Genomic DNA, 281,331 nt, shown 5'->3' with positions numbered 1-281,331 from the left:
GGTATTTCTTCTCTTTCCTCAAAATCCTGAGTCCTTGAACACAATTCTAGAGTATTTACAAAACAGAGTCTAGGGATTCAGTTTCTTTGCCTCCTCCTGGGAAAATGCCTTTATTAAGCTTTCCTCTCCAGCAGTAGAGTCTGTGTTTCTTTACCCTTTCACTCGTGCAGTGATTATTTATTAAACACCCACTCTGTGTTAACGTTGGCCTCGTATACCCCCAAACATGCAGAAACAAAGACGTTTCAGTCATTATCAGAATCTTTTCATCTTTTCAATGGATTCACCAAGATTCAGCCTTCTCCAAGGATACAGTTACAAATGAAGACCAAGCAACAGAGCTGTACTGTATGTTCAAGGTTGCATGTAATTATTGTTTCTCCTTAAGCTAGGCGTGGGCCATCCTTGTATCGGAAACAGGTTTCAGGCACAATAAATAATGTGCCCTATCTCAGACGTACTCAGGCAGTTCAGCAAGTTGTTTACCACATAGGCATTGCTTATTCAGCAGTTTTCACACAATAATGATACCTTTAAATTCCCCGATGCTCTAACCTCCTAAAATGTAAATAAGAAATCGAAACTGTGTGCTGCTTAAATGAATTCATTTGTGTGGAGAACAAAGCCATTTTTATATACTCCTGCAGTGTCCATTTGACTAGAAGCCAGAACATTTTACACAAGCAGCAAAATCCATCTCCTGGAATTGATTCAGGTTTTGTCCGATGGGGAGGTGGGGTTAAAGAAAAAAGAAAAGCACATGCTTATTTATAATTGCAGTTGGTAGCAGTTCCAATTACCAGAGCACTTTTTTTAAGCTGCTCTTTTGGTTTCACCTTAAACTGTCTTAACGGAGCAATAAAGTTTAGTAGGAACAAAGAAAAGCAGGGAAAGGAAACCTGGTTTTTATTTATTCATTTAACAAATATTGAGCACCCACCGCATTAGAAACTGTGGAAACATAAAAATTAGTCACACAAGAGTTCGCCCTTCAAGAGAGTACAATACAGCAGGCAAGTTAACAGGCATGTACACACACACGCATACAATACACTTATACACACACTCACACACGCATGCACACAACTGTACTATCCCCACTATTCAAACTCTTTATCGAAACTTTTGTTAACCAAACTCAGGAACTGAATAGATTCATATACATTTTTAAGTAAATTCATCTCTATCCAAACTTTTACTACTCACTTTCCAAAAGTCAAGAACCTCAGGTAATCAGTATTTGAACTCACTATCCAAACAGTCGGTCTTTAAATTCAGGAAACAGATCAATGTGGCTAGCAGAACACTCAGTACTGTGTAAACATGATAAGGGCTATAAGAGTGTTCCCCAAGTGGCATGAAGCTCGGAGGAGTGTGAGATACCTTCCAATGGGGGTACAATTTCATGGAGAACATATTTTAACTGAGCCTTGAGGTATGGGTAGAACTTTTTATCTCCCAACTCAGTGCCATTGGGCAATCCTTTTATTTGTTCCTATATATCCCCTCCCAAATCTCCCTGGAAGTTCTTCTAAACCTTTCGCCACTCATCAAGTTTCTACCTCTATTCCACATATTCATTCACTCTCAGTAAATGACCTTACTTCTTACTTCATAGAGAAAAGAGGGACTGGCAACTGTGAATGACTTTATTTTCCTGACCACATTCCCCTCTCCCTAATATAAAATCAGCCCCCTTTCTACATTTCATCCATCCTTACTTCATTCCCATCTATGTCAAGTGAAGGAATCCCCTTTTGAAAACCAGAGTGACTTTTCATTTGTCGTTTGAATTCTATCCCTTCCCAAGTCTGTGAGTCTGTGATAAGCATCAACGATGGTTTTTTGTCTTTTCTTTCTGCCCTGCATTCCTCCCTTTCTAACTCCCCCTACCCCTTTCTACATGCTCTGGGCTGTCAATAATGTGATTCTGCTTTCCCTACATGAGAGGGGGCATCACGCAAATAAGAACAGTTAAAATCTGTTTCAAGAATGGATAGGGGAGTGGGAAGACAATTGGTTGAATTCTTTTCTCTGGTGTTGCCAGCTATAAGACCGGTGTGAGCCTGGCCATCTTATATGGAGGGAGCCTGCCTAAGGACACGGCTGAGGAGAGGCAAAAGATGCCAGGAAATACAAAGGTAGAGTACTGCTATGGATGAATATTTGTGTCTCCCCCAAAATTCATACGGTGAAGCCCTAACCCTCAATATGATGCTATTTGGAAGTGGGGCCTTTGGGAGTTGGTTAAGTTTAGGTGAGGTAATAAGGGTAGGTTCTCCGTGATGGGATTAGTGCCCTTATAAGAAGAGGAAGAGACCAGAGCACCCCCCAACCCCCCATGTGAGGATGTAGTAAGAAGGTGCAAGCCAGGAAGAGGGCTCTTAGCAGAACCTGACCCTGCTGGCACCTGATCTCAGACTTCTCGGGCTCCAAAACAGTGAGAAATAAATGTCTGTTGTTTAACCCACCCAGAATATGGTATTTTGTTATAGCAGCCTGAGCTGAGACAAGTACTGACAACACTGTTTTTAAATTTTTGGATTTTGCAGTTATGTGAGCCAAAAACTTTCCTTTTTGTTTAAGGTTGTTTGAATTGGGTTTCCGTTGTTTACCATCAAGAATTCTGATTAACGTGGTTTTCTTACTCCATCAATCATTCAGCTCCTCTTCTCTCCAGTAACTTTGCTCTCTCCTGTGAAAACTTTCCTCAGCTATACACACGCTCCAGACTCCACCTGTCTAGAAACACTCTCTTTTGATATAACTACTGCCTGCTCTCCCTGCTTTCCTTCATACCCACGGGCCAAGGTTGGTAGGTGACAAAGTTTTCACTAGTCTGTGGCAAAACAAAAAAATAAGAATAATGCAGAGAATTTGTTTTAAGTTAGGTATACTGAGGTACAATTTAATACAATAAAATCCACTCTTTTTACAAATATAGATCTATGAGCATTATGAAATGTAAACAGCTGAATAAATACCATCATTATTAAAATAAAGTATATTTTCATCACTTCCCCCCCAAAATTCCCTCTTGCCCCTTTGAAGTAAACCTCTCCTTCAGGCCCTGGCAAACACTGATTTCACTTCTGTCCCTATAGTTTTTTTTTTCTAAAATGTCATATAAATGCAATCATACAGTAGGTAGCCTTTTGTGTCTGGTTTCTTTTCATTAGAGTAATTATTTTGAGATTCATTCATGTTATTGTTGTTTCATTTTTTAATTGCTGAGTAATATTCCATTGTATGGTGATACCATAATTTGTTTATCCATTCATCAGTGATGGACATTTAGATCGTTTTCTGTTTTTGGCAATTGTGAATAAGCTCCTATAAACATTTGCATACAGGTCTCTGTATGAATGTACATTTTCACTTCTCTTGGGTAACTACCTAGGAGTAGGATTGCTGGGTTATTTGGTAAATGTATGCTTAATTTTAGAAAAAAACTGCCAAAGTGTTTTCCAAAATGGCTGCACCATTTTGCCTTCCTACTTGTATGTATGATAGTTCAAGTTACTCTACATTCTTTTTTTTTTTTTTTTAAAGATTTTTATTGGGGAAGGGGAACAGAACTTTATTGGGGAACAGTGTGTACTTCTAGGCCTTTTTTCCAAGTCAAGTTGTTGTCCTTTCAATCTTAGTTGTGGAGGGTGCCGTTCAGCTACAAGTTATTGTCCTTTCAGTCTTAGTTGTGGAGGGCGCAGCTCAGCTCCAGGTCCAGTTGCCCTTGCTAGTTGCAGGGGGCAGAGCCCACCATCCCTTGCAGGACTCAAGGAGTTGAACCGGTAACCTTATGGTTGAGAGCCCACTGGCCCATGTGGGAATCGAACAGGCAGCCTTCAGAGTTAGGAGCACGGAGCTCCAACATCCTGAGCCACCAGGCCGGCCCCCTCTACATTCTTGTTAGCACTTGGTATCACTAGGGTTTGGTTTTTGGTTGATTGGTTAGTTGGTAGGTTTTTGCCATTCTAATGGGTGTGTAGTGACATTTCATTGTGGTTTTAATTTGCATTTCCCTAGTAACAAATGATGTTGAGCATCTTTTCATGGGCTTATTTGCCATCTGTGTCCCTTTTTTTTTGATTAAGAGATCTTTGCCCATTTCAAAAAATTGAGTTGTTTGCATTCTTATTGCTTTGTGGTAGTACTTTATATATTCTGGAAACAAGTCCTTTATCAAATATTTTCTCCTAATCGATACCTGTCTTTTAGTGACCATCAAAGAGCAGAGTTTTAAATTTTGATTAAGTCTAACCTACCAAATTTTTCTTTTATGGTTTATGCTTTTGGTGTCCTTCCTAAGAAATCTTTGTCTAACCAGTGGTTTTGTTTTTTTATTGAAACTAAACTTATTTAATTCAAATCATTTTAAATGTATTCTGAGATTGTGCTCCTTTGTTGGAATTAAAGTATCTTTTTAAAAATAATAAAATGATGACAGTAAGAATAGGTGTGTGTGTGTGTGTGTGTGTGTGTGTGTGTGTGTGTGTAGAAAAAATAGAGTTGATTGATCATTCTCTGTTAGTGTTACAGGTTAGGTTCTCCAGGAAACAGACAGAAATTTGCATGTGACAAAGATTCTCTCCCTGACCGAATCCTATTCAATCTCCTTGAAGGCCCCTTCTCAACTAAGTGTTGACCTTGGGCTTCAGCATCTGTCCTTGTCAGCCTGGCATCCCTCAGTTTTAGCAAAAGTCCTATTCAGTCAGTTTACAGAGAATTCCCCCACCCTTGATACCTGATAATCCTTGCTATCTGATCAAATTCTTCACCCCTGGTATCCCCCATATGATGTGTGACCACCCTGGCCTGCCTTCAGCAAGAATCTATTAGGTTGGTTTAGTCAGAATCCCTCACCCCATTACTCCTGATATTGCCTCTTAGTAATTTTCCACCTACCTCCCCCAACCCTATAAATGCCCTCTAGTCTATATTGTATTTGAAGTTGAGGCCAGTTCTACACTGAGATCTCTTTTCTCCTATTGCAATAGTCCTAAATAAAATGTTTTTACCGCTTTTCCTACGGTCCAGTGCTGGGTTTTCTTTGACACATGCAGTAATTTTATTGGGGAGTGCTACCAGGAGCAACACCTCCAAGAGTGGGAGTGAAAACAGGATTGGCAGAGGGAGATGTAGAATTATGACGCAATTGCCACAGAGGCCTCAGCTTATCCCATGGGGAGCTCTGGGGCGGGATGGTCCTTCAGAATTGCTTCGAATAGAGGGAAGGGCCTGGACCCTGGTGTTCCTCAACCCCTTCCCCATCAAATGAGATAATGTGTGAAACATAAAATGTGATATAGGAGTGAGAGAGATCAAATATTTAAACTGTAATAAGTCTTGGTGAGCCTGGGGCAATCCTTCTATAAGGACAAATAAAACAAAACTAATTAGTCATTTGTGAAATCCCTGTCACGGTTCTGTGACCTCTGCCACCCAGCAGCCATGTACCCTGGCAACAGTCTCCGGGCTTTATGCCTGGTTGGCATCATTCCCCATTGGGGTAAAGGCACCACTTTTACCTGTGCTATTGTTTTGTCTAAAGCAAAGGGCTGCCCTTTATAGCTGGCAAGTCTGGATTGTAAAGACACTGCAGAGGGGGAAGACTTCATGCCCAGTAATGAATCGTAGGGGATATGAACAAGACTTTTTATGAGCAGTGTAATAAAGGACCCATCTTGAGGGTGCGTGGGAAATGATGTTTTGCTGATTTTAATTTACCATACATCACCAAGCCCTCAGTCCCACTTCTCGCATTGTTGTCAGTTTAAACCGAAAAGGCAGACAAAAGTTCAAAGTTGCCCATCACCCAGCGCTGCACAAATAAATTTGAGGGTCCACTAGAGGAAGAGAGGTCACTAAGTTACATTATTTTGACTTAAAAATAGTTCAGTGCTGTCTCTTCATCCCAAATGATCATTGTTGTTTCTTTTGCTTAGGTTCTCCCTTATCTCTTGGGCAATGGCAGTTGCTTCATAACTGGTCTCTCAGCCTGGTTTCTCCCGTTGCAGCCCATTCCACACACAGCAGCCAGAGTCACAGTTTACAAGCACAGATCTGACATCTCATTCCCTTTTCCTAATTTTTCTGTAGCTCCCATTTCTCTTCATGACAAGGTCCAAATTCCTTAGCCATGCCTATAAATGTCATCCTTAGCATGACGGGGGTGGTGGCAAATTTGACTGCTAGCACACTATAATAGTGGCTTTAACCACAGGGTATTTGTTGTTTCCTTAGCTAAAAGTCTTACAATTGGTTTGGTGACTCCGATTGTCTCATTATCCTCATTATCGAAGACCCTGCCACTTTCAATGCTATCTCTTCCACCATTGGTGCGTGGTATTCGCCTTCAGGCTTCTCACGAAGGTCACAAGATGGCAACTCTAGATATCACATATTCTTAGGACCACATCCAAATCACAAGGCAGGGGAAGGAGGGAAAAGGAAACTCTTCCAGGTACAGAATTCTTTTTCTTTCTTGTTAAAAATCAGAGATAAAACTCTCCTCAATGTCTTTCCCCAGACTTCTTCTGTTTTGCTGGTCAGAAGTGAGTGCGCCATACGCAGTCCTAGACCAAGCATTATCACGAGAGGCAACGCGGAATTGCTATGATTGGCATAGGCCAATTGTGATTTATGTTCTGGCCCTGGGCACTTTACCCCTGGAATTAAATCAAAATTCTGTTAGCAGGAAGAGGAATGGCTAGAAGGATGGGAACTTACAGTGTGCACCCCAACTCGTAAGGCCCTGTGAACTAGCCTCCATCAACCCTGTTCGCTTCATCTCCTTTCAATCTAGCCTATGGAACCACTCTCACTTCCCACAACAGTCCTCCATGACTTTGCTGTTCCCCTGCCTGGAATACCCTGCTCCCCTTGATAATCTTATGCATTCTCATTCTTCTCAGAAAACTCAACTGAAATGTTGCCAGCTTTGTGAAACCTTCCCTGATCCTCTAAAGCAGGAAGAAAAGAAGGGCTCTTAGTTAAAGAATAAAAGAATAAAAAGGAAAGATGGAATGATGGAAGGAGGGAAAAAAGAAATGGAAGGCTTGAGAGTTAAATAGAACGTCTGAAGTTGTTTAGACAGTTGCTTCCAGGAATCTCTGCCTAATTTCTTAGAAATGTGACTCAGGTCCTTCCCTCGGGGGATGTCTGTCCTTGTTCTGGCAGAACTTTAAATTGTTTACTCCAGGCTCAGTGCAGGCGGCCTCTCTATTCTTCAAGTCCAGCCATTTCCCTTGCAGACAACAATCACAGATGACCAAGAAACTGCCTCAGGCACACCTGGCAGGAGCAACGTTTTGCTTCTCTCGTTTCGCTTCTCTCTCGTTCTGCAGCCAGACTTTCCTTGGCTGCACCACCTTGGGCTGCTTCCACTGTCTTTTGGCTGCCGCATGCTCTGTAGTCCTTCGTTCCCTTGGGACATCTGCAGCTGAGGGCTAGGATCTGGGGGCTATGTGGACAGAAGCGGAGGACTGGGGGACAGGCCGTGCTTTCTGTTTAACAAACGTTTGGCCATTTCAGCCAAATGTCCTTCTTTACTTTCATAAAAAAAAAAAAAAAATGTGCTATCTAAAAATCTCAGCTGGGCGCTTACTGAGGGTGCCCAGCAAGGACAGCCAGAGCAGAAATGCACAGGACACTAGTTGGACTTTTAGCCCTGCAGTCTTTTTCGGGTGTGGCCATGTCCCTCTTGCTCTCTCAGGGCACCCAGTGGCCTCCGTTATCTCTATAGGCCACTATGAAAACCTGCCCTCTGAAATGGAGCTAAGGAACTCATTCACGCAGCTGCTGGCTAAATAAGAAACTTCTCTGGAAAGGTCTTAAAACAAAGGGATTAATGACTATTTTTGACATCTAGGGCACTCAATATTAAGGAAAGAGGTGTTTTAGAGGACCGGAAATGCTTCTTGGTATCTGTGATATCATACCTCATGGGATTCAGCCTCTCCTGGCAAAAGTTGCTCAGTATTCAAAATAGGTACAAAGTTTCCTTTTTATCTGAACTGAACCCCATAAGAAGTACAATCAAGCTAACTTTTATTGAGCACTTACTATGTACCAGGTATTTTGCTAAATACTTTACAATACATTATGCTCTTCTCAAATTTAGGTAGAATATCATTTAGGATTCTCTTGATTTCTCTGAACCAAACAGGTATAAATGCAAAGGTTTTTTATGGGCTCACCAGACTGTGAAATCCAGGTACAGGGCTGGCTTCATTCGGATATGACTGGATTCACATTCGCTATCAGGACCTGTCTCTCGCCATCTCCTGGAATTGCTCCATCTTCCTTTGTGTGTTGGCTTTGTTCTCAGGTTCCATGCGGGTGCAGGTGGCTGGAGCTTCTCCAGCCAGACAGTCTTCCTGTATCTCTATTCTCAGCAGGAAATAGAAAGCTCCCTCCTGAATGCTCAGATGCACTCTAATTAGATAGGGTCACATACTCATCCGTGAACTGGTCGCATGGCCCGGACCTCAAAGACTCTCTCCTGAGTCATGTTCTGCTCTGCTGGTGTGAGGTGGTAGTACCCTTAAACCAGATCAGAGGGATAAAGAGTAGGGGAGGAGTATTCCTCAGATGAAAACTGAGGGAAATTAGGTAGGCACCAAGAAATTTCCAAAACCCCTGTGACTGTCAGTGTTCCAGTTTAATAGATGAGGAAATTAAGACTCAAAGGGTTTTAATAACTTGCCCAAGGTCACTGCTAGTAATTGGCAGCACAGAGACTTGAATCTTGTCTGTTATATTTAATAAGCCATATTTGTTGTCCCATTTATTCAGAGCCCAACGTGTTTGCTCTTTAAATAAATGAAAGCAAGAATGCATAATGTAAATAAATTAATGTCAAATTTTCCGTAATGAAAACCATCCCTAACTTGTCCCGCAAATTTATCCCAGGGGACAGGCTAGAAGTTCTCTTTCCAATATGCCATTGGCCAAGGGGAAGGAAGCGAGTGTGGCCATTTATTAAAAATACAGGAGATGTATCTTTACTTCTTTATCAAAATGATGTGAACCAAAAACTCTGCTGGCTCCAAGAAAATCAACATGTTAAGTGAATTCTTGATATGATTTTTACTTTCTTAGACACTTCAGATGGGCCTAGGTGCCTCCTGGCAAGATTTTGAAACAGTCCTCCAGGAGGTATGGTCATTGTTGATTTTGTTCTGAACTCTCGGCCACAGGTAGCTATACAGTCTGTTATTAATGGCCTTATCATATTGACACAGGGCCATGTACTAACCAAGATAGAGAAAGCCATGGTGTACACTGCCGGACGGAACACTCAATTGAGAGTTATGAGCAGAGTCCTGGATCTGGCGCGAATTAAGTCTGTAACCTCAGACAAATCACTTGACCTTGCTGGTTCTCACTATATTCACCTATGAAATCTTTAAAATGGTAACACTTCTTTTATAGGATTTTGTGAAGATAATCTGTTTTAAAATTCCAGAATATCTGCAAACCTTTAAAACACTCATAAATATGAAGTACTATCATCCTTCTGATCTAAGAATCTGAGAACTCCATGGTTACCTATTCATATTAACAATGGAGAGTACCAAGAGACAGGCGAGTCTAAATTAAGTTACAAATATGGTTTGCAACTTCAGAGGCTGATTCTAGACTAGGGAACAACCACTCATTTAATAGGGAAATGATGGCTTGCTGCAAAACAAAAGAAAGCAAAACAAAAAACACGAATGTGTTCTATTAGATGGAAATGCAAAAAGAATGATGGAAATGTGGCATCAAGTTCTCAAGCAAAATTAGCAATTACCCAAACTCTGCATGATGTCTAGATTTTTTCCTCTCATCCAAGAGGTGTCATGGGAGCCTCAGCACCCCAACTCTGTCACCTCAAAAATGATCAAATCTTTTTAGCAGGGAACAGGATTCAGGAGAAAGCCCCACAAGTCAGAAACCTGAAGAGTAGTTTTATCAAGACCAAATTAGAACAGAGCAACATTCTGCATCACAGGCAGAGTCTTTCAGATTTCAAGATCTAGCAAATAAAAGTGGTCACTCTTTGGGCAGGTCAGTGGCCAGACCTGCAATTAGGCAGAGGATGAACTTAATCAACATGGGGAGCCATCTTTTTTCCAAAGCCCTACCTGGTATTCCCTGCTTCACTTCAGCAAGACACAAAGGACTTAACTTTTTTCATAATCTTCAGAAAAATGACCAAATCCTATGCTTTTAGGCCTTTCCTGACTTCCTTCACTGACGAAACATTGGACTGAGCACCAACCATCATTTATTTATAGGATTGGAAAGCAAGTATCTACTGTGTTATCTGGTCACAGGCACTAGAGATACCAACTGGAAAGCCCGGTCTCTGACCTAAAGGAACTCCCCAATTGAAATTTGGGGAGGGTTGTAGAGCTGGAGGGTAGATTGGAGCCAGCCTTTCAGACAAGGGGTTGAGAGTGAGGGATATTCTGGGCCAAAAGAACAACATGAGCTAAGGAGAGACACAGGAAACTACGATGCATTTGGAAACTTTATGTCCATGTGGGTGGACTGCAGGATGTGTATAGCTGACAGGAGTCTGGGAGAGGAGGCGGAGAGGTAGGCAAGGGCCTACATCATGAAAAGCCTTGGAAGCCAAGTTTTAAAATTAACCTTTATCATGAGGGCAATGCAAAGACATTGAATGGTTTTAAGCACAGAAGTGACATGATTCCATGTGCATTTAAATAATAGCAAGCAATATATATTCCAAATAAAATTTGGAAAATCAAAAAAGCACAAAAAATATATAATAGATTTATTGAATGTACTGGACACACTATAGCTCTAACAAGAAGTAACTTTTTACTCTTTCTCCTGATTTAGAACACCCATTTAGAATGAAATCCATGGTTTTTCTGATCCTATTCAGTCACAAGAATACTCTCATTTGAGTACTGTAAAAATTCTGTCAAGTCTAAGTATTACAACTTCAATCTTATATTCATTTTAAAACATCTCTTGGAGATCCAAGATAGCAGAACAGATAAACACTGTGCCTTCTTCCTTTCATGAACACTTTAAAATCACAGCTAAATTACAGAACAATCAACCTAGAGAACCATCTAAAGTCTAGTTGAACAGAAGCTTTATAACTAAGGATATACAGAGGAAGGCACATCGAGACTGGTAGGAGGGGTGGAGATGCGAAATAGGTGACCCCAAACCTCTGTGTGGCGGTTGAAAATCAGGAGGGATATCTTGGCCATAGAGGTTCCCCCCAGAAGAATGAGGGACCCCAACTCTACACCAGAGTACTGGTGGTGGGAAGAGGAGTCCCTACAACATCTGACTGAAAAACAGTGGGGATTCTGTCCATCCAGGTGGGATGGAAGGCTTTGGAAAACCCAGACACCCTCTTAAACAGCCCGCTCACCTACTCTCTCACTCGGAGGCACTCTGGGCTCCTGTAGAAGGACAGTGACTCCAGGGGCGTCAGAGGCATACGAGGACCAGACTGCAATGTGCAGCTTTGAGGCAAAGGGTGGAGGATAGTCGCCATTTTCCCTGTATGGCGTCATTCTCCCATGCAGCCGGCAGGTGGGCGCCATCTTTCCTGTGTTAAGCCTGCCCCACAGGCCAAATCTGAATCTGATTGGCCTGCTCCGCCCTACTCCCCCAACGCCAGAGGCGCTTTCTCCTGAGCAGCCAGCCCAGCTCACATTGGAAAACTATCGGAGTCCAGGGGACCCAGGTGGACAGCGACTGGCCTCTGTGTGCTCTGAGATTTTTGCCGAGTAGCTCCAGGCTCAGCACTGGAACCAAACCAGAGTCTACATTTACCTGGTGTCCACAGCTCTTCTAACTCTAGTGATTCTCTGAGAGTCTGCCTCACCTAACTCACATGCTGTGTGGGGGTTTATCATTGACTGAACCTTAAGGGAACTGGCAGGTGTACTGGCTTTTTGTGGAGCTACCCCAGCCCGGTGCTGTGGCTGCCATCCTGGTTCATAACATGGCCTCTCCCACATATCTCCAGGTTTAGCAAAAAATTGTGGATAGCTTTGTAGCTCCTACCAGGTGGTACCCAGCCAGTCACAGGCAGTGGGTGACCTGGGCTTGCATCGGAGCCCCTCCCAAGAGGCCCTAGAAGTAATATCCTTGAACGATGGCTCCAGACCACAGCAGAGTGCTGCCCAATTAACCCCACAAGTGGCACATACGAGAAGTGGTCTCAACAGGCACCAGAGTCCAGTGGGACAAGCCTCCCACACAACAGCCTGTAAACTGTGGACATGGCCAATCCCCACAGCCAATCTGCCTGAGAGCCAATGCCACCCACTCGTGCCAATAGCAATCAAGACTCAACTATAGCAGGTGGCACATAAAAGGGATATTACTGGAGCACCCAAAGCAGATGTCCAGGAAGATTGTGCTAGGGTTCCACAGGGCACCCACTATACAATGTCTCATGGCCAAGACTGGGAGACATAGAAGATCTACCTAATATATAGAAACAAACACAGAGAGGCAGCCAAAAATAAGGAAACAAAGAAATAAATCCCAAATGAAAGAACAGGAGAAAACTTCAGAAAGAGATCTAAATAAAATGGAGGCAAGCGACTCTACCAGAGACAGAGTTCAAAACAGTGGTTATAAGAATGCTCAAGAAACTTAGTAAGAACTTCAACAGAGAGATAGCAAGCATAAAAAAGGACATAGAAATCATAAAAAAGAACCAGTCAGAAGTGAAGACTACAATACCTGAAATGAAGAATGCACTAGAAGTAATCACCAGCGGACTAGATAAAGTAGAGGACTGAATCAGCAATTTGGAAGACAAAGTAGCAGAAAACATCCAATCAGAACAGCAAAAAGAAAAAAGAATCCAAAAGCATGAGGATAGTTTAAGAGACCTCTGGGACAACATCAAGCATAACAACATTCACATCATAGACATACCCGAAAGAGAAGAGAGAAAGAAAGGGATTGAGAATATATTTGAAGAAATAATGACTGAAAACTTTCCTAACCTGGAGAAGGAAATAGGCATACAAGTTCAGGAAGTGTACAGAATCCCAAACAAGATGAACCCAAATAGGACCACACCAAGACACATTATAATTAAAATGGCAAAGGTTAAAGGCAAAGAGAGACTCTTAAAAGCTTTAAGAGAAAGGCAGGAAATAACTTATAAGGGAACCCCCATAAGATTGTCAGCTGATTTCTCAACAGAAACTCTGCAGGCCAGAGGGATTGGCACAAAATATTCAATGCAATGAAAAACAAGGGTACTTTACCCAGCAAAGCTATCATTTAAAATCGGACAGATAAAAAGTTTCCCAGACAAGAAAAAAACTAAAGGAGTTGTCACCACCAAACCAGTATTACAAGGAATCTTAGAAAAACTTTAAGATGGAAAAAAAAGAGATCAAATTTATGAATAATAAAATGGAAATAGCTACATATCTATCAACAATTACTTTAAATGTAAATGGATTAAATGTACCAATCAAAAGAAATAGGAGGGCTGAATGGATAAGAAAACAAAACCCTTACATATGCTGCCTGCAAGAGACTCACTTCAGATTGAAAGACATACACAGGCGGAAAGTAAAGGGGTGGAAAAACTTATTTCATGAAAATGGAAATAAATAAAAATATCCGGGGTAGCAATATTTATATCAGACTAAGTAGGCTTTAAAACAAAAGCTATAATAAGGACAAAAAAGGACCCAGTAATCGCACTTCTGGGTATTTATCTGAAGAAACCCAAAATGCTGCTTCGAGGGGATGTGTGCACCCATATGTTCATTGCAGCATTATTGACAATGGCCAAGATGTGGAGGCAGCCTGGGTGTTCATCAATGGATGAACAGATAAAGAGGAGATGGTACATATATACAATGGATTATTGCTTGGCCAGGGAAAGGAATGAGTCCTTGCCATCTGTGGCAGCATGGATGGACCTGGAAGTTACTGTGCTGAGTGGAGTATCAGACAGAGAAAGACAGATGCAATGTGATTTCACTTACATATGGAATCTGAACAACAAAATAAACAACAACAATAACAACAAAAACCAGACACAAACTCAGAGATACAGAGAACATTTTGATGGTTGCTCGATGGGAGGTGGTGTGGGTGAAAAAGGGGGAAGGGATTAAGAAGTACAAATTGGTTGTTAAAAAGTAGTTATGGGGATGTAGGGTATAGCATAAGGAATATAGTGAATAATATTGTAATGATTATGTATGGAGTCAGATGGGGACTAGATTTGGTGAGGTAAAGGGGGTTGGGGGACAGGGTGAAAAAGATAAAGGGATTAAGAAATACAGATTGGTAGTTACAAAATAGTTACGGGGATGTAGCATAGGGAATATGGGCAATGACAGGGTAATAACTATGTAGTCGGGGGGATCACTTCTTAAATTATGTGATGTCTAACCACGGTGCTATACACCTGAAGGTAAAAATTTCCACTATAATTGAAAAATTTTTAAAGGGGGGAGAAGGTGAAGGGGAATAAGAGGTCCAAATTTCCAAGTATAAAACAAATAAGTCATGGGAATGTAATATACCGCATAGGTGATATAATCAAGAATACTGTGACAGCGTGGTACGGTATTAGATGGTTGCGGGACTTGTCATGGTGACAGCAATCACTTCTTTAGGTATGTAAATGTTAACTAATTATGGTGTACCCCTGAAACTAATATAATATTGCATGTTAGCTATATTTTGAATAGAAATTTTAAAAAGAATCCCTCGTCCCTCCTGCTAGGCTCACGTCGGTCCTAGAAGCTTGAAATGGAGGAGGAGTACAGGGTCAGCTTTTTCCTTTCCTTTTCTACCCACTAGCTGCTCTTTCCTTAGGCCCTTGAGGAAGGATTAGGGGTAAATGGCCCAGACTTGTGTGACTGATATAGTCGTCATCTGGTGTAGTTTTTGCACCTTGGCAATCAATTCTACTAGGGACTCCTGGCTGTAGTGCCCTTCTGCCAGGTCTCGGGTAGCATTCCTCATGCCATTCACAGGTGGTCCATGAAAGGGTCCCCTCCATTCCATGACCCACTCATCAGTGAAAGTGCAACTTCCTGCCAATGAGCCCTCTCTCTTCATTCTACTGCAAGACAGGCCTCTCCAGCCAGCCTTTCACCTTTGGGCTTCTTCTGGTGAAAGTCCGTCTCCAATCTCTGTGTCCCATAAAATCCAGGAGCCATAGGTCAAGGTCAAGATCTCCAAATGGTTCTTGTGAAACCCCCTTACTTGGGTTAAGGTGAGGGGGTATTTTTGATGGCAGAGTGGGGGTGGGGTGGCTTGTGGAACACAATACCAGGACCATTCTTTGTAGAGCCTTTCTCTGGCCTCTAAAACCTCCCAAAGAATGTTTCTAGCTTCTCTTTCATAGCATGAAGGTGGGGAATAGGCGGGTATTGGCAGAGCTATTTCACCATGTCTTTGCATGCCCTGCATAGCTAGGTGATCTGGCATTTACTTTTATAATGTACTTATTCTTAGGTTTTTCAGGCTTGAGATAATAGGGGAAGCAATTTTCTGCATAGAATAAAAATCACCTGTAATCTCATTCATTCGTCTCCCCACTCCCCTTCCCCCCACCCCCCGCCCCGCCATCCACCTTTGGAAGTGTAGAGAAAGACTAAACCTCTCCTTTCTTCCCCTAATCTTTAATAGTTTGATGTGTACTTATAAGATTTCTTTTATGCTTATACAAGTCTAGAAAATAGATGCTAGATATACAGAGGGTACCAAAACAATGTGTACACATTTTAAGAAAAGAAAAAAACTGTATTAATTGTAATACTCAACATATACTGATAACAAAAGATGAATACAAGTCATGTGTGACTTCTGCAATTACAAGAGGTGCTCAAAGTGGTTACCATCAGTATCCAGACACTTCTGATTATGCCAAACTATTGCTTGAGCATAGATAATATCTTTTTTTATTGGGGGAAGGGAACAAGACTTTATTGGGGAACAGTGTGTACTTCCAGGCCTTTTGTCCAAGTCAAGTTGTTGTCCTTTCAGTCTTAGTTGTGGAGGGCGCCATTCAGCTTCAAGTTGTTGTCCTTTCAATCTTAGTTGTGGAGGGCGCAGCTCAGCTCCTGGTCCAGTTGCCGTTGCTAGTTGCAGGGGGAGCAGCCCACCATCTCTCGCGGGAGTTGAACCAGCAACCTTGTGGTTGAGAGGACGCGCTCCAACCAACTGAGCCATCCAGGAGCTCAGCGGCAGCTCAGCTCAAGGTGCCGTGTTCACCATCCCTTGCAGGACTCGAGGAATTGAACTGGTGTGGGAATCAAACCGGCAGCCTTCGGAGTTAGGAGCATGGAGCTCCAACTGCCTGAGCCACCGGGCCGGCCCAGATAACGTCTCTTAAAATGTGTATACTTTTCTTTGGCACCCCCAGTATAGGTAGGTAGGTAGATAGATAGATAGATAGGTAGATAGATAGATAGATAGATAGATAGATAGATAGATAGATGATTTAAAACATAGCTACAAAATTGTTGACACTGTTCCTATCTAGAGGTAGAATTTATGTTCCCTTTCCTTGAATGGAGGCAGGCTTGTGACTGTTTTGACCAATGGAATACAGGGGAAATTAAGCTTTGTGACTTCCAAGGCTTGAACACAAAGGGCTGTGAAGCTTCCACCTTGCTCCCTGGAGACACCAGCAGTAGAAGCACTGAGCCTTCGTGGCAGATGTCTGACTACCCTGAGGCCATGTTGCTGAGGAGGCCACACATAGGTAGGTCCTCTGGTCAATAGTCCCACCTGTCCTTCAGCATTGCAGCCCAGACACCAGACATGCAAGTAAAGAAGCATCTTAGGAGTCCATCTTCCAACTCCAGGTGTTCCCGTCCCCGCCACTCATGTCATCCCAGCTCTAGATATCACAGGGCAGAGAAAACCCAACACTGCTATGCTCTGTCTAAATTCCTGACCCACAGAATCTGTGAGCATAAGAAAACGGTGATTGTCTTAAGCCACTAAGATTTGTGATGCCTGGTCACATAGTGATAGATAACAGGAACAGACAGGTGTTCATGTTAGAAAGTTCATTTAACTGCAAATGGTAAGGATTGAGCAGCAGGGGGCAAGATTAGGGGCAGGAAGACAAAGTCTAAGGTTTATGCAGTAATCCACATGAGGGATAAAGGCTGAATGAAGGCAGTGGTAGTAGGAAGGAGAGGCAGGGCCCAACTGAGAAATACTCAGGCCTCACACTTCTGCTCCACTCGCCAGCATCAACAGTATGAAGCCTGAGACTGAGAAGAAGGCGTAGGGCAGACACCCCGGTGGGTACTGTGAATGGACGTCTCCTTTCGTATATCTCAGCTTTTTTCTCTGTGTGCAGGATTGGCTTTCTTATCCCAGGCTGTGATAACGTGGTTTAGTTCCACAAACCAGAAGACCTGAATGTTAGGCTATAGATTACATTAATCTATCTATTTTGTTTTATCTTGCATGCTTGCTTAAAAGCTTCTTATACGTAGAAGGAAAATATATGCAAAGTAACGTATGAATTAGCACGGCCTTGTCATCATTTTAAGATGAGCCCTTGTCCCCTGTCAGTGAACAAAGAGATCCCTGGGTATGCAGGGTCAGTCTACAGAAATGAAGCTCTCCGTAGCAGGGCAGCGAGGTGGGGTCGGGGAGGACAGAATGTACAGAGCAACAGGAAGATAGAGAAAAATTGCTCATGGTCTCCTCAGACTGTAGAACAGTGTGTGCAGTAAGATACAGTTCACATTCCAGAAAAGATGTGCACGCGAGTGAATATGTGAATAGAGAAGAGTTCAAAAGCATACGTATCGAAAATGGTAAGGTTAGTATCTCCGAGGGGTGGAATTACTTCTGTTTTTGTTTGGTTGTTTGTTGGGTCCTTTGTGCTTTTTTTATGTTTTCCAAGTTTCCTGCATATATATTATTTCTGAAAATTGAAAACAAAACAGCTGTTGTATTAAAAATCATTAGGCTCTCACAATTTCATCCTTCGTCTCCATCCTTATCAGTGTTAGTATTTTCTTCAGGTTCCACCTTAAATCAACCCTCCTATTCTTCATCTTATTACTGTGTTTCCTCGAAAATAAGACCGGGTCTTATATTAAGGTTTGCTCCAAAAGACGCATTGGGCTTATGTTCAGGGGATGTCCTCCTGAAAAATCATGCCACCTTATTTTCCGGTTAGGGCTTATTTCCAGGGAAACACGATGGATTAGAAGATCGCAAGCACCACAGTTTTTCTTTTACACACACTGTTTAGGAGCCTTCCTATTCTCCCTTTCAGAATTCTTTTCTAAACCCTTCTCTGACACTCACCCCATTCTCGGAGTGCTCAGGACAGCCTGTGGGTACCCCCTAATCTCTCTACAGTACCAGGTCTTCAGTAACCAATGTTTGTGCTCCCAAATCACTTCTCCGTCTGGCATCTCCTGTATTTTCCCATATCCCACCTCCATCCAAGTGCCTGCTTCCCAGATAGATCTCAGTTAGATGTTAGAAACAGTCAATAAATGTTAAACTAACCCACTACATTTGAATAGCTAATTAAGCTTCACACTCGCTGGGTTTCAAAAGAGGTTGCCCAGTTAATGTTCCTGGGTCTCTAATTGTCTGTAATTGTCTCTAATCTAAAGCTTTAGTCAAATGCAGATTTTCACGCTCCCATTAAATCTCCGTGCAAGCAGGTCACAACCTCTTTCAGCCAAGCAGGGAAGATTTCCTGCAGCCAGGCGCCATCGCCATTGCTACCAGAAGGAACAACAACTAATTCAGTCCTGTTGATGGATGCCGAGATGGTACATCCGAGATGGAGAGTCATCTACAGCCAGATAGAGCTGGAGTGAGAGAAACTAATTTCTTCCTGCCCTAAAGTGCTTCTGGTCACCCCTGGTTACAGGGAAAATGACATGAGCCACTGTGTCCCCTGAGCCACCTCATCCAGAGTGCTGTGCACAGCTAAGCCAACCAATAACAATACGTGTATGTAGAATATGTGTTGTCTCACCCGTCACTTCCAAGGATCTAACTACGATTTCCCAGGAAAAAGGCAAGGGCAACTGCAAAATGTGGTAGTTAGAAAAAGCACTTCAAACCAATATCCCCGAGGGGAAGAAATGCAGACAAGCTTTTCTTGTGCCAGCTGAAAACAAGGCTCTATCTGCCCAAGAGAATCCCTTCCTGAGGGGACCTTGAAATGGTTTGGAGGGTTTTCTGTGGCTTCTTTTTGTAGAGATGGGGATTTTTTTTTTTGTATTTATGTCAAGGTTTCATTTATTAAACAAACATTTTTAAGTACATACTATGCCAACAAGTATTGTGCCAGGCATTGATGCTTCATATATGAATACTGATCAGTCCCTGCTCTGAAGGAAGCTACAACTTAGTTGGGGAGGGGGTTGGTAGAGGGGATTGGAGCAAATGATGAAACAAACAGAAATAAATTAGGCCCTATAAGAAAGTGCAGGAGAACAGAGAGGAGTAAGGGCATAAGTCCTCACGCCAGGAAGGAGGCAGGGGTGGGAATGAGGGTCAGTGGGTGGGAGGGGAGCTGAGATGCAGGAGACCCTGGAGTGAAATCTTCATCCCGAGGATAATTGTTAACCAAGTGGATATAAGTAACGTACAAGTGAGGAGGAACACATGAAAATTAGAGCATGTTTATCTACAAAAGATAGTTCCAACCCTTGCTTTTCATATCAGCTTATTTTTCTTTTGTTTCTTGTTTTACTTTAAAATTAAAACTAAATGGGAACATTTTGTGACCCTTGAAACTTGAAATGGTACAATCTGACCTGTTGCTTTCACAGTTAAGCTTCTACAAATCTTCATTCCTTTTCTGTGAGCCTTTGGAGTCACACTTGCCCTAGAAGGTAGAGCAGAGAAATGAAAGGGGGAAAAATAAAGTGGAAGTCTATCCTTTTTGCAATAGTTTGTTTATGTTTTATAATCTATTTGCAAAGAGATTCAGAGGAAGCAGTTAATGTATTTGTTTAACTGATCCAGTTAAAATGATTGTGATAAAGTTGGAACAAAAAGCTGCATTTCAACTTTATTTCCTCAATTACCCTGGTAATTGGGAGATAACCATAGAATAGGCCATATCCACTCCAAATTATATTTACAGGAAAAATGCCAGCAATCTGTCTCTCCATTCTTTCACTGTAAATAAAGGGTTCCCAGATGCTCTAGATACACTTAAAATATATGCCCTTACATGGCAAACTGACTCGACATGTATTTCTTTTAAGCTAACTTTTTAAATTATAAGCAATATATGCTTATGGGTTAAAATAAAAATATAGAAGGCAATAACAGTCACTCCCCAGAAGTAATCAGTCAACAACATTGAGAAGCTTCTTCCAATATACATATTACAACAGTAATATGTATATTACAACAGTAATATGTATATTACAACAGAATTATATGGCATATCCACAATTTCTATATTAAAGAGCCTGGAGGGGGGAATCTGGTTAGATGGGAAGCTGAATTTCCATAGTAAACAGGTAGTGTTCAGGTTGATGTTCATTTGTTGTGGTTTGTGGGGGTGGGAGCTGGAGGAGATCATGGGAGAACCTAAAGGCTTCTCAGATCCAGCCATAGCAAGCACTACCATTTATATTTCCACAACTTGCTTTTTTAATTTAAAAATATGTCTTGAACATTTCACTGTATCATCAACATATAGAGACCTACTCCCTTTTTAGTTACGTAGGATTCCACTGTATATAACTCAATTATTGATAAACATTGAGATTTGTTCCAGGTTTCACTAAGTATTCTTGTGCGTGGATGTGTGTGCGTATGTATAATCTTCTGCTCATAACATGAGAATTTCTATGATACAGATTTACAGAAGGACAATTTCTAGGATGAAGGATGTGTGTATTTAAAATTTTTGACAGAAAACTGTCATTGTTTAATATACAGTTCAATGTACGGTTGTAAGTGACCTTACTTCCGTTGGGATGGCAGAATACTGTCTCATATAATTAATAGAGTGACCATATAATTTAGGGCCCAAACCAGAACACTTTTGAAAGAGGAAATGGATGCTATTAATTATTATACTGGGACCACAGGCACAAACTAGTACTATCTTGAGCAAACTGGGACATTTTGTGCCCTTAATAATTATTAACATAAACATTATTAATGAGAGTAATATTGCTAAAAATCTACGACAGCTCTGCAAATAGCTTAAGAAGTTTCAATTATCCTCCTTTTATCCTTCCCAAACCTACTTTCTTACACCCACAGCATTACACTGAGAAGAGTATACGAATTTTCCAGCAACCTACTTGTTGGATCTTGTCTTAATGACAGCAAACCAAAGGTTTAGGGGAAAGGAGGAAGGATTAGCTTCTAAATATTTAACACTATTAAACTTTTCATTTGAAATAAAACCACACAAACAGATTCCCAAACTGTGTATCATACTTGGATATCAAGCATCTCATAGAATAAAGAAATAATATGGAGAGAAGTGTTTTGAAAAAGATCAGTATCAGTACAACATTATCATAGAACATTTGCTTCCTATAAATCCAGCCTCAGCATTCCCTGATAAGCCCAAAAGCCATGTAAAAAACGTGAAAAAGAACATTAACATATTCGGTTTTCTGAGGACAATGTCTTGGGTTCCAGATGGCCAAATTTCAGACAATCCCCAGTCTAATGTTGACCCGTGTGGCTCAACCTGAGAACATAGACTCTCTTTGGTGTCCTGTACAATGCTGGCAGAGTTCTGCCTACTCTTTGGTTCTTTTTGGACAGCCCAAGACCTGGGATACTAGACATATGGCCTGCAGTGAATGTGGTCTATCGCATGTGTCACTTCCCATTTCTAAGACAGCTGGGGAAAAAAAACACTTATCTTGCTCCCAGGCAGGATCAATCTATGGTGAAAATCTGTGTAAGTTCAGCAGAAAACTGGTTGTTCCAGATGAGAAAGGAGGGCTCATCACATGCTTTGTATGTGTGTGTTCCCATCCCTCCAGCAGCGCCCTTTGTTATTCATTAAGGATTAATTTCTTTTTCTGCTTGTTATCCTAGGCTCAGGAAGAAAGCCCTTGACGGGTTAATGAATTGCCCAGAACACTGAATCATCTGTCTTGTGTTTCTCCCTAAATGAGAGGCATTAACAGATCAGTGCTGAGGTGTAGGGAAGCGTGTTTCTAGCTAATGGCAAGTTGTTGAAAATGCCTCAGAGCCTTACAATCCACTACCTGAAGGCGACTCCATGAGAGTATTTTCCAAAACATTCCCATTTCACCTCTTGTCCATTGACTGCTAATTCAAAAAGTGGAAGCAATGACCTGATTTTTCTTTAAAGGCTGAGTTAGTTACAACATACTGTGTTAGTAGGAGCAACTGTTAACATACTTTGATTTCCTCCCCCAATATATAGCACTATCCCCACTCTCTCACCTAGACTTTGTTCTGATTAAGGCATGCATTAGCAAAACATTTGAAATTCATTCTATTTCTATGAAGCGGATGTTTTCCTTTGTTAAAAGGTATCGGAAAGCTGAGATCAAGCTAAAGATACTGACAAAGAAAGAGAGCTAAGATGTTTATTTGTCAAAAACAAACAAAAATTGCCAAACGGTATGGATGGCAGATCCCATTTATGTAAAAATATGTATAAATATAATGTGTTGGTACGTAGATGAATAGAGGGAATTTAAAAGACTATGTTTCACATTATTAATAGCTGTTACATCTGGGGGTTGAATTGCCAGGGCTTTTTACTTCCTAAGACATCTGTATTATTTGTCTTTTATACAGTAAGCATGTTACCGTTCCAATCCTAAAGAGAAGAGGGATGCAAAAATAAAATTACTTAGAAGACCTGAACTGATTTCTTAGTCCTCTGATCAAACGGACTGAGCTCACCAAAAGCAAACATAAGGAGCTTAACACTGAGGAATGAACACTTTAGAATATAGAGAGCAACATTATTATAAATAGATAAATATTATATTATGTATGCTTCTCAAGGTGGAGGAAAAGGACAAGTGCCAGAGAGACAGAATTTTCTACAGGTTTTATGCATTAAAAATAAATTTGTTTTAAAAATAAACTTAAAAAAAATCTGCTTAGAGAACTTTTTCAAACTCACAGAATTATTTTAGACAAGTACTCATTTGGGGCACATAATCTGAACTCTCCAGTTTAGAAAGATGTTCAGCTAGAATTATGTCAGATGTTAGTTGGTAGTGCCTGATGGCAAATTAATGACCCATAATTCAATTGTATCAGATTAACATACTGTTTTGTGAGTCACCCAGTGTGCAGTGGAAAGTACACAGGTTTTGGAGATTCAACCTGGATTCAAGACTCCCCCTGCTCTACTTGCGATTTGACCTTGAATGAGTTACTTAACCTTGTGGGTCCTCGGTTTTTTCAATTAAGTGTAACTTTCTAACAATAACTACTGCATAGGGTGGTTATAAGACTTAAACAAAATAATCTGTAAAATGCATTTTATAACCTGTAAAATACTGTCTTGACAGACTGAATGAATGAGAAAATATTATTCTCGACTTTCTTACGTGTCCATACCAAAAGCAGAGAGAGAGACAGAGAAAGAGACAGAGACTTAAAAAGAGACAGAGACTCATTCTAGTTCCTTCAGGTGTGGAGTGTCTCAAAAATGAAAGTGACTCATATGATTTAGAAAAGGAAAAGGGTAAACAATACTTGCATGAAGGCTTTAGATTTAGAAAAATGCTGCAAAATTCTGAAACTGCCACACACACAAATTATACACGGCACCTATCAGCCTCTAAGGTTATCTCAAATGTCACAGACTTTGTGAAGCCTTTCCTGATTTCCCAGGCAAAGGTAGGAACTCCCTCCCAATAAGGGCCTGGCATGAAAAGATTAGCTAGGCCAAGGAGATTCTCTTTGAGAGGAAGTAAAACTAATAGAAACAAAAGAATCTGCCAGTTGGAGAGAGGAACCTACTTACCACAGTGTGAGTCCCCTTAATGAGAGTGCCCAAAGTGACAGTGCTATGACCAAAATCTACTGCTGGTCCCACAGTTAGGAAAGAAGTCAGGCATATATAGACTCAAGGATATTTTAACTCTGTATTCTACATAGGTAGTTTGAGAGAGTGTAAACATCTCAGAGAGAACTTTAAAATCCCTATTCTTTTAGAAATAACTTGATTTCACAGCTTGTTTGTAGCAAGCCAATCATTACTTTTTTTCCCCTTTTCTTGCAGCCCTTTCCACTCTTCCATTTGTCACACGACACGTCTAAGCAGCCATGTAGATATAGGTAACATTTGAGGGACCCCAGAGCCAAACAGTTCAGATATGAGTCTGATGGCCAGGAGAGAGATAGGGACCAGAGTTCTAGGTTTGGAAGTTAACAGCAAAACTGTTGATTTAAAATCCACACGAATGGATTTAGAGTGGGCTGTACCCTTGCTCTCAGAAACAAATCCTATTGAAGCAGGCTCCAGGCCTACCTTGGGCAAAACTCAAGGCCTGTGTCCTTTAGGAATTAAGAGCTGACACACAATTATTTTTCATGAATTGCCTACTGTGTGCCAGGCACCATGGTAGTTGTTTAACATGTTATCTTGTTTGATCTTCACGACAATCCTGTAGTTGCCCAAGAGAAGGTCAGTGGCAGAGACAGGATGTGGGTACAGGTTTCACAGGCTCCAAAGTCTGGGCTCTTTCTTCTGTTCTTCAGTGTCTCCCATGGAGGATGGGGAAGGATAGAATGCTGGTACTGTGGGGGCATCTACTGTGCCTGCACTGTGTTTGATGGGGTTGGTCCAGTTCTTTGAAGATGAGTCTCTGCTTCTGGAGGACCCTCTTCCAGGTCCTTCACATATGCACATAATCTCCAAGGTTCACTGCAGTGGTCTGACCACCAGACAGAGGAGCTGGAATGCTGGTGGAGAAGGGAACAGAAAAGTCTTTCATTCTCTCATGCATTCGTTTGTTCATTCATGTACAGTATTTAATTGAGCCCTCCTCCTTTGTACCCCTGAGTCCCCAAGAAAACTGTGACTCTCTCTTTCTCTTAACCGCCTCTTTGTCCAGATCCAGTAAAATTTCATGAAAAGACAACTGGGTGGTTATGTACATGATGAAAGGAAAATAAATGATTTCAGAGTAGCATGCTTTCCGAAATGAGATTTCAATGTATTAAACAAAAAATGACCTGTCACAATTATCTTGTTTGCCCAAGAATTATTTCATTACTTGATTCAGCCATAGGTCTGTGTAACTAACTGCAATCAGATAAAACAAAAAGGGTCATAATTAAGCAGAAGCTGGGCAATGAGGTTGATGATCCTTTTCCCGTAAGGTTATGATCTTGGAATATGTGTAAATTCATGACTGTGTTTGATGCTTTGTCTAAAACATGGTCTGAAAGGCTGGAGCCGAAAGTAACCTTGACAACAAAGCAAGAAGGGAGAGTGGCCTGTTGTGAAATCCAAAAATTCTAGAGCTGAAAGTTTCATGGGGATCAGCTAGTCCAGTCGCCTTGTTTGATAAATGAGGAAACTGAAGCTCAGAGATGCTAGATGAATGTTCTAAAGACACCCAAGTCATTAAGGCAGAGTTGAGCCAGGAACCCAGGTCTCCTGGCTTGTAACAAGTCCAGGGCTTTCCAATTATATCCTATTATTTTGCCTATTAATATTGCCTATAAAAGTTATTTCTTTTACTTGCTGAATTACATTTGGACTAATATGTATTCTTGATTTTTTTCTATGCATTTACAAACAATATACTATTTCCTTTTTATAAATGGAAACATACTATTCATACTGTTTTGAGGTTTACTTTTTTCATTTAATATTTTTCTGTTATTACAAAGATACCTACCTCATTCTTTTAATAAACCAAGATAAAATTCATATAACATAAAATTCCATCATTTTAAAGTATGTAATTCAATGATTTGTAGTATATTAACTATGTTCTACAACTATCACCATTATCTAATTCCAGAACATTCCCATCACCCAAAAAGAAGCCCTGCACCTATTGGCAATTAGTCCCAATTCCCCTGTCTCTTCAATCCCCTGGGCAACCATTAAGCTATTTTCTGTCTCTCTAGATTTGCTTATTCTGAACATTTTGTGTAAATGGAATCCTATAGTATGTGGCCTTTTGTGTCTGACTTTTTTTACTTAGCATAATGTTTTCACGGTTCATCCGTGCTGCAGCAGGTATCAGTACTTCATTCCTTTTTATGGCTGTAGAATAATTCATTGCATGAATATACCATATTTTGTTTATCCATTCATCAGTTGATGGCCATTTGGGTAGTTTCCATTTTTTGGCTATCATGTAATACTACTATGAACATTCTTCATATTTTTGTGTGACTGTATGTTTTCAATTCTTTTGGGTTCATTCTTTTGAATATCTACATAATATTCTACGGTTTGAACTTACCACATAACCATTTCTCCTGTTAATGAAAATTTAGGTCTTATTCATCTTTTTTTATTACAAACAATGGTTCAATAAATATCCCCATGCATATTTCTTCGACAGAGACAGTATAGTATCTGCTGTCACACAGAAGAGAGCACTCTGTGTCTGAATTCCTGAAATTAATAGTTGTGTTAACTTAAGCAAGTTGCTTAGTCTCTCTGCCTTTGTTTCCTCATTTGTAAAATGGGATAAGAATAGAACTTAACTCACAGGATAAATGATTACTATTAAAAAAGCAGTTAGGACTTGATACATGAATGTTAATAATATATGCAAATTCTTCTACAGGTTAGGTTCTTAGAAATAAAATTTTGGGGTCAAAATATTCATTTATATAATTTTGAAAGATGTTGCTAATTGCCCTCCACTAAGGTTATACCAGAAGGAATGAGAATGCCTATTTCCCCCACACTCTTGCCAATTCTGGACCTTATTAAGCTTTTTGAGTTTTTAATTTTAATTGTGTCTGTCTCATAGATAAGAATGGCACATTGTTGCTATAATTTGCATGTCCCTAATTACAAGTGAGATTAAACATATGCTAATATGTTTATTGGCTACTCATATTTCTCCTGCTGTGAAATACCTGTTTATACCTGCAGCATAATCTTCTATTGAGTTGTAGACTCTCTTTATATATGGTTACTATCTTTTGTTATACATTTTGAAAATATTTTCTCTCAATTTTTTTTTTGCCCTTTAATATCATTAATGATGTTTTTTTAAATCATATTAAAGTCCTTAGTTTTTATGAGGTCCAATATATCAATATTTTCCTCTGGACGCTGTCCCGTAGACAGTTAAAAGGTCAACCTGGGAACGACACAGGTTTGCTTTTCCTCATAACTTATTGGTCAGAACTTGTCACACAGCCCCACCTAACAGAGGGACCAGGAAGTATAATCCTAGCCCAATCCCAGAAGGTGAAGAACTGGAAATATTCAGTGAGCAGCTTGAATAACTGCCACAGAGGTCTAAGTCAGAAAGAGACCAACAGAAACAAGGGGCAAATGATAGCGTGATAAAGAAGTGTTAATGTGCCTCCAGGTATTGGGTGAGAAGACTGAAATCAAGTAACACAGAATTCATTCCAGTTGAGTTAGGAAGAAGTGGCTTCAGAAAGCCGTTTCCTAAGGAGCAAGCCGAGAAGAAGATTCCAAGAAGGCCACGTTTGCTGAAGAAGCTGATAGAATTCTTTGCATTCAAAGAGTAAGCACAGAAAAACATCAGCCATTGATTTAATCCTGTTGTGAGGAGTTTGTATAGATCCTCCAAATATTAAGTCACCAAGCCAGAGGGTCTTTTGAATGCATTGGGAATGGCAGAGCTGTCTGTTCTTGAATAAATGCCTGTTGCCCAACCCCCATCCTTTGCAAGCGCTCTTAGTATGTGTGTGTGCACTTCCGTGAGAGGAAAATCAATATCTTCTTGGATAGATGGAAATTGAGCTATGTCAAGGCATACATGCATTGTCCGATAGCATCTTTCTGCCAGGAATCTAATATATTGATCAAATTTCCCTAGCAGAGCATTCAGGCAATATACAATAGAAAGACAGGCTGATGGTAGGAACATTGGCTATACATTTTTTTTTTTTTGAAATGTCTCCTTTAATCAAAAAAAAAAAAAAAAAATCAAAGCTTGAGATCACCATGCAGGGCACTGTCTCTCTTGATGAGTGTCTTAATCTCCCTGCAATTTCTGGCAGGGGTCACCACAACACGCTCTCCTGTTTCTGTGCTTTACCTGCTCCTTACTGAGGGTGAGAAATGGTTTTCTCAGCAGGAACACGCCTGTCAAAGACAGAGCGCCTCCTGCACTCCTTTGACTCTACCTCTTCCTCCCCTTTTGAGCCAAAGCCACATTCCCTTCCCCTCCCTCCCCCACACCCAAAAGCAGCAAATGTGAGGGTGTTGATTTGGCTGTAGCTCTATGTTACGACAGATGTCCTACCTTTGCATTGTGCACATGCTATTTTGTTTGTTGTTAATCACTTTTGTTGTTGCTGTTGTTGTTAAAAGGTCAAGGTGACATGGCAAGGAGGAGGAAGGGCTCTCTGCCCGGCTCTTTTCAGGCACGCTCATTCCCAGCTCAGGATGATGACACACAAGCACAAGGGGTACTGGCTGACACTGTTCATCGTTGATGAGCCTGCCTTCAGCTGCTCAAGAGGAAGGACATACCAAAGCAGAGAGGAGGATGTGCCTGTATTTTAAAATAAACTGCCTTGTGATGCAGAAGGCCTATGAAACATTTCAGATATTGAACCCTAGGTACATGGAAAATTACTCACATGGCTTTATATTTTTTCCCCTTTAATGACTCTAGTGATCCAAAGGGAAATTATTCCAGTTAAATGACTCATCTAAAACACATTTTTCGACTGCATCTTGGGCAAGGAAAAATCTATTCAGAGGTAACAATTTATTATTTAACATTTTGACAGGTCCACAGAAGTACGAGTCAATTGAATCCAAATAAAGAAATGTGCTATTTTAAACAATTTTTAGGTATTCTTGGCAGAACCTAGGCTAGACTTTTGTGAGAGGAAAGAACAGGTTTATGATCTTTTTTTCTTTAGGTTTCTAATTAAGATTTGATAATCACAATAATATTTTAAAAGAAAAGCCAAGAAATAGCCTTAGAAAATTTTATAAAAATATGATGAAAGAGTTAACAAGGGAGGAAGAAAGAAAAAAAGAAAGAAAGAAAGAAAGAAAGAAAGAAAGAAAGAAAGAAAGAAAGAAAGAAAGAAAGAAAAAGAGGGGGGAGGGGAAGGAGGGAGGGAGGGGAAGGGAAGGAGGGTAAAGGAATGGAAGGGAAAGGAAGAAAGGAAATAAAATGTGCCCTGGAATTAGAGTTAGATGCATCTGAAATAGAGAAATTGTAATATTTCTATTACTTTATTCTTATTATTGCATAGATTGTTAGAGGATATTTCATACATTGTAATATGCTTTTATTTCCCTATAATAAAGGTATTTCATCCTTTATAGATGAAAATATCATCCTATTAGAACACTATCATTTAAATGTACAACAATTCTAACAAGGGCTTTTTATATTTTCACAATGTTTTCAAAGATTTTACACGTTATTTAAGAAGCTTGTATTCTCATCTGACAGGTAAAGCATGCATTATTATCCCTATTTTACTGATGAGGCAATGACGACCAAGGTCATATAGCAAAATAATAAAGTTGGAATGTACTTCCTGAACATCAAATCTGTTATAGCATACTGCCTCTTTAGACCAAAACCTCACTGTATTTTTGGACATATACTTACCTTTATTTTCTTTCTTTTTCCTGGCACTGAGTTTGAGCCTACAGAAGTCCTTGAAAAGTTTTATTTGATGTATAAAATTTTCATTTTTTTTTCTGAAGGAGTGACAAATGAGGGTTCCCTTGGTAGTGCAAATGGATATTATGTTGCACTTTGAAGGTCCAAAGGGGAAGAATGGCTCAATTTTATCTTATACCCCTTTCTAGTACCTTCTACTTAGAATGACTTATACTGTGGTTCATTGCAGTAACAATGGAGAAATTAAAATAGGTATGACATGATCATTGGACATAGACATTCATAAATCCAAAATCACAGTTTAAATAATAGTACTATTATATAACAATCTGATTCCTGGCTCTCTTACTTTTCCTATATTATGCAGTTTAGTTCTTCACTAGCATATGTGTTTCGTGTTTAAGTTTGGTTTTACCAACACATTGTATGTAAATTGAATGTAAGACTTCTCATTTCTCTTATAATCCTATAACTAAAATTGTTAATCTTCAGAGTCCTTTTGAAACTTTCTTCACTTAAAAACATTCCACGCTCCATTTTTGTTAAATACTCTATTGCCTGCCTTCCATGCAGAATTTATTATGCTCTGTAAATATCCATGCTAATTCATGCCTTCATTTATACGTCTATACATCTAGTGCAACAAACATGTATTGTACTCCCATAAAATTTGCATCATTGTATTGGAATTATCTGTTCCTCTTCCTAGAATTGAACTGTCTGAGGGTAAAGACTGTGTGTTTGTAATCTTTTCATTTTAGAAAGTATCTGGTAGACAATAGGTGTACAATGAATGTATTTCAATGAATGACATCTAGTAAAATGCCACATACCTGGCTATCTCCTGGTGAAGACAGGTTTCTTTCACTTTCTGTTTTAATCGTTTTTCTTATAAATGAAAGGTTGAATTATTTGAAAGAATAAGACTCTGCTTTTTGAATGGAGTTTCAAATTGCATTACAATGCAAGATCCTATGTAGATAAAACAAAAAAACAAAAAACCTATTTTTGTGGTGGCTGGTTATTGAATGCCCCTGAAGCTATTAAATATTGTATCAAAATGCATATTTTTTTCAGAAGGCTGATATATGCATGCTATAATGGTAAGAAACCTTAGGTGGGGATCAATAGATACTATATTTTAAACCTGGTAGAATAAACAGAAAATAATGAAAAATAAGCAATGGGTATTTATGTCTATGTTCATTTGAATTTCTGCCTCTGGTTAAACCAAGCAGCATTTTAAAAATCATTGGAACTGTAATAACATGCCACTAAACACTTTTGCTTGCTCAATTTTTCATTTGCAAAGGTAATCCATGCTTTAAAACCTGGAAACCGTTGAAATATGCATCAGGCAGGAGGTTGGTGTGGAGATTGCCTTGAGGTCAGGGCTTTCAGTTCTTTGGTTGCTGAGTCTGAGGTTTCTGCCAAAGGCCACGAAATATCCCCTCATTAACTGGTTCTTGGCGGCAAATATAATTAAGAGCTAGCCATAGACCAGAATGTTGTAAAAGGATAGGTGTCTCCTGTGGTGTGAAAATAGGGCCAAAGATGCTGATCCTGTGACAAGAGTCCTGTGCAATCACTACCCTGCAGTTGGTGGGGATTTGATTTAACAAAATGGTTTGGAATAAAGCAGCTTGGTGATGCTGCTTGTTTCTGACAGATAGTGCGATCTTTTGTGGGGCTGGCATGTGCAGCGCACGGTGGCTCCACTCCACATGTTGGCAATTCCTCTGGTTGCCAACAGCCATTCCCCAAGGACGCTCATGTCAGGCCAGTTAGGTGCATGTTTGTACAGGTGGTGAATCAGCTGTTCTCCCTGGAAGTCATCCCCTTCTCTTTCTAGCTTTCCCATTGAGGGTCACTCAAAGGTGACAAGAAGTGTACTGCTCCTTGAAGGCTGAGCCTGCCGTTGCTTTGGCTGCCAACACACAGCCTCAAAGAGAAAATGATTTGAACCTGGCTTGCTGACTTCTGTCTCTAGACTCTCCGGCACCACTCAGTTTAAGGAAGAAAAAAAATATACCTGGTAGCATTCAAGTCTAGAAATTGTCATGAAGGGAAGGTGTCCAGAGGTATGCTTTTAAAGGGATGAACCCAGGGTTCCAGGAAGCCTTTGGAGGGTAATACATTATTTACTTTTTCCAAAGGAGATAGAAATAGGAAATCTTCAACCGTGCTCAGAGAGATGAGAATTTTAGATAGACCTTTTGCAAGTAGGGAGGAGGTAGCTGTTTGTGTTACACAGAACACACCCAGGGTAGATCTTTGTTTTCACCTTGGTCATTAGTGCATGCTTCTGATCACGCCAAGGTCCCTGGGCACACCAATTACACTTTGCTGAAGTCTGCTTTAAGAAAATTGGATGATGGTTCAAAGAAAAACCCCAAACCATCTCGGGCTGGGTAGGAGGGATTTGAAATGCTAATATTTGCCTTTGCAAGATTATATACTGCTGATAACCCCTTCCATCATGCAAGTCTCTCCTCCTTTGGCTCACCAAACATACTTGAAGCATTTGCCAAAATCTCTCTTCACACCCATGACACTAGTCAAACCGGCCTCCGTGTCGTTTCCGGAATACAATATCAACTAAATATGTACCAAGTCTGTGCTATGTTCCAGGTACCGTGTTATGTGTTCTATATATACATGAAAGCTCTTCAGAGTGATTAGTAATTGTCCATTCTTTTATTCAATCGAGGAATATTTAATAAACACCTACTATATGTCAGGCATATAATAAGAAGTGAGGGTATGGCTGTGAACAAAGCAGATGTGTTCCCTGTTGTCAGAGAGCTGATAGTCGAACAGAGGACTCTGATGTTAAATAATAACAATAGGGAAGGATAGCCAGACATGAAGGCATGGAGTAAGGAAGGAGGTCTGACCCCGAGGAAGGGCTGTTTACCCTGAGACAAGAAGGAGCCGTAGGAATCAGCCGAATTAAGAGGATGAGCAGGAATGCTGAAGAAAAAATCTAGAGGAGTGAGAATAAGGTCAGAGTGACACAGTGGATTCCACTGCACAGCCAGTATTCCTGGTTCAAATCCTGACTTACCACTTACTTTCCTTGTAAGTTTGGGCAAGTCCCTTAACTTCCGGACCTCTACTTCTTTATCTTTCAATGGTGATAGTCACAGCGCTATGCGAATAGGTTTGCTGTTCTGACAAATGAATTCCTATGTGCCCAGCACATAGAAAGCATTAATTGTTAGTTATTTTAACAAGAAAGTGAAGGTATTTTGAGTTACTCTCTAGCCTAGAGTATAGCATATAAAAAGTACAGAGAAAGAGCTGAGGTTAGAAACACTGATAGAGCTTGGATTATGGGGGGCTGGGGCAGGGGGAGGTCATGTAAACATGGGAAGGACCTTCTTGATCTGTAGATTGCTCTGCTGCAATAGGAAGTCACTGAAGGGATTTGAGCAGGACAGGGACACAATCAGGTTTGTATGAGCCAAGCTGGTAGCCATGGAGATACACTAAACTGTGTGAACTGGTAAAAAGATATCTAGGAGGTAGAATGAACAATGCTGGGTCACGGAGTGAAAGTGCGAATGGGGAAGAGGGAAGAATGAAGAATGACTAGAAAGAAGCCAGGGTACCTCAAATGTCCAAAAATCGGGAGAAGTCCAGGGTAGCTGTGGATACACGCGATTTGTTAGGTTTGATGGACAGAGTTGGAATTTTTTTTCTAAGGGTCCGTCTTTTCTCAGGGCTAGGCATTGAGCTCATCTGCTCGGAGTGAGATGAGAAAAGGAGGGTGGTGGAGGTTTGCGGAAGCATGATTTGAAATAGAGGTTATGGAGAGGCAGGGCAGAGGACTCTGGTGAGGTTGGTGAGGCTGAATTTTTCGCGGCACCTGACTGCTCAGGTGTGAGGTTTTCTCAGCAGCTCCCAGTAGCTCTCAGATACAGAAGAGACCTGAGTTGCTGAGAACTCTAAGGTCAGGATGATGAGATGATGACAGTAATGATTCTACCGAACATGTATAGGTTTATCAGGGGCCTAGTGCTGTTTCAAAAGCTTTCCATGCATTATCTCATTTAATTAGACACAGACAGGTCTTAAAGTTGCATGAAATATTCTAGATAGTGGCCCATTGACTAATTAAATTCAAGTCAGCAAATCAAAGCTTAGCAGTGTGGCATGTGATTCGTATGATTGCTACGTACAAGTTGTGGTTTCTCTGGCCTCACAAATCTACGGGGAAAACCACGGTGCCAGCATCTTCTTGACGCCACTAAAGATTGATGTCCTTTTCCATGCCATCTGTGATCCAGCTACAGTTGGTCTGCTGTGTCCATTCTTAGTCCTCACATGGCCCTCATTGTGACTTGACTCCCTAACTCTGCATCCCCAAATGGTTTGTTGACAGATCTATATTATGCTTTGTTTTTATCCACTCTTTTGCAGATCCTGCTCTCTAAGTTCAGTTGATCCAGGAGACAATCACAGGGAAAGATGCTGTTTGGGACTTAATCATCCTTCCCACCGACACTGACCTTGAGCCAGAGGCTCTGAACTCATCTTGTGAATTTTGCCTCTCTTTCCCTCAGCCTGATGCTTGTTATGGTGCCTCTTGGTACAAACAAAACTTCTGCTCACCCAGACCTGCCCAGAAATACCACTAGAAATACTAGGGTGAATGCAGCTTAGCGTCTCAAGCCAAAACTATGGCTTCTCATCATATATATATATATATTTAAATTAATTTTGTAGAAAAATTAAATCCACAGCACATCCAAGATGTTTATCATTGATAATCGTTAGGTTGGGTTGTCTACTAAATCTGATCCTCGAGATTTGCAGAATCACCTCCTGCCCTACTAGTAAGGACTTTCTCCATGCACCTCATGTTTAGTTTCTATTCTACTCTTCTTTCCAAGCCGACTAAACCTGGTGAGATGTTTGATTTTATTCCACAGTTACTTCTGGCCAATCAAAACCTCTCACTGCAGAAAACACAACCATGCCCAGTAATATTCAGCTATAGTACGTCTTGCGTCTTGGTTTTCTTTTCCTGGTAAGAGTCCCTATCATTAATTATAAATGTTTGTACCTAATCCTCACTATGACAGTTTCACTTTCACCGCAGTAAGAAAAGAGATGACTGTAATTATACCGGGGTGTCCTGCGTGTGTGTTTTACTTGTTTTTTATTTTTTTAAAATTAAATTATAGTTGACATAATATACTTGGGTGTCTTTGACCCTAACCTGCCTCCAGGTGTGATACCTTTCTTCCCACCCAAAATGTCAGTCTAAAGTTAGCTAATCAATCGATATTATTTGTTGAGTGTTTCTTATGTGTCCTGCATTAGCAGAAAAGACACAAGGAAATTACCTTTTTGGTGATTATTATTTTAAACTCTTTAGACCCAGATGATTTAAATCATCCATTTAAGAAGTACTGAGCACCTACTGTGTGTCAGGTACTGTGCCAGGCACAAGGGGATACAGCAGAAGCAAAATGGGCATAATCTCTACCTTCTTAGAATCTACCATCTGTGAGGGAACCGTAACCTTAACTGTTTTACAAGTAAACATGTATTCACAAACTTTAGTAAGAATAGCAAAAGAAATGTACGGAGTGCTATCATAATAAGAACCTGAGTTAGACTGGGCGTGGATGGGCAATGATATTTAAGCTGAAGTTCAAAGGGTGAGTAAGAAGGGAAGAGATTATCTCCTGCAGAAGAGTAGTGTATGGAAAGGCTTGAGGTTAAAAAGAACTTGATGCCTCAAAGAAACTGAAAAAAGACTAGTGAAGCTGGAGCACAGTGAATGAAGAGGAAGCTAGATAAGATGAAGGAGAGGAGGGCAAGGACTAGATCCTATATGTCCATGGTAAGGCTTTACATGTGCCATGTTCCTGGAAGCACTGAACGATTTGAAGCAGGAACAGGTGTGATGGTATTTATGTTTTAAAAGATTGCTCTGACTGTTGTGTGGACAATGGAAAAGGGCCAGGAGGGGGCAACCAGCTAGGAAACTATTATTATGGTTGAGGGGAGAGAATATAGTGACCGTGTTATGGAGACTAGAAAAAGTGAACACATTCAAGAGATATTTTGGAGATAGAGTCAACAAGTTTCTTTCTAGGGGGAGTATAAAAAGAAAGCATTAACCAATATGGACCACTGAATTATGTAGGTTCTAATCCAAATAATCTGGAAGTTAGTCACCTGCTCAGTACTGAAATCACCACTGAGAATCTGTCCTATTGCGTCGCAGGCGATATACCATGGAGTAAGACCCAAACCTCCATTTCACGAGCAGACAGAAAACTCGACTTTCTTTTTAGTGTGTGCTTTGCCTAGAACTGCGTTCCACTTCAGGATTTCAGGAAGTGAACAAAGAAAAGTTATTGGTTTTTTTGTTTTGTTTATTTCCTGTCATCAGAAAGCAGCTTTCAGAGATATACAGAGAGCAGAAGCAGGAAATGATAAATGTTTTTTTCTTAATGAAGTAGACAGTCTCCTGCTTGGTATCTCCTCTCCCATTCTTTGCTTCTGTCTTGACCTTCACTAGCAAGAGCCCATAGGAGTTATCTTAAATTACTCCTGTCCAATCTACACTCCTCACACACTCCCAGACACACAGACATACTCAACTTTCTACAGATACACCCTTCTTCCTATCTCCTCACATCTAACTGATTCTTCTCTTTGCCCTATTTCCTCCTCCTTCAACCCAGATCCTGGCTCTCAGAAGACAGCTGGAAAGACGAGAGATGGAATGCACTGTAAACTGGTGGGAAGGACATGCTGGGCTTCCCTAACTGGTTTTTCTTAATATCAATCTGTCATGCAAAGAAGAGGAACTCCTTCCCTCAGAGTCAAGACAAAACATCTCTTTGTTCTAATGGAGGCATCAGAGGTTTTGGGGTAGCTTGTGATGGTGTCATGTGAAGGGAGGGGGGGTCTTGCCTCAGAGACCTTTACCCTGATGTCAGGAACACTTAAGATTTAGAAGAGAGGGATACATTTCTGCTCCAACCTCTCACTTTCTGTAACTCCTCAACTATATTAACTTAAAATGACAGAACTAATAGGCCCAAATATTGACAGTGGTTCCTCCTGGGTGATGACATGAGTCTATATTTTCCTGCTTCTTTATACTTTTCTGTGCTTTCTCAATTCTCTACAATTAGTGTGTGTTAATTTGATAATTAAGAAGAAAAAGACTAAAATTAAAATCAAACCTCCCTGGGGTTGGGAATTTTTTGATTGGATGTGCTGGCCACTGAACTGAATACCAAAAGGCTCATGTATCCCAGTAGGACTTTTGACACATTTAATAACAAGGCCCTTACTCCCCGAATGCTTCAGATTTCTCACTTTTTTAGATAGACTGTCTTACCCCTTGCATACAGGTCTCTCACTCCAGTTTTAGTTTCCAGCCATCCCAAGTGTTGGGGAAGTGTCCAGATTCTGATGACATGTTTTTATAACAAGAATGGATCTGCATGGATTCAAAAATTATCATGCTTATCACTCCCGGGGGGAAAGCATATATTAAAGGATCTACTATATTGCTATGTGGAGTCTACTCTGTTAAATGCTGTTAAGAGTGAATAAGACAAAAATGGTTCCTGCCCCCAAAGGACCTAGCTGCATTTGGGAAAGAGTATTTCTCCAACTTTAAAGACGTAAGTGTTGGCAGAGAACAGCGATTCTTCTTTGATCAAAACATCTGTGAGACTCATAAAAGACAAAGCCATGTCAAAGTGAGCTACATAATGGCCTACAGCGATTTTTATAGCCTGAATAAAAAGATAAAAGCGATTTTTAAAGCAAAACAAATAACCTAAACCACTATTCCACAATCATTTTGATTCAATAAAACAAACATGTCATACTTTTTCATTGTTTGCAGTGTTGTTTTGTTTGTTTTGCTTTTTGGTCAGGGTTTAGGTACCGATACAGAAAACCACTGTAGCAATTTTCAGCAGGAAAGGCTGACTCAGGAGCTTACAAAGTCATTGGAAGAGCTAGAGGAGTAGGCTATTGCCTGAGAAATCAGGAAGGTCCTAGAGGAATTCCTGACTCCAAGGGGATGTGTTTATTCCTCCTCTAGTTTGGTCATCGTACCACCTTCATATACTATAACCTGAGGTCTAAATTACAAAGTTCACCACCTGTAACACATTGTTATAAAATACTAAAGCAAAAGGAAAGGGTAAGCAAAGGAAGTTTGTTACTCTATGAATAATAAAGTGAGGAAGAAAATGGGGTAGCTAATGCAGACCTTGTTTCCGCATCTGGTCCCAAGCCCATAGTTGGTATTTATAACTTTTTTCCACTCCTATCTCATATTCCTTTTTGTACGTTCAGCCAGCACTGTAGCTAGTCGTGCTACTTTATCTGTTGGGGGTAACACAAACCTTCATTCCAAGGGGTCTGAACTCTTGGTGATCCTGCCTGTATTAGGCTGGTATGTCTTCCATTAGCTTTTACCATTGGGAATGCCCTGGAGTTTCCTCTGGGTTTTGGGCCCGCTCATACCCATCATTTCATTTGCAGTAGACTGTTTCCCCTTGAAAATCAGGACCAATCACTCCAGCAATAAGGAACCCCCTTTTCCTTATTGATTTAATATCAAAAGAAACCCACATTGGCCAAATGGCTGTCTCAACTTCTCCTTTAGTGGTTTCATGGAGTCTTTAGTTGGGAGCAAACTTTCTCTGGGTTTTAAGCCTTCTAAACCAGCAGAGAGCCAAGCATCATGACAACAGATACAAAAAGCTTTGTGATTTGGTCTTTATATGCAATAATGATTCCACTCCTTGATTTCTAGACTCATGTAGTCTGACTGGGAGAAGCAGCACCATATATATTGGATACGGGTTAGAGAATCATTATATTTTATAGCACAGCACTACAAATATTCAGAGTATTGTCTCCTGGCTGTTACCATAACTGAATCTTCAGTCAGTCATAATACCATTCTGTAAAGGCATGTGCTTGTAGGTGATGGGATACGTGGTGAGATCAGTGAAATTTATAGACATCTTCCCTTTCTCTCACTTCTTTAGTAGAAGCAATATTGAATGGGACACTGTGATGGTAAATAAAGACATTTGCAGATGGTATTGCTGGCAGAAACATAGTTGGCAGAAAAGGCAAATCCATATCTAAAATAACTATGTATTCCAGTGAAGATAAGTTACTGCTTCTCTCCCCCACTCTCATGATGAAAAGAGATCAATATAATCAACCCGCCACCAGACATCTGACTTGCCTACCCCATACCAAATATGGTATTATATTAGGGACTCAGCGTTGGACCCTGACGGCAGGCTAAACAATCAGCAGTTGACAGCATTGGTAAGGGGAAGGCAATATTTTTGAGCCCCTGCATATCCTCCATCCCCTACTACTATGATCATTTGATCCATGAGCCCATTGACCAAGCCTGGGGTGGTTGGGGAGAGAGGCTGACTGACATTCATAGAAAATCATTATGTATATCTGATTACTGAATACCTCCTCAGCAACAGCTATAAACAAAATTCTTAATCTCTATGACCTACCCATGAAATTACGACTCAGATTAACTTAAACAGACATACGTGTAGATTTTATTGGATGGCTTTGGGTTGCTCACAGGATCAGCGTGAAGGCAGCAGGTAAAACTGAGAAAAAGCCAGAAGCCAAGAAAAAGTCACAACCCAAAACAGAGCAGAGATTGTATCAGAGAAACAATCAGGTTGGAACCCTGCCTTTGGCAGTCCAACTTTGGATGCTCACTGCCCTTCTTACTGCTAGACTCTTAAATCTGCTGTGGCCTCTAAGAGTGTGCTCTACTTATGGCTGAGTCTTTGAGTACTTCCATATGAGGCAAGATCCATGGTAGGAGAACCTGATTGGCCAAATCTGGGCCACATGCTTCCTGACAAGGAACTGAGATAGGGATATCTGCCCACCTAAGGCCTAGTGGGAGCTGGGTCTGGCCTCCCAACAAGACCTGAGGGATGAGGGATCCCACCATCTTGGAAGGCAGATCCAAACCCTGGCAAATGCCCATCGAACCCGTTAAGCCTCAGTTTTCTCATCGGTACAATGAAGATGATAATATCTAACATTTTATCCTAATATCCTTCTTATCCTTATCCATTGCTGTGAAGATTAAATTAAATAATGCATGCAAAATACAAGAAGTTTTAGTTGTTATTATTTTGTTTCCATTACTACTTCAGTGTCTTTATCTCCTTTGTCCTGAGATAATTTCCGCAATTCCTAACTTTGGAGCAATCCAACTAAGGTTTCCCTCATTTTCTGCTCCTAGACTGATGAGTACTGCTGAAAAAAATTGATAAAAGTCATCCCTGTTGATTCCATTACAAGTGAATAGTTTCCAAACTTAAGATGCTACTCACATACTCTTGCCCAATTCTGCTCCCATTTTCCCAAGCAAATGGATGAGCTTGTCTCCTATAGAGAGGGAAGAGGGAGTTTACATGTAAACTCCACTAAATTCCCTCCCCTTCCCTGACAAACTCATGTATGTCTGCCTCAATCATTACTATCACCTCACCCCCAAGTCTCAAGTGATGTCAAATGATGTTAAAGGCTAATGCCTCCCTTGGTTTGGACTCTTCTGCTTTTCTTGGGCCCTTGCTTGAGGTTCCATCCCCTTGATTTTCTGTATCTCCTAGTCCAGTGGTTTCTTCCCTGTGGTTTGCAGTATCAAATACTGCCACAGCACCCCTGGGACATCACTGTTTTGGGGTGATTGAAATACTTAATACTTATTGTTTCCGTAGCATTGATAAATGCACTTTGTAAAAATTGAAAGCAACACAGAAAAATACAAGGTGTGGAAATCACTTGAAATCTCTAATCCAGAGAGAACCATTCTGAAATCCTTCTTATTCAGCTTCAGCGGGAGGTGCAGCTTAAGATTGGATCCCTCTGCAGATCAGTTGCTCACCCTTCAGCATGATCACCAGTCTCATTTGCTCAAGCAACAGAGCAATATTTATACTTATCACACATAATTCTAAGTTTTAGAACAGTTACTTTGGGGTAAGTATAACTGTCCCCAAACTTAAAATTATATGCGATACATATAAAGTGTTCAGACTCAGCACTTATGAATTTCTCGATAAATAGCTGAGTATATGATTAAGTTCTCACTCCTGGAGATCCTACAACATGTACACAGAATAAATATAATTTAGGATACACAAAAACAAAATGCTGTTTACTGCTCAGCCTTCTGCAACCCTTCATGCTGCTGAAGTCACTTTCTCTGAGGTTACTAATGATTCTAATTGCTAAACCCATGGCCTAGAAGTCACCCTACTCCACTTCTCTGTAGAATCTGACATTTTTTTCATCACTGCCTCCTTTACGAAAATGTCATCTTTTTTATGACTTCCTTGACACTATTTTCTCTTAATTGTCTCACTCCCCACTCCGGCCACACTCCAGCCTGCTTCCTTGTCCCATCTTTTCTATCAGACTCAGGCCAAGATATTCCTTTGAACCCTTTTCCATTTCAGTGTATGCTCTCTTTCTGGGCAGACCTGCCATACTTAATTAGCATCTAAATGTGAACAGCTCCTCAGTCTTCAGCCCTACCATCTCTTTCCAGATCTCTAGATCTGTATCTTCAACGGGGAGTACTGCATGTCTCATAGATTGCTATTTAACACATCCAATAACGCCCAGAACCCGCCCTCCACTTCCATTCCTTATTTCAGTTCATAGCAGCAGCATCTACCCAGGCACTCGAGTTACCATCACATGTCACATGTCATCACATGTCACACCCCCTTCTGTCCATCACTACGACTGGCATGGGTTGTTGCATCAACAATCAGCATAATGTAGTGGTCAAAACCAAGGACTCTGGAGCTGGATTGCCAGTGTTCAAACCCAGCTCTACCACTTACTAGGTGGGTGACCTTGAGCGAGATTCTTACCTGCTCTGTCTCTGTTTACTCATCTCTAAAATGAGGATAATGATAGTAGCTTCCACCTGGGGTCCTTGTGAAGATTAAATAAGTTCGTATTTATAAAGCACTTAGAACAGTGTCTGGCACAGAGTAGGTGCTGCATGGGTGCTTGTTAATAAATTGGTCTCTGGTATGCTCTCACTCTAGTTCATCCTTCACCCGCTAACAGAGGTGGTTAAGGAACTGCCAATTTTTGAATGGTCAATGAGAGGCCAGTCATTATGCTAAGTGCTTTATATGCAGAATCTCATTTAATCCTCATAACAATCTGTTAGAGAGGAGTCATTATCCCCATTTGAGAGATGAACAAACGGAGGCATTAAGAGCTAATGTACTTTGCCCAAGGTCACACAGATTATAAATGCCAGAGTTGGGATTTTAATCCAGGTCTGTCTATTCCCTGAGCCAGTGTTCACAACCAGGAAGCCACGTTATACTGCTTTCCCCCACCTGAGCTAGTCACCTACTGCTTAAACTTCAAAGACCCCACACTGTCTGTGCTGTCATGATCTAGTCCTTCACAGCCTAGTTCCAACTTAACTTTATTTCCTGCAACTTCCCTCCATGTGGACTGCCCTTTCCTCCCTCCTTTCCTCTTTCTCTTCTTTCCTTCCTTCCTTCAGCATTTATTGAATGTTTGAATGCCAGGCACCATGCTAAACTGGAGAAAACGAGAGAAAGAAGCAATTTGTCTTCAAGGAGCTCATAGTCTGACACTAATTATTATTGACAATACAGTGATGGGAATGCACCAGGTGGAGGTGGGGACCAGACTAGGGAAGGGAGAGGAAGGAGGGCAAAGGGAGAGTTTCTTTGAGGAGGGGACATTTAGCTGCCTTAAAGGATAGTTTGTTCAGACAACTTCTTGCTTTTTGCCTTTGAGATTGTTAGGTGTCTTTATCCCTGTCAGGTTGTTGTTTAAGGCTGTATTTCGAAATCACCTTCTCTAGGACACCATCCTTTACTACCCACTCAGTTGAATGTTTGTTTCCTTGTACATGCCTTAACTACAGCACATATCACACTGTAATCTAGCTATTGGCCTATTTGCCTATCTTGCTGACAGAATTGTATTGTCTTCCAAGGAGAAGACAGTTTTATTTATTTTTGAACTGTCCTTCATTTCCAAAGTGGCATAACTGGTATATCACAGTGCTCAATAAAATTTTATTAGACTAAGAGTTATTTGCCTATTTAAAAAAGAACATGTAAGGCCAGGGACCCTTCTGCTTCAGAGTAAAACAATTCAGATTGTCATTCATAATACCTAGCCCAGTGCTCTCCAGAAAGTAGGTGTTCAATAAATACTAAGTATTTGATGGCTCTGTCAGTGAAATATCTGAAGTCATGATAGGAATAAGGAAACTTATTATTAAATCTACTTCTGTGGATAAATTAGGGTTTCCATGTCTGAGTGTCAGGGCTCTGGATCAGGCATGAGAAAAACTAAGAATTGTTGGTTATAGAGCTAGTAGTGAGGATTTCCTTTCTTCCCTGGATTGTGCCGTGGTTCCAGAATCTTATACACAGTTAAGGCACCAAGATATGGAGTTGTTGGAGGAGGATGCTATAGTATACAGGAATTGCTGCTAAAAGTCTACCATTCTAGTCTATATCTGGCTAAAGGCTAAGCAATCTCTTTTGCAGCTACTCCTGGTTCCGTCTTCTTAGACGCACAAAGCAGCCATTTCCTCTCTGTGGTTGTGCCTTCTTCCTGGGAGCTTAATCTCTCTTTTGCCTATTTCTTCCTCCTGGCAACATTTACCTACAGTAGAGGGGAATTGTTATGGTGGGCAGAGAGTGTGGTGCTGAGTTGAGAAGAATCCTCTGTTTCCTCCACCACTTCCTCCTCCTCCTTCTTCCTCTTCTCTTTTTTTTTTTTTTTTTTTTTTTTTGAGCCCACTGGCCCATGTGGGAATCGAACCGGCAGCCTTCGGAGTTAGGAGCACGGAGCTCTAACCGCCTGCGCCACCGGGCCGGCCCCTCTTCTCTTTAAAGTTTACTGGGGTGATAATTGTTAGTAAAGTTACATAGATTTCAGGTGTTTAATTCTGTAATACATCATCTATATATCACATTGTGTGTTCACCACCCAGAGTCAGTTCTCTTTCCATCACCATATATTTGACGCCCTTTACCCTCACCTACCACCCTCCCGCCCCCCTTGCCCTCTGGTAACCCTGAATATTGTCTGTGTCTAAGAGTTTTTGTTTCTTCATTTATTTGTCTTGTTCTTTTGTTGTTTTTAGTTTTATATACAACATGTCAGTGAAATCATATGGTTCTCTACTTTTTCTGTCTGACTTATTTTGCTTAGCATTCATTCTAATCTCAAGATCCATCCATGTTGTTGTAAATGCTATTTCATCTTTTCTTACGGCAGAATAGCATGCCATGCCTTCTTCTTTTTGACCTTGCTTATCCTTTCACCAGAGGTTGAGACTTTTTTTATAACAAAAGTCAGAAAGACTCAGAGCCTATGCCTATTTGCCAGCATGCCTCATCCCTCTCCAGAGAAAATGATTGCAGAACTTCTAATGGTATGAAGTAAGAGGTTTGGAAAGGGGAAAAATTCATGGAGGAAAAAAAAGCCAACCTCAGAGATTGATCTCAGAATACTGCCCCAGTCACAGTAGTCCTGTAGTCTCTTTGGGTCTCATCAAAATTGTAAGATTTAAAAAACAAAGTACCTGTAAGAGATTTAGAATAATATTCAGTACGTGGACAGTGAGTGCTTCAGAAACGCTAACTATTACTACTTAGAGGAAGGACCTGGGTTTCTGTCCCAAGTCAGGTCTTCCAGGATAATCACTCTCACTTTCAAAGTAGGGCCACGCTGTGTGAGTGATCTATTCCCCTGCTCCTGGAGGACAGGTCAGCCTGGATGCTGGACCCATTTCTGTTCTCCCTGGGTTGCTGTGGTACCTCTAGGGCAGGGGTGTCCAAACTTTTTTCAATGTTTTTCACCAAGGGCCATATCCGGTAAAATACACAAACAGCCGGGCCACTTGCTAGAGGTAAAGTACATATTGCCTCACCTGGTTTATTTAAGTAAACTAAATATATTTTTGGAATTTGCTGCGGGATTGCAGGCCACAGTTGGCCCGTGGGCTGCAGTTTGGACACTTCTGCTCTAGGGGATTTTCTTTCTTCCCAACTCTAGTTTCCCTCTTAACCCTATCCCTAATCCTCAGAAAGCTCACTGACAAGGTCAATTGGTACCCCCCAGACCTGGTTTGAATCCAGGTGTTATTACTGACCTTTCGGGTAGACCTAGGACTGGATAATTACATTAAAATTCAGAAGCAGCATGCAATCTTTGGCACCGATGTCTTTAATTCAATCCAACAAGCATTTATTGAGCACCTAGAGCAGGTAAAATCTGGTGCCTTTAAATACATTTGGCTCTTAAGTATATAGTCTGTTTTAGTTACACATTTTGGATGAATTCTGATCCATCTTTGTTTTATGAAGAATTAATACAAAAATGGGAAAATATTTGCACAATTCTTTGCAAGGATAAATTTCTTGTGAGGATTACTGTTCCTACAGTGCTAATATTAATTGGAATAACAACACTGCAGCTTCCCACACAGCTGAAGGCCAAGAGGAGCCCGGCGGCAGAGGTCAGGGGAGGTGCCTCCAGCACGTCCGGCCCAGCAGAGGCGGAACCTTAAGGAATGTACCCACATCCCGCCCTTTGCCCCGCCCCTTTCGTCGGCGCGGCGTAGGCGGTTACCATGGCGATGACGTATGGTGGGCGGGGCGGGGCGGGGCTATGGAGAGGAGGAGGAAGATGGCGGGAGGGCGGCTCTGAGGAGACCTCGGCGGCGGCGGAGGAGGAGAGAAGCGCAGCGCCGCGCCGCGCCGGGGCCCATGTGGGGAGGAGTCCGAATCGCTGTTGCCGCCGCCGCCGTCGCTGCCGCCTCCTGTAACTGCTGGACACGAGTGGAAGTGAGGGGGAAACGTCAGGATGAAGTTCGCGGAGCACCTCTCGGCGCACATCACTCCCGAGTGGAGGAAGCAATACATCCAGTATGAGGTACCGGTGGCGGCCGGGCTGTGGGAGGACTCGGAGGGGCCACCGTCTCGCCAGTCCCGACCTCCACGGCCGCCTTCCGCTCTTGCTGCCGCCCCGCGTCCGGGCGGACTTTGCCTGGGTGCCGCGGGGAGCCACTGCGGCATCCCGGTCGCGCCGGCCCCCTCCGGGCCCCACTGACCTTCCCCTCCCCCGCGGCCCCGCTGCCGCCGGGGTAACGGACACGCAGGCGGCGGGCCGGGAGGGCACAGCCCGGCCGGGGCTGGGGAATGGTGGTGGGAGCGCGAGCGCAGGTGGGGAGCGGGGTGTGGGGGCGCCCGGGGCCGCTGCGGCTCCGCTCGCGTCCCCTGCGCCCCACTCACCCTGACCTCCGGTCCCCACCCCGGGCGAGCGACTCCTCGGCGAGGTTGGCCCTGGTTTCCTTTTGCTCACCTCTCGCCGAGGCATCCTTCGCTGCCGAGAGAAGCCCCTCCGGTTATTATTGCCTTCATTCCGCGGAGCCCGTCGGCTCTTCCCCACTTGCCCGCTGTCGACAAAGGCTTTGCAACAAGGTTGCAACTTGATGGCAACGTACGTCGCCTATGCGGTGGTTATACGGTCTGCGGACGGAGTCAGCTCCTCGGGGGCGATCGTGAGGCGGCGACTCGCGTGTTGCTGATTGCGTGGAGTGCACCAAGTCATCACATCTTTGGTTTGGGCTCTGCTCTTGTTTTGGAATATGGAGAGAAGGGGGCAGAGGCAGGAGGGAAGAGAAGGGAACTATTACCGTTGTCAGATTATTTTCCCCCAAATGTTTGTTAACTGGGGGTGGGGGGGAAGTACTATATGAGAAACAATGTACTTTTAAAACCTACCTGTGTGTTACGGAGATCGGGACATCCCCCCCCCCTTCCCGCCCCCAATTGCTGTGATAACAGCTCCTGGAGGGGTTTTAATAGTGATAAGGACTGGCACGTTAACACAGGGAAAAGTAAAGATAATGGACCCACTTACAGATTCAGACGGCAAGGTACCTATAAGCATTGGTACCTTGCTTATAAGGTATAAGCAATTGCAATAGGTATAAATTGCTTATAAGGTATAAGCAATCTGCATATAGAGGGCTATAAGCATTGCAATAGGTTATTATCGGTAGCTGGCAATTCAGCTCCTGGTTACAGAAAGAAAGGCTTACCTGTAAGCTCCAGGAATTCACATCAATGGTATGTGCAAGAACAAAGAGTATAAAATCAATAGGGCACGCAGATATGCCAGGTAGATTTTACGAATTAAAACATTTTAGTTCTCCATTTAATTTCTGTTTAAGTTCAGTGATGGGATGTTTAGGCAATAGCACAAGTTTATGTATTCATATGACAGTTGTAATAATGGAAGAATACAGGGAAAGCGATGTAGGTAGGTTACACAGAAGGAAGACTGTAAAATAAACGCACCTTGTAACATACAGTGTTGGTTACTGTGAGAAATGAAAGGCCGAAAATTATTAATGCTTTCTTGTCACTTAATTTTCTTACGGTGTTTTGTAGCTACATGTGGAAGAATGAAATAAGGGAGTAGCTTTTCAGCCTGTAGAGTTTCTGATTTATTATTTCTAATAACATTCGGTCAGTTTTAAAACCTTGGCTAGAGTCCAGATGATGGTTTTTATTGAAGGAGGGTATCGGTCTTTCATCTTTCTAGTAGTAATTTTCAGCACCACTGCCAGTTCTTCATAGAGGCATAGGACACAGCATGCTGAAGCAACATCTTATACGTGTTACATGGTACGGAATGCTTGATTTGGGCAGAAGTAATAGTGGCTGTGTGCTATGATTCAGTTGGAGTATTATAGTACTTAACTGTTTCATAGAATTGTATTAATTTGGAATATCTGGGGCTGGAAGGGGAAGCATACTATTTAGTTTGAAAAAACAATTACCTCTTGATTTGTAATGTCAGCTTTGCGACTGGAGTAACCCCAGTAATTCTGGACTCCTCATTCACATACTCCATTTGGATACTAGTCCTAAGTGGTTACTTCTAGGTTGATCACAGAGGGACAAAATACCTGAGCATATGTGTGACTGCATTCATTATGTTTCCCGGGCTAATTATAAATTATTTTTTGAAAAATTCACTTATTGTGGATAACTGAAATTTTATTCTGCAGAGAGTCCCTAAAATGTGACTCCTGTCCTAGATAAGCTCATTGTTTGGTAGGCAACATTAAAAAAGGGGCATTTTTCTTTGTGAATTGGTGCCATTAAAGACATTTTTTATAGGGTTGGGATCTGTGTGTTACATGTTGTTTCTCAAGAGTAGGTACTGTTCCTTTAAAAATACTTAAAAGATGCATGAATAAGAGTATTTGGAGTCCAGAAATTTTGGCAGTTTAAAAACTTAGGGGAAAAAAAGGACATCATAAAAGATGTTAGCCTTTGCTAGAGAAAAGAACCTTCTTGTAATGCAGTAACGTGTAGTTTCTTATGTATGAAGATGATGCTCTGGAAACAGAACAAACACTTGAATTTCTTTTTTAAGCCCTGGTGGTGAAATTTTGGAGTATTACCCCTGATTTTAACCTAGGGTGTTTTCTAGTGCTGTAAACCACTATGCTTCAGCTTCTTTGGTTTTTATGTCATTTCACTATGTTCAGTTTTACTAAACAGAGCTTTAGATAGAAGCTGAAAATTTTGTTTTACATCCATAATCATATGCATATTGGGTATACATGGTCACACGATAAGTGCTAGTTCTTGTTTATGTCAGCTGTGAGACCCTCGGGACAGCCTTTTTGCCTTTCTAGGGCTCTTTTCTCCTCCATAAAATAAGAATATAGGGCCAGAGCTTTTCAGGGTCTATTGTAGTTCATAGGTTTTTTATTTTATTTAACTTTTAATGGCTTTTATTCCGTGGACTGTTAAAATTATTAATGTTAGTGATCCATCAATATCCTGAAAATTATTGTTTGTAATTTAAAGATAAATTGTGAAGTTCCTAGACTCAATCTTCATAGGCAGAATAATGAAGCATAAAAGAAGAGGGCAACATGGAGAACCATGTAAAGAAAATCTCTGTGGTCCATTTCTGAATAGTTTTTAGAAAAAATAAACACAAATGAGCAGAGACTATTCCTGTTTTCAGTAATCTATTTGAGTATAAATCTTGGCATATAAAATAAAACATTAATAAGTCTTTGTAAGAACACTTTTTTGATTTAGAATCAGTAATTGTATATTTTAGAGCTCTGTAATTGATTAATCAAAATTAACTTAGACCAGTTTCAACCTAATAGACTAGTATGGCCATGTTAATATTTTACAGAATATTAGCAGAAGCAGCAAATATATTTGATGCCGTAGGCTGCTGACTTGTGTTTTCTTCCTTAGGGTCTTATGCTGCTTTGGTTTCTCAGGAACCAGGAATGATTTTTTCAGTGTATACTGTAGTTTTGTAAGATACTAAAATAATGAGGTATATAAATTTTACACTTTTAGAGTTTAAAGGGAATATAGAGGTTATCTACCTCCTTGTTTTTTTAGGCAAGGAAACTAAGGTCCAGAGAGGTTAAGTCACTTGTCCAGGATCATACTATTTAGATAGCTAGTCTCTTGGGGACAGATGTTTAAGCAGTGGGGGTCAGGTCCCCCTAGCCTAGCTTTGTGACCCTGATGAAGTCACTTCCTCTTTCTGGGCTTTAGGTTCTTCATCTGTAAAGTGAGAGAACTGGACTGCATTGTTTCTAAGCTCATAGCCCTATATTTTTTAAGGACCCATCTAGCTATAAATTTCTGATGTTTTTATGGCTTAATTATGTTTGATATATGAAGAGGAAAGAATTTAAAGGACTATTATTAATAGCATCTTTTTAAATTAACCATGTCCTTTCAAAAATTTTTGATAAGATTTTAATCTGTGAATGGAAAGCTGATCCAATGAAACTCTTTTGTTTAACTTAAATAGATAAAAACTGATAGTCATGGATTAATTTTTTGTTGCAAGATTTGGGAAGGGATTCTAATAAACTGCACGTCCCTTATTTTCAAGTGTAAGGAAACATTGCTGTAACATCATTGTGATTTTCATTTATAGAACTCTCCCATGAGAACACTTGTATTGCAGGCTTCAGTTTCCCAAAGGTATTATGTTGATTAGTTAGGGTTAACTTGCCTTGCTGGAACTTGTTTGAAATTTCCAGTTTGGCCACCCGATGGGGCACAAACCACACTTTTTCTTTCAGCGCTTCTGCAAATGCAAGTATAGTATAGCATATTTAAGATAACACTTGTAAATGATTGTGTCAGACGCCTAGCATTTACAAATGTTTCTTAAATGAGTGAATGAATGTTGTATAAGACAGGAAGGTATTACTGTTTATTGTCTTTGTATGATAAAGTATGTTAGGGTAAGTATTCTGGAAAGGTTATACTTGTCCATCCATCCCTGAAGGTTGGTTTTGGATCAGCTTTTGGGTGAAGGCCCAGATCATAAGAACCTGAGAATCTTATTTGACCTGGGGTGGCCATGGAAAATTAGTCCTGGCTTCAAATCCAGTCCTAATCTGGAAAGCATTTGAAAGACTGATTGAGTTATGCTGATTAGGGGCTTCAAATATATTTGTGTCATATCCCCCAAAGGAGAGTACCCAAAACTCACATGGAATAAGAGATGGTGGTATTGGAACTGTTTGTCATACTCATTTTTATGCATAAGACAAGGAAGAAATAAAATTTTACTAATAGATCTAATAAATGGATTGATACCTTCTATAGGAGGTATTCTGAGGGAAAGAGAGAGAGGATTGCTAATAGTTTTCCTACTTGTTTCCACCAAATAGCAATTAATGCAGTTTATGGGTGCATAGTTAAATGAATTTATGTATATTATGTAGTTTTCACTAAACTAACTTTTATAAAACGGATGTGACTTAAAAGACTCTTGTAAGGAAGCGTCAACAATAAATAATACCAATAATCTAAGCACATGTGAACAACAAGAAAATGGCAGAGCTGACAATTCCACGTCTAGTACTAGCTTTTTGTCAGCCAAATTATATAGATAAAAACAATGACATTTTAATACACCTGGCAGGAAGTTCCCCCAAAATTTCAAAATAATTAAGCTAATTCTTTGAAATGAGATTTTTACATCCACTGTCATCCACAATGAACTTCACCCTAAATATTATGTATATTATGTATTAAAAGTATTCTGCCTTTGAGAGGTCTGTTTTTCAGCTCATAATATTATAATCAAGTTTCAAAATCAACTGAATCCTGAAGTTTGAACTAGAATACTATATCACAAAGTGTTAAACTAAGATTTTTAAAAATAATGAAGCTTTTCACTTATGTTGTTCTCTAAAAGTATTGTTATTGATGGTAATTTTTTAGAGTTAAAAAAATTTTTGTACTATTCATAAATGAAAGGTAAAAATTATTTACTGTCTTATCTTTTAAAAACTTCTATTTAGAAAATTCCATGTTTTATAATGTACAGTTTTAGAAGGATATAATTTACAAATATACAGGAGGTGCATAGTAAACCTCTTTTTTTTTTAATAGGGATGTGACATAAAGTTTTGAAGACTTTGCTCAAGTTGTACAGCTTAAGCAAAGATAGTTTGTGGGTTGTCTGGTATTGAGCTGGCTTTTAGGATTGAAAGAGTGTCAAAATTCACTAGGGTTTATGCCTTCTCAGGGCTTCCTCTGACCTAGTAAATGCTAAAAGAAGCCAAGCAGACAAAGCTCATGAACAAATGCTTTAAAAATTATTCATTAATTCAACAAATATTTGTAGCGGTTCTGATGTTTGCTATAGGGTGATAGATTTGTCTCTAAATTCTAGCTCTTCTATTATCTTAAAAATAGAAAAAGCAAAACAGTATTTTTTGTTTTTTCTTTTTTTTAAATGTTTTTTTTGTTTTATATTTCAGTCAACATAGTGTTTTACAAATTAAAATGGTGTGGCAAGGGAAGATTGCATGGTGAGGTCTTGGGACATTGTTATGAATTTGGATAACTTATGTAAATGATACGCTTTTAACGTATGTAAAAGCTTTTCAAACTTTTCATGTTATATACCTTTAAATCTAATTTGTCTATAGGAAGGAATTTAGTGACCTATTCTCATCGCCAAGCAGGTGTGGTATCTATAGGGACTGATCAGAAAATCCTTAAAACATTATTTATTAGAGGTTAGAGGAAAGTACAATTAACCTGCTGTAAGCATAACTTACAATTTTGTTAGCTCTGTAACAAGGGACAATATGTTGATTAAGAAAACATAGTCATCTTATTTATTGAGGGCGACCTACAATCTTTAGAAAGATCATACACCAGCAATAAAGAAATATAAGTCCTTAGACCCAGTTCTGTCACTGACTATTATTATTCGTTCATAAATAGTGACCAAGTGATTTTTTTTTTTTGAAGATTGAAGTGGGAACTTTTTAGATTATGGTGTGAGATACTTAGTTAGGCTAAATTGGTAAAATTATAATTCAGAGTAACCGATGTGCTTTGTGGGCTTTTTCTGTACCTTAGAGTAGTGTTCTTAAACTTCTTGGTCTTGGGACCACTTGAAACTCTTAAAAATTATTGAGGATTCCAATGTCTACTGATATGTGCTGTATTAGAAATTAAAACTAAGAAATGTTTAAAATATAAAAGTATACAAGCACACCTACTAGCCATCAGAGACATGACATCACACTTCATGTAGCCTTTGGAAAACTCCACTCTGTACTTGTGAAAGAATGAGAGTGAAAAAAGCAAATGAAGTTGTAGTATTATTACGAAATAGTTTTGACCTTTTGGATTTCCTGCAAAGATTGCTGCCTGAGAGCACAGGACTCCTTTCAGAAAGTTTGGACATGGCCTAAGAGAAAGCTCTCTAGTCTTAGGAAGCACATTAGAGAATATGGAAACTCAACGGGTGAGGATTCTCTGGTATCCCCCTCCACCCCCACCCCACCCCACTGTAAAGGACTGTAGAGAAAGAAAAGTTGGTTTCCCTGGGGTTCCATTTTCTTTTTTTTTGTGTTAGTGGAAGTGTAGTCAGCTTGTCATTAAAGTGAATCAATATTGGGCAGTCAAGAATCAGGTGTTAGCTGCTTTACTATATGTTATCTCATTTAATCTTCACAATAATTTTGCAACATGGATGATTTATCTTGAAGAGGAAAGCCAGGCTTAGAATATGGCTACACACCTAGTAAATAGAGCCAGAATTTGAAATCAAATCTGTCATGCTTTGGAGTTCTTGCTTTCATATGGGAATTGTAAATAACAACAGTGGTAGTAGCTGTGGCAGTAACAACAGCTGTTATATTTTGAGTGCTTACTGTGTAGAGCACTGTGGTAAGTACTTTAAATTTTTTTTTCTCTTCATAGCATGCTGTTTAAGTAGGTTGTTAGCTCTCTTTATAGATTGGGGAAACTGAGTCTTAGAGCCATTAAGTAATTATGTTGATGTTGCCAATTGTGGATAGCAGAGGTGAAATTGTAAGAGCCCCTGCTCTTAATTCCTACATCAGACTGCTTTATGAAAAATCAATAAGTTCACCTATTTATGCATACATACTTACATACATACATACATGCATTTATGCGTGGTCTGAGCTGTTCTCCAGCACCTGCTGAAGTAATGGCTGGTCTGTTTTTAGTCCTAGGTCTGGTCTGAGTATGGCTTGGAGGTAGTAGAGTGTGGTCTGGAAGTCAGAGTTCACCTCTGTTAATTTATATTTTCTTTAAGATTATCGGTGTAACTGTTATTAGGTAAGCAGCTGGTAAATAGAGGAGCTTATGAAGGTGAGCCATAAGGAAAAGATAAAGGTAAAAAGAGGAAGGTAAAGAAAAGTGGACATACTCGTACCTGTTACTGTGTCACAGTTCAGGCATTTGGCTTCTGGATCATAGATCATAGAATATTAGAACTGTAAGGAATTTCAGAAATTATTTAGCCCAATTCCCTTTTTTACCTAAATGGGAAATGAGGTCCAGAGAGGTTAAGTGATTCAAGGTCACATGGCTTGGTTAGTGGATGAGTTAACAAAATCACCGATCACCCTGATTCATTTTATTACTTTAAAAAAAAAAAAATATATATATATGTATATATATATATATATGCTAGTATGATATATACAGAGACCAAACTGTTCTGAAGCCAGATGCTAGGTTCATGTTCCAGCTCTAAAATTTACTAGCTGAGTGACCTCAGACAAGTCATATAACTTCTCTATGCTTCAGTTTTCTCATCTGTAATATGGGGATAATAATAGTAGTTTTATAGGCCTTTTGTGAAGATTAAATGAGTTAATTAATATATGAAAAGTGCCTAGAACAATGTCTGGCATATAGTAAGATATATATATATATATATATATATATATATATAGATATAGATATATTTCAAATTATTTATCTTACAGAACTCAACAGTATTAGATAATGTTAGGTTAACAAAATTTTTGTCGGGGAAATGGAGCCTCAAAGCTTGTCCCTCTGGGCTTGTCCAGTTTAGGTTTTCTTGGAAAATGGCTTTGTTGATTTTAGCTATTATTCCTGTTATCTGTGATACTTATATTAATAAATTGTCCTTAACCTTTGTATATGTACTAGTAAAAAAACCTGATGGGAACAGTAATGTGGTTTTGAAATAAATTAGTTCAACCTGGTCACTTATAATTTCTATTTATTTCAGTATCTGTGTGTTCTGTTTTTTTTAAATTGTGAAATTCACGTGTGTATTCTTAAGTATGGCTAAATAGCTTACATAAATAGCTTACATAAGTTGAGTTTTTAATGGATATCTAATTTTACTTTTCAATTTTATAATAAAATTTAATTTTAATACTAGTATTGATTTTAGAGTTGAAAACAACCTCAACACCTTGGTTTTATAGATGAATAAATTGAGGGCAGAGAGGCCATGATATATGGTCAGTCTTATAACTAGATGATAGCAGAGCCTGGAATAAGAATACTGGCCTCAATGCTGTACCTTGTTGGATCTTATCACTACCATATTAACATTTCTTTGCTTTTAAATTTTAAGAATGAGTTGTCTTTGTAAGAGTCAATATGAATTTAAATGTTTTTGTTAACAATTTCTCAACTCCTCTGCCTTAATACATTTAATCTGAATCTAATCCATTAGATCACATTAACAACCTAAAATAGTTCTTATGTGTGTTGGTTGAAAGACTGTAAATTATGAGAATCAAACTAAAAATATTATTGTTTACTTGACCATAGAAAATTAGCCATTGCCCCATCTAGGTAGAAACCTAATTTAGATGAGACAGGACTAAGGAATTATGGTAAGGCTTAAGGGGTTAGGTAGAGAGCAAGACTCAGGAAAGTTGAAAAATCTTTTGGCCATCCCTCTGTAACATAATCTGTGTTTGAAGTTAACAAAGGTTATGTGTGTTATGTGTACATGAAGAGCACGTTCTCATCTCTTCTGACATGTTATGAAGCCAAAGTTGGAGCATATATGACTAGAGAAGATCAGAATACGTATTATATTAAACCAATTCGTAAGTATTCTTGAATGCCCCCTTCTTTGAAAACAAAAAAACAAAAACCAATAATGATGATAATAAGAACAGCGAATGTTTATTGAGTGTTTCTGGTGTGCCAGGCATTTTACATTTAATCGTTACCCTCTAAGGTAAGTTTTGTTATCCCTGTTTTAAGAAGACAGTAAGTCTTAGATTGAATAGGTTGCCCAAGGTCACATAGCTAGTGAGTGGTAAAACCAGAATTCAAACACAAGTGTGTTTTATTTCAGCGCCTAGATTCTTCACATGGTGATAAACTGTCAGACTTCTGCAAGGGGCTGGAGATGTAGAGACGAGTAAGACCCTGCCCTAGAGGAGCTCATAACTTCCATGGTCTCCTAATTGTAGTACACTGTGATTATGTTACAGAGGGATGGCCAATTGATCTTGTTCTGGAGAGCAAAGGTGTTTATCTTGGAAGGTATTACGGAGGTAGTATTTGAACTGAGTACTAGAGGTTGAATAGGGTTTGATCACATGGTGAAGAGGGGGAGGGCACTGGGGGCAATCTGGGTAGAGAGAGTAACATTGAACAAAGGCATAGATAGGTGGACGTGTCCAAGCGTATTAATGGAATTTGGTTTAGTCGATGTTGGAGAGCCACTAGGGTGAGATTGCAAAGGTGGCCTGGGAGGATCAAGGGATGGAATATGCAGAGGAGTTTAAATGTTTCCTGGGTGTGAACCATCAAGGATTTTAAAGAAGGGATTAGGTAGGGGCCAGGGATCAGTGCAAAGGGAGATGTGCAGTTTAGGTCAAGGAGGATGCATTGGAGAGGAAAGACCAAAGACAGGAAAGCTAAATAGTTTAGCTAAAAATAATGAGGAGGGGGCTTGAATTAATATGTTATTTAATCTGTTTTAATATGTACTTTCTCCAGATTTTAACACCCGAAGTCAGGATACATTTTATAATTAATGCTGATAGATTGACAGACTTTTTTTTTCATTCTTAGAACATAAAATAACAGTGTATGTTACTATTAGTGGCATCTTAAATTTGATGAACTATGATGATAATAATAATACATAATATTTACTGAATGCCCACTGTATGTCAGGCAGAGTAGTAGATACCTGTCAGCATCCAGCATCTGGCATATTTAGCAACTTTAAAAATACATATATATATATATATACACACATATATATGTATATATATATATATATATATATACACACATATATATATATATATATATACACACACACACACACACACATATAACAGAAAGTGACTGAGAGGCCATGGAATCTGCCTGAGGTGTCATTAAGGGATGAGAAAGAATTCAGAAGAGCACGGGAGAAGGCAGTGAGTGGAGAAAATTAGAAGTTCATGCCTGTCCAATACAGTGTGGTGGCTAGAGCTCTGGAAATGAATGCTTTGGTATTTAGAGACATTTTTTATTCTTTTAGTTTTGTTTATTCAGTGAATGTGGATTTAGCCTTTTTACTTAGTTTTATTTAACTAACTCAAATGTGATGAGCAATAATGAAATTGAGAAATTTTTTCCTGGTTTTCAAATATTTTTAATAGCAGGTAACTATTGATGAGGGGTTGAGTCACACAGAGTTCATGCATCTTTTGATAAACCTTTCTTTTTGAGTAGAATAACCTTATTTGAAATACGAGTTTTTCAAATTATGCTGCCATTAGATATTTGCTAAAGAAGGTTGCAAAATGTTTACTCTAGGATTTGTTTGCTTAGTATCATGGACTTTCAAAAATTCAGTTCTTGATGGATTGAGAAATTAGAATTGAAATTGTAATAACCCCGTGAGCTTGGGCAAGTCATTAGCCTTTCTGTGCCACAATTTGTCATCTTTAAACTGGGGATAATAATGATGCCTACTTTAGTGGATCATGTAAAATGCAATGAATTAATAATTGGGAATCACTTAGTGTAATAGTATAATACTCACTAGTATAGATATTGGAGGTGAAGAAGGGAAGAATTCAACATAATGTTTTAAATCTCGGGAAACTAGTAGAGAATAGCTACTTTGGGGGGTGGTAAACTCATTAAATTAAATCTTAAATATGCTGATTTCATGTGTGAAATGTTTATTAGAGATAATAGCAGGAATTTGAGATTGTATCAAAAGATGAAAATGTTATAATTGAGATAGTAATTAAAGAATTCACTAAAGGAAAGTAGATAAGGCAGAAAAATAGAAACAGTCGAGGAAATATTGGAAAATACATTGTCATAAGAGTCAAGGGTCTTAAGGGTAAATGGAGTATCAGAAGTGACATTGTGGACAGATCAGTGAGAATGAGAATTAAAGATAGGTCTTTGGATATGACAAAAGGAGCCCATTGGTGAGTTTTGAACATAAAATGTCTTTTGCTAACTTTTTTGGGTTTTAAGAGATTAAAGTCATTGAGGCAACATGTGTATTTCTCATTAGAGAAATTTGGCTACTAACAGAGTGAGGAAAATAGGATAGAACCTTTAGGAATGAGTAGAATAAAGGAAAAAGTTCTTTGAGGATATTTGAAGGTAGGAGAGAAAATAGCTTTAATTTTTTTGTAAATTTTTGCTTTAATTGCATTTCCCTAATTTATTGCATGTGAGACCTTTAAAAAGTTATTTTATTTCTCTGAACCTCAGTTTTGTTTCTGTAAAATGGGGATAATATTTACCTTTCAAGGTTATTGTGAGAATTAGATATAATAATATATGAAAGTGCCAGCAAGGGCCTGACCTCTAGAAGGCACTTTTCAATGAAATATAGCTGTTAATTTCTATCATCATTAAAAATAAGCCACAGGAGTAACTTTTACTCATTTATTCAGTAGACATTATTTTAGGGTGTTACTCAACCTTTTAATATAACAAGACCCCTTTCAGTGGTGTGAAATTTCTTGAAACCAAATGATGGGAGCTGTACTTTCAGAATCCATTGTTTGAGGAACTGCATTCTGACAAAATGAATTGCTGTTATTTCATAGATTCTGAGATGCACATTCCCTGGGTCCACATCCCAAAACTTTTGAAACTGGGTTTCATCTTACAAATGTCATAGTTTAATTGATAATGTTTTTCTTTCTTACTGGTATATAAAACAAGGGTGTGTTTTAACAACTAATCAAATAGAAAGACGATGTATTTTGTAAGTACAGATATCTTCATATATTTTGACTAGTAGTAGTAGTATATTTGTGGGAAACATTATTTAGCCTCCAAAGAATACCTAGTTTGTGAAGGTTTTGTAGTATTGAAGTTAGAGCCATGAAGTGGTGTGAGACCCATGGATTAGAAGCCATTTTTATGGGTATATAGGAAATAGCATTGCAGCGCCTTTGGGTTCCTTTTTGTTTTCTTACGGATAAACTGGCAAACCAAGAGCAGGAGTCAGAATTTTATGTTGCGATAACTGTTAACATCTGGGCAAAATCCAACATATTTTACCAATCTGTATAAACTTTAAAATTTAAAGAGGGCTGGAAGCCAAAAGCACTAAGAACTTTTCTTGTGACTAGTAAATGAAAGGGGTTTGAATTTTGTTTAGAAATAAAATATTATGAATATTGGGAAAAATAAGAAAGAACTTTGCATTTTGGTATTTCATGAAACTGGAAATGCTATAATTCAATAAAAATAACAGTAACTAGCACTTTAAAAAATTAACTGATGTGTTGATTTTAGATATTTAGTTTTTGTATTACAACGTCTGTGCAGTTTATAAACATTTTGAACTTGTATTGTGCTAGGTGCTGTGGCCTATAAAAACTGAAGTGAGATTGCTCTCTGCCTTCAGAGAATTTACAACTGTCATCACAATAAATGAAGGAATGAGCCATATAGATTTCATTAGTTAGAAGAGAGCATTTGTTATCAGCTTTATTTTATTTTATCATCAGAATAGGATCCTCAGACAAGGAAGATGCTGATTTATTCTTCTGTCAGACCTGCTTCAGCTCAGAAGTGTGGCTATATGACTTTTCAAGGGCACTCAGTGTAAGTTAAAGAACAATGTTGGAGGCTTTGACATACAGGAATGCAATTTTGTTTATTATTGTTAATATAAGTCTCTTACTTGAAATTGTCATAGTTTTCCTTTCCATAATTTTGTATATAAGAATAAAAATTTTAGCTACTTTGATCAAGGGAAGCCAAACCAGGGATGTTGGTTATGATCTAATAATAGGTGTATTCTGTGATATGAAAATTGTTTTTCAAATTTAGTCTCATGAATTACCTATTGCTGTGGCTTAAAACAAAAATTTAGTAGATTAAAACAATAATAATCATTTATTATCTTATACTGTTTGTGTGTGTCAAGAGTCTGGAAGCAGCTTAACGGGGTGGTTCTGGCTCAGGGTATTTTGTGATTGCAGTCAAGATGTCAGCCAGGGCTGCAGTCATCTGGGTGGAGGGTGGCTCACTCAGGTGGTTCACAGACTTCTGCTAGTTTTTTTCAGGAGGCCTCAGTTCCTCACCCCTTGGACCTCTTCATAGAGCTGCTTCAGTTGTTTCATGACTGGCTTTCTCCAGAGTATGTTACCCAAGAGAGAGCAAGATGAAAACCACAGTGTCCTTTTTGACCTAGCATTGGAAGTACTGTCATTTATGCAATATTCTATTGATTATGCAGGTCAGCCCGATTTAGTATGGGAGGAGATCGCACAGAGTATTACTACCAGGGAGGAAGGAATTATTGGGGGTCATCTCAGAGGCTAGTTACCACACCTGATATAAAAATCTAATGGTTTAGAAAAGTTTTGGAAATAAAAGGGAGAGTATCAGGAAATTAGAGGTAAATCTTAGAAAATAAGGTTTTGTTCCATATAGTGGGGTACATATCTTTTTCTCAAAGAAGCATGGGTTATAGAATGAGTAATGCTGGGGCAAGATATTTCAACAACCTTTCTGAGTCTTTGATCTTCAGTGGTAAAATGAGAATCATATTTACATTAAAGGGTTGTGAGCCTCTGTTAATGTTTAAAATACTCAAAACAATCTCTGATAGTAGGCATTCAATAAATGTAGCCTGTTATTACTTTTGTTATTGATCAGTATTTGTAGCCATCATATCCTCAACTCTCATGTGTATTCAACCCAATCTAATCTTGCTTCTGCCCCCATCACTACTGAAGTCATATTTTTGAAGGTCACTAGTGAGCTTCTGATCCTCACTTCTAATTACCCCTCTTAGTCTCTTCCTTCTTGATCTCTAAGCAGCTTATTATTTTTATTTTCTTTAACTTAAGGTTATATTTTATTGATCTTACATATGGACAGTTTATAGGCTCTAAAGTAGAAAGTCAGAGTCTAGGCATTGTAATGTTAGTGTTTTACTCTATAATTCAGTTGCAGCATTCCAGTTAGACAAATAGTTACATAGATAGAGAGATGCATAGGTAGAATAGACACCTATATTCATCATCTAGCTCAATTATCTTAAATATTTTTTGGACTTTATTGAGATAGAATTAACATGTAACTGTAAATTTAACGTGTACCACATGTTGATTTGATATTTATATATTGGAAAATGATTACCACCATAGCATTATCTAACAATTCCATCCCATCACATAATTACCATTTCTTTTTTGTGGTGAGAACATTTAAGATCTGGTTTTCAAGTATATAATACAGTATTATTAGCTATAATCACCATGCTGTACTTTAGATCCTCAGAACTGGTTAATCTTATAACTAGAAGTTTGTACCCTTTAACCAGTATCTCCCCATTTCCCTATCCCCCCAGCCCCTGGTAACCACTATTCTACTCTGAGTTTGGCTTTTTTAGATTCTATATGATAAGTGATAATCATATTTGACTTTCTCTGACTTCTTTCACTTAACATAATGCCCTTGAGGTTTACACAATTTGTTGCAAATGTCAGAATTTCCTTCTTTTTCATGGCTGAAAAAGAATAATATTGCATCACGCACACTTGTGCACGCATGCGTGGACCCCATCTTCTGTATCCATTTGTATGTTGGCATACACTTAGGTTGTTTTCATGTTTGGGCCATTATGAATAATGCTGTAGTGAACATGAGGGTGCAGAAATCTCTTCTATAAGCAGCTTTTGATAGTTTTTAATTTCTCTTTTGGAAATGCTCCTTTAGTTTTTGTGGTACTGTATACAAGGTGTGCCAATTAAGTTCACGAACTTATTGCAGTGGTGTTTCTAACCTTTTTTGATATCAGAGGAATTATTCCTTATGAATTTGTACCAGTTGGACAAACAGTTAACCAAGTTTGCTATTTGGAAGTGCTGAAAAAGGCTTCATGAAAAAGTTAGACGGCCTGAACTTTTTGCCAACAATTCATGGCTCTTGTATCTCGACAACGCACCAGCTCACACGGCACTGTCTGTGAGGGAGTTTTTAGCCGGTAAACAAATAACTGTATTGGAACACCCTCCTACTCACCTGATCTGGCCCCCAGTGACTTCTCTCTTCACCTGAAGAGAAAGGAAATATTGAAAGGCAGACATTTTGATGACACTCAGGACATCATGGGTAATAGGATGACAGTTCTTCTGATGGCCATTCCAGAAAAAGAGTTCCAAAATTGCTTTGAATGGTGGACTAGGCGCTGACATCGGTGCATAGCTTCCCAAGGGGTGTATTTTGAAGATCACTATAGTAATAGTCAGCAGTGAGGTATGTAGCGCTTTTTCTAGGATGAGTTCGTGAACTTAATTGTCCGACTTCATACATCTCATTTTGTTCCTTATTGCTGTTTTGAATTCCAAAAGATTTCGTTGTTGGCCCACTTCTCACTTTTTGAGAAATTTCATTTATCTAGTCTAGGCAGTTTCAAATCAACTATAGATTATTTCATTATCAACGATTTCCAACTCGTAACCACTAGCTTTGACCTATTTTCCAAATTGTAGATCTCTATTTTTATCTGTCTCCTGACCATCTCAGTTGTCCTATTGGATACCTAAAGTGGTTTGTCAACCCAAACTCCTGTCTTTTCTTTGCCCAAGATTTTTCTTTGTTGTTTTTTCTACTTGGTTAATAGTATCACTGATCATCCTTCTTTTTACCTGGGCTCAAAATCTTGGAGAGCTTCCATTCTCTTAATTCATGTTTAGTTATTTGCCTAATTTTTGTTTCACTTCTTGATATTTCCCCTTTCCCATATTTCATGTAATTTGAAATTTCATTGCTACTGCTTTAGTTAGGCCTTCAGTATGCTTTGTTCATCTTTTATTTTAGTATTTCACATATTGTATTTGAATTTGTCTTTATGTGTGTCTTCTCCATGTCTGATTCATCATTACAGTTGACTCTTGAACAGCATGGAGGTTAGGGGTGCCAATTCCCCTTGCAGTCGAAAATGCGAGTATAACTTTTAACTCCCTCAAAACTTAACTACTAATGAATAGTCTACTATTGATTGGAAATCTTACCAATAACACAAATTAGTCAATTAATACATATTTTGTATATTATATGTATTATATGCTGTATTCTTATAACAAAGTAAACTAGAGAAAAGAAAACGTTATTAAGAAAATCTTAAGGAAAAGAAAATACATTTACAATATTTATTTAAAAGCTGTCTATATGAGGACCCATGCAGTTCAGACCCATGTTCAAGGGTCAACTGTATTTCTTTAGAGCCTGACATAGTGCACAGAATATACATCTAATAACTTTCATTGAATGAATAAAGCTTAGTAACTTACTTAATGATAATAGTAAATAATCTAGAAATATTTATTTTGCACCTCTTTTATACACGTATAAACAAGGTGACAAAAACCCTGACTTTCCAGTCAAATGGGGAACAAGTGACATAGATAAGTAACGAAAACATAAGGTAGAAATGTTAAGTGCTATAAATAGTTTCAAATGGAGTACTACAATATTTCATAGGAGGGAGTGATGATATCCAGCTGGAAGAATCAGAACAAAGCATAAAGGAGGTTAAATTCGATCAGGACCTTAAAGGATGGTTAAAATTTGGAAATTAGATTTAAAAGTTGGGGGGTAGGGGAGCTAATTCCATGTAGAGGCAATAGTTGTAAACAAAGGCAAAGATGGAAGAAATATTGAGGTCGCTAAAATAAGTAGAAAGTAATTCATTTTGGCTTTAGGGTCAGATTGTGAAAATGAAATCGGTTTTCTCCAGTTTGGAAGATAAGCCTACAAACATAGTTTGGACCATTCTGGGTACCTTAGACCGGTAGATGAGTATAGGCTTTATTCTTGTAAGTTTTGAGCAAAACAATCAGACTGATGCTTTGGAAACGTTGATATGGCAACAGTTTGTCAGATGTGTTAGAGAGATGAAAATCTATAGATTGGTAAGCTAGTTAAGAGTCTGTTGTAATAGTTCAGGTAAAAGGAAAGGAGAGAATGAATGTAAATGAGATTGTGGTAGTGGAATTGATGGAAGCAGATTACTGAACTCGGATGGAAAGGAGAATGTAGGAATGTGCACTCCACCAGGACAGGGATTGTCACTTTCCACATGACTTATCCCAGGTTCCTAGAGCAGTGCCTGGCACATAGCAGATTCTCAGTAAATTACTGTGAAATGAGTGAGACAGTGATAACTGAGATTATGCATTGCTGTTATTTGGATACTGGCCATAATGTTAACAGAAATAAAGAACATGAGAAGAGCAGGCTTTGGGAAGAAAACGAATGGAATTTTGGACATTCTGAGTTTATTTTAGTAGACATGTGGCTGAGGATATAGAGTTGGGATTTATTCACATGTAAATAATAAAAGCTATGTCAGTGAATGTCAGAGTATGCTAGTATGGATATTTACAAATGTGAATATGTCATATATTCTAAATGATTTCTTCCTATTACAAATTATATGTTTTATTCATTTAGTATGTATTTAATAAATTCAGTAATAATTTAATGTTGTAACAGCTTTTGCATATTGAATTGCATTTTACCAATGGGCTGCTTTTGAATTCCATGAAAATTTTGAGTCATGCATGCATATTCCTTCTAATATACTATAGGTTTTGGATTTTTAAATATGTGCAACAGTACACTGATTTTAAATTTTAATTGATTATAAGAATTTGTATAACAGTTTTTATTGACTTTATAGAATATTTCTACCATCAAAGCCCAGCTAGGTTAGTTTATTTCTATTTGGGGATAAAAATTAAGATTAATTAATGGAGACTCTTTATACAGGACACATGAGAATGCTAGAATGCCCTCTTTTGAGGTTTATGATTTGATTTACAGAACTGACCTTAGAACTTTTGTGTTAGGAAAACATGACTGATTTCTAGCTGATGAGCCAGAGAAACCAGGTCAGATGTAACTGACTTCCACATTATTCACAGACTACCCAGTATTTCTGGTGAAAAAAATTAAACAGGAAATGCAAAAAGAAGAAGTGGAAACTGAAAAAGAGATCATTGGAGAATGTTTCTGTGATGCTGTAGGTCAGCACATGATGGACATATTTTTAAGCATATATCAGAATTTTATTCAAGAGTTCCGCTTGGAAAAGTTTTCAGATAAAAAATGTCTGATGTAAATTTTATCCAATTATAAAACACTGTTAACAGGGATTATGACTCCTTTAAAGGTTTATAACAAATATTCCTTGCTCTTTCTCTTCAAATACCTATTTATTTTATTGTTTATTAATCCAATAATTAGATTGCAATGTGCTGACTTTGAATGAATATTGAAGCAAATGAGAGCCATATAAGTTAGATATTTTATTGATGGAAGTGGTCATATTTCTAGTGTGTTATATACGAGACTAATGATGAGTTGATAGGAAGTAGGAATTTTTTTAGCTTCTGATCTCCTTCGTCTTCGAAATGGTCTGTGAAACCTATCTGTGGTTGGAAAGGAGATAAGCGGTGATCTATGGGTTATTAAAAATTAACAAGACATTTGTATTGGCAGTATTATTGAGTACATATTAAATTTGACCTATACACTATTTTGTACAATAGATAACGTTGTAGAAAGTTCAAGTAATATATTTAGGAGACCTTGTTATTTAAAGCATATGTAAACTGGGCTCTCCATATATTTTCTTAGCAGTCTGTAGGTTTCCTGTGAAAATTAAAAATATAGTGTATTTATGTCAGCAGTCATCAAAAATATAAAAGGAGCATAGTCTAGATAATCTGGAGGACCGTTTTATAAACTAGTACTGCCAGGAGATTGCAGTGCCTATGTTTATGCTTGGCTCCCGGTAGTACTATCCTACATTGTCAAGTTAATAAGAACCGAAGCATATCTAATGCGTAAATGACCAGTCGATGGCCGAATGATGTCACAGCCCATTGTATGACGTAAGTTTTGTGATAATTCACATTCTGTTCTTAACTAACATTCTTTGAGCATCTTCTGTGTTCTAGGCACTGTTCTAAGTACTCTTCATGTATAATCATGAATCATAATTAATATAAGGATTTGTGTTTTAAGAATTTTTAATTTTCACAATAGACCTGTGAGGTATATGTGGTCACCATTTCTGTTTTACAGATGAGGTCACTGAAATACAGAGAAGTCAATTTTCCCAATCTAATAAATGCTAGAGTTGGTTTTCATACACAGTGTCTAACTCTGTAGTTCCTAGCCACTCTCCTATGCTGCCGCACCTAGAGAAAGGTACTAGGGGAATTACATCAAATCCGACACAAAGTCATTCATCTAGGCTTTCCAGACTCAGAAGAAAAGGTCTGTTGGCAGTCAGCATTGTATTGGTGGCCAGCATTGTATTCATTCATATTACCAGTTGAGATTTTGTTTCTTCAAACAACATGTATTTTCCTGTCATGTTAATGTTGGTTTTGTGGTTGTATTTGGATTGATTTTGTTAGATTTTACTATTACATGAGTTGTTATAAACCCTAAAAATTTTGTTCTAGTTTACATATATTTCAATAATAAAACAAAAAAATTAGAGTAGAGATTACAGTATAGGTGCTGATGAACAGAATCGTTTTGAATTCTTTGGAAATCAAAGAAATCTTTTGTAATGGGCATAAATACATGTATTGATTTTATTTATTTTACAAATTCATAGTTTTATATAAAGTATTAGATTTTCTTAGAAAGAAATGAGGAAACTCTTTGTTGTTTTGTGTATTTGAATGTACTCCTTCCAACCCAGGCAAGTGCTCTGGTGACTTGCTAGAGACAAACAATCCATAGGTACTAATGTAGACACTACTTTGTAGGCTTTTCTCCCTCCCCTTGGTTTCCAGTTGCGGGCTATTCTTTTGTCACAAGCATGGAATGGTATCCTATTTAGGGAGTACGCTAGAATCTGTTACTATAAAAAAACGCAGAGGGTCTTTTGTTCAGAGGGAAACTGAGGCAGTAAGAAGCAAAAAGAGTTGTCCCTGATTTCACTGAGATTGTCTTGATTTAAATGAAATTATGATTCAGCCTTATAATCAAAATGAAGACTTTCATTTTTCTCTTTATAAAATTTTAATCATTTTTTTAAAAATTTGTAAACTTTCCTTTTGTAAATTTAATTCATTTTCATTACATGTGAGAAATTCTGCTTAGTGTGCTTTTTCAATCATCTTTAAAGTAATTTTCTCCAAAGAGGAAATCCTTTTGAATTTAAGAATTATTTACTGAGCTCCTACTGTGTACAAGTACTTTGCTAGTCATTGATGATTTATTTGGTTTCTGATCACATCCCTTAATTTGGTACACATGCCTGTTATACTCCAGAAGTAGAAAAACCTCATGAGACATTTGAGTCTCTGCTCCTGTGATAATTTATTTCCATAAGTATTCTCTGGCTGGATTTATTTGTTCCTTTCTTATATTTTTCTACTACTAGCAATTTACTCTAAGCAATGTGTTCATTTACTCTCTTAAAATACCTATGGAAGTACTGTAACACAATCACTACTCTACAGTTGTAGGACTTCAATATGAAATCTAAACTGTGAACTAAAAGATTTTCTGATGTTTGATAAGATCTTCTGGACTGACTTCTTTTTTTAGACTAGAAGTTAGTAGTGTCTAAGACATACGAAATTGTAAAGAAAATAGTGAGTGTGTGTACCTTTTTCTTAAAAGAAGGTCCATACCTTAGGACTTTTGTACACGAATAAGTTTAAGAATTAATGGTCAGTAAACATGAGGTTGAGCTTCAAATGTAATCTTAGGAAAGCTGTGGACCACTAATAAAGGTCGTTTCCAAAAAAGACTTTCGTTTGGGTATTTTCTGTGACCACTTCCAACACCAAATATAGTTCTTTTTTTCTGGACCAACAACCATTTTCTGACACCAACTGTGTGTCTAACAATTCAGTTCAGTTCTGACACTATCTGGAGTTAGCACAGACCCCACAGTATAAGGGCTTAGTCCCACAAGACTGTTCCCACTTAAGACACCTGCTGAAAATGGGGTACCTGGGCTACCCACACTTCTGCCTGGATAACTATAAATTTGAGGGTTCCCATGACCGCCCTTCAGGATTGGTAATTTGCTAGGATGACTCACAGGACTCATGCAAGTGCTATACTTACCATTACAGACTTATAAAGGATACCACTTACGGAAGAGATGCACAGGACAAGATACGGGGACGGGGGGCTTCGAGCTTCCATGCCCTCTCCCAGCACATTGATCAGCCTCTGAAACCTGAAGTTGTGTGGAGTTTTTAATGGAGGTTTCATTACACGGGCATGATTGATTAAAGCTTTTGCCATTAGAGATTGAGCTCAATCTTCAGTTCCTTTTCCCTCCTCAGAGGTCTGGGGTGGGGCTGAAAGTTTTAACCCTCTGATTGGTTAATCAGGTTGTTGGTTTTTCTGGGGACCAACTCCCGTCCTGAAGCTAACTCCCTACTCCCACCCACTCAAGAGAATCATCTCATTAGTATATAAAAGGCAGTCAATTCCAAAGGTTTTCAGAGCTTTGTGTCTGGAAGAACAAATATTTTTTTGTTATAAAACAATTGCATTACTGTATTCCCTCAAATTCTATATAAATAGTGAATCTTACTGAATATTTTTGGCTTTAAGAATGCGTGACATTAACATTTTTATACAGAATTTTCCTACAAAAATGAACAAAAATGCATTGATTTTTCAGGTTTCCTTGTTTTATTGGAAATCTTTTTTACTGCATATTGTCAGGCTTGTTTAGTCATGGAACTAACAGATTGGTCACTAATCTAAAAGCAAGTGGTAAATTCACTTGGGCAGAATATCATTCACTAGACTTGAATACAGAGTGAGTTACTCTGGAGGTGTATTTTGTGTTTTGGTGTTTATATGTTTGAAACACTCTTGGCCAGTGGTTCTGAGGAGGGCTGATTTTGTTCCCAAGGAGACATTTGGCAGTATGTGGAGAAATTTTTGGTTGTAACTACTCTGGTGGTGGTGGAGGGGAGTTCCTACTGTTATTTAGTGGATCCCTAGATGCCAGGAATGCTACTAAAAGTCCTGCTATGCACTGAATGGCCCCTCACAACAAAGAATTATCTGGCCCCAAATGTCTGCTTGTACTGAGGTTGAAGAAGGTTGGAGGCCAATTTAGGAATCACCAATAGTTAGATGGTATTTGAAGCTTTGAAGCTGTGAGACTGGATACAGTCACCTATGAGTAAGCTCATGACCAGCGCTTGAGCTCTGGAACCTTATCCACTTAATACTATTGTTATGATAGATATGGAGAAACGCTTTTCATTTCTGTCCCCAAACCACTTAGTGAGAGACCAAACTGCAACCATCCAAATTACCTACACATGGTTGTTAGTTGGTTTATCTGCTGGTTTGTAAAAAAGAATACAACCTTTTACTATCTTTATAGTCTTGAACTGTTATGGAGGACTTTCTAGACCTCCAATAAAAAGTATTTGTATTCAATATGAAAAGATTTCTGGAGATTGTCAGAATTCAGAATAACAGTATGAATGTACTTAACACTGCTGAATCACACACTTAACAATGATTAAGGTGGTGAATTTTATGTTATGTATATGTTACCACAATTTGAAAAATTTGTACCCAGTGTTTCATATTTTCTTCTGTAGTGTTCATTGTATTCCTCTAGGACCATTGTTCTCTATAACTATTATCTTTCAGTCAAGAGAATCTGTGATCTCTCAGGTGATTTTTTTATTCTTTTCAAATGTCCCTTAATTTTTACAGTGTACAAATTAGCCATTGTCTTAAAAATTAGACAATACTGGATTGGTATAAAAGTATAGTTTTTTTTAGCTTATTAAGATTAATTGATGTATTTCACTAAATTCTCAATTTAGGGAATAACATGTAGTCATCGTGTGGATATTGAAAAAGAAGCAATTGTTTAGCTTCAAATCCTTTTAATATAAAGGTTACTCAATTCATGTATTCCTTTTCTTTCTTCCTAATAGGCTTTCAAGGATATGCTGTATTCAGCTCAGGACCAGGCACCTTCTGTGGAAGGTAAGATGTACTAACCCCTACATTTTGTCACATCAAACCTCTTTAAGGAAAGATATTTTAAACTGCACAGTATAAAACCAATTTAACCTGCCTCATTATGTAGATATTTTTGATTTTTGTAATAAGTGAGTATATTATGATTATATTATATTTCAATCAAATTTTTTTTTGTTCACATTTTCCCTATGATGGATTTCTTACATGTCCTTAAATCACCTTAGAATTGTGAATCACAGATATTGGGTTAGAGTCAAAGTCCTTATTTGTGTCATGTTCACACCCCTGAAGGTATTTTCATGTCTGTCCGTCGTCCGTCCATCCATCCATCCATCCATCCATCCATCCATCCATTCATCCATCCATCCATCCATCCGTGAATCCTTAGTCCTTAATTAGTCTGGGCAACACAGCTTTTCCTTTCTATTTATGCCATTCTTTAGACTGGGACTAGTAAAACAACGAAGTCTCTCTCTTTCTCTCTCTCTCTCTCTCTCTCTCTCTCTCTCTCTCTCTCTCTCTCTCTCTCAGAACGTACTTCCTTCAACATCTGAAAATCTTTACCAGGATACTGGCACTTAGATATTAGTTTCATAATATGTCACTGAATTTGGTTTATCATATTTTAATATACTTAATTTTCTAATATTTAGCTGAAGACACTTAAGATTTATCAAACTGTTTAGTCCTTTTTTGGATTATCTCTTATTTTGTGTGTCCTAAAGAGTACCACCTCAAAATATTTTAAGAATATAAGAAAAATGTGATTATGTGGAAGTTAAAGATTTCCTCACCCTGTGTAACTTACTTTAATAGCGGTTCTTTTAATTTTATTTTCAAAGTTGGGCTACTAATATTTGATATTTTTTCTTTTTTCATTTTACCATGTGGTTTGTAACAAAGATTCTCTGAGATATGTTCAGAGTTACAATGATCTTTCTTTGTCCATCCATGCTAGGTCAATTTTCATACACTCTTAGCTGTTATAGAAAAATGGAATTCTGTGAAAGTATGCTAAAATGAAAAATATTTAGAGTTAAGAGCTTTTTTCTATGTTTCATTGGCAAGAGATGTTCATTTCTTTGGACCCTGTTGTAAAGGGAGTGTTGTAGGGTGATCATCTAGATGTATGGTCTGCTTTCATAAGGGAAATACCCGCACTTGTTTGTTCTTTGTACTCTCAGATAAACAGACTAAAGCCCTATAGTTTTTATCTTCTTAAAATGAATTTTTCTCTTTTGAGACACTGGAGGATTAAAGGTATTAGAAAGTGGTTTAAAGAAAGTTATTCTGTGTAGTATTGAGGTTAGAAACGTTATTAGGTTGGTGCAAAAGTAATTGCAGTTTTTGTAATTATTTTTAACCATTTAAACCGTAATTAGTTTTGCACCAACCTAATAGTAAAGGAACTATACTTTTGTATTTCATTTGCACTGTGATACTATATTAATTTACTGCCTTGTATATGGTGTTAAATTTAAATAATCATCATTTTGTCATTTATTCTTCCTATTGATTTCATATATCTTTAAGTTTTTATTTAGCAGTTATCCGAAAAATAATGCAACATGAGCAGGTTTATCAACAAAGTCTAACAGAACTTTCAGCCTTTAACATTTTTAAAGGGAAAAATGTTTGATAGGCCTTGATTATTTTTTTAAATATTGTCTTTCTCTCTTTTCTTCACTAATCTTTTTTCTATACCTTAAGTTTTAGTGGACTTAAAACCTTTGGTGTCAGTGAGCAAGGTGTTTTTTAATTTTTATCTAAAACTGAAATATACTGTAAATTGGTGGTTCTCAAATCTGCTGCACATTTAACTCAATTTACCTGTATTTTGTTTGTTTGTTTGACAAATAGTGATACTTAGTCTCCATCTCAGACCAATTAAAATAGGATCTCCGATGGAACCCAGGCACTGTTAGTTTAACAGTCTCCCCAGTGGAGAATTCCTGCCATAAATCTTAAGTAATTTTAGATCCGTATCTTTGATGCTAATTTCTTTTAGACAGTAATTTGCCAGTAGGTTTATAGGCTTCTTAAACTCATTGATAGTTTGATTATTCTGTTAGCATACAAGAGAATATGACAGTCAACTTACGTCACAGAATTAAGAGATCAGTGACATTTCTAATTGAAAAGATCATCTTGCCTCACCTTCATTTTAGATTTGTGTGCTCTGAGACCAAGCTAAGCTAGCACTGCTCAATAACAACAATTGGGATTACTGATGCTGTATGTAACAACAAAAGGAGAATTCCAGAGATTAACTATTATTGAAACATAAAGACTTTTTTTATATTGACTTTGCATTTTTATCTAAATATCTTTGAATAAAATTTTTAACTGGACATTTCCTTGTATCTGTGTATTTTTAAAAGATTTACGAAGTGTTACTTTTTTTGAATAATACTAAACTGATTTGTTGTGGTAAAAGCTAATTGTATCTTTCAAGAAACCTGTCGGTACTAATTTATTTTTAATTTTTTTTTTTTAATTACTCCACATAGTTCCCATAAGTATTTGGAAAGATTTATAGAATTAGATAAAATATATTAGATAACAGCAGTTATAGAGGTTAGAATAAGGGAGAAACGAAGACAGAATAGTGACTTAAAGCTCCACTAAATTTAATATATAAAATAGACGCTGGGGGTCAAATATATGGTGATGGAAGGAGAACTGACTCTGGGTGGTGAACACACAATGGGATTTATAGATGATGTAATACAGAATTGTACACCTGAAATTTATGTAATTTTACTAACAATTGTCACCCCAATAAATTAAAAAAAAAAATAGACGCTGTAAAGATCCTGGAACAGAAACAGAACATCTGGTAAAAATTAAGGTAATCTGAGTAAATTATGGACTTTAGTTAATAATAATGTATCAGTCAATACTGGTTCATTAAAAGTGGTAAATGTATCATACTAATGTAAGATGTTAATGGTAAGAGAAACGGAGTAGTGGGTATATGGGAACTCTCTGGGCTACCTTTGTAATTTTTCTGTAAATCTAAAACTTAGAAAATAAAAAGTTTATTAAAAAAATAGATGCCATAAGGTTTTATATAATTGCCAGAAGTTAATTATAAATTCAACTCTGAATTTTCTGGAATTCAGAAGATAGAAGAGAGCATGATTAATTTCAGAATTCACATAAGATAAATTTTTAGCAGTTCCTCAGCAAAAGATCAGTTTTTACTGAATGTGAGATTTGATTCTTCTTTTGGACCTTCATGGAGAATAGTATTTTGTTCAGGATGGTGAATAATATCCCCAATAGCAGTTTTACAAAAAGCATGACAGTGAGTTTTATAGGCTGCTTCTTAGCATCCAAGGGTGTAATGTAAAAATGTATCACACTGACCTAAAAGGCCCTAAATAACCTGGTCCTGTGTCAATGACCTCATCTTCTGCTATTTTTCCCTCTCGTTCACTAGGCTCCAAACACATTGCCTTTTTTTCTGTACCAAAATCAGATGAAATGTGCATTTACAGTAGGGCCTTAGCTCTTGCCCTCCGCTGAGAATTATTAGATCATTCCCTGCCTATGCCCTACAAGAGGCCTTCTGAATACCCAATCTTGTGCAGCCACTCCGTTACTTCACATCATAGTACATCACTCTGTTTTATTTATTTCTTTGCATAGCATTTGTTACTTTCTGATATAATGTGTTTTTTTCATTGATTTATCTCTTGAGATCAATGTAAGTCTCCTGTGGCCAGAGATTTTGTTTTTTTCTTTTACTGTTTTATACCTAGTATCTAAAATAGCTATGTACTTTACATATTTACTGAGCATATCAGTAATGGGTAGGAATAAAAATAAATGCTTTCCCTCAATCTTACTTGAAGTCAAAGTACTATTTATGAAAAAAAGGAGTAAATTAAGCTAGCTTGCTTCTTTGTTTTTATTTATGGTTTTTAATTTTTAACTTCGCTTGATCTTTAGATACAGAAATTTACCTGCGGGTTAGATAGCTAAGGATATTGTTTGTTGTTGTTTTATATTGCTGACACTGTATTTTCATAAGGTATAGTTGAGGTGACACATGTAGCAGTTCTTTAAAACCAGTAGAAAAGCAGATGATATGAGGACCTAGTTTAAAGATTTTGTGTGTTTGTGGCATTGTGTTATCTTGGTTTCAAGCATAGATTGCTGGGAAATTATATTTTACAAGCTACTGGGTGACTAAATTTTTTGTAAGACACTAAAAACCACCTTATTTCATGTTTTTACATATTTGGTATGTCTCCTTTCAAATATACATGAAATAGGCATATATTTGAAAAACCTATATTAATTGTTAGAGAATTTTTTATATATGTCTACTCAGTGAAGTATATTTTTTAGATTATTTGAATTAAAATGGAAAGACCTATTGATGCTTTCATTGTTTTCCTTTCACATTTTGCCTCTCTTGTTATAAAGTATTCCTTTTGATGGGGAGTACGTATAGCTAATGTTAGCTGAATACAGCTATCTGACTTTCTGCAATGGAATAAATAGATACAGTTAAAGATGTAAGTCACCACAACTACACTAGTCTCTGCTTTTCTGCCATTTCTTTTTAGTCCCACTGTCCCCTCGTGAACAGGTTTTGTTGGATCTTTTTTGCTTAGGTTTGCTCTGCTTATTCAACTTGGTTAGCAGATGTGTTACAGTCTCCCTAAGCTCCTTAGAATTCAGCTCTTAGTAGCATAGAAGATGAAAGTACGCTTGTAAATTATTCATTCTGATTATACGCTTGAATGGACAGAGTCCACTTTAGGCATCTTCTTCCATCTCACCTCTGTCCCCAGGTCTTTGTTGTTTTAACAGATGTGAGTTTGCTTTTTAGTTCTTGAGGATGGAAGACTGAATTGCATTTCTAAAATTCATGAAGTAATTTTTGCATGTCTAGGATTACTGTCAACCCCTGCATTCATAATACATTACTTTTTTCGTGTTATATATAATCTTGTGTCTCCTTTCTGCCCAGTTTTCCATTTTATCATCGTGTATCATTATCTCTGTAAAAATTATTTACATGACTTTTTTGACTTAGAAATAAAACCATTTGATATTTATAATAGGGAGAGTTGTCTCATTTGCTACATTTTCAGCTTGGTGATGGCAGGAGAGTATCTTTACTGATTTTCATTTTTCTATTGGTGTTTTGTTTAGTCATGTATTGTTGATTTTCAAAAATCCTCCTGCTTGTAGTGGGTTAATGGTGCACGAGAAGACTATATACCTGGGACTAGTAGAGAGTTTAATCCAAAAGAAACACTAGATTCATTTGTAGACACTGCAACCCTATTTTGAGAGCCTTAAAAAAAAATACAGATGGCTAAGAGTGGAAGTTGAGGCAAGAGCCAAGCCAACAAGGTAATTGTCATTTCTTTAAGAATGAAGTATTTTTATCCTCCGTTAAGTTGTTTTAGAAAGGATGAAAAGACCTGACTGATACTCAAAGCCATGTAATGAAGTTGTTTCTGAAGGATGTGCTTATTTCATGTTTACTTTGGAAAAGGATTGCACATTCATTCGTATTGTGGGAATTTCATCTTCTAGTTAACAAATATTATCACCTTCAAAAATAAACTTGTTGATTCTTCAAAGATGCCACTAACCTCAAGCTAGTTCACTAATAGGAAAGCTGTGCTTCTGAGTAGCAAATAGTATTACTATTGGAGTTAATGCAATATCTACTTATCTTTAACAGAAAGAGAAGTAATTTGATGCTCATTGCCAGAACATAAGTTATTTTAGTAAATGTAATTTAATGTTCTAGTAAATGAATTTAGTGCTCATTACTAGAATATAAGATGACAATATAAATAGGTAGTAAAATTAAGTGATAAAAGTTAGTATCAACTTTGAGTAGTATACGGGTAGGAAGCTAGAAGAAATGAAGAAATGTTTTGAACACAGACTTAATCCTTTGTGACAGTAGAGTATTTAAAGTATCTTCGGTGTTTAAAATTTTCCTTCGCTTATAAAAATCAATATTATATAAAATGTGTCAATTATCACACAGTGCTATTTTCTTTTTTATTAGTACTTTTGAGGGAAGGGCATGAAGTAGAGGAGGGATTATTAAACATTACACCATGAAACAAAAAAGCTCTGGGAACTATTAGTATATACTCTACATTGTAGAGGAAAATATACAAAATGAATGAATCTGGTGAGTTTCCTAGACTAACTGTTAGAAAACTGGAACAATTGTTAAAGCTTAAAGTTGGCAGAGTTTCAAGTAAGGGAAGTTCTTCTTTATTCACCTTTTGTTTTCTTTAGGCAGGGTCACTTTGTTTAGTGAAAGAATGCCAATGAGAAAGGTAGAAGAAGCATAAAAAGTTATGATTAGAGAGGATTCTTACCCACCCCCCTCCAGTGCTAGGTATACATCATTGAATTAAAAAAACAAAAATCCCTGCCCTCAGCATATTCTAAAAATCGTTTAGATTTGCAACAACTTCTAATTATTGAGGCAATATGAGGAAGGAATAGGTGGTCAGTAATTGGAAGAGTAGGTAATCCTTTTCATTAGTTTTTATCACTGCTGTAACAGTTTACCACAAACTTGGTGACTTCAAATGTGAGAAATTTATTTGCTTCAATCCTGAAATTTTGGGGGGAATATATATATGCCTCTTCCATGCTCTAGTGGTTGCTGGCTTCTTTGGCTTGTGGCCACTTCACTCCAGTCTCTGCCTCTTCACTTTGCCTTCTCCTCTGTCTGTTCTCTGTGTATCTAAGGACATTTGACATTGGATTTAAGGCCACTTAGATATTTCAGGATGACTTCATCTTAGGATTCTTAATTACATTGCAAAGACCCTTTTCCTAAATAAGAACATCACGGGTTCCAGGGATTTGATACGCCATCTTTTGGGAGGGTCCATTCTCGGCCTACCATATCCCTAAACCTAAATTGAAAAAAACACGTTGTAATGTTCTTCAAATTATGAACCAGAGCTAGAGGTCCAAATGAAGAATTGCTTTCACATTCTACTCTACCCACTTTGAAAGGAACAGTTAAATGGTGTCAAAGAAAAATTCAGGTATGACACCGAGAAAGTGAAAAACTGGGCAATAGGCTTGAGTGTATAAAATATAGTAAAGGACAGTTTATCTGCTTTTAATCAGAGTTATCTGCAAAATATTCCAAATCATCCCTCTTAAGAATTTCTTCTATATTTCTGGTATCCTTCCTGGGGGGAAACAAAAAAGCAAACCTCTACCTAGCACTCAGGTTAAGTGTCCTCACTACCCCCTCCCCCAAATTTTTATTATGGAAATTTTCAAAAACATACAGAAGTAGAGAGAATATATATAGATTCCCATTTTTCACCACTCAGCTTTAATCACTATCAATACAATTCCTAATCTTGTTTTATCCCCCCTGGTTATTTTCATGCAAATTCCAGAAATTGCATAATTTTACCTATCAATATTTCTAAAGGATAGTCTCTGCCCCCATTACCAAAACACAATTATCACACATAAAATATTTATAGTAATTTCTTAATATTATTAAAAATCTGACAGGGTTCACATTTCCTGAATTATTTTACACTTTTTTAAAAAAGATTGATTAGTTTGAATAGGCACCCAAATAAGATCTATTATATGATACATTGTGATTGATTAGTAAATCTCTTAGTTCTCTATCTATAGTAGCACCATCCAATATGGTAGCCACTAGCCAGCCACAGGTAGCTATTTAAAATTAAATTAATTAAAATTAAAATGAAGTATTCTGAGCCTCAGTCATACCACCTACATACCAAGTGGTCAGTCACTTGAGCGTAGGGACTCATTGAATAGCATAGAGTATTTCTCTCTCTGAAGAGAGTTCTGTTGGTCAGAGCCGATCTGTAGGTTTCCCCTCTAACTGTATTTTCTCTCCTTTGAAACATTTTTATTATCATTATTAATTGGTAGAAAAAACTGGTTTATTTGCTTCTTTTGGTCTTTCAGAGTCTGGATTTTACTGATTGCAATCCTGTGGTGTACCTTACCATGGTTTCTATTCTTTATATTTCCTGTAAATTTTTAGTTAAATCGAGAAATTTGATGTAATCCAGATGAAATACTACGTACATATATATTTTCCCCTAAGAACACTTTATAGGTGCTGATGTGTACTTCTATTAGGAGGGATACATAGTATTTGATTGTTTCTCTCTTTGTAGTGTTACTAGCTATTGATGATCATTGCCTAGCCCTAGATACATGAATCTATTAAGGTTTACAAAGTGGTTGTATTTTGATACTCCTGTTTTCATTAGCCAGAAATCTATAAAGAGAAATTACACTTCATCAGCTGTTTGGTGGACAGATTGTATGGGAAAGGTAGAATAATTGCCAGTTCTTTCCCTTTGTTTTCTAGTTTTCAAAATAATATTGGTTCTCTAACATTTTCCAAAGAAAACCAGTAAATGTTTTTTTACATGTCTTAATTAATTAATATTTAAACACATTCAGTATATTTTAGTCCAGTGTAGTTTTTATCCTTATTAAAGGTCAGATTTTCATCTTTGGCCCAGTGGGAGCCCCTTCAGGTGAGTTTCTCGTTCCTTTTGATATGACCTTCGTACGCTTTGATAGCTTCTTTTCTGTCTGATGCTTCTCTTCTGATACGACAAAACTTTCCACACTCACTTTATGTATTTCTAGCCTGGGACCTGGGATCAGCCATTCTGCCAAGGAGTTTTGATTTTCAGTGCTAACCTATGAGTCTTAATTCCTTTAGAAGCCACATACTGGGCTCTTCTTTCAAAATGTTGTTGCTACCGAGTTATTCATTGTTTTAGGTTTTCTTTTTCAGCAGAAAGAAATACATATATATAAATATACCCACACATGCATGCATATACATACACTTATAAATATATATATATATATATTTTTTGAAAGATATACCTCATTCTTTAAAGCTTAGATTCTTAGTATACTTTACACTTAGACATTTAGAAAATGTCTGCTCTAATTGGATAGGTGAACTGTGATGATTTTTAAGATCGTACTCTTCGACATCATAACCACAAGTATAGCTGTTTGGGATTAGAGAGTTGAGGGTAGTGAATCCACCAGTACTGATTAAAATTTCATTTTCTTCATTGAACGTTGAAAGGGGAAACATAGTTTATCACCTACAAGACTGAATGCCAATTTATGGTTCCTGATGAGAAATTGATCCGCTATCTATTTGTTACAAGAGGTGCATGCAATCAGTGAGATTGGAAAAGGAAATTGAATTTATGTTGGTGTGTTACCACATGCAATTAATTTTGCATATATATCCCAAACACGTGAATCTTATTTGAGGTTGAACTATCTATACTTTGAATCAGGGAATTACTAATCTAGCATATATATTTAAGAGTTTCTATTGTTCCATAATTGCTGTACAATTCCAAATATGTTCTTTCCAGGCTATTCAAGGAATCTTTTGATTGTTTAATGAGAAAAAAAATAGCTGAATTTGTGCATCCCTTTTACAAAGGTTGGAACAAAATAAGGTAATTATAAGATTTATTTTTTTAAAAAAGATTTTATTGGGGAAGGAGAACAGGACTTTATTGGGGGACACTGTGTACTTCCAGGCCTTTATTCCAAGTCAAGTTGTTGTCCTTTCGATCTTAATTGTGGAGGGTGCCGTTCAGCTTCAAGTTGTTGTTCTTTCAGTCTTAGTTGTGGAGGGCGCAGCTCGGGCGCAGCTCGGCTCCAGGTCCAGTTGCTGTTGCTAGTTGCAGGGAGCACAGCCCACCATCCCTTGGAGAGAGTTGAACCGGCAACCTTGTGGTTGAGAGCCCGCGCTCCAACCAACAACTGAGCCATCCGGGAGGTAGCTCAGCTCAAGGTGCCGTGTTCAATCTTAGTTGCAGGGGGCGCTGCCCACTATCCCTTGAGGGACTCGAGGAATTGAACTGGCAACCTTGTGGTTGAGAGCCCACTGGCCCATGTGGGAATCCAACCGGCAGCCTTCGGAGTTAGGAGCATGGAGCTCTAACCGCCTGAGCCACCGGGCCGGCCCCAATGGGTTATCTTTTTAAAAGACTAACACTAGTCTTTCAACTTAAGGAAAAATATGATATCGTTCACTCATGACATGACAAATAAATTAAGGTATTTACACCAGGAAGGAATTTTTAATAGTACAAGAATAACACAGTGTATTAGGTAGATATCCTTTATCCACAGTGCCTGTAAAAGAATGTTCATAAATGAAGTAGTAAGAGGATGGTTAATGGCAGAGGTGAGATTTGAGTTGGGTCTTGAAACATAATTACAGCTTTTCTTGGCAAAGAAAAGCAACTGGGCAAAACCAAATGGGTGCAAGTACTTAAGACGTTCAGAGGAGATTCAGTAGAGCACTTTAAATGAAGAAGAGGGTTATTGCAGGAGAGAGAGTAGTGAACTGTAAGGATGAGGCCAAATTTCCAAGGGGCTTACATTTTTTTAAAACCTGGGCTGCATTTGGTAGACCAGTATACTCCAACACTTGGAACTCTTAGTCTAATGAAGATGAGAATTTAGAGATGATTGTGTTTTTTGTTCCAGTCCAGCAGTATCCAGAAACTTCTGGTTAAGAATGTGGTCTCACATATAAGCTTATCCTCATTGCATCTCTTCCCAACCCTGTGTTCAGTGTTGGTAGCTTGACATTGGCCTTGATGGGAGTATTTACATTATGGAAATTGGCAAACACTACAGATGAGCTGTCACGTTGGAGAACATTGACCTGTACACTACTAGTTAAATGTAGTAGGGTGGGATAGGTGTAAAGTTTAAGGAACCTGTAAGATGGAAGAATGGTAGCATAATTACAGTTAATATAAAAAATATCTAGGGATTTATCTGTCTTTTTTGATGTAAGCCAGTAGTAAGAAAACAGCTTTCAAAAAAATGTTAATGCTCTATATTAAGTTATATAGAATAAAAAAAAGTGATAATTCTACTGTGCGAAGCACTAATCATAACTTTTCCTGGAATATTGTGAATGGTCACAGGTGCTATGAACTTTTCTAGAAATGCACCATTAGTATATGGGAATGAGTTTGAAGATTGTTGTAAGGGTAATGATTGAAGAAAAGTGTAGCATAGAGTACTTACTTAGAGGGTACCTCATAGCTCTGACAGAACAAGAATAAGAAATATTTTGTATGACTAGATAAGGTAGAATTTGGATCACTGGGTATGGAGTTGCAAATTTGCTTGTTAGGACTTTCAGATAATTAAAATTGCCCTAAAATTAAACTGATTGAGATATAGTGAGGTTTGAAATTGGTTGTTAGGTGTCTACTGGCTACTAAACAGAGATATTAAAGGAATTTTCGCATTTGGGAGGAAGGTGCATTAGATCAATGATAGTTAACCACGGCTGCACATTAGAATCACCTGAGGAACATTAAACCCAACACCGCAGTGTATAAGCTGCATCCTAAATTGGCTAACTCAGAACCTTGGGACTCAGGCATCTGTGTATTTTAAAGCTCGTAGCCTATACATGCAGCCAAGTGTGAGAATCACGGGGTTAGGTAAACTATCACGTGTTTTCCAGCTTAATTTTACAACATAATTCTGACCTTTGGCTGTATCATTTTATTTTCCTGAACAGATTTTGAATAATCTGCATTCGTAAAATACTTAGGAAACCTGGGATAATAGGTACCAAGGAAATGCATAGACATAGATTTATTGATTCTAAGAACAGAGGTTTTAATTCTAGAAACACTAGTTAAACATTTGTATGCTAATTTCATAGTGATTAGCAGTAAAATTTGAAGTCCAATATGTTTAAATCAAAATGCATTTAAAAATTATGAAACAATGAAGTTATGAATACATTCAGAATTTTATTTCTTTTTTTCCCTCACATTTAATTTTGATTTTGATTTTTTTTTTAATGCTGCACAAGACAATATTTATTTCATTTATTTCTGTTTGCTGCTGTTATTTTATTGATTTAAAGAGAGAGGGAACTTTTGTGGCCTTTTTTTCTTTTTCTTTTCTGTAGGCCACCTTAAGCTTTCTAAATTTGGAATACTTACGCAAGCTGAAGGGAAGGGGGGGGTTTCGCAAAATCACTCAAGGGGGAAAGGAAAGGTTGCTTTGTTAACCATGCCCTATGGTGCAGAATTTTATTTCTTACGGTTAAAATGTGACAATGATATTGGCAAAATACAGAGGGTGCCAAAAACTGTATATACATTTTTAAAAAGGAAAAAACTATTAAAATTGTAATATTCAGTATATACTGATGACAGAAGATGAATACAAGTCACATTTGACTGCTGCAATTACAAGAGGTGCTCAAAGTGGTTACCATCAGCGTCCAGACTCTTCTGATTACGGCGAACGACTGCTTGAGCAACGTTGACCAAAGTGTCCACTTGTATACATTTTTTTGGCACCCCAGGTATTAATAATTGTTGCTGGGTATTGGGCATGCTGGGGCTTATATTGTTCTCTCTACTTTCTGCTTTATTAATTTTGAAATTTCAATTAACAGCTTAAAAAAGCCCAAACTAATGCTAGTCATAATGCATTGAGAGGGAATATGTAGCTGGTGTGTCCTGAAAACATAATGCATTAGAATTTCGTATTTTCCTCTTTTAAAATTGGTTTCTATGTAATTTTATGTGGTTATGGTCTTTCTAGGAAAAACAAATTATTGGTACATTATATTGGATGCTTGGAGCAGAGACCCTTGGAAGCTCTCAAAGCTCTGAAATTCTGTCAGTGAGAATATTAATATCTGAAGTACGAGATTAGATTATATTTGCTAATAATATGCACAGAGAGAGTTTCCCCTGTAGCCAGAGAAACCCCTGGTGTGCAGAGCTCAATGTCATTAATAATGGTTGTGCTAACTCTTGGTACTTTTTCAGGCACTAGTAGACTGTAGGGATCATGCCTTTAAGTAATGAATTGATGAATACAATCCCTCGTCCCCTGGGGAGAGGTGGGGTGAGGGGAAGCTTCTTTTTTCTTCCCTTCACCCTCCCTAAGTTCCTTTCTTTCTTACTGCCTGCTTTTCTTTCTCCTTCTCTCCCGTGTGCCCACTGCCTCTCTGTCTGTTTCTTAGTCTTTTTCCCTTTCACCTGCCCCTTCTCTGTGCTGATATCTGGATGTGCTTGCCTGTCTTTTCCTCTCTCTCTGACATTTCTCCTTGTCTCTCTGACTCGCTCTGTTCGCCTTTATCTCTGTCTTTCTAATGCTGTCTCAGCCTTGTCTGATCCTCTCTCGTGTCTCCATTTGTCCATCTGTTTCTGCCTGTGTCTGTCTCTCCTCTTATCACCATCTCCGCATCCTCGACTACTGGTTAGTCTGTTTCCCCTCTACCTTTGGTCCTTCTCTCTCTCCCTGTCTGCTCATTTGTCTATTAATTTACCTCTCCCTGTTTGTCTGTCTTTCTCTCAGTGCATCTGTCTCTGTCTCTTCCTGTCTTTGCCTTTTTATTGTTCTCTCTGCTATGTTCTGTTAATAAGCTCTCTTTGTGCTTCGCTCTTGTTCTCCCTACCTCCTGTCTGTCCCTCACTCCCCTTCTCTTCCTGACTCGTTATCTTTTACTTGTTCAGTCTCTGTTACTAACCCTTCATGCATTCTTTCACAGAATAGAGTCGTACTGCTATCTTGGGGTGCCACAGGAGTACCAATGGGAAATTTAAATTTTTGAGGGAAATATAGCATTACTTCACATCTGTTGGCAATGTTAGATAGTTCAGTTTCAGTGTTAGATCTTACTACCTTCTTTTTGAGGTTACATATTTTTGAAGATGGATTTTCAGTGGTTTTTGAGATAAAATGCAAGTACTGTGTGAAAACCACTGAAATCAGAAGATGAGGATTGTAGTGTCCAATGTGATATCAATGTTTGAGAAGTTATGTGGTGCTGAAATGGACATAAATACTTATTAAGTTATTTGGACTTACCTGCTTAGTCAGTGAAGTATTAGGTATTTCTTTTGGCCTGAGGTCAGCATGTAAAAATTACTAGGACAACTTGTGGTGTGATTCAGGTAGATCCTGAAACTATGTCCCCAGAGTAGATACAAACTGACGTACATAAGGTGGCCTGTGGTTATATTAGGGGAATTGATAAAAGTGTAGAGGTCATTTCAAGTTAGAGGTTGATATAGTTCCTGAGTAGGAAAAGCTCACTTCTCTTGTATGACTCTCCTTTACTACTTACACAGAACACTTCATTTCTGAAGCTTCTGGTCACTAAATGTGTAGGGGTATTTTTTGCCCTTACCAAGCAATTCACCAGCTGGGTGTCCTATAATTCTATTCAATTCTGATACTAGCTGTCTGAAATTAGCATCAGATTCCACAAATTAAGGACTCACTCCCACAAGACTGACCTACCCGCCACCACCACTCCCCCGCCCCCTACCCCCATGCACATTTCAGACACCAATTGCAAGTCCTAGGTCATCACCTGTACTTCTGACCAACTGGCTATAAATCGGGGTTACCATGCCCCACTCCTTGGGTTCAATAATTTGTTGAGTGCTCACAGAACTCAGGGAAACACTTAATGTTTTCCAGTTTATTGTAAAAGGATATGATGAAGGATACAAATGAACATCCAAATGGCAAGATACCTAGGGCAAGTTATATGGGAAAGGGCATACAGCTTACATGCCCTCTCCAGGCGTGTCCCTCTCCCAGCAAGCCAGAAGCTCCCCAAACCTGAAACTTGAGGGATTTTTATGGAGGCTTCGTCACATAAGCATAATTGATCATTAACTCAATTTCCAGTCCCTCTCCCCTTCCTGGAGGGTAGGAGATAGCGCTGAAAGTTCCAAGCTTCTAATCATGGCTTGGTTTTTTTGGTGACCAGCCTCCCTTCCTGGAGGGTAGGAGATAGCGCTGAAAGTTCCAAGCTTCTAATCATGGCTTGGTTTTTTTGGTGACCAGCCTCGATCTAAGAGCTCACCAAACATTGCTTCATTAGAACAAAAAAAGACGCTCCTTATCATCCAGGAAATTCCAAGGGAATGAAATTGGCTAAAAGCTTGATTGCTGAAATCATCACCATCCATTCAGCTTCCCCATCCCCCACTTCCCAAGGAGAAGATGGCTTAATAGTGACCATAACAGCTTGGAAAGTGGGAAGTAGCTTTCTTTTCTTTTTTCTTTTTTGAAGGTATCTTTCTTGAAAAGTGTTTTTATGTTTTCCAAAAGATATGGCCTTCTATTATCCAACTTACAAATACTTTTTTGATGTTCTTCTTACTTAAAATGTGTTGATAGTTACCAAATTTTCTCAGTGACAGGGCCCCTATATACATAGTTATGTGTATCCTTTTACTCACAAAAACAACTGACAGACAGTATGTTTATTTGCATATGGATATTTTGACAGGCATTTTTCAAAAATGAAAGTATCACTTCAAGCAGAACAACTGACAATGTTTGTTGCCAATTTAAAAATTTGAGCTTTTAGTGAAAATCAGAATTTTGAAATCTTTTTTTTTTTGACCATTTTTTTTCTTTTTTGTTGAGGTAACATTGGATAATAACATTATGTAAGTTTTCAGGTGTACAGTATTACTTCAGTATCTGTATACATTATAGCATGCACCATACGTTTGACCCCCTTTTCCCATTTTGCCCTCCCCACACACCCCTTCCCCTCTGGGAACCACCAATCTGTTGTCTGTATCTATGAGTTTGTTTTTGTTTTGTTTGTTCATTTGTTTCTTTTTTGTTATATTCCATACATGAGTGAAATCATATTGTTTTTGTCCTTTTCCATCTGACTTATTTCGTTTAGCATAATATCCTTAAGGTTCATCCATATTGTCACAAATGGCAATATTTCATCTTTTTATGGCTGAGAGAATTTTGAAATCTTTTATCTGTCACTGATAGCTTCCTAATACTTAACACTTTTCAAGACCAGCAGTAGTATTAACTGATGTCACTTTAAAATGATATATAATAAAATGTGTCAATTTTTGGAAGATCTGTGTAACTCTGAATGAATATTTTTCAAATGATGCATGATATTGTAAAATTATGAATGGATATAAAATCCATTCAAAATATAGGATAGACTAATGGATTTCAATGTTAACAGTATGGAAAAAGATACACATTGCAACTAACCTTTAAGAAGCTATTACTTGTTGAGTTTTAGTATAGTGTCAAAAAAGAATATCTACAGTTATCTGAAAAGAATATTAAAATGCTTTTCCATTTTCCAACTGCATATGTGTGAGGCATAATTTTCTTCAATCACAGCGTATTGCAACAGACCGCATGCAGGCGCAGATAGGAGCATCCAGCTGTCTTCTACTAAAGCCCGGGATTGAAGAGATTTGAAAAACTGTAGAACAGTGCTACTCTTCTCAGTAAATTTCTTTCATTTTAGAAAGTATAATTATTTTTCATAAAACGTTACTTATGTCAACATGTTAATGGATTTATTATTTTTTAAATTGACATATAGTTGACATAAAACTGTTAGTTTTGGGTGTACAATATGATTTGATATATGTATATATTTTGAAATGATTTCTACATTAAGTTTAGTTAGCATCCATCACCAGTTTTAAACGAATTAGTAACTAAATATTGTAAATGTTTGTTTTAATTTCTAGTATGGTATATATCCATAGATAGAACCCATAAACAGAAGCACTTTGGGGTCATCAGTAGTTTTTAACAGTGTAAAGGGAGCCTGAGACCAGAGTCTCAGAATCACTGGCTTATAGACAGCATAATGTAGTATCCTAATTGGATTTTCTAACTGCCATATTGTGCTTACAAAAACCAATCTTTTTTAAAAACTCAAAACTTTTTTACTGTCTATCAGGTAAAACTCATGCTTGTTTACTTGGCTTTCAAATGGGTTTACCCCAGATGAAGTTTTTAGGTACACAGCACTGTAGGCTCCGAAGTTAAATTAGATTACTTCCTGTGTTTTTTGCTGTTTTTTTTAATCTCAATATTTTTTATAGTGAGTTTGTTTTTCGCTTATGCTGTGTTTTCTTCCTGGAAGGAATGTAACTGTTTTTCTGTATCAGCCAATCGAAATTTTAGTAAACTTGTTTATTTATTGCAGTATTCAATAAACATTTATTGCATGCCATTTTATATGGAATATAATTTTCTTTAAGTGAAAGAATCAAAAGAAATCAAAGAATTTCACAGTGTTTTTGGAACAAGAAAATACACACTGAAAAAAGCAGTTTTTTGAAAGGTACAAAGCAATATATAGTTCAAACGCAATACAGACCTGCCTCATGTTATTGCACTTAGCTTTATTGTGCTTGCAGATACATACTACGCTTTTACAAATTGAAGGTTTGTGCAACCCTGCGTAGAGCAAATCTATCCGTGCCATTTTTCCAACATTTGCTCACTTTGTGTCTCTGTATCACATTTTGGTAATTTTCACAGTATTTCAAACTCTTCCATTGTTATATTTGTTATGGTGATGTGTGATTAGTGATTTCTTTTTTTAAGATTTTATTGGGGAAGGGGAACAGGACTTTATTGGGGAACAGTGTGTACACCCAGGCCTGTTTTCCAAGTCAAGTTGTTGTCCTTCCAATCTTAGTTGTGGAGGGTGCCGTTCAGCTTCAAGTTGTTGTCCTCTCAGTCTTAGTTGTGGAGGGTGCAGCTCAGCTCCAGGTCCAGTTGCTGTTGCTAGTTGCAGGGGACACAGCTTATCATCCCTTGCGGGAGTCAAACCTGCAACCTTGTGGTTGAGAGGACACGCTCCAAACAATTGAGCCATCCGGGAGGCAGCTCAGCTCAAGGTGCCGTGTTCAATCTTAGTTGCAGGGGGCACAGCCCACCATCCCTTGCGGGACTGGAGGAATTGAACTGGCAACCTTGTGGTTGAGAGCCCGCTGGCCCACGTGGGAATCGAACTGGCAGCCTTCGGAGTTAGGAGCATGGAGCTCTAACCGCCTGAGCCACCGGGCCGGCCCTGATTAGTGATTTTTCATGTTAACTGTTGTAATTGTTTTGGGCCGCCATAAACTGCATCCTTATAAGACAGTGAACTTAATTGATAAATGTGTGTGTTCTGTGTGCTTCACTGACTGGCCTTTTCCCCTCTGTTCCCTGGCTCACAATACTGAAATCAGGCCATTTAAAAATCCTACAATGGCCTCTAAGTTTCAAGTGAAAGGAAGAGTCTCACATCTCTTGCTTTAGATCAAAAGCTGGAAATGACTGAGCTCAGTGAGGAAGGCATGTTGAAAGCTGAGTTAGGCCGAAAGTTAGGCCTCTCGTGCCAAACAGTTAGCCAAGTTGTGAATGCAAAGGAAAAGTTCTTAAAGGAAATTAAAGTTGCTACTCCGGTGAACACACGAATGCTAAGAAAATGAAACAACCTTATTGCTAACATGGAGAGTTTTAGTGTTCTGGATAAAGGATCAAACCAAGCACAACATTTCCTTAATCCAAAACCTAATCCAGAGCAAGGCCCTAACTCTCTTCAGTTTTGTGAATCTCTGTTACAACATCCATTCAGCAGCCCCATGGATCAAGGAGAACTTTAGACTCTCAAGTCTTACAATTATTTAAGAAATCCATTTCGTAAGGCTGTAGCTGCCATAGATAGTGATTCCTCTGATGGATCTGGCAAAGAAAATTGAAAACCTTCTGGGAAGGATTCCCCATTCTAGATGCCATTAAGAACATTCGTGATTCATGGGAAAAGATCAAAATATCAACATTAACAGGAGTTTGGAAGAAGTTGATTCCAACCCTCACGATAACTTTGAAGGGTTCAAGACTTTATTGGAAGAAGTAACTACAGATGGTGGTAGAAATAGCAAGAGAACTAGAATTAGAAACGGATCCTGAAGATGTGACTGAATTGCTTCAAAAAACTTGAAAGGATGAGGAGTTGGTTCTTATGGATGAGCAAGGAAAGTGACTTCTTGAGATGCAATCTATTCCGGTGAAGATGCTGTGAAAATCGTTGAATTGATAACAAAGGATTTAGAATATTATATAAACTTAGTTGATAAAGCAGTGGCAGAGTTTGAGAGGATTGACTCCAATTTTGAAAGAATTTCTGCTGTGGGTAAAATGCTATCTAAGAACATAACATGCTACAGAGAACTCATTCATGAAAGAATCAATCTATGCAGCAAACTTCACTGTTGTCTTATTTTAAGGAATTGCCACATCCACCTCAGCCTCCAGCAGCCACCACCCTGATCAGTCAGCAGCCATCATTGAGACAAGCAAAAAAATTATGACTCGCTGAAGGCTCAGAAGATGGTTAGCATTTTTTTTATTCGTTTCAGGTGTACAAACACTAGTGTAGTAGTGAGACATTTACACCCCTCTCTGACATCATATATCACTGTTACAATTCCATTGAGTCTATTCCCCATGCAGTACTCCGCATCCCATGACTATCATTAATTATAGTTGACATCAGTATTATTTAGCTAAAGTGTACAGCACAGTGCTCAGGCATCTACACAGTCCGTGAAGTGGTCTCCCTAATAAGACACGTGCCCATATGATCCTCTACAAAATCTTTGCAACATTATTGATTATATTCCACAAACTGTATTTCATATCCCTGTGGCTATATTGTGATTACCAGTTTGTATTTTCTAATCCCTTTACCTTCTCCCCCATCCCCACCCTCCTCCCACCTAGCAACCCTGTTTTCCCTCCCCATATCTCTGAGTCTATTTCTGTTTTGTTTGTTTGTTTATTCTGTTCTTTAGATTCCACATATAAATGAGATCGTATGGTATTTGTCTTTCTCCATCTGACTTATTTCACTTAGTATAAAATTGTCTAGGTCCATCTATGTCGTTGCAGGTGGTAATATTTCAGTCTTCTTTATGGTCAAATAATACTCATTGTATAAATGTACCACAGTTTCTTTATTCCATCATCTATCAATGGGCATTTCAGATGGTTAGCATTTTTGAACAATAAAGTATTTTTAGGTTAAGGTATGTTGTCATTTTAGACATAATGCTATTGCACACATAATAGTCAACAGTATACTTTGAATATAACTTTTATGTGTATTAGGAAACCAAAAAAATGTGTGATGCACATTATTGTGATGATTTTCAGCATAACCCTCCATATCTCCAAAGCATGCCTGTATTTGCAGATCAAAAATGATTGGAATGAATAAACTGAAGTCAGAGAAAAGTGAGTTAATAGCTAGTTCATACTAGTTTTAAAGGTGATGTTAATTGAAAGAGGAGAACATAGAGCTTTACAGTTGAGAAGATGAAATCTAGTAAGAGTTAGCAGATAGATGTGCAAGAACAGGTATTATGTAAGAGAATCTGAAAGATAAGTTTGGAGATGTATATTAGGATCCATGCTAGTGGATCAAAATGTTTTAATTTGATTTTTAATAAATGTTTATGCATTTTAGTATCTTTCTAATACTTTATTTCTTAGAGATCAACAGAGCCAAAGTATGGTTTATGAAAAGATTAGTGGTTCTGACAGAAGAAGAGAGGAGAGAGTTCTAGGAGATAAGAGAGGACCTGCCTTTTTATATTGTAATGAAGTTTATTTGATTATCTTTCAAGAACTATTAAAGGAAAACAAACTGAGTTATCTAACCCAAACCCAAGCATAATGTCTTAGAGAATCAACCTGATTAATGAGGAATGACAAATATAATTATATAGTGACATAGGACAGAATTTCTGAAAACTTTCAAGTTCCATTGTCTTAAACCTTTTGGAGGTCTTTCTTTCTTGGTCGAAGTATAACATAAAAGACTTGAGGAAATAGGTCATGGTAATTATCCATCATACAATAAAAGAAATTTTAAAACTTGATATAAAGTAATGTTTATAAATTGATGCATTAGAACAATCTGAGGTATGATTTGTATGTGTGGGACATGAAAATTCATATTATAATTTAATATTATTACATCATTGATTTTCAAAGTATGGTTTCTGGACCAATAGTGTCAGTTATCAACTAGGCACTTGTTAGAAATGTACATTCTGGGACTCACCTCAGATATACCAAATCAGGGAATGGGGCCTGGGCTATCTGTGGTTTACCAAGCTCTTCAGGGGATTCTGATGCATGCTAAAGTTTAAAAACAAACTTAGAATGTTATTATCCTATCTTGCACCAGCCAGTAAATACAATCCTGTATATGTTATTTTGTTCAAGAGTTATGCCCTTGTAGAGTGCCTTAATCAGTTGTACTATCTGTATCAGAATGTTTAAAATATAGAATTTATCAGAGCATAAAATCAGAGCATGTGGTGGTTAGATGTCATTAGAATGTAAAAGGAAATTTCTCCATTCTGTGCTGATGCTGGAGAAATCCGGGTTGTAAGATTTCAGTGTTTTAGGTAAATTTATCTCCCCACTTTTTCTTTTTGGTACCATTTGTTAGCATTTAGCCAACAACTCTTGAGAGTGTAGTTTGACAGACTAAGGATAGACTTAGGAGGTGTTAGTAATTGGTCTGGAATGTCACTTGGAATAGTATCAATAGCAAACTAGGTCTTTGATAGAGGTGCGGAAAGAAGTTGTGCCTGTCTTGAGATTGAGTGGGGATTGGAACCATCATTTTGCCACGATTATGTGCGTCATAGTTTGAAAGTCATTGTCCTAATATAGGTAAAAGTTGTCCTTTTCCCAAGGTATAATATTACGGTTTAGATTTTTGTTATATACAATGAGCATTTAAACAGAAATTTTTGAAGGAGAGAGTTAAACTAGAAGCATTTGAAATGTTACTTTAAATTATTATACATTCATTTATATGTTTTATTTAGAACTCTCATTTTAAGAAAGGACTGAATGAAACTAGAAATTAGTTGAGAAATTGATCTATGATATAAAATTATCTGATGTATACTGTAACTTAGTTGAACAAAAATGTAATTTTATCTTGTTTTTAACTTGTTAGTTAATTTATGATTATTTACCTGAGGTTTGGCTGTTCTTTTGAAAAATCCTGCCTAAGAAAGCTAAATGCTTGACCATCAGAACACTGGTCCCAAAATAGAGTTCAGACTGTTTTTCAACTTGACACAGTTGTCTCTCTTGCTTTGCTTTCCTCCTGAAATGATGTTTCCATTTTTGGGATGGGAAGAGCTCTGAGTATTTATAGGCTAGTGTGTTTTGGACAGGTGGTGTGTTTACACAGATCAGTGGAATTATCAAATGTCCCCCGAGACCTTTAATATGAATACATTTCGTTTTATCATCACTCTTTGTATTTAGAAGTACAAAATAATTATGTTGGATAGATGGAGAACATTCTCTTTAATTTTATACTTTAATATATAAGGTGTCCTCCACATATTAGGAATTTTTCACAGTTTGGGAATAATAGAGTTACTGGTAAACCATATAGCTTTGTCATTGAAAAATTTTAGGCTTTTGTTTTTTAGATCTTCTTGAAGAGCATACAAATTACAAACATCTCCCCCTTTCCCAGTTTTTGCTTTTTATTTGAGAGGAGTATTTTAGGGAGTCAGGCCCTGTAAAAACCTAAAGTATTCATAAATTATTGAAGCTTTCCATATTATATAATTCTAAAATTATCGTAAAATCAAAGTAACTATTGGCGCTACTGTATAACAAAAACTTTGCAACTTAAAAATTTTCTGAAGTTTAGCACGTGTGCATATTTTCAGCTCTAAAACCATTGTTCTATGGATTATATAAGTAACTTTATTGTACTAGGACCATTTTGTCATGAAAGACACCAAATGAAATTCTTTCTGTCAACCTACATACGATAGCTGTCTTCTCTAGTAAACACAAGTACACATAAATAACTCCTTTCAATTCTTCCTTGTAGTAGGCAGAAACTACTTTTTTTTTCCTTTTTGAGAAACCCCCTCCCTAGTCTCTTGAATCTACAACCATCTGCTTAGAGACTGGATGGTATAGTCCTATTCAGGAAGATATTGAGTCCCCCTCCTTTTGTGCCCCCCTTGCCTGTCTTCAACTCTTTCTGGAACCTCCTCTTTGTTCTATATCCATTGGGCCCTGGTCATCCAAAGCCATCTTTAGTTTTCTCTGTTCTTTGTTGTAATGAATTAACTACTCATTGTAGGATCATCCAGACACTTCATCTACTAAAAGTAGATAGCTTGCCTCGTGAGACATTTGGCTATTTCATGATTTTGTGTCATATGGTTAAGAACCTCTTTCTATCTGGATGGTGTGTGTGACCATTAGTGTTCATCAGTCTTTTCTGTTCTTACAGTTCCTGTTTTATCCTTCTACAAACAGAGGTGGAGAGAGGAATGGTAGGTTCTCTCCATGGTTATTAAACACTTAGTTTAATAAAAAATCAGAATCATGTGCCAAATCCTGGAAGTGAGGAGGGGTGGTCAGAAAAAAAAAAAAAAGAGAAAGTAAGCCATGGACCTTATAGGGGAGAAGATTGTTAAGTGTCTAATTCAATGAGATAAATATTATAAGAGAAAAAAGAACCAAGTGCTGTGAGAGTAAGGTGAGATTCTGCCTTGAGGCAACTTTGGGAGATCAAAGAATATCCAAGAGGTGACTTTAAGCGGGGCTAACTTAACCATTAGACACCGTAAGCACAGTACCTAGGCTTCACGATTCCCTTAGGAGAGTAAGTTTCAATTTTAATGTATTTTAAGATCAGAAGGGAAATGAGTATAAAGTAATGAATATATAATGAATCTGGCCTGGATTATATTCTTTATACCAGGGGTGTCCAAACTGCGGCCCATGGGCCAACTGCGGCCCACAGTCCATTTTTTATTGACCCGCAGCAAATTCGAAAAATATATTTAGTTTACTTAAATAAACCAGGTGAGGCAATACGTACTTCATCTCGAGTGAGTGGCCTGGCTATTTGTGTATTTTACCACATATGGCCCTTGGTGAAAAACGTTGAAAAAAGTTTGGACAGCCCTGCTTTATACTAATGCAGTTATTGTAAAATATAATTTCAATATTTCTTTAAATGGAGGTAGTGTCTTCCAAGGCAAAAGTGTCTGGTCCTCACAAACATCATAACGTGGCCTGTCTTGAAGGGTAAGTAAAGATTTGTGGGGACTAGGGGCTAAGATCAGCAAAATCTTGAGTAAGAAATTGATAATTAAACCACAGTCACTCTAAGGAACTTAAATAAATATGGTTTCTCTCATACACGCTGCTTCTAGTTGAAGCTGAGTGATGGCTAGAGAAATAAACAGTACTTAGTTAGAATAAACACCACTGATAATGCTAAACCCGAAATATAGATGCCATTATTAGTCAATGAATTAGTCATTATGTTGAGAGGCCATATCGATTTTAATATTTACTCAGTTATCAATTTAATATCAGCTTTACTGAAGAAATATTAAAGATGTATATATCCTTGATAACAGAAATGTGGTTAAAATATGGTGGTGTGGAAAATAACATCTTTGATTCTAAGAAGCACTGTAGTTTTTTGGATCCACAAATCCATTGCCATAAAACTCACATCTCAACATAGAATGGGGAAACAAGGATTGACCATTTCAGACCTTGATTTTATTTACTATTATAAACTTTAACCTGTAAGTGTATGATAGTTATTATTTCTATTTCACAGAGGAGACAAACAATCTAAGAAAGATTGGAGTATCTTTTTCAGGGTCAGATATTTAATAAGAAGAAGACAGGGCCAGGCTTTCAGCCCAAGTAGTCTTGACTCCAAAGCCTTTGCTCCTAACTATTTGGCTTCCAAGTTGCTAAATTCAATTTGGGGCATGTTGAGTTTAAGGTGTTCATGGGACGGCACATAGCAGATACTCAATATGGTGTATAAGTCTGGAGCTCAGTTAAGTAGTGATGTGGACCAGAGATAAAAATTTTGATGTCTTCCTCCTATAGGTGGTAGACTTTAGTAGGAAGAATCAATTGTCAAGATTAGTATCCTGGAAACCAGGGTGGAGAGAGAGAGTGAACTATAACTTCACCTCATGAACTACCGTGTTTCCCCGAAAATGAGAACTAGCCAGACACTCAGCTATAATGTATCTTTTGGAGCAAAAATTAATATAAGACCCGCTCTTATTTTACTATAAGAATGGGTATAATACAACATATAACAAATATAATGTAATATAATACCAGGTCTTATATTAATTTTTGCTCCAAAAGACGCATTAGAGCTGATTGTCTGGCTAGGTCTTATTTTGGGGGAAAAACGGTATGAGTGGTCAGTATTGTGAAATGCAGCAGAGGAGGTTTCAGAATATAAGCACTGAAAAGCAACAACAAGCCTTAGCAGCAACAAGGACCTCATTGGTGACTATGGCAAAAGGTAAGGTTTTATTTAATCAGCATTGCCTCTGCATTGGAGAGGAAGTTGGAACCCAAAAAGATTAACCTCAGAAGGTGACCTTATTTGGAAATACCATCTTTTCAGATGTAATTAGTTAAGGGTCTTGAGATCCTTGTCTATAATGAACCAGTGAGGAATAACAGAGATGCAATTTAGTTCCCTTGACTACTCATAAGGGAGAATTGATCTTTAGTATGTTTTTATTGTGGCTTCATTGAATAATGAATGCCTGTTGAAAAGCAGAAACACACTTAAATTCAGAAATGCGTATTGTCGGACAGAATGTGTCTGTTCTGTATGTAATAGTCCAAGTCTATTTGAAAACTGTCTGATCAAATAGTGTCTTTTAAAATAGTTTTAAACAGATTTGAGTATTACATTATGACTCCCTCTAGACATTTAACTTGTTTAGACTTAAGAAAAATTGATTTCCAATTAGCACCAGATTTCATAAGAAAATATTAGCTAAATAATTAATTCCATGAAATGACATGTATTCCAAACAAAAACAGGCAACATCTGTTAATTCAACTGAGAGGACAAGATTGAGCTTGATCTTTTAAATTTTTAAATTAAGTGTTGTTCACAATTTTTATTTCAAGCATCTTTTAAGTACATTTAATGACTAATACTTTTTCACACTAGAACTTGAAGTATTTCTTTTGTGTATAGTCATTAAATATTTTATTGATTGACAAATGGTGAGAGCTAGTCAGCTGACATTCTCTTAACTTGAACCCCCTGTTAATGATCCCCTTCATCTACAAATAATGATTATTAATAATATATTCTTAATTCTTAATAACTTTGAGTCACTATGGTTTTACAGTTGATTGTCAATAAGATAGTAAAGGATAAATTATGTTCAGAATAGTTTTATTATATAATCCATTATACTCTAATTATTTGAAAATTTGTAATTCACATTATAATAAGATATTTTGGAGGATTTTGAAGGTCATCTAGTTTTAGCTTCCATCCTTTGCATGAATCCCTTTTACATTATTGCTGAGATGTTCACACAGCCTTCATTTTACATTTTCAGGGATAGGGAGAGCATTATCTCTTAAGTCATACAGCAGCCAGTCTTGTGTATCTAACCGTATACCAGGCACCAGGGATATCATAAGGCCATGAACAAAATAGACCCTCACCCTGTCTTCATGGAGTCTGCAACCTAGCAGTGATTTTTGCATAAGTCATTAGAAGTATGTAAGCAATGTGAGGAAGAAATAACAGAGTGCTATAGAAGGATATGACAAGGGAATTTAACAATCTGGGAGTGTCAGAGAATGTTGCCTTACGGTATTATTATTTAGCTGACACTTGGAGGATGAAGTAGCTAAGAAAAAATGGGATAGTTTTTCAAGTTGAGGAATCAGCATGTACCAAGATGTAGAGTTGAGAGCATGGTGCATTAAGGAACCTGAAATAATTAGGCGAGGGCGTTCTCATCTCTTACATATTGAAGAATAAAGGAACCTTTTAAGGATTTGCAGCTTTTGAAGGTCAGCATTAGCAATGGTGAAGCACTTTCCTTAAGTGACTTTATAAGAATCAGACATCAACAAAATAGCGACAGGATGTGAAGAACATAAGAACACCTGTGAGACATCTGTGGCCTCCCAAATATAACCAGAGTTGGGGGTGGGGTGGAGAGCGGGACCAAAAGGAGTTATGAGTCATTACGCAAGTAAGTGCAGCAAACAGTAAACATTGGAGCTATCATGAATACACCTACAAGCTAATAAGGCTGGAGAAAATGTAGGTTATATATTACCTAATACAGAATTTTCTAAAACAAATGATTTGACTTAAACTATTTTCTTCCTCTTTGTTTCATTTCCCTCTTTGCTGGGTAATGGCCTCTTGCAATAGTGTTAATATAAATTGATAGGGTCATTTGATTGCTTGATATTTAAAATTTTCCTTTTGAAGTTAACATACAGAAAGGTTGACTTTTTTTGGTTGTTAGTTATATGAATTTTAACACGTGTGTAAATCCATGTAACCACCACCACAATTGGGGTACAGAACAGTTCTGTCACCCTGAAAATCTCCTTAATCTAACTCTGTTAGTCACACTTTCCTCCTACACATAACCTCTGTTAACCACTGATCTGTTTTTCATCATTATAGTTTTGTCTTTTTGAGAATGTCATGTACATAAAATAATAGAGTATGTAACTTTTTGATACTGGCTCTTTTCATATAGCATAATTCCTCTGAGATACATGCAACTTGTCACTTGTATCAATAATTCATTCCTTTTTATTACTGAGTACTATTTCGGTTTGATTCCGATCACCTGCCTTAGGAAACTTGGATTCTGTCTAGTTTTTGATGATTATGCTTCTTTAAACATTTGTGCACAGGTTTTTGGGTGAGTGTAAGGTTTTATTTCTCTAGATACTTAGTGGGATTGATGGGTCATTTGGTGAGTGTGTTTTACTTTTTGAGAAACTGCCATACTGTTTTCCAGAGTGGCTATATCATTTTGCATTCCCACCAGCAGCATGAGTACCTTTTAGTTCTGCATTTTCACCAACACTTGGTATTTATTGTTAGTATTTTTTATTTATTTTCTTTATTATTATTTTGATATTTGATTTTTTACTGTTTAACATTTTTTTTTATTAGTTTCAGGTGTACAGAGCAACGTAGTAGTCAGACATTTACACTCCTTACAAAGTAGTAACCCTCCTCCCCCAGTTAGTATTTTTTATTTCAGCTATTCTAATATGTGTTTAAAGGCTATCTCATTGTAGCTTTAATTTTAGCATCTTTATTATAATTTACATAACATAAAAATTACTCATTTGAGGTACATGTAATTTATAGCGGTTTTTAGTATATTCAGAATTGTGCAACTATCACCACAATCTTAAGGTTTAGAACATTTCATCACTGTGGTTTTAAATTTTGTGTTTCTCTAATGGCTAATGGTGTTGAACATCTTTTCATGTGCTTCTTTGCCCTCTCTATTTCCTAGTTTTTTGCCCATTTTTTGTTTGGGTTGTCTGCATTCTTACTGTTGAGTTTTGAGAGTTCCTTATATATTCTGGATAAACTCTCTGCTCCTGTTTACTTTTTAGAACCCACAAGTAACTGTTACATGCAATCTGTTTGTGTTTTATAGATGAATTCAGTGGGAGAGACAGATGGTGTGTGCTTATTAGTACATCTTGATCAAAACCAAAACCTTGATTGCTTGATTTTTTTAGTAAGACATTTTTAAAACTATTCCCTTTTCCTCTAAACAAACAAATAGACCTTGCTAGAACTGAGTTATTCTTTAGTATATTTCCTCGAGTAATCTTCATAAGCCTCTGAAAGGAGATCCTTTTTGGGGTGGGGGATATAAGTACAGGAATTACTTAAAAGTTTGTTGTTCTGTATATAAAATGCCTATATTTAACTGGCTATAAAATATATTTATTTTATGCAGAATGGTTGAAATCAGTTTTATGATTTTTATGGTTCCTATTCCAAATTGAAATCTAATAATTGTATTGTTTTTATGACAAATGGTCTTTTATTCTTAATCATTAGTAATTAATACATGTTTATTTAATATTTGCAACAACTACGTCTTCACTCACTATTTAATAGATCTGATCAAGGAATCGAAGTGTTATATAATTTCATTGTCCAAATTCAAAACTTAGAAAATGATGTGTGTGTGTGGTTGTGTATATTGTGTTTTGTGTGTGTGTTTTTTAAAGAATACTAGTAATAGTAACAATTACGCCTCAAGTGGTTATTGTAGTTACCTATAAACAGCTTTAACAGCTTTTATCTTAGTTTTTATCTTCACTGGCTGTCAGGATATGCACTGGCTTTCAGATATTAAGAGTTTTGGAATTAAAAAAACTGATTTTATGGCACTTGTATTCAAAGCTCTTATCCATTCATTTGGTAATAAATTGTTTATTTGTACTTTTTAGCCCATAAAAATTCACAGATGAATCCATTATTTAGTTTGTAATTTGCCTTAATTGTTGGATTTTTAAGGTTCTTAATATAGGCTTTTTTTTTTTTTTTTTTTTTTTTTTTTTTTTTAGTACTTAACTATTTTTTGGTCAGTAGATACTCGGTGAATAAGTTATCTGGAATTTGGATAGTGAAGGTATTTTTTTTATAAGTTATTAGGGAAGACTTTATTACTAATTAAATGTGAGATGATACAGAAATATTCTGATTTTTAATTGAACTCTACAAGGCAGAAAAAATGAGATAATGCAGATGCCTGCAGAGATTAAACAGAGCACATGTACTCAGAAAATAAAGACCTTGTAGCCATAAGGAATAAGAACACAGTTCAGTCCTCAATTGCCATGGCTTTCCAATTCCTATGTGGTGGGTCCCGAGCTTTCCACCCAAAATGCTTATGTCTTTGTGGCAGACCTTCTCTTAGTTAAAGTGAATAGTGTGTCTGTTCTTTGAAATCAAAAGAACATAACAAAAACAAGTTTCCACTTAAGTGTTTGCAAAGGAAAACATCCTTATATGAATTTTAATTTTAAAGTTTTATATAAATTATATCTTTGATAACCTGATATTATAGAGCTCAGATTTCGTCAGTCATACCCCAGCTTGAGTCACAGTGTTCCCACTTACCAACTATGTGATTTTGAACAAATCTGCTGAGTTTTAGATCCCTTGTTTGTGAAACATTCATAAGGCATCTGGCCAGTAGTGTACTGGAGCTGGTTTGTACCAGTTCACAGGAGCTAATTGTTAAATTTTTAGAAATCTTATGAGCTGATTGTTAAACACAGCTATCATTTAAAAATTATGTAAACCTATAATGATGTGCTATTGCATATCTCTTCCCAACTGTGTTCAGTGTTGTCACATTGGTAACTTGAAATCTGTTGTAGTATTTATAGCTTGGAAATTGGTAAATACAAACCAGAGCTTGATTTATTATTTTTGTTGATTGTCTAGATTTAAGAAAGCAGTGGAGAACGTTCCAATAAAGCAGATAAAACTTAAAAGTTTGTGCCTGTTGCCTGTTATTGTGAGCAGAACAAAAAAATGGAGGAAATAGCCTCAACTATTATCTAACTCAGCAAAGAAGTTAGTTGCTCATGTCATTGGTGAACAAGTGAGGTTATGACATACGTCTTTGTTGTTTTCCTTTCCTCTTATTTAACATAAATGAAAATATCAAACAACATTAAGGTTGGAACTACACTCATTTATCAGTTGCAACCCCAGGTTGGCTCCTCATGACTTTGGGAAAATCAACAAGAACATTCTGTGAAAATCAGTTGGGTCTATGAAATCTACAACAAAGAGTATTATATATTTTATTATAATTTTCAAATTGTGTCCTAAGCATCCTTTACATCAGTAAAATTTATAATAAACCCATATACATTTCATACACACATATATACTGAGAGCTGGTTGTTAAACATTTATCAGCACACCACTCACTGTGTCTAGCACAGAGCAGGCATTCATTAAATACTGCTTTCCCTGATCCTTTTCACCCCTTTGGCCTTTTCAAACAGAATCAAAATATCGGCCATACTTACGTAATCAGGGTTGGTGAAAGAAAATCTTAACACTAGCTTTAACTTCAAGGCTATGATATCCTCTAGTATTATCACTTTCACCAGTATTAAAAACTACCTTAGTTGAAAGGACAAATGAAGGAATGAGAGAGTATGGTTTTCTTTTGAATTCCACGTGGTAGGAGTTTTCAGGTCTAAAAATACCAATACTTCATTATATTTCAAAGAAGGACATTAGAAGCTTAATGAATTAATGAATATTGAAAAACTGAATCACAGCAATTATCAACATTTTCTTGAAAATATTTTTTCTAGAAATGGGAGTAATTTAAATTTTGGTTTTAATTTTCATTCTTTTTCGTCCTTTGTTCCCCTTCCAGTGTAAATAAAGAAATTATTTTATAACAAGCATTTCAGTATTAGCTACAGTTAAAACACAAGGTGATTTTCAATCACTACAAAGATGTATTATGGATTTTTTGACAACATTAAATTTTCCATTATGATGGTTTTTCTTTCCATTTTTAATCTGGAATAAAACCTTTTCTAAAGCTTCCGCTTGACAGGGATTTTTTTTTTTTCTTACACATTCAGGATATATCGTAGGGGTCATGTAGTCAATCTTCTCACTTCCCCTGCCTTCATCTAGTTTAAATAAAAGAAAAGCAGTTATATTTCTGTAGTACATAGCTGATCATTTTCCAGCTCCCAAAGGAGAGAAATTAATTGCTGAACACAGAGAAGATGAAACATTGAGATACCTTTCTGTGTGGATTTAATCAGGGAAAAGTAAGCATTTACACGTTTTAATCCTATTATTTGCAAAATAATAACATGGAGTAATAATGTTTCCTCCTCATGAATGTTTGAAAATATATAAAGGAATGATTGAATTATGTTGGTATCTTTGTAGAAAACCAATTGACCAAACATGTGTGGGTCTATCTCTGAGCTCTCTGCTGTGTCCCATAGGGTTTATACTGATGTCAGTGTAACACTTGTCTTCATTACTATAGCTTCATAGTAAATTTTGAAATTGGACAGTATAAATTTTCTAGATTTTTTTCTTCATTTTCAAAATTGTTTGGCTATTCTAGGTTTTTTGCATCTCCAAATACATTTTTATAATCTAGTTCTCAAGCTTTGCAAAACCTGCTGGGATTTTTATTGGGATTGCATTGAATCTATAGCTCATTTTAGTGAGAATTGACATATTAACAATGTTGAACATTGTAATCCATAAACATGATATATTTCTCCACATATTTAGGTCTTCTTTACTATGTATTTGCAACATTTTTAGTTTTCCATGTAGTTTTAGTTTTCCATATTGTTATATACAGATCTTGCAATATTTTGCTAAATTTATCCCCAGATATTTACTACTTTTGATGCTGTCATAGATGATAACCATCTTAAATTTCATTTTCGAATCATTCTTTGGTAGTGTATAGAAATACAGTTGCATTTTGTATATTGTCCTTATAATCTGAAACCTAGTTAAAATAGTTCTAGCAGCACTTGTAGATTTCTGAGGATGTGGTACATATACATTGTATTGTCTGTGAATAAAAACAATTTTAATTTTTTTCATTTCTGATCCATATGCTGTATATTTTATATTTTTATATATTTTATATTATATTTTTATATATTTTATATTTTTATATTTTTTATATTTGTATATTTTATATTTTTATATTTTTATATTTTACTTGTTAACCCGCAAGCTACAAGGCATTTCTTATCCATTTATGTATCTCTTGTCTAATCATTAGTGAGTTCCTTAATTTGAGATCATAATTACCAATTTTTCTTGCCATTAGTAAATAAAGGAACTCTTTGGCATAGCTTTTCTAATAAGGTCTTATTCAAAACATGAGTTTCACATCAGTACCTAATAAACAATTAATGAATTTACTAGAAAATGAAAGTTGCTAATTTTTTTAGAAAACTGAAGCCATCTTTTTTTAACTTCTTTTAAGCTGTGTCTTTTTAAACAGTAGCAACTGTTTAAAAATTTAAGACATAGTTTATATTAGTAGATTTACATTGTAAACATTAACATTAGTTTTATAAGTAAAATAGCAATAAAAGGGAAGCCAAACCTGCTGATAGCATTTTAAAATTTTCTGTTTTTCCATAGAATTATTATTGTCACAATGCATTACTGTTGTACACATATCCTGGAAAATTAAATATAGGTTACTTTCAGAGGTAGAATAATTTAAATGAACCAATAGTTCAATTTTCAGTGGCAGACCCTCTTTCCTATAAAATAGAAAGAGCAGATGGCAATAATCATTGAAGTAAATCTTACCATCATGTCTATAATTTTAAGTGTGTAAGGGATGGTGAGCTCATCTTTCACATAGGCTATTGAAAATTGTTTCCATCAAGGAGGAAGGAGAAAGGAAAAGTTAATGTCTAAGGGGAATAAATGTGTCGCCCATAAGTCTGGGGATATGAGCTTGGAACCTTATAAATACAGAAAGCAATGTAATGATAGCATCATCTATGACACTTGGTAATGGAAAAAGAGGAAGGAGATAGCATGAGTGAAAATGAGATTGAAGTTTCAAGTGAAAGTTGAATGTTTATGGCATTAATTAACATTTACTTGCAGACTCGAATGCTAACCATGGCTGGCATAAGAAGCAATGGAATGGAAAAGGAACCTTGATTATAAAAACGAACAAAAGAAATGTGACAAAATAAAGGACAGTATTTAGCTTAGATGACTAAATTTTAAAAAAGAATTGTTTATTCTTTTCTCTTTTTGGAATTATGTGGTTAAATTTGTTGGTTCTCTTTGGTATAGTTTCATTGTAGATCTTGACTAATTAAAATTATTTGGATATGAAAACATAAAACATTATAGAATTATAAAACATTAGACAACATAAAACATTATAAAATTCTAAAACATTAGACAACATTGCTATCTCCCTGTTCTTATGTTTACCTTTTCTGAGAGCTTTAACAATAACAACTCTTTACCAAAAGTCTTATAGTCTTGATTTTTGGTATGTGAAACTTACATGATTTTCATGTTTTCTGTGTAGCTGTTACTGTCATTTTTATATGGAGATTTTTAGTAATTTCCCCATTGCTCAACCCTGCATGAATCTTGGTTAAAAAACTTCATCGTGGTCAAGAATTCTGATTGACTGTAATTTTAACTGAAGAGTAACTTATTTTTATTCAGCAGATCTCAGAGGAAAAAGGATTTCATACCTCTGAAATATCTTGATTGCGCAGTAAAATTGAACATTCAGTTATTTTTTTAAAGAAATACAACAATTCCACATAGATCTTCCAGCTAGTCAGTAGATCATCATAGACAGTATCAATGTACTGTTAAACGGTACTCAGAAATATCCAGGTAAAGTTACTGCTAATCATTTTAGGTAGGCACAATGAATCAGACCTGAAAATTAATTCTCTAATTTGATATTGAAACATTGAGCCTCAGAAGTTGATAGAAGTACTACCGTGTAGTAAAGAAGTATCAGGTATCCAAAAAAAACTGCTTTTAATGATTTAAAAATCAAAAGCATAAGATAGTTTTAGGTGTACATTATGTGGAAAAAATACTGTGTTAGCAGTAGAATCTGATTTAGTTGACATTTGGCAAGTCACTTTGAGCCTAACATTGCTCCGTACAAAATAGCAATTGGAGTTCTGACAATTCAAGATTGTTTTGTGCAGGCCCTGGCACAGGACCTAGCTGGCATATTGTAGGAGACACTCAGCAAATCATAGCTGGATCTCGTCTGAAAAAAAGTACAATTAGAAAGTCCTCGTTAAGGAAATCAGCTTTAAAGAGGTGGTGCTGAAAATGTTAAAACTGTCACTTCAGTTGCATTACTAAGAAATAAGCTGAGAGGAAGACTAATTTTCTTTTTTTTTTTGGAGTGATGTAGTCATTTCATCACTTAATTATATATCATCTTATAATGTTACCCTTTGATATCTGTCTATGTAGTTAATAGATTGTATTTCGTCTTTTACTCTCAGTGTAGTCTGAACACAGTGCTAAACATATGTATGTGGTTAACAAATAGGTGAATATGTATTTTAAATTGTACTTTTATTTCCTCAACTTTCACAACTATTGTTCCTATAGTTCTCTTACAGTACTATTTCCCACCACTGAAACTTGTCCTCAGACATGGCAGGTTTTCTTTAGAGCCTTTGTATTTTTCATTCCCTTTGTCTATCTCATTGCAAGGCTGATTCCTTCTTGTTATTTAGGTCTCAACTCAAATCTCACCTCTTCAGAGAGGTGTTCTCTGACCACCCGTTCTTAAGTCACTCTCCCTGCCCTCGTTATACTATCATATCACCCGGTTTAATTTTCATCATTACCATTATAGCCGTCTGAAAGTATCTTAATTTATTTAATTACTTGTTTATCCTTCTTATAGAATATGAGTTCCCAAGAGCAGAAACCTGGTATGTCTTACACTAGATAAATGACCCCTTGTGGAAAAGTTAATATTGTTTATTTTAACTATTTCGTTTCTTTACCTGTGTCCAGTCTATTTGTTGTATTCCTTTTAATTGATAGGTATATGAGAGTTCATTATACTGCCCTCTCTAGTTTTGTATGTTTGTAATTTTATATAATATAATCTTTAATAAAGGGTAAAACTGATTTATGTTACAGAAAAATTTGGTGATATAGAACCAAGTTTGTCCTGAATCCTTCTCTTTTCTTATATGTTAAAATTACTTTGTAAGAGTGGGCTCTTTTTCTCTCTCAAGGTTATATCATCAATAAACCCATTGTTAGCTGAAAATATCTTAAGTTGAAAATACATTTAATACACCTGACCTACCAAACATCATAACTTAGCCTAGCCTACCTTACATGGGCTCAGGACACAATATCCACAAAACACTGGCAACACAGAGCCGTGTAGAGTATCTGTTGTGTAGCCTCATGATGGCGTGGCTGACCGGGAGTGGAGGCTGCTGCTGCTGTCCTGCATCAGCAGGTCTCTCACCTCATAGCACTAGCCTGGGAAAAGGTCAAAAGTCAAAATTCGAAGTACGGTTTCTACTGAATGCATATTGCTTTTACGCCATTGTAAAGTAGAAAATTCGTAAATTGAACCATCTTATTTTGGGGTGAAGCAATGAACAGTGATCTACAAATTTATTGTCTACTTTTGTTTCATAACTTCCTTTAACAAAAGTTTTACCCATTAACCCTGTTTCGTAGAGGTTTTATATCAAATAAATTTGTTCCCTATATGTGGTGGTCAAAGAGTTATGATGCGGTGCATAGTTTCTAATGTTGAAGCTACAAATACTCAAAAGAAAAAAAAAGCAAATTCTAAAACACTGACTCTTTTGCCTTCTCTCTCTCCTTCTATTTCTCATTTGACCAAATTCTTGTTCAAGTCTACAAATGAGTATTTGTATTTAAGAGGGGAGAGGGAAACCTTACTGAACTCCAAACGGATATTTTGTCTTTGTTGTTTTTTAATAAGAAAGAAGTTTTTATATCTTTGCAATAAACTTTGATATGCGACATTAATTGAATTACTGTTCAAAAGCAGTATAAATAGAAGAGTTTTAATAAGAAAAACGCCCACCCACTCTCTTCAAAATGAAACCATTTTAATAGGAAATTGAATTTAGATATGATAGGCATGACTCATTAGAAAATAATTGAAATTTTGTTCATTAAAACGGTAACGGGAATGATAGTGTGGAAATTTTAAAAGTATGTAAACTGGTAATTCTTAAGTGCATTTTTCTTTTTTGCAGGATTCCTATAGAATGTTGACTAGGTAAAAGTTGCCTGTGACTTCTCATTGTATATATTTATTTGAAAAAATAATATTTGGTGATCTTTTTAATATAATTTCCAAGTAATCATAAGAGATAGTGAATTAGAAAAATTGGTATATATATCGGGCATAGTTATATTCCCCCTTTTCAGATAATACAGTCATTTCATTTATGATAAAATTTTTTTTTTTTAATTGGGGAAAGGGAACAGGACTTTATCTGGGAACAGTGTGTACTTCCAGGACTTTTTCCAAGTCAAGTTGTTGTCGTTTCAATCTTAGTTGTAGAGGGCGCAGCTCAGCTCCAAGTCCAGTTGCCATTGTTAGTTGCAGGGGGCACAGCCCACCATCCCTTGCAGGAGTTGAACTGGCAACCTTGTGGTTGAGAGCCCACTGGCCCATGTGGGAATCAAACCGGCAGCCTTAGGAGTACGGAGCTCCAACTGCCTGAGCCACGAGGCCGGCCCCTGATAAAATTTTATTTGGCTTAATTCCTTACATTTTGTAGTGCTTTTATATTCATCAACTCATTGAAAACAGTGAGAAACAGGTTATTGTAGCAGTTAACAGTTTAGGCACAAGACTTAGGCTCTGCCACTTAATAGCCTTGTGTCCATGGACAAATATCCTACCTTCTTTAGACTTGTTTCCCCACCTTTAAACTGGGGATGAAATTATTCCCTGTCCCATGGTTGTAAATGTTAAGGGAGATAATCCATATAATTTGCCTTAGAACATAGTTAAGTATTTAAAACTGCTAGATATAATTTGATTCTTCCACCTTCTCATGAAGTCATCAGGGCAGGTATTGTTACTTTCATTTTACAGACTGACACTGACATTCAGAGAAATTCAAGTGGCTTATTCAAGCTAGTATATCTAGTAAGTATTTAGAGGTTAGGACTAAACTATTGTTTTGATTACATCAAGTCCAGTATGTTGATTTTACTTAAGAATATTTAAACCAGTAAGAGGTTAGATTAGGAAATTTAAAGATAAATTCTTCAGAAACCTTCTGTGAATAGATTGCCAATTTGGGCAATCTGTTACACATTTTAGAAATAATTTATCACTTTTAATTGCTATTATTTTCTTAAGGCTCCTTTATAAAACTGAATATTCTTATACTGTTTGATTTTATCTTAATAATCAGCTTTATGAACAAAACATGCAAGGGTGAAATTGTGTATTCTGTCATGGCTTAAAGTAAAAAATTTTGAAAAAGTAATGTAAATACCAAATAATGTGAAAATGAAATAAATTCTAGAACATGCATATGAGAGAACATTATGAAGCCATTAAAATCATGATGTTGAAGGATATGTAATAACATGGTAAACTACTCCTAATATACTACATAAAAGGGTATAAACTACACACAGATAATGATCCCAATTCTGTACATCACATACATATGTGTTCATAGAAAAAATATGCCAAAACAGTGGCCAAGATTGTCATGAGTAGTAGGAATACTGGAGATTTTTTATAATGAAGGTTTATTATTCTTATAGCAAGAAACTTAAAAAAAAAAATTTCCATTTAAACTTAGTGAGTAGAGGTTTGGCCTAAAACTAAGGTTTACTATGAAGTTATTAGAGGGCTTTGTAAACACTAGGAGCTGTATATTATGTCCTGTTCACAGCATTCTAGGAGGAGCTGCATCATTCATAGATTCATAGGTCTGCTTTTGGACTTTATGTCCCCAAAATAAATGGTCAGAATTGATGCTTCTGTATGAAACCCTCAAGCCCCATAATTCTGTTATAACCTCCTTTTGGCAAATGCCACCTGAGTTCAGATTAGAGACATGACTATGATTACATTTATGCAGTTCTTTGTGACTCTAAGATGAACAAAAGATGAAGAGGATATTGTACAATGAAATCATAATCATCAGGTATTTCACTGCAGGATTTATAATAGACTTAACTGAAAAATATTAAATGTGAGTCTGAGGAACACATAAATTTTGCTCTAAGAATTAAAGGTTTCTTATTCCACTGAATATATTCCAGTCTCTTAGACATTTCAGATTCCTTCCTTTAGTAACTAGAGCTTTTTCTCAGTGTCCTTAAGACTCTAAGCTGTTGTTGTTCATAATGCTTCTCAGGATTTTGCCCAAATAAAATAACTTCCCTTTATGTGAGTAGAACTTCTATGACTAAAGCCGTCAGTAAATTCAGGGGGAAAAACAGTGCTTTTCACTAACATTCAGTAAGTTCAGTCAACTGCAGTCTGCTTGGACTAATTTGTTCCAGGCATCCTGGAACAGGGAAGAATTGCTGTTGTATCCCCTTTTCTTTATTTTAGAGATTTTAGCATTCTGAAGCAGTAGGTCTTAACTTTCTTTAAGGTAAATAAGTCGCTTTAAGTATTTTAAGAAAAATAGAGATATCTTCTGGGGTCTATAACATTTTACATCTAGTTTCAGAAGGAATTCCTTATTGTTTACCTGTGAACTTCTGGTTGAAAATGCCAGTTTCAGGGGTATCTGATTTTTCTGTGTGTGTCTTTATTTTTGTGTTTTGGGAACTCTTTTTGAACAGTGTTTGTCATTTTCTAAAGGATTGTTCCCACGCTATTGCTTCCTAGAAATATTGTATTATTTAATTTATATTTTAGTATCTGTTTTCCTTGATTTGATGCTTTTTAAATGTTAAACAAAAGGTCTAATTTTCTTATGAAAGAATAAGTGAGGTACTAGGGCATGTTCAGAGTTAAACAGGACAGATGTGGAATCATAACCCTGTCCACACAGAGCATGTCCTCCTGTTGTGCCAAGAGGCAAATTATTGCTTTGAGGTTGACAAAGCAAAAGTATTTATGATTAAATACCTCTTACTCTCAAAGTGTGATCCTTATTGGAATCATTATGATCTCTCCTAGCACTTAATGGTAACAAGTATATGCTAACTTGAGGCTCCTGAGAGAAATATGGGAGCCAAGAGCTGTGCGAAGTCTAGTGACCTTGGCATAAGACACAAAAGAGAGCTAAGAGATATTTAGATGAATCGAGTTTATAATGACTAAGTCACCTGAAGAGAATTGCATCTATACTGAGGAGTTTACTCCTTTGTTTTAAGATCTAAATTGTATAATAAAGTTGCCTAAACAGTTTTGATTCCTGATCATATACTGTGATTCACCTGGTGATAAATATACTAAATGTAGGTAGACATTATTCACCTCTGTAGGTGTCTGATATATTCTACTTTAAGCGTAGAAATGATTATTAGTTGAGTTTTTTCATTGTAAGCAATTGAATTTGAATGACTAAGTAAAATAAGGATTTATTGAAGGATGTTATGGTAGCGCATAGAATTGAAAGAACAGAATAGCTGGATCACTGGAAAGAAAAAAACAGGTCAACTTTGATGCTTCAGCAGTCGGGTGTGTGTACTTACTTTTTAAAGCATGTGTATCAAATTATCTATAATGAAGGACATCTGTATCTGTTGGTTTTTTGGTTTAATGCTCGTTCTTTTAAATAATCATTTTGGTTTTGAGCTTATTACTATATTTGTATTAAATACTGTTTAAATTTGATAGTCTATTGCTTCATTAGCCAGCGTATCTCTGCAGATGTCCTTGGGGTAGCCTTTTGCTTCAGTGCTCAGTTCTTCCGTGGGTTTTTGGTTTCTCTAAGAATTCTTCTGTAAGGAGAACTGTCCTTTCTCCCATATTTATCTGTGTATTCAGTTATTTATTTATATCAACATGGACCTGTATATATTTCTTTTGTTCTATGGGTTATCATTTCATTTTATTGCTTTGGCCACTGGGAGCTTCTTCAGGTTGGTTCTTGTGTCATTTTGACATGCCCTTACTTTTTGCGCAAATGTCTTTTCTGATATCACAATATATTTCAGGCTCGTCTTATATTTTCCCTGCTCCAGCCTTGGAATCAACCTCTTTTCCTAAGAGCACTGAATCTTTCTGTTGGGGAATGATACTTAAAAATCAGGATTTCAGTGCTAGGTGTGCTCACTATTATTAGAGTATCATTGCTCCTATACTCTGACAGTGTATAGAGCCAAGAAATGTGTGTGTGTATTAACCCTTGTATATGCACACTATATTTTTATGTCTATCTACATGTATATTAAAAACCATTATTTCGCACTGATATTTCTGATTCCACTCCAACACATAAGGTTCATTGTAGCTTTTCCCCTTTTCTAGCTCCCCAAATTACAGTTTCCCAGCACCCTTTCTCCTGTGCCTGAAATATACCTGGTATTCCTTGTCACAAGATATTTGGACTATTTATAGTCAATAATTTAACGTGTTAAGTATTCTCAGGGTTGTTCTGGTCATTAATGTCTCTGAGAAGGATTATTTAAGAGGGTAAATGTCAGGGAACAAGAGAGATAATGTGAATATGAATGTTGGGGCTGGGGAAGAGATAGTTTTGGGGTGCTTAAGGAGAAAATGTTTAAGCAGAACAGCTTGTGTTAAGTAAGAAAAGTATGTCTGGTTCAGGGAACTGAATACAGTTCAGGATAGCTATAGAGGTTGTGACATAGAATAGCTGTTTTATACCATTGTGGTTGGAAACGGTGCTTGATATAATTCAGCCTTCTTAAATTTATTAAGACTTGTTTTGTAGCTTAACATATGATCTATCATGAAGAATGTTCTATGTATGCTTGAGAAGAACGTGTGTTCTGCTGCTGTTGGATGGAATGTTCTGTAAATGTCATTTAGGGCAATCTGGTTTAACTTGTAGTTTAATTCCAGTGCTTCCCTGTTGATATTCTGTCTGTGTGATCTGTACATTATTAAAACTGGGTTATTAAAGTCCCCTTTATTATACTGCTGTCTGTTTCTTCCTTAGATAAGGGGTTCACCTCCTTCTCTCCTCTGGGAGAAGTTGGGAGTTGGGAGTGCCCTTTCAATAGTCTGGTGCTTTGTTGGGGGTGATGTTTATGGCAAGAATGTGTCTCAGCTTTTCCTAATCATTTCAGTGTGGGTGATGTGGACATTTTCTCATTCTCCCAATGTGTAAGAGTCACTCAGCTGGTTTCTGGATATTTTGTGGAGGAAATTGCTCTGTGAGTAGCTGTAGATTTAGTGTGTCTGTGGGAGGAGGTGAATTTAGGAGCCTCCTATGTCGCCATCTTGGACCGGAACCCCCAATTCATATTTTGTTTGAAGAAAGATACAGCTATAAAATATGCTTTAGCTGCTTTGATGGTAAATTTGTCTATATGTAATTAAGAGCTCAAACTATGATTTTGGATCAGAAATTATTTGTGGTTTTCTAATTGAATATGTTCCTTTTTCTTCAGTGAAATAGAAACTTGATCACCTGTCCATATCTTCTATTTGAATATATAAAATCACTAAGCTTTTGCAAAAATTGCATTTTAGTAGTAAGCTATTCATTTCCTTGATTTCATTGTTTTATATACTTTTCCTTTGTTCTCATCTTTTTTTGAGTTAAGAACTTTTTACGTATTTATTTTAGTTGGTATGTTGCTATTAAATGAGAATGAAAATTGGGAATATTGGGGAAATTTTTCAACAAAGACATAGTTTATGGGTCTTAATTAACAAAGAGTGAAATGTACTTTGGTTTTTTAGTATTTTTGTTAAAAACCTGTGTTTCCTAGCTTTTTAAATATTTGACTTGAATATTGATATTACGTTCATTATAAATGCATTCTGTCTTTAGCTACATGCGTGCCACTTCAGAAAGAAATGAAATAGTTACATTAACTGTAGTTCTTTGAATTTATTCCTGGATTAAATAACCAGAGTCGTTATAATTCTTATGGTTCATTCTTGTACTCATCTTCGCAGAAAAAAAGAGACTGAAAATTCAGTTAAACTAATGCTATTCATCTTGTGGAAGTATCAGATATTTTGTATTTGTTTGGTTGATAGTAATTCCAGTCTTAATAATACAGGATACATATAACTTGTTACTTTGCAGAAGTAAAAAGGAACTATGGTTTGTAATAATTTAGCTAAAGGTAGGTTTAACTAGATAGATTTGATTAACAAAGTGGCTTTAAATAATAATGCATACTTTCCAGTTATATGAAGTAATCAATTAGGCTAGTAGAATTAGAAAATGGAAGTCCTGCGGTAAAGGATAGATAATTCTCATTTGTTTACAAATTAGTATTTTGTCAGTGCTGAAAAAAGTCCCTTTTTATTGTCTGTTAGGGGAATCCATTTCCACATCTTCTGTGTTTCCCCGAAAATAAGACCTAACCAGACAATCAGCTTTAATGTGTCTTTTGGAGCAAAAATTAATGTAAGACCTGGTCTTATTTTACTATAAGACCGGGTATAATAATATAATATGATATGATATCGGGTCTTATATTAATTTTTGCTCCAAAAGATGCATTAAAGCTGATTGTCTGGCTAGGTCTTATTTTTGGGGAAACAGGGTTTCATATATACTAAATCTTTTTTTTTTTAATTTTTATTGAGGAATATTGGGGAGCAGTGTGTTTTTTCAGAACCCATCAGTTCCATGTCAAGTCGTTTTTTCAATCTAGTTGTGGAGGGCGCAGCTCACTGGCCCATGTGGGAATCGAACCGGCAACCCTTGGTGTTACAAGCACTGCACTCCAACCACTGAGCTAACTGGCCACCCCCATCTATACTAAATCTTGAAATTGATTTGCCTGAATAAAATCAGTAGGTGTTAGTGACAGATTTGATACAGTCAAAGGAATCCCCTTTCAAATGGCTTTTTCCCGATTTTATAAAATAAAGCCTGTCTCTTACTAAATCTGAATTTTGTTATGATGCATGCCTCTCTGGCCCTCCAACAAAGGACTATATACAGTTCCAGACTTGCGATTTTTTGACTCTATGGTTGTGAGAAAGTGATACACATTTAGTGGAAACCATACTTTGAATTTTGATCTTTCCCAGGCAGGTGATATGTGGTACAGTACTCTCATGGTGCTGGCAGTGACGGTGAATGATTTTTGCCTAACTGTGGGCTAACGTAAGTGTTCTGAGCACGTTTAAGACAGGCTAGGCTAAGCAATGATATTCGATATGTTAGGTGTATTAAATGCATTTTCAACTTATGATGGTTTGTAGGAACATAACCCCATCGTAAGTCAAGGATCATTTGTAGTGTGAAATACTCAAGTCCTTGGTATAGATGTCGAGAAAGTAGGTGATTAATAGGGTGACATCCTTTCAAAGTCAGATTGTTTTCAATGAAATTGAAGGAAGACTTAAGTGTCAGCTTATATATTATTAAAATTAATTTTTAACAATAGATCCCTATGCAAATTTTTGGAAAACACTTGGGAGGAGTTCAAAGAATTGACATAGCTACAACAAATTTTCATTCTGATCTACTTATTTGTGTGAACAAGTTTTCTCAGCACTTAACATCTGTAAGATGAAACATGGGGAATAGCAATGCTTGTTAATGGTCTTATTCTACAATATTCGTAATATTCCAGCAAATAATGTAATATTCATCATTCGGACAAATAATGTAATATTTATTATTCTAACAATAATGTAACATTTATCACTGGATATATGAACTAATTGGGAGGAAAAGCTCTATCCGTTTAAATATGAGATTTATGTTCAAATTCCCAATAAAATTTTATGTTTAATATTTATCAAAGTTTATGACATATTTATGTTGTTTGATGTAGTGTGTTCTAAAAATTGTAATGATAGCTCGATCCAAAAGAAATTTTAATATTTATACCTTTCTGGATAAGAAAGTTTTTGTATTTAAATTTTAATTTATATACATTTAGTAGCTAGGAAGTATTCTAGGATCATCAATAAATTACTTTCAGATCTAAAAATATGTTAGCATAAATTCTGTAATGTTAGTAGAATGGAAATAGAAGTTCAAGAAGAAAACAAAATGGTATAAAATTTCCAACTGTTAAAGAAGAGCTTATTTTGATGTATTTAATAATATTGATGGTGGTTGTCATATTGCTATGACATCAAATTCCATTAGCTACATTTAAAACAAAGTCATTTTATTTTAAAATGCAAATAATTACAATGCATCAGAAATTACATTGTTTATAACTACTTAAAAGTGTTTAAGTCTTTTGTCATAACTTAAAAATATGCAAGATGGTTTTTGAAATTTTTTTAGAGGTTACAAGAACAAAAAAACACTTGAGCACTGGCATATAACACTTGCTTTATTATTGAATTATGCTCTTGTTGGAATTATTTGTTGCTATTTCATTTGTTGGTGTTTTTTGCTTAGCAGACATTAGGTAAACATTCGTTGGGGTGATAAATTGTTTTGATTGTTTCAGAGCTAGTGCCGATAAGATTAATTTTATCTCAACATGTCACTAAGGAGAATTAAAAGAACTTTTTTGTTGTTGTTCTACTAGGTCTATTTTAAAAGCACATTTAGTTAAACGTCATATGATGAAACCTCAAGATAGATCAGAAAATCTTATTTAGGACCACTTCAGCCTAGTTGGATTCAGAATATTTTGCAGAAATTAGCAGCTTTATTTATGGAATCTGAAATTTGGAATTAGACGAGGACTTAGAGATTTCCTATTGAAATTCCTTCAATTTGTCAAAGAGAAAACATGGAGTCAAAGAGGCACTTAATCAAGCTAATACAGATAATTGGTAACCGAACCGTATCAAATCTGTCACTGAAACCTATTGACTTTTACCTCCAGACTGTCTCTTGAATTTCTCCACTTGTTTATCTCCAGTGCCTTCACCCTAGTTTGGGCTGTCATTGTCTTTTATTTGATATCTGTACTACATCTGATTTGCTGGCCCACAGCCTCTCATTTACAAAGCATATCTGATCAAATTGTTCCTCTGCTTAAAATCCTTCCAAGATGTCTCGTTGGTCATAGGAAAAAGGCCCTAACTGATCAGTCCCCTTCTAGCCTGTCTAGGCTTAACTGCCACCACTGTCCCCCTTGCTCCCTGAGTTCTAGTCACACAGGCCTCTTCAGTTTCTCAAACGTACCATGCCCATCTTTTTTCATACATATAAATTTAATTTTAATTATAATTGACATAAAATAGTATGTTAGTTTCGAGTATACAACAGTGTTTCAAGATGTATATACCTTAGGAAGTGATCAAAGTAAGTTTAGTAACCATCTGTCACTGTACATAGTTACTGTGATGTTACTGACTCTATTCCCTGTGCTGTACATTACATCCCATGGCTTATTTTATAACTGGAAGTTTGTACTTCTTAATCCCCTTCTCCCTTTTCACCCTTCCCTCCACCCGCCTTCCCTCTAGTAAACATCAGTTTGTTCTCTCTGTATCTTCTGCAGTGTCTTGCTCTATCTGTGCTCTTCCTGCTGCGTGGAGCATTTCTGCTGCTCCAAGCCAATGCCTATTTAGACTTCAGATTTGATGTCAAATGACACTTATTCAGAGATTCTCCCCTTCCCCCTGATTCCTTACAGACTATCTAGGTCCCAGTGCGTGTTTTCTCATCTTTTCTTCTTCAAAACTTATATTACAGTTTGTATGTTTGTGTGATTATTTGGTTAAAGTCTGTTTCCTCAGGTAGAGTGCAATCCCTGAGGGCAAAGTTTATATGTATTTTGTTTATCATTGTATTCCTAGCACCCGCCTCATTTCTAGGTTCATTCAATACTTACTGAGTGAATGACTCCCAGTTACTTCTATTTCTGCTACACCAGTGATTTTAGAGTAACGTGTATGAAATCATCTTTGCCATATGCTTTATTTAATTCACCCATCTGGTGATGGAGTAGGATTTGGGGAAAAAATAGAATTTCAAGTTATTTATTCCTATTTTGTAAATCACGCTTAAAAAACCCCCCTTTTTTTCATAAAAGCATAAAACCAATAGTGCTAAATATTCTTTCTATATTTGATGGAACCTAGTCACATATTAATTTTTATTTATCAGTTCTCATTTATGAGTAGTTTTTGAGATGATAAGAAATCATGGAAACTTGCATATGGAATATAATAAAAATACAAAGAGGTGGTGGTGATATTAAAGTTAGGGCCTCTCAAACTAGTGTTGCACAGAATAATATTCCTGGGAATTTTCATAGAGACTCTCTACCCTCTTCCCCACCTTCCCCATTATTCCCCCTTCACCCAACCAAGAAGGATTGTACCCTTATAAATAACTTGGGGAAACACCGTATATTAAGTCTCTTTCTCATAGAATAACAACAATGTATATTAGCTTAGTAAAGTTCCTGTGCCTTGAAGCAGAGTTTCTCACCCTTGGCCCTGCAGACATTTTGGAAAGAGAAGGTGGTTTAGCAGTATCCCTGGCTTCTATCCAGTAGACTCCAGTCACACCCTCCCAGTTTGATAACCAAACATGCCTCCAGACATTGCCAAGTGATTCCCGGGAGGCAAAATTGTCCCCATTTGAGAACTACTTTTTGTTTGTTTTTTTAATAGCATTTTTTAAAAAAGTTTTTATTAGGGAATATTGGGGAACAGTGTGTTTTTCCAGGACCCATCAGCTCCAAGTCAAGTCGTTTTTGTTTTTGTTTTAGTTTTCAACATGGTTGTGGATGGCGCAGTTCACTGGCCCATGTGTGAATCAAACCTGCAACATTGGTGTTATGAGCACTGGGCTCTAACCAACTGAGGCAACCAGCCGCCCCAAGGGAACTACTACCTTAAAGAGATCAGCTTATCTCTATTGATATTCATATTTCCCGAACTTACTTGAATTCCTTGGAATTCTCCTTCATTCACATACCTAATATCCTGGGAAATGCTATTTTATGTTATCGTTTAGTAAAAGTAAACTAATTGTACTTTTCCACCAACTTTTTAGACTCCTCCTTAAAACCCTTCAATACTCTCCACTGCTTAGAATAAAAGTCAGACTCCTCAACTTGGCCTTCCTGCGTGTAGAGGACTTTGTCTCCTTCCGTAACCTGACCTCCTAACCTTATCTTCTGCCCACTTTTGACCTGCTTTCAGGTCCTCAGATATCCTTGTTTCTCTCCTAATACGCTGTTGGCTCTGCCAAGAATCATTTTGCCCTTGTTCATTTTTATCCTTTAGGTTCAGGTTTCAGATTAAATGTCATTTCATAAGGAGAGGTCTTTTCTGACCATCCCTTACCCTGCCAAAAAGGATAGTCATCCATCCTAGTCCTACCCTCTATCTCAGTACCGTTAGTTGCCTTCACAACACTCTTCAGTTTGTAATTCTCTGTTTATTTGTGTGGGGTGTTTTCCTGCTGCAGTCACCAGCATGCAAACTCTGCGAGGGCAGGAGCACATCTATCTCGCTCATCATTATATCCCCAGTATTTAGCAGAGAGCTGAGCATTTTATAGGCACAATAATTATTTGTTGAATAAGTAAATGAATATGCTTTAATTTATCACAGTGTTTCTGTTATCGGCTTATTTAAACTTAGAATTAAAAATATTTTTTATTGAAATATAGTTCAGATACCATAAAATTCACCCTTTAAATGTGTATAATTTAGTGGTTTCTTATCTTTTCACAGATTTATACAACCAACACCACTATCTAATTCCAGAACATTTCATTACTCCCCATTCTCCGGTACCCAGCCACTGACAACCACTAATCTACTTTCTGTCTATGGATTTGCATGTTTGGACATTTCTTATAAGTGGAATTATGCAACATGTGGTCTGGTTTCTTTCCCTTTGATTACATCTTCAAGGTTCATCCATGCTATAGCATGTAATAGTACTTCATTCCTTCTTGTGACTAAACACTATTCCATTATATAGATGTGCCCTCTTTTGTTTATCCATTCATCTGTTGATAGACTCTTGGAATGTTTCCACTTTTTGGCTATTATAAATAATGCTGCTATGAGCGTTTATGTATAAATTTTTGTGCAAACGTATGTTTTCACTTCTCTTGGGTATATACCTAGAATGGAATTGCTGAATTATATATTAACTCCATATTTAAGTTTTTGAGGAACTGCCAAACTGTTTTCCAAAGTGTGTGCACCATTTTACATTCCCACCAGCAGTACATGAGTGTTCCAATTTCTCCCATCCTTGCTAGCACTTGTTATTGTCTGTCTTTTTTATTATAGGCATCCTACTGGGTATGAAGTGGCATTGTGGTTTTGATTTGCATAGTAGTCATTTTGATATTCTTTATTTTATATTAAGAACATACAGTGAGTCTTCATAAAAGTTACATTCTTATAGGGGAAGGGGGGAGCCTCATGTTATCTAGGCTCTGTACACCTATATTTTCTTACCTGTAAAACAAGGGAATTGTACTATCATGTTTCCCCGAAAATAAGACCTAGCCGGACAATCAACTCTAATGCGTCTTTTGGAGCAAAAATTAATATAAGACCCAGTCTTAGATTATGTTAGATAAGACCGCGTCTTATATTAATTTTTGCTCCAAAAGACGCATTAGAGTTGATTGTCCGGTTAGGTCTTATTTTCAAGGAAACAGGGTAGTTGGTTTCTGAACACTGAAATTCTCTGTTCCTCCAATTTAGAATTACTGATTTCCAACATTATTCGGGAGATAGGTTATAGGAAGCATCTGGTAATAGAAATTGATGTTTTGTAAGTCAGCATTCTACCAACTCCTAACTGAAATTATGTACCTCTAAATTCTGATATCGATACTCTTTTCAATTAGTTATGCTGGTTAGGTTTTACTGTGTACTTGTATGATTTAAAAATTTGGATGTGACGTGTTTCTCTTTTTCTTCCAGTTAATAATACCTTTATTTATACAACATAATTTATTTATCCTTCAGAATATGTTTCATTGTAACAGGTTCAAACAATAGAATAAGTGTAGATATAGCAAAACGTTAGAATCCCTTTCATACCTACTCCTCTTTCAAAGGAAATGACCATAATTAATAGTTTGATATGCATCCTTGCAATCTTTCTATGAATGTACATATGAATATGAATTTATACACATAGTTTTTCATAAATGAGATCATGCCGTATATATTTTATTATTTGAATTTTTCCCTCAACAGTGTGTTTTGGGATTTTCAGACATATCAGGATATATGTATATTATTTTTTAAATGGCTGCATAGTGTTATATTATTGTAGTTTATTAAACTGTTCCCCTTTTGTTGGACATCACTTTGTTTTCTTCATTATTATTAAAAGTAATGGTGCATGGCATCCTTGCACATACACCCATTTGTACAGATATTCCTTTAGAATATATTTCCTACATGTGAGATTGAACACAATGAAAATTTTGGTAGACTGTCTGATTATCTTCCTAAAAGAGTTTACAAATTTACATTTCCACCAACAGGGCCTGAGAGTGTTCGTTTACCTTCACTATTGCTAATGTGATGGTTGAAAAATTATATTTCATTATTTTAAAGTTATATTTATCTGATATCTAGGATGTTGAGCATCTTTTTTATTTGTTCATTGGCCATTTGTGTTTTTCTGTGAATTGCTCTAATTTACCCATTTTTCTTATAGAGTATTTTTTAAATATTGTTTTGGAAGAATTTTAAAAATATATTTTGCAAAAATCCTTTATTTTAAATGTTGCAGGTATGTTTTTCCATGTCTCTTCTTGTCTTTTAACTTTGCTTATGGTATCTTGTGAAATGGAGATACTTCATATCGTGAGAATGTCAGTTATTCCCATTATCTCCTGTTTGTGTAGTATTTAGGGAGACTTTCCACATGTAGAATTATTGTGTTTTCTAATATTTTATAATATTGTTTCTTTAACTCCATTTGGAGTTTATTTAACAGATGGTCAACTGACCCAACCCTATTTGTTATATAGCTCATTCTTCTATCACTCGTTTGAAGCCCCCTTTATCTGAATCTATGTATATACAGATTTATTTCTGGGCACTCTCTTCTGTTCTTTTTGTTGTGTTTTGCTAATTCATTTACCAATTAATAGTGTGCTTCTAATCGCAGTTGGTTACTGTGTCTGTGGAAATCTAAAAGGACAGAACATTTTCCTTCATTTAATTTCTTTTGCAAAGCTATTCTTGCTATTTTTATCTATAGTTTTTTTTTTCTCTTTACTCTGTTTGCTATTGCTTCTTAGTGTTGCTGTAACCTTACTCTGCCCTCTTCTGATTGGTGACTATTAAGTTATATGTATATTAGGAAACTAAATAATAGACTGATAATATTTTAGATAAACAGTCTCTAAATTGAGGAAATGAAGATTTCGTGAGATTGATTCATGGATAGAATGTTCATACTTTAATACATAAAATTTATTACTTAATGTTTTAGTTTCTCAGAGGCCTAGATTTTTTTCGTTTCTAGGTTCTTAGTAATATTTAGATAGTAGATGTTGCTGAATATGCAATTTCTATATAAACATTAATATACGTATGTTAAAATTATTTTTAAAACAGAAACTATGTTTAAATTACTTTGCTGAAAAACTTTATTTCCATCAGATTAGGTAAATGAAAGTTGTCTGTTTATAGGGAAACAAATTAAATGTGACCAAGCCCATTTTTTGCTTTTGCTTTCTTTCCTAACAATATTATAGAGAATAAAATAAAAATGGGGGAAAAAAGAAAGTAATTAAGTAGAATAAGATATTTCTCTTATTTTAAATCAGCTATAGCTAGATGTGATCATAAGAGTACCATCTGTTGCCATGGAGCATCTTTCACTCAAGGTTAGCTTAAAAAAAAGGTTTGACCTTCTTTATGTTTAGAAAAAATAATTATCAGTGGCGTTGGCTAGCTGTAGTCTTTATTGCACCTAAATTGCTTAGCTTACATGAGGAAGTTAAAGTGGCATCCTTTCTTGACTGCAGTATCAATAGAATGCTGCATTATCTGTTCAGTTCTAAAGCATAAGAAATAGATTGTGTGTGTGTGTGTGTGTGCGCGCGCGCGCGCGCGCACGCAAAGGTTTGTGTACTAATTTTGTTTTACATTTGTATTCGAATGAAATGACTAGATTCAACATGCTTTTTAAAACTTCATTTTAAGATTTTGTTTTTCTTTGAAATATCTGTGGTACTGTGAATTAGTGTGTATAGGTATATTTGTTTTGTGTATTACTAAAGGAAATACTATTTCTCTTATTCCTGGACAGGTGAATTATTTAAGAATTAAATAATTCTAAGATTTGGGGCATCTGGGGGACATAAAAGAACAGATACTTTTTTTTTAGATATTTCAACTTTAAAGTGCCCCAGAGATTCAGAAATAGGATGGTTCTATATTATGATTAGCATCTGGAGTCTAGTCATACCTCACTTGGGCAAGAAATGTATTCTTTTAGGCTTGGGGGTTCCTGAAGGTACATATGTATCTGTATTTAAGGGATTCAGTAAAGCTGTGTGCAGTATTACAGAACTCACGAAGTGGATCCAGCCTGCAGAGACATATATTGATTAGCCCACTCAGTATTTTTATAAAATATCTAGGTTTATGGCTTCTCCTGAAAAATTGGAAGATCTGACAACCTCGGCCACATATCACCACATGGCAGCAACTGACTAAATGGACAGGTGCTCTCCAGTTTGCCAGAATCTATTCCACTCCTTATCCTGACGGTGGTGGTTGTCAGTTATCGCCACACTTGGGTAGTCACCCACTAGCTCAACTCATTTATGTTCTTACCCTGCAACTGGAGGTTTGGAATACCTAATTTATAACCATCCGTCTAAATCTCTTTTTCTGGGTCTGGTGCAATTAAAGTAAAAATAAGTAGATAGGAATTTAATATAGATAGAACAATCAACTCATTTTTTTTTTACCAGAAACATATTACATATTCATGTCTTCATTTTCTCTTGCATCTTTTTTCCCTTGAAGTATTTAATCTACTCTCTTGCAGAGTCCTGTTCATTTCAACTGCCAACACCTTGACTCATCCTTGACACCTCTGTATACAGTAGTGTGTTTCTCTTCTGAAGTCTTAGAAGACTTATTTTCTTCACCACTATATATTCATTATAGTAGAGCTTTAGAGTCTCATTCAATTAAAAACAAATAATTGTGTTCCTGTGAAGAGGCCTTTGATTAGTCTTTTTTGAATTTGGTTCACAGTTCATTTTTTCCAAAGAAATACGTATGTTGTTGTTATTTTGAAAACTAAGAAAGGATTAACTTTAAATTTTATTTCCCTAGTTTTCCTAATTGGCCTTCAGACATTAAACTTAAATACTGTTTTCCTTGCTTTCAGTTACTGATGAGGACACGGTAAAGAGGTATTTTGCCAAGTTTGAAGAAAAATTTTTCCAAACCTGTGAAAAGGAACTTGCCAAAATCAACACATTTTATTCAGGTGAGTGATTTTTTTCTTTTTTTTTTTTTTTCTTTTTTGGTACAACACATAAGAGACAATTTCTGCTGCTAAGGGAGGAGAAACTACCATGTCATTGTTTAAACTTCTGATCATCATTTAAACATTGGAGCGTGTTTTCCTGGCTGTGCTGCACTGACGTGGGCATTTTCTTTGGCTGAGGTGGGAAGGCATCAGGTACCTCAGTGTTTAGTAATAAGTCTTAGGTGGTCATTGCCTAGGTTCTCTTGCAGTTGCAAGGATTTCAGGACCTCACTGGGAAGCAGTACCTCGCTAGAACTTCAACTATAGCCCAGTCCAGTGCTTGAGAGAGTCAGAAACTTGATTTTATCATTTCTCCCAGAGCTGAATTTACAGTTCCAGCTTTTTAGTAAATGTCAGTTTTATGCCTGTCCATTGTGTTGCAGAACACTCCTCTCTGGAGCGTGGTCTGCAGAGTGGCATCTACAAGATGTAATTGGAGTTGAGAAGAAAACATTAGGACTTGTGTTTCTTTATGTCTTACTCCTTAAAAAATAATTCTGTATGTATTTACTCCCCTGCCCTTTTAACATCTGTTTTTCCATCTCACAGAGCTCAACTCAGGTTCCTTGACTCCCTCATTGTATTCCAGTTGTCAGCCCCCTCCCAGAATTACATCTCTATCAGTTATTTTATCTACTCTGTCCCTAGTGCTTTTAATCCCTTTGCCCTTATTGCCTTGTAATGCTTCTGCCTAGCGAACTCCATCTGTGGACACGTCTAGCTGTTTGCCTCCTTCATGCCTACCCCTGGGCTGCTTAGGACAGCTGGAAAAAAGTCACATAGCAGAACAAATCGGAACCACTGTAAATTCATTGTTATATTCTTAACCATGGCCTCAAAGCTTCCTGTGGGTCCTAGTCAATGCCCTTTTCCATACTCCAAATTGTTCATCTAAACCCTATATCATTTTCTTGAATTCTGTGACCTATCTTCCCCATCATGCTCCTTAATCTCCTGCAAATAAAAATAAAGGCCTTCACCTCCTGTGGGTGTATAATAATTATGCAGATCTAGGCCATTATTTCCCCAAATACCTATAGACTTTCTTACCCTTAGTCATTTTCCTCCAGTCTTTGTAGAAAAGGCATCCCTCTTAACTCCATGGAAAAATCTCTGCGACTACTGACTGAATGTCAGTTCCTTGAGACCTTGCTCCAGTAATTATCTCCTCCAAGAATTATTGCATAAACGCATCATTAACTTCCCTTTTTACTGCTTTAGTCTCCTTAGCAAGTCATTCCCTTCAAAGAAAAAAATAAACAAAAGAGGAAGCAAATATCTTAACTCTGTGTCCCCCTCCTCATCTTGCACTGATAGTTGGACTTCTTCCTGGGCAGAGGGAACAGTTTATGCAAAGGCAGAGCCATTAAAGGAAGTGGCATAGTACGTGTCCTCACTACATCACAAGTGCTTAGAAGGCAGAGATGAAATAGAAATATTATTTAAAACATGCAAATGGAAAGATTTTCAGCAAGGGGAAAATGTACAGAAGGAATGGCAATATTCTAGGAGAAAGATAATTTCCATAATAAGGAGGTAAAAGGATAGAGAGGAACCAGCAGTATAGACAGTCATGTAATATAGAATGAGGAAGAGGAGACTAAAAGAGAAAGAGTATTTAGACTGAGAAAAGGCTATTGGATGTGATCTCAGGCCGTAAATGAAAAACAGATGAAGTCAAGTTTATTCGCATTTTCTTTTACTGTGATTTTTTGAGGAAGGTTCTCTGAGCCCAATTCTAAATGGATAATTGAGATCACAAAGAATAAATAATGTTTCTTAGTTTACAAAGAAACATATCTATTGTTAACAATAGGTACATACCTTTTATATTTGAGTTACACATACATATGTGTGTATTATGTTTGTATGCACCTATATATGTGTGTATATGCAATATACTTAACTTTTATCATGAAACAATCCTTATCCTTACTACTTGTCATACGGTATTCTATTATTTGTATATTCTATTTTCTATATTTAATTATTTCTATTTGAATTTTAAAATGTTAATTTGTGATCCACCAAATTGCTTTCATGAACCTGTATTGGATTACAAGCCTTGGTTTGAAAAATGATTTCTTAGACTTGGTTACTTTTCAACACTAATTCTAGATTGAATGTCCTGAGAGGTCAGTTTGCTGTCAGATGTGGCCCATGGACATGGACATGAACATAGTCATAGTAAGATGGAACTTCCAGATTATAAACAGTGGGAGATAGAAGGGACACTATTAGAAACTGTCCAGGAGAAGTTGGCTGCAGGAGGGCTAAGGGATCCATGGGGCCACAGTAAAGCTTGGAGATACATGGGTGGCTTTGCAAACAGTGTTTCCTTTGTCCGTGCATTATATGGGGATTTGCTGCATTTGTGATAGCTGTGGGGCTGAATATTACCTGGAGTCCAAGAAGGAAGATAAGAAGCGTAACTGAAGAGAATACCTGGAAGTATCTTAGTGGCTTCCTCACTCTCTTATAAAGATAAGATTTCTTCACTGTAAAAAAAATAAATACGTAAAATAATAATTCTAGTCTTTCTACTATTAAAAACTTGGGGGCTAACTATGATTTAATGACTTCCTTTTTCTGCGTGTGTTGGCAGGGACATTAGGGCATGTCTCTTGATGTCATCACAGAGTAGGTACAAATTGATAGTCTTCAGACTGACTTTTTGCCAGGTTCAGGAAGTGATGGGTAATATGAAGACATGATTGACAGAAATAGAATTTGGCACTTGTCCTAGACGGTATCGTTTTTCTCCTTATTTAGCCACCTTTTCATTGGCAGATTGTCTTGTAGATTGCAATACTCAGACACTAGGGCACATGAAAAACTGTAATTAATACAGGAGTGAGTTCAGCTTATACACCTACCTCCACCCACTTACATCTCACAAAAATATGTAATGGTCAGCTAAAAATGGTCATTTTTCTAAGTGAGTTATAGTCTTGACTGAAACCTTTTTATACCCAAAACAAATGCTATAAAAGCCAAACAAACAAAACAGAATGAATACTACCAAAATGTGGCTATTTATTTTCATAGCAGTTCTGTTACCTACCAATTACATTTTGGATTTTTGAACCTTATTACTTTCTTTAGAAGAAGCTTACCATTTAACCTTCCTATAGTTCTATATATACTTGCTTGTAAAATGAGCAAATGGATTCCCAGCCTGCTAGGGTTGCATATGTGAGGAGTCAGAAGCTACTGTCAATATTTCAGAAAATCTGATGTGAGTTATTTTCTTGCTCTTTATATTTTATTACATGTTTTTGGTTGATAAGATACGAGGATTTATTTAGATTTGTAGATAAAATGTTTTTAGTATTTGAAAGCCATGGGAGGAGAGAGTAATTTTTTAAAGGAGTAGTCCTTTTTGGTGATAACATTACTAATCACTGATCTAAAAGTCTCCCAGGTCTTTTCCAACACTAAAAATGGTGTCAATCCTGAAGTCTGTAATGTTAGAAACCATTTTTGTGGTGACCAAGTATGTCTTTTTCCATTGGTGATAGTAAACACTTCACGTTACAACATCTTTCTTTTTTCTTGAACCAGTTTGCTTTCTTTCTCCATTCAAAATACTTAGCTTCAAAGCTCAACTTAATTGCTCTTCAATAAATTGGAATATATTCTGCAAAAAGAAACAAACAAACAAAAAATGTTTAGCTTCTCAGCAGTGTTTTTATGGGCCTACATTAAAAAAAACCGAACCAGAATATATCTGTTGCTTTTAATTTTCCACAATTAAAACAGGCAAGCCCTTTTTATTGATTGGTGTGTTTTAAATAGCCAAGAGCTTTTTCCTTTGTTTCTAAACAGTTTCAGTTGTTTTGAGCCTATCCTAATTTTTTTGGCTTCAGTTTTTATATTAGGAACTCACAGCAATGTTACGTGCTTTTCCTTTCATACCAAAAAGGAGGGAGTGAAGAAGGGAAGAAAGGAGATTGTAGTAGTGTTATTTATAAGTAGGAAAATCATGGAAATAGAAACAGATTTATTTCTTAGTTAAATATTTTCAGGCTTCATATAAATCCAAGACCAATTAGATAATAATTACTCAGAACTATTCCTATTATACAGTTATCCTTATAATCCTGTTATGCTATATTTGTTTTTCTTTATTCTTATTGAGACACTTTATATTACTATTGCCACTGAGTATGTGTAATGAAACATAAGAATCTCTTTCACGGAAATACTAAATGTTCATTTTACATGTGATTTTATGTATCTAGTACCCACATATTTAAACTGACTTAGTGGCTGGTTTTGCTCTTTGCTTATATGTGTGTTAAACTATAGATTAGATGTATATTTAAGTAGGGTGATCATTGGTCTGTAATGTTGTTTAAAATTCCCATGGGCGCAGCATTTCTTCCTGTATCATGACTCTTGAATTTTGAGCTCATTACAACAGAATCAGTTACTTAAGAACTATTAGAGAAGATGGGGGGATGGGGGTGGAGGAGGTGAATTAAAGCAATCAGTCTGGCTTGCTTTCTTGTTAACACATCTGATGAAAATTTAAAAAAATTTATATATTATCCACAATAAATCTTTCTTCATTTTGTTAAAAACAAAGCTGATTGATAAGTTTCTATTAAAAACAAGCCATGTAAAACCAACTTCATTTTCTTTCTCTTCTTTCCTCGTCCTGCCCTCCTCCCTTTTCTTATGTTTCTTTCTAAGACTGAAAGGTTGGGGAATGCCCATGGTCATAGGGTAACACAATTCTCGGATGGCATCTTCACAAAAAAACCAGACTATCATCTAAGTTAATGCTCTTTTAAACTATAGGTGGAGGCCCAATAAATGGGTCAGGAAAGTAAAGTACCTGGGGTTATCACAGGAATTTTTTTAAATATGACTTAAATGTAGTTGAATAGAAAATATCAGAGTTTATTTACCAGTTATATCTACTTTATGTGTACCACATGATACCTGGCATTTTAGAGTTTTGCAAAGTACTGTGGAACAGACATGAAGCATTGACTTTTCTTGGAGGAAAAGAAAGGGATTGAAGAAAAGCCTCCAGAAGAAGTACCTTTGCAAATGCATGGGCATTTGCCAAATGCCATTGGAGGAGTGTGTTTGGGGATAACGGTCGGGGAGTTGAAGAGTGGTGTCCCAGGGCAAGGGAAAAAGTATCCAGATGCGTAGTGACGTTAAAGTACATGACATATTTAGGGGTGAGGAGGGTAACAAATAGTCTGCGGAGGCTGGACTTGTAGAGAATAAGGAGTAAGTTGGTGATTAGAGAGAAAATTGGAGGAATAGGATGTTTTATTCACACATGGAGATTTTAGACTTCAGTAGCTGAGGTGTAACAATTTCAGTAATAAGAATACCAGATAAAAGCAGAACAAAAATTGCATGCAATGTAACAAGATTAACTATCCTGAATCATCTATGATGGATCAACATTCTTCTAAAGTTACTTTGTATTTTGAATTCACATTGAGGTCCATAAATGTTGGTAAGATTGCAGGAGAAGTAAACAATAAAAGTATTCTAGGACACTAACTTTATCAAGACTTATTCTTCAATTGCATAACGATATGACAGCTTTGCTATTCTGAAGATAGCTTGTAGTTCTGAAATAACTTTTTCTAAAAGTAAAACAAATACATAAATCTGGTGAAAACTAAGTATCTTGTTAACCCTTATTTTAGCCCTTTAAGGGGCACATAGGTGCTTTGAAAGTTCTTGAATGGTTATTGGAAATGTCTATCAAATATTTTTTATATGAGATCTTATAGCATTAAGTATATATTAAAATAATCAGTTCTCATTCACAGTCACTTGATTTCCTGGCATGAGTAGAAATTGGAATTTATTGCCAAATAGGGTGTTTTCATCAATATTTATAAAATTGCTTTGAAATAGTCATTTTTATTTTATTTATTTTTCCATTAAAGTTTATCACGGTGACCACTGTTAGCAAAGTGATATAGATTTCAGGTGTACAATTCTGTACATCATCATTTATATATCACATTGTGTGTTCGTCACCCAGAGTCAGTCTCTTTCCATCACCATATATTATTTCTTATAAGCGTATTTGTAGATTTTTCATTCACAGACCAAAGTATGTTCTTATATATACACATATACCTTTTTCCAGGTTTTGTGCTGTCCCATATGTTTGAGTTTTTTGGAGGTCTGAAAATTGAGATGTCATTACAAAATAGATTAGGGCTCTTGTCAAAAGCAGTGTTTTTCATCCTTTTTAAACCTATGCTCCTTTTGATAAGTATAAAATTCTCACTCCATAACTATAGTAATATTGAATATTACTATATTGCATATGATTGCTTTCAAATATAAACATGTCCTTTATATTTCCCTACTCCCACCCAGGGACTCTGTCTCTCCCATATGCTCTTCTAGATAGTCTCGCCCTTAAGAAAGAGAATCACTTGTTTAAAGAAAGTAGCAAACTACCCCTGAAATTTTCATTTCTCCTATATTTCTATATAGGAACTTGGATTACTACGGGGAACTTTTCCCTACATATTCATTCATTCATTCATTCACTCACTCATTCACTCAACAAACATGAATTGAGCCTGCTATATGCAAGCTTTTATGATACAATGGTGAAGATGGTAGTCCACACAAAAGCTTGTACATGAATGTTTTTCTTTTTAATTAATTTTATTGGGGTGACAATTGTTAGTAAATTTACATAGATTTCAGGTGTACAATTCTGTATTACATCGTCTATAAATCCCATTGTGTGTTGCACATGAATGTTAATAGCAAAATTTATAGTAAAAAAACTCTAAACAATCCAAGTGTCCATCAACTGATGAGTATTTAAAGAAAATATGGTGTATCCACACAATGAAATACACTTCAGCAATGAAAGGAACAAACTACTGATCCGTGCTCTGAACCTCAAAATCATTATGCTAAGTTAAAGCCAGACGCAAAAGACTATATATTGTATGGTTCCTTTATATAAAGTGTCCAGAAAAGGCCAATCTATGGAGACAGAAAGCAGATCAGTGGTTACCTGCGGGTGGGGGTAAGAGTGAGGTCTGACAGCCAACAGCCAGGACAAGAACTGTAGGGGGTGATGGAAATGTTCCAAAATTGGATTGCGGTGATGTTTGCACAACTCTACAAATATACTAAAAATCAGAAAACTGTATCATTTTTTTTATAGTTTTATTTTATTTTATTTTATGTTTACATCCCTCACACCGTGAACCCCCCTACCCCCATCCACCACCACCCCGACCTCACACCGAGCCATCACATTATACACATAAAATTATAGTTGGCATTCATTAATGTCCAGCCTCTGGTGTACAATGCCATGATCAGGCATCCACAGCATCCCTGAGGTGGTCTCCCAAACAGGGCACATGTCCATCGGACACCCAACAAAATCCCCAAACACTATTGAATAAGTTCCCCAAAGTAATTCTCAAAAAACCCTGAGGCCATCCTGTGGTCACCAGCCACCCCCCAATCCCTTCACCCTTCCCCCCATTCCCAACCCCCTCCCCCCCGCCCATCTAACAACTCTCGGTTTTTTGTGTCCCCAAAACTGTTTCTGATTAGTTCATACACATATTCTTTTCTTTAGATTCCGCATATAAGTGAGATCATATGGTACTTGTCTTTCTCTTTCTGACTTATTTCACTTAACATAATGTTCTCTAGATCCATCCATGTTGTTGCAAATGATAAGATTTCTTTTTTCTTTATGGCTGCGTAATACTCCATTGTATAAATGTACCACAGCTTCTTAATCCAGTCATCTACCGATGGGCATTTCGGTTGTTTCCATATCTTGGCTATTGTGTAAAGTGCTGCAATAAACATAGGAGTGCATACGGATTTTTGAATTGGAGTTTTGGATTTCTCCGGGTAGATGCCTAGGAGTGGACAGAAAACTGTATCATTGCCCTGGGTGAATTGTATGGTATGTAAAGTATACCTGAAAAAAATCTATTAAAAAATAAGTTGTTCATTAAAAAAAATGAAGATTATAGAGCCATTGCCCTCAGAGAACTCAGTCAATGAAGCAAACATATAAACAAAGAATTCCATGCAGGGTGCTATCCATGCATGTATGTGTTGCCTTGAGGCCCTAAGGAGGGAACTTCATTTTGTAACTGAGAATTGTTGGGCAAGAAAGACTTGACATAGAAAGTGGTACTTGAGATGAGCCGTGTAAAATGAGTAAGGGGTTTGCCAGATGGAGAGGCATTGGTTTCTTGACTTATTGCTGGCACGTAGGAAGTAGCAGATCCTTTCTTTCCATTTTTTGGACTTCTTACATTTTAAATATCATGTAATGAAAGATGTAAATAATTATAAAATTTATGTATTGACAACTCAGGCTAAGGAAGCTAAACAAATAGCAATTTCATATGTTACTTCTTTAATAGTAAAAATTGATCATATTACTTACGATATTCTGGATGTGGGCTCTTACTAATTACCTGAGATTTTTTTTTATCAGCAGATTAATTTATATACTTAATAAGTCCTCATATCTTTTATGATATATGTGTCTTTAATTGTGTATATTTTTTCAATTGGCTATTAAGTGATTAAGGCATAAATACTTAAGTTCTTTGAACCTAACTACTTAATAAACAGAAGTGGTAGGTATATCTTTTGGCCTAGGAGCATCATGAAAAAATTACTGAGATACTAGTTGCCCCGTGAACCAAGAAAGCACCAAGAAGGTCCCTACTGTGTTTGATCATAACAATAACAAGACAAACATATTTGCAATAGAAATGTTTAACTCGTATAAAAATAACCCTGAGATTTATTTTCCTTTTGACTTTAGTGTGAGATCTGAAAATAGGTGAATAGTGCTTTTTCTTACAACATGGAAGACTAGAAAGAAATCCTGAAAACCTCTCATTGCAAAACACTAAAGTGCTGCGTAAAATACGCAAAATTATTAGAAAACAAAATATATGCTTAATTAGGATAGAGACATAAAAGAGTATCAAAACTATGAGCAAAGAATAAGAAATTATCAAAATTGCCTTTCTAAAATAGCCAATTAGAACTTTTAAAAATAAAAATATCACTGAAATTAATATCTTAATTAAACTAAATTAGGTAGAGCTTAAGAGAGAATTTATAAACTACAAGAGAATTTATAAGAGTTGAAGTAGATACCCAGAATATAACACAAAGAGATAAATAGGAAAATATAAGATATGTAAAAGACAGGAAGAAGATCAAAAGGCCATAGTTGATACCTGTGATTTGCTCTTTCCACTACCCATCCCATATTTCCTTTGCCCTCAGCTAGAATTCCAGCTGGCTAGGGTTTTTACTGGTTGGGATGACCCAAACTTTAATTCTTGAAGGATCTGAACCCTCAATAGTTCTGTCTTTTTTATGATTGCTGTAGTTTTTTGTTAACTTTTATTGTTGGTTATGGAAGTACTAGGATGTGTTCCAGAGAGCTCCTGGGGTGCAGACACAATCCTACTTGCTTCTATTGTGTATCAAGAACTCATTGTCCCCTTGGCAATCAGTACCAATCACTTTAACCAGTGAACACATTCTTTGCCTACTGGTTCAGTGGTATGATGAGCCCAGAATGGCCAGGTGCAGTCTTGTCTTTTAATTCAGTGGAACCATTGCTTTATTCCCCTGAAAGAAGCATTTCCCCTTCAGAACTAACCAACAGGGTGAGCTCAAGTTGCAGATTGGGAAGCAAAAATTATGTGAGTAGAGTATTATGTTTAGAGTGAGAGGAACCACTTACACTTCCACCCCTTGATTCCTAGACTGTGTTTTGGCCATGGTTGGGACAGCACCATATAATGGTCTCAATACTGCGTCCTATAAGGCAGAAGCCCATCCTTTCAGATTTTTGTCTCCCAACTCATTTCACTAAGCTTTTCTATTAGGCCAGCTATTTCTGGGTATGTGGTAAGACCATTTTACTTCATGGATATTCCCATTGCTTTACTGCCTTTGCTGTGAAATGAGTTCCTTGATCAGAAATAAAGCTGTGTGGAATATCACGAAAATGGATAAAATGTTCTACTTAACAGTGGTGCTAGCAGGAGCATTCATTATGAGCAGGGAAGGCACATTCTTGTGAAGAATACATTTGTTCCGGAGAGGACAAATCTCTGTCCTGTCCTGTTCTGTTCTTCCTTCCCTGCAGATCTTGGCAACCACTGGTCTCCTTTCTGTCTCTATATATTTACCTGCTCTGGACATTTTAATAAATGGGATCATACAATATATGGTATTTTGTGTCTGGCTTCTTTGACTTACCATGATGTTTTCAAGATTCATCCATGTTATAGCATGAATCAGTATTTCATTCTTTTTTATGCCTTAATAATAATATTCCATTGTACATATATGCCGTATTTCGCCTATCCATTCAGTTAATGGACATATAGGTTGTTTCCACTTTTTGAGTATTATGAATGCAAGTTTATGTGAACATCTTTTCAGTTCTTTTGGGTTTATACCTAGGAGTGGAATTGCTGGATCTTAAGGTAACTATGTTTAACCTTTTGAGAACTGCCAAACTGTTGCAAATTACTGTGTGCTGTACCATTTTGCATTTTCACTCTTAGTGGCTTTTTAAATACAATATCTTCATCTGTAAAAAGAAAGGGTACACTTGAGGTTTTACAGGGAGGGAAGTGTAGGATAGAATGAAAGTGTGCTATACAGAAACATTTTCATATCCAGTTCTGTTACATGTTAACGGTTTTTCCTTAGAAATTTTAGGGAAACAAATTAGAATAATTAGTAAAAATTTAGATGAGTCACTGAAAACTTTCACCACCATTTTTATCTTGATGATTTGACAATTCTGTTGTATTTCTTATAGAAAAGCTGGCAGAGGCTCAGCGCAGGTTTGCTACTCTTCAGAATGAACTGCAGTCCTCACTGGATGCTCAGAAAGAAAGCACGGGTGTTACAACGCTGCGGCAGCGCCGAAAGCCAGTCTTCCACCTGTCGCATGAGGAACGTGTCCAACATAGGAATATTAAAGACCTTAAACTGGCCTTCAGCGAGTTCTACCTCAGTCTTATCCTGCTGCAGAACTATCAGGTACTTAGATTCTTACCCTGGAGAATGGCTCCTTTAAATAATTGAGAAATTATACTAAATGGAATTACCTTGAGCTGTATTAATGAGCCATTCCAAAAAGGGAAGTCCTTAGCATGTCATTATTCTTTGTACTTTTATCTTTTTAATTACATATTCTTGAATTTTTTCCTTATGTTGCTTTTGAAATTTGGTGCAGTTTCTCCCATTGATGTTATCGCGCACAGTAGCAAGTTCTGAAAGATGTGATTGATATGATCCTAACAAATCTGAGCCAGTTAATCAGTTGCAGAATGGAGACTTGAAGTGCTAAATGAAGCAATCCAAAGGAAATTTTTTAAAACAATTCTAGCTGAAGAATTCAACTGTAAGAACATGGTATTTATATACCAGTTAGTATTTTTGAAGACTAGTGAGATTTCTTTAATAATTTTAACTGTTTAAAAAGTCAAAGTGCAATGTAAATATTTCCCTTTTTTGCTATCAGAAGGAAATATCAAGAGAAAAATTTATTTCTTCTGTGGGCAGTTTGTAATTTCGAATCTTGTTTATTTGGCTGACTAATTTGTAAGCCTAAATTATATGAAGCTGAATTATAGCTCTTTGGCCTCAGAAGTTTCAATAGTCAGTATTTCTGATTAGCTAAGATGAAACTTTTATTAGACACTTTCAGTTGGTAATTCAGTTGCATATTCTACATATGTACTTTAATGAGAAGTTTGGCTTCATCTCAGTTGAGACATTTCAGTCAAAGCTAAAAGTGTGTATATACATGCACTTTTGCATGCAGTTTGTAGGTTGTATACAGAATTTTTATTAAGATTTTTAAAAATTGATAAGCAATATGGGATTGAAGTATTTTTCTGATTGATTAAAATTTTGTATGTCACCAGATTTTTAAAAAGTTACAGTCAAATGTTAAGTGCTTTAGTTGGCTGCTGTTATACCTTAAAAATTGAGTTTATATACACCCAATTACTATTTATACAGTGCTCATTTGTTTTCAAAGATATTGCGTGACTAAGAAGTAGTGAGACACATTCTACCAGCCACTGTTTCACTACTTTTTAGTCAAACTGGGTTTGTTCTTAGCATTCATTAATGAGAATCATAAAATACTTGTACTAGAAGGCCCAATCACAGAAATGAAAGATAGATTAGTTGACATTCCATACTAACATGCATTGTTTATGCTTTCTTTAAAATAAACTAAAAGAACATAAAAAAATCTCAGAAGTAGTTTGCCGCTAATATATACATATATTTTATAAAAGGTATATTTTGGTTTTGTTAAAACCCTTGTTGACTTTTCTACAGTGAACATTTTTATAACTTGATTTAATAAAAATGTTAATTTCAGGGGGAAAAAAATATATATAAAGGAAAATTTCTTTCCTTTGAAATTTATCAGTAGGCTTTATAATTTATTTTTAAAAAACAAAAATATATTTCTTCTTTCTTTTAATGCTATAAAACTAACATTTCATATTTTATTAATTATGCTTGTGTGTTACAGGCAAATATCCTTGTTAAATTTTATTTCATTAACTTTCCCAGAAGCTTTGGTTTGGGTCATTATAAAAAGCTCCTTGGGAAAACAAAAATGATTATTAGTTATAAAAGTTTTGATCTATCCTCTGTTCTTTGAAGCTATCTGTTCTGTATGAATACATTTACTTTGAGAATAAGGAGAAGGGAAAATTGTTTGAAAGCAGTCTCTAAGTCATGGTATATGTACCCCAAAGAGAGTTTAAAATGATTCATTAAAGTATGGGGGGGGGGAAGTAAACAAACCAGCAAGCAGTGAAAGCCTAATTTGGAGTGAGTGCTCAATTTTTTTACTAATGGGGATATGTGATCAGCAAATTTGGGAGATCTTTGGTTTAAAGAACCTTGCAAATCCACAGTTTCTTGCTTTTTTTTTTTTTAAATAAATTTTATTGGGGAATATTGGGGACAGTGTGTTTCTCCAGGGTCTATCAGCTCCAAGTTGTTGTCCTTCAGTCTAGTTGTGGAGGGCGCAGCTCAGCTCCTAGTCCAGTCACCGTTTTCAATCTTTAGTTGCAGGGGGCGCAGCCCACCATCACATGGAGGGAATTGAACCGGCAACCCTGTTACTTAGAGCTCACTCTGCAACCAACTGAGCGAGCCACCCGGCCGCCCCTCTTGCTTTTTTTTGCACATTGATAAAACAACAATAGAATTTGAAAGTGTACAAAAGTAGGATTTTGATATTGTAGAAATGGAGGAAAAGTGCTAGCTCCTATCCATTATCAGCAAAACCCTGTAAGTGTGATCACTACTTCTTTTCTACTGACTCTTTGCACTCCCGTCCCCAAACTGAGAATGGATGGAAGCAAAATGAAAGTTAGAAATAGATGATCTTTCGTTTTCCATGCCGGTTCATGCATAGTATTGCATAGTAGTAGGGGGGAAATACGTAGCTACACTACTCCTTCAAAAAGCAGAGAACTTATAAATGTGTTCGTGCATGATAAATCCAAAATGTTTTCTGAAAATACTCTTTTGATCAAAGAATCAAAATAATGTAAATTAGCTATTTTGAGAATAATTATACATAGGAAAATGGAAATAAAAATGTTTTCAGTTTAGGACTTCTGCTAATTTTTTTGAAATAGAAATAATAGGATTCTTGGTTAAGGTTTCTTTCTACTACTGATTGCTTACTACCTTGAAATGAATAAATAAGAAAGAAGAGTCTTATCCTTTTAGTAAATTGCTTTATGAAATCATTGCCATTTCACTCAGTACTCAGAACTTCATTCAGCTCTGTCTACTCATACTGCTTGTTATTTTTCATCTTTATGGTATTAGAAATTATAATAGTGTTTCTCATTTCTTTCCATAGAATTTGAATTTTACAGGGTTTCGAAAAATCCTTAAAAAGCATGACAAGATCCTGGAAACATCTCGTGGAGCAGATTGGCGAGTGGCTCATGTAGAAGTGGCCCCATTTTACACATGCAAGAAAATCAACCAGCTCATCTCTGAAACTGAGGTACAGTAATCTCACATACTACATATTTTCCAATAATTTACATATCTAATTTTTAATGAAATAATTCCTTATTTCTGTCCTTCTTTATTAGTTGCTAGCATTGAATATATACATTCTTAACTCATGATTTTTTTTCTTTTGCTTTATCAATACTCATTTACCAAGAGGTTATCAGAATACCATATATGCCTGGGGTGCCAAAAAAATGTGTACACATGACTTGTATTCATTTTTTGTTATCGGTATATATTGAGTATTAACAATTTTAATACAGTCTTTTCCTTTGTATAAATGATTCAGAATTATTTATGCAATTCTCAAGTTTAGTATAACCTTTGTCAACATTTAATAATATGTCTTTCTAGGCTGTAGTGACCAATGAACTTGAAGATGGTGACAGACAAAAAGCTATGAAACGTTTACGTGTTCCCCCTTTGGGAGCTGCTCAGGTTAGTATTTGTTTCCAGTTATTTGGTGGGTTGATTTTGCCAATTTAATAATGAACACAATTTGTTTAGCTGGTAAAATATACTGATTTCAATACTTTAAAAAAATGTTTCAGTCAAAGTTTATGTTATTAGTATTGTTACTTTTGTTTTAAAAAATTAGGTGCCAAGTCTCATTGCATAATGAATTGTAATGTCTTCCCACCTTTCTCTGTCTTATCCTGTACTCCTTCTCTTGTTTATTGTTACTGACATGCTAACTTCTTGGTCTCACTAAATGATTAAGAGGAGATATATATTTGATGAGGAGGGGGTTCAGATGTGCTGGGCTACTAAAAAAGCATTTATTAACTGATATCTATACGTTAGTTACACATACAAAAAAAATTAAGTGATACCTTCTGTTGTGTAAAACAAGTCTCAATAAAGTTCAAAAGATTTAAATTATAGAAAATAATGTTCTCTAACCACAGTGGCATAGAAATCCAAAACAGAAAGAGCTTTCTTATCCTAATAAAAGGTCTTTACAAACACCTACAACTAATATCGTTCTTAATGGTGAAACACTGAATGCTGTCTCCTTAACATTCAGCATTGTACTGGAGATTATAGCCAATGCAGTAAGGTAAAAAAAAAAAAAAAGAAGAAGTAAGAGGTATTCAAATTAGAAAGAAAGAAGTTAAACTGGTGGGGTTTTTTGTAGATGACATGATAACCTATGTCGAATATCCAAGGAATCTATAGACTAGCTACTAGAACTAATAAATGAATTTAGCAAAGTTGTAGAATACAAGATCAATATATAAAAATCAATTGTATTTCTATATACCATCAAGAACAGTTGGAAATGAAAAATTTTAAAATAATGCTATTCATAATGAAAATATGAAATATTTAGGGATAAGTATGACAAAAGATGAGCAAGATCTCTACATTGAAAGCTACAAAACATTGCTCAGAGAAATTAAAGAAAAATAGGTGAGTGATATACCAAGTTCATGGGTTAGAAAACCCATTATTTTAAAGATATTTCTTTCTAAATTGATCTGTAGATACAGCACTATCCAACTCAGAATCTCAACAGGACTTTTTTTTTTAATAATTGGTAAGCAGATTTTAAAATGTGGAAATACAAAAGATCAAGAATAGCCAAAACAGCTTTGGAACCACTAAGTTGAAGGATTAACACTACCTGATATCAAACTTACTATTAAAGCTACAGTAATCGAGACAGTTGTGGTATTAGTGTCAGGATAGGCAAATAGGTTAATGGGACAGAGTAGCATCTATAAATAGACCGGTAAGTATATGGATAACTACTTTTCAATAAAGATGCAAAGACCGTTCAGTGGAGAAATTCAGTGGAGAAAGGATAGTCTTTTTCAACAAATGATGCTGGAGCAATTGGCTTACATATGAAAAAAAAAGAACTTCCATACATTCTTCACACTATATACAAAAATTAATTTTAAGTGTACCGTAGACCTAAATGAAAACCTAAAACTATAAATTTTTGAAGAAGACATGGGAGAAAGTACAGATGACTTTGGGTTACATAAAGATTTCTTAGAAATGACACTTCATCAAAATTAAAAACTTCTTCAAAAGACAATCTTAAGAGAATGAAAAGAAAAGCAACAGACTAGGAGAAAATATTTACAAAACATATCTGATGAAATACTTGTATCCAGAATGTATAAAGAACTCCAGTACTCAATGATAAGAAAACAGACAACCCCGCTGAAAAATGGGGTTGAACAGATACTTAATTGAAGATGTATGGGTGGTACATAAGCATGTGAACAGATGATGTTCAATATCATTAGTCATAGCAAATGTAAATTAAAACTATATTGAGCTAATACCTATTAGAATGACTAAAATTTAAAAGATTGGCATACTAAATGTTGAAGGAACAAGAACTCTTATATCTCATGCTGCTTGTAAAATGATATAACCACATTGGAAAACAGTTTGGCAGTTTCTTAAAAAGTTAAATCTTTTACCTACCATATGATCCAACCATTATACTCTTAGATATTTTACCCATGACAAATGCAAGCATGTGTTCATGTAAAGACGTGTGCCCAAATGTTTGTAACAGCTTTAGTTGTGTAATAATAGCCTAAAACTGGAAACAAGCCAAATGTCTATCAATGAATAGGTAAATGGATAAACAGTTATGGTATATCCATACAATGGAATACTATTCAGCAATAAAAAGGGAGTAAACATTAATATATGGAACAATATAGATGAATCTCAAAGTAATTATGCTGAGAGAAAGAAGCCAGGCCAACAGAGAGTACATACCAGTGTACCTACTATATGATTCTGTATACCTAAGATTCTGGAAAATGCAAACTAATATATATTGACAGAAAGCAGATCAGTGATTGCCTGGGAGTGGGTAGGGTGTGATAAGAGGAAAAGGATGATAGAGGGGTATGAGGAATCTCTTGGAGGTGATAGATATGTTTTTTTTCTTGATTATGATGATAGTTTCATAGGTGTTTGCATGTATCAGAACATCAACATGTACACTTTAAATATATGCAGCTTATTGTGTGTCAGTTTAGTCAATAAAGCAGTTTTTTTAAAAATAGATATATTATAGTCAATCTGCTTTAAGATAAAACATAAAAATCTTAAAAGCATCCAGAGAAGAAATATACAAATTGTATGCTTTAAATATGTGCAATTTATAGTACGTGAATTATATTTCTATAAAGCAGTTAAAATAAGAAAATTAATTTTGAAAAATTGAGGTGTGTAAGAAGGCATGTAGAGGTGGTAAAGGAAACATGGAAATGGTCATATCTGGTAGGTTTTTGGATCTGGAAGAGATAGGAACTTCAAAGGTAATAGAAACGTTCTGTTTCTAAAGATTGGTGATAGTAAGTTTAGGTATATGTTATGATTCAGTTCCTAACAGTCCAAATACATTTTATTTGTAGAGATATAGATACAGATGATATAGATGTAGATATGGATATAGATATATAGATATATTCTTTTGTATGTATGATAAATCACCCGATTTTGAAAACTAAAGAAAAAATTTTTTGAAAAAAACAAATGACTGTCTTCCTTTTGCATGCTTTCAAGTACTAAACTAACAATTCTATAGATACCTGTTTTGACAAAGAAGAAATCAGAGGGCGTCTGAATGATTGTTTTTGTTTTAAGGTTTTAAAGAAAACATTTAAAGTATCTTAAATGTAACATCACCTCTAACAACAACAAAAGTTTTTACAGTATTCATAGCAAATATTTAAATCCCTAAGATTAATTCTCTCCGTGTTTCTCATCCCTTTACATTTAAAACATCAAATATTTTCTTTATTTATTTTAGAAAACAGATTTCTTTTTGTCATTTTCTAAATATAAAATTACATTATAATAGAGAAAAATATTTTTGAATCTGCACACCCTGGACATACTGTGATATGCCAGTCTCTGAGAATCTAGTATATCTTTAAAAATTCACTTTGAATTATCCCAGTATAATAGTGTAAGTACTATCAAAAAGTAAGTGTTCTTATTTTTACTGTTGTCTTTATTACTGATTGTACCAAATATGTGAACTCCAATTGAGTAATACTGACTTACAACATTTAAAGATGTGTACACTGTAAAAATGAAATTGCACTTAAATCTGTCCTATAAGAAAATCAGTATATACACGTATGTAATTTGATACCTAAGATTGTCATCTTGTTTATTTAGTGACTCAGATTTCTGTAGCAAAATTCGAACAATTAGCTACTGTATTCTAGTATTATAGAATGAAGAAAAGATGATTCTTTGGGTCAGATTTATAAAAATTCAGATCATAAAATATTTTTGTTTTCATTGTAGAACTTTGAGGCTCAGACATGGTAGAATTTTGTTATAGCATATACTAAACGTATTTGTATTTTGCCCCATACTCAAAATGCTGTTTTTCTTTCCACAGCCTGCACCAGCATGGACTACTTTTAGAGTTGGCCTATTTTGTGGCATATTCATTGTACTGAATGTTACCCTTATACTTGCCGGTAAGTAGTTTAAATTTTGAATGAAATTTTTGTTACTAATATGTCTATGCTATATTCTGTCTTACCAAAGCTACTACCTCCCAAACTGCCAAAGCTACTGAAAGGGAAATCTGTTAAGGCTAAGTTTTTTGTTATTATAAGTAAATGAGTGGAAGTCATTTGTTCGGGGTTTTTTTCCCCCTTTGTGTATATATTTTTCTTTAAAACACTGCTAGTTGATGACCTCTTATTCTCCATTATTTTCCAGTGTTTATGTATAATTTCTTCAGACTTTTTCAGTGTTCAAGAACCTCAGCTCCCTAGATCACAGATAATAGTAAATAGGGTTACAAAATTCATGTACTAAAGCTTATTCACCTGCTTTTTTGGAGACTCACATCCTTTCCAGAACCTATTTACAATTTTCATATGATTTTAAGAAGCTTGGTTATATAATTTCCTATTCTATAGAAGTTAAAAATTAGAAAGAGGTAGGAGGAATTGCTAGAAACAGGTGCACTTCCAACATGAAGAAATGACATAACATCAAGGGAAGCATAATCTTACTAAACCTCCCAACAGAATTTCAAATACCCTCTCAGCTGCATTTGACATTGTGGATGACTCCTTGAAACTCTTTCTTCAGTTGTTTTTGGGAAACCACACTGTGCTGGTTTTTCTATTATACTTGACCGGCAGTTCTTTCCCACTCTCCTTTGCTGGCTATTTTTTTCTTTGTGACATCTGAATTTGGGGGATTACCACTGGGCTCAATCTTCAGATCTCTTCCTCTGTCTACATTTATCTTCTACCTAGGCAATCTTATTCAAATATATGGCTATAAATACCATCTATCTGTTAATGACTCCCAAGTAGTTATATATACGCTCTCTTCTCTGAATGCTATGTAATTGGCTACTTGGGTGTCTGACAGACATCTCAAACTTACATGGACCTTTATAAACCCTTATATACTCGTACACTTTCTCTTCCATGTGGCATTACCTTTCATCAGTTTCTCAGGCCAAAAACCTTTAGCCTCTGTCCCCTCATACCTCATCTTCAGTCCATCAGCATATCCTGTTGCTCTGTCTTCAAAGTACATCCTGAATCTGACCACCTCCACCAGTGCCATCCTTGTCTAAGCAACCATCACTCTTGCCTCCTAAAGCCACTAAGGTCTTTTTTTTAAAAATATGAGTTAGATCATGTCACTCTCCTCTTCAAAATCCGTTAATGGCTTCTCTTACAATATAATTGAAACTTCTTACTATGACTTGAAAGACCCTACAGAATCTCGCCCCTGTGGACCTTTCTGATTTTACATCCTGTCATCCTCCCCACACCTAGTTTCAGTCACTTTCACTCTATTTCCACCCGCACTTGTGTTGTTCCTATTCCTTGAACCACCCCCAAGCTCATTCCCATCTAGGAGCACTTGCAATTTCCTAAAAAGACTCTTCCACAAGAAGTCTACGTAGCTTACTCCCTCACCTCATGTAGTCTCTGTTCAAATGCCACCTCCTCAACAGGGCCTTTCCTGATCACCCGACCCTAAAATAACCTGTTCTATCCCATTAGCCGACATTAGTTTCCTTCAGAGCACTTGTAATTACATGACACAATATTTCATATTTATGTTCTTGCTATCCTTTTTCGCACTGTAGTGTAAGTACCTTGATGCCTGGGCTTTTGTCTCTTCTGTTCACCATTGTATTTCCAGCACCTAGAACACTGCCTGGGACATAGTAGGGATTCAGAAATATTGGCGGAAGTTTGAATGGATGGAAGAGAAGGACCAAGATGAAATTAAATGATATACAAAAAAACACACACAGGGTTATCACTTTGTGAGGGGTGTAAACATCTATTACATTGTTTTGTACACCTGAAATTAATAATAAAACCCACACACACAAACACACACATACAACAAAAAGACAGACACATCTCAAAGGTTCTTGCACTTGAAGACGTTTACTTCTAGGGCAAATAATCCTGGTGTACCTCAGGAGTCTGTGTCCTTTTATAATAACTGAATCATTAATAAAGGATTAAATTCTGCTCAGTGATGTCTACAAAGCTACATGACTTAGAAATAGACGTTACTGTATAAATTTCCATTATTTTCTGTTTTGGACTTGCAGTAATCATAATAGTGCCTGAACAAGGAAGGTTTATAGCACTGTCACACTTAACTATTCTCGATTGCAGAGATTATGTATTTTTCATGTTTGTATTTCAAATTCCTAACACAGTGCTAGGCATATATCGGATGTTTAAGAAGTAATTTTACTGAGCTCATTATTCCTCATAAGCATTCTTTTTAGTTAAGATTGTTAATTGCACATTATGAAATTATAACCCAAGTTGTAATGGTTTTTAGAGAGTGTATGAACTTTACCTGTTACAATGTGTTTTCATTTGTATTTTCAGAGTTCTCCTTCTAATTACTAAAATTTAACTAGTAATTGTTGTCTACATAAGCTTGTGATTTAATATTGTTATAATTTATGATATTTTTCCCCCTTCTTTCATTCCGCACCCCCACTCCTGTTCAAGCCGTTGTTTCTCAGTCTAGATGTGTAGGACCCAGCTCCCTGGCCCATGCTGGTATTATTTGTCTTCGGCGCTCCCCCTGGCTGAGGCAGTCGTCGGCCGCTCACAGCAGCTCACAGCAGCTCTCGCCAGCTGCCGGCCACTCATGGCCGAGCTCCGACTGGCTCCAGGGAGAGCCATTGTTCATGATGTTAGCTGTAGAGGGTGCAGCTCACTGGCCCATGTGGGAATCGAACTGGCAACCTCGGCGTTAGGAGCACGGCGCTCCAACCACCTGAGCCACCAGGCCGGCCCTGTGATCATATTTTAATCTAGTTCTATTTCTTGAGATGAATGCAGTCTTTTTATGTAGAATGTATGGAAATACTACAATAAAAAAACCTAGCCCCCAGATGATCAAGCTAGCTGTTGTGGAAAGAACAGTTACTGGTCTTTAAAAGGCCTTGCCTGGGTTTCAGTCCCAGCTCCACTGTTTGTTAATTATTTGGCTTTTGAGGATTTCATTTAACTTCTCTGAAACAGTTTCCTCATTTGTTAAACGAGCTTAATACCTTAAATTTAAAGGATCGTTTTAGAATTCATTCATTCAACAAGGAAATTTTATGTATCTCACAGTTGTGCTTGGTACCCATGAGTCTTAAGATTGATAAGAGAATCCCTTTTCCTATTAAGCTTATTATTATGCCAGGGAGATTAAGATATATTAAAACAATAATAATACACAACAAGATAGAAAGTGTTAAATCTTCTACATAAGCAGGTCAAAGGAACAAGTGATAACTTTTAAATGAGAGCATCAGGGAGACATTTATGCTGGACATTGATGTAATGAAAGATACTCCAAGTGAAGGAGACAGATGAGAAGAGATTTTAACTTTAGTTGGCCAGGGTATGGAGTGGAGCATAGGCGGAGGGGAGTGGGTTATGCAGGAGAGAAGTGATAAATTCACCTAGGGTAAAGGAGAGTATTGGATGATAAGAATGCAAAGAGTTTGAGACCAGTTCTTAGAGTTCAGTCAACAAGAGTGAATAAAACACATTTATAGTTGTGAAGCACTATATCAATATAGTGCAGGTGATAGGAGTTGTTCTTTCTGTAGGGAAAACCTTGTCATTCGTATGTGGAATTTTTTCTTTTACTTCCAAGATGAGCATGGTGGTGTTATCATTAAATAAGACATAAGAATAAATAAATACATACACTTCTTTATTCTTTTTATATGAATGAATCGAAAAGAAGTTTTTTAAAATTCAGGGACAAGTTGAGGTGTTTGCTTTCATAAATATAGACTAAGTTTTTGTAAGGCAGTCTGAGTTTTTTAATGTTTGTGGTGTGTGCATTTAGGTGTTGTGCATCATTTTCTCACCTTAGAGCCCCTCTTTGTTTGATCTTTGTGTGTGGGGTCGGCGGAGGCAGGGTAAATACAGTTAAAGTCAGCTGTCTGTCCCTAGTTATCTCCCAGTGGATGCTTAAAAGATAAGTGTTGAGAGTTGAGAGGGAAACACTGCAGTCGTAATACCTGTACAAGCACGATTCTTGTTTTCAAACATTCACATCAAAAAAATAATGTGCATAATTGCTGTAGTTTCTCAAGGGGACATGACCTGATACTTAATAATTTGCCTGAAATGTATGTATTTCTCATGAAGATGAAAAATTACCTTCTAGATTTTTAAAAACTTCTCTTATAGATTCCTAATAACCTTTACTTAATTTGATGCAGTAACAATATACTTGTTCCTTTGTTGTCTATTCTTCAGTAACAGCCAGAATAACTCTTTAAAATTGTTGATCTTGTCATGTCACTTATGTGCAAAACCTTTCATTGGCTTCCTACTTCAAAGTGAGAGCTTAAGTGTTGACAAAGTACTGCACAGTCCTGCCCGATCTGCCTCTGGCTCCCTTTTAGCACTTTACCTCTCCTTCATTCCAACATAGCGGCCTTGGCCTTCTTCCTGTGCCTGGAGCACACCAGCCTCATACCTATCTTAGAGCCCTTTGAACTTTTCCCTTTACTTGGAGCTCTGTTCCTTCAGATATTCACATGATTCACTCTCTGTTCCGGTAAGGAAATGTAAATGCTCTGCAAATGTCATATCCTGAGAGGTCTTCTTGACCACCCTACCTAAAAGAACACCTAACAGCATTCTTTATCTCCTTATCATACGTTTTTTTCTTTCAAAAAACTTATCACTATCTAATATTATACAAAAGTTTCCTGAAGACAGGTATTTTGTCAGACTGGTGTCACATATAATAGGTACCTGATAAATATTTGTTAAATTAATTAAAAAATGAAGTTTCCTCAAGTAAAAGGAAAAAAAAGTCCTAATATATACTGAATACTCATAATAGGCCAGATGTTGTTTTGGTCATTTAATATATGTTGTTCACATTTAATCTTCTTAACAAACTTTTTAGAATAGATGCTATCCCCATTGACCAGCAAGGAAACGGTGACTTAGAAAAAGTAAATAATTTGCCCTAGTTTAGCTAGGATTTGAAATCTGGTCTATCATATTTGACTCCAAAGCAAAGACTTTCTGTACCGTGTTATTTTTAAATTATTAAATGTGCTATGTACTATAGAGAATACAAAAATTAAATAATAAGCGTTTTTTTAAGTAAGTGTATACGGTAGTATATAATTAAATTTCAAATGAATAGTACTAACAATGCATTTTATAGTTATTTGGAAAAATTGAGAAATTGTAACACAAACTGAAATGTGTGGCCCATAGTAGACTCAAAATGAAACATATTGGTGCAATGAATTTTTGAACAGAAAAGGATCTGGCTCATAAATAATAGAATTTGAATTGTTAGAGCAAGGCCATTTTAGGTCTAGGGGACAATATAAGCAAATGTGAAATGAGAGCTTGTTAAAAAGGATAATAAAATTCATCAGAAGGTAAGAATTAATGTTTAGGGACTCTGTGAGAAAAGATTGGGAACAGTGAGTTGGAGATCACATTGTGAAGAACTTGAATTACAAGGCTAAGGTGTTGGAGTGTTCTAATTACTGGAGAGCTATACAGTAGTGGTGATCCTGAATATTTGTGTGGGCATATGGGCACTAGAATGTAGTGGTTAAGACTGTGGGCTTTGAAATAAAACTGAGTTAAAATCCTGGCTCTGCCCTATACTAGCTTAGGAGCCCCAGCAAATTGCTTAACATTTTCTGTGCTCTAGTTTCTTCATCAGTCAAATGGCAATAATACTTTTCAACTCACAGAGCCATTGTGAGGATTAGGTGAATTATTATAGGTAAAGATACTGAGAACAATTCTTAGCACATAGGAAGCATTCTACAAGTATTAACTGTTGTCGTGTATGATTTTTCAATTTTCACATTAGTGTCGTGTACTATTTCTTTTAATTTTCACAGCAACTCTGTGAGGGAGATATTACTATATCCAGTTTAATGATGGACAAAACAAAACCCAAGAAGTTATGTCATGCCAGAAATCCCCAGCTGATGTAACTTATCTTGGTTCTAAACAATTTTACCATGGTTCTCTGAGAACTAAGAAATTAATGGAACTATGGATCAACATGCTAAAAGTAAAATTTCAGGAAAATTATTCTGGTGAAATGAAGAAAGGAAAGAACCTGGAAGCAAGTATATCAGACTCTTAAGATAATCTAGATTTAGATTTTATTTATTATAAATACCTATACCGGGGTTATTGAGAATTAAGAGAAAAGACATGATTAAAAGAGACATTATGAATGTTCTAACCAGTTAATTGATATTCTTTCAGCTGTATTTAAACTTGAAACAAATAGAAGTGTATGGCCCTTGATAAGGATCTATCGGGGTGGCTTTCTTCTGATTGAATTCCTTTTCCTACTGGGCATCAACACGTATGGTTGGAGACAGGCTGGAGTAAATCATGTGCTCATCTTTGAACTGAATCCGAGAAGCAATTTGTCTCATCAACATCTTTTTGAGGTAATCAAAGCAAGACATAAAGTCCCACAACTATGGTTTGCATTAGGTATGCACAGCTGGTTTAGTGGGTACTGAAATCCATCTTCTACTTGAAGAGGACTGTTGACTTCATAACTAAACATTTTTCTTACCTTTGTTTTATTAAAGAGATTTCTGAGTAATGGTCAAAATAAAAATAACAATCTTTTTCTCTTTTTGTCTTTTCCATCATTTATCAGATTGCTGGATTCCTTGGGATATTGTGGTGCCTGAGCCTTCTGGCATGCTTCTTTGCTCCAATTAGTGTCATCCCTACATATGTGTATCCACTTGTCCTTTATGGATTTATGGTTTTCTTTCTTATCAACCCCACCAAAACTTTCTATTATAAATCCCGGTTTTGGCTGCTTAAACTGCTGGTAAGTCCAGAAATTTGTGTTACCATTTTTAGAGTGGCGTATTGGTCATTGACTTCCTCCAGGATAAAACCAAGGCAGCTGTGCTGCCCGACTCCAGGAGGCTCGGTTCACACTGACTGTAGTCTGCGTGAGGAGCCCCAGCTTCAGGGGCCAAGAATACAGGCTGATGTACACCTGAGGCTGCAGAGTGCAGTGTCTTTGGCAGCAGCACACATGCGTTTCTTTCCTCCAGAAATGGGGTATGAAGGTGTCCCGATGTTGAAATGATTTTGCAGATAAATAATAATTCATTAATTTAATTACTTAATTAAACAGATTATTTAATCAGCTGTGATAACATGTAGCACTCTATAAGTTTCCTTTTTTTAAAAAAAGGTAAAACTTATTTTTATGTTAAATTCATATAAGTAGTTCACCAAATTTTTATTTTATGAAAGATTGGTTCTCTAAGAGTAATAGGAATATCTTGCCAGATCGCCAAGTTTAATTTGAGAAACTGTCTTTGATTCTTTGTTTATAATAAATTTCATTTCTTCTTCCACTTTACATATTTCTTAATCTCAGAAGCATGCAGTCTCAGCATTAGGGTATAGAATTTCCTGCAAAAATGGTAACCATAGTTTTTGTGATAGTGTAAAGATAGCTTTGGGAAAGGACTTCTACTTACTCCTAAATTAATAAACCAGGTCTATTTTGAAAATCGATTGAGAATGCTTCCATTTTCATAATTATTTCTTAGATTATGAATTACAACTAACAGTAGAATCAAGATTAGTGATTAAATTGACCAATCTCTACACAAACTTTCAGGATTTCCTGAAAGTGAGATAATAATTATTTTTTTTCACCTTATAAAGTATACTGCCTTGAACACTGTAGTTTTCTTTCTTTTTTGCTTTTTGTATGGCCCATAGGGGCATAAAATATGTCCTTCCTATAAAAAAAAAAGCATTCAACAAATAAAAAGCAACCTATGTTCCAATACAGGTGAGAATTTATAGCAATCAAAAAAAAGAAAATGGCTCAAATCTCCTTGATTTTTTTTTTTTCCTCCATGGTTGATTGTTATATATTTGTATACCTTATTTCTTCTACTAGGATTTTTATCACAAATTGAGAATCTCCCTCTCTTCCTCCAATTTCATTAATATAAATAAATAAAAGAATAAATAATTTCCTTTATGTATAGCACCACTAGGCTTAACTTTGGGTTTGAATTCTGAATTTGGAAGTTAGATGTACAAGAGTATTTTGATAAGTCATAAGTATACCATGACCTTTAATACATTTTGTCATCATCATCTAGAAAACATGCTTTTTAGATGATTTTTTTTAAGACAAGAAAAATTTGAGCCATCTTTTTCTCTCTTGAAATATACACTAAAAATAAATCATTTCCAAATAGTACAACATCATTAGATTACCTTTCTTATTTTGAAATTATTTGTCTTTTATTACTAGATTTTGTGGAGTTTTAAAACTGTGTTATTTACATTAAAAATGTAGTATCTTTTGGTTACAAGGAAATAACTTTCAAATTATGAACACCTGTTGTTTCCTGCCTCAATTATTGTGAAATCTTTATAATATTATTTTGAAATGTGGTTTGAAAGACTCAGAAAACTCAGGTGTTAATGTGATTGTGTCATTGCAGTAACAGAATGTAATACAGTTGTGTACATTTTGTGCTAAGTGAGCATCTCCCCAGTGCATCCTTCTTTGTTTAAACAGTAAGCTATGATTCACACATGAGCAGTTACTCTTATTAGCAGAACGATTCCCCATTGAGTAGACATTTATCTATGCGTCTTCCATGTGTTAATAAATGAGGACTTATTGATGGAATAGGTTGGCAATGATAATATAATAAGAAATAACAGAACAATGAAATGTACTAGAGCCTCATCTTAAAGTAAAACTACATTTCCTTCTTTCATTTTTTCTTTAATTTTTAGTGGGAAAAGAACATACAGCATTTGGCCATAGTGGTAGGCACTGGGCTCTATTTATACCCATATTTAAATTTGAATCTATAACTTGATATATGGTACTTTCCTCCCCCAAAAAAGCTAAAAAAATTTATAGGGAATTGATTCATTTTGATATTACTATTATGTGTCAAATTAGTACAGCTTATTTACATTCATTAAGTCATACATCATCTCTCCAGATCTATATTTGCCCTAACTGGAAATCCATTAGGAAGTATAAATAGTGCCTCTGATTTTCTAAACAAAAATATCAACTTATTCCTATAGAAGGCTACTTAGAGTTTTTAAATTAGAGAACTTTGCTATATAATTTGGAAATTGATTTTCCCCCAATATTTTTTTAGTTTATGGTAAAATTTTTAGTTATACAGTAAAATTTTATAGTAAAATTTTTTGTCTCTACTGTAAGAATAAATTAGAGAGATGTTCTCATTAATAATGCACTGTTCTGTGCATCCTTATAATAAACCATGAGGTTGGAGCTGCCATTTATCCACATTTTGTAAATGAGGAAACTTAGATTCAGCGAAGTTAGATGAGGTCGCACAGTAAGTAATGGAGATGGGATACGAGCCCAGGCCGTCTGCTCCATAATCTGTACTCTTAAACACTGCCATTTGTCGGCTAGACCTGGTAGTCACTTAATGTAAGATGTTTAACTTTGATTGAGTGGATCAAATTAATGGAATACAAAAATTAAATTTGGAAAGAATGTGATTATTCACAAGCCTCTAAAAAGTAGAAATTAAAACTTTAGCTCTTGATCTGCATTAACTTAGAAGCTGATGTTAGCATATATATTTTGTAATAACTTATTCGTGGCTTTTTTGTGTATGTGGATGAAACATCAAATATCCAGAATTGTCTCTATCTTTCTTAGTGCTGTGACTTGGTGGATCATTATCATTTTAATCAAAATCACAACAAGGTAGAAGTTTGAAAGACCTTAACCAGAATAAGAAAGGAAGAAGAATTCTCACTCAAAAAGGGGAATTCATATAAATCCAAGATGAATTTGACTATGTGTGAATCTTTTAAATCTATTTTATACCCTAGAGTTTCTTAAAATACTATGTAAACTGGTACCAAAATTTTTTCGTGCATAAATGACTAACATCTCAACCCCTAACTGCCCCTGCCCCCAAAAAAGAGTTTGCTATATCTAGAACTTATGGTTGCAAGTGATATAGGTTGTCTCTCTGTCTTACTGTACAACTTATTGAAAGAGTGAGTTAAGTGATCAAGGTCAAGACTGAGCCATATATCAGCTCCAGAATATAATTTCCCAGAGCCTGTACTGTGTCCTGCAAACACCTGGTCTGACTTCCAAAGTTCCAAGGCAATACCTGGTGTTGCTGACACATAGGATCGATTTGTAATATAATGTTTATCTCCCTGAAATAATGAAGGGGAATATTTAGAGAAAGAATAGAAAAAAACTGCCAGATCTGAGAAGAGAGCCATAGTCTCCCAGGTTGAATATGTCCACTAAATGATTATAACTTAGATGGCAGGAGAGCTACAGATTTAGACGTACTTTCTCAAAACTGCTGCTTAGCCAGAATTCCTTGCTTAGGAGTCCGTTTTCATCTGTACAAGACCGAAAGGGTCTGACAGGGTGAGGGCTAAAACTGCCTTCACCCTATCTTCACTTCACTCAAGGTCTCTCAGGGCATTCTGCACAATTTGAGGCTATTTCTGGTGATAATAGTATCAGATCCTGCCTCTGCCATGCCAGGATTTCTCTTTGCAGTGGGACACAGCTTTCCATAGAATAGGCCAGGATACGTTTGTTGTAAGTCTTCCGTAAAATGGGGATACGAATAACACCTGGTTCATAGAATTGTTAGTAGCTTATGAGAAATGCATTATGAGAAAAATATGTAGCATGGATTAGTGCTCAGTACATTTAACCTGAGTTCATTTGTCATTGTTTTCGTAACAGTGGGATGTGGGCAGATTTTTTTGTGGCATAATTTGAAGACAAATACAGTCATCATCATGGCATTAGTGAAATGAAAGTGATTTTGCTAAGCGAATGAGGCATGCTTCAGACCATATACCATCCTTCCCTTCCTGTCCTTGGTAGGCAAAGAGCTTTGTATCATTTACTAAGCTCCCATCCCAGCTAAGATGGGAGAATACTTCAGAATTTATCGTAGTACGTGGGTCTCCAGCAAAATTTACCCTAGAGCCTAATACTAAGTGTCCGATCAGTGCTTCTACTTTCTATCACTCTGCTTTCAGCTTCAACTCTTCCCACTTCTCTACTTTCTAGCAATTCCTGCCTTCCCTCCCCCCTTTTATTTACTCTCTTAGTTATGCATTCAACTCATTCCTTTCACTAGCACTAATTCTCAACCTAGCCACTGTTGCCAGGTCCCTATGTTTGTGATTGGCTCATTGGTTTCCAGGTTATCAGCTAAAATAATCATGCTGCGTGGTCAGACATGAATTAGATAAATTTAACATGAATTTTCTTGTTTCTCTGTGTTCTGATTTTTTTTCCTCCTAGTTTCGAGTATTTACAGCCCCCTTCCATAAGGTAGGCTTTGCGGATTTCTGGCTGGCCGATCAGCTGAACAGCCTGTCAGTGATACTGATGGACCTGGAATATATGATCTGCTTCTACAGTTTTGAGCTCAAATGGGAGCGAAGTGGGGGCCTGTTGCCAAATAATTCAGAAGGTAGGGAATGAATGTGCACCCACACTACTAAACTGCCAATGGAAACCAAGAAATATTGGGAATGATAACTGAGACATTTAAGATCATGGTGAAAACTCATCCAATAATATTACAAACTTAATTAAATGTACTTGGCACTCCTTTAGCACCCTCTTTATCTGACATAATTTGGCTCTTAAATTATGTGTTAAGATTTTAGTCATCCATTTGCCAAGAGATTTACAACTTACACTTAAAGAATTCTAAAATTAAAAAAAATAAAGTTCTAGTACATTGGTAGTTATAGCACAAAGGCTTTGGTGCCAACAGTTGCCATCACAACATTGGTTTATGATGATCAGAATACTGATTATTTAGAACTACATTAAGCGCTTTGAGAAAGTCATTGTGGATTGTTTTTTTTAATTCTTATTGGGGACCTTGTTTTCCTTCTGGCTCTTTTTCCCACTCTTATTTTATGCCAAGAGTTCAAGTTATTAAGGAATTTTGCCTTAATGACAAAGACCACATTTAGTCTGCTTATGTAACATCTAACAAAAGTTAATGAAACTGGTGCCAACACATTTTCATTTGGTTGTCAGCAGATGAAAACTATTATAGGTTGATCACTCTATAATACATTCCCAGAATTTGAAGAAAAATTGATTTACCAACTCCATTCTTCTCATTTAAAAATACAAATTTTGCTCTTCATTTAAAAAAAAAAAGTGTAAGAACATGAACAACCTGTAGTGAGAATGTTATATTATAGTGGCTTGCAGTTCATGAAATTGATTGGAGTCACCGGTGGTAGTGGTAGGTATTCCAGATGTTTCAAACACAGAGCTAACTTTTTTTTTTCTCTTTGACTAGTATATGCATCTTCTAATTTTATTACAGTCTTACCACTCTCCAAAGAAAGCGATTCCAGAAGAGATAGTCAGAAACCTGAGAGGGCAATTTTCCCACTAGGTCCTTCCTATGTATTTTACCTTCTCTCCTTGGCTTATCTACCATTAAAAAATATGAGAATATAATAGTTGCAAAGAAGAAAGTGATTCTGAAACCCAGGCTCCCTGCTTTTATGGACTTGCTAGTGGTTACAATATATAACTAAATGATGTGAACAAGTTATTTTTTAATTTTTTTAAATTGTAATTTTTTCTCCTTTGAAGTCATCACAGAACCAGAAATTTGCCACAAATATTCATATGGTGTGCGGGCCATTGTTCAGTGCATTCCTGCTTGGCTTCGCTTCATCCAGTGCCTGCGCAGATACCGAGACACAAAAAGGGCCTTTCCTCATTTGGTTAATGCTGGGAAGTACTCTACAACTTTCTTCATGGTGACGTTTGCAGCCCTGCACAGCACTCACAAAGGTATTCTGTGATTGACTGGGAAGAGGTTTTTCAAAGCACGATTTTCACTACTTGAATCTGTTTACTCTTGAATCTGTTTACTCTTGTTTCACCACTTGAATATGTTTACTCTGGTTACTTTTTCCTGTGTCGTGCTCTTTTTCCCACTGAAGTCCCCTCAGTTTGTTCTTGAACACAATTTTAGTCACATGCCAAAATTTACTAACAAGTACCATTAAGAAGAATCAAAGTCATCCAGAACAGAAGTATTTGTAATAACATTAGAAATCCTGAATTGTGTTTAATGGGTTCAATCAGTGGACACCTTGGATTTTCATTTGGTTTTTTTAGACTTGTTTATTAATGAGGTTGGGAAATGCTAGGTAAAAAAAGAGTCCCTGTGGCAATCATGTATATTTTTAATCTCTTTCCTTCACCAAGTTATAAGGATTGTTTCCAGCCCATTTAACTGCAAATTGAGTTCTCTGATCTCTCTAGTTTCTTATTTCCATGGCAACCAGTTATTACTTGAGACAGCTCTTCTGTTGGGAGGAGAAAAAAGCTTTTAGGTTCTGAGCCACATGCAGTCACCCTTTTGAATTTTTAACCTTTTTCGAAGAACTGTCGATCAAAGATCTCGCTTCCTTTTACTAAAGTGCATTATTACTTCTTTGTCTATTCAAATCAAAATCAGCCCACACCTTAGAGGCTGTACCCTCTCATCTGTGGGTGGTAAAGAAATGTCACTAATTGAAATTATGACATTTATTTTTAAATACTTTGGTAAACTTTTTCAGTGATTTTTTTTTTTTTAATTGAGATACCTTGTTTTAGGACCCTTAGTGTTTCTAGGACTGCTACTTACTTAAAAAGTGTGTCTAAAATGGTCATGAATTAGATTAGGGAAGTGTTTTTTTGTTGTTTGCTTGTTTGGGCTTCTTTGTAAGGCTTGTGGTTTGGTCCAGCAGAACACTTGAAAACATACTTTTACTTTTTAAGTAGATCCTGTGATTACAGTAATATTGATAATGCAGCCAATAAATCTTACCACTGGCGAGGCACCCTTGTTAAATGATAATTTAACTAAGTACCTCAGTGAAGGAAACACACCCTCAAAGCTCCCTTCATTTTAACTCTTGATGAGGAATGCTGTTATTCAGTCCTGGCATGCACCGTGATTCAGCAGTTTATCACCAAGAATTTGTAAATCAGGCAACTGATTTGGCAATATCTTTATACTGATACCACTTAGTACGAAACTGAGAATCTGAATTCCTCAAATCTACAAAGCACTCCAAATCTAAAAATCTAGAAGGCTACATACATACAAGCAGTGGTTTGGATAGAATTGCGGTCTTCAGACTTTCTTTTCTCCTGTACCCCTTCAAAGAATTTTTTAAACTATATTTTTATCTATCATTTTTATTTTATCATCTTTATTATTTTAAACTATTATTTAAACTATATTACTTCGTGGGCATTTATAAGTTTGCATCTGAAATTTTTCAGAGAATGCATTCAGTAAGCATTATTGAGAATCTTCTATGTATCAAGCTGTGCTAGACACAAAAATAGAGCAACAAACATGATTCTTGCCCTTAAGAATTTATAATCTAGTAGGGGAAATAGTCAAGTAAAAATGGATTAATTTTTTGCACAACAGTGTGACTATACTTAAAAGTTCTGAACTGTATACCTAGAAATGGTTAAATTTTATGCTACCGTGTTTCCCTTAAAATAAGACCTAGCTGTACCATCAGCTCTAATGTGTCTTTTGGAGCAAAAATTAAGACCCGGTCTTACTTTACTATAATATAAGACCAGGTCTTATATAATATAAAATAAAGACCGGGTCTAATATAATATAACATAATATATGATATATTAATTTTTGCTTCAAAAGACACAGTAGAGCTGATGGTCCAGCTAGGACTTATTGTCGGGGAAACACGATATGTGTTTTTTACCACAATAATAGTAATTTTTAAAAAGACATTTAAAATAGAGGGTAAAGAGATAAGTAAGGTACCAGAGCAGCCTACATAAAGCACAAGTCCTAACCCAGCCTCTAGGTCTCAGGATGGGAAGTCCAGAGAAGACTTCCCCGAGGTGATAGTTAAGCTGTATTCATTGTCTGCCTTGAGTTAAAGAGGATTCCAGTTATCCCATTATGTGTTTTGCCCAAGGCCGTGTAACTTGTAAGTGGTGGAAGTGTTACTGTTCCCCAGTTCTGTTCTTGTTCAGCCTAGGGCTTTTTTATTCCCCGTCTCCAGACCAAGCCACACCTTTAAAGTGGAGGTATAGTATCTGTTCTGTTTACTTCACAGATTTGCTGTAAGGATTAAATAAGGTGTAGTGCATATGAAATCACTTTATGCATTCTAACTTGCCACACAAATGGAATTCATCATTAAATATAATTCTTTGCTGTACAGAACTGGTATATGTGGGTCTTCCTTTATGAAAAGTCTTTATCAGAGAAACCCGTTTGATCATCTTGGGTGGGGGGGCTTGTATGGGGCAAGTGTCAATAAGGAATGTTTTTGGCTTTTTGTTCTGGTAACACAGATGTTTACTCTGAACTTGATTCATGTGCCCACAGTCAATTTTTAAAAAAACAAGCGTTTTTTAGAAGGACCGTTGGTTATATGTCTTAGTTATATCCCTAAAATTAAAGAAAAACACTCTTTGTAGTTGCTACATATTAAATATTTATACCTTTTACTTTTTTAACACCTAAAAGCCTAAAATGGGGGGAAAAATGGAAAGACAACTCAGAGGGACCCTGGACAGAAATTTTGACATTGAGTGATGATCAAAAGAATTTGATTTCTGTTGTTTCTTGGACAATAATCCAAGAGAAAAGGCATCAGAAAACATAAACTTTGGAAATAATCGTTAGGTCAAAAGAATAGATTCTATATGGTTAGCAGAACAGATCTTTTTCTGTTGGACATGTACGTGCTAATTAAAAAGGATAAATTTTATGAGGGGAAGAATAGAAGATGGTGAAGTAACCTCGTTCACACTCAGGGATCTGAGTCTTTTCAGAGTACTAGGCCTGCAAGAGTTTTCGTAGTAACAGCATTATTGGGGATATTTTCAAGATATTTACAAAGGTTATGTCTTATGTTATCTGCATGATTTGTAAAAATAGAGGCTCAAGAGTTACCTCTGGACCTAGAGTCACTTTTTAAAAGGTGAGAGAAGTGGTTTAGGCCCATTTGAGGGAAACTAAGTTTGATAATACTGCAAGTAGCCCTCACTTGTTGCAGTAAGAAGGAAACACATTTTAAACATTGCAGTTTATTTTTATTTTCCTTCGTTGATTTTAGAAACAAAGGAGAATAGCTGGCAGCCAGTCTCCATATTTTAAGAATTTACATTTCATTATAAGCCTAAATTTGATGCCAACTCCTACAAGTTTTTTGTTGGAATTGGGATTGGAAGAGACAGGAAAGTGTTTTAAATGGTTTTGTGTGTCCTTGAGGTTACTTGGCTTTGACAAGGAAAAGCTTGTGGGAGTTGGAGTAATAGAAGCCATTGTGTTGTCATTTCTAACCCGTTGATTTCACTAAATTTTCTGTTTTTCATTTGCAGTTTCTAACATTGTAAAATATTCATAAATTCTTAGTGGATTTTGCTTTTTGCTATTCTCTGAATATGTGGAAGCAAAAAACTTCTTTTAAAAAATCCTTTATATTTCACATTTTCAGTTTTTTGTTAGCATCAAGCATTTGCTCTTTTACTTTTTAAAATACTTGGGGAAAGAGGGATTCTCTGCTGCCTTAAAAGCTGAGTGCGTTTCTGTCTGCTCGCTGTTGCCCAGTGCCCAGACCCCTGCTAGATCTACCCTTCCTGTTTAACATTCTGTAAGGGGCGCTGTGTCCCCTAATGAGGATTCCTCAGCAGTAGTCCAGTGCCTTTCTTCAGTGCAAATAGTCATGTCATTGTTTTGAGTGAGCACACATAGTCCTGAAGTGCTTCCTTTCTGGGGTATGGCCAGTTTGTTACCCTGTTTCTTCCCTGATAATAGGCTGATAGGCATGCATTTCCAAATTTTAGTCTTGTTATACTATGATAGAAACACTTTTTAAAAATTCTCTAGGGAAACTTCTGTTAAAAATTTTTAAAGACATACACAAAAATTTTTTAAACCATTTAGATCAAGTTTTTATTTGTGGCTTACTATTGAAAGTAGCTCAAATCTTTAGCCCTTTTGACATTTGGTATTCTGCTGTAATTTCTCTAGCTTAATGCAGACAAGAAATAGATTATTGTATCACACAAGAAATCAATTATTTTAGAATTTATTATTTGTCAATATTGGCTTCAAGCTTGCTGATGCCATAAAATCAAATGTGAGATATTGTTTGCTTCTGATTATTAATTTTACTTTGCCAATTATTTGCTGAGTAGATTTTATATACTTAGCATTGTGTTCATTTTAAATAATTTTATAAATATTACATTAACAATCCCATTTATATTTCACCTTAAATTGCTTTACAACTATTATAGCTTTAAATAAATTAAATTTTCTTTGTATCTTCCTTCCTGCTCCCACTTTCTCCCTAACCTCTGGCAACTACTATGTTCTCCATTTAATAATTTTGCTATTTCAAGAATTTTGTATAAATGGTATCATATTGTCCTGTAACCATTTGAGATCTGTTTTTTGTTGTTGTGTTTTTTTTTTCACTCAGCATAATTCTCTGGAGACTTATTGAGGTTTTTGCATAAATCAATAGTTTGTTCCTTTTTGTTGCTGAGTAGTATTCTTTGGTAAGGATGGATGTACCATAGTTTAACCAGTCACCCATTGAATGACACTTGTGTTGTTTCTAATTTCAAGCTATTATGAATATAGCTGCTATAAGCATTCATGTACAGGGTTTTGGTGAACATAAATTGTCATTTCTCTGTGATAAATGCCCAAGAGTACAGTTGTTGGGTAGGATGTTAGCTGCATGTTTAGTTAAAACAAAACAAAAGAAAAAACTGCCAAACTATTTTAAGAGTGGCTGTACCATTTTATATTCTCATCATCAGTGTCTGAGTGATCTGGTTTCTCCGCCTCCTCACTAGCATTTTATGATGTCACTATTGTTTATTTAAGCCATCCAGAGAGGTGTGTAATGATATCTCATCATGGCTTTAATATTGTTGAACTTCTTTTCAAATGCTTATTTGCAATGTGTATATCCTCTTCAGTGAATTGTCTATTTGTGTCTTTTGCTCATTCTCTAATTGAGTTGTTTGTGGTTTTTTATATTGTAGGTCAATATATTGTAGGTTATATATAGAGTTCTTTATAATTTTAGATACTAACCCCTTGTTGGGTAATACTTACAAATATTTTATCCCAGTCTTCAGCTTGTCTTTTTTAAAATAATGGTTAATAGGTTTGATTTTTTTTAAGTACAATTTTAAATTTACAGAGTAATTGAGCAGATAATACATAGAGTTCCATATACCCACCCTCCCATCCCACCCCACTCTCATACACAATTTTCCCTACAATTAAACTCTTTCATTAGTGTGGTAGCTCAAATCTTTAGCCCTTTTATAATTCATTAGTGTGATGCAATTAATAATATTGATAGATTATTATTAACTATAGTCCCTCGTTTTACATTAAGATATACTCTTTGTGTTGTATGATTTTGTGGGTTTGGACAAATACATAATGATATGTTTCCACCATTGCAGTTTCATACAGAATAGTTTCATTGTCCTAAAAGTCTCCTGTGCTTTACCTGTTCATCGCCTCAGGCCTCCTTCCTCTGGGCAACGACTGATATTTTTACTATCTCTAGATTTGCTTTTTCCAAATGTCATATGGTTGGAACCATACAGTATGTAGCCTTTTTCGACCGTCTTTTTTCACTTAGGAATAGACATTTAGGTTTATCTGATGTCTCTTTGTACTTGATAGAACACTTTTTTATTGCTGCATAATATTCCATTATATGGATATACCAGTTTGTTCATCCATTCACCTGATAAAGGACAACTTGGTTGCTTCCCATTTTGGGTGATTATAAATCACCCAAATGTAAATGTCTATATGCTGATTTTTGTGTGGTCATAATTTTTCAATTCATCCTAACCTAAGGGTACAATTGCTAGATCTTATGGTAAGAATAGGTTAGCTTTGTAAGACACTGCCAGACTGCCTCCTACAGTGGCTGTATACTGTAACGCATTCCGACCAGCAATGAGAGTACCTGTTGCTCCACGTCTTTGGCAGCATATGGTGTTGTCTTTTTTTTTGGATTTGAGCTACTCTAATTAAAGTATATAATGGTATCTCATTGCTGTTTTAATTTGCAGTTCCCTAATGACATGTGAGGTTGGACATCTTTTCCTCTGGTTATTTGCCATCTGTGTATCTTCTTTAGTAAGGTGTCTGTTCAAACCTCTTGACCATTTTTTAATTGGGTTATTTGTTTTATTGTTGTTTGAAAAGTTCTTTGTATTTTGGATAATAGTTGTGAATATTATTCTCCCAATCAGTGGTTTGTCTTTTCATCCTCTTAACAAGGTCCTTCACAAAGCAAAAGTTTTGAATTTTGATGAAGTCAAGCTTATCAATTTTTCCTTTTATGGATGATTCCTTTTGTTTCAAATCTAAGAACTCTTTGCGTAGCCCTAGGTCTGTAGGTTTTGTTTTTTTCTAAGAATGTTATAGTTTTATGTCTTACATTTAAATTTGTGATCCATTTTGAGTTAATTTTGTATATGGTATAAGACAGGTTGAGGTTCATATTTTTGCCTATGTATGTCCAATTGCTCCAGCACCTTTTGTTGAAAGGGCTGCCTTTCCTCTATTAAATTGCTTTTGTTCCTTTATCAAAAATCAGTTGGGCATATTGTGTGGGTCTATTTCTGGGTTCTCTATTCTGTTCCATTCATCTATATCTCTATACTTTGCCAATTACACACCATCTTGATTACTATAGCTGTATAATAAGTCTTGAAATTAAGTAGACTAATTCCTCTGACTTCATTATTCTTTTTCAAAATTATTTAGCTATTCAAATTCTTTTGCCTTTCAATATACATTTTAGAATAATATTGTTTATATCTACAAAAAGTCTTGCTGCAGTTTTGATAAGAATTGCGTAAAACCTTTATATCAGTTTAGGGAGAATTGACATTTTTACTGTGTTGAGTCTTACAGTCCCTGAACATGTTATCTCTCTACATTTATTAAACTCTTTCATCAACAGTTTGTGTTTTTCAGTTACAAGTCTTTTATATATATATATATATATATATATATATATATATATATATATATATATATTTTTTTTTTTTTTTTTTTTTTTTTTTCTTTTGCAAGTCACACAGCGAGGTTTATTTCCAGCTAGCTGGGGTCCGAGTATCTGCCCGACGCAGCGGGTTTCAACAAGGACCAGTCTTTTATATATTTTTGAGTGATTGTAAAGGATGGTATTGTATTGTTAAATGTTTGGTGTTCGTGTGTTCATTGCTAGTACATAGAAATGGAATTGATTTTTGTATGTTTATCTTACATCCTGTAATCATGTTGAACTCATTCATTATAAGGAGTTTAGTTGGTGGGGGGGGATATTTTGGGGGATTATCTACATAGATAATCATGTCATCTACAAATAGGGACAGTTTCATATCTTCATTTCCATTTTCTGTGCCTTTTATTTTCTTTCTTTACCTTATTGTGCTGGCTCAAGCTTCCAGTACTATGTTGAGAGCACATATCCTTGCCTTGTTACCAATCTTAGGGGGAAAGCATTCAGTTTTCCCTCATTAAGTATAACAAATAAAACTTCTTCAGCTAATGCTGTAGGCTTTTTGTTGAGGAAGCTTTATCAAGTTAAGGAAGTTCTCCTCTAGTCCTATTTTTCTGAGATAGTTTTTTGTATCATGAATGGATGTTGAATTTTTTAAAATGCTTTTTCTAAATCTTTTGATATGATCCTGTGACTTCTTTCCTAAGCTTTAGCCCACTAATATGGTGAATTAATTACATTATTGATTTTTGAGCATTGACCTAGCCTTGCATCTCTGAAATTAACCCCACTTGGTTTGGTGTATAATTCTTTTTATATATTGCTGAATTCTATTTGCTAATATTTTGTTAAGGATTTTTGTATCTGTATTCATGAGGGATATTGATCTGAAGAAGCTTATATTATTTTGATTGTCTCAAAATGGTTTCAACCACTGTCTACACATATATGCCTCCCAAATCTGTATCTCAAACTTGTTTTTTTTCTTCGTCATTTTCTACCTTGATGTCTCATAGGTACCTCAAAGTCAACATGTTTAAATCTAAACTCATTTTACCCCCTATGCTTTTTTCAGGCTCCATATTTTCTGTTTCATTTCATGACACTGCCCCACCCAGTCACCCAGGTAAAAACTAGGAGTCATCCTTGACTCTACCCTTTATCTCACCTTCACAATTCAATTCCTGCCGTGCTCGCTTCGGCAGCACATACACAATTCAATTACTGCCAATTTTAGTTCCTAAACATCTCCCAGATTTTGCCTGATCTCTTTATACCTTATACTTCCATTCAATTCTAGTCCTCATTATATCTCACTGGCTACTAAAACAGCCTTCTTATTAGTACACTACTTCTAGTCTTCACTCCTCAAACTCATTCTCCCCTATAGTATCTAGGATTGCATTATTCAGTAATGTAGTTAGGGAGCCCTTGAAATGGGCCTCGTCTATATGGAGGTGTGCTGGAAGTGTGAAGTACAAACTGGATTTTGAATACTTTAGTGTGAAAAAAAGTGTCAAGATCTCATTAATAATTTTATATTGAATATATATTAAAATAGTATTTTAGATATATTACATTAAATAAAATATATTAAAATTAATTTTACATGTTTTTTTAATATTTAAAATATGGTTCCTAGAAAATGTAATATATATATATAGCTCTTCCTCCAGCTTTACATTACTCAGATGTCAACTTAGAGACCATCTCTGTGTGACCATTATCTAAAGGAATTCTGCCAGTCTCAATCATGTCACCGTGTTCTGTTTTCTTCATGGTACTTTTCACTGTCCAAAATCATCCTGTTTATTTGCATATCTGATAATTGTCTACACCAGCCAAGTAGAAAACTTCATTGGGTCAGGAAATTTCCCCATTAGTGAGTAAGATTCACTACTGTGTGCCTGATACCTAGAATAATATCTGGTATATAGTAGGTGCTCATTTATTAAATGAATGAGTGAATGGTTTCTACTCTTATAAGGCTCTCTCAGCCTCATAAACCTGTTTAACTAAAGATTGTTAACTTTCAAAGCTGGGCTCAAGAAGCACCTTCTCCAGGAAGATTTTCCTGGCTGTTCCCTCTCCTGAAAAAGTAGTTTATTGTTTCTTCTTCTTTGCAGTTATACCATTGTACTTACACATTATATTTTTATTTTATTATCTCTCCTCTTTTACTCTTAGTCTGTAATAGTACTTCAGTAAATCCCCATTCTCTAAAATATACCTGGTTAGCCAGTGGACATTCTGCATATGTATGTTTAATATAGAAGTAAACAAATTTTTCTTTCAAGTTAAAATTTAAGCATTGTAACTATGTAATAAATAATGCGGTTTATCATGGACATTCAGTAAACATTTGTTGAATGAATAAATGAATTTCTGTGTACTATTTTTCTTTTTTATTACAAAAACAATATAGCAATATTAAAGGCTTATTTAAATCATTTATAAAATATCGCCACCTTGTAAAAATAAAATTCAAGTAATACAGAAATATGTAAAATTAAAAGTAAATCCCTTTAATAATCTTACTTCTCTCAATAGGGATAGTACTTCTGTCTTTTTCTACAAACATTATTTTATATGCAGTATGAAATAATATGTGTATAGTTTTAAATTCTACTTTTATGCCTTAGAAATATTTCTAATTTTATTACGTCATAGTTTCGTGGAACTGTTTTTTCATTTTAGAGTTAAGATGGGATGGGCTTAGAGAAACAATGCTATCTAGTACAAAAATGTTCCTTGTATAAAAATTCCTGTTTCTAAGTTCCTCATTTATCCTTAGACCTAATGACTTCCATTTTTGTCTCAATCATTTTAAGATTATGAATTTCCTATAATCACAGAGTTGCAGAGACCAAGTCTGGATTCAAACCCAGATCTTCTAAGTTCAAATCCAGTTATCCTCCACTTATTGACTGTCTCTCTGACCTTCAGCTTCCTTAACTATAAAATGGGAATAATAATAATGTCTGTCTTACCTGCCCTGAGGATAAATATGATAATCACCGGAGAAGTGCTAATACATGTGACCTTACGTAATAACTGATAGGCACTAAAGATAAGGAAAGTATCTAGATCCATTAATTTTCAGAGAACCATATTAATCTCATAATTCAGTAGTTTGATTTTTTACGTGATAGCAGTAGAACTAGGATTTGCTAGATGCCAAAATCATTTATAACTCAGGTTACCTATATAGGTTTGGGCTTTTACTGCAATGTCTAGCCTATTTTATTTTCTTATCTAATTTCAAATTAAAAACTGGTAAACTATTATCAGAGTAGAAAGGTTTTGGCTAAAAATAAGACTATTTACTTTACCTTCACACAGTGCCACGTTTTTCCTTTTTAAAATATCGTCCCTCAAATATGGGTCAGGATGATTTTCATGTGTAATTTTTCTGGTTTCTTTCTTAAGCACTTTTCCTGATGTATTACATATTTTGCTTTATCCTTCCTATGATGGGTATAGGTATAAAAGTCTAACCTTATTTTTATTTGTTTTAGATTCACTAGATGTCATTACCATAAATACGTCCCCTATGAGTTATGCTTCTAACATGGCAGGTGTGTACTAGAAGCTTAGGGTAGAATAGCAATGACTTGCTTTTCTGTGATTCTGCACATCATTAAAGTAGGCTACCAGAGTTAGCCAGGAGAGAATTAGATATAATTGCTTGCCTAAAGTGACAATATTTTTCCAGTACATCCCCTGAATACCAATGAATGCAGATGATTTCGGGTAGAAGCACTTCTTATTTGGGAGGTGGGAAAGATCAAATAAGGATAATAATTAAAAAGAGACCAAAACGTAGCATATGTAGACCAGGTGTATGCTAATCATTGTTTGATAAAACATTACTTATTCCAAAATATTCTGTTAAAATATTTGTTTTTTTTAAAGTAAATCTTTGTGTATGTTTCATAGAAATTTTATGGAAATAATATGGGCTTAGAAAGGAGGGAGGCGCTTGACCCACTGTACCATTTTAAGAATTAAAGGATAGGACTTGTATTTAAAATCTAAGAAAAATAAAAGAAAATTAGCATATTACTTTTAGTTTCATTAATTTATTTTTTATTCCCCCCCCCCATAATCTCCTTTTATATAATAATTTGAATTCAGTGATTTTAGTAATTAGGAAAGAAAATAAGCTTTCAGTAATAAGATTTGATTTTACCTGTACTTACCTGAGAAATACACATTTTGTTACCTCCTGCTGAATATCTATTACTGTATTCTCATTACCTTTTCTAGCAAACAAAATGGTGGCTTATTGTTGACTAAACTAAATGAGATATGTGTAAATTACTTGACATATAGTAAATATTCAGTTAAAAGAGAGTTGCAGATATAATTTACAGCTCAGTTACTTGTCTTTACTTTGTGATGGTCTTGTTTTGAAAATATGAGAAGAGTGTAAATTTTATTAAGTTGCTAAATTTGCTTTATTCCATGCAAACTATAGTAGATGAGTAATAGGTTTTTTTATTGCAACCATGATACTAATAATTGAACTATACTATTCAGCTAGACCTTGAATCTATCTATAAAATCAAATAAAAGGTATGTCAGAATACATCCAACTAAATCTAGATAGTAAGAAATATTTTGTTAGGCCCTTTATGTTGATGATTCATATGGCACAATGTTGTAGTATAAATATTCAACCCAATTTGCTTTTGATGAAGAGAAGTTTTTGTGGGAATAATTTAAAGCTGAAAATGTGTTTATATCAAAGCTTGACTGCTCGGTAGAATTACTTGTGGACTATTTAAAAAATATTTTTTTCTGTTCCCTACCACTGATTTTCCAAGAGAAGCTGAACAGTCATATGATAGTGTATATGTTTAACAAACCAGCTCCCGGGTGGGAGTGGAGATACAGGGCACAGATTTGCAGTGTTTGCTGATTTCCATGGTGTAAATACTTCCACCATAGCCAGTTTCAAGCTACTGAGATGATAACATTGAATATTGGGAAAGGATGTATAGTATCGTGTAGTATTTCCTTCATACTGATATGATAAACGTACGTAACGGAAAAGAATAATAGCAAAATTTAGTAAAATAATTAGGAAGTGGTGAATTTTGAGTTTTTATTACCTTTCTTTTTAATATAATTAATTGTAAGTTTATATAATTTAATTTTTAGTAATGACTGTGTTTAACAACCAGCTTACAAAGTTTTTGAAAGTTTAACAGGTAGTTCTCTTGAGCTGGTACAAGCTGACTTACACAACTCTGGAGCTCTGAGATATCTGTGTTTTTTAACAAACTAACTATAATTCTAATGCAAGCAACCTACCAACTAATTATTTTTCTAAAATACAGATCTGATCCTAAGGCCCAAGAAGGCATTCCACAGCCAGACACAAAATGTCTTTTCTAGCCTCATTTCAAATCATACCCATTCCCATACAGCCTCTGTATTTCACCCACACTAGGTTTAGATTACTTTCAGCTTCTCAAACACACTTTGCACTTTCCCATCCTCATGCTCTTTTATTATTTTCCTTCAGTTTTGAATGGCCTTGCCTCATCTGCCCGACTTTTGCAACACTATTTATTTATCCTTCTAGAAATAACTCAAATGCTACTTCCTCTTATTTCCTACTGTTGGAAACATTCCCATTCTCCTTGATGTTCTCCTAATATTTTGTTTATAATTCATTTTGAACTTAAACTTATTATCAATAACGAATAGTTGTTTTACTTACTATATTATAAATTTCCAAAGGGTTCCTTTGAATCATACTGTACTTAACACTTTAATACCATGGTGTAAATACTTCCTAAAATTGTAATACCTAAAAATTATTAATAAACATGTTTATTTTAATAGGAAGAATTATGGATGATGCATGTACATTGTTTACTTTCTATGCCTTTGGGAAACTAACCAAAATTTAAACTTTTTTTTTTTTAATTAGGTGATTTGTACCTTTTGTCCTGATGATTTAGGACCATATTAGTAGTTATATACCTATATCCTGCACCTAGAGCACACAAATGATCTCATCTGATCTCAGAAGCTAAGGAGGGTCGGGCCTGGTTAGTACTTGGATGGGAGAACACAAATAACGTCATGATGACTCTCGAACTTAACAAAGAAGAATTTCATTAGAGAATATATGATGCACTTAAGAGTAACAGAGTAAATTGTATAACTACATTTGCAAATTATTTTTATTCTTCTGATTTAGTACGCTTTATAGTGTTCCCAGCATAAAGTCACATTAGGTCTTTGTATCAATAAACAACTTCTATAAGAAGAAAATATCGTGCTTTGCTTTGATTTGAGAAATTTGCTTTAATATATGTTCTTAAGGATCAATTCCTCATCAATTGGTTGCTTTCTGGTATTTTCTCTAGAATTAAAATTAGCCGATCACTGTCACAACAAATATTGACAGGATTCAAGTGTGTGAAGGAAATGTTCTAAAGTAAATAAACAATCCAAGAATTTCTTGAAACAATTGCAGTACATTCCTTGTTAGTGGTGTTTTGTTTTGTTTTTTCAATTTTGGCCCTAAGCTGCCACCTGATGGCAAAAATTAAAATGACATCTTTGTAATATTAAAAGCCTCCATCACAATTATTTGGATTTTTATATATTCAGCATAGAGCCTCCAGAACTTTAAATGCACATTTGTACAAATTGTATGTATTTGATAAATGTTTGATGATTATTTTGGACTTCAAGAGAATCACATTTATTATTTAACCTTTGTGAGATAATGATCCTACTAGGGAGATTTGTTTAAAATCTTCCTTCTTTTATGGAGCTGTATAAAGAATCTGCTCTTCAATTAGTTTCTTTTAATGAAGAATTTTACTTAAATCTAGTAATTTTCCCTTTTCCTTTCTTTCTTCAGAACGAGAGCACTCAGACGCCAAGGTATTCTTTTACCTGTGGATTGTCTTTTGTATCATCAGTTCCTGTTATACCCTTATCTGGGATCTGAAGATGGACTGGGGTCTCTTTGATAAGAACGCAGGAGAAAACACCTTCCTCCGGGAAGAGATTGTATACCCCCAAAAAGTATGTACAGTGTTTGTGTCTGTTTAAAGAAAAACAAAACAAAACTCAGGTGTAGCTAAATCCTAGTATGACATATACCCAATCCCAACATAATATAAATAGAAAAAACAATTCCAAAAAATTCTAGTTCGGTCAGCAAGACAATGTATCAGGTGTTTACTATACACTGGGCACTTTAGAAAATAAAAACAAAACAAAATTCTGGTTCTTAGAGAGGCCATGATCTATATTATGAGATTGCAATACAATGTAATATATCAAAAGATTGCAATACAATGTAATAAAGACTAAAATAGAGGAATGAGTAGCTTACCATAATTTTTAATTTATTTTTGAACATGCAATTCCCTCCAAATGCCCTCTCTCCCCTTTGCCTTGCAAACTCCTATTCCTCCCTTTTAAAAGTCAGTTTTAATATTATTTTTCTCTAGAAAAGCCTTTCTTTATTTCTCCTAGCATATTTAGCTATTCATCCTAATCCCATTTTACCCTCTACAAACTGCCATTATAGCAATTATCACATTGCATTACAATTATCTGTTTAGGTATCCATATCCCTCACTGCCCTGCGTGTAGTAGATTTCATGTTTGTGAGATGAATGTATAAATATTTGCCTGAATGAGCAGTGCACAAGGAAAGGGAGTGCCTGACTGCTTGAGTGCATCAAGAGAGCTGCTTTCATTTATTTCACCCAGCTTTTGTTAAAAGTGCCAGTTCAATCTGAAAATATATGGATAATTCCTTAGGAATTAGTTTAGGATTTTTATCTATGTATGAATAAAAAGATGAGAGAGGCTGAATTAAAAATCAAAAAACCAAGAGTGTCTTTATTCAGATATTGACAGAAATTAAACAATTAACTGGAAATCCTGATAAGCGAATTCTAATCCCAGCTCACTCACTAACTAGGCAAATAGAGTGCAGTGTATTCTCTTCTATAAGGCAAGATGTTGTAATTCTTGGTCCTTCTCCAGTTCTAAAATTCTGTGAGGGGGTGGGGAGTACAGATTGGGTCACTAATATTTTATACTATGTCAGTATGTCACCAGTACCTCAAAATGGTACTTTAAAAATTGTGTGAATGTATAATATTCACTAGGTGCATAAGGAAGGCTGTTTCCAAGTGTGAGTTTTGAAGGTATATATGATAAGAAAGTGTATACAAAGAATGATTTGTAAGGTAACTTCAGATAAGCAAATGAAGGCAGAACAGGATATCCATTGACAGTGATCTTTTTTATGTAAGCTATAGCAGTAATCCTAATGTGCAGACTTAGAATTTATGCCCAGGACAGTGGACATATCTTCATACATCTTATTTGAAAAGAAAATCAGTAACGGTATGCAGAAGTTAGAGAGCAGACATGAGCTCAGGTAAGAATGGTCCTTTTGCGCTCACCAAATGTGTGTGCCTTCTTGCTCCTTATATTGTTCTTGCCTTACTAGAGCTAGAATACATTTATTTCTTATTAGGCTGATTGTTTAGATGAACTGTTTGTATCTGTATATAAATGTTAATCCATTCCTCTTTTTAAATAGTTCTAACTTACTGCTTTCTATGTAATAAAATTAGTGAATAGACTCAGTTTCCTTCTTGTATTTTTTCATGGCCCTAGAAAATAAAGTATATGCTTTCCTACTTTATAATTTGCAAACTTATGACAAAAATGTTCTGCTGGATTGCCACAAAATTTCCATTTTAAAAAGGAAAATATTGGAATAAAATTCATTCTACCTGAAAAGGGAAGAAACTATTTGTGAAATCCAGTGGAGCTTCATTTAAAAATTAAGAACAGATCCATAAAAACCTTAAAATCAGTCCCTAGGAATTAACAGTGCTTCATATTGAACAACACACCCAGGTCCAAGAAGCATTTTTATTTCCATATTAAAACTTAACTTTCCTGTGTTTCTTGACCTCAAGTTAAGTGTATTCTTCCCAAAAGACTTCCACATTTTTGGTAACATCACTTCCTATGTCTGTCAACTGTGGGTCAGCTTAAGACTGACTCTTAAATGCATGTGAAATTGCAGTTCTTCACTGAAGCCTAATAATAATTTACTGAATGTGGGTTTATCCAAAAATTGCATTATCACTATATTGCATGGATGGTGGAGGGAACGGGGTATGTTGATGTGTTAAAATCTTCATAAAAATCTATCATAATAATCATAGTGGATAATATCTAAAATTGATTAATCAAGGTATAGCAATATACACATTTTTTAGAACAGGGAGGATAAATACTAGGAGAAACAGCTACAAATTTTGAAACTATTTGTCTACAGAATGGGAAAAGAAGGTGACATTGAATATTATACATTCACACACTTTTTTGTTGTTGCTACCCTTCTAACATGAGTAGTCCTTTGTTAAAACTTCTTAAAAATAAAATGAATTCTATGGCCTAATACATAGCAGTTCTAGTTTCTAAGATGTCACAACCTTTAAAAACATATTTAAACCAGACTTGTGTAGGTAAAACTGGACTGCTAAATATGGGTACTAGTACCTGGAAGAATTGGTTAGTTGAGTGTTAGTTGACTCCCTTTCCCATGTAAAAGTGGAACATTCCTTAAATTCAACCATGTTTGTGAAATCCAAGCTTTATTTCATTTACTGCAATCAAAAAGCAAGGCAAAACCTCCTTCAAATACAGGGTAAAGCAGCTTGAAATAGCACAGTTAATAAATCTGTTTATTTCTAATATTAGCTATTGACTCATTAGTGTATCACATACATATTAGAATGTCATCTCAATCAGATTGAGGATCTCACCTAGCTTATATTTCTGAGGCCTAGAAGACAGACTGGTATACAATATAAGAATGAAATATATTTGTTAAATGATTACTGAAATTCAGTAAAACTTCATTTTTAATATTGCACCATTAAAGAAGAAACTAAATTTGTGCAATCTTTCTAAACTATAAAATAAAATAAAATAAAACTCTTTTCTCTTTAACCTGTGTTTGTTGGTGAGACATATGAGTCTTGTTGCTGGGATAGGTGTGCTATTGTGTGAGAAACATGGTAAGTATACTGAATTTGCTTATTATTCCTCAGGCCTATTACTACTGTGCCATCATAGAGGATGTGATACTGCGCTTTGCTTGGACTATTCAAATGTCAGTTGTCTACACGACTACGTTGCCTCATTCTCGGGACATCATTGCTACTGTCTTGGCTCCCCTTGAGGTTTTCCGGTAAGTAGACTACCGAAAAGTTTATCAAAGGTTCTTTTTACCTAAAAAGAAAAAAATGTCTGAATTAGAATTTATTAAAACTTATACTTGAAAAGCTTAAAGTTTACAACTTCTCTCAATCTTATCCGCGTCAGAGTTGGAAAATCCTACAGAGTAAGAGATTAATTCTTACAAAGTTAAAATAACTGCTAACGATGACTTATAAGCTCTTTTAGAGTTGGGATCCATTGGAAGGGTCATGAGTAGAAATTGTGAGGTTAAAAAGTCTTAGAAATTAAAATTCACGTCTTTAGAGAATCAGTTTTTGCAATTTGTCAGTCTCAGTTATTTAGCCCAACTTTCTCACTGGAAACAAACAAAAAAGTGCCAGATAAAATGTTTTTTTAAATCAGTGATTTGATAAGATAGTCCAAAATCTAAGTGAAAGCAGGTACCCCAAGATAAGCAGAGGACTAAAGCCAATATTGCATTTAAGAAATACCTAGAGACTCGAGATTCAGTTGTAATAGCCAATTTAAAATTTTTATGCACCTAATAATATAGCTTAAAAATATATAAAAAGCAAAAGTTCACATTACTAAAGCAAAAAGTTCACATTACTAAAGCAAAAGTTCACATTACTGAAATGTAGTAGATGAATTTACAATTATGGAGGAAGATTTTAACATACTTTTCTCAGTAATAAGTAGTCAGTTAACAACCAATTTGACCTAACTCGCATATGTAGAGCACCACATACAACAACTATTAAATACACATTCTTTTAAATGCATGTAGAACATTTACCAAAATTAACCATATGGTGGGCCATAAAGAAAGTATCAACAAATTTCAGAGGGTTAAAATCACAAAAAGATAACTGGAAATTCCCAAATGTTTAGAGATTAAATGGTACATGTCTAAATAACCCATGAGTCAAAGTTGAAATTGCAGTAGAAATTTTAAAATATTTTGAACACAATGATTGAAATTGTGGTAAAAGAAAATATGAAATGCAGCTAAAGCCATGCTTAGAGGTAAATGTATATAGCCTTAGATGTACATATTAGAAAAATATACAGCTCAAGAAATTGGAAAAAACAGCAAATCAAACCTAAAAGAAAGTAGAAAGAAGGAAGTATAAAGAACAAAAATTAATGGAATAGAAAGTAAACATACAATAGAGAAAAATTATCAAAGCCAAAGTTCTTTAAAAAGACTAATTGATAAAATGTCTAAATAGGACTGATCAAGCAAAAGAAGGAAAGGCACAAATTTCAAATACAGGTATCCTAAAGATTTTTTTAAAAAGAGTAAGATGATATTATGAGTAACTTTATGTCAATAAATTTAAAAATATAGATGAAATGGACAAATTCCTCAAAAAGCACAGTTTACCAAAAACAATAAAGAAGAAATGGGAAATCAGATAGGCTTATATCTATTAAAGAAATTACATTCATATTAAAATTCTCCCCTCAAAGAAAACTGCAGGCCCAGAGAATTCTTCCAAATATAGGTGTAGGAAATATTATCAATTTTATATAAAACTCTTCAAGGGAAAAGAGGCAATGAAAGGAACAGAACACTTCCCAGTTCATTTTGTGCAGCCAGCATGACTTTGATATCTAAACCTGCAAGGACATTCCAAGAAAGACCAGTCTGTCTCATGGACAGAAATGCAGAAATCATGAATATTAACTAATGAATCCAGCAATAAATATAAAGGATAATACATCACAACCAAGTTAGGTTCTTTCTAGGAATGTAAGGTTTAATATTTAAAAAAATCATTTAACATATAAAAATCATTCTGTAACTGATCAATAAAATTAAAGGGGGGAACCATAATTATTTACTGATGACATGATTGCATATGCAGAAAATTCAAAAGAATGTACAAATAAGCTATTAAAATGAGTGTAGCTTTGTCCCTAAATACAAGGTCAACATAAATATAAATTAATGTTGTTCTATAAAACAGTTGCAAACAACTAGAAAATGAAATTTTAAAAACCATACCATTTTTGAATAGCATCAAAATATATCAATACCTAGGAATGAATTTAATGAAAGATATATATGTATATGAAAATTGATAAGCCAGTTCTGTAATTTATATGGAAACAGAAAGGATCAAGAATTGGCAAGACCATCCTGAAAAGAACAAAGTTAAAGGACTTACACTCTCAAATATTAAGACATAGAGCTATAGTAATTAAGACAGTGTCTGGGGTTGGTGAAAGAATAGACAGGTAGTCACGGGAACAGGATAGGGAGTCCAGAAACAGATCCACACGTGCATTGACACGACCTGATTTATGACAAAGGTGGCTAAATAAGAGTGGAGAAAATGAGGTCCGTTAGTAATGATATTGAGTCAACTAGATCCATATGGGGGGAAAATGAATCTCAACTCCTATGGCATACCATATGCAAAATCAATTCCAGGTGGGTTGCAGAACTACATATGAAAGGTAAATCAATGATTCTCTAAAAGATAACGTAGGACGGCGCCATCAAGGCAGCTTTGGTGTATGGTAATGTTACATGTCTTATTTTTGAGTGGTAATTACACATTATGATCACTTTATAATAATCGAGCTGCACACTTAAAATTTGCACACTTTTATATATGCTATACTTTAATGCTTATTTTTTTTTAAAGCAGCCCAAAGGAAAGGATTATCTTCAAAAAAGTGGCAGTTAGATTGACAGCTGACTTCTCAGCAGCAACAATGAAAGTCAGAAGTCATTAAAATGGTATCTTCAGTGTGCTGAAAGAAAATACTAAAACTGTCTAGAACTCTTCACCCAGTGAAAATTCTTTCATAAATGAAGGTGAAAGATATTTCAGACCAGGTGGATAGCATTACTCTGAGTCAGAATAGGCACATTTATCAGGATGACCTAATAAGATAGAACCTAGAAACATAAAGATAAACCTGAAAGATAAAGATTGAATCTGGAAACAGTGTATTTGTTGCTGTCAATACTCTTTCCAAACCATTTGTCAACCCTTCTTCACTTTCCCAAATGTTTAGGTCTAGGACCTGAAACTTTGTCACTACCGAGATCTCCTCCACACACTTCTTTCTCTTTCACGTATGCTGCTTCATAAATTAAAATTTTTTCTAGTTAAAAAAAAATTGCTTAATTATACATTTATTCTTGGTTATTGTATTTTAAAAAATGTGTTTGCTTAATAATACAATCAGGTGTTGTATCACTATTTTAAACAAAAACAAAAAAACTCCTTTGAATGTACTTTCTTCCTCCAACTGTTGCCAGTTTTTCTCTCTCCTTCACCGCAGAACTCTTCTAAGAGATGTCTGTATTTGCTGTCTCCACCCTCTTACTCCTCCCCCATTCTTCCTTTAATTCAACTCATCTTTTTTCCAATACACAAACTAAATCATTTTTGTTAATAATCTATAATAACAGTAAACACGTATTGCTTAGAATGTACCTGGCACTGTTTTAAGCCCTTTACATGTGTCAACTGAATCCTCACAACAGTCTTCTGAGATAGGTACTGTTACTGTCCCATCTTACAGATGACAAAGGTTAAGTAACTCATCCGGGATCATTATATCTAGTAAGTTATGGAGCCATGATTCACATTTAGACAGCCTCCCAGAATCTATACTCTTAGATCATACAGCCTCTCTATTTTGTTAAATCCATCTCTGTACTTATTTTACCTTACTTAGCAAAGCACTTTCTTCACTTGATTTCTCAGAAAATACATTCTTCTGTCTCACTAGTTATTTCTTCTCAATTTTACTGGTTCTTCTTCCTCTTTCCAAATTGTAAATGTTAGAGTGCTTTAGGGTATAATCCGCTGCCCTCATCTCTCCTCTACTTATGTTATTTCTAAGTCCATGACTTGGAAATACTCTTTTTACTGTCTCAAGCCCGAGACTTTCCCTTGAACTGCAAACTCATGTCCATCTAGTTACTGAATTTTCCCCTTGGCTATCTAATGGCTCTAGCCTAATAGGAACAACCCAGATCTCTAGTAACTGGTGTCATCATTCACTGAGACCAAAAACTGAGACCACTCACATCCCAGTAAGTCTTGTCAGCTCCATCTTCATAAATCCCTAGTCTGTCTGCTTCTCATCACCTCTGTTATCACCATCTTAGTCTAAGTCTCCATCATCTTTTTCCCGAACTGCTGCAGCAGCTTCTAATTGGTCTGCTTCCGTCTATTCTTGTCTCCCCCTGAGCTATTCACAGTGTAGCAGATAGAATGATCTTTTTAAAAGGAAAGCACATCATTCCCCTACTCAGAACTCTCCTTGTTTTCCATCATACTTGAAATCTAAACTCTACTATGGCATAGAAGGCCCTGTGTGGATCAGGCCCTTTTCTATGTCACCATCTGTATCTCCTGCCAGTTTAACCTCCCTATTCCACTCCAGCCCCACTGGCCTTGCTGTTGTTTCAAAGGCCACACCAAAGGCCTTTCCAACTTGAGGCCTTTATACTTGCTATTTCCTTTGCCTAGGATACTTTTCTTTAGGATTTTACATGACTTGCTTCCTTGCATCATTCATGCTTCTGCTAGTTGCCAGCTCTTCAGAGAAGCATACACTGTCCCTTTGCCCTGCTTTATTTATTTTTTTTTAGTGCACTTATCCTTAGCTATTTATTATCTGTCTCTGCCACTAGAAATCACTCCTCATAAGGGCAGAGGCTTTATCTGCCTCTCAGTGCCTTTTCCTGTCATACTGTAGACACTCCATAAATATGTGTTTACTAAAATGAAAGAGTGAGTACTCTGAAACTGCCTTCCACAAGTTCCCTTCCCTTTGGCCACTTCGTTCTCATGCCCCCACACATACCATGCCATCTTGACCTATTTTATTTTAATATTCTAGCCCTTAATTTCTTGTTTTTGTTTCTATGCGTGGAAACTTGACATACTGGAAGGTTTACAGGTTATAGTAGTAAGTTAACATTTTATAAGTAATTTGCCTACTCCACTCCGTTTTGCTAAGGCGATTTGTGTGGAACTTCTTCCGCCTGGAGAATGAACATCTGAATAACTGTGGTGAATTCCGTGCTGTGCGGGACATCTCTGTGGCGCCTCTGAACGCAGATGATCAGACACTCCTAGAGCAGATGATGGACCAGGATGATGGGGTACGAAACCGCCAGAAGAACCGTCCTTGGAAGTACAGCCAGAGCGTATCCCTGCGCCGGCCTCGCCTCGCTTCTCAGTATGTATGGCGTCCACTTCTGGGAGACATTTAAGCTAAGAAGCTATCAGGTTGAACCAAATGAAATTATTGGCATTCAACCAGTTTTCATCTACCAAAAAAACTGCAGTAACAGTAATTTCTTATGATCCAAACTATAGAATGTCTTAATGAGCAAGTAGAGTAAAAAATGGCATTAATACATTAATGCCCACTAATTTGCTGTTAAAAGTACATGGGTGGGGAGGGAGATGAGGGTAAGGGGGATCAAATATATGGTGATGGAAGGAGAACTGACTCTGGGTGGTGAACACACAATGGGATTTATAGATGATGTAATACAGAATTGTACACCTGAAATTATGTAATTTCATTAACGATTGTCACCCCAATAAATTAAAAAAAAAGTACATGGGGGGACAATTATTGGAGAATCATTTATTTGATTCTTCAGTATGTTTTGTGTACAAATAATTTTCAAGTTATAAACCGTAGGAATCCTGGCTCTGTCGCTTGCCATCTATGTAACCTTGGCCAAATTACTTAATTGCTCTACATGACCCCTCACCTGTAAATTGGGATTAATATGGTCCCTGCTCAGGGTGGTTAAATGGATTGAATATGTTGTTACATGGGATTTAGACCACTTTCCTCACAGAAAGAGCTCAATAAGTGTAAGCTATTTTTATTTTCTTACTAAATACCTACAATAGTATTTTTTATCAATCATTGACTTTGTGTGTTCCTAAAAATAACAATAAATGTAGGATATTGTGGCTGCATTTGAAATTTAGAGATAGTAGATATCACAGTGGATTGGAATGAAGGAGGAGACTTAAAGTCAAACATGGACAGTTTTCTTAAGGATAAGGGAGTGTTTGAATAGGATAGAGGCACAGTAAAGACATAGGGTGGAAGGGAGGGGCAGCAAGGAAAACCATGTGATTAGAACTATAGTAAGATAATTTAGCTGAATAGATGAAGTATGATTGTAAAAGGCTGAGAAGTGCAAACTTGATCTTGTAGGCAGGAGGAGTCACAGAGTTTTTGCATAGAAGAATAACACGAAAGTATTTTCCTAAATTTTAATGGCACTGCAGTGTTTTGGGGTTTTTTTTTGCAGTATTTTTAAGTATGGGACATTGAGGACTTGGATTAGGATGCTTGTAATAGGACTAAAAAGAATGTAAGGAGACATTTTAAAGGAAGTAAAAAATAGGAAATGGTAATAGTATATAAACCTATAGATATAGGAGAGCAGAGTAGAAATTGCCCACATTTTAGGTAGAATTTGGAGGTTCTCTGAAGAGAAGAATGTGGAAAAGAGAAGAGAACAAGGAACTAAGTTGTAGGGAATAAACACCGGCAAGAGAATAAAAGGGGCATCAGAAAAGGGACGGTCAGGGAGGTCAGTAGGAAGAGCTTTAAAACAAAGCATGATACATTAGAGCAAGGAAGCAGAGTTCTGAAGAAGCAGAAAGAAAGGGTGCTGGGACTGGTGTTGTCAGCAAGGTAAGTACCACAAAGGCCTGGAAGACAGTACTGTAGGTGGTTCTCATTGAGCTCCTAAATTTGGACATCTAAAGCTTGTTAGTTACCAGCAGAGGGCAATCTAAACATACACAATTTCTGTTTCAGAAACAAGGAAGTTCTTTGGCAACAGATTATGTTCAATTTTAGGTGTTCAGTGGAAAAACACTGGGATACTAGATTGCAACCAGAGGAAGATGTTTAGAACAGTGGAGCAGGTTCTGTGCAAGGAAAGAGCAGAGAATCTGAAATAAGGTCTGAATTTTAGGACTCACTTTTTGACTCATGCAACCTTGAACACATCCTTAACGTTTTTTGTCAGTTTCCACTTCTGTCAAGTAGGAATAATACCTACTTCGGCAAGTACCACTTTCATCTCCTGGGTCTCATGAATTGCAGAATATTTTAACATTATCTAGTCCCATTTTTCATCCAGTAAAGCAGTCTCTTCTACAGCATCCTGAAAAGATGGTCATCTATGCTGATTGACAATCATCAGTGATACTGAAGTTTATAACTACATAAGTTTATAATTGTTGTTGGATAGTTATCATGGTAGATTGCTTATATGGGGCTGAAATATGTTTCATTATAACTTCAACCCGTTGATCCTAGTTGGGCTCTCTAATAGTCTCCTCCCTCTTCTACATCATACTTTGTCAAGTGTTTGAAGACAACTGTCTCTCCTTAGGTCCTATCTTCTGCAAGTTAACTGTCCTTGGTTTTCAATGTGTACCTCAAATGGCATTATTTCTACAATCCTCATCATAATTCCTTATGTTTGTTTAATGCTTTACTGATGCTTTTTCCATTCATTTTCTCATTTGATGTCCACATTTTCTCCATGAGGGGAAAGTAGTATTATGTGAACTATGTTTTATTATTGGATTATCATTCCTGCTTTACAGAGATGAAAATTGGCACTCAAAGAGGTTAAAGAGATACATCATAAAATCAGAGTCAGTACTCGAACTCATATCTCCTAATTCCAGAATACTCCTCTGTCTGTTGTACATGGCCTGCCATTGTTCTTGTTACCTTCCTCTGGTTACAGTCTAGTTTTGTAGTGTTTTTCCAGTAACACCTGAAATTTAATATGAAACTCCAGGAGGAGTCCTCTGGTGCAGTATATAGTGCCTGTTTAGGGTGTATTTTTAATTGCGGTAAGATTGGAAATGGACCTGATACTGCGGATGTGTTTGTATTTTAGTAATGGACAAAGTGCTCTTTTCCTCCTTATTACCACTAGATCCAAGACTCGTGACACTAAGGTATTGATAGAAGATACAGATGATGAAGCCAACACTTGAATCCTCTGAAGTCTAGACTGACATCCTTGGTTTTCGTACTCTACAATTCTTTCCTCGACCAGCGCAACCTCTAGTATCTTTCCAGCCGAAAACAAGAGAAGACACATAACACATTTTCCGAGCTCTTCCAGATCGGATCCTATGGACTCCAAACAAGCTCACTGTGTTTCTTTTCTTTTATTCTGGTTTAATTTTGATTTTCTACTTTTAAAACAAATATTTACTTCATTTTGCCAATCAGAGGACATTTTAAGGAACAAAAACATAGTATCTTATGGGTTGTTTACAATCACAAGGACACAGATACCTATCAGGATGACGAACAGGCATTGCAAGGACCCTCTGATGGGATGGTACTGAGATACTGTGGCTTCCTCCACTTGGCCTGATTTTGACTGGTTGAAACCGGATACTGGTTTTTAAATTTTTTGTCGGTCTGTGTGGAGAATTTTTTCCTTTCCTTCATCATACCCAGCGCAAAAGCACTGGCTGCACTTGCAGGGAAAGTGCAACTTAGAGCAGTACCTTCATTCACGAAGCTACTTTTTAATTTGATGTAACTTTTCTTATTTGGGGGAGGGTTGCTGGGTGGGCGGGAAATATGATGTATTTGTTACATATCATTTTCTCATTATTTATGAAACTTAACCATAAAAGAATGATATAACTCCTGTGCAATGAGGTGATACAGTGAAAGAAGACAGGGGAAACTAATGTTGGACAGCGTTTCTGAGAATTTAGTCCACAATACCTCTTTCATGAGACAACTTGTACCAGTTTGACTTTTCTTTTTAATTTTAAGCCAAAGTTTCATTACTAATTTTTTAAGTTGCTGCTGCTTTAGAATTCTGAGCATGTCTCATAACAAACCATCCATATACTTTCATGGTTTAAATTTATTTAAGAGGCGTGATACCTTTTTTTTTTTTAAGGGACAGGCATGGAATACATTTACTCATATTCCAACCATAACAACTAAAGTTATGCCTTATTAAGCTTCAGCATGTAGGATAATTGAATAGTATAACCTTTACTAACTCTAAATTAGAAGACAAGGCTACTTGAGAGATTCTCTGTACCCTCATTGGATAGCTTTTCTTCTGGGCTCACTTAACATTAGCCAGAATTTGATCAAATTAAGTCTGTCTTGGGGAAACCGTATTTTTGAGAGCATAGAACAAATTATCCTTCCTCTTTCACGTTACACAAATGAAACAGAGCTTGGCTACCATTTCTCCCAGCAGTTTTAAAGAATGAACATTGGATGCCATGCCCTCCTGTGATAGGAAACCTGCTTTTAAAATGTTTGGGGACTAAGCTTGGTCATACACAAAAAGTATGTTTTTTAGACATTTCAGACTATCATGGTCTGTACACAATGCCCATTTTCACTATTTTGTTTAATTTCTTTCCTATGTTCATAACTCATCCAGATAAGCCCAAAAACTGTAAAGGGTTTTACTTCCTTGAATGTGGTTGACATTAAATTTAGCATATCATTATCTAACAAAATTAATATAAATACAAGAAAAAGTAAAATATGTTTTAATACTCTTGTCCCTCTACATCCAGATGAAGGTTCCAAAGTCAACCTCAGTGGGTTTGTGAAATTAAATTACTCCTGTCATTTTCAGCTTAATTTTAGACAAAAGAACAAATTAAGTGGAAGGACAGATGTTATTACTTACTTAGTCTTAAACACATGATTGTTGCTCCTTTTATCATCAGCTCTTCTCCCATGCATTACAAATACTTTACTCATTCATCATAATTTTAGTAGATTAAAGTTACTCTTATTACCAAAATTCTATCAATTAATTGGCAAGTAGTTTCTTTTTATAGGAGTTTCTTCCATCTTTATTCTGACACACTTCCAAAATTTGTTCCATTTGTGAATCAAGATTCTTTTTTTCATTGTACAACTTAGTGGCTTTTATTGCTTTTTTGTGTTTTGCCAAGCATGTTCCTTGTTCCAAAATTGAAGAGGAAAAGCTTAATTACTGGTTTATTTGCTAGTTTTTTTTTAGTTTAAGTGAATTGAATCATAATAATCAGTGGTAACAATTTAGTGCTCCTTAATAGATTAAAGGTTGCATTATTTGTGCTTGGGATTGTTTTTTCTAATTATTGTTTTTGTACTTTAAAACTATGGGAGAAATATCACTGGTCAAGAAATAGCAGTAATTATTATTGAGTTATGTGGAGAAGTCCAGTGGACCAGTCATTTCTTATACAAATAAAATTGGTGATACTAATGTGTATCCAGAACAATTTGAATTATCAATTTCATTTTCTATTAGTAAACCTATATAATGACACACATAAAATCTTACAGTTGACTTCTGATATTTGAACTCCCCAGTATTTTTACTTCTGTGTGTCCTATGGCCAATTTGGTCTTTCTTCAACTGTTATGATTCTAGGCCCTAATCAGTATTATTGTTTCATAGATAATACAATGTTAGAATGTATTCCTTTCCTAACGTGTTTGTCCTATTAGCATAGTCTATTAGGATGATTGGCTTATGGAACCTATGACAGATGCTTAAATATGTATTTAAATACACACACAACTTTATGTTCCTCCTAAAGTTGTAAAGAGAAAAGAGGGCTTTTCCTCATCAAGAGGAAACAGTTAGGGAGACAGAATATGTACACTTAAATTGTTTCCTCCAAAAAGGCAATGAGCGTTTTTCTCTCCTAAATTTTATATGTCCTAGCGTTGCGAGTGCTATGTCCTACATAAATTTTATTGGAGACTCCTGTGCACTGAAACTCTCAATAGAACTCTTAGGAAATGAATATCACAAAGTCATTTGAAAGGAGCAGCAATCTAACCAAAGGTAAAACTTCATCTCATTTTAGGTTTAGAAATTCTGGTTTTATTTGAGAATCACACAATTGAATATATCAGTTAAAATACTCCCCAAAGGAATGAAAAGGAAGTATAAATAAAAGAATAAAGTTCATTTTTCATTTTCTTATAGTATGGAAAGCACTAATATGTGATGAGTATAGAGAAACTAGAAGACAAAAGTGGCTTATTTTCTATGCACAAATATGTGCCTATATTTAAGACTGCCCCTACCATTAAAATTGGATAATTGATCATTTTATGGCAAACAGAAAGACAACAAAATAATTAAAAATTAAGTCATGATTAATTAGGTTATAATGGTCATTTTTAAGATTAGAAAGAAGTTAAAAACCCATTACAACTTTCTTTTCCAGCAGCTACCATTTTTCTCCTTAGGAAAGCTGCTTAACTTCAGATTCAGAAGCAATGATGTGAGAGGAGAATGCCAGTCACTTCAGCAGTAATCTATGTGGACCCTTAAAGAAGGAAAATGGGGGCCAGCCCCTAGGACCCATGACTTCCCAATATTCTCAACGTGAGGGTTCTGAGAATTTAACTGAGATTTTACTAGACATAAAATCCACCATGGTTTGACCGAAGTACTTTCATGATCACTAGCACTAGAGAAAGCAGTTCATCCTTTCTTAACAGGTAAACTAATGCAAATTAACAATAGAAGAAAGTAATATATTACTGAGCTGTACAGGCATCAGATTAACAAGACATTTAGCTGAAAAGAATTAAAATAATTGTGGCGATAGCAGAGAAGACCAAGAGGATGCTGGACCTTAGCAGCAGAAACAGGGCCATTAGGAAAGTCTGAGAGCTCCGTAGCATAGAGGTGATGGCTTGCTGTCTCTCAGTGGTTATGTTGCTGCCTTTTTTGTCATTTTTCTCCATTACTTTTCATTATTCAGGAAATAGTTCTTTATGCCCAAATGCAATTTCTAAATAATGACTAGAAAAATTTCGTAGTCTAAGGAAAATACTTTAGAAAATAATGCTATCCATGGTATTTTATTCAAAAACAGAATTCTCTGAAGTGATAGAACATTTTTTGGTAAACCTATTTCAGATTATTATTGTTTTCTTGAATAGTTTGCACAAAATTTGCCTTTCTCAAAAAATAAATACTTCTTACTATGTAACATTAAAATTTTTAAAATTAAGATAGCTTCTCAGATTTGGAAACAATCAAGTTGAATCTATGGCTTTCTCAACCACAAAATCACCATACTTTTGTCAAATCTAATAAAAAAAAGCCAGTGTCACTACAGGTAAGATCTGTAGACACTAGGTTAAGGCAATAAAAGTTCTGGTAGAACTTTGGAAAAAATTAGGTAAAAAAAAAAAAAAAAAAAAAAAAAAATCAAATTTATTAGCTTAGTTCATTTCCTTTTCATGATGCATCTAAATTTTATGTCTTGTGATGATTAGCTGAAACAAGGAGAGTTAAAGTCAGATTTTATAAATTAAATATACCTTTCTGCATTTGAGGTATCAGTCTTGATAGTAAATTTAAAAACTAATTTTTCTGCGTTGAATTTCAATCTATACAATGTCAGCGCATAGTGGCAATGTGGGATACTTGGTTATATTGGAGCATAAGAAACTTGTGCTGATCCGTGCTGCAATCCAATAATTTAACCAGCATTAAACCACACTTCACATACCAAACGTGAAGAAGTAAAAGCATCTAATTAGATTTGGAAGAGGTTAATTTAAGTGATATGAGAAGTTTGCCTGGGAATGGAGAGGAATCTGCTGATTGCTATGGCTCATAATGCCTTTCTTGTATGAATTGGCAGAATTCTGATATTGAGTTGCCCCTTAAAAACAACCTTCCAGAATGTGTTTGCTTACTTACGGTGGAAGAAGAACTGAGAGGGCCAAGATGAGAGTTTCCCCTGACGTGCAGAGAATCATTATACTAATTTTCATCTAAGGTATGTTTCCTTATAGCAGACCTTTGGTTTATTTTATTAAATCACAGCCACCTTCAGTTTTTCTATGGTGCCAGCACCCTAAGGAGGACAATCAAATAACCAGTTGTTTGCCTTGGAGTCGGTGTATCTGCTATTTACACAGTCTCATATACCTTCAAATTAGTTGCTTGAATAAACCTCCACCTTACCTTAGTTCTTTTTATGCTCTTTCCTCTGTACCACCATCAGTCAGAGGGAAGACTTTCTACCAGAAAGATGTGGACTTCTAAGAGCAAGGATTCCTTCTCACTATCCCTTTATCGTAGTTTCTGAAGTTCCTACTCACATTTCCTGATTGTCCTATTTGCAACACCAGCATGGTGGGAATAGGCTGAAAGATTGCGGGGAATCCCAAAAGAGGAATCCATCATGACATTGTTATTCTTTTGAACTGTAAAGTAAAGCTGTGAGCCACTCATGTCTGCAAAAAGAGCAGAACTCTTTAAGCTCTGTCACATTGTGAAGATTAATTTCTTGCTATTTTCCAGAGTAGCACAGAAGCTTGTATCAATGAAGAATATGTAGGAGGGGAATAGGGTGTAAAATGTATCTGTTTTTCAAACCTTCTCCCTCAGTTCCTTCACCCCCTACCACATTGTGTTGGCCAAATGATACTATTCTATGAAACCCTGAGCTATAGTTGTCAGAAGTAACTATGGAATGTGATTAGTCCTCTGTGGGTGCTTTTTTCCCTCTTTTTTCACCCTTGCTTCCTTACTCTCACCACTCTGGTAAATGGAAAAGATGACGTCAAAAAAATGATGCTTGCTTGGACTCATGTTGTATCTGTGACTATGCTATTAGCTGTCTCCTTTTTCCTTCTTATATGGGTAGAATTCTTATGAAATGTGGAGTTCCCTTCTTGATAAGTAGGTTAAATGCACAATGTGGTACTGTTTTATAGTTTCTAGATGGTTGTATAAAGCAAAAAGTTAATGTGGTTATGTGTTTTTAAAGAAAATAAGTGATTGGTTACAAAACTCTGTCCTTTTTTCATTATTACAAGCTCTCTCTCTTTTCCAACAGCTTGCTGACTCTTTTGTCACTGGCGAATGGTTTGTGTGATTGTGTTTTTCTCTCTGGGTTTCTTGGATTCCTGAACATGACTCCTCTTAAGACTAACTTGTATAAGGGTTTAGGGCAAACAAACCAAGGGTGGAAATTTTTTTAACTCTTTCACTAAATTAAATAATAATCTCCAATGGCCTTTTTTCTTTAGATAATATATGAAGTATGGTTCTAAAGCAATGGGATTGATGCAGCAAGTCATTTTTTGTGTTTGTTTTACTCACGCAAAGAATTTCAAGTACTAGGTGAAATTAATGTATTCAGTGATATTTTGGAGAGCTGGAGCCAGTTATCACTGCTTATCCATGCCTTCCCTGTGTGGGAACACTGAACTCGCTGAAGAATTCCTAATTAGTTACCACTCCTTACATCTGTCTATCTAGGAAAAATCATAAAATTAACTGAACCTAAGATGAATATACTTAAAATTCAAAGACACAAAATATTTTATTGACCAAAGCGCAGAAGCCTTTTTATTTTAATACCACAAGCTTTATTGCCATATTTCTGTATAGGCTATACCAGATATAATGTGGAGTTTCCAGATTAAATTCAAGATAAATTGTGAATATATATGCATCACTAGATACTCAGTACCCCTTCCTATAAGCTGATAATAATACATGCTCCGCATTTGTATGCCTATAGTGTTTTACACTTTCCAAATATGTAGCATCTCAGCTACGTGGGTTAACAAGTTATTTCAGTCTGTAAGTGACTAGACAAAAACCTAGACCAGCTGAGTGTACAATCCCAAATGATTCGCTCTGTTTATCCATTTTAGACACGTTCAGAATCTTGGGCTGTGTTTAGTGACCTATATCTTTATATGGACAATTTTGATTAGATCTTTTTTCTAAGTTTATGAGAATAATAATGACCAAGTTTTATACTTTCTTATTCACTTCTTTTTCTAGTTTCCCACATCTTCCTAAGGGAATTAAGTTCTGAAGTTTTAAAAATTAATTTAGTATGTATTTATTGAGTTCCTATCATTATAGTTTTATGAAGACAAGCAGGGAGAGGTGATAAAATTATTTCTAAACTACTTATCTAAAACCACGGCCTAAACCGACAGACTGTCTTGTTACTCGGTATCCACCCCAGGGTAAGCGGAATGTTCTGTCTCAAGGTAGAGATTCCTCTTCACCTCTTCCCAGGCGGATATTATTCTTTTATAAATCCTTTTTAAAAATAAAAGTATTAGATTTGTGAAGATTTATTTCTTCAGAACTTTCTATTGCCAAAAAACTGTCTTTATGCTTCATCTTATAATTCACTTACTTAGGCATGTCTTACCTGAATGGATGCACTTCTTTTTTTAACAACTGGGGACAGCTTCCCACACAGGAGACACTATATAATTAAGTAACACATGAGCATCAAAGTTCAACCAACGTTTACCTTTATAAAATGAAGTTTCCCCCCAAATATTAATATATTTTATATTGACTGCATAGCTGAATGAGAATAAGGATGATAACAGCATTCCGCCTTGCTCCAGCTGGGGCAGCCCTATGGCTTCTTTTTTATATGAGTGACTAGAATAACCAAAGTTAACGTGTGATTTTTGGCAGTAGATTTGCTATACTATTCTACTTCCTCATGGTAAGTTTGTAGGAGAAAACTAAGTAACTCGAGAAATAGGTAACAAGACAATCCAGGAGAAGCATATTAATAATATTAACTCCCAAATCCTTGGTTTGCCACTTCACTAAATTTAAAAATTATTATATATTATGTGGTTGAAGTAAACAGAAATTTGCTTACTTGTGTTATCTTAAACTCTGCCTTCTGACTATATGAGCCAGTAAACTTAAAAACTTTAGTTAATCAGGGCTTCTGTAGCCCTTCTATGAGAAAGTATCAAAGATAGATCAGAAACATCGGTTCACCAAAGATTATTCCTGTCAACTGGGATTTAGAAATTTCCCCCCCCCCCACTACCATAGATTCTTTAGAAAACTTGAAAACCTCCCTGGCAGCCTTAGTCAATGGACTACTGGGTAGGTTGTGTGCCCCGCTGCCAGCTGTTGTGTCCGTGAGGTCCCGCCCTCGTTTCCTTCTGTGGCAATGCCCAGTCTTGAGTGGGCTGGAACTCTAGTAGTAATACAATTCAAGGTAGAAAAGACACTTTTTTCCCAAATGTGCTATTCACTAAAATGTTTTAAACACCTAGTGAATAGTAGGGGCTTAATAAATATTTGTTAAGCTGAAAGGTAACTTCTAGAGCCTATCAGTAGATAAGCTGCCGAGTAAATTTAGGAGGTAATTGGCTTTTTTGATTGACTGCTAGAGGCTGTGCCTCTTAAGAATACTTGCTCGCTGGCAAACTGGCCAGTCTCCTCACTTTGATGCTTGTGTGAAAACTTGATTCCGATGCCCCCTCGCGATAATTAGTTGATGCTTCATCTGTGGACTTTCTGTTCCATCCCACAGAGAACGGACGTGGTCCCTCCAGGGCCAAGGAGTCACTGCTACTTCTCATTGCCTACCACAGGGAAGGCACAGCATACCTCCGCGTGCCTCGTGTAGTGGGGGAGAAGTAACTCCCTGGTCACCGCAGTCATTACTGAGCCTGGGGTTAGCACTCGGTTCTGACTGGCTGTACAGTCCACATTCTCGCTCCTTAAAGAAACAAGAAAAAACGGCAGGAGAAATAGGTTTCTAACCTGCTTAGCAATCAACTAGGAGGTGACTTGTGAATAATTGCTTCTTTTGAAAGCTATGCTTAGTCAAGATCAGAATATAACCATTTTAAAGAATCAAAAATACTATCCTCCTACAAAACAAACACACCCACACACACAAACAAACTATAGGTTGCTCAGTAAGCTGAGTCGCACTGATTGCTTTCTGGGAATTTTGGCCTCTACCCCCTAGGGAAGACAGCTCTTAGGACTTTATTTTTAAACTAATAACAACAAATTAGCTCCCTAATTGACTGCTTTTCACAGGAGTCCTCTCCCTTGAGCCATCCACATTCCTTCCTTCCTTCCAGTGGTTAAAATCTTCACCGGTGATGAGTTGGAATGGTGTACTGGAGGAAGGACATGCACTTGAAATATATCAGGCACTTGATGTAAAGAGGAGACAGGAGCTATAGAGCAGTGAGATCCGATGGCTATTGCTAAGTGCCATTGATGCCTACGGGACAAGGAACAGCTGAGGGCAAGGACCAGGCAATTGAAAGCCCGATACGGAGCCAGAGGGCCTCTGGCTGCATGCAGAGAAGCTCGCATCTCCTACAGTGGGAGGGAAGGGAAAGTGAGGACCAAGCCCACCACTTGAATAGAGCAGAACTTCAAAGGAAATTAAATACCCAACCAGGGCAGGTCTGTTATGCAGGGTCAGGGCCCTGAGTGGGAAAACCTAACACATCAGGTGCAACATCTGGTCGGGGTCCTCCCCCCAAAGATTTTCACTCCCCATCCCTATTCCATCCATGATGGGAGAGATGAAAGAGGCCTCTCATGTGCCAGACAAGATGTGCATTCCTCAGGGTCCTCTGTGACTCAGCCGGGTTCATGCTGGGCCTGCTAAGGGAGGAAAGGGATTGTGCACTGAAGGAGCTGTAAGATCCAGGCAGCATATGCTGATGGGACCGGGAGCAATCCCTGAGGGTGACCACAAAAGGGCCAGATTATAAGAGTGAATAGAAAAGAATCTTGGACAACATACGAATTGAATTCCTTAGTGAGGATTCCAGGAGTTGGCAAACGTGTTACTAGTATGGATGGCTCCTAGAAACAAGGAAAAAGTGATGGCAGTCACCCAATTTGTACTTCTTGGCTTATACTAGTAGAAGAAAATATGGATGACCAGGAGGCTGAGGGTAGTTGCCCCAATAAAAAGTCACAATTCCTTGCTCGGTTTCCAAACCTGTGCCAGTTTTCAGAACCAAAACTATTGACAAAAAGAGGTGGCTGGGTCTGTAGGAGGAAAAACACTGCAATATCGTGGCATGTATGCACAGTACTGATTCCCCTAGACCAGGGGTGTCCAAACTTTTTTCAATGTTTTTCACCAAGGACCATATGCGGTAAAATACACAAACAGCCGGGCCACTCACTCGAGGTGAAGTACGTGTTGCTCACCTGGTTTATTTAAGTAAACTAAATATATTTTTGGAATTTGCTGCGAGCCAATAAAAAACGGATCAGGCTGCAGTTTGGACACCCCTGCCCTAGACCTTCCCCACAGGCACATATGGCTATTTACTCAGGTAACTATGTGCTAGGAAAAAGGGAATACCCAGACATTTGAGGACTGTTGCACATAGGGCTTGCGTTGCCACTGATGCCCAAAGACCCGAATCATCTTGGCACCCATGTTAGATTTGGGTCCTATGGGAGCCAGATAATAAATGTAGTGCTGACCAATGTCCAGTTTACAGAGACCCACAGCATCCATGGATCTGTTGACCTCCCAGGTGTCAATTTCCCAGTCCTCAATTATGTAATTGGGATGACCTGTGTGGCAGTTGACCCAACCCCCACATTGCATCCTTGGTCTGCAGAATAAGAGCTATATTGGGAAAGGCCAAGTGAAAGTCCCTCAAATTAACCCTCCCTCTAGGCGTAAGTGGGGAGAGAGGGGAAGAGATTATTGCCACGGATTATTCTATCCTTCTCTTCCTCCTCTCCACCCTTATTTCTTTCACCAATCTGGTCCCTGAAGAAACTGGACAGATTAGGAAGAGTCACTGCAGAGCTCAGCCAAGTACAACCCCAGTCTCAAAGTGCCAAATGTGGCATCTTCATAGACCAGAGCAGCACCACCTCAAGTATATGGTATTAGCCATTGATTTGGTTAAGGCATTCTTTTCTCTTCCAATCAAAACAGGATCAGAAACAATTCACATTTCAGTGGAAATGACAATACACAGTAATAGTTTTGCTCCAAGGCCAGATTAAGTCCAAAGAGATGTGGACAAGCTGGGTATCCACAGAATATCACTGATCCATTACATCAATAACATTATACTGCTGGGGTCAGATAAGCAAGAGGTGGTTACTGGAGACCTTTTTATAAGATGCGTGTTTCCTAGGATTGGAGTCTCTGGCTGGCAGATGGCTATCTTCTTGCTGTGTCCTTTCTCTGTGATCCATCAAAAGATTTTTTTTTAAAGAGGGCATAGTCACACCTCTCATAGCTATAGAATGAACATGTGTCAGAGATTTTATTTAAATTATTAATGAAAATCAGTAAAATGTTACCACCTGTTCAAAAGAGAATCCAAAACATATATATATATATATATATATATATATATATATATATATATATATACACATCTGAAATTCTGAGAAGAATTTACAAATAAATTTACAAATAAATGCAAATTCATGGGACAATTCCACCAAATACAATTGGCAGTTCTATGGACAAAAATCATTTGCATTAGTATCAGTTTTTCAACAACTTATAGAATTGTAAAATAGATCATCTGTAAGTATACCCAGTAATCTATTTAGTCTATTTCAAATATTTAGTCTATTTCAAATTCTTTCATGTTTTCCCCTACATTTTAATTAACGGCTGACTCCTCCACCCCAAATTATTTATCAAGTGATTTGACATAATTTTATTGTTTTAATCAAAAAATTTTATTTCCTAATCTATAATTTCAGTAATAAGTAATATTTGATCCTATACTATTTCTGAATTTCTTTGTGTTTTTATTTTGTTTTTTTATTACATTTATTGGGGTGACATTGGTTAATAAAATACAGGTTTCAAGTGTGCAATTCTATAATACATCATCTGTATATTGCATTGTGTGTTCACCACCCAAAGTCAAATCTTCTTCCGTCACCATATATTTAACCCTCTTTGTGCTGTTCTATCTCCCCCTTCTCCCCCTTTCCCCTCTGGTAACCACTAAACTGCTGTCTGTGTCTGAGTTCTTGTTCGTTTGTTGCTTTCAATTTTATATCCCACATATGAATGAAATGTGGTTCTCAAGTTTTTTCCATCTGGATTATTTTACTTAGCATGATATTCTCAAGATGCATGCATGTTGTCACAAATGGCAGTGTTTCATCTTTTTCTTATGGCTGAGTAATATTCCATTGATATATGTACCACATCTTCTTTATCCAATCATCTGTTTAAGGGCACTTCAGTTGTTTCCAATTCTTGGTCACCATGAATAATTTGTATCATTTGACATAATTTTTAAAAACACACACCACGAAATGCTCTTTGTTCTCAATACCCTAGAGAAAAATCCTTTTCAGCTTTAGCCAGTTAGCTAACGCCACTCTGGTTTAGGTCTTGGGGCAGATGGAATTCACTTCAATTCTCTTCTTTCTTCTAAATCGTCACAAAATGGCCCAACTCTTAACAAGAGATATTATTAGCATTACCAATATTAGCAAGAGAAAAATTTTTTGTCTTAGGTGCTCCATACTGAAGAATTAGAAAAAGGTAACCCCTTTTTGGTGACTTGTAGGGTTCTACCAACCATGATTTTCACCACTGCTCTCTTGGGGGCAGAGAGAAGTTTCCTGGGCCCAGCCCCAAAGGCTGCTACAAAATAGAGCTGGACATTGGGGGAGAGCCCAAGGGGAGAAAGGGGAGTAGGAAACTAGAGAGATGATTCTGGGTGAACAGCATCTTAAAGGATAAACAGCCATGAACCACACAGAGTACCTTTCAAGACATGGCTGCTTATGAAAGGGTGACGTGGGGCCCAGTGGGGCAGGCCTTTGCACATATAAAATCAGATCTTTAAGTGCTTGACAACCCTCAGACACTGGCACTCCTAGAAGGCTTTCTAAGAAGTTGTGAGAACCCACTTTGGCCTGATACCTGGCTCTCTGCTCTCCTCAGCTCAGTAAAGGTGGCACTCCACACCCTGTCTCAGCCAACTATGCTCTGAAAAGGGCCACTGTGTCACAGCCGCTTCACCATTAAACACACACTGGTGCATACAACCCCAGATGTCCCCCAGGGGCTCCTTGGGGCAGCATCTTCCCTTTGGACACCTAACCTCTCCCAGATCCCATCCACCCCTTCACTCTCCATCATTCTGGACCCAACCTCTTGAGTAAGTAGCTTCCTACCTTTTCATTAATAGCTGGTCCTTTTATTACTTCCAAGGACTCTAAGTTTGTAAAGATTTTGTCCCACAAACCAACCATATGTATTGCATAATAATCCTTGTCCCCATGACAACCGATATTGTCACACTGAGTTGACACAGTACCACTACCAGTGAAAAGAAAGACACTTCTCATGGTAAATGTATAATTTCCATTAGACTTCTTTAAATATTGGAAATAGCTCTGCTCTCCTCCCCACGAGGTATCTGGGAACCCCAGGTTGGGAAACCTCTGTTCTGAGGGCTAATGTTGAGTGGGTGCCACAGTCTCTCTAGTGCTCCCTTTTCACAGGTGGGCAAACTGAGGCTTAGTTTTAAGGTGAATAGGCTTCATCAAATTGACAATCAGTGGAAATTGAGATTTCTTTTTTAGAAGTCTCCCCTTTTTTGGTCTCTAATTCCTCATAGTACTAGACTTTCTAAAAAATAAAAGAAAGCTGGGATGGGCCACTTGCACCCGAGGGAGACTTTTCTGCTTACAGTCTGGACCTTTCTGTGGGACCTTGGAATTTGCTATACAGCAGGCAGCTACTGTACTAGGTGGAGATGCCTAGACTATCTCCGCAGGAAGGAGAGGGTATCTGGATCAGGTTGTCCCAAAGTGTATTCCATAGATTTATTGCTACTTTAAAGGAAATGGCTTCTGTGGTCAATTACTTTTGAGAAAAGCAGGGTTAAAGGTATAAAGGTATAGTTTTGTTTTCACTTCAGGATTTTCCTGAGTCTTTGAGACTCAACTTTGAGCCTAATGACCTGCCAGGAGGATGAGATGGCACATATTATCTGCCCAAACTTACTGGACCTGAATTCTCCTTTTCAAAAGAGACCTATTAATACCTCATGGGACCCTGGGGTTCTGAGGAATTCCGTTTGGGGCCTGTTCGTCCAGTCCACCATTTCCAGGTGAGGAAACTGAAGTCCACTGAGTGCCCAGGGCTTGGTCCCACACGTAGATGTGGCCTAGCCAGAGCTGAATCCAGGTGTCCAGAGTCTAATCCTGGACTTTTCAAATTTGAGTCTGTCCCTCCATACCTCACCCACCACATATCTTAATTTAACCCAAGAAAACTTTCCAATGGACCACAGAAGTGGAGGGAATTCTGCTCAGAGAGAGGCTGCTTCTGAGGCTTTTTTGTGTCCTCAGCAAAACCTCCAGGCTGGTGGGGACAGGCGGGAGTGGGGACACCGGAAGCCTCATAGGACAAGGCATTGCACAGTCGGCAGGCTAGAGAGGGCCTCAGCTCCTGGAGGCCCCCGGTAATGGTTGACCTGAAGAGGTAATGGTAGATCAGCAGGAAAGCCCTGAAGGCAGCTTCCATAGAGGCAAAAGCAGGCTCACCGGGCCCTGCAGACTGGCCTCTTCTGGTGGGTGCCCCGTAAGCCCACATCTTGTGGCCTGGGCCGGTTGGAGACATTTGGTCTGCAGCTGCTGGTCAGGGCTCTCAGGTACCTGTCCCCACTGTGATGGGGACGATGTCTCCAGGAGGGAGAGAGGATTTGACTGCTCTTTCAGAGCTTGTCGAGAAGCATCCCAGCCAGAAGTGAGGGGTCAGCAGGGCTCCATGCTGACTTCCCCACTTGCTTGAGGCCGTATTCAAGGGGCTGCCAACAGCAAGATAAATAGGCACTTGGCTTCCTTCCCAGAGTGGCCTCAGACACCCAGTCCAGAGGAAGGACACAAAAAAGACAAAAATGAAGAGCTGGGGCTTTCCAGTGTCATAGTGCTACCTTCCGCGCAGCCAAGATGTACTGTCTTTCCCCTCTGTCCAAAGCAGCTTCTGAAACTCCGAGGAGACCCTCCCCCACCCAACGCTGAGCCATTCTGCTTGGCCAGGTCAGACCTCCACTGGCACAGCCAGACCTTCTTCCCTCCCCACCTACCCCCAAAATTTGGGAGGGGTACAGTAAGCAGCTGTCCTCCATGCCCCAGGTGACCAGGCCCAGCACAAGCCTTGTTTCCCTTTGGGCATTAGCGGGGTTGAGGGGCTCTGATTGGAGAGGGAAGCATTTTTGGGGGGCACCCATCTGAGAGCTGTGGTCTGGTAGGGCCATGTGTGTGACTCTCTCTGAAAGGCTAGTCCCTGCTATAATTCAGACAGCAATGTGGTTGGCAGGCCTGGAGAGGGGCTGGGGCTGGGTTACTCACCAGCCTTTTAACTGGGGGCAGATTTCCTAGGCCTCCTTGAGTCTTAGCTCCTTCCTCTGTGAAATCTGAACTGGAGGGTTGTTGGGGAGTGTTGAGGAGTATGAGGTGCTGCTCTAGGACAGTGTGAGACGAGTGTGTAACCCCTGTCCCTGTGGAAGGGGGAGGCGAGCGCTGGGGAGAAAGATGTACACAGCCCCGCTCCCAGCGTCAGTCCTGAGTGAAACTCCTTAGGGAGATGCTTCAGTAAGTGAGACAGAGCCACAGTCCTCATTACGCTTCTCGCACTTGATCAAGCTCGTACACAGACGTGAGCTTGACCCTCATCCAAATTAACTACGAAACAAGCATATCATCTACAAAGTATGATGCCTTTATTCTCCTTTAAAATAATTATGCATTATAATTATACTCCTTTTTAATAATTATACGTTGCAGGACTTATAGATCATTGTTAAATGACTATGGTTACACAGAGCATTCTTGTTCAGTCTCTAATTTTGAAGGGACCACCCTGGTTTCACCATTTTGTAATATGTTAGCTGTTAGATGTTGGATTTGAGAGAGAGATTTTTATCATGTAAAGGAAGGCTCTACTTCTAGGTACATTGTTAAATTTTGTCAAATACCTTTTCAGCTTCCATTGAAATAATTGTAATTTTTAATCGAACTGTTGGTGTGAGGATAATGCTAATATATTTTTTCATAGTCTCTCATATGTCTTAAGCAAATCATTAACATAGTATCAAGTACTTTCTGTCTTTTCTCAAAATGAAAAATGGTCACAAAGGTGACTTTAAGCCTCAGTCGTCCTCCAAGAATTTTCTCCCTGAATCTGCTCTTATTTCATAGATGAGACAATTGACGTGGCCACGATGACAGTGGTTGTTGGCAGGCACATGCTGTCCTCGTCCCGACGACGGCCTCCACAGGGCAGGCATGATCGAGTAGGAGGGAGAGTATGAAAATATTTTCCTAATCTCAGTCATTTCTCCATGATTAGGATTATGAACTGAAAGGCTACAGTTTGGACTCGGCCATGGGAACACATGTCTAGCAGAGTCAGGGTGGATACAGGGTGAGTGGGTATCAAAGGCAGTGAAGTTGGGGTCAATATCTCTGGGGAAGTTCCCTGCCTGCCAGGGGAGGGGGAGCATGGTGCAGGCTGACCCTGACCCTGACCAGGTAAGAACCACACTTCTGTTTTCATTGGAACTTACTCAGTTCAGCAAGTGTGGCATAGGAGAGCACAGCGAACGTGTGTGTGTGTGCGCGCGCGCGCAGAGAAGCATAACAAGGAAGTAAGATGACTGCTCTCTGGAGATGCCCAGTTGTCATGTTGCCCAGCTGTCTGTATCTCTGAGATCCTCTTCCAGCCTGCTTTGCATGCTTCTCTCTCACCTTCTCCTCTCTCCATCCCCATCCATTTCCTCTTCTGGAAGCTATTTTATCTTCAAATTTCCAGGCTCACTCAGAATTGAAGTATAAGGCCCACCCCACTATCTGAGATCAATGGCCGTTTTGGGAAGAGGAAGGAAGGGCAGAGGCCAAAGGGCCTGGGCATCAGGTATAATTGGGAGTCAGTCAGGGAGCCTGGGTGCTGTCCTGGCCTTGCTATGACTGACTTTCTCACAGGCCCTGGGGCAGGCCTGGCCACACTGAGTGAATGAAGCAAATCCTTTAGAAGTGACTTCGATCCTCTTAGGCATTCTCACCTGATAGGGATTGTTGTTCTTTTTTCCTTAACTTTACCATCTGGCATTTAGTCAACACCTATTACGTGGTGGGCACATGTTAGGGGCCAGGAACAAAGCTATGGATCAGGACACGCTCCGTGAAGTGTCAGATGTTGATGGCCCAATGCGGTAAGGCTCTGGCCCAGGTCAGGAGGACTGTGGAGGGTACTGGGGAAGGCTTCCCCCTGAGGAGGTGACCTCTGAGCTGAGTGTGGACTGGCTAGTAGAAGACAACCAAATTGGTATGTGTGTGTGGAATGAAGCAGGGTATTTTTAGCTGAGGGAAAGCCTGGGCAAAGACAAGGAGATGTGAACCAGTGTGGAGAGTCGAGGGAACTAGAAACAATTCAACATATGGTGGGCATGCAGGATAGGCTGTTGGGGTGGTGAGAGCTGAGGCAGAAGGGACCATGTGCCAATACAAAGGAGTTTGAGTTGTAATCCCAGGACTTGTGCTTCTCAAAACTGACTGCGCCTCAAATTCACTAGGGAAGTTTATTAGAAAGCAGACTCCTGGGCCTTTCTCCAGCCTAAGGAATCAGAACCTCCGTGGGTTCAGAGTCCGCCTTGCACCAGCGTCCCAGGGGCTCTCTAGAGGCACAGGTCAGACCAGTCCTCGTGAACTTGTGGAAGGGCTCTGAGCAGGGGAGAGGTGGTGCCCGGGTGGCAGTCCCAGCACTCTCTGGGGCCTCTGCTGCAAAGGAACAACGAGGCCTGAGTGAAGGGCAGAGAGCAGCGTCCCCACTGGGTGCTCCTCAGACCCTGTGCCCCATGAGCAGCCAAGCAACCAGAAAATGTGGGTTTACCGCTGGACAAGCAGAGGCATGGCAGAGGTGTCCCTCCCACCCCATTCTCCCAAACCTGGCTCTGACGTGTGACCTCCAAAGACTGTTTCTCACCTATCCCTTCATTCTAAGTGAAACCTGATTTCCACATCTTACACGGCTACTTATTCAAGCTGAGTGTTCAGAGCGCTTTGTGGGAAGGTGGAGAGGAGGAGTGAGGCTTGTGTTTTCATCCAGGCTAAGTGGAAGGGGGCTTCTTGGGGTGCTGTGTTTCCCTAGTTGTTCAAAGGGAAGAAGAGGGCTATGTGATTGCTGCTTACCATGTATTTGTGTTCCTCCTAGATTTCTCTAAAAAGATGGCTATGAAACGAAAGGGTGTGATGTGTAAGGACAGAAGGTAGTTCCCCAGCCCAGAAACATGCCATGCTTGAGGGTAGACAACCTTGTAGGGACTCCCTCTCCATAGGACAGAGTCCAAGTTTTTCACCCGGACCCCACAGGCCCGCAGCCAGGCCACAGCGCCCTGCTCTGCAGCCTCAGCCCTTCCCTTGCTTTTCCCACTTTAATTTTTTACACTTAGTAACACTGAAACCAGGCAGTTTCACACCTGGATGCCTGTGTTTATGCTAATCTCTCTGTCTGAAATGCCTTCTCCTACCCTTCCCCTTTGGCTAATTCCTACTCAGTCTCCAAGACCCAGTTCTCGGCGATACCGTCCCACCCAGCACATACTTCAACCTAGCTGCTCCTGTGAGCTGACCAAAACCACCACGTATGCCACCCTCACTGGGAGCACTTACCTATAATAGGAAGGGTATGTGCCTGCCCCTCCCCTGCCCCTACTTGACCAGCAGTTCCTCAAGGCCAGGCTCTGTGGTATTACATTTTGTCTCCCCAGTGCCCGGCACACAGAGGAGCTCAGATATTTGCTGAACCCAACAGAATTCAGATGAACGAGAATGTGTGAATGTCGTGATAATGTTAACAGCAGCCTGAGCATTTGCTTCTTGGTGTTTGTAGGACAGGTGGTATGTAAAGCCTCTGTATAGATGTGACACCGCATCCTCCTAAATTAAGTGTAAAATAACAAATTTAATGAGTAAACTGAAGGTGATTATTTGTATCTCAAAAGGTTGGGGGGCAGGTTTCTTTTAAACATTAAGCCTTTGCTGGAACTTTCAGAAACTTGCCTTACAGATCATTAACTTCTGGGGGAGGAGCGGGGGCAGGAGTCACAGAAAAGCTGCCTCTAAAAGTCTGAGCCCTGAGATGCCTCTGAAAGGAGGATGCGAGGCAGAAGATCTGGGAGCCAGATAGGTCTGGGTCCAGATTCTGGCCCTACTAGCTGGGCGGCCCCAGGCAAGTCCCTTAACCTCTCTGTGCCCCAATTTCCTTATCCCTAAAGTGGGGGAACACTATACCTACTGTACAGGGCTCTTGTAAAGATCTGAAAGAGCCTGTGTGGAGTACCTTAGCTCACAGGCAGTCCCTCATTACTGGAATAGTATTGTTGTTATTAAGTTTGATGTTACACACAGAGGAGAGGACCAATTTTACCTTGGATGGCAGGAATAAGGAAGGCAGAAAGGGCTGACTCGTATTTTGACTATCACAGCACTTCACAATTTTTGTTAAAACTAAAGCTTTTCGTGTTGAATGGCAGAATACTGGCACATGTGAAGTGGGGTTGATATGAGGGTCTTGGACTCCAGAAGGCCTGCCACTTACTAGCTCTGTGACCTTGGGCAGATCACCTCAGTTTACTCATCTGTAGAAAGGAGTCAATAAACAGTACCCGTCTCTTAAGGTTGCCATAGGAGATAAGAGATGCAATGTGCTTAGCCCAATGTGGGTGCTTAGTATGTCCTCATAAATGGTACGTGACTCTCTTACGAAGTGACCAGTACAAGTAAATAGTGCTAAGTGCCCTATTGGAGCAACCACTTGCGCTGGGAATATGCAGGGGGGAGGGGATGAACTGCAAGACTCTGGAGACCACCTGTCATGAGAGCTGTGGGACCTTGGCCCTGTTCTCTAACAGAGGGTTTGCCCTAGATAGTCTCTCAGGTTCCTAAATTAACCCAAGGCCAATCTACCACCTCTTCCCAAATAGCTGCTCTCAGACCTGGGTGCCTTGGCCCTGCCTGGATGCGGGACGTTTTGCAGGGGAACTCCTACTCACTCAGGAGGCAGGCCTCCTCTGGAAACGTCCTTGGCCTCGGCTCCGACGCTCTTCACGCTCTTCGTTCACTGCGTGGTCCTCACTGTTGCTGTGCCTGTCATCTAGACGGTGACTGTCATGCATAAGTGCCAGTAGGAGAGCTGAAGCTTGTTGGTGACAGGAGAGATGGATGAGCACTTTCCTTTTGTAGAGATTTCTGCAGTCTCCTAGGTCCTAATTCTCTCATCGTTTCCCATCGTTTGTGGGAAAATAGGTTTGGAAATAGGTGAGGCTTTGGCACCTCCCTCTGAGTGGAAAGAGAAAGAAAGCTCCATTGGTTTGGGCCAGAGTTGCGAGAGACTCTTTGCTGCTCCTTCCTCCCAGGTCTGCAAACAGCGATAAGCTCTCTTCAGGAGTCCGAGCACCCTGAGAATCGGTCACCACCCAGGGCAACACAGGCACCAGGGTCTCCCCTTAGCAGGACAGGATGAGGGAACCCACCTCCACTCCAGGCACCGTCCAGCCTCGGGAAAGCAGAACTAATGACCTTGACCTCGGAGGAAGCCATACCTAGGCTGACGGGCACGTCCCCTCCCCGAGGGCAGAAGACTCCTCTGGAAAAGCTGTCTAAACAAAGGGCATTCCTTAGCTTCCACCCGGAGAGCCGAGCCTCCCACCAGGCCCCGGGTGTAGAGTTACACGCGTTCCCGCGAAGCTCGGGAAGAACGTGCTGTTTTCTTAGCTTTTGCTCGGGTTGAGCCGCGTCCCACGGCTGCGCTCCCCGCGGCCGCCCCGGGTCTGCCACCCGCCGCGAAGGGGTCAGTCCCGCCGAGGGCCCCGCGTCCCCGCAGGGCGCGGGCATCGTTCCCACGTCGGCGGGGCCCTGCCTGCCCCCCGGCCCTGACGTGAGCGAGCGCTCGCTCCCCGGGACTCGGGCGTCCCGCCGGCCGAGCGGCCGCGGCTGCAGGGGGCGCCCGGGGCGGCGAGGCCGGGCGGGGCAGGCCCGGCTGCTCCAGCCCCTTCCGCTCCCCTCCTTTCCGCGCCGCTCCCGCTCTCCCCATCCCTGCGCTGGAAGGCGCCGGCGTGGCCTCTGTCCCCTTCGTGGCACAGCCACGGACCAGCAGCCGATGCCACTGCCTTCCCCTCGCGGCCCGCTTCCCTCCTCGGACCCGGAGCGAGGCCGCGGCCGGACCCGCCGAGCCGGGAGCAGAGCCGGGAGCAGAGCCGGGACCCCGGGCCTGGGAAGGAGCCGGGGGACAGGAGGGCTCGCCGGTGCGCGGACGGACGGGGCGCAGGAGGCGGCGGCCCTCCGTGAGCAGCGAGGAGGTGAGGCGCCCGCCGGCTGGGCCCCGGGGCCGGGTGTGGGAGGGGGGGCCCGCCGTCGTGTCCGTCTTCCTTTGAGCCTTTCTGAGCTTGAGCAAACACGGCTGGGACCTCAGAACCCGGAGAGCCGAGCAGCGCGGGCGGGCGGGCTCCCCAGACGGCCCCGCAGTGCCCGGCGGGAGGCGCTCATCCCCAAGGTCGCCCAGATGCCTCATCTCCGCAGGACCGTCCCGCGCTCCCCGGCCAGAAAGTCCTTTCCATTTAACTGACATCGCCCCCATGACAGCCTGCTCCTCTGCTCTCTGGATTGAACCTTAAAAGATCAGTCACTGGCTGCATAGAGAAAGTTGGTACCTCCTAGATTAACTGGTAGAGTAAACGGTCCCGGCTTTCCAAAGATACCCCTTACACTTCCCTGGTTTAAAGCTGATGTAACACTTCATGCTATGTGTGTGTTTTACTTTATGAAATACGTATATTCCTGAAACATCTATAAATTGAATTGTAATAAACAACTATAGGGGAAGGGACTTGCCATTGAAGACACTTCTGTGCTGAATCTTTAGTCAATACATGAAGTGAATAATTAACGCCTACTTTGTCTTTTAGGGCAATATAGATTTTTACATTTGCAGTTTACTTCAAGTGGGACATAGCTAGAGGTATGACGTTGAGGGAGCATTTTCTCAGAGAGCAGGATAAATATTAAGACACTGGCCTGTATGTATGCACAGAACAACTTGGTGAAGAAAATCCCGTGCTCATTGTCATTCCCTGTGAACACGTTGTCAGTTCTGCCACCAAGCAGCTGTCATTCTGGCAAGTCACTGAACCTCTCTAGACAGGATATTCTCATCTACAGAATAAGTGATCACCAAGTGCTTTGGAAGAGCCCCGGCCTTCGAACGAGAAGTTTTGCATTCCAAACTGGCCTCCCCTTAGCACCTGTGTGACATAATCTTACTGTACCTCAGTTTTTCCATCTGTAAAAATGGGGATACTAATGCCCTTCTGGCCGAATTGTGTGAGGACTTTCTGAGAGAGTGTGTTAGAAAGCACTTGAGGCCAGCCTGGTGCAGAGCAGGTGCTGGTAGGGCCTGATGACAGATTATGAGCACCCTTTGAGCAGAGCCCCATGCTGCGGTCCTAGGGATGGGAGGGTGAGGGTGGGGGGTCCATGGAGCACCTTCCACCTGAGGGTCATCCTGAGCTCCTGTGTAATGATGTCACAGCCATCACCTGTCAGGGAAGCAAGAGGCCAGGGATTGGGAAATCTGACTTGGCTTTTTACTCTGGTCCACACTTGGCATAGGATTAGTTGTTTGACGCTGGTGCCCCTTATGTAAAATGGGGATAGAAAATCGAGAACACTACTCAATCTTGGAAGAAAAAAATCAATACTATCTTATTTTTATCATCCAATGACTTATACATTTCAGAGTGTGTTCACATTATCTAGAGGGTATCCCCTGCTCCATCCCCAAATTATTCTCATCTGGACAGGCCTCAATATGAAGGAACTTTGGGGACCCAAGAGGTTGTTGGAGCTAGCCAGGCCCTGGGATTAAGGAGCTCTCTGTTTGTTTTTCTCTTCCAGAGGGCCCAAAACAGGGAGCAGAACAGCCAGCTCCATGGAGGTGACCTCAGCTGTGGAGAGAAGTGGCACTGAGCCACAGCCCGGTAATGGACACCTCCCAAGATCCTGGCCCTGCCCTCAGGAAGACAGAACACCCAGCCTGGTGGCCCCCCAGCCTCTTAGGGCATGGGGGAGACAGCTCCAAGGCCCCTCTGTGCTGGAGTCCAAGGTCAGGACCTTGAAGGAAAAGATGGCAGCAGGAAAACAGGGGGTAAGCCCCTGCCTCACTGCCCATGAGCGGTCATCCCCCAAAAAACCCAAATGCCGACGAGTCAAGGCGGGTGGAGCCAGGACTCCATCAGAGGGGTCTCCCCTGCCGGAAGCTGCGGTGGTCCTCCATGCTCGGAACCTGACTGGCAGGCAGCTCATCAGCAGTGTCAGTGAGGAGGAACCTGCCAGGAATGGGGGTCCCGGACCTCCCAGGCCACCTACCCCTGGGCTCAAGTGTTGGAATGAGAAGAGCCCATGGCCTCCAGAAGCCATGTGGACACCGCCTCACCACGAGAGGGGGCTGCTGCCAGGTCCCGGCTCTTTGCACGAGAGCCCCATCCACAGACTCACTCCAGGCTGGCCTAGGGGCCCCGGGCCTTGTGACAAGGTCACCCATACGCCCAACCCGAGGAAAGGAAGGTCACACCTTCTTTGGGATGGTCTAGGCACAGGGGGAGACCTGGACAGCTTGTCTCTGACCCCCAAAGAGGATTTTGTCCCCAGGCCAGCCCTGCTGGGAGGGCTCTGGAGAGCTGGAGACCTAGGAGCCCTGGACACAGGGGGCAACGCCTTGCCCCTGTCTGACCGGGTGGAGAGGAACCGCCTTCTGCTGCAGGAGATGCTACTTGTTGGGGGGAAGGGGCCCCGCAAGGTGGGACTCCAAGCCTGGCCTCCATCCTGGGACAGAACTGGACCAGGTGAGGCTCACTCTGTAGGTCTGGGTGGTGGGGCAACAGGAGGAGGGAAAGGGGAGGGGGGCCATGGAGGAGAGGTAGAAGAGGGAGGAGAGCACAGCTGTTTATCACCAGAATCATCCAGATGTCCTCTTATGCTTTGACATCGATTCTTTACCACCTCACAGCCAGTCCCATCTGCAAAGACCCCATGACTGCCCATGCTAATGGGAGGCCACCCTCTGTGCGTGGGGGTGGAGGCTACCACGGCTTCTTCCCTATGGCTTATACCTTTTCCTAGAGTGGCTTTTTGTACCTCTCTCTAACGACATGCCCTCACCCCCCTTGGACCGCTCCCCACGAACCCCACGAACCGGCTGAGCATTCTGTCAGGTGGGCTGAACTCAGGGGGAAGCACTGCTGCAATGTGCAAGTGTTCGGGCCTGAGAAGACACCTTCTTTCCGCCCCATCCCAAAAGCTCATTCCTCACCCCTGCCGGCCCCGCAGCCCATGGCAACCACTACCCACCTGCAGTCGCCGTGACAGGCTGTGCCTCCACCTCTCAGGCCAAGACACAGGCAGAGGGGGCGGGTTTATCTGGGGAGTAAAGGGCTTCTGGAGAAACCCTTCTCCTCAACATTCATTAAGTGGCAGCGGAGAGCCCAGTTTCCTGCTCTTCCCTGATCTCTGCTTCCCTTCTGGATCCTAGAGCGACCAGCAGGGGACGTGGATTGGGACTCGGGAATCTCCCTGCAGGACTCGGACCAGAACAGGTAAGAGCTCAGAGCCCACATTTTCTCTCCCGCCCGCCTTCCTCGCCATCATCCCTCCATTTACTCAGCGTCAGGAGAGTGGGAGACCTCGAGAAAGCACAAGGGCAGGCAGACCCTGAGTGGCAGACTAGAGGACAGTGGGCCAATATCAGTCATCATCCCTGAGACCACGTAGAGTGCCAGTCAGTCCCCCCGTGCCCTAGACTGGGGCCTGCCTGCTGCTTGGAAAAAACAAAACACTGGGCATGAGGCAACGTGCAAAGAACATCACAAACAACCCACTCTGCATTCTTGGGAGTCGGTTCCCCTGCCCGGCCTCTGTCTCTTCATCTTGAAAGCGGGCTGAATAGTATCTGTGTGATGACTTCACAGGACTGCATAAGGCTAAAACGAGATACTGTGAAAATCCTTAGGGAAAGTACATGAAAGCAAAGCATTTACTACACCAATTCCTTCCCCAGTCAAGGGGATATGCTGGGGCCATGTAAGGCTCTCACCTCCTCTGACCTCATCGTGACATCCCACAGACTTTGCTCTAGTCCCTCTACCCATGTGCTGGGGAAGGGGGGCACACCAGGGAGAAGAGCAAGCCACAGTGGGGGTGAGCGCCACCCAGGGGCCTGAGCTGCCCCTGCTCCTGTCGCTCAGAGGCTGGCCGCAGCCTAAGTCTGTGCCGTGCTCCAGGCCCATGAGGCTAAAGGAGGTCCCAGAGCTGGGAGTGGCCCCATTTCCACAGCTGTGCAGTCATGAGCGTCTCTGGTCTCTGCTGAATGCAGAGGTTAGCATGTTGCTTGTCCATTTTCAGGCCACTCCCTGCATAAATGCCACTTAATTTGTCACAAAGCAAGGGCTGCCCAGATTCAGGTGATTCAGCTTCTGCTCGGCTGCTGGCCCTCTAGGTAGATAGAGAGGGCCAGCTGGAGAGGGGGTGGTCTGGCTCCTTCACCCGTCATGTGTGATTTGGAATCAGTGTTACTCCCTCTGCCAGGGGTCTCTTCTCCCTCCTCCATGGCCAGCACTTTCCACCTCTGCTCACGTCCCCACCCAGCCCTGCCATAGTGTGGAGGAGTGTGACACTCATTCCTCCTTTCTCTCCTCTCCTCCTTCCCTGGGAGCCCATGGAGGAGACAGGCTTGGGCAGATGCCCCAGACACCTCGTGTCCTATGAGATGGTGTCTTTTTTTCCTACAGCTGCTTCTTCCCACCGTTGCTCCCAGGACAGGAGAGAGGCCTAGCTGCAAGATGCCGCCACCGTCCCCTGGGGGTTGTGTCCAGGGGTTACTAGTGGAAGGAGTCAAAGCTCCTGCCTGGCATTTTGGATAATAAGTAATAAAGGAGAACAAGCATGAGGTAGGGAGGGACTTCCCCCAGTCCTGTGAGGAGATGGCATCTGTGTGGAATCCTCAGAAGGGGGTTTCTGGACAATTTTTTCATCTGGCAAACCATCTGCAGCATTCTCATGTGCAGGCAGAGTATGGGTGTGCATGTGTAGGATGTTTAGGCATGTATGTGTGTATAACATGATACGTATATACATAGTGTGTGATATATATAGTATGATATGTATAGTATGGTATATAGAGTATATATACTATATATCTATATGTATACTCTATATATAGTACATATGTACATATGGTGGGTGAGTACATGTGTGGAGGGAGAGGGGGGAGAGAGAAAGAGTGCCTTAGTGAGCTTTAGGATTCTGCTCCCCATATATCGAGGCAGAGAGTTGACATGAGAAAAATTTTGTCCTCAGGTTTGTTTAGAAGGTCGTTCAGAGTGCCCCGTTGACCTCTACTGCCGATTTACAGCCAGGCATGTACTGAGTAGACACCCAGAGAATATATCTGATGCAAGGATGAGAGAAAGGTCAACTGTGTTTCCAGTTCCCCCACACAGGGCAACTCGCTTGGCATGATTCCTGAGTCTCCTAGGCAGATATTAAAGTGGTCCCTAAGGGAACCCTCGTGCGCTGTTGGTGTGATTGCAAATTGGTGCAGCCACTATGGAAGACAGTATGGAGGTTCCTCAAAGAATTAAAAATAGAACTGCCTTATGACCCAGCAATTCCACTCTTGGGTATTTGTCCAAAGAAATTCAAAATACTAATTCAAAAAAATATATGCAAGCCTATGTTTACTGCAGTGCTATTCACAATAGCCAAGATATGGAAACAAACAAAATGCCCATCCATAGACAATTGGATAAAGAAATTATGGTACATTTATAAAATAGAGTATTACTCTGCCGTAAAAAGGATGAAATCACCATTTGCAACAACATGGATGGACCTAGAGGGTATTATGCTGAGTGAAATAAGTCAGACTGAGAAAGACAAATACCATATGATCTCACTTATGTGTGGAATCTAAAGAACAGAATAAATGAGCAAACAAAACAGAAATAGACTCATAGATACCGAAAAAAACTGATGGTTGCTCAATGGGAGAGGGCTTGGGGGACTGGGGAGAAGGTGAACGGATTAGAAAGTACAAATTGGTCATCATAAATTAGTCACAGGGACATGAAATACAGGATGGGGAGTATAATCAATAATGTAAAGATCATGTAGGGGACCCGAGGCACACTTGTATTATTGGGGAGGCCACTTCACATGGATGGTGTAGATGTCTGACCACTGCACTGTACACCTGAAGCTGAAGTAGAATAATATTGAATAGAAACTATAATTAAATGGTCACGGATGTAAAGTACGGCATAGGGAATATAGTCAATGGTACTGTGATAACTATGTACGATGTCAGAGGGGTGGTAGACTTGGGGGAAGTGGGGTGATCATTTTGTGAAGGGTGTAAATGTCTGATCATTATGTTGTTTTGTACACCTGAAAATAACATAAAAAATTAAATTTTTCAAAAAGGTGGTCCCTAAGACACAGCAGGGCTCCATCTCTGCTTTCCAGGAGATAGATTTATTGATGCCACTTCTGTGTAGCTGAACTTCCCAAGAGACCTTTGAAATAAGGCAGGTTTCTCTTAGCTCTGTCCCGCAGGAGTGCCACATGGCAGCAGGGTCCTGGGCTTAGTGCCTGGCCTAAGCGGCACAGGACCCTGGCACCGTGTTCTGAGGCTGTGGCCACGCGTCATGATGGCCAGCCTGAAACGGACCAGGACTCCTTCAGGACATGCCCTGGCAGTGAGCCCCTCCAAGCTTCTCAGGGTTGGAGGCATGAAACGTCCTGCTTCACACTCAGTCAAGTTTAGCATCAGTGCAGTTCAGTGTTGCAACTAAATAACCATTTTGACCAATTTCCTCAACATGTATCTAATTATGTCCACAATTGTTACTGCTCTGCGTGGTGATGAAACAAGAAGCTCATGACATGACGATGCCTGCAGAGCTCGGTAGTTACTGTCTGACTGGGGGGACGGGCCCAGCTGGTTGGGGTGTAGTCACAGGGAGAGTCAACCATGGAGGCGAGACCCTCGAGATGCCAAGGGCACACCAGAAGTGCCCCAGGACCCTAAATGCTTAGGGTCACATGCAGAGGCGACCTCCCTTCCCCGGCCCCTGGGTTGTCCCCTCTACGGAGGACCAAAAGAAGACCTGGTCCTAGAGAGCCAGATATCCTGTAGCCAGTCCTTCCCTCTAGAAAACCATGCCAGCGAGCCTTGCCACGTTCAAGCCATTGTTATGTGCCAAGTACCGTGCTAAGTGCTGTATCCATATTCTCATTTTAGCTCTTTTATTGTGTCTGTTTCACTGACAGAGAGGCCCTTCTGGGGAGAGGTTAAGTGACTTGTCCAGGGTCATACTGCTACTAATTGTTGGAGCCAGGATTTGCACTCAGAGCTACTTGGCTCCAAGGTCTGTGCTCTCACCCTTAAGCTGCACTTCCACAAGCTGTCTTTTTGCGCCCCCACAGGCCACTCCTTGAGTTAGGGGTCTGAACTTCCGCCTCCTCCACCCTGGTGTTCTCCGGTGTAAGCAAAGGAACACAGGTGACAGGCACCATTGGATAAGCTTGTTTCTCTCCTAAGTCACTGTTGACATGATTCAGGAAATGGGGTTTTCATTTGGGGGGAGAGGACGAGGTGAGAGGTGAGCACTTCAGGGAAAGCAAAGTGGGACCAGGGTTTTCAGTGGCCTTGTCTGTGGGCTGACGAGGGATGGGAGGCCTTAGAGACAGGGGAGGGGAGGAAAGGGAAATGCCGTCCTCAGCCCTTAGCAACCCTGTGAGCTCTCATCCTCTTCTTATGTAAAATGGCCAGGACCAGCTTGGCCCCTTCCTTGTCTTGAGTTTATCTTGTAATCGGCTTACAGATTGCCTTAGGATCCCAAATTAACCCAGCTTGAGCGAAAAGTGTGTGAAGCCAGAGGAGCAGTCACAGTCAAAGCCATGTGTACCCCGGGCCCCATACCACGAGGAAGTCAGTGCAAAAATTACTCAGGGTCGTCCGGCTGCTGTGAGAACCAGGGTGACAGGCAGTCGTTTCGGAGGCCATGCTATGCCCCAGCCGCTCTGGTTCAAATCAGGACCTTCTGTGTGAGTGATCTTGGGGCCACCCGAGTATCTTTAATTATTGAGCCACCCGAGGGCTTGAATTATTGCTCTGCTGGGGGAAAATAGAGAGGAGAAAGTCCTATGTTTTATGTGTGCTTTGATGAAGGAAGATGGGAGGATTTCCTAGGTTGTTGATGTGGCCCATCCCGTGGCAGAATCATGCCCATTTCTCGATACAGAGCCCAGTCTCCAGTGTACACGTTTCTTCATGAGAAGAGAGGGAGCAGCAGAGAGCCAGCCCGCAGCTGCTCACCTTTTGGTGGGTCCCACTTTTGGGGTCCCTGAAGCAGGGCTAATAATAACGGCAATAATAATAATAAATGCTAACATTGGACTCTTACCAAATGCCCAGCTCCATGCTAACCTCTTCTAAGGGAATCAATCTTACTTAATAACTGAACCTTTAGTTAGCTGATGAGCAAACTGAGGCCTAACCCCTTAGTAACCTGTCAGGGTGACACACTTGCATTCCAGAATTAGACCCTGGACAGGCTGCCCCAGAACCACTGCTTCCAGGTCTGTCCTGTCAGCGTCCTGCAGCCCTGGGAACAAGACGCCCAAGACAAAGTCCTTGCATCATGGAGCACATGGCCCAGAATAAAAAGTTCCGGGCCTTCCTTTCCTCTTCTCCTCACTTAGGAAACTGCACACAGTATGACAGCAGGAGACCTTTTTCCTTGATCATCAAATGGCTTGATAATATACAAAAATGGAACAAATGCTAGGCAAAAAGCGTTATATAGTATGTTCTCTACACTAGATATTTTCCCTTTACCTGCTGCATCTTGGAATCTGGGAAATGTCAGGTCACGTTACATTCCAAATTATTTCCCTAATTCATGTTCCTGGGATGAAAGAGTTAAATCCAGACTTGCTGGAGTTTATCGTTTTAATCCGGGTTTATAATGGCTGCAGAAAGAGGCCACTCTGTCCCATTGACCTCCCTGGCTAGAAGAGAAATGGTAATTGTCCTGATTTGAGCTCTTGACCTGCCTGAGTATGAGGGGAGCTGAGCTCAGAGCTAAGCCTGTCCCTCTACCAGGAAACTGGCTTAGCCAGGGAGACCAGAGGGGAGGGGGCCACACACTACCCTTTGTCCTCGGGAAGCAGCTTAGGACTCCGGTAACTGGAAGGGGAGAGAGAAGGACCGGAACACTCCTGTGCAATTCCAGTTGTCCCTAACAGTTAGGTCTTTGTAGGGTTTGCTGCTCCTCGAGGACCAAACATCTGTGGTGTGAACCCCCCAGGGAAAGGACCTCAAAGTCCCTCACCCCACCTTGGGGTGCACCAGACTACCTGGCCAAAGGCCCAAACTCCTAGGGTACTGAGTCCTCTCCGCTATCCAATTCCTATTGTTCACAGATGGGGAAACTGAGGCCCAGGGAGGAAAAGCACTCAGCCACTTGATCCGTATACCCTACCTGTGAGTGAATGAGTCCCAGATGTGCCAGCTTTCAAGAGTGACAAACGCTGTCTTTTCTTAGGTGGAATTGCCTTTGTCTAACCAACCACACACTAACTGCCCCAATCCTTCCAGGACAGTTCCAGAGGAATTGTGAAAGCTGGGATTGTGGGTTATAGTCCATGACGGGAAGGTGTTGGCTCCAGAGCTGTGTGTCCTTGGCAGACACCAGGGTCAGATTAGACTGGAAAGGCTCCCTCACATGGAAGAGTTTAAACCCGTCTGCTGGTGGGGTTGGCGCCCCTGGGGTGGGCCAGTACGATGCAGCGATGGGAGACGGGCAGTGAGAGTGGGCCAGGCTCCTAGTCCCACAGCACCACACCTGCTTGAGCCTGCCTCTGGGGAGAAAGAGTGCCTTCCCCTGCAGGGCTGATCAGGGCCTGCCCGCTCCGGGTCCTCCATGACTCGGGGGCGCCTGCCCTGATGACCTTGGCTGCCATCTGTGAAGGTGACTGCCACTCTCCCCCTTGCTCAGTTTGTTTACTCCAGGTGCCTACAAAGCCCTGCTTTTCTAATCAGTGGAGAAACCAGCTTTGTCTGCCAGGAACCAGAGCAGGGCAGCTGATGGGAAAACAAAAAATACCAGGTCCAAGTTGAGGGAGAGAAAGGAAACAGCAAAGCTGGAATATGGCTTAGAAACCTGGGGCAAGGCCGATCCTGGAAGCATCAGGCCAGCTGCCGGGGGCCGTCCCGCCTGCCCACCAGGTCTTGTGACAAATGCCCTCCGACAGCCGGGGAAGCACAGCTGCCACTGGAAGGCTCTGAGCGTGCGGGCGAGCAGCCAGCGGCCCCCGGCTGCAGGGGCGGCTCTCCGGGCTGGTAACCTCATTATCTCTGCTGTCGGAGCAGGAGCCCCAGGGAACACAGCTGCTCTCAGCAGCACATTGGAGGAGCTGCCTGCTCGGGAAGCTGTGCAAAGGGAGGCCTCTCCTGCCAAAGAAGGCTTCACAGAGCAGCAGGCCCGGAGACCATGTTCACGTTGCTCCAGTCCACCCTCCTGCTCCCAAAACTGTGCCTGCCCCCGCCAGGGTTCACGGGCACAGATGGCGCCTTTCTTCTAGCAGTTCTTTTTTGTTTCACCCCTTGGGCTCCAAAGCAGGGTTAGGTACAAATCATAAGAAAAGGAGAGAGAGAGAGAGAGAGAGAGAGAGAGAGAGAGAGAGAGAGAGAGAAAGGTACGGAAGGAAGAAAGGGAGGGAGGGAGGGAGAAAAAAGCCCTAGACTGTCCAGAGTTTGTCCAAGGATCTCCGAAGGCGGCCTCAGAGTTGTGCCACTCATGTCAGTCATCTGTCACTTGCAAGGCCCCTTTCTCAGGTGACATGCGGCGTGGGTAAAGCATGGCGTCGGACAGGCTGCAGCCTGAGATCTGGGCCCTGCTGAGTGTGTCCCTGCTGAGCTCTTCCAGTGGGCCCTCCCTGGTGAGGACAGCCCAGCGTATGTGACAGTGAGGACAGGAGCAGCCAAAGAGAATGCTGAAGTCACCTCACAGAGTGTGTCTGACTCTAGCCACAAACATGCGCAGCCAGCCGGCCCTGGGACCCAGGAAGCAGCGGAAACAGGATATGGGAAGGATGCTGGAGGCAGTGGGGCCGGCTGTTGCCTGCTCCGCTCTCAGTTGCTGTTCGACCTTGAGCGATGTGCCAAGCATGCCTGTCTGCTCCGGAAGACCCTCATCTGTCAAGTGGAGAGCACACCTGCCCTCGGCCAGCCTGGCTGGGAGCGCGAGCTCTGCGCAGAGAAACGTCTTGTCAGTCAGAGGCAGTGGGGCTGCTGTTACCGCTGTGACCCGCTGTGGGCTGTATGTCACTGTCTGGGAGACAGCTTTGAAAAAGGGCTGCTGTCATTTTCTGCAGCTCTGGACTGGCCGGGGAGGCAGCACACATGTAGGTGGTGAGGGCTGGTAGAGAACCCTTATTATTATGAAAAATCAAGCCATTTGCCGACTTGGTGTGGGTTCAGCTCAATTTCTCTCGGCCCTCCATGGATGCCTGGCGGGTTTGGATTGGGAGTGAGGTAGAAAAATAGCAGGACTTGTAAAAATGTCATTCCCCCAAGGGCCCTGAGTCCTTGTTTCTGTGTGTGGGGGGGTGCAGGGTGGTGCTGGGTGAGCTTGAGTGGGTATGTGTGGGTGCAAAGAGACAGAAGGAATGAAGGAGGTGACGCGTGTAAAGACCATCTGGCTGGGCACAGGCCCAGCCCAACAACCCAGGCCCTTTTCTCTCCCTCCCCCCAGAAAACTCCCGCTGTCTGCCCAGGGAAGGAACAATAGAATAATATGGAGACTCCCCTACCCTTTTCTAGACCTTCCTGGGGTCTCTGCCTTTGGTCCCTGAGCAGATGTCCAAGATGGGCCAGCTCAACAGCCTTGTCCAGAGTGGCTCAGGGCCAGGCCCCAGGTTGGGTGCCCTCTGTGTGGAAGCTGGACGAGGACGGCTGCACATGCAGGGCTTTTTCTGGCACAGCCATGCCTAACACTGTTAAAGCCCTCCTAATCCATGTTATTTTCTTCTACTCCCTCCCCCACCTGCTCTGGCCTGTGTGCCACCCTGCAGGACCTCTGGACCCAAGCCGGAGCCCGTGCTGAGGAGCCCCAGGCATGAGGAAGCCAAGCACCTGCTGCAGCGTGCCCGCGTGAAAGCCAGGACCCGGCCCCTCCGTGCCAGCCATGATATCGTGCCCACCATGGCCCAGGGCAGCCGGTGAGTGGGGCCTGGGCCAGGCTGGCCTGGGAGGGCTGCGGCAGGGAGAGGAGATGGGACCCAGCCCAAGTGGCATGGCTCACTCCTCTCTTCTGCCTGTGTGCATGTGGTTCCCACATCAAGCACTTGCTTTAGCTCAGTGAGTGGGTCAACACACTTGACTGAGGTACTGAAGATTCGAAGGTGAATAGAACATAATCTGAGCTCCCTGGGGAGACGAGGTCACTGTCTCCAGGGAGAAAGACAGGCAAACAATCAGTACAATTCTGTGGGCCGTGGTGTAGGAGAGGGAAGAGGTATGTGCAGGGCTGGAACCCCGAGGCTCCACCTGGAAAGGACAGGGGTGGCTTCTAAGCTGGGGCTTGGAGGAGATACAGATATTCGCTGGGCAGATGAGGGAGGCCGGGGTGAGCATCTGGGGCAGAAACCATGAGCAGAAGCACCATGCTCAGGAGTTCGGCCAGGCTGGAGCCTGAAGGAATGCTGGGTACATGGTGTGAAGGCCAGAGAGCTCCCTAGTGGCCAGTCATGCGGGCCTCCAGGCCAGCTGAACAATTGGCATGTCTCCTGCAACAGCTAGTACCTACTGAAAGGTTTTCAGGGGCTGGGTAGCATGATCACATTTGTGTTTTCAGAAAGCCGTTCTGGCTGCAGGGATTGTTGCATCTGGGGGCTGGGGGCCAAGAGGGGGCTGCACCGTGGTCCTGGTGAGATGTGACATGGAGGATGGTTTGGAGATAAGAGATTGCCAAGAGCCAGAAGTAAGCAGGTTTAATGAGGCAGCAGAGAGGTGGGTAGGAACCAGAAGACTCCGGAACTAGGAGACTGGGTTTGAATTCTGTCTCTGCTACTTATTAGCTGTGTGCCTTTAGGGAAATCTCAGTGCCTCAGTTGTCTCATCTTCAAAATGGGAATTGTAATAGTGTCTGTATTACAGAGTTGTTGTGAGGGTTATATGAGTGAATATTGGTAAAGTGTTTAGAACAGCACCTGACACATAGTGAGTAGTACTCTATGCGTGTTACCTCTTAATATTAATTCATTTACAGTTGTCCCCCCTTATGGGCAGGAGATATTTTCCAAGACCCGCCGAGGATGCCTGAAACCTTGGATTGTACCAAACCCTACACAAACTATGCTTTTTCCTGTACATGCATAACTTTTCACTGAAGGAAGCACTCTGCGGCTTCTCTGGCATATCTGAATTGGCATATCTTGCCCTTTGGGGCCATTATTAAGTGAAATAAGGGGTACTTGGACACAAGTACTGTGATACTACGACAGTTGATCTGATAACTGAGACGGCTACTAGACTCCTGGGTGGGTTGCATGTGCAGCGTGGAGACGCTGGACAAAGAGTGGATTCATGTCCCTAGTGGGACGGAGCGGGACGACATGAGATTTCATCCCGCTACTCAGAATGGCGCGCAATTGAAAATTTATGAATTATTTGTTGCTAGAACTTCCCATTTCCTATTTCCAGACTGCAGTTGACCTCTGGTAACTGAAAGGACAGAAAGTCCCCACAGCTAAGGGGGAACTACTGTAAGGAACTGGATGGGGACAGTGTGCGAGGGGGCATCCAGGAAGCAGCCCAGGTTCTGACTTGGTGTCTAAAGGGTTGGTGCGGCCTTAGCCAAGGATGGAAGCTTCGGTGCAGGGCCAGGCGTTGGAGGGGGTTGCCCAGAGAGCATCCACTGGAGACCCTTATCAGGCAGTTGGATACGAGGTCTGTAGAAGAGGAGCGAGGTCAGAACTCCAGACGTGGGCATTACCCTGATTTCGCGATGCCAGAGCCAGAGGTGAGGGTGAGTGCATCAGGGCTGAAGAGATGGGAAAAGACCAAGTTCAAGGATACTCAGACCAGCACTTTGCATACATGGCTGCTCTCTGATGACATCCCATCCCCATCGTGGTGCCTGTTCCATGTACGGGGCCCCGCAGGAACCACTTACACCTGGAGGTCACCACACCAGAGCTGGCACACCTGGGCCTGAGGTGGGACTGCCAGCCCACACCAAACTGCACCGGGCTCAAGCAAGACCACTCATCTGAGTGGCTGACAAAACCCGTGGCTTCCTTGGCACGGTGGGCCTGCCGGGCCTGCTGGTTTCCATCACCACCCGGCACGAGAGGGAACGAGTACTCTGAGTGGAACTGAGCCATCTGCTCTTTGATGGGAGTTGCTCGACCCACTCCTGAAAGGCGGAGGACCCGCACAGCACCTTTGAAATGACCCTAGCATGAGCAGAGGGCGGCAGCCTGCCTCCACGTCCAATGTCAGTGTGACCTGAGGAAACGGGCTCAGGAGACCTGATACCCTGCCTGACATGCCAGACCAGGTGCCCTTTTATTTCCACATTTTATGCCTCGTCTCCCTCTGGCTGGAGGGCACTCCTTAGGAACGGGCATGGCTTCTTTGCAGGATCCTAACTGTTCTCTGCATGTAACGGGGCTCAGAGCCTTCAACTTCCACAGAACCCTCCTGTTCCCCTGTCGATAGGAATGTAGGTTGCGTTGGGTAGCCTCAAAATAGGCAAGCAGACCGGCCAGACAGATCTGATTGTAGACACTTACTCTTGGACACTTCCTCTTCCCCGTATCACGTCAGCAGCTCACAACAACCCCAGTCATTAACCTTAAAGTAGGTTCCCCTTTGCCAGGCTGTCCCCTGGCTGTAGAAATGCTATAGAAATGCAAGGTGACCCACTTTAGCAGCTGCTGTGTCCAGAAAAGAATTACTTTGACTTGGCAGCAGTGATGAATCCGGAGAGGGCAGAGCTGAAAATCACTGCCAGATGCTTGCTGCAGATGCTTCTAAAGGTTACGTTTGTCAGATCACCCTGGAGAGCCACGCTGAGTTAACATGGAGATGCCACACAGGCCCTGGGCCTGTTAGATGCAGGAGCTCCCCACCCCCATCCTCCCCAGCCTGGAGGCATCACTGCTTCCAACGAGCAGTTTGGTGAAAGGTGATGGAGGAGTGGGGGCGGCAGAGCCCTCTCCAGAGGCCCTCTTTATCCTGAGTCTGGTGGGGGTGGCCAGGGCACGTCTGAACAGACAGGCAGGCTTTTCCCCAGCGGCAAAGGGGCGGCAGGAGCTGTATTTTCTGGAAACAAATCCCCGTAGATATCGAGCAGCTCTTGGAAGCACGTGCTCATGCTGTTTGGGGGAGAGGCACCCCTACTCCAGGGAGGGCAGGACAAGCATGTCAGCACGATGCAGGGCCTGGGAGGTGACACCCTAAGTGCCATTGTCCTGTGCCAGAGTGGCTGTGTGAAGACTGGGTCGCACTTATTGTGTGATTAGGACAGCATTGCTGCCGGAAGCAGGCCTCCAGCAAGGGGCCTTCCCATCCTTCCCGTAGGGCCACTCGAGTCCAGGTTCTGAGCCAGACAGAATCCTGCCTGGGAGGGAGGAAGGCCTCAGCCCGAGAAGCTTGGCGGGGGGTGTTTGCTCACTGCTGAGGTGCCTCATTTGCTCCGCATTTGTCCTCCCAACCCCCACGGCACCTTCATGCTCTGTCCCCAGCCACAGTGCCTCCCAGAGCAAAGGCTGATGCCAGAATGTGGGGACTCTTCCTAGCCCAGCAATCTTGTTCCAGCTGTTTCAGGACCAGAGTGTGTGTGAGGAACTGGGGAGGGGCAGGTCCAGGAAGGGGGTGTGCGAGCTGACAAGACGAGCCTCCAGGGCATCTGTCACTGTCAGAATTGTGTCTACGAAGAGAATTAGGAACCCCAAGTGAGAGCAAGAAACCCTGGCTTCAGATCCCACACAGTCGGTCTCGCACACGCTTCCCATTAAACCTTTCCCACAAATTCAGTATTGCCACAATTCATTACCCGATGCCGTGATGGCCAGGTCCCTCTCCCTCTCTCTCTCTCTCTCTCTCTCTCTCTCTCTCTCTCTCTCTCTCTCTCTCTGTCTATATATATATGTATGTATCTCCCTCACACACACACTCCATGAGGACTTTGATGTCATCCTTCTGTAGGATCCTGAGTTTAATAATGTTTCACCTTGAATCAGGCTGAGTGGGCAACGTGGCAAAGACAATAAGGACCGTCGCGATGACTTTGTTTAGCGCTGTGTCTCAGGATCAGGATGAGCTTGTAGGCTACTCGGATTTGCTGCCTGACTCCCCAGGAACCTGCTTTGGGGGTGTAGTTACTGACTGGCGCCGCCTAGGGTACCTGTGTCCCCTCCTTCTGCCTGTGACCTCTCTCCTCCTGTCTCCCCATCAGAGATGGCGGGAGAAGCGCAGCCCTGGACCGCAGCACGCCCTTGGCCTGCAGAGACCAGCTCCAGAACGGCAGCACGAGTGACTCCTCCAGCGGGGAGTCCAGCGGTGGGCAGCGGCCCAAGCGGGGCCCCTCCCCGTCCCACGTCCGCTTCGAGGACGAGTCAGCCCGAGAGGCCCAGTCCCGCTACCTGGAGCGGCTGCAGCAGCGCCAGCGCCAGGTGCTGAGCCCCGCGCTGCAGACGGGCGGCCAGGGCGCCCTGCGCTCCAAGCCCGAGCTTGCAGACTACGTCGCGGGGGGCCTCCCGCGCAGGGACGCGGGCGAAGGGGCTCCGCCCGGGCTTGCGGGCCGCCCGGACCAGAGGGCCCTCCCGGCGCCGCCGCCCGCACGGGGCAGCCGGAGAACGTGCAGGGCCTGCGGCAGCTGCATCGAGGACCGGCGGCCTGTCCAGGGGAAAGCAGCCCCCGGCCCCAGGGTCCCCCGGGAGCGCGAGGCCGCCTCCGGGCTGGAGGGACCGCCGGCGGAGCCCCTTGGCTCCCGCGGCCTGCGCGCCCCGGTCAGGCCCCTCCCCGCCGGGCAGGGGCTCCGCGCCGAGTGGCGCCGGGCGACACACGTCGGAGACTCGCTGCGCGCAGAGGAGGCGGACTCGGCCCTGGACAGCACGGACACGTCGGACGGCTGCAGGACCGACGGCGAGGAGGCTGCGCCCTCGCAGCCCCGCAGCGCCCGCGGCCCGGCCCGAGGCGGCTCCCGGCCCCGCGGAGGCCACAGGTGGCCCCGGAAGGAGCCGTCCGCGAGCCCTCGGGCCCCGCACCACCCGCCTGGCCCTGGTCTCAGGGAGGTTTCAGACGAGGCAACAGAAGGCAGCGGACACACGCCCGAGGGGGCTCTGTGCCCCAGCGAAGACGCTTTCTCTCAGCTTCCCGCGCAAGGCTCAGCGAGGGCCTCCCTGGGGACCCGGTGGCAACCAGGACCAGGAGTGGGAGACCCCGGTTCTCACCCTGTGGGTTCCTGGGCTCCGTTCAGGAAAGCCTGTGCCACCACCTCATTCATGAAGCTGGCGTCCCCTGGGCCTGACAGACAAACCCAGGTTATTGAAAGTCACGAGTCTCTGGAAACGGTGCCCCTGCAACAGAACCACGAACTGTCTGCCCCCCATCAGGCCCAGCAGCCAACGGCTGCCCTGTCTCCTGAAGGATGGGTGCCATCTCCTCCCTCCTCCCGGAACACCACCTCACCCGGGTCTCACGGGAAGGCAGCCCTGGCTGGGCCTCGCAGGCCAGGTGACCAGGGAGAGACTGTGGACAGCCCCCCGTCTCCTTCCAGAAGTGTAGTGCCCCCGGCCTGTGAGCGCAGCCCCCCACAGACCGGGTCCTGCAGCCCCCACGTCAGCCAGCCACTGCTGACCCTGTCCACCAACAACTGCAACAACAGCATTCCTGGGAGGCCGCAGGAGCCCTGGGGAGGCGCCGTCCGTGAGGGCGGGGTGCTGCAGGGCACCCGCAGCCAGGAGCCGGAGGCGCCCCTGGACAGCTGCAGAGATGGTAAGGGGCTGCCCTGGGTCTAGGGCAGCCAGAGAGCAGGGGCCCCAGGCCAGGTCTGTGGCCTCGCACACTTTTTTCTTACCTTTCATCTTCATAGATGACATAGCCACGCACTGCTTTTAGCAGCCCCTTGGAGCCCCCCAGAGAAGCCGGCGAGGTCTGTGGGCTGGGGCTGGGTGCAGGGTTCAACATGAGCCCGTGGAGGCAGAGCGTGGGGAGGCAGTGGTGACGCCTCTGACCCGGGGGGTGGAGGGGTGTAGAGAAGCTTCAAGCTCCATGGCTGCCTGAGACCTGGGCTGTGAGAGAATTTAACTACGGGCAGAGCAGGGAGAGGCACCAGCTCCAGGATTTACTATGTGCTTAGAGCAGTAAATGCCATATAATCACATGTCTGGGGCACTTGCCCTCAACATCTGTATTTTCGTTCATTCATTCATTCATTCATTGAGTATTGACTGAGCACCTGTTACATGCCAGGTACCATACTCGGCACTGGAGGGAATGAATGCAAAAGTGAATTAATTCAGTAGAAGTCCTGCCCTTGAAACCGTCTGTGGCCAGGTACTGACACACTGTTCAGAGGACACAGTACCCAGCAGGCAGAGCTCCCACAAGGAGTGTTTGGGTTATGGTCTGGTGCCGGAGCCCTCCCGGACCCCTCGACCCTGGCAAGGATGTAGGATGTCACCTCTGCCCTTGGAAGGGGTCCTCATATTGTGGGCAAATCCCTGATGTTGTGACAACTCGGCCACTCACTCTTAGGCAGAGGTGACAGGCCTGCCCCACATGGCCTTGCCTTATTGTGCCCACAACTCTGGCAGCCCTGGGGCTGGGGTGGCTCAGGAGGGATCCAGGGCTTGGAAACAGTGTAGGGAGAGGGCAGAGACGACAGGCCATACTGACCTTACCGAGGGTGTGGATGCCCCCACTCCCCCAACGTGCTGGCCACCCCTCCACGGCACACAGGCACACACACTTTCCCTCTCCCTCCTTCGCTCACATAAACCTCAAGGAAGCAGGTCGCACCCTGAGGTCCCTCCCCCTCTGCTAAGGTGTGGTTTCCTTCCTTCAGTGGCTGTAGGCTGGCTGCTGGCGGCCCCCAGCCGCTTCCTGGGAGGTTTCTATTCTGAGAGCTGCTGACCTTTCTGGGCAGCCTGGCCTTCACCTCCCGGGGCCTAGAGTAGAGGCCCAGGTGAGGCTCCTCCTTTCATTATTAGCCAGGAGGTCCTGGACATGTCACCTAACCCCTCTGCACTGCAGGCTCCCCTGATGTTACCTGAGGAGAAAATAGAACCTGTCTCCTAGGAACTCATGAAATAATCTCTGTGGAGGGTTTAAAGCATTGCGTAGTTCATCATGGATGCCCAGGACTACAAAATTTCCCCCTGCTCCCAACTGTGTCTCTTGATATAGGAGAGACGTGGCTTGTCACAGGCAGCCCCTTCATTTCACAGACGTTTACGAATCATCTACTGTATGCCAGGTGCTGTGCTGGGGTGAAGGGTTGACAGCATTAAGACCCCGTCACTGCTTCGCGGGTCTCACTGCTCGCTGGGGGCCTCTCCAGCTTTCTCTGGCTCTTCTGCCTCTGGATTGGAAATGTTCTGTCTCCCGATCATGACGTGTGAGGCTGGGTCAGTGACACGGGAGGTCTCTGTCATCGTGGCAGGAGGACTCCAGGACTTCCTCCCCTCCACAGGTGTCGGCACCATCAGCTCAGTGGCTATCACCCTCTCCCTGTTCTCAGAGGAGCCAGAGTGCAGCCAGGAACCAGAGGGAGACCTGCAGAGGACAGAGCTGAGTTCCCAAGGGCCTGTGTCATCCAGGTGAGTGACAAGAGCAGCAGCCCTGACTGTAGGGGGTGGGGCCTGGAGACTCTAGGTGAAGAAAGGGCCCTGTTGGAGTGGTCGCACGACTGACCTTACTGCTCCCAAATCCTCGCATGGTACCCCTATATTCCTTTCTCAACCTGTTCCACTCTAAGGTACTTGGTTATTCATGCACCGAACGTTTGTTGAATGGCCTCACGCTCCAGGCGCTGTGCTGGACGCAGCTGGCCAGCCAGTCCCAGCCTTCAGACGCTCCAGGATCAGGTGACCTGTGGGTGGGGCTTGCTCCTGGCCCTGGGCTTGGAGACAAGCAGACGCTGAGGAAACAGCCCGCATTTGCATTTCCATTCTCTCCTACGCATGCGGTCTGAGCCCCTGCTCTGGGGCCTCAAAGCCTGGGCGAGCCAGTCCCCTGGTCCGGGCTTCCTCCTGTCTGCTATGCACCATTCCTGGTGACATGTGGCCCAAGGTGTCACCTGCACTGAGAGCCAAGGCCCCATCTCCAGCCCTGGGTGCTCCCCAGAACTTGAGACCCAGCGTGTCCACTAGCGTGTCTGAGAGGACTAACTGAATTCTCCATCGCTCCTGACAAAACCTTTTCCCCCAGCGAACACAACACTGTCCACAGCATGCTCACGCCCCAAATCTGGGTGTCCTCTTGGCTGCTCCCTCTTCCTTCTCTGCGTCTCTAACCCCCTGGCCAGTCCTCTCCGACTCCTGCATCCAGCTGTACCGCGTTTCTCCTGGTCTAAGCTGCGTCCCTTCTTTCTGTACGACTCTAAGAGGCCACGTGCCCTCTGCCCTCACTCCTGCCCCCTCCAGTTCCTTCTCCACACAGTGACGGGGTGATGGGGTGACAGCATTAAGACCCCGTCAAATGCTGTCAAAGGGATTTTTCTAAAACCTTCATTAAATGATGTCATTTCTCCTGCTTGAAACCCTTCCGTGCTTTTTCCTCTCGGAATAGAATCCAAACCCCTTCCCTCAGGTCACGTGCTCAGTGTGGTCGGGCCTCGGCCTGCCCGTGTGACCTCACCTGGTGCCTCCTTCCTCCTTGCACATTACATCCAAGTCCTAGTGGCCTGACCCCGTTACGTTCTTGGGCACCGGGCCTCTCCCTGCCCTAGCACTGTGGTGCCAGCTGTTCTCTCAGCCCGGAATTCTCACCTCCTGGCTTGGCAGGACTGGCCTCTTCTTGCCATGCAACTCCCCGTTTAAATATCATCTTCTCAGAGAGGCCTTTCCTGGTCGACCTGTCATTGTCTGCTTCCCCACTCAGCAGTCACTGGTGGTTTCTCACTCTGTTTCCTAGTCTGCTGTTGATGAGCTCCCGAGGAAAAGGACCTTGTCTGTTTTGTTTACCACTTACCCACATTGTTTGCCACATGTCCCAGTGCCTACAAGAGGCCCGGAAGAGGTTCTCAAGAAATAGTGAATGAACAAGTGAATGAATAAATGATTGGGTGACTCCACAGTTGAGTGTGACACCAAGTGTGTTTTCTGAGCTGTTCTCCCTAAAAGCTACCCAAGCAGAGTTCCACGGAAGCCCACTCGGCCTTTCTTTCTGCAGCCTGGCTGTCACTTCCTCCACAAGGCATTGGTGCTGGCCCACCTGGGGCCCACGGACCCTTAGATGCAGCCCGCCCTCATCTCCCCCAGCCCTCTCCGACCCACCTCACGTCCACCCTTGCATTTCAGAGCACTACCGGGGGTCAGTGTGAGACCCGGCCCACCCTCAGCTGTCCCTTCTGACAGGAACAAGAAAAGCAGCAGCAGCGTCACCTCCACCCTGGGGCTGAAAAAGTTCTTCTTGGCCCTGGGCCAGGGCACACGGCCCAGGTTGGGCAAGTCCCGCAGCTGCAGTGTGGAGCAGCTGCAGCCCCCGCTGCCTGGCTCGGCTTCACACACCAGCACCCCCAAAGTGAAGAGAGCCCCATCGTTACAATACCTGCATCTGGTGAGTCCTAAGGGCCCAGCCGAGGGGTGTGTGAGGCCAGTGATGGTGTAGCCACCATTGGAGTGAAAGGAGAAAGGAAGCGCACAGGAGGCCCGTGCCAGGAGGCCAAAGTGGAGAAAAGGAAGCTGCTGGCTTCCCTATAGTTCATCCCTGAGGCTTGAATTCCTGTGGACACCGTGGGGGTAGCAGCATTCCATACTTCTGTTCTTCCACCAGCTCCCCGCGCCTGGGCTCATCTTAGATTCTTCCTTCAACTCTGCCACCTCTACCAAGACCTGGAGTCTACTGCCTGGTCATTCTAGAACCTTCTTCATTGTCTCAGTGACTCTTAGTCTAGCACAAGTCATTTCACACCTGGATTATCTCAACGGCCTCCTGACTGGCATCCCTGCTGACCTGAGCCCTGTCTTTCCCCCCCGTAGCTCCCCGAGTAGTCCTTCTGATCAGCAAATCTGGCCTTGCCACCGCCTTGCTCAACACTGGCCATTGGTCCCTCATCACCCTCAGATAAAGTGCAGATCACTTGGCAGTGTTAAAGGGTTTCTGTGATCGGCTTTCATCTCTCACCACTCTCCTTCTAACACTTGATCCCAGTTATCCTTGACCTTGCAGTTCTGTAATCAGGACACACATGTCTAACTTTGAACCTTCACCTGAAATGTTTCTCCCACCTTCCCTACCTGCTAATATTGGCTCATCTATTGACTCTTCAGCCATTGCCTCCTCCAGGAAGTTGCTTCCAACCCTTCCTTGGGCTCAGCTATGGGCCTCTGCTCTGTGTTGCCATCTCATCCTGGGCTTCCGTCCTTCGTGGAACTTGTCACATGGTATTTTAATTGATTTTTGTCTGTTTCCCCTCGTTGGAGTGTGAATATCTGAGGAAACACCACTGATCTTTGTGTTCCCGATATTTAGTACGATGGCGAGTATAGTAAATGTACTCAGTACACAGTGGGAAGGGGTGAACGCAGTGCGACCTTCCCACATGCAATAGGGCAGACCAGCAGAAGCTCACTGACTCTCAGCTAGCTTCCTGAAAACCCTGTTCTATTCCAGGTGTTTTCAGGTATTGTTTGTTCTTCTATTCCCTGCACCCCTCCCCTGGGCAGAACGAAGTAGGTGATTATGGTTTGGGGCATTGGAGGAGAATGCAGGCTGAATGGAAATTCCACTGGTTGTCTGGCACCAGAAATACTACCTGGTACGTGGTCAGTGCTCAGTAAGTATTTGCTGGATGGATAAATGGAAGGCAAAGCGATCATAAGCTGGGAAGGGGAGCCTAGACTGACACTGTGCTCCAGGAACCCACGTTCCTCCTGACATTAATTCGTCCCTGTGAGTCTGCGCCAGGGCACCCAGGTGCACTGCCCTCAGAGCTTTGGTCTCTGTAAACCCCTCAAGGGAAGTGACGATGACATTAGGGTAGTGGAGGAGTGGGCAAAGATAAGAAAGTAGGCTGGCCGAGACACGGTGGGAGCAAGTGCAGGAGGGCTGAGCAGTAGAAAGAAACGTTCAAGAACTGGAGAAAGACTCTGTCTCACCCAGAATGTTGATGACAGCTCAGGGTGCTGCCAGGTGTGTGTGTGTGTGTGTGTGTGTGTGTGTGCGCGCGCGCGCACGCGCGCGCACATGGAGAGGGTAGGCGGATGGTACAGCAGTTTGGTTTTCATTTTGCCCTCCTGAGTGGGCAGTGGCCCTGTTCTCACACACAACTTCCAGGGGTCATGGCTCTTTGACCTTTGAACCGGCATCTGGAAGGCTCTCTTCCCCTCTCCGCTTTCCCTAGGGAAGGCCTGCTTGTTCTTCGGGTCGGAGTGATGCATGACTTCTCCCAGGAAGCCTTCTTAAACTCTGATACAAGTCAGCCCCCTCCGAAGTTTCTTGATCATATGCTTTACTTCTTTGGAGCGTGGATTCCAATCATAATAAATGTCTTTAATATTTGTTTAAAAGGCTGTTTCTCCTTGCCTCCGTCTTCATCACTCCCACCTCCCATCTTCAGCGCGACCTCCTCATTGGCTCAATTTCTAGCACACAGATCTGATCTTGTAACTCTTCTGATTAACATCACTCAGGGGCACCTCAGCAGGCCATATGAGGTCCTCCCAGGGCTGGTCCCCAGCTCCAGCCCATCTCTCATCCCCGCTGCAGCCTATGACCATGAGTATGTTCCGGAACCTTCCATGCTTTCTCTAGTCACTCCATGTCTTTGCATCTGCTGTTTCTTCTTCCTGGAGCACCTTACCTCTGTCTTCACCTGGAGAGTTTATGTGTCAAGCCCCACTCAGGTGTCAGCTCCTCTAGTGTCCCCAAACGCCCTAAGCCAAGCAAAGTCTCTCTCTGCTTCCCTGCACCTGGTTCGCGCTTTCAGCCGAGCACTTATAACTGCACTTCGGGCCTTGACCTTACCTGTGCTCACCTGCCCCCATCACTGGGGGAACTCCTGAGGTACTCACGTTTTGTCTTTTCCATCTTTTTATTCGGTGTTTTAAGGTACACACTTAGATAAAAATTTTTGAATGTGAGTGATCATAAAAGAATCACAAAACAATATTTAGGATTTTAACTCTAAAATTGTAGTTATTTTATAACTTGCTTTCACTTTTTTTCTTAACGAGACAATTAGATTTTCTTAATAAATGAGATAATTAGTATTATAGTACTAGTAAGTTGTTTCAGCCAAAAAAAAAATAAATGAAGGTTCAGATCACCTGTGTAGGCCCATCTAACTTGAGTAAGTTATGGACGCTGTTGGACGCTTTGAAGTAATGACAAAAACTACCAATACGTTTTTCCAGGGCCCTCAGGTTCATGGTTGGGGTCAGGTCAGGCCCTTGCTGGGGGCGCTTTTCTCACCTGCAATATTGAATCTTCACCACTAGGTGTCACCCCCTCACCAACATCGGAAAGCTGCCTCCTTTCAGAACCTCCATTCTCTGCTGAGCGGCAAGGTGGACCGATCCAGCGTCTACCTGGTAGGGGAACCGGGGGATGACAGTGCAGCTGGCAGGTAAGAGTGGACAAGTGGTTTGGAGGATGAACTCAGGGTAGACAGTGGAGCTGTAAGCTTAACTCTTTCCTGCCTCAGCTACATGGCCCTGAGTGGGGTCCCATTCCGAGAAAGGGATGCCAACTACCTGACCCTCGGGTGCCACAAGAGGCTTGGAGCCCGTACCTCAGTGCCCTTGCCCTGTGCGATTGAGCTCTGAGAAGGTGAGGCAGTGCTAGAAGGGGTAGAGTTGGAAGGTTTGATTCCTCCATCCCTCTCCTATCTGATGACATCTTGAAATCGGAACGTTCAGAGAGCTTCTTAGCCCAGTTAAAGATCCAATTAAAGATCCAGAGACAGAGACCCCAAAGAGGCCCTTGACCTGTGAGCCGGCCTAAAGAAACCCCACCGTCTCTGATGAGACCCTTTAGGCTAGCTGCCATTACCCAGGGCTCCATGGACAGATTTCAGGGGGTCCATTAATTCCTGGAAATTTTATACAAAATAAGAGCTTTCATCAGGTTCTCAGAGAGGTCTCTGCACCCAAAAAGATGAAAACCCACTGCTCTTGGGCGGGGCGGGGCGCTTCTGATTCTGTAGTGGGCTCTGAGGGGCCTCCAACGGCTGTGAGAAGCAGCGTCTCAGCCCTCACAGGCTCTTCATGCTGGTTAGGGGTGTGGTGCCCAGGCGGCAGCACCGCCAGCTGAGAGGCAGCAGTCATCTTTAAGCCAAGGAGTGGCTGGGGCCCAGTGCCCAGCCCTCTTCCCTCACTCTGTCCCTGGTGCCCTTGCAGGTTAGCCAAGGCCCCACCCCGGCGTGCCCTCAGCGTGGAGGATGTGGGTGCCCCCAGCCTGGCTCGCACAGTGGGCCGCGTGGTAGAAGTGTTCCCCGATGGCACAAGCCAGCTGCAGCTACAACGCTCCCCGGAGGGCACTTTTGGCTTCTGTGTGGCTTCAGGGAATGGGCGCCGGGACTCAGGTACGTCCCCTCCACTTTCTGGGCTCCACCGACCTGGGTCCTCAGCAAACCAGTGGTGCCTGTGGCTGTGGTCAGAGGCGAGTTCTGGTCTTTGGCTGAGCAGTGGAGCTCTGGACTCGGAGAACCTCTTACTGAAAGGACTGCAGTCCTCCCCACAGGGGCTCTTTCTGGAGTCACAGGCTGGGGCTGCCGGAGGGGGCAGCTGCCTGCAGGCTTCACTCCACTGCCCCTCTGCTGTGTGCTGACGTTCTCAGAGTCAGAATCGGGAAGGCCAGCTCCTTCTGGAGAGCGAAAGGAGACTGTTTGTGCTTGCCAGTTCTCACAGGCGATCCCTTTGATGTGGCTGATGTGTTTAAACGGTTCCCCCTCAGCTGCTGAATGTGTCTGGGCACGTGGAGTGTGCCTTCCTGTCTGTGCGTCCGGGTCCCTCCCTCAGGGCTGGCTCCTGGGGGTTATGTTCACATGCATCTGGGCTCCCAGCCCTGGCAGGGTCAGGGAGAGGCTCTGGACATCCTTCTGCGCTCGGGCCAGATCTCAGCTGTCCTTTACCCGAGGTCTGAGCTCCAGAATCCACCTCAGGGTGAGGAGCCCTGAAAGGTGTTTCCCAGACCCAGTGACTAGGGATGGAAGATAGGTATGCTAGAGGCGAGGAGGAAGAGAGGAGGAAGAGAGGAAGGGAGAGACAGGCACAGAAGGACTGGTGCAGAAGCCTGTCCTGCTGGGCTCTGCCAGGAGGGCGTAGTACTATGCTCTGATCTCTGGGATCGGTTCTTTCACCCGGAAATGGATCTGCCTGCTGCCAGATTTGCAGATTTCAGCCAGTTCTTGCCTCTGTTCCCTCATTCATTATTTCAACAAACAGACTCTGAGCACCTGCTAAGCATTGCCAATACTGGGGACACAGCAGTAAATGGAACGGACAAACCCCTGTCCTCAGGAGCACGCATGCCAGTGAGGGAGACAGACTACTCTGTGTAATACATCGCAGTGAAAAGTGCAGAGAAACACACAAATGAAGCAGGATAAGGACCCGAGGGTAGTGACTGGGGGAGGTGCCCGTGGGGCAGCTTTCCTGAGCAGACGCTGGAGGAGGGAGGAGCCATGTGGTGTCTGGGGGACAAGCATTCCAGACAGAGGGAACAGCCAGTGCAGCGGCCCTGAGGGGTGGGAACGAGCTCAGCCTATTGGAGGAGCTGCCTGCGGGCGGGTCAAGCTGAACAGAGCGGTGAGGGGGAGAGAGACAGAGCTGAGCTCAGAAAGGGGCTTCACACCAAGTGAGGGGAATGGTGGGGCTGGGAGCAGAGGCCGAGGCGCTCTGATTTACACTTTTAACAGGGTCACTGGCTGCTGTGTTGAGAACAGACTCTATTGGGCTGCAGGTGGAACGAGGCAGACCAGAGTGAAAGTTATTTCAATAGTCCAGGGAAGACAGGATGTTGGAGATGGTGAAACACGGTTGCATTCTGGTTGACTTGAAGGTAGTTTGGACTCAGTTTACTGATAAATTTTCTATGCGTGTGAGAAGTAGAGAGGAAAAGTTTCTCCCACTTTGCACCTCAGGAGGGTACAATGTCCGTCCTCACAGGAAGATGGCATTTGTTGACATATCTTGATTACCATAAAGCACCCAACAAGTGTTAGCCACCTGCCTTTTCTTAGCTTCCTCTCTCCTTGGGTGAGGGGAATAGGCCCCCAAAGAGGCAGCACGAGGGCCTAGAGTTAGACTACATAGCACGGTTTATACTCCAGCACCTCTGCTGGCTGTGTGACCTTGAGCAAGTTACTTAGCCCCTCTGAGCCTGGCACTTTTCTTCCCTTCCCTCTTCAGAAAGAGAATGTATTTGGGGAGCAGAACTCCAGACGGGTACCTGCATGGTCTGCGTCACTTGTCAGTGTGAGATCATACACTCTGCCCTGCCATCCTCCCCAGAAGTCCCTTTAGGCCCCCTTGAGGGCAGTGGGAGCCCCTCCCCCATCACCTGTCATGGAGTTCTGATGAGCAGGGGTCTGTAGTCGCCAAGGGCTCCTTGGTGCACTTGGGCTCTGCCCTGGCCTGCTCCCTGGGGTGCCCCTCACCTGAGTCAGTGTGAGCTCTTCCCTGTCCTGCCCAGGTGCTGTCCTGCCCCTGCTCCTGCAGCTGGCCGCTGGCTGTCACACAGAGATCCCCCTGCACGTGAAACGTGGCTGGTGCTGGTGCCTCCTTGTCACAGACTACCCTCCAGCAGCCGAGGCGTGTTTCTCCTGGGCCTCAGAGGGGCTGTGAGCGGGGGCCATTTGGTCCTCGCTAAAACATCAACATGTTGGTGCTAATTTGCTGGCTACCACATCCAACTCGACAAGCATGGGAGAATGGCAGGCTTTGCCTTCTGCTTCTGACTGAATGCAACACAGAGATTGTACATCCTTAACAAAGGCCACTTCCCACAGACAATAAACACCTACAATAGCAATCTCTCTGTCATATTTTTATCATGACTTGCAGTTGTGAAGCCTACCCGAGAGTCTCCCAAAATGGCTGACATAACATCAGTGTCTAGTCTAGCTCTGGCTGCTTTCTTTTGGGTTTTCTCATCGTTCCCCACCTGCATTTCTTGCTGTACAGCAGCCATTTTTGCAGACTCCACCACTCCCCACCTTACTTGCCCTTCCCCCCATGCCACCAATGTGCAGACAGGGCAGGCAAGCAGTTCAAACACTCAGACAGAAGAGGTAGCAGATAGGGCAAGGGCTGGGAGAAAAGTCTGAGCAGCTGAGATGGCAGATATGTCTGGTCGGGCGGGAGACAGCCATGCAGAGAAGGCTCAGCTTGGCAGGGAAACACATAAAGGGCATTCGACAGCTCAGACCAGGGACAGGGAATGTGTCAAAAGATTGGATTTGCTAAACTCAGAGCTACAAAGCTTCAGGTGCCTTGGAGGAGATTTCAGTGCGCTTCCAACCCAGAATTTCAGAGGGTGGGCTCTGAAAAGCTTGACTTCTGTTGGACTGAAAAAAGGACCTGTGGGGCTAGGTGGACCAGAGAGATGTGTTAAATGGCTTCAAGCCAGAGACAGAAAGTGGATGAGATGCCCGTTTGGGTCTCTTCTGCGGAAGCTGATTCTAGGACGAGGTGGAGAGTAGGCATGGGCCGCTGCTTAATGTGGAGGGAGCCAGCGAGCCAAGCCTGGGCTGGAGAGCAGGGAGGGTGTTAAGGAGGCACCAAGCTACCCAGTGTGTGGCCAGGAGAGGCTGGGGAACCAGCCAACCCAGCCCACAGGCCCCACAAAGCCTGTTCCATGGATGTGGGTTCCCAGAGTCGGACCCAGGAAAGGAGAAGTGGGTTCTCTCCAGGATCTGTCTGCACTTTAGAGACCCAGGAATGGTCATACTGGCCAAGCAGGGCCTCCTAGAGGCAGTGGATGGGAGAGGGTGTGTGTGACAAAAAGAAAAGTGAGCTACCATGACTGTGAATATGAGGTTGGACTTGTATGTTTCCTGGGTTTTTGCCCAGAGGCCTCCAAATTGCATGTGAGAAACCATAACCGAGGAAGACTGAGGCCAGGGCTCGTCCTAGACAATACCATGGAGCAAACCAGGTTTGGATTGGCCCTCAGCACCCCGGGGATACCTTCCCCCCACTGTAGTGATTTGGGGGCAGCCATGGAGCTCGTTTGTGGGTGCCCCTAGCACAGTACCAGGCACATTGTAGGTCTTTTTCTCAGTTTTTAAACATTATTTTCCTCCCTATTCTGCAATCAAAACTCATCTCAGAAAAAGCTAAGATTAGCTCCTTCACACTGGGGTATACATGAATAATAAGCTAAAAGCGTTGTTTGCATTAAGGGCATTTTAACAGAGAAGATGGAGAAAGGAAGTTCTACCATGGAGGTGGGCACACTATATCTATGTATAAAGCCGGTTGTGGTTGTGAGGGGAAATGATGAGAGTGTGTGTGTGTGTGTGTGTGTGTGTGTGTGTGTGTGTGCACGTGCGCGCGCTCTGTATGAACACCTGCCCCCTTTCCCCCCCAAAAACAGCACCCACCTGGTCAGCATGCCAGACATGCATGTCTTTACTTCATGTGTTAAATTATCCTGTTCTCCTTTGCAGGGCTCTACGTGCAGGAGATGGCCGACACGAGCACGGCCAAGCTGTACTCGGGGCTGCTGGGGGTGGGGGACGAGATCCTTGAGGTGAATGGAGCCAAGGTTGCAGGGCTGGGCTTGGCTCATGTGCAGGAGCTCCTGGCCCACGCGGAGAGCCTGTCACTCCGTGTGCTGAGGCAGAGGCCTGTCCCACGGTGACCCAGAGGGGCTTTGGCCGTCACTGTCACCCCTCAGAAGCCACGAGCCACCCCAGGGAGTGTGACTGGGAAAGCACTGCCCAAAGCTGCTGGAAGAGCAGGGTGGCGGCACGATGTGAACACCCTGGATGGTGGCTGGGGTTTTGTGATTGACCACCCTAAAGAGAGGGAAGGAGCCTGTTTGCGTATTTCGTGTAAGGATGTTAATTTATGCAGAACCAGGGAAAGAAATGTGGGTGTCCATGCCTGAGGTGGTGTCCGCAGCTTCCTGCACCTTTGCTGGCAGGGGGAGGAAAGATTCAGTAGATCCTTCTGTTGGTCCCTGAGCTTCGGTTGCCTCTCCCCCAAGTCCCATCCCACTCCTGGTCAAGGGCTCCAGCAGCTTCCCACACTCCAGAACCAAAGAAATGCTGGGCCGTACTGACCCGGAGCCTGACTTTTTCAGTCTCATTTCTCCCAAGTCCCATTTGACATCTTTGCTCTTTTTCTAGAAATGGGCAAAGTGTCCTGGAGTAACAGCCTTACAGCCACTGACCACCCATTCCAAACCAAAAGTTAGGACATGTGGTCTGTTGTGAGAACATCTGAGATAATATTCTGGTAGCCAAAATATTAAGAGCTTTTGTGATATATAAGGTTGAAGAAAAAAGTGAAACAGAGACCAATTTCAGGGAAGTGCTGCCGTGGCCAGTGAGACTGACCAGACAGCCTCGTCCCCAGCACCCTGCCCTCGTTCTCTACCCAGAGCGAGGCTGAAGCTACCAGAGCCTGGCCACGAAGGCCTCTCTGCCTCCTCTGTCGAGCTTGGACACTGGGCTGTAGCTCATGCCAGGCTGTGCCCAGCCACAAGCTCTCTGCGCAGACTCCCTGACAGCAGCTGTGGGTGGCCGGCCAGCAGGGCAATGGCATGGCACAGGCCAGGGCGATGGGTTGTCCCACCTGGCCACTTCCTCTCTCTAGGCTTGAATACTGCCCAAAGGGTTAGGACTTTCTGTGAGTGGACGGCTGTGTGTCAATCTTAAATTATTAAAAAGCAAAGCTGAAACTTCTTCCATCCTGAGTTGTTACATTCTGGGCTGAACGCTCACTTGACCTTCACTAATCATGGGCAGGGGCCTGGAGTGGGGGAAGAGGAAGGCAGACGAAAGTTCAGCATGGGCTGTGTTGGGCATCCCAGAGGAGAAGGCTGAGGAGGCACCCAGGGTTGGGGTGACAGCTAGGGTAGATGCAGAAGCCTCCAGAGACAGTCCTTGGGCTGGGAGAGGAGCCTGAGCAAAGTGCATTTATCAGCAGGAGACAGAATGGAGCTACGGGGACTTGAATAGGTGCAACTAGTGGGGTGAAGTGGGCGGTTCAGGGCTGTTTTAGAATTTGGCTGGGTACAGATTGTGGTTACACACATACACCCTTCAGAGTTGGGTTAAAATGAGTGTTGCTGCAGCTTTCAGGGAGAAAGTGACTGAAGGAGGCATGTGGCCTAAGGGAAAGGTGATGGGAAGGGCCAGCAATCTTGTGGAGTGTGTGTGAGTGAGTGTTCTCCCATCCTAGGGTCTTATCCTCAGGAGCTAGTTAAAACCCCTCTTTACTGCCCCCGCAGGCTAGGGAGGAGGGCGGGGCCCCCAGACCCCCCCAGCACAGCAGGATGGGGAAGCTGGGCTGACCTGGGCTGGAGCATAAAGGAGGAATGCGGAGGTTCTAGCAAGAGAGCAGAGAGGCCACAGGAACAAGTATTTGGGCCTTCGGGATGTGAAGAGGGTACCTGGGTACCTCACAGACCAAATCATATAAATGGCCCCATATTGGAACAACAGGCGTGGGGAACCCTTGGTGGCTCCAGTACCCCGATTCCTGGCCTTGTGGTGTTGACCCAAGAAGTATACCTTCCAAAAAGGACTCCTTGTGGTTAACAGGTTCCAAATTGATAACCAGAGCCTAACAGCCATTGTTTATAGAGGCCTCTCAGACAATGCAGATCAGAGAAGAGGCACAGACTCAGGTGCCAGACCTCCTGCACTGAGTTCCTGCAGTCTGAGCCAAACCTCATAAAGGAGTTCCTGGAATTATATTTCAACCAATGGACTGAGACCTACTCCGTCCAATGGGAACTGCACAGCTATATTCTTATTTGCATGTTCACTGGCCAATCAGAGCAGCTCCATAACGACCAATCAGAACATGCAATTCTGACCAATCCGGACAGTGCTATTTGGACCAATCAGACTGTACAAACTTGGATTCCTTATTTGCATAGAAAAGGACCAATCAGAGACTGGGGAGGAGACTTTTCCTATAAAAGGTGGCCTCAGCTTTATCTTAGTGTACTTTTGGTGTCTCTCAGAGGTTGTCACCCTGCTTTGCAAGCTGTTGGTTTATAGTTTCTTCTTTTTCTTTTTTCTGATACCAGACTGGTGGCAGCAAACTTTTGTTGACAGAAGTCGTGAAGCTTGAGATAAATTTCATGTTGAAAAAGCTTTCGGGGGCTAAAGGCACCGTATTTACTCTGTATTAGGAGGGCTATGTGCCTTTCCAGCCCCGGCTGGGAAGAAATGGGGGCGCTGGGACAGGGACAGGACAGGGGAGGGTCTGGAAGGAGTACCGCGCTCCCGGGCGCAGGGGGCCAGGCCCTTGACGCATCTCAGTCCTTAAAGCCGTCCTGCCGGGTGTAGCCTGTGGACTGTATTTGAAGGAACGGAGAAGCAAGGAGGGCACCAGTAGTAACAGGGCATTCAGACCTGGGCTGTGCGAGTCGGGCCGCTCTTCCTACCACAGCCCCCCACGCGGTGCCGGGAAAGTGTTGCTAGGAGGGCGTGCAGGGGTGAGGCGGGCATGGGAAGGGGGTAAAGGGTGAAGCGAGCGGGCGGTGGAAGGGCGACCCGGGGGCACTCCGGCCCTACTGTGTGACGCCGACCCGCCTTGCTCTGGTTTCCAGGAGGCAGCAGAGGCGCTTCCTGGGCTACAGGGATGCGGCCGTGGTTCCTCTGCGGGTCCCCGTGACCGTCGGTCTCGGCTTCCGGGGGGCTGCTGAGCGGGTCCGCCGGCGGCAGCACGGGGCCGTCGGCGATGGCGGGTCCCAGAACCGGGAGCCGGGCCGTGTGCCCGGCCGCGGCCTAGGGGCGCCGCTCAGCCGTCACCGTCACCGTCACCGCGCGGCCGGGCGTGTGCAGCGCGGGAAGCCGGCACCTGGCGCGCGTGGGGGTGGAGCCTGGGCGTGGTCAGGCCTCAGCTGAGGGAGGGAGGCTTCGAAGGACGTGCGCCCACGCGGGTTTACTAAGATGAGTGGGAACTGGCGGGATGGGGGTGGGGAAGGGGGAGGACGAGCAGCCTGTGCACGGGTGCGGCGTTTCCTGCCCGCGAACGACCCCCAACCCCACGGCAGGGCCCGAGGACTCTGCGTGTCCGCGCCTCACTTCACACGCGGAACCTAAACGCGGCCTTCGCGGGACAGAAAGGGCGCCGATGTGGGCCGCAGACGAGTCGGTGTCTGTAGGGTGACGCGTGGGGGCAAATGGTGACGGCGCCTCAGAAGCGCGCCTCCCGGGGTCCTGGAGGAGGACACCCCCGGCACGCCTGTTTTGACTCGTTTTCGGGGACCCCTCGCTGGCGGACGGGCCTCTGCGAGGCGAGAGCGTCCCCTGGGTAGGGCGGAGGGGGACCGAGGTCTGTCGCAGGCCACGGCCAGGGGCGACTGTGGGCGGGCAGCCGCCCGCACCCACCCGCCCTCGCGCCCGGTGTCTGGCCGCCGCGTGGGGGCGCAGATGGGCCCCGGGGCGCGCAGCGGGGCACGGGCTGGGATAGAGCCGGGCTGGGTGACCGGGAGGTCACACGCAGCGCCCCCCTTCCCCACAGGACACCTTGCTGGGCGCCGGAGGCCGGGACGGCGACACCTGGCTTTGTCCTTGAGGGAGGCAGGGCGAGCAGGCGGGCGTAAGGCGGAGGGAACAGACTGGGCACTAACGGTGGCGACACCGTGGTCTTTTCAAAGCTGATGGTGGCGGCGGCGCGCTGAGCGCTGTCCCCGGTGGAGCCCGAGTTGGCGACAGGGGTGTCAGGGGAAGAGCGCGTCGTGTCGGGGGCACAGGGGTGGGAGCCCGGTGCGCTCCGTGCCGCCACCTGAAGCAGGATGGAGGGACCGCAGGAGCAGCTCGAACTTGGGAAATGAAGGTGGGCCTGCGAATTCAGGGCCGTCCGGCCGCTGCGCAGTCTCCACCCCTCTTCTCGCTGCTCCGCAAATGTCCCAGAGCCTGTTGGGGACATTAAGGACGCAATCCTGAAGCCTTAGGGCAACTCGGCGAGGGAGGGACCACTTATGTTCGGGTGACAAACTAGGAGCCTGAGACCCAGAAGTTAAATGACTTATTCAGAGTCACACCGCAAATAAGCAGCAGAGGCCGGATTTGAACCCAGGTCTTTACTACTCAACCTGCGTCCACCTGCGCTCCTGGGACCCTGCGGGCCTGGCCTCTGGGGGCCCTCGGGCACCTCCTCCCCGGCACGGAGACCGCAGGGCCCGGAAGCACTGCCGAGGCTCCGCGGCACCTCCACTAGGGCCGGCGGTCCTTCGGGGAAATGGGGGTGGCGCCCCCACCTGCCCGCCGGGGGAGGGGAGAAGGGCCGACGGATCACTTTCTAGACGATGTTTCTGAACTGGAGGCTCGTGGGTCACAAACGCTATCTTGTGAGTCGAAACAAGCATTTAAAAAAATCAGTGCCTCCCACAAGCCACGGGTAGGTTTTGTTTGCGGAAAGCTCCTTTCAGATGTGTGTCCAGATGTGTAATTTAAAGAGTTGTGAATGGCCCTGCTCTGCAGGCTGCAAAGAACTCACCCTCAGGACCAAGGGAGGGAAGGGCCGGGGGAGAAGGCAGACCGGTCCTCGCCCCACCCTCGCTGCATCCACCGTCAGACCTGCGCAGGGGCCGGCGCTGCCTCCAGAGGCCACTGAAACCTTCCCGGCCTGGTGGCTGGTCTGTGTGCCTGCTTCTGGGGAAGAGGCACCCTTGATCCTACATCCCTGTCGCCAAAGGAAGCCCGCATGCCAGAAGTGGACTGCCATGTGCCTGGCCTTCCCGGTCCTCCATACTGGCCTCCAGGCAGCAGGATTCCCAGGTGGGTATTTATTGGCAGGAGCTGCGTTGTTGGTTTCCTGATCCATGCATGACCCAACTCCATATATTCCTTCACCCAACCATTTGCTTAGCTTATGTGTGTGCCTTTGCTGGCACACCCTTCCCCAGTCCACCTATGGACCCCCTGGCAGCCTTCAAAAATATTTGCAGTACCTGCCCCGAGAAGCACTCCATGACATCTGCATGCTGACTTGGGCCCCTCCTCTCAGCTCCCATAGAATCGGATGCCAAGGGCTCTTTGTTGTGGCTCTTTTCACAGAACTGCTGTTTATCCTACACCAAACGTGCAACAACTGGACTTCCTGGTCCATCTTCCCAACCCATTTCTCACCCCAAATCCCCAGTTGGATTCTGGAGCTATTCAAAAGGCCCTGCTGTCAAACGGTACCCCCGTCCTCTCCCATCCTCTATGAAGTTCCCCTTTTCTACAGAGCCAGAGCACCTGCTTAAATGGCAGCAGCCTTCCTTGGCAAGAAGCTGTGCCCAGCTCTCCCAGGCTGAGTTTGACCAGGCCGGAGTGCCGGACCCCGAGGAGGGGGCTGCTAGGATTAGTTCTGATATCTGCCGCCCATGGAGCCGGCCCTTAACAGCTGCCCTGCCAGGCCTGGAGCGCATCCGGGGCACTCCTGTGCATGTCGGGCTGCCTGCTGGGCCTGCCTTTGTCTTGTCCTTCTGCAGTCTGGGCTCTGGCCCCAACTCAGTGTGCAGCTGCCCTTAGGGGTCTGGCAGGGTGCTGGGCACTGGGAAGAGGCCTGCCCTACCCTTGGGAAGCCCATGTCCCCAGGTGGAGACAGCTATAGCTGCGGAAAGTGACAAACTAGTGTGCCAAGGGCTACAATGGGAGCCCCAGGCGGGAGACCACATTCCACCTGGTGAGGAGAAAATCTACCCAGAAGAGCCATCCGCAGGCTCACCAGCCTCCATGCAGTTCTGTTATCTCAGAAACAAGGAATGCTGGCCGGCATGGGGGCTACAGCAGCGTCCACATGCCACAGCTTTGGTTCTCATCCTGGGCTCCTCAGACACAGTCTCCAGGCTTTCCTGAGTTTAGATAACAAGGAGTTTGGCTCGCTTACTTTTTGCACATTTCCAGCCAAATAAAAGCTCCAAAACACCTTATCAGCAGAGCTGACCTGTCTGAGATCCTGGAAGATTTCTTGAACTCCAGTGGTCCTATAAGGTTTGAGATGTCAAATCCAAGACAACTGGTGTCCATCTTTGGCCCTGCTAGTTCAATGCATAGTCAGTCCACTGTGAACTTGTTACCACAGCTCTTTGGATCCTTCTTCCTCTCTTCAGCTTTATGCTACCATTTCTCTGGTTAGAAGATGACTTAGTGAAACATCTGCTTGCCACCACTAAATCTAAATGGCACCTTCTTTCTTTGAAGAGACGCTGCAAACGGTCCAATCAGACCTGGGTTCCAATTCTGACTACCTTTTAGGAGTCGTATCCTTGGGCAAATTTCTTAATTGCTCCATGCCTCAGTTTTTAGGTATATAATGGGCCTCAACAGTATTTCCCTCCTGGGGTGGTGAGAATGAAACATATAGTGTTTTGCTCCCTATTAGGTCCCTAATGCCTGGTCAAAGACCAGCCTGGCACATCAGAGCAAACGTTAGCCAGAAGTATTGCTATTTTGTAATGAGAAACGAAACTTGAGAAATTTGCCCCTGGAAGAGTTATGGCCCCTTCTCAAAGGCCAGCCAATCTTAACGTGAGCTTTTGTGAACAAAATTAGAAAGCATTTAAGCGTGTGCACAGAGGGGTGTGGGGATGGAAGTCCAAGCCCAAGGTGTCTTCTGGAACCCGTCACTCCCCCTCTGAGAGGTGTATTGGTGGGAACTTTGTGCCCAGGCTCTGCCTCTCTGCCTGTACCTGCACCAAACAGGAGCCACCACCAAAGTGCTAGGTGTCAGCACCTTGGTAGGAGGGGCTGTGTGTCCCATCCCGTCCTAGCTGCCTATTGTGACATTAGGGGGAAACGAAGCTGAGGATTTGTGAAGCACAGAGGTGCCAATTTCTGTGCCAGGCACCGGGAGCAAAGGAAGTGGCTCTGCCTCTCGTCAGCTGTGTGACCCTGAGAAATTACTTGTCCATTTCCTCATCTGCAGATTTATTATTATATGAGGAAACTTCCTAGTTTCATACAGTCAATTTAAGTATTATATGTTACTACAGAGTGCTAATTACAGTGCTTGGTACATCATAGAAGGAACTCAGTAAGTGAGGGTGATGGTGACATATGGATTAGTGGAGGTCCCTGCACTTAGGGATCTCCTGCTCTTTCAACTGCCAATTCAGATGGCCAGTATTCTTGTCAACACTTCAGTGAGGGGGCTCATGAAGGACTCAGTTCCTTTTGTGTTCTAGTCTCTCTGCTCCCCAGATTCCCAATCCCAACTGAAACTCCATGCTGTACAATATTCTGAATACATAGTACGGTTATTTGGAGATTTAAGAATCCATACGACTAGCTCAGCCAGAGAAAGCACAATTTAGCATTTGGATCTTCCTGCAGCCACAAATTTTTCCTACCCCAGGCATGTGCACATGTCCATGTTTATGAGTGGGGGCAGAAGGAAGGAAGGAAGGGAGCCGTGTTTAGGTGTGGAAAGAACTAAAAACAAAACCCAACCAAACAGACTTAAAAAAAAAAAAAAAAAAAAAAAACAACCCAGAACAAAGCTCATAGTCGCTCCATTTCTCTTTAATACTGAACAGTATTATTCATACAGTTGTAACATGAGTTCAAGAGCAGAAGTAAGAAACATTACCGATAGACTTCAGGGTGTAAAAATACCACTTTTAAGGATGGCTAGTTAAGGGGTTATTTTTTTTGTTTGTTTTTGGTTTTTTTTACACAAGTATTTTTAAAAAGTTTTCAAGTGTATGGTGTCATCAAATTTTGTTTCATGTCAGGATTACAATCAAAGCTGTGGAAGCTGTTAAGTTGCAGGGATGGTTTACTGTAGCCTAAGTTCCACAATGCAGCAGCAGTGATTCTCAACCTAAAGTGGGTGAAGGAATCCCCTCGAGGGTGTGGTAAACACAGCCCGCTGGCCCCACCCCATGTCTGTGATGCAGAGTCAGGGTGGGGCCTGAGAATCTGCATTTCTAGCAAGTTCCCAGGAAATGCTGCCACCGCTGGTCCCACAGCACATTTGGTGACCCACCATATGGAGCAGCAAGACCTATCTACCTGTAGCGAGGGCTGTAAACTTCTGGCACCAGAGCTCTGGTGCTTTCCTGGGGTGGGGGGTCGGAGGGCAGCAGGGGACAGGAAGCACCATCGGGCAATCACCCAGGCATTTTCAGTTCTAATCCTAGATCGCACTTCTTTAGTTTGTACCTTCTAGTTATTTAAAAATAAAACACTATCAGGTTATTTATCCTTGGAAGAAAAATCTGACAGTTTAGTCCTGCTGAGTACTACCATGTATTACATATTCTATTTTTAAATTACACCAATTTCTAATTACAAATAAGCCAGGGAAAGCATATTTCCACTTACAAAAACTGAAACTATAATCACTTACAGCTTGCTTTCCTTGGCCTTTTCCTGGTTTCCAGGCCACCCCTTAACCCTGGGCATTCTCCTAGCCTGGGTTAGTTAGGATGTAATCACACGGCGCTTACAAGCAGTTCCAATAACTTAGTGGGACACCTAGCCGGCCTCTTCCTCACCCTGCACAGGCGACAGGGCACAAATACTTGTTCTGAGGATTAGGACGTCTGCGTCTCCCTGAACAAACCTTAATTACAGGGTAGCAACTGCCATTCAGTAGTGGGTCTCAGATAAAACCGACTTTCTGCAGAGCAGGCAAGAACCACCTTGAACTTGGCCCTACCCCAGGGCTGACAGAAAGCTTGGCTGGAGTGGAGCACGGGCTGCTGCCAGGGCCAAGAAACAGGGCCCGAGAGGCTTTGGTCAGCGAACAATAAAACTGGGTGGTCTTATTTCTAACACCCTCTGAATCATCAAGTGGCTTCTGGGTTTGCAAACTCATAACCTTAAAAAAAGAAATGGCAAAGTACACTTTCTCACAAGGATCTGGCTGCAGTAGGCAAACCTGGTCCGGGAAAGGTTCCCGTGAAGCCCAGCAGTAGGGCGGGTCGTGGGGCGATCTAAGCACAGCTCCCATCGGCACAGCCTCGAAGAAGCGCCAATGTCCCATCAGAAGGAAACCAGCACCAACTCGTTAGCTTATGTCAGAGGGAAACAAGTTCCTTTTCTTTCTTCCTCACCTCCCCACATAGCTCTATTGTAAAGAGGCTATAACAAAGAACTCCCAAATACGTGGAGACCACAGCAACATGACCAAGATGCCACTAACTTTCAGAGCTTTAGTGTCAGGGGGTCACAGACCGGCTATGGGGCTGTCAGTCTGTGAATCCTTCTCTCTGCTCTCGATGGACAAAGAACACTTTAAGAATAATAATAATACTAATGTTCTTGAAATATCCAGGAGGGAAAAAAATGCCAGCGAGAGGAAGACAAAGAGGGAGAATGAAAGGTAGTGCATTCCAGACATTAGCTCTCCAGACAGTCCCAAGTTTGTCTTTAAAGATTCGTCCCACGGTACAAGGTTAAAGCCAAACAGTTCAGAGTCCAGAGTTGAAAAACAATGCATATTTATCACTGAGTTTTGAAATCTTGCAATGCTATGAAATTCTCTAGAAAGGTAACGGTCTCACTTTACAGACGGGGAAATTACCAAGAGAAAAATCTTGGCTCCGCCACCTCCACTTCCAGAAGGTACAGCACTTAACAGAGACAGATTTCTGTTGGAGTTAGACTGGATTTCTCTTCACAGCCCTTAATCGCACGAGGTGAGAAGGAAAGGAAGTTGCCAAGTTGTTGGCTCCCAGACCCATCAGTCTGTTTAACTCTGGCTGAAAGCAGAGAATCATGGGCAAGTGACCAAGTCTCCCCCCCCTCGGTTCTGGCATGCCGATCCTCATGTGACACATCACAGTGACACACACGGAGCACCAGTGATTGTCCAGTCCACACAAAGGCGATTCAATAATTAGGACTGAAAACTAAGGTATTTTAGCTTTCCAGTTGGACTCCTACTCTGGCAAACTCTCTCTGGTTCATTCCCCATTCTGCCCCAAATCAGTTGATCAGTAAAAATGTTCTTCCAATAAACACAAATGGAGCTCTTGCTCCGTTACCCATCACATTCTGCCAGTTCTTTAGAAATGATGAATATGGGATGAGGTGTGGACGACTGAAGGAGAAAAGGAGCCCAACTCTGTGTGCTTCTAAGCAGCGTGGGTGTGTCACCTGTGCCTGCTCCTCCGCCACCTGTGACAGGCAGCCAAAGGACCACGCGGGTGCCCTCCAAAGCCTGGTAACATTAGGATCACTGAGGAGGAAATACTGCCTTTAGAAATAAACCTAAGCCCCTGGCTTCTTCTCTGTGACCACCCAGTGTGGGTACAACAGGCTCAGACCCCAGGATCAAGCCAGTGGGGCCAGAAGTGATGCTCGGGGTAGAGCCGGCTCTGAAGATACACTGAGTGGCCGGCTATCAAAGAACAGCTCCATCGAGGCCTGGAGAGAGCAGTGGCCCTACAGGGAGGAAGCACGCAGCATTTGTGTTTTCAGTAACAGTTCTCTTTCTAAATATTTCCCTATTGCGCTTGAGCCCGTGAATCTGGCTCACAACAACCACTCTTTAGCTAATACCTGAAGTCAGTGAGGTCAGTGTGCCGATTCTAAATATATCCAAATATTGAGTAATTAAGCCTAACGGTCACAAAACCTGGTCGCTGAAGTCAAGAATGTATCTTACTCATCAGTGATCGGGTGGGTTCCCAACAGACCGCCCTCCTGACACACACGACAGTTCTGCAAGGCTTAGTAAATCTAGGAATACTGGGACAACAGCACGGCTTTTACGTAAGGCCATCATGTAATTCTGACACCGGCTGCCTCGCATCACACGGAGAGCATGGATGACAGTACTGAGAAAAGGTCCACATTTAGTTTAAACACAGACTTGTATATTTTAATGCAAATCTAAGGACCGTCTCTGTTCTAAGTTTATAGAAGACTTATTTGAATAAGTCTCAAAACTTTGTAAAACAAATGATCTAGTACCCTATACATCTGAAGCCCTTTGTTAATAATCATTTTTTTTTTGCTAATTTGAAAAGAAATAACTTATTTATATCGCAAATAGAGTGTAAACGTGGGTGTCAACCACCCTTTCAGTTTTATAAATCTACTTTTAGCTTTCATCAACAGGCAGATTTCCTTACCTACCATGATCCTAAATATGAGAAAATACCCTTCTTTAAAAAATTGTTATACACATTTATTAAAAAGTGCAATTCAAAAGTTACCTGGGCAAGTACATCATTGCAAATTGCAAAACACAAAAAAAAAAGAAAAAGGAGGGAAAAAGCCCCAAAACAAAACAAAAACCAAGGAATATACACAAAACAAGAAAAAAAAAAACTTTGAAAAATTTAGTGTGCTAAAGAATGGACCCCAAAAGATGAGGAAATGAGAAGGCAAAGCTACAAGTCTGTCCAGATGTCGCTGTGCGTTCCACGTGCAAAGGAGATGGGTGAGGAGACAGCAGCCTGGCTGCCACCTCTGGCTCTGGGTTCAGCGGCTACTTCAACAGTAGGTTATTCATCAGGGAGGTTATAAAAACATCCTATACACATGGGCACGTTGGAGGCATTTGCAAAGTCACCAGGAGCTTGAACTTTAGTGTCTCAGCAACTAGAACTCAATTTGAAGCATCTGTTATTTAAATTTGGACTGGCTCAGTTATTTGAATGGATGATAAAAATCAAGTTGTCATCTTAGGGAAACAAAACAAGTTCACCTCCCTCTTCTTGCCATGTCTCAGGGTAAGAAAAGCCTGGTCCACAACTAGCCTTTTTGTCACGACAGTTTCTGACTAAATGTAGTAAATGTACTAACCCCTCCCCACCCCATCCCACCAAGACGGAGGGCCACAGGATCTTACCCCACTCAAGTGTGCCGCTCAGCAGCCATATATATAAAAATACAAGGTGCACCCCTGGGGAGGAGGCCGTAGGGCAACCACAGGAATTCAGCAAGACCTTGTCCGCCCCGTGCTCGGCTGTGCGCATGTAGGGTCCTGCTGCCCTTCCTCCTTCCAACTCAAGACATGCACTGTTAGCACCCCCAAATCCCACTGCTTTTCATTATTTTCCATGAGTTATTCTTACCACAAACAAAAATGTGCCTGGAAAAGCAATTGTATCCCTGTACTTAGCCCTGAAAAACGAACCACTGCATTTTCTGTCACAGACTGCTTCTGGGCCTTACCCCCATAATGACCAGCTCTTGGGGGATAAGGAGCGCTCCCACAAGGGGCAATGGAGCAGACCCGGGCGCCCAGTCCCAACAGGGCTCCTCAGGACGGGACAGCAGCTGCAGTCAGAGCAGGGGGTTCTGAGCTGCGGAGGATGGGACAGAACGAGCAACAGCGAACGCCAGCCGAGTCTGCGGATTTTTCTGGATTCCTCAGAGGCCCTCCCCAGGGAGAGAGGTCCAGGGAGGCAGAGCAGTGGCAAATTGTCCTCAGAACAGGACAGGCGGTGCCAGGAGTGTGCGGTCGTCACTTCCTCTTCCCACGGGCCCCTCCAGCGCTGGAATGGAGGGGCTGCCTCTATTGTGGGGTCAGAGAGAAAAGTCAGCGCAGGCTGTGTTTTCAGGAGACGGAGGCGAGGAGCCGGCACGGCTTGCTGCTTCTCCTTCTCCCCAGGTCTGTGTGCAGGAGGCAGCGTGTACGTGTGGCCCTGCCGTCACAGTACTAAGAAGAGGACCAGCACGAGCAGCAGGACCGCAAAGAGGACGGCTATGGCACACCACTGGCGCCGATCTGCAAGGAGGGACACGAGGATTAGCTCTCTCGGGAGTCGACCTTCCCCAAGATACAGTCACAGGAAACTGAAGCAGAAAAGGGACAGAGTGTGCAGCTGACAGGGGCAGAGAGGCCCTTGCACCTGTCCAGGCACCTGGTACTCTCAATGTCGCTTTGCTCCTGGCCTGCACTGCACCTGCCGCTCCCCTGGAAGCTGCCTCGTGGTAAGGACGTGCTTCCTGTCTCACGTCTGTAAAACCCGTGGCTCTCAGCTTTCAGCGGGTACTTACTGTGTCCCTGGGAAAGATGTTGACACTGGCGTTCCAGATCAAAGCCCACCTGCTTTAAGTTCCCTCCAACGTCAAATCATTTAATTTGACAATAATCCTATTCTGTTCACTATGGAAGGATGGAAAGGAGATGCAAGTTCCTGCTAGTCACTTCTGGAAACAACAAGCTGAGAACGCAAGCCCCAGTGATTCATTTTACACCACACCTCGTCAAGAAAGTAAGATTACTCAACCAGAAGCGTGTTGAAGTAATGTATACAGCTTTTCTGTAAATGAAAGTGAACTGTCTTTTCTGAAACAGAAACGGTGGCTAGTCTAGCAAAATGGCTGAGAGCAAGGCCATGATCACATAGGCCCCAGGGGGATCCCAGCTCCAGCCCACAATCCTGACTGTGGTGGCCCTCCGACCTCTACAATGGCTGCCTCCCAGGGCTGCTGTGAGAACTCAACAACACACTCGTGGGGCACACGTGGGGTACACCGTCAGGATGGTTCCTTAATGCGAACAGATGGAGAAAGAACAAGTGGTCTTGCCATTGAAAAGTCCTGCCGTTCCCACAGAGGGTCAGACTGAAAGAAAAGAATTTCACTAGCCTATGAAATTCTACAAATAAGAGTTCCATTTAAATAGAACTGTAAAGGTAGACCGAGTCATCAGAAGTTTATTTGAAAGCCTGCAGATTTTAGCACATGATAGCTATTGAGAATCACATTATGAAAGGGTCTGAATCTAGGAAAATAGATTGTAAAACTTTCCACAAGGCAATGCTAAGTCTACAGAACATGAACTTAAATTATTTAAATGTCCTGGAGAGCAAACTCTTAAAAGCAGCCAATAGAACGTCCACTAAATGATATAAGTGAAGCAAATACCTCCTTGGTGGTGACCACTTGGCTCTGCCTCTGGCATGCTAGAAACACACTTGCTAACCGCGAGTAGGGTCACCCCAGCTCTATCCCTTCCTTTTCTTAAATAGGACTATTCCAAAGTATTCCAGAGTTGGCCTATGCCAGATTCTATTTTTAATCTGGTTAACTATCACTTCCATGGTCAAGAAAACCCTAGTATCCAACATTCTTTCATCTATTTTAAAATGTTTACAATAATTTAAAATCACTCTCATTGAAATTATTCTTCCAGGACAAAACAATCAAGGTAATTGCTTCCTAACTACCCTATCTCCTATCTCACACGTAATTTCTGCACTTACCACCCCACACACACACCCCAGGCTGCCTGCCATTTTCAAACCCAGATTTCCAATATTGAACCAGCTTTCCACTTTTTGGTTTTCCATCAGCCTCCACTAAATCCCCTCAATCACTTTCTCTTCTGCGATTGAATTAAATAGGGGTTTTCATCAAGGAAAACATCCATCACACAAGCTAGCACAATCCAGGAATGCTCTTTTAAAGCTCTTTTCCTTTGAAGTGGTTACCTTGCTTCCCTGAAGCATGAACTAGGTAATAACCCCAGGGAGCTGTTACCTGAGCTGACTTCTCCCCAGAAGGGGCGGGACTAACCATAAGGGCTTTTGTGACCTCAAGTGAAAAGTCTCACCCAGCTTTCTGCAAGATCAAGACCTGCCTCAAAGAACAGAGGGGAACAGAGACAACTCCAGGGGTAGTTCTTTTTCCCCTCCCCAAATAGTTTTCTCCCCTAAGGTGAAAAGACTAACAATAGAATTTTGGAAAGCAAGGGAAAGACAACCTTGGTGTCTACTCAAAAGAATATACTTTCTCTGGGTAGGAGGAGGACGAGATGTGTGTCTTTTGTGGGTCATTCAAGAAGTCAGTGTGGCATCTTGGCTGATGTCTGCCCACGGAGCAGCCAGCCATGGGAAAGCAGAAGTCCTGTCTCTCAAGAAGGGGGCAGCATGCGTGTGTGTTCACAGGTACTACCTCATCGAACGTCAGTGTGTGTCTCGATGTCCTTTCTATACGTGCAGGCTTGATTAAAAAGCAGTGAACTTTCCCCAGTTACGGAGAACGGAGACAAATACAAATCGCCTTTGTCGTCAAACTGAAGCAGACACTCCCAAGCAGGAGGCGCTTAGCGATCTTTCTCTCAGGAGCAAGCAAAGATGAAAATGAAAACCACAGGCACGCTGTCCAAACTGAACGTCCTTTCAGCCTAAATGCTCTTGTTTCCTGGCTCTCTTTCCTAGACAAATATAACCAAAGTTCTTACTTTGCTCCCCAAACCTTTCTTTCGGGAAAAAGTAGAATAAAGCATAAGCAAGTTTCAGTGCTATTTATATACACTGGACGGCTTATCACAATGCAAGTTCTTTTCTAAATTATTCATACCCGGAACGCTGAGGAGTAGACACAGTGCATCTTTGTTCGTTTGGTCTTCCGCAAACAAAACTGGTGCTGAAGTAGCTACTTGACTTTGCGACTAACACATACACTAGTGAGAGGCCTGGTGTTTAAACTGCTTATATAATACTTCATTAAAGCTTTCTTCTCCTTTGCTTTCTTTCTTTTTTTTTTTCAAGCAGAGGGGTGAGGGGTGGAAAAGGAGAGAACAGAGGGAATCAGAAAGGCGACTGTGCAAACCTGTCTCTCAACGTGTCAAAGATGAACTAAGCTGGTGCCTGCCTCAGGCGATGACGGGCCTGCTAGAAGCAGAGATATTTGTCCCTGGAGAGCAAGGAAGAAAGTCCAGCTATGAGCTTTCCTTTGTTTGGGGTATAACGGGTCCTTTGCCCCTTGGGGCCATCTTCTGCCAGTCTTGCATTTGTTTTTGTTTTTTTTAAAACAACATATACTAAGTACTAATACATGGGAGACACTGTTAAACAGTTGGGCATTAATTATTATTATTTCATTTAGTCCTCACAATGATCTCCAGAGGCAGGCATCAACCTATTTATACATAAAAAAAACTGAGCCCCAGAGAGCGGCTAATGCAGCTTGACTATTAAACTCCTGAAAAGCAAATGTGCACAAGTATTTAAATCTTGCCTCAAAAGGCTAAACTGTTACACTCTATAACATGTACCTGACAGGGGGAAACCAACAGAAAAATGAGGTGTCAAGAAACGGGACGTTTTCATGGGGAAGGGGGTGCTCTGGTTCATGAACACTTAATTTACCTCAAGGAGTATCTCAGTTTCTCCCTTCACCAAGCCACCCCCGCCAAGTAAAGAAACAAAAAGAGGTACCAGATTTTCTTTGATTTAAAATATACTATTATTTCTCTTGTACTAGGGGAAGTGGGTTTTAGTAATTGAAAAACTGTCACTGGAACCCATCTTCCTACGTAGCAACTAATGTGGAAAATGTTACCTCTTCATCCCCATCCTGGTGCAAATTTGCTGGACTATTCACTATGGATTTAAATGTAAACAATTTAAATTTGATCTGAAAGGGCACTTCATCTGAAATGGTAGTGGTTTTTCTTCCAATGAAGTCAGTCCAGGAGAAACAGTAACTGGCTTCTTGCTTTCATTTTAAAATAAGTTCCCTATTTGGGTGAGGAAATAGGAAAAACAAATAAAAAAAGATTTGTAACTGCAAAGAAAAGCCACTCACCACCACCAGCCGTGTGCAGTCCACACGTAGAAAAATGTGCCGCAGGAAAGGGATCTGAATGGACACACTCGTGAGAGAACCCCCCGAGACTGTTTCCAGAATGAAGAATTCTTATGCTTGAAACCATACATACCACTGGTCATGTGAGATGCTTTTGCAAGTTTCTTCATTACGTTGTCCAGCCGAGACTGAGTGCTCTCTAACTCATGAGAGAAATCATCCAACATTCTAGAAAGAGAAGCAGATGGAGAAGGTCGCTGGTCAACTCCAAGCCTTGGCAACGTCGTGGTCATGGAATTCAATCAGGACCTAAGCCTCGGTTTTAGCAAATGAGAGAGGCAACACTGGGGTCCAAACACCCAATTTATCATCTGGAATCCTTGGGACAGATATGCTTTTGATTTCAGGATTACTGGAATTTTAAAAAGTACTAAGTTTTATATGCTGTATGTTAGCCAACAGCCTTAGCAAGGCCTCGGGGCAGCTCCATAATCAAACATGTTACTATTTCTGCAGAGAAACAACCACGAGCAGTCATAGTCGCACTCTATTCAGGTCAGGTTTTACTGTAACATGAGCTTGCTGCAAAGTTAATTTTTTTTTAAAATTTATTTTTCTAGATTTCAGAATTGCAGACAAGGCAGTGTGGACCTGACTGTAGACCACACAAATTCGGTGTCAGTGCAGTGGAGCAGAAGGAAGCCTACGTGAAGTCACAACCAGGGCTCGTCACTTGCTGACCTGGCCACTGTGGACAAAGCACCCAACAACTGCTGGCAGTGTTTCCTCACCTGTGAACCCAGCTTCCCTGCCAGGTCTTCTAAGCACCAGGTAACAGACAAAGCACTTGAGAGCACTATGGGTGAAGAGCCCACTTTAATCGAGGAGTAATCTCCTTTAAAGCACTCTGCGCTTTATCATAAAGCCAGAGGCATCCCTGCCGCTGTGTGCCCCTGTCTACACCCACAGAGAAGCCGGTATTTCTCCCTCTGAGGGAACTGGCCCCACGAGGCTCACAACATTTGCTGTCCAAGGTGCAAATAGGAAAGAAAACACCAAAAGCCTCTTATTCCAATAGTGTTTATTTCACGAGTCACTAAACATTCCAGACGTGTCAACCTTGGAGTAACATGGTTATCCTGAGGCTAGAACGTAACCTACCGATCTGTACCAGAAGTCTTATTAAAAAGGCTTTATTACTCTGACCACATCAGTGGCAGCTAGAAACTGCATGTCTAGGTCTGGGCCCACACGAGGCACCTGACAGCCCTGCCAGGATTTGGGGCAACCAGGTCTTTATTACGTCAATTAGTAAATAAACCCCATGTTGACAGCTGAATAAACAAGTCTTTGTCCCTCACCTGGATTTTCACACTCGAACACTTTTAGCTCATCGTACACCCCGCTCGCCGGCATCTTGGCCCTGCAGCAGCAAACCTGTCCAGGCAGGACCACAGCCTGAAAACCAGAGCTACCTTGGTGCGCTGGGCAGGACTTTTCCTCCTGAAGCCAAAACAGGCAGGTCGCCCAACCTCTAGGCCAAGGGCACCCACTACTCAAGTTTCTAGCCCAGATCTACCGAACTCAGCGCTGTCCAAAAGAAGTATTAGGTTGGTGCAAAAGTAATGGCGGTTTTTGCAATTATTTTTAACCTTTGAAACCACAATTACTTTGCAGCAACCTAATAGAAGGCGAGTCACACATGCCATTTAATACTGTCTAGTAGCCAGGTTAAAAAAAAAAAAAAGGCATACATTTAATCTGTTTTAGTTAGCCTAATATATCCAAACCAGTATCATTTCAACATGTAATTACTGTAAGAAATCACTAATAAGCTATTTTACATTTTTTTCAAAATCTAGTGTGTATTTTACACTCGGGGCACATCTCACTTCAGACTGGCTACGCTTCACATACTCAGTGACACATGTGGCTGGTGGCTCCTGCACTGGACAGCATAGGTCTCAGTCCAAGACCCACGTTCCTTCCTTTTAATGTACTTGTTATTTTTATCAGAGACACATATACAAATAGTCCTACGAGGCTTTTTATTAAAAACCACAGATGTTTACCGTTCTCTCCGACAAACGCTTTCAACCCCTCACACTAGCCTCTTGGTGCTTTTCTCTATTTTTCTCTATTTTTTGAAGTAACCGCTGACATCTCTGTATCCTGGTGCCGCTGACTCCCCACCGTGAAAGGCTAGGGCTTAGCTCTCCTCCCACTGCACCCCCATCTCTGCGTCCTCCCCACTTCTCTTCCCCCTTCCTTCCAATACAATTGTATCACAGTTTGATGACATCAACTTTCAGGGTTCAATGTCATGAGTGAGGAAGTGGCTCACTTCCCAGCTGGGGTTTATGCAGCGTGAGTCACATGGCTCCTTGGCTCTCCCCTCTGTTGCCTGAGCAGTCTGCTTTCTCTGGTCTGCTGAGTTCGTAACCATTCAGCTTTCTACTTTCCAGGATCTAAAGTGTTACTCTGGTTATTGTTTCTTAGCCTATGCTCAGTGTCCATACGTTAAAGCCATAGCAAAATCCCTTTGCTACTGTTCCAGCGGGCTTTAGAGCGGGAGTAGAGATCACAGTGTGTTCAATTCACCATCTTTCCCTGCAAGTCTGCCATACTCTCTCTCTCTCATCTACCTGGGAGCTCAGGCAATTAGTCCTTTCCCATCCCCAAACTGGAATACATTTTATTAGACAGAAATTAAATGGCACGCCCAGATTCCTGCTCTTCCAGCATCCTACCAAGGTGTCCCTACTTCCAGTCTGGCTCCAGTGGGCTCATCATCTAAACCTCAGATCAAGGGACCTTCCAAAACTGTAGGCCTGACCATGGCATTACTGCTAACAAGCCTTCCCTGGCTTCCCACCACCCTTAGAGTGAAAAGTCCAAACTCCTTCACATGGCTTCTGAGTCCTGCCCGAGCTGTTCTCTGCCTCCGTTTGACCTCTGCAATGCCTCTCCCAGGCCCCAGGCTCTAGACACTAACCCTTTGGTTCTATGCACCTTCTCATCTCCAAGTCTTCACGGATGCTCCTTTCTCCTCCAGGTAGACCCTCACCCTTCACATTCCTCTTCCACCCCCACTCTCACCACACCTGGCTACCTTCCAACACATCCTTCCGGTTCTCAGGGACCTTGGATGAAGGTGGGTCTGCAGCTTCGGCTAAGGTAGGGCTCTCGAGGCACCACGCACTTCCCCAATCACAGCAGTCCTCCCACTTCTCTGTCGCCGTTTAGTGACTTGCATTCATTCATATCACGTCTATTCTACCCAGTAAATGGTGATCTCTGTGGCAGAGACACTGTCTATTCTGTTTGCTCCTCTGTCGATACCCAGGGCCTCCCAGAACAGATGCCCAGTTTGAATTTATAATAAATGAATGTATGATACTGAACACAGAACTGAGATGGGCAGCTTTCTAATATATCCTAGTGGGACTACCTTACTTTTTTTCAGAAAAAAATGTTGTAAAATGGTAAAGGTATTATGTGGTAGCTTTTAAAAATGCTGATTTTGGTGTCATAGTTCAGAATGCTTAAGGAAAAACAAGTTAACCTAGTTATGTTTCCTTGTGTGTTTTACTTTTGATTTTTGAAGGGGAAGATTTTTTTATTAATTGGAGTTAAGTTTATAAGGTTTTCTCAGGAAGGTGAAATTTACGATGCAAAGCAAAAAGCTTTGTTTGGTGCTCTGTTGGAGTCATGGGATGAGAAAGCTGAATTAGCTCACGTCATACCCTCTTCGGGACACGACTCCCCACAGAGGTGACACAGCCGTATCTGTCTCACATCTCCATTCACAACAACACTTCAAGTCTCTGCTCAGAGGAAGTTGTATCTGTTTTTGCAGGTATTGGAAAAAAAATCATAATCATAACTCTGCCTAAACCCTGTTGAATAGTTTACCTGATAATCTGCTTCTTTTGGAGAGACTAGTCTGTAAAACAGAATAAAAATGCAGCTACAAATTAAATAGCTTTTGGGTTTACTAGTCACATAACCATCGGGCTTTTTAGGCTCCTCCCCTCAATGTCATGGCCGCGACAGGGGCGGCTGGCACTCACACGGCCTGTTCCTCCAGCTCCCCGCCGATGCGCTGGGACATGCTCTTCAGCACCCCAATGCTGCCAGACACCAGCTCCAACTGCTCATCCTGCTGTGCCACGATCAGCTGATGCCAGAGAAGGGGGGACAAGCCATTAAAACCCCTCTTACCTGGTTCCGAGCCCAGCACACTAGCAGCTGCTGGCTTCTTTGCCAACTTGGGACAGTTCGCATTCAGAAGCAAAGCCCAGAAATCAAAGGACCAGACCGCTACCTCCCAGAACGCGCTGCTCGAAAGGCTGAATTGTCAAGCTACTGATATCTCCCGCTGATCCCACTTGTGAACAGCCAGTGAGGCTTAAAACCACCACGAGAGATTTACTCTGGTTGGCTGAAGTCCAACAAGGGAACAGACAAAGGCCCAAAGCACCTGTACGGTGACCACTGAGACATGGGGACACTTGGGAAGAGGAGTCCCAGCGCCAGGGTCAAGGTCTCAACCCACAACAGACTTAAATACAAGAGAGTCTGGTAAATCTCTGGACATGGGAAAACCATGCACAGAGTCCTTTGCTTCCTCCTCAAGGACAAACTGGAGGAGGCCCCGTGGCAGTAAGTTACCCCAAGGACATACTGACTGATGAATCTGCCCCCTCACTTTTCATAAAGAAGTTTGCTTGGTTAATAGCAATTTAAGCAGACAACTGGTTAAGCAGACATACGAATGGAAAAAGAACATATAAACTATATAAAATACATACATAAAACACAATATTTAAGAACCAATAGTTGCAATGGATAGATAATCCTCAAATCCCCAAACATATTATTAGCCTCCTTTTATTAATACAACTATACATCAAAAGCAACAACAGAATCAGCCTCACTTTCCTTCTACCCCTTCACCTCCACCAAAGCAATTATTCTTATATGTAATGGAACCAACAATAATTTTCAATGAAGAAACCAGAACTCCATTTTTCTGCAAGCTCACCTGTGTTGAAATGAACAAAAACACTGAGTATATGAGTGGAGGCTGGGGAAGATGATTCTGTTTGTTTGTTTTTAAACCAGTGACCTTGTCTATCAGTTTGGGAGGTCTGGTCTGCTTTTCCTGAGAGACCTAATCAAGCTTGGTTCTCCGGAAACAGCCATGCTCTGGAGGAGGTTTTAGGAACCCTTTCTGTATGCAGTCACTCCACATGCAGCTGTGAGCAGCCGCAGGGCAAGCTCTGGTCCAGCCTGCCTGGCGTCACTCAAAGTCCCCTGGCTAGCAGACGACCCACTTTCTGTACCTGCTGCTGTGCCTGCTGCTCCTCGATGAAATGGGAGTTGGCTAACTGGAGCTCGCGGTCCAGACGCCCGTATTTATCTGGTGGTCCAGCGCTCCAGTTCTGGCCACCACTGTCTCCCAGCAGCGCCTGTAAGAGCAGGGCAGGGGGCAGCCAGGTCAGGAGGAACCGACGGTTTCCACCTCTGAACAAGTACCCCATGACGGCAATATATAGAGTTCTCATACTGCTTATCATCTCTGTCCCCCGGGGCTGCCTTTTATGTAGTAGTGGAGGTGCCTACGTGCTATAGTTTAAGGAATGCCAGGAGGGGCACGCTGTCCCCAAGCTCTCCCAAAAGGACTGACAAATGGGATTTGTCCCATTAAAATGCAAATAAATGTCAACTTGAAATCAACAAATGCCCATCTTGTGACTGTGGTGCTGGGGCAGTCAGCAGAGAGGTGACTGGACTTTCCCCAAACCTGCCAGCCTCCTTCCAGGCTCGGCATACACAGGGCTTCTGCACAATCACATGACACACAGATGTCAGCATTTTAAAATTCCAAATATCTAACCGTGTATTTTCTTTGATGGATACCGTATGTTCAGATGTTTACGCACCTGTCTGTTTTTTCTTTCAGCTAATGCCTGCACAGATGAAGATGACATCTGATCCTTCATGTCCTAATGAGATAAGTAGAAGACCAGAAAAGAAATGAATATCCTTAGATGAAAAAAAATCATGGTTAATATTTGGCACACAAGCAAAATATGCGTAAGTTATTAATTTTTTTAGCAAAAAGACAGCATTGTTTGGCTTTTCTCATTCTCGAAAATAAAGGAAATAATGAGAACACCATCCCCTTAAAAACAGGTAACCTGGATACTAAATTGAAATAGGAGCAAGAAGGAAGGGAACTAGCATTTTCTGGGAACCTACCATAAGCCAGAAACACTGTTACATGCTTACGCACATTATCTCTGAATTTTCACGAGGACTGTAAAGCTGGTGTTATCTCTATTTTACAGTCAAAGAGACTGAGATCTAGAAAGGCTAAGACACTTTCTCAAGGTTACATTGTCATAAAATGGTAATTCTCAGGTAGACTGCTCACGCGCTAGCATTGTCTTATGTGATACATGTAAGAAACCAGGCACTTTACAATAATTACCATTAAATACCAGAGAAGACTTTCGAATAATGATATAATAGGTCACTTCTTTTTGAGTTGGATTCATTATAGGTTATTTCTAACATCAGAGTGAATTTCCAGGGTGACATCAGAAATAATTTTGCATGGAAAGAAAAATGAATGGACCCATTCCTTACTGTGAAGCCACTTTATTACATATAAGCCTCTTTGCCTACCATCTTTAACCACAAAATGATTTGAGCTGAGTACATGATTACTGTAACACAATTTTTCTTAAAGGCTGCCAAAATACTTTATAATTTTCTCTTGGCAAGTAGACTATTTTATACATGCAAATGTTGAGGTATTAGGCTTTCAGAAACGTCTTCTAAGACCTGTGCAGGACAAGCGAATGGTAGATCAGACAGGGCCCCAGCTTTCGTAACTGCTGTGGTGGGAAGTCTGAATAAGAACCACTTTGCTTCTACTTTCAAAGAGCCCATTCCATCCTTCTCCTCCACAGGCCTTCAGCTGGACTTCATTATAGTCAGGTCAGCAAAAGCTCCGTGGGATACTGTCCACCCTCCACTGGCAAATACGAAGCCTCTCAAAAAGGGGTCATAGATTAAAACAAGAATGAATAAAAACCCTAAGGGATTCAGTTGGACCATATAGTATGATTTAGATCTCAATTCTAGACGGACTTCAAAGACGTGTGGATTTGATTTAGAATACTTCTTTCAAAGACTGCACTTTAAAAAAACTTTACAGATACTAGAAAACAAACTTTGGAGTCTACTTCCAGTTATACTAACTAACTTAACTTTCAACGTATTGACCTCTGAATTTCCATTAAAGCAACTCTAATGACAAAGGTCAAGAAGATATGCTTCACGGCAAGGCACCATTTCAATACCAACATCTGCAGAAGTGTCCTTCAGGAAAATCTATTACAAAAAATAAAAAAGCAAACTTCATTTGTAAAATAAATAACTGGGGAATGATTTACCTTTCCAAAAAAGATGTCACATAGCAATGGGGCTTCCTTGTCAGGATAGCTTTCTGAACTGGCTAGAAATTAGGAGTGTCTAATCCAAGTCTCATTATATAGATGGGGGCACCTGAGGTCCATAAAGGTTACTGTACCCATTAAAATGTGGGTTTATTTATAAACGATTTAGATATATGTATATGGAAAGGCACCTAATGAATAAAACAAAGAACAAGAATATTTCAAGTTCAGTGATAATCCACCACTTGAAATGTTGTCCAAAGGAAATCACATGATATAAAATCTTTGGCAAACATATGCCAAGGTTCCTGCCTAAGATGCCTCTTAAAAGCCATATGTCAGCACTGATATGATCCCAAGTTTTTTTATTCAAGGAAGCTGCTTTCTAGTACATATGCTAAAGACAGCTGGTTGTTTTACATCTAGTTATGCTACTCAAACGGCTTAGCCATATAGTTTCAAAATACAAACAATACCTTAATAATACAAGATTTTACTTAAATGATATTTTCACTGAGGTTTTTAAACAATAGGTCATTATCTGAATAATTTGAGATTAACTATTTCTTCACTTCGATTGGTTTTTTTACACTCTGATAGCGTCTTGCTTGCTTGCTCTGGATACCTCCCGAAAGGCTGTCAAGCCGTTGTATATGGAAATGTCAATAACATGGGCTGCAAGAGTTCTAGAATTCAGATGGTGAAAGAGGCCGCCATCCAAACCCAGTAAGACTCACCCTTCACAAGGCAAAGTGATTACAAATCCATCAAGAAACCAAATGGTTTCTACAATAGTAATTCTTCCTTTTGCCCAGAAACATAGTATACTAAGAACTAAAGAAGAAAAATGACAACTGATTTGGAGGAACGAGAGGTATAGACAAACAGGACACCACTGAAGTAACTTCCCAAAGCCAGCAGTCTTCGCCCTCATTTTTGCTCTAAGAAATAAGTCCCACAACACTGAAGACAGGTGTGTTTTTTTCACCTAGAGAAATTCTACGTGGGAAACTGACATTTAATTCATACGAAAAAGTGGTTCCAGAGTTGACCTGTTAGTTTAAAATTAAGGGAAAGAGTTCTGAGAAGCTTGCTATTTCTTATACAAATAACACAATAGCATCATATTTCTTACCCTGACAACTTGTCGAGTACTTGTGATGAAGGCTTTTCTTATACTCAGTTCGGTGGCGTCGAGATTGAATTTTCTAGGATTGGCTTCAACTATGCGTGGGTCAAAAAGTCAAGGTAAAGCCATGTCATCATCAAAAGCCTAATAAATGACATCATGTTAAACCATGGACTCTCTCACAGGCAAACAAAGTCTGGCCCAACGTATCTGTCCCACGGTCACCTTGACACTAACCAGTCAAGGTGACTCAGACTTGACTGAGACTTTCTCTGCCCACAGCCATAGGCAGGTCCTTGCCCCCACGGCAGAGAGGACGTGCCAGGCTAAGAGCCCCAGCCCTGACGGGGTCACTACAGGCCCGGGGCGGGCTGACCGAGAGCCAGGGGCTGGGCTCTTTCAGATGCCCGTTAGCACTTCGTAGCTATTGTTTTTTTTACTCCAGATCACCTTTTCCATGACACCTTTCGCAAGCCTTTTTCATTTGCCATCCCAAACCATCCCACTTATGTCAAGAAGCTCGCCCTGCTTCTTAATCTAGAGAGATGCAGGCTTCCCAGGGAAGCTTCCTGATCTCACCCTCAGGGTAGTCCTGCAGCCCCATGTCAGGCGCCCACAAGGCTGACTTTCCTCTCCTAGTGTGCAGTATGTATTTGTGCTGTGATGGAATTAATGTCGGTTCCCCTGCCCCCAGGCCTTCTTTACCCTCCACAGTAAATCCATGAGGGCTGGTACACCGTTTTGCTTATCATTCCAGCTTCAGTAGCAAACAAAATGTCCAGCACATGGTACAATCAATAACTATTTACTAAATAGCATCTCTGAGTATCTATTAAAACTTCTGTCCTTTTTCTCTCACAATTTCTTTATTTCCCTCAATCTTTTTCTCTTCCCTCCTATCTCAAGGGAAGACGTAACTCCCTGGAACTGTGCTTTTTTTAAAAAAATTTTATTGGGGAATACTGGAGGACAGTGTGTTTCTCCAGGGCCCATCAGCTCCATGTCATCCTTCAACCTAGTTGTGGAGGGCGCAGCTCAGCTCCAAGTCCAGTCACCATTTTCAATCGTTAGTTGCAGAGGGCGCAGCTCACCATCCCATGGAGGGAACTGAACCAGCAACCTTGTTGAGAACTCACGCTCCAACCAACTGAGCCATCTGGCCGCCCCTCCGGAAGCTCAGTGGCAGCTCGTTGTCTTCAATCTAGTTGTGGAGGGTACAGCTCACTGGCCCATGTGGGAATCGAACCTGCAACCCTGTTGTTCAGAGCTCACGCTCTAACCAACTGAGCCATCCGGCCGCCCCCGGGAGTTGTGCTTTTGATGCCACCCTCTAGCATATTCTGTTCCACTCATTTTAGAGAACACACTTGTCTTTGAGTAATTTAAAAGGTGCCTGGCGTCATTACGATTGGTAGAAATGATGCGCTCCACACTTTAACAGAGGATCCCGTGGTGAGTCTGGAGGGATCCCAACAAAGTCTGGTTCACTTGATGTTTTTATCACAATGAGAGAAAAAACAAAACAGAGCTCAGAACACGCAACCAGCATATCTTCAACCTAAAGTTTTAATTAAATGGGATTTTTCCCGTGGAAAAGGCCACGTAACGTGACTTTTACAGTTTTCTGGTTCATCAGTCCGATCGACGGACGTATTTATTAACAACATCGACAGTGAAACTTAGCACCACACACGTGCTTTTCCTAAATGCAGTTTCAGGGCACAGATGCCTCTCAAGGAGACACTGGCAGTGTCCCGTCCCTTCTTGAACAGGAGGAAGACAGTCTACAAAAGGAGTTTCTTTTGATCTCTCATGATCAATGTGGAATAGGGCTCTGTATGTGCCTCTGTGTGATCACAACTGCTAACGCTTCCACAGACACCCACCGTGTGTCAGGCTCCATTCCAAGCTCTTTACCTGTTAAACTTCCAACAACCCTAGGAGCGAGGTGCTCTTAGCATCCCAACTTGCTACCGGAAAGCAACCTGAAGCACAGAGCCATGTGCCTCGAGTCACACAGTACCCAGCAGGCCAGGACTCAACACGCAGCCTGACTCGAGGGCATCACCACTGTAGGACGAGGCCTCACCACAGCAGGGGGTGCCCGTGCTGTAGAAGAAACTGGCTACTCTCCCTTAGCTTACTGGGCAATTCTTTTAAGTGTGTCATGGTACACATAAGAGCAACATCAGTCAATTATAAAAGAAAATGCCCGATCTACGTGTTTGAGACATCTGAATAGAAAACTCGCCCATCTGCCTGATGGTCCCACAGGGCACAGATGCCACAGAAAAGGATATTGATGGTTTCGTCCAGGTCCTCTAGGTCCCACTCTATGCTGCGGAGGTTGTTCCTCAGCTCGTTGGTGGTCCAGTCCGTTTCCTCCCTCGTTGCCGTGGAGGGGTCCTGGAGGAGCTCCGTCCATCGCTGAAACAGGCCCTGGGCAGTGTTGACTGCTTTCTGTACTTCTCTGTGACCAAGGTGAGGGAGAGGAAACAAAGGTGAGGAAGAGGAGGACAGGTTCCCTAAACCAGTCACTACGTGACTTAAGTGAACACTTATGGGCACACACCATCCTCGGGAACCACCATTCCCACAAGTGTTGGTAAGTCTTTCTAGAAGGCTCTTCACGGACAAATATCAAAGTTCAAAACTGTAAAGTAACCATCTGAGGATTATGTTCTCAGCTGAGGTTCAGAATAAAATAGCCATTATTTAAGGGGCTATAATACCAAGTTTGTTTGGGAAAGACAAAAATCTAATTTTGTTCTGAACAGACTATGCTTGAAGAAGTTTAAGAAGCAATCCTACAAATTAACTAAAGGGCCATTAAGCTTCCCACATGCTGCCATTTGGTGGGATAGTAATTTATATTCAGATGTAAAAGTCTTAATACAGCTTTTCTTGTCTTGTGGTGGGGGGTGGGGTAAAAGGGTGGAAAAAGGGTTCCTCTTACACAGCTAGCCTTTTAGAGGCTGAGTATTTTTATTTCTGACATTTTTAAACCCAAAATCTCATTAGAAGAGTTCCAAACATTATTAACTTGACACATATCTATTTCCCTGGACTAAGCAATGCTGTGGAGCAGATTGCTGTTTCTTGTTTAGAGACTGGGGTTAGGCCCTAAATGCTGATACAGGATGCTTTTAGATTAGATAGAGTCACCGGGTTTTCAAAACTTGCCCCCCTACCATTGCGCCAATATCCACCATTTAAATGCGATAATCTAACACGACGGCATGTAAAAGCCAAAAAGGAGTCATTTTATAATCACATGGTCTCTTGTGTACAAAGATAATAACCTTACTGCTCTCACACTAAGAGATCTGCTTTGATTCTTCTGTGATTTCTTAACCAGCTCTTCTGGGTGTTCAGTCAGGGTGTCTGCTGTCTACAGCGTCAAGACACACTCTGCATGCTTCCTATTCCTGCTGACGTGTCAAGTACCAGAAGAGAAAGCACTAACAAAAATAAGGAACGTGCCTTACAATATTCCAGTCTGCGGAATACTGATGAGAACTAAAAGGCTGAGTGTTAGACGTATCACTATCGGGTCCGGGCTGACTAATGAATCACTGAGCCGTACGCCCAGCAATGACTCTACCACGGGACGTTCATATCTAGTTGATGGGTTAGGTAAGTCTTCTCCTGGTTTCTCTCATGTCAGCCTGTACTTTCAGCGCTAATGAGAAACTCTATTTGAGATAAATGGGAAGGACTAAGAAAGTGAGATGTAAATTTACTATCTTTACTCGTTATTGAGGTTTCTGGCTGATTTGGTGGAGAAAGGGGTACACATCTCCCCATAATACCACATACTTGGTTTATCTGTGTTTAATATCATCTATGATAACAAAAGATAGTTAAAGAGGGATCTATAGCAATATCTCATTTTAAAGAATATAAAATGTATTAACTCTGTAAAGTAAATATAAATTCCTTTTTGAGAACTAAACCTAAGAAGTTCTCAAACCTAAGAAGACTCGGGCTAGGGCATATCATGTTTTCTACAACCAGTACACAAGTATGATGCTGGAATTCAATTTTCTTAAGCAGCAATCCATACTTTTTTCCTTGTCTCTCTTTTTGGTCTCAGGGCTCTTTTGCACTCTTCAAAATTATTGAAGACTCCACAGAAATTTATGTAGAAATTCAAACAGACATTTAAAAAAATTATCAGTTAGTTATAACGAACTTACTACATGTTAACACGTTTGTGAAAAATAACTTCTGAAACAAAAAAAATGTAGAGATCAAAGTGGAACTGTTTAACATTTTTATTTTTGCAAATCTCTTTAATATCTGGTTTAACAAAAGGCTGCCGGATTCTCATGTTTTTACATTCAGGCTGTTGACATACATTTTGGTTGCGTACATGATGAAACTCCAGCCTCATCCAGATATATAGTCAGGAGAGAGAGAAGTATTTTAATAGCTTTCGCAGATAATTGCGGATATTCTTTTTGATACCACACCAAAATGTGACAAATGGCAGTTTCTTAAAGGTTAGTTGCAATGTGGAACCTGAAACTGTAGCAGACTTTGAACTCTCATACATTACAATGTATTCTGAACGGATCTTTTACCCACATAGGATTTTATAACATCATGACTGGTCATTTGAAAATGTATCACAGATCTTTCAAATGCTGACTCACTTCATTACACAATATCCCAAATCACATCATAATATCACCACCAATCTCATCAGAAAAACTAAAGTATTGGGAATTTGTAAGATAACAGTAGTTGGTATAAGCTTTCCAAAATTCTATTTTAAAAATGGGGAGGTTCTAATGTTATCAGCAAAAATACTGTCAGCTGTTATCCATGAAGTGACAGGTTCATTCTCATTCATTTTTAAGAGAATATCTCAAGTATTTTTTAGATAATTTTGAGATCTGAGAACATACTTGAATCTTAATAACCAATTTGTCAGTTATTCTTTCAAGTAAAAGTGAGATCCTGTGTGGTGAAGAAAACGAGCTGTTTCAGCCTGCAACTCCATCTCAGGAGTGCTTTTCATGGAAACAGCCATCTTATTTCACAATATAGCAAAAGTGCTTTATGCACATTTTCATTTTGACACAGAATATTAAAATGTGTAGTAAGGCAGGGAGAAAACTTTCTCAAATTATGTATCTGATGAAGGACATATCTAGAATATATTAACACTCTCAAAACTTAACAAGAAAACAAGTCAATTTTAAAAAGGGCAAAAGATTTGAATCGTCACTTCACCAAAAAAGACAGAGAGGTGAAAACTAAGCACATGAAAAGATCTTCAGTGTCATTGGTCATCAGGAAAATGTGAATTAAATCCACAACGAGATATCACTACATACTTCAAATGGCTTAAAAAAGAAAACAAAAAACAAAACTGAAAATGCCAAGTGCTGACCAGTGCTGATGTCACTGGAACTCTCAGGCGTTACTGGTAGGAAAGCAAAATGGTCCAGCCATCTTGGAAATCAGTTTGGCTGTTTCTTAAAATTAAATGTACACTCACCATAGGACCCAACAATCCAACTCCTAGGTGGGTGAACAGTAATTTTGCAATGACTCTGGTGGGGAAACAACTTTGTCTTTGCTGCGTTACCTAGTTATATACAGTTGTGACCGTCGGCCTGCGGCTGTTTCCACAGCTCTCCTGGGGTAACACTGCCACCAGTGATGCCCCAGGTCAAGGCCGTGGCTTGAACTCACCTTCATTTTCAGTGCACCTGACTCTACAGCCTTCATATCAATTTTCTTGAAACTCTCTCTTCTTTTTATGACGTTGTACTCCGCTCGTTTCTACCAATTTTCTCTTTCCTCTTCCTCCATTTGGTCCCCATGTTTCTTCCTCAGTAGTCTTTTTGCATCTTCTAGATTCTCATCAACACACCGGTTCAAAAGATGCCTTTGTGACTCCAACTGCATTTCCAGCCCTAACCATTCACTCAGAATTAACTCCTACATTTTCAGCTGCCTATAGGACCATTCAATTTGCCTAAAACCAAGCTAATCATATCCTCCCTGCAAACAAAACAAAACAAGCGAGTATTCAAACAAAAAGACAAAGCAGGGGAAAAAAATCTGCTTCCTTCTCTAACTTCCCCATTTGTGTAACTAGTGCCACTATTTTCCAACAGTCAAAACTTGTCTAGACAAGCGTCATCACTGACTCTTCTTCTTCTTTCTCACCTTGCACAACCTCTACTTAAGCTCAATCATTGGATTTTAGATCTGGAAGGAACTTTCAAGATAACTAGTCTGCACTCATTGAGTAAATAAGAGCTGGGACTCAGCCACGTCGGCTTCTTGCCTCAAGTTCTTCTGACTCTGAGCACGAGGCACCATTCACCAGTAAGACCTATTCAATCCCATCTTTGCTAAGGCTCCAGACAAATCTATTTTCTTTGTGGACTCAGAAGACCTGGGTTTAAGCCCTGAAAAGCTGTGACGATAGGCAAGTGAATAGTAACTACTAGTTAAAACTGCCTCCTGATTAAGAATTTACAATAGGAAACAGGTTAAATTGAAACTCCTCGGCTGGGTATTCCATGCGTCCTCTTCCCCCAAACTGGCCAGCCTTACTATCCAACCCGATTTCTCACTAAAACAAATTCGGTTTCAGGTCACAGGTTGTCTTCCCATCCTCCCTGTCCTCATTCCCGGCTCTAGACTTCTGCTAGCTGTTTCCCTTAAGACCCAGATTGAGCCCTTACTTGCCTCACTAAAGTGTCCTTGACCAGCATTCCCTTTGGTGGGGGGGTGGAGGGGGAGGGGGGGTGTCTTTCCTTTTTTCAGTCTGCAGGGTATCCCAACTCTATTCCACAATCTTACACACAACGCATATTGTCTTTCACATACAGTCTCACCTGCTGCCTAATGTTCTCCAAACTAAAGTACAATTTCAGGAGCCAAATATTGTATTAGGTATTCAATCCATTTAAAACCAATGTTTGCAAAGTCATTTTTTACAATGAACCGTCTGATTCTGATTTTTTTAAAAATAGGAAATGAGATTTGACTTACATTCAACTGTACTGAACTAAAATTACTCTGTAAGTAAGGAATAATTTTTTTCACAGTGACTATAGCAATAAAGACTTTTCTCAACACTGTGAATCGAATGCACAATGCCTACCTTCAAAGAGCTCATACTCTAGTGTTAAAAAGGTTATACACACAGACGAGATGGATAGAGGGTACCACAAGACAACACATACCATCTTCTCATCTGCTTATTTAGGCCATTATTTCAACACTGATCCACAGCCAAGAACCTGGGAATAAAACTCTCCTTGTTCAGCCACACAAAGCCTCCAAACCAGCAAAATATTACGGAGCCGTCCCCTTTCACGCCTTTCACCTAAAGGACAGGCTCACTGGGTACCAACATACTCCATAGTCCAAGGCTCAAGTCTGTGGTTTTCTCAGTGGCCTGTTTGATTAGAAGTCGCAAATGCTAAAGGTTTGCCAAAACAAGAAACGGAAAAAAACTATAGAGCCCAAACTTAAAATGGGTTCGCTCATCAAACAAGTACTGCGTAAATTCCCAGATGAAAATGACACAATTCAAACACGGTATTTTTCTCCTGGCAAAATAGTGACTATTTCTTCAAATGAGAATCCCAGTATTGGCAAGGGATCAGGGAAATGGGCCCCTCACACCCTGGGGTGGGGAGTCAAGTGGAGACAGGCGTGCATTTTAGAGGGCAATCTGAAATATGCATCAGAAGCTTTGAAAATGTGCATGCCCTCTGATTGAGCAATTCTATTACAGGAATACAGGCCGAATACAGGCCATGGGAAAATCAGAAACGGCAACAGAGACTTGTGACAAACAGGCTTGACACTATATTAATTGTAATACTGAAAAATTAGAAACATCGTAAATGTCATCCTGGGTGATAAATTATATTACATTTATATGACAAAGTACAATGCAATCAGTAAAAGCCCTCCCTGCCACATTTTAAGGATATAAAATAACACAGGTGAAAAGATTATAAAACAGTATAATCCCAATTTCTAAAATGAGTATTAATATTAATAATAATACACATATATGAAAACCTTGGCCTTTCCACCTCCAAACTTATGAACTTGAAGTTTTTCTTGAAGTTTTCTTTACTAAGTGTTATTTTCTTCATTTCTAAAATGATGGTAATAGTACTAACACCTACTTCATAAAGATTAAAAAGACTATTCCTGTTGGGTTCTTAGCACAGAGACAGATATATAATAAGAGATCAAAAACGGATTGATAGTATCATATAAAACTATTAATAGAAACAAAGATAAAAAAGACACCAAGATTTTAACTAATTATTGGAGGATGGTGGCATTTCAACAAATTTTTATTCTCTTTTTTATATTTTTATTTCCTACGTTTTCTAAAATAAGCATGCCTTAATTTTAACATTATTTTAAATGTTACTCAGAAAAAAAAAAACACCCAATAAGACATAGTCTTTCCTCTCAACAAGGGCAGCCTATTTAGATGAAAACATAGAGAATGTTTATTGAACAATTAATATGTGCCCCAAACTGAGCTAGGCAATTTACGCATGTATTATGTATTAAATGTATTAATGCATGTAATCCTAATGACCAATAAAGTAGGCATTATAAAGCCAAGTTTGTACTTGAAAAAATAGGTTCCGAGAGGATAATTAACTTGCCAAAAATTACACCAAATAATCGATAGAACTGAGATTCCAACCTTGGATTAGCCCAATTACCCAAACTCAGCTCTTACACCAAACCTCACCGCCTCCCAAAGTCACATAAAAGGAAACACTGCCCCCAGAAGACACATTTTCTTACTTCTCCTCACAGAACCCATCAGCACCTGACATGCCGTGTTTGGTTCCTCTGTATCCCGCGTGTCCCTGGAATGTGAGCTCCGTAAGGACAAGGATGTTGTTTGCTCGCTCCTGGGCCCTCGGCTCTCAGTAAGTACTTTGGAATGAAGGATTCTGAAAGGGGAAATGACCTGAGCGTGTCTCTGTGGCCTTATCGGGTAGCAGTGTGATGCTCGCTGCAGAAGCTGCTTATACAAGTCCAGGTGGGAGAGAACAAGGACATGAACTAGAGCATTACAGAAGGTTCCAGAGAGATCCCCATGGTGGCACGGATTGGCCACAATGACCAAGTGGTCCTGGGACTGAAGGAGAGAGCGCGGAGTCAGGAGTGAGGAGGGCTCGGAGGAGGAAGCATGGATCAGGTGTTGGTAGGGAGGAGGAAGGAGAAGGAAAAGAGAAGGGGCGGAGATGCACGCTACAGGGGGGGAAACAGGGAATAACGACTGGAAAAGAGGAAAGCGCTCAGGAGAGAGTTGGCTCAGAGTGACTGGGGAGCAGGTGTGAATGGGGACTATCACGCTAGCCCCGCGAGAACACGCATGACGATCAACGAGAGCAGCGACATTTAAGGGATGGATGAGGGACAGAGGTGACAGCAGAGCCGGGAGGTTCAGGACGAGGTCTGAATTACACTGTGGTGGGAATACCGTGGTGAATGGCTGCGTAGACTGGGTGCCTGGGGACTGAGAGCTTTTAGGACCGTGGTCACGTTCACTGCCCTGAGGCAGGCGCTGCTGGGCTCTGGGCTGTGGGCAGGCAGAGTCCGAGGAGGTAGGGGAGGGCGGACTCATGCAGGCCATGAAGTGTTTGGACTTTATTTTGTAGGGAGCTGGCAGCCACTAAGTGATGGTAAGTAGGGAAACTCTTCTTAGAGTCCAGAAAATTACTGTGAAGCCACAGAGTGCCTACTGAATGCTGGAAATTTGCTAGTGTGACTGAAGAACTAAAACTATAATTTAAATTAAACTTTAAAAAGTGATATGCAATTCAGTTACCGGAAAATGTTTAAGAACGTTGGGAACAATTTGGGTATATGAATCTACTTTTCAACTATAAGTTTAATAAATACAGATCAAGTATTTCTGATGAAAATTTCACATCCAAATTGAGATGTTACTCTAAGTGCAAAATATATACCAGGTTTTGAAGACGTTGTACTAAAAAAGTAAAATATCTCTTTACTAATCTGTATGTTAATCATATGTTAAAATATTTTCAACCTATTAGGTTAAAGATGACATTAAAATTAATTTCACCTATTTCTTCTTACTGTTTAATGTGGCTACTAGGAAATGTAGAATGGCATCTATGGCTCACATTATATTTTGTATAACACTGATCCAACAGAACCCAGGGCAGATGAGAGGAAAGAGACTGGGAGCAGGAAGACCAATTAGAGACTCTGGTAAGAGTCCAGATAAGACACAGGCCTGAATTATCTAAATTCTACCCATCTTCAAAACCTGATTCGAGATTTACTACTACCTCCAAAAGCTTTTCCAATCATTACTCATCCCTAATGAGTCACCTTTCTCCAAACTCCTGGGTCACCCATCTTCTCTAGCATTCACCTCAGCACTCAATCATTTCCACTTGCTTGTGTGGCCAGTTATTTCTCAGTTTAGACTATCAGCTCCTAGGCTAAGGGCCACAGTTAGGTGTCTTTAATTTTTCTACATTGTGTCATGCGCTTTCAATACGTTTAATAAATAGAGGTGCATGGGCTCCTCAAGTAGTCTGTCACACATACAGTCTGACAGACTGTATGGGGCTAAATTTACCTTTGTACAGCAGAAGATATTGAGAGTCTCATATCCTTCAGATATGTGAAGGGCAATAACATGATGTCAAAATCAAACAAGACTCCAGGCCAATGTTCCAATACAGCAGTGATATCTAATCAGTGAGCAAGCACAGACTGTCTTGGATACTCTCGGGGGAAAAAAGAAAAAAAAAAGTCCAGATGGCACAGTAATTTAGCATTTTCACAAATTCTATTAAAAATCAAGCAAACAAAATTTTCCTGATTCTCTCTGGTCTCCATGGCCAGAGATAACCTTTGCAACCTAAGCTTCAAGAACTTTTCATTCAGGGGAAAAACACACAGTTTTAACATTTAAAAGTTAATCCCTAAATCGATTCTAACAAATAACACATTTTCCAGGTAGAGAGCCACATATTACTAAAAAATCTACAATTCAGCATTTTCACACCTAAGTTAAAGGACAGTGAGGTCGAAGGGGGGGGGAATCCAAGATGGTGGAGTAGATAAATGCTGTGCTTGCCCCCTTCCATGACCACATTAAAATTACACCTAAATTACAGAACAGTCAACCTGGAACAGTCACCTGAGGTTTAGCTGAACAGAAGTCTTATAACTAAGGCTATAAAGAAGCAGCCATGTCAAGACTGGGGAAAAAATTAAAGGTGAAGAAAAACCTTTTTAGGGAAACATTAAGAAACGTATACATATATTTACTGTATTGTAGATAATAAAGTATTTCACCTAAAGCACCATTTAAATTTTCTAAGAACTCTTACAAAAATAAACACCCAGGTACCTTTCACCACTCCCCAAATAGGAAGTAAGCCGCAGCTCGTTGAAAGCCAAGGGACCCTTTATGACTTTCAGTACTGATCATCTGGGAACTTTGTGGTTCTCAAATTTATGGTTGTTTGACATTTAAAACATAAAGTTGACAAGTGGTAACAACGTAAGAATCCATCTTTCTTGCATGTGTTTAATGGCTACAAAACCGATACAGTAACAAAGTGCTATTAAAGTTTCTCTCGCCAAACAATCCAACAATCAAAGATGGAGTCAGGACAGCTCAAAGGGAAAAACAAGCAGGGAAACCTGTCAAATAGCCGGGATGAAATCAGGGAGTTGAAAAGAAAGCACTCATTTCCTTCAGCACTGTGGGAAAATCCCGGCGCTAATAGGAAGCCCAGGAAAGTTTAGTTTGGCTGATTTCATTTTGCTTTCCTTCCAACATCATCACTGAGTACGAGCGACTGCTTTCCTCCCCTCCCATCACTCAGTAAACCCCGCACTGATCTGCGCTGTCTTCCGGAGCCTCCTCCGCGGCCGCGCTGCCTGCCAACGGGCCCGGGCGCCTCCGGGCCGGTGCGGCCCCACCAGCCTGCCGGCCAGCGCCGCGACCCCCACGGACAATGGGCGCTCAGCCCCGTCAACACCAGCTACGAAGCTCAGGAGGGCCATTTCCCTTTTCCTGCCCAGATGCTGTTTTCCCTCCTTCGAAGCAGGGCCTCGGGCTCCACTGGAGCTGGGACCGCGTCTCTCTACCCACCTGCAGAGCTGCTGAACTCCTCGACCCCCAAACAAGTGACACGGCAGCGCACAGGCCACAGGGGACCCCGCCGCAGGGCGTCGGTTGGAGGCGCGGACTGCACGGCGCAGGTGGGACGGGGAGGGACGTCTCTGGACTCTGGGCCGAGGCCCTGAAGGCTAAGCCGTCCCCGCCGTCCCCGCCGTCCCCTCCCCAGCCTCAACTTGCCTCCCCTCCCCCTCCAGCGAGGCGAGCCGGGAGGTGCGGGCGGGCAGCATCGCCGCCTCCTTCTTCAGGGGAACTCTCGGCGACACTCACCCTTTCACCACAAAGAAGGGGTCCTCCATGGACATGGCGTCCCGGCCCCCAGCCGCCTCACGCCCGCTCCACGTACGGGGCGCCCGCGCCCTCCGATCCTCCCTCCGCCCACCCGACGGGCCTCCCGCAGCCGCCGGCGCCTCAGCCTGGGGACCCCAGAGCAGCGCGCGCGCGCAGGCCGGGGTGATGCGGACGGCGGCGGGTCCAGCACTCGGTGGGACGGCAGACCGAATCCCAGACTCCGGCGCCGGCCCCCGCAGCCGCCTCCTCCCCCAGCTCCTCCCGCTGCTCCGGCGGCCTGACCCCGCCCCCGCCCCCAGCCTGGGCCAACCACGAACACAGCGCGCTGCACCACTTCCGCACCCGCGTCACGTGACCAGGACCTGCCCCGCCCGGGTGTGGGCGGGGCCTAGGCGAGCGTCACTCGACCCTGGAGGCGGGGCTCTAGGAGCGAGGGAGAGCGGCCAGTCTTCTCTCAACCCGCCCCGCAGGATTCAGGGGGAGGCGCGCCTTTTCTCCCCGAGGAAGACAGGTAGGTTTTCAGGATGTGAGGTAGTACCTGAATTGCACAATCCTTGTAACTTTTCTCTACGTACTTTTAATACTTGATTTTGATAACATATAAATCCGTCTCGTCCTCGACTTACAGTAAAGCGTGCTCGTATACATGATCTGATTATGACAATGTTGCACAACTCCTTTAGGTCTTACTATGTGTCCAGCAACGAGATAAAGGCTGTTTATGCATTATCTCAATGTATCGTGTAGAGGACGAGATGATATTATTCCCATTTTGTAGAAGAGAAAAGTTGAGAACGGTTTCAAGATTTCCTGTGGTCACACAGCCTGGGCAGGGCAGAGCCACAGGTTCTGTCCACCTTTAACCAGACTGGTGCATATTTTCTTTTGCTGTGTATTTTGCAAGTAATTAGTAAGGTGATTTTTTCATACAGCATATGGTGCTTCCCAGGAGAGAGCACCTTTGAGGGACAAAGAAGGGGCCAAGTATGGCAACCTGCTCTCAGCTATGGTTTAAGAGCTCTTCCCAAAGCATTTTGGTCAGAACAATTAGCCAACTCTTATGCTAGATGTGCTGTGTGAGTTGTGAACTTCAATCGCTGATAATCTCTGAGCAGTTACTGTGTGTCAGGCACTGTGCTGTTATCTCAGTTGCTCGCACGAGGGAATTACTGTTAGTAATCCCATTTTACAAATGAGAATTCAGACTCTTGGAGGTTATGTGACTTGCCCAAGGTCACCAGTCTCTCTGGAGTTGGAAGAGTCCTTTGAGCCAGACAAACCCTGTTTGAACCAGGGTTCTATTATTCAGTTCCTCATCTATGAGAGGTGAAGAATAATATTTCCTTCATGGGCTGTTATGAAGGTTAAATGAAAATGCAGGTAAACGCCCAAGGCCCCAACAGAGTAAGGTAGTGAAATCAGGGAAACCAGTCAGGAAGCTGCTGTGCTCATCTGGTCTGAAGGGATGAGGACCAGACCAGGATGAATCTGACAGATGTTTCCAAGGAAAAACAAAACAAAACATCTAGACATGATGAGAGGTTGAATGGGGTTAGGGAGGAGACAGGTGTAAGTACAGGCTTCTCGGAGACCTGGAAGACCAGTGGAGGTCAGATGTGGGGAAAAGAAACTATTGGGAGAGAACTGTTTATTTGGCAATGGACATATTGAGATGGAGAGGTGGAAAAGGATCATCATCTTTCATTCCTTCAACAAACACATGTAAATTGAGGGGCAGATGAGAATAGTGACTACGAGCCACACTTGGAACCAGATTGCCTGAGTTCAAATCCCAATTCTGCTACTTCCTGTTGTGTCTTGGGCTTCCTCTCTCACTGTCCTGAAGTAGACATCATAATAATGCCTTTTGCATAGGGTATCATGAGTATTCAATGAATTGATGTGTGAAAAATGCTTAGAACAGTGCCTGGCACACGCTGTGTGCTCTTACTATGTGCTAGGTGCTAAAGACACAGAGAAGAACAGCCTTGGTCCTTGCTGTGAAAGAACTGTCAGACCGGTGAGAGAAACAGGCAGTTACACACAATGAGAGAAGGGCACAGGTTGCCATAGAAACACAAAGACAAGATACCAATGGGGGGGGTTGTTTCTAAGCAATGACTGGAGGCAGCCAGGAGACTGCATTGCAGCCTGTGGGGGAGCCTTGGCAGAGGGTGATGCTGACATATAAGGAACAGGAGGTGACAGGAGGCGCTAAGGCTGGAGTCTGACAAGGTCAGATGATCAGGGCCCTTGATTATGATGTTAAGAACTGTAGACACTCTCCTACAGATCATGGCAGCTGAGGGAATTGGCAGGGTCAGACTGGCATTTGAGACAGACACTGTGATGGCTGGGAGGTCATGGTCTAGAGGAGGAGAGATGAGGGTGTCTTGAGATAGGCTCGTGGCAAATAGGATGGAGAGGAGGGATGCATTTGAGAATATGTTAAAGGCAAAGTCAGTGGACTTGGTGACTGATTGGTTCAGGGTGTTAGGGGGTTGCTGGAAGCAGAGGGAGGAAGGCTTGCAGGCCTTTCTGGAGTTGGAAGTACGTAGGTAGTTGTTAGTTCCAATCACCAGGAAAGAGAACACAGGAGGAGAATTAGATGGAGGGTGGATATAAAATAGCTGCTAGCATGTTGGTTTTCCCCACTGAACTAGAAGTTTCTGGGGGGAGGGGAGACTATGTTAATATTATTTTACCTCAATGCCTTGCATACCCTCTGGTTATCTATTCCATGAGCTTATTAGTTAAACCACAAATGAGAGGTCAGAAACATAGCAGAAGCATAGAAGGTAGAGGACAGAGGCTTGGAGAATTCCCATAATAAGGGATTTGTAAAAGTACCAGCAATGGACATAGTGGAGGGTTGAGATATGAAATGTGTGTGGGAGGGTATGGGGTGTCCCTTTCTTTAATGTCACCCTCCTTCACCCTCTCTCAACCCAAACAAGACATTGGCCTCCACTGCCCCGGGAACAGGGAAGCTGTAGTTAAAATGCAAGTATCTTTTCATGGGCTTATTGACCATTTGTATATCTTCTATGGAGAAATGTCTATTGAAGTTTTTGCTCTTTTTTTAATTGGGTTGTTTCAGGTTTTGTTGTTGCTGAGTTCACCCTACGTCCTTTTTGAAATAACACTGAGTAAGGGAGACAAGTGTTGCATAGATGTTAGGTATTATACTCTTCATCATTATCTCAATCTCTTAAAAACCCTGAAGTACATATGCGTGCCCTGGAAATACTCCAGGAAACATTCGCTCCCATTGTCTTCCACGGATCCAGCCGTGGCTGCGTTTCCCAGCCCCAGCTACAGAAAGTATCCATCCACACACCGATCCACACACACTGGTTATGTTTTCTTCCCTCTCCGTGGTTGCTACCAGCACCTCTATCTTTACCCTCTACACGCTGGTTTAAAATAAGGAGGAATTCTAGTCAACTTATATATCCGACACTAGAAAGTGGTTACGAGTTTATGGAATATCCATTTGATGGTCATTAGAAACGTTATTTTAAAGTATGTAATGACATGTATGGAAGATTGCAAGGCAAAATTGCATATATGATATCATTTCAACTCTTTTCATTTTTATACATAGAAAAAAAGAAATGTATTTAAAGTTTGGCATAATGAAATGTTTACTTGGATCATCAGAAATACAAGAAGTAAAAACATAAAAATAAAAAATAAGAGAAGTGAGAAAGTCGTGGCCACGTATGCGGAACTACAACAAAAGTTAGCAGTTTTAACTGATTAATTTTAGAGTCAGGCAAGTTAGAAATGTATAAATGAATGGATATTGGCAAGTATTAAAAGTTAAAATATGTTATTGGAATTCAGTGAAATTCTTGACGAAACAGTGAATTTGAACCAGTGTAGGAGGACAGGTACGATCTTTACGATCTATGGATTTGTTGGTGTGCAGGGAAGCAACAACCACACTCTGGTGGTGAAAGTAGTGAATGACAATAACAGTAACAATGATTGTTAACAATTACTTACTACGTATGTAGCAGACTTTGTGCTGAGCAACATACATACATAACCTTCAGAAGTGGCTCCAGAATTTCTACATAGGGCAGGCTTTAGAATTTAACTTAAAGGTCAGACGGCAGGGCAAGGAGACTTGAACTGAAGTTACATGGCAGACCCACTGTCTTTTCTTAAATTAGAGGTTTACTTGGGATGGCTCAAGAGGACTACTGGTGATTATGTGTATGTGATAATAGTACTGTGAAATCCCAACAAGTGACAAGCCTCTTATTGCTGCAATAACAAATTACCACAAACTTAGCGGCCTAAACAACACAAATTTATTCTCTTATAGCTCGGAGGTCAGAAGTCCAAAAGTGGGTCTCACAGGCTAAAATCAAAGTGTTGGCAGGTTTGCATGCTTTCTGGAGGCTCTCGAGAAGAATCTGTTCCTTCTCCATCCTGTTCTAGAGGCTGTCTGCATTCCTTGGCTCCCTTCCAGCAATGGCATGACTCCCACCTTGCTTCCAAGGTCACGTCTTCCCTGACTCTGACACTTTTGCCTGCCTCTTATAAGGACCTTGTGATGCAAACCCAGGTCCCTGAACCAGGGCCTGCCTCATGGCCTTGCCTCCACTCCTGTCTCCCACTAACCTCCACTTCCTCTTTCTTGTCTGGGCCAATCCTCCAGCTCCCTGGACAAACTTAAGCTACTGTTTCCCAACTTGTCAAGCTACTGTCAAGCTACTGTTGTCCCAACTCCTAATGACAGTGTAGTTGCAGTTTGACCCCGGGGATTGCTAATTAAGCAAGCCAAGTGTCTGCCTCTTGGAATCTTCGTTTAGGCCTTTTTCTTGCTCTCCTTTATTCAACAAACATTGTTTGAGCTTATTGGGCTGGAGGATAGACCTAAGCTAAAAATGATAATACAGTCTAAGAGCGATGGGTGCTACGTCACATGAGTCATATGAACTATATACTATTGTAGGAAGTCAGAGCAAGGAGTTCCAAATCCTGGAAACTTTGTGTGAATCTTTCTCGTGCACCCCGGGAGAAAGAAGCAAAGGCTTCTCTCCTTTTGAGCTCCGTGAGGGACCAGGGATGATTAACCTTTGTGTTCCCTGCGCCTTGCGCATAGCTGTGCTCCATAGATGTTTAAAAGTTGGGCACAGGACCACCGAAACGAATATAATATTGTATGTCAAATATAATTGAAAAATAATTTAATAATAACTCTTTTTTAAAAAAAGGTTGGGAAAAGGGCCAAGAGGCACACCAAAAAAAAATAAATAAATAAAAAAAGCAAGCAGTGTCTGAAAACAGCAATCGGTTAGAAGTTATCCTGAAAGCCAATCAGCAGTTTCGTCTCTCTCTATTCTACCTAGCAACTGCTGACACCGCATACAGCTCCTATTTTTATTGGGAGAGAGCCCGGAGCGTGGCGCAGTCGCTGACTCTCTGAGGAGCGGGTGGAGTGTAGGCTCCTGAAAGATCCGCAGGGACCAGTCGGTGTTTTGGTTAAAAGAATCTGAAAGAAAAGGACTTTCGAGCGGCTGCTGGTGCTCCCGTTAGGGCTCCTCACTGTGGTGACGGTGAAGCACAGCGTTGCCCGTGGCTACCCCAACTTCTCGGAGCTCCGAACGCCGCGGCCCAGGCGGCGTAGGGGGCGGAGCTTGTCCTAAAACGTGCGGGGACACGTGGAAGCGGCCGGGCCGGAGACGTGCGTTAACCCCGGGCCGCGGTGCAGCCACGGGCTCGCGGGACAGTTCTCCCCCGGCGCCGTGTGCCACGCACCTTCGGAGACTCCCCTTTTCTGCTCAGACCCCCTCTTTGACTTCTGTGTCGCCTCTCCACTGGCTCCGTGAGTCTGGCGACGAGTTTCGGGGGCCTTGCGCGGCGGCAGAGGACCCCTGGTCCCGCGTGTTTCCTCCTCGCCGCAGCCGACCAGTAACAAAGGGCCCCGGGAAGGTGAAAGCGCGGTTCTGGACGCGTGGACTGGATGGAGGAGACACCAGCTCGGCACAGGAGTTCTCCGTGGCTTAGGGGCCCGTGGCACTGCCGCTGTCCCCAAACCATGAGAAGGCGCATGGCCTGGAAGCACCGGGCTTCTCTGCCCGAGGCTCTTCCAGCGACGGGCTGGCCCTGGGGGGGGGGGGGCGGGGGGGGGTCTAGGACTCAATCTCAGCCACCCCTGTAGGCGGGGACTCGTGAGATGACAGCGAGGAGCTCTTTCAAATCATCTGTGTATTCATTACACAGAGGGTGGTGGGTGGCCTACCACGTGCCGGACACTTTGGAGAATACGACAGTGAACGAGACAGACATCGCACCTGCTTCTACAGAAATTTAATCCAGAAAAGCCGCACCATTTAAATCAGAAATAGGAGAGATAGGGAGTGAGGGAAAGAGACAGATGATGGAGAGGAAGGGAGGAGGGAGGGAGGAAAAGGTGATCTTTCCAGAAGGTAAAAAGCTTATTTATATATTGCCTGGGTTTGATCCTCAAAGAACTCTCCAATAATACAAACACAGAGTCCCTTAACATCATCTTTCACGTGATGGTCTCACGAACCCGTGTGGCAGGCTCAGAAAACCCAGCCCAGAGAGGTCGGCTCAGCTCACAGAAGGAACAGAGTCTGAAGTACACGCAGGCCTTCCAGCCACAGTCCAGGGCTTTCCGACAAGGTCACCGTGCCTCTGGATGTGGCCACTGTGCACTTTGATAATGGGTAGGATGCGGAATAAGATCAGTCAGCTCTAAAGGGTAGGGAAAATCACTTTATGTGGATTACTTTCCTTTTGACGCCTTAGACGTCCTCTTTCGCTGTCATGTCTTATGCCCTGGAGGATGATTGTCACTGCTACAGACCACGTCACCCAGTCCTGCCTACAGGCTAATTTCTACCCAGTGGGAGACACTGAAAGGAGAGAGATCAGAGAGCAAGGAGGAAAAAGAGGTTGGAGTGTTTCGTCTTCCTCCTTCCCCTCTTTCTGTAACGTGTCTGGTCATAGCCGTGTCCCTCTGTAATATAGTTTCCCTAAATAGCCCCATCTTTCTGGTTCCAGCTGCCACTGGGCTTTAGCACTAGTTGCTGCTCTAATCTCTGCCACCCTAGGGGTGGTCATGGCTTCCCATCATTGCTAGCTTGTGGGTGCCTCATGCTCCCCTTAAACTTTCCTATGCCTCTGCAAGGAGTCACTTCTTCGGGTCTCTTCATGTGACTCATCTGGAGTGAAGGCTGTTTCCTGCCAGGACCCTGACTGAGAATTCTTGAGCACCGAGGGATGCCGACAGGGATGGGAGCCAGGGCTATGAAAAAAGACTTCGTCTGCTTGACATTTGTGCCTCATGCTGGCCCTCAGCAGCAGCTTCTCATTGTGGAAAGGCACGGAGGAGATACCAGCATGTTTGGGTCACAACTCCCGGAGATGTCAGGGTAACTCCAGTATCACTTCTGGTGTGTTGCTTTCCTCAACTCCATAACCTGCAGCAGACTGCTCCTTCCTCTGTACTCCCCTAGCTCCTGTTCACAACTTTTTCATTTCCTACTTGTAAAAATCTTTCCTTCAAAGCTCCTGAAAGCCAGGGAGAGATCTCTTCATTTTCCTCTTCTGCATTTCCCCAGCACTACCTAGTGACCTATTGGCACTTAATAAATGCCTCCTGAGTGAATTTATGTTCAAAGGTAATGTTCCTAAGAAATTGAAGTTATCTGACTGTGAGCCATAGAGAACTTAGGCAGTAATAATGACTACAGATTTGCAGCTGTGGTTTACTGTAGTTGCAGAATTTGTGCGAGAAAAAAAAAAAAAGATGTTTCATGCTTTACACCTCATCCTGTTCTTCATTTCAGCCTGTATGCAACGGACTTGGTGGTGTGGGTGGGTGTAATTAGGCAAGGGCCGTGCCTAGGCTCTCTCTTTCATAGCCACATGTGGTTTGTGTGTTTAATGGTGAAATAACCAAGGTCAGTTTCTTGCTATTATTCATAATTCTATGGAGGTACCAATCTGCTGTATCACTCCGCTTCACGAAGGCAGGAGTCCTTCACAAACAAGAACTGATGGTGGATCAGCCCCCAAAATTGACAACCAAGCTAGTGTTGAAAGACAGACTTCCAGATTATCGGTTTAGAAATGACCTTGAGTTCAAAGAGTTAACATGAGAAAATATGGGCATTCGCTATAGACTTTTTTAGACTTCAGTCTGTTTCCATGGAGCTGTTGTCAAGGTACATGCAGCAGAAATTTCTCCAAGACAATGTTTTACTCCCCGAAGGCCCTCTTCTTCTTGGTTGACATTGAATCTATCTAAATCTAAGAAATTCAAATAATTTGTAGATTTTCTTCTGACTGGTTGGAATATCTGTTTATTCTCACTAAAATTCATTGACCTTAACCATCCTCTTATGCTAGAGGATTGCCAAGAACTGGGGGGAGGGGGTCTGAGTTAAAGACCCTGTTTCCCCGAAAATAAGACCTAGCTGGACAATCAGCTCTAATGCGTCTTTTGGAGCAAAAATTAATATAAGACCCAGTATTGTATTATATTAGTGTATTGTATGGTATTATATTATAATACAATAATTGTATTGTATTATATTATATTAAAGTATATTAATTATACTGTAATTGTATTAATTATAGTAAAATAAGACCGGGTCTTATATCAATTTTTGCTCCAAAAGACGCATTACAGCTGATTGTCCAGCTAGATCTTATTTTCAAGGAAACACGGGATCAAATATGGCTCTTTAGACACTTGTTTTATGAAATGCAAATTGAAACACATGACAAAGGACATTCTTTCTGATGTCCAAATTGATATTTATTGTGGAAAACCTTTCAAGAATGTATGTATCAAGTCACATTTTTTTTACAACTTCAATGAATCATTTAAAAACAATAAAATTCACAAAATTTAAACATTCTTCTGGGAAATATGAGACATATGGTCATCATTGTATACAGAGAGTACTAAGGGGAAAAAAAGAATGCCAGAGCTCATTCATTCATTCTCTAAAGCCCTGTATAGCCCTGTAGTGGTCTCCTTGCTATTCCTCAAACACATGGACCTGGCACCCTCCTTGACTTGGGCTTTTCTGTCTGGAAGGTTCTTCTCCCATGGCTCACTTCCTCACTTCGTTCATATCTCTGCGCAAATGTCACCTGCTCAGAGAGGACTTTCCTGGCCCATGTATCTAAAAGATCAGCCCTGTTCACACTCTATCTCTTTCCATGCTTTTTCTTCACAGCCTTTATCACTCCCTGCTCTTGAATCATGTATGTACCTATTGTCAGTCTTCCTTCTAGAAATTAGCCTAGAGGGCTGGGTCTTTGATGTGTTCTCTGCTGCATCCCTAGCAGCTAGCACTGTGCCTACTGAAATTCAGAAAAGAATACAACGTATACAAAAGGAGACATTGGTAATCCCCAAAAGGGTAGCCTCAAAAGAGTAACTAAAACGTCCAACTGTCACATCAGCACTTTGAGGCCCTCAGTGAGTTCCTGTAGTTAGGAGGTTGTTAGGAGAAGGACTGGCCATCCCTGCTGCCCACAGAACCACCCACATCACTGCATGTTGGAGAAGTGTCCAAGGGTCCTCTTGACTAAAATTATCACCATCCGCCTCTCCCCCTCACTCCCCTGATGCCTGAAATTCCAAAGAGTAGTTCCCAGGAACTGTAATCGTTCTGACTGCATTAAGGCATCAGGCTTCTTGGGAGGGCTTTGTTATCCAATCAGGTCCACTTGGTGGAAAGTCTAGAGCCTGGGCCTCCAGGGACTGGGGAATCGGTGACAGTGAGTCATGTTTGACACCAGGGGGCGGGAGAGAGCAATGGATGGGGCAAAGAGCCTGAACTAGAGTCTGGGCCGGGGTTGGCCCCTGCCTGAGGACCTACTGGGTAGTCTAAGGCAGAGGGGCTTCCCATCTGCGAGATCAGAGTGTGATTCCTGGCTCCTCCACTTGTGGATTCTAAGGATGGTCTCGGGCAGTTTTCTTAATCTCTCTCTCTACCTATTTTCTGGCCGTGAAATGGGAATTTTAAAACCCACCTGAAAGGGTTGCCATGAGGAGGATATGCAACTCCTGTTTATCAAAGGCTTTGCCTGGTACCTAACACATGGTATGTGCTCAGTGAATAAGCGAGCTCTTATGGGGATGTTTCAGATGCTGCTGCTCTTCGTAGCTTATGGAAGGCCCAGCTTCATGGAAGCTTTGTCACCTCCTCCGTGGAGCATTTCCGGATTGCTTCACGTGAGAGCAGGCTCTCTCTCCTCTCAGCTGCTGGAGCTGGCACCTCTTTGGTGGCACTTACTGCTTGCTGCCATGTGTCACTGCACCATATTTACTGATGTTACGTGCTTTAGTTCTCCTATAATACTCTAAGTTCCTGGAGGGAAAAACTGGTGTCTGATTTGTATTTCTCTTCCTGACATTGCCTCACAATTCCTTGTACATGGTAGATACCAATAAATGAAAATTGCCCCCATGGAGAAGTGCCTGAAAACACTTTACCAATTATTTTATAACCAGCGATTTTCACTGCCTTTTGTAAAAATGGCCAACTAGTTAGTCTACAGTTTAAAGGGAACATAAGTTAGGACATCACGTAGCCACTGCCTCTGGTCTAAGTGATTTGGTTGTGGTGCTCAGGCTTCCCAGCAATGGCTGTCCGAGACGATTGGGACAGACCAGTGAATGCTCTCTGAGGAGCAGCTTGACTGGCCCGGACAGAAAACCGAATTCTAAACTGTCGATTTCAGTTCAATAAGTGGTTCTATGCTGATCATCTGTTCATGGAAAGGAAGAGAGAAACCCAATTTCATCATTATTGGAGCAAGAAGAAAGAATCAGAAGATTCATAGATTGAAGCATGTGACATTGCCATTTTCGTAGATCAAAAATGATGACATAGAAGTCCTTTCCAGTGATTCAGCCTTTGTAGTTGTACTACACATCTGATCATCCAGGCGGTATATCCAGAGGGTATACACGGTCACAAGGCCTAACGTACCGTGAGCAAAAGAGGATCACAGACGTTCCCGTGTCTTTTCTGTTCTGAGTTACTGACTTAACTTCTGTCCACCAACCTCCCATCACAGCTGACATCGTGTTTTGGAAGCCCAACTAAGGAGCAAACGTGACTCATACCTGTGGACACACCAGATGGGTAACTGGGCCCAAGGCAAACAAAGAGGAGAGGGCTGTGACGTTCTGGAGCAGAGCCAGGCCACAGCTGCACTAGGGGTGGACGGGCAGGTGACCGGCAGACGGAGGCAGCCTTCGGGGGCCGAGCAGCCTGGGAAGTCAGGGCCGGCCGGAGGAGCACTGCTCCGAAACCAGGAATTCCACTGAGACTGAGGTTGAACGAAAGGACAGTCACCTGGACTGGGACACCATTGGCAACAGACCGTATTTTTCTCTATTTACCTCTTGTAACTCGGGATAATGTAGATTTTTATGAAGTGATATTTTAATATGAAAGCGAGATTACGAGAATGATATTTACTGTGTGTGGCAATAATGTCAGTGATACTTAGAAGAAATCCTCCCGTTGAGCGGTAACGCCCCAAGTTGTTAACCTTTTTTTTTTTTTTTTAACTTTTTGGCATCTACTAGGCATATAGGCCCCTGACGTCATAAAAGGAACCCCAGATTCCAAGGGAAGTTCTATACCAACCCAATTTAGCTCAGTCACACAGTCTCTTTTTTGAAAATTCCTTCTTCCTTCTCTCGCATTCTTTGCCTAGAGTTTGATTTCTCTGAGTTTTTTTCCCCTATGAATAACTGTGGAAGCAAGCCCTACCTATTTCTTTTCCCCTCACTCCCCTACTCCAGCCACAGGCCTTCTTGCTGCTCCTGGAACATGCCAGGCATATCCTTTCCTCAGGACCTTTGCACAGTCCCCTCGGCCTGGACTGCTGTCCCCAGATACCTGCCTGGCTCCCTCACTCCCTACAGGTACTTGTTCAGAAGTCCCCTTGTTGGGGAGGCCTCCCATAACCATGGCTGCTTAAAATTGTACTGTTTAGTCCTCTTTGTAGCTTTGTTTTTCTCCATTGCCCTTTTTAAAAGACAAGCTATGTAATTCATCTAGTTTGTATTGTCTGTCTTCCTCCCTCCCTCCCAGCAGAGTGTAGGCTCCATAGGGCAGATATTTTATCTGCTTCGTCTGTTGTGTGCTCAGGGTTTAGAACAGATCCTGGCACAGGAGAGACGCTCACATGTTTATTGAATATACAACTGGATGCGAAGAAAGTGTGAGAACCGATGTTCGTGACTGGTTCTTCCTTTTGCCTCTATCTTTAAACAGTTGCTCGCCTGCAGTGTAGCCACAAAAACCTTTCCAGGTGTGGAGAAATAGGATTGCTTCACAGTCAGTTACAGATTCAAGCATATACCCCTTTTGCAGATTCCAGACTTCATGTAATTCAGATTTCAGCTCTGTACTCCATTCACCAGGCTGCCCTCTATGAAAAGTACTTTTTTAAAGTATAGGTTCCAGATTAGCTTCGAACTCATTTCAGCTTGCTTTTTTCATTATTTCAAAGCAGAGAAATAAAATGTTTTGCCAACAATTTAATTCACAAATATTTATAAAAGTCCTACCATGTGCCAAGCTCCCTGTGCTAGGCCTTGCAGGAAATACAAAGGAAGAAAGTTACGTCCCTGTTCCTCAGTGCCTTAGGATGCAGAGGTGAGAAGAAGGTAACAAAGCTGAAGAGACTAGAAGGCAGAATGTGGTACCTCTTGATTTGGGGCTAGAACTTTTTTTTTT

The 281,331-nt window shown here is 40.5% G+C and overlaps 4 protein-coding genes across 9 annotated transcripts; 2 read left to right on the top strand and 2 right to left on the bottom strand.

The window, feature by feature from the left end:
* Positions 1–45,285: 45,285 nt before the first annotated feature.
* Positions 45,286–46,420, bottom strand: LOC308487974 (uncharacterized protein). The gene is made up of 2 exons (XM_081026996.1): positions 46,230–46,420; positions 45,286–45,696 (listed from the first exon to the last, which is right to left on the bottom strand). The coding sequence occupies exons 1-2, from the start codon at positions 46,286–46,288 to the stop codon at positions 45,432–45,434; spliced, it is 324 nt and encodes a 107-aa protein (XP_080883122.1). The 5' UTR covers positions 46,289–46,420; the 3' UTR covers positions 45,286–45,431.
* XPR1 (xenotropic and polytropic retrovirus receptor 1) lies at positions 45,521–183,898 on the top strand. Of its 2 annotated transcripts, none has more exons than XM_081026994.1 (15): positions 45,521–45,800; positions 69,679–69,730; positions 122,501–122,602; positions 133,500–133,723; positions 136,590–136,739; positions 137,105–137,188; positions 141,144–141,225; positions 147,529–147,719; positions 147,938–148,117; positions 152,624–152,795; positions 153,950–154,153; positions 168,299–168,465; positions 171,534–171,673; positions 176,659–176,880; positions 179,639–183,898. In XM_081026994.1, exons 1-15 carry the CDS (start codon positions 45,732–45,734, stop codon positions 179,697–179,699), a joined length of 2,100 nt encoding a protein of 699 aa, XP_080883120.1. In that variant the 5' UTR covers positions 45,521–45,731; the 3' UTR covers positions 179,700–183,898. The 2 variants fall into 2 exon arrangements, with proteins under 2 accessions (XP_080883120.1, XP_080883121.1); XM_081026995.1 differs by lacking the exon at positions 45,521–45,800 and adding an exon at positions 46,404–46,488.
* Positions 183,899–200,765: 16,867 nt separating this feature from the next.
* Positions 200,766–231,722, top strand: KIAA1614. Of its 5 annotated transcripts, none has more exons than XM_081026704.1 (10): positions 200,766–200,868; positions 202,463–203,409; positions 204,096–204,159; positions 212,702–212,848; positions 217,093–218,633; positions 220,381–220,459; positions 222,161–222,419; positions 225,302–225,429; positions 226,202–226,386; positions 230,476–231,722. In XM_081026704.1, the coding sequence occupies exons 2-10, from the start codon at positions 202,497–202,499 to the stop codon at positions 230,667–230,669; spliced, it is 3,510 nt and encodes a 1,169-aa protein (XP_080882830.1). In that variant the 5' UTR covers positions 200,766–200,868; positions 202,463–202,496; the 3' UTR covers positions 230,670–231,722. The 5 variants fall into 5 exon arrangements, 4 of the variants coding, with proteins under 4 accessions (XP_080882830.1, XP_080882829.1, XP_080882828.1 ...); XM_081026703.1 differs by having other exon boundaries at positions 220,333–220,459; XR_013991783.1 differs by lacking the exon at positions 222,161–222,419 and having other exon boundaries at positions 220,333–220,459.
* A 6,765-nt stretch (positions 231,723–238,487) lies between these two features.
* On the bottom strand, positions 238,488–268,815 carry STX6 (syntaxin 6). The gene is made up of 8 exons (XM_081026515.1): positions 268,547–268,815; positions 258,384–258,553; positions 256,090–256,184; positions 253,431–253,493; positions 252,831–252,956; positions 251,556–251,662; positions 247,616–247,710; positions 238,488–243,670 (listed from the first exon to the last, which is right to left on the bottom strand). The coding sequence occupies exons 1-8, from the start codon at positions 268,579–268,581 to the stop codon at positions 243,594–243,596; spliced, it is 768 nt and encodes a 255-aa protein (XP_080882641.1). The 5' UTR covers positions 268,582–268,815; the 3' UTR covers positions 238,488–243,593.
* Between the last annotated feature and the right edge of the window lie 12,516 nt (positions 268,816–281,331).

The sequence above is a fragment of the Rhinolophus hipposideros genome, assembly GCF_964194185.1.
Source record: "Rhinolophus hipposideros genome assembly, chromosome: 19".
Lineage (NCBI taxonomy): Eukaryota > Metazoa > Chordata > Mammalia > Chiroptera > Rhinolophidae > Rhinolophus > Rhinolophus hipposideros.
The sequence above is the reverse complement of the archived record's forward strand: the minus strand, read 5'-3'. Positions and strand labels throughout refer to the sequence as shown.

Bases quoted from the DNA above. Each gene is read 5' to 3' on its own strand.
- XPR1 (XM_081026994.1), top strand. From the start codon at position 45,732: ATGAAGTTCGCGGAGCACCTCTCGGCGCACATCACTCCCGAGTGGAGG. The intron at 122,603-133,499 runs GTGAGTGATTTT...TATTTCTTATAG, and splicing joins AATCAACACATTTTATTCAG to AAAAGCTGGCAGAGGCTCAG. The intron at 147,720-147,937 runs GTAATCAAAGCA...ATCATTTATCAG, and splicing joins CTCATCAACATCTTTTTGAG to ATTGCTGGATTCCTTGGGAT.
- STX6 (XM_081026515.1), bottom strand. From the start codon at position 268,581: ATGTCCATGGAGGACCCCTTCTTTGTGGTGAAAGG. The intron at 256,185-258,383 runs ATATCCTTTTCT...TTTTTGACCCAC, and splicing joins GGACCTGGACGAAACCATCA to GCATAGTTGAAGCCAATCCT. The intron at 247,711-251,555 runs GTGAGTGCCAGC...TTCTCTTTCTAG, and splicing joins GAGCTGGAGGAACAGGCCGT to AATGTTGGATGATTTCTCTC.
- LOC308487974 (XM_081026996.1), bottom strand. From the start codon at position 46,288: ATGAAGGCAATAATAACCGGAGGGGCTTCTCTCGGCAGCGAAGGATGC. The intron at 45,697-46,229 runs GTGAGCAAAAGG...ACTCGTGTCCAG, and splicing joins GAAGGATGCCTCGGCGAGAG to CAGTTACAGGAGGCGGCAGC.
- KIAA1614 (XM_081026701.1), top strand. From the start codon at position 202,497: ATGGAGGTGACCTCAGCTGTGGAGAGAAGTGGCACTGAGCCACAGCCC. The intron at 203,410-204,095 runs GTGAGGCTCACT...TCTGGATCCTAG, and splicing joins CTGGGACAGAACTGGACCAG to AGCGACCAGCAGGGGACGTG. The intron at 212,849-217,092 runs GTGAGTGGGGCC...TCTCCCCATCAG, and splicing joins ACCATGGCCCAGGGCAGCCG to AGATGGCGGGAGAAGCGCAG.